This window comes from Mustela erminea, chromosome 6 (genome assembly GCF_009829155.1).
Source record: "Mustela erminea isolate mMusErm1 chromosome 6, mMusErm1.Pri, whole genome shotgun sequence".
Lineage (NCBI taxonomy): Eukaryota > Metazoa > Chordata > Mammalia > Carnivora > Mustelidae > Mustela > Mustela erminea.
Genome location: NC_045619.1, coordinates 95,635,262 through 95,923,619, shown reverse-complemented (window position 1 = coordinate 95,923,619; position 288,358 = coordinate 95,635,262). Strand labels below are relative to the sequence as shown.

General features: G+C 36.8%; 1 protein-coding gene across 4 annotated transcripts; it reads right to left on the bottom strand.

Moving 5' to 3' along the window:
• Nucleotides 1-101,521: 101,521 nt before the first annotated feature.
• SLC16A7 (solute carrier family 16 member 7) lies at nucleotides 101,522-276,775 on the bottom strand. 4 transcript variants are annotated; one of them, XM_032348826.1, is made up of 6 exons: nucleotides 276,491-276,775; nucleotides 180,111-180,239; nucleotides 177,762-178,005; nucleotides 111,523-111,666; nucleotides 107,659-108,474; nucleotides 101,522-103,754 (listed from the first exon to the last, which is right to left on the bottom strand). In XM_032348826.1, the coding sequence occupies exons 3-6, from the start codon at nucleotides 177,973-177,975 to the stop codon at nucleotides 103,486-103,488; spliced, it is 1,443 nt and encodes a 480-aa protein (XP_032204717.1). In that variant the 5' UTR covers nucleotides 177,976-178,005; nucleotides 180,111-180,239; nucleotides 276,491-276,775; the 3' UTR covers nucleotides 101,522-103,485. The 4 variants fall into 4 exon arrangements, with proteins under 4 accessions (XP_032204717.1, XP_032204714.1, XP_032204716.1 ...); XM_032348823.1 differs by lacking the exon at nucleotides 276,491-276,775 and adding an exon at nucleotides 262,646-264,941 and having other exon boundaries at nucleotides 103,486-103,754; XM_032348825.1 differs by lacking the exon at nucleotides 276,491-276,775 and adding an exon at nucleotides 262,555-262,577 and having other exon boundaries at nucleotides 103,486-103,754.
• Nucleotides 276,776-288,358: the final 11,583 nt, after the last annotated feature.

Sequence of the window (288,358 nt, the reverse complement as noted above, 5' to 3'; positions counted from 1 at the left end):
GAGGCATAATACTCCATAGTGTATATGGACCACATCTTCTTTATCCATTCGTCCATTGAAGGGCATCTTGGTTCTTTCCACAGTTTGGCGACCATGGCCATTGCTGCTATAAACATTGGGGTACAGATGGCCCTTCTTTTCACTACATCTGTATCTTCGGGGTAAATACCCAGTAGTGCAATTGCAGGGTCATAGGGAAGCTCTATTTTTAATTTCTTGAGGAATCTCCACACTGTTCTCCAACGTGGCTGCACCAATTTGCATTCCCACCAACAGTGTAAGAGGGTTCCCCTTTCTGCACATCCTCTCCAACACACATTGTTTCCTGCCTTGCTAATTTTGGCCATTCTAACTGGTGTAAGGTGGTATCTCAATGTGGTTTTAATTTGAATATCCCTGATGGCTAGTGATGATGAACATTTTTTGATGTGTCTGATAGTCATTTGTATGTCTTCATTGGAGAAGTGTCTGCTTATATCTTCTGCCCATTTTTTGATATGATTGTCTGTTTTGTGCGTGTTGAGTTTGAGGAGTTCTTTATAGATCCTGGATATCAACCTTTTGTCTGTACTGTCATTTACAAATATCTTCTCCCATTCTGTGGGTTGCCTCTTGGTTCTGTTGACTGTTTCCTTTGCTGTGCAGAAGCTTTTGATCTTGATGAAGTCCCAAAAGTTCATTTTTGCTTTTGTTTTCTTTGCCTTTGGAGACATATCTTGAAAGAAGTTGCTGTGGCTGACATTGAAGAGGTTACTGCCTATGTTCTCCTCGAGGATTCTGATGGATTCCTGTCTCATGTTGAGGTCTTTTATCCATTTCAAGTTTATCTTTGTGTACGGTGTAAGAGAATGGTCAAGTTTCATTCTTCTACATATAGCTGTCCAATTTTCCCATCACCATATATTGACGAAACTGTCTTTTTTCCACTGGATATTTTTTCCTGTTTTGTCGACAATTATTTGATCATAGAGTTGAGGGTCCATATCTGGGCTTTCTACTCTCTTCCACTGGTCTATGTGTCTATTTTTTATGCCAGTACCATGCTGTCTTGGTGATCACAACTTTGTAGTAAAGCTTGAAATCAGGCAAGTTGATGACCCCAGTTTTATTTTTGTTTTTCAACATTTCCTTAGCAATTCAGGGTCTCTTCTGATTCCATAAAAATTTTAGGATATTTGCTCCAGCTCTTTGAAAAATACTGGTGGAATTTTGATCGAATGGCATTAAAAGTATAGATTGCTCTAGGCAGTATAGACATTTTAACAAAGTTTATTCTTCCGATCCAAGAGCATGGAATGGTCTTCCATCTTTTTGTATCTTCTTCAATTACTTTCATGAGTGTTCTGTAGTTCCTCGAGTACAGATCCTTTACCTCTTTGGTTAGGTTTATTCCCAGGTATCTTACGGTTCTTGGTGCTATAGTAAATGGAATCGATTCTCTAATTTCCCTTTCTGTATTTTCATTGTTAGTGTATAAGAAAGCCACTGATTTCTGTACATTGACTCTGTATCCTGCCATGTTACTGAATTGCTGTATGAGTTCTAGTAGTTTGGGGGTGGAGTCTTCTGGGTTTTTCATATAAAGAATCATGTCATCTGTGAAGAGAGAAAGTTTGATTTCTTCATTGCCAATTTGGATGCCTTTTATTTCTCTTTGTTGTCTGATTGCTGTTGCTAGGACTTCTAATACTATGTTGAATAAGAGTGGTGAGAGTGGGCATCCTCGTCGTGTTCCTGACCTCAACGGAAAGGCTGTGAGTTTTTTTCCCATTGAGGATGATATTTGCTGTGGGTCTTTCATAGATAGATTTTATGAAGTTCAGGAATGTTCCTTGTATCCCTATACTTTGAAGGGTTTTAATCAGGAACGGATGCTGGATTTTGTCAAATGCTTTTTCTGCATCAATTGAGAGGACCATGTGGTTCTTCTTTCTTATTGATGTGTTCTATCACATTGATTGATTTGAAAATGTTGAACCATCCTTGTAACCCAGGGATGAATCCCACCTGGTCATGGTGGATAATCTTTTTAATCTGCTGTTGGATCCTGTTTGCTAGGATCTTGTTGAGAATCTTAGCATCCACATTTATCAGTGATATTGGCCTGAAATTCTCCTTTTTGGTGGGTTCTTTGCCTGGTTTGGGGATCAGGGTAATGCTGGCTTTATAAAAAGTGTCTGGAAGTTTTCCTTCTGCTTCAATTTTTTGAAACAGCTTCAGGAGAATAGGTGTTACTTCTTCTTTGAAAGTTTGGTAGCATTCCTCAGGATATCCATCAGGTCCTGGGCTCTTGTTTTTTGGGAGGTTTTAGATCACTGCTTCAATCTCATTACTAGATATTGGTCTATGCAGGTTGTCAATTTCTTCCTGGTTCAATTTTGGGAGTTTATAGTATTCCAGGAATGCATCCATTTCATCTAGGTTGCTTAATTTATTGGCATATAACTGTTGATAATAACTTCTGATGATTATTTCTACTTCCTTGGTATTAGTTGTGATCTCTCCCTTTTCATTCATAATTTTATTAATTTGAGCTTTCTTTCTTTTTTTTTTGGATTAGTGTGGCCAATCGTTTATCAATCTTATTGATTCTTTCAAAAGACCAGCTTCTAGTTTCATTGATACGTTCTACCTCATTGATATCTGCTCTAATCTTGATTATTTCCCTTCTTATGTGTGGAGTTGGTTTGATTTGTTGTTGATTCTCCAGTTCCTTAAGGTTGTAGAGACAGCTGGTATATTCTGGATTTTTCAGTTTTTTTGAGGGAGGCTTGGATTGTGCCTAATTAAATATTGAATGCATTTAGGCTTGGCCTTTTAAAGATTCCTAGCATGCCTTTGCTCAAAACAAGCAGTCATCTTGAAGTCTGTACGTGGCCCATTTATCATCATTTTTTTACCTCTAGAATTGGATGTTGAGGAAGAAAAGAGGGAGAGAAAAGTAAAGGTTTAACTTTTAGTTGAACTTTGACACCCTCTCAACTCCCCCTCCCCTTCCACTGAGTGTCAAGGATACTCAATCAACATTAGAGTAATTTCCATTGTGGCTACAGAATTCAAATACCCACAGTGTATTTGCCTTCACTAGGGGATTAGTTTATCAATGAATAGCAACTGTGGAAGGTTGATTCTCATGGAGAATGGTTCATCCTTCTGGATGAAGGGGGAGAAAATCTAAATGAATCCATTACATATTCAAGGGCTACAAATATAATCAAAGGCATATGACCCAAAGATAGGATAATCAGGATGTTCCAGAAGTAGAAGAGGGATATCAGGAGGTTGAGCTGTTCCCAATGTAGATAATAAAAAGTGAACAGTTCCAACATCAATGCAGAAGGCAAACTAAAGGAAATAAAGGTTAATTCTTTCTTTTAATTGAGGTATAATTGACATACAACATTATATAGCTTCATGTGTATAACATGATTCAATATTTGTATATATTATGAAACAAGCACCACAATATGTGTAGTTAACATCCATCACCATACACAGTTGTAGAATTGTTTTCCTTGTGATGAGAACTTTTAAGGTCTACACTCTTAACAAGTGTCAAAAATGCAATATAGTATAATTAATTATGGTCACCATGCTGTACATTATCTCCCCTGGAGTTTATTTAGTTTATAACTTTATAATTTATTTGTATCTCTTGACCTCCTTCATCCATTTCGCACATCTGAAATCCCCCTCCTCTCTGGCAACCACCAATGTGTTCTCTGTATCTATGTACTTGCTTTTGGTTTTGTCTTGAATTTAGAGTCTGCATATAAGTGAGACCATACATTATTTGTCTATCTCTGTCTCACTTATCTCACTTAATATAATATACTCAAGGTCCATCCATGCTGTAGGAAATGACAGGATTTCATTCTTTTTTATGGCTTTAGCATATTCCATTATACATACCACATTTTTTAAAGGTTTATTTATTTACTTATTTTACAGAGAGAGAGAGTGCACTTGTGCAGGGGAGAGGCAGAGGAAGAGAGAATCTTAAGCAGACTTTGCAATGCACCTGTTATGGGGCTCAATCCCATGATCATGATCTGAGCTGAAACCAAGAGTCTTATCCTCAAGGAACCATGCCACCTAGGCCCCTCTATGAGGCACATTTTTTAAACCAGTCATTCATCAGTGAACCCTTAGGTTGTTTCCATGTCTTAGCTCTTGTAAATAATGCTTCAGTAAACATGAAAATGCAGGTATCTTTTTGAGTTACTATTTTAGTTTTCTTTGAATAAATACCCATAAGACGAATTGCTAGATCATACCCAAGTTTTATTTTTTTAATTTTGGGGGGAACCTCCATACTATTTTCCATAGTGGAAGATTTTAATATTTGTATTAAGTTGATTTTATCATAAAAAGTAAATAAGAGATTTCTGAGGCAGAGATTAAATTGTTATAACTTACAGCAATAACTACAACAGTTTTGGGACACCAGGGTGGCTTAGTTGGTTAAACATCTGACTCTTGATTTCACCTCAGGTCATCATCTCAGTGTTGTGAGACTGAGCTCAGAGCTGGACTCCATGCTTCATGCTCTGCACTCAGCAGGAAGACTTCTTGAAATTTTCTCTCCCTCTGTTCCTCCCCTCTCACCCTCCACCAAATAAATTTTTAAAAAATTAAAACAAATAAACAAACAAACTAACAAACTACACAGTTTCCCACATCCAGTGCTCCACAGGTGAAACTCTGAGAGTAGAAAAGTCCTGAAATTAAATCTGGGAGTTTATATAGGTTACTCCTGAAAGAGGGAGTAAAATCTTTGTTCTCTAACCATTTGCATTTCATTAGAATATAAAAAAAATTGCTGCCTAGCTCTTCCTTGCATTTCCCTTTGAAATGTAAACACACAAGGAGATAACTCTAAATCTCTCCAGAGATTTCTAGCTTTTCTAAACCACTCTTTAACTTCCAAGACTCACCCTTTATCTCAGAGTTAGAAACATTTGCTTAGAAAGTTTAAGTATGTAGAGACATTAAAATATGCACTTCTTGACTGTAATTATTTATCTTTGAAATGGCTAACCACAATGAGTGGTTAGCCATTGACAACCTCAAGTCCACGTCTTCCATTTTACCAGCATTGTTCTTGCTAGAATTGAGCCAATGGACACCTTTCTGTCCTTACTTAGTTGATTTCAGAGTTGTCCTTTAGGCACCTCAAATTCAACAAGCCCAGTTCTTAAAATTATAGACTACTTTCCAAAATCTCCTTATTCAGCATCCTTTCTTTTGATAAACAGCATCATAGTCCACCCAGATGCTCAGGCCAGAAAACTTGATGTTACATTTTCACTACGTTCTTCTTCACACCAACAAAAAACCAATTCTGTCAATTGCAGCCACATCTCTACAGTTCCATTCAAGCTACTGACATTTCTTAGGTGTCAATTGCAAAAACATCCCACTGGTCCATTACTTTTATCCTGAATCCATTCAGCAACTCAAGTGGTATTTAAACAAAATATAATTTTAAAGATAAGTCACTGCATTCTAGTGCCTACAGGAAATTAACTCAAGGTCAGATTGCACCAGCAGGGTTCCTTGAAATCTAGGTAAAATTGAGATACTCAACATTTCATCACCTTTTTGACTTTTTTATTCCAGTCTGTTCATTTGGTGACCTTAGTCTGTCTGCTGTGTGACATTGACCATAGTATGACACTCTGCTTCTCCCTCGGATTTTGTAATCAAACATTCCTCACAACAGTAATTAAGAGCAGCTTTAGAAGTTGTCTTCTTGAATTTAAATTTGCCTGTCTACTTTCCATATGTATGACTGTGGACAAATTAATTAACCTTTCTATGCCAGTTTTCTTGTCTGTAAATGATGATAACAATAACTTTGCTATGATGAATAAATTAATTAGTACATGCAAAGCATTTAGAATTGATCTTGGTACATAGTAAATATGCAATAAATGTTAACTATTTTGCTTATTACTATAGCTTATAAACAGACATGTTTTCCTTAGTAGGTAGTATATTAAAAAATAGATATCTATAGATAGATAGAAAAAATGGATATGTATAGATAGATAGATATCTATTTTTTTAATACACTACGCATACAGACTTTACCCTTGGGTACCCATAGTTCCCAATGCATCTAATTGTTTTGTTTCTGTCTCAGCCAATCTTATTCATATGTACTGTTTTCCTGGTCTCTAATTTTTATTTCTTAATATTGGTATAGTTTATTTTACTCAAAATATTTTGGAAAAGGCTGAAGAAGTGTTTATATCACAACAATGCAAAAAAATTTTAATGGAGGAAGCTGTAGAGCTTCAAAAATCTCACCTAATCCCAGACTTTTGCCATCTTGGCTATTCCTCTCTTTCTCTCCCCTTCACATATCTCCATTATTCCTTTTCTTCTTAGATTAACATAGAAGGTCCCAAGGATACAAGGAAACATACCACCAGCAACCCTGTTAGCCATTCACTTTAGAGGATCCTTCTCCTGTGTTCATCTTTCTCCAAGTGATGAGGAATCTGTAGGACTACTAGGATGTGCCCACATTTAGGTGATGGTCTGGGTACTCAGAGCTCAGTAACTCCCTGCCCAGATAGTCCCTAGCTCACTTTCAGGGGTTGGATAGGATTTTACCCAGGTAAGTCTCATAAGTATCTAAACTGGAATGCTTGCATGCTTTCATACAGGATTCCTCATGATATGGGTAGGAAGATATGGGGGATGATCTGAGAATGGAAGCTAGGGTCCAAATATTGACTCTTTTTGTGCCATCCTATTCCATCACAGAATTCCCAGAAGTCCAAGAATTTTTTTTTAAAGATTTATTCATTTATTTGAGAGAAAGTATGAGCAGAGGGAGGGGAAGAGGAAGAAGGAGGGAGAATCTTCAAGCAGACTCCCTGTTGTGCACAGAGTCAGACATGGGGTTTGATCCCAGGACCCTAAGATCATGACCTGAGCTGAAATCAAGAGTTGATGCTTAACTGACTGAGCCAGCCATGTACCCCAGCCAGAAGTTCAAGAATTTTAAATTCAAAATTGTTTTTTCAAGTTATTATGAAGATATACCAATTAAGGTAGGATGATAAAGCATATGATTTACCAATTTGTTAGTCTGATTTATAGTTTTTAAATCTCTAGACATATGGTATATAAGTCTTCATTTGAATACTTGGTGTGGAACCTGCAAATATTAAACTCTGGCCTGTGCCCCACTTCTGTTAAGCCTTGGCTTCAACCAATACATAGGTTTCTGGGGTGAGGAAACTTGCCTTCTATTCCAAGAATTTTTCCGAGTTTTGTTTTACATTTTTATTTCAAACAAGGATATTTTTATGCCTACTAGGATTCCTGATACTTAAAAGGTAATAAACTATTATCACATCATTTTTATACAATAAAGACCCAAAACTAAAGCACAGGCTACTTTATGTGTATGTGTATGTATTTTATGTGTATGTGAATTATGTGTATTTTATTATCCACAAAATTTATGATCCTAGTTTCATACCACTTTTCCTCTTGGTTCTCACTACCCTGGCCATTACTGGGTATTGCTCAGTTCCTTAAACAAAGTGTGATCTTACCTGCCTCAGGGCCTTTGTGCTGCTATTTCTATTTGAAGTGTCATCCCCCCTTTCTACTTATCTCAGCCATATCCAGTCATACTTAAGGTCTTGTCTTAAATGTAGTCTTCTCAGGGAAATCTGACAGTAAGTAAAGGCTTATCCTTGTTTTCTTCTCCCTTGCTTCCTTATAGTCTCATTAAATTTAATTCCACAATTAACTGCTGTCTCCATATTCCTCTACAAGAGTGAATCCATGTCTGTGTGAGCATTAGTTTACTTCCAGTTTCTGAGCATTGCCTGACACATAAGATGTCTTCAATAAATACGTGTTGGCAGACCTGCTAGCAACTCAGTGTTTTAGTTTATATAATAATGAATATATCCTGGTAGCCTAGTAACCTGTAAAATGCTAGTGTGCAGAACGCTTTATCATGAATTATACATTTCCACTTTGAAATTTCTTCCTAAGTAATTCCACGCAAGAAACAAGAGTAATTATTTGAGGATTTTAAACCCTTGGAGCCCTGCAGTGAGTTTGTTTCACAATATTATCTTCACTTAAAAACAATTTTGGCTTTCCCTTCCCAAATGTTTCAGCACCGTGTACTAGTGTTTAAAAAAAAAAAAGTCATCCATTATTTAAATACACACTGTGGGGCTGTTGACCAAATTTGCTCTTTCTATATTATTCTTTCATTGATTTTAGTTTGATTTATTATAGTGCAATATAATTCTTACCAGTTCTATGATCCACTTCGCCATACTATTAACTTCCATAGTAGGTTAAAATTAAATCGTGTTTCGAAGGAGTCAAATAGGTGTGTCTGAACTATACTTGGCTTAACTCACTGCCATCAGTAGTCAGTCCAGGAATGCTTGTCCATCTGTGGGAAACAAATCCTGAGAATGAATTAATTCTTCAGTGGGCTGACTTTCTTTGATGGGCATGACCATCATCACTCCTCCCATCTTTCCATTTTTGTTATTAAGGAAAGGAAAGGGCATGATTATATGTGAACATGTTTTAATACATACAGAGGAGAAGCTCTCTGGGGCAGAGAGCATAGATGAGTTGTGGCTGTTATAAAAGAACACTAAATTAAACAAAACTTCCTCCTCACAGTTGTGAAGGCTAGAATTCTAAGATTAGGTTGCCCGCATGGTCAGGTTCTTAGTGAGGGCCATCCTCCTCATTCACAGATGTCTTTCTTCTCACTGTATCTTCACATGGTAAAAGGAAGGAGATCATCTGTCTATGGTCCCTTTTATAAAGCACTAATCCCATTCATGAGGACTCTATCTTCATGAACCAATTACCTCCCAAAATGCCCACCTCCAAACACCATCACTTGGGGAATTAGGCCTTTACCATATGAATTTGAGGGAGACACAGACATTCATTCAGTCCATAGCATGTGTGTATGTATGTGTGTATGTATAAATCAATTTACATAATCCCATCAGCAAGGAACTATTATTGTATGAGGAAACTAAATAAAGGGGTTAAGATTTTTGTCCAGGTTCACAAATTATTTTAGCCAAGGAAAAATGTATATCCAAGTAGGATCAACATTATTAGTATCATCCCTAGTACTATGGGTTCTCAAGCTCTGCATGGTTGACATAATAGTAATTTACAACCAGGCATCCTAACACCAGAGACCATGTGCTTTAGAACCAATCTTTTTTTCTTCTTTTAAGTTTTACTTAAAATCCAGTAGTTAACATGCAGTGTAGTATTAGTTTCAGGTGTACAATATAATGATTCAACTCTTCCTTACATCACCCAGTGCACATTATAGCAGGTGCACTCCTTAATCCTCATCACCTATTGAAGCCATCCTCTACCTACCTCCCCTCTGGTAACTACCAGTTTGTTCTCTATAGGTAAGAGCAATAGGTAATTATAGTTTCTTGATTTGCCTTGCTTTCTCTTTTTTTTCCCTTCACTCATTTGTTTTGTTTCTTAAATTCCACACATGAGTGAAATGATGTGGTATTTGTCTTTCTCTGTCAGACTTATTTCACTTAGCATAATACTCTGGCATCATCCATGTTATTGCAAATGGAATGGTTTTGTTCTTTTTTGTGGCTGAGTAATATTCCAGTGTGTGTGTGTGTCTGTGTCTGTGTCTGTGTCTGTGTGTGTGTGTGTGTGTACCATATCTTTATCCATTCATCAATAGATGGACACTTGAGCTGTTTCCATAATTTGGCTATTGTAGATAATGCCTCTGTAAACATATGGATGCATTTATCCAAGATATATGAAGATATTAATTCAAAAGGATACATGCATCCCAATGTATATAGCAGCAACAATCTTGAATTTAAATCTGGCTAAGCTGGGGAGAGTGTTGCGATCAGTAAGGAAAAACTATCAGCACGGGAAAGAGAAAGTGTTGGTACTCACATCGAATATGGTTATACCCATGCTAGTCTTTTTTTTTTTAATTTTTTTATTTTTTATAAACATATATTTTTATCCCCAGGGGTACAGGTCTGTGAATCGCCAGGTTTACACACTTCATAGCACTCACCAAAGCACATACCCTCCACAATGTCTATAACCTTACCCCCCTTCCCCCAACCCCCCTCCCCCCAGCAACCCTCAGTTTGTTTTGTGAGACTATGAGTCACTTATGGTTTGTCTCCCTCCCAATCCCATCTTGTTTCATTGATTCTTCTCCTACCCACTTAAGCCCCCATGTTGCATCACCACTTCCTCATATCAGGGAGATCATATGATAGTTGTCTTTCTCTGCTTGACTTATTTCACTAAGCATGATGCGCTCTAGTTCCATCCATGTTGTCGCAAATGGCAAGATTTCATTTTTTTGATGGCTGCATAGTATTCCATTGTGTATATATACCACATCTTCTTGATCCACTCATCTGTTGATGGACATCTAGGTTCTTTCCATAGTTTGACTATTGTGGACATTGCTGTTATAAACATTCGGGTGCACGTGCCCCTTTGGATCACTACATTTGTATCTTTAGGGTGAATACCCAGTAGTGCAATTGCTGGGTCATAGGGCAGTTCTATTTTCAACATTTTGAGGAACCTCCATGCTGTTTTCCAGAGTTGTTGCACCAGCTTGCATTCCCACCAACAGTGTAGGAGGGTTCCCCTTTCTCCACATCCTCGCCAGCATCTGTCATTTCCTGACTTGTTGATTTTAGCCGTTCTGACTGTTGTGAGGTGATATCTCATTGTGGTTTTGATTTGTATTTCCCTGATGCCGAGTGATATGGAGCACATTTTCATGTGTCTGTGGGCCATCTGGATGTCTTCTTTGCAGAAATGTCTGTTCATGTCCTCTGCCCATTTCTTGATTGGATTATTTGTTCTTTGGGTGTTGAGTTTGCTAAGTTCCTAATAGATTTTGGACACTAGTCTTTTATCTGATATGTCGTTTGCAAATATCTTCTCCATTCTGTCAGATATCTTTTGATTTTGTTAACTGTTTCCTTTGCTGTGCAAAAGCTTTTGATCTTGATGAAATCCCAATAGTTCATTTTTGCCCTTGCTTCCCTTGCCTTTGGCAATATTCCTAGGAAGATGTTGCTGCGGCTGAGGTTGAAGAGGTTGCTGCCTATGTTCTCCTCAAGGATTTTGATGGATTCCTTTCTCACATTGAGGTCCTTCATCCATTTTGAGTCTAGTTTCGTGTGTGGTGTAAGGAAATGGTCCAATTTCATTTTTCTGCATGTGGCTGTCCAATTTTCCCAACACCATTTATTGAAGAGGCTGTCTTTTTTCCACTGGACATTCCTTCCTGCTTTGTCGAAGATTAGTTGACCATAGAGTTGAGGGTCTATTTCTGGGCTCTCTATTCTGTTCCATTGATCTATGTGTCTGTTTTTATGCCAGTACCATGCTGTCTTGATGATGACAGCTTTGTAATAGAGCTTGAAGTCCGGAATTGTGATGCCACCAACGTTGGCTTTCTTTTTCAATATCCCTTTGGCTATTCGAGGTCTTTTCTGGTTCCATATAAATTTTAGAATTATTTGTTCCATTTCTTTGAAAAAGATGGATGGTACTTTGATAGGAATTGCATTAAATGTGTAGATTGCTTTAGGTAGCATAGACATTTTCACAATATTTATTCTTCCAATCCAGGAGCATGGAACATTTTCCCATTTCTTTGTGTCTTCCTCAATCTCCTTCATGAGTACTTTATAGTTTTCTGAGTATAGATTCTGTGCCTCTTTGGTTAGGTTTATTCCTAGGTATCTTATGGTTTGGGGTGCAATTGAAAATGGGATTGACTCCTTAATTTCTTTTTCTTCTGTCTTGTTGTTGGTGTAGAGAAATGCAACTGATTTCTGTGCATTGATTTTATATCCTGACACTTTACTGAATTCCTGTACAAGTTCTAGCAGTTTTGGAGTGGAGTCTTTTGGGTTTTCCACATATAGTATCATATCATCAACGAAGAGTGATAATTTGACTTCTTCTTTGCCGATTTGGATGCCTTTAATTTCCTTTTGTTGTCTGATTGCTGAGGCTAGGACCTCTAGTACTATGTTGAATAGCAGTGGTGATAATGGACATCCCTGTCGTGTTCCTGACCTTAGCGGAAAAGCTTTCAGTTTTTCTCCATTGAGAATGATATTTGCGGTGGGTTTTTCATACATGGCTTTGATGATATTGAGGTATGTGCCCTCTATCCCTACACTTTGAAGAGTTTTGATCAGGAAGGGATGCTGTACTTTGTCAAATGCTTTTTCAGCATCTATTGAGAGTATCATATGGTTCTTGTTCTTTCTTTTATAGATGTGTTGTATCACATTGACTGATTTGCGAATGTTGAACCAACCTTGCAACCCTGGAATAAATCCCACTTGGTCGTGGTGAATAATCCTTTTAATGTACTGTTGAATCCTATTGGCTAGTATTTTGGTGAGAATTTTCGCATCTGTGTTCATCAAGGATATTGGTCTATAGCTCTCTTTTTTGATGGGATCCTTGTCTGGTTTTGGGATCATAAAATGAGTTTGGAAGTTTTCCTTCCATTTCTATTTTTTGGAACAGTTTCAGGAGAATAGGAATTAGTTCTTCTTTAAATGTTTGGTAGAATTTCCCCGGGAAGCCATCTGGCCCTGGGCTTTTGTTTGTTTGGAGATTTTTTTTTTTTTTAAAGATTTTATTTATTTATTTGACAGAGAGAGATCACAAGTAGGCAGAGAGGCAGGCGGAGAGAGAGAGGAGGAAGCAGGCTCCCCGCTGAGCAGAGAGCCCAATGCGGGACTAGATCCCCGGACCCTGAGATCATGAACTGAGCCGAAGGCAGCGGCTTAACCCACTGAGCCACCCAGGCGCCCTGTTTGGAGATTTTTAATGATTGTTTCAATCTCCTTACTGATTATGGTCCTGTTCAGGCTTTCTATTTCTTCCTGGTTCAGTTGTGGTAGTTTATATGTTTCTAGGAATGCATCCACTTCTTCCAGATTGTCAAATTTGTTGGCGTAGAGTTGCTCATAGTATGTTCTTATAATAGTTTGTATTTCTTTGGTGTTAGTTGTGATCTCTCCTCTTTCATTCATGATTTTATTTATTTGGGTCCTTTCTCTTTTCTTTTTGATAAGTCGGGCCAGGGGTTTATCAATTTTATTAATTCTTTCAAAGAACCAGCTCCTAGTTTCGTTGATTTGCTCTATTGTTTTTTTGGTTTCTATTTCATTGATTTCTGCTCTGATCTTTATGATTTCTCTTCTCCTGCTGGGCTTAGGGTTTCTTTCTTGTTCTTTCTCCAGCTCCTTTAGGTGTAGGGTTAGGTTGTGTACCGGAGACCTTTCTTGTTTCCTGAGAAAGGCTTGTACCGCTATATATTTTCCTCTCAGGACTGCCTTTGTTGTGTCCCACAGATTTTGAACCATTGTGTTTTCATTATCATTTGTTTCCATGATTTTTTTCAATTCTTCTTTAATTTCCCGGTTGACCCATTCATTCTTTAGAAGGATGCTGTTTAGTCTCCATGTATTTGGGTTCTTTCCAAACTTCCTCTTGTGATTGAGTTCAAGATTCAGAGCGTTTTGGTCTGAAAATATGCAGGGAATGATCCCAATCTTTTGATACCGGTTGAGTCCTGATTTAGGACCGAGGATGTGATCTATTCTGGAGAATGTTCCATGTGCACTAGAGAAGAATGTGTATTCTGTTGCTTTGGGATGAAATGTTCTGAATATGTCTGTGATGTCCATCTGGTCCAGTGTGTCATTTAAGGCCTTTATTTCCTTGCCGATCTTTTGCTTGGATGATCTGTCCATTTCAGTGAGGGGAGTGTTAAAGTCCCCTACTCTTATTGTATTATTGTAGAAGTGTTTCTTTGATTTTGTTATTAATTGGTTTATATAGTTGGCTGCTCCCACGTTGGGGGCATAGATATTTAAAATTGTTAGATCTTCTTGTTGGACACACCCTTTGAGTATGATATAGTGTCCTTCCTCATCTCTTATTATAGTCTTTAGCTTAAAATCTAATTGATCTGATATAAGGATTGCCACTCCTGCTTTCTTCTGATGTCCATTAGCATGGTAAATTCTTTTCAACCCCCTCACTTTAAATCTGGAGGTGTCTTCGGGCTTAAAATGAGTTTCTTGGAGGCAACATGTAGATGGGTTTTGTTTTTTTTATCCATTCTGATACCCTGTGTCTTTTTATTGGGGCATTTAGCCCACTAACATTCAGGGTAACTATTGAGAGATATGAATTTAGTGCCATTGTTTTGCCTGTAAGGTGACTGTTACTGTATATTGTCTCTGTTCCTTACTGATCTACCACATTTAGGCTCTCTCTTTGCTTAGAGGACCCCTTTCAAGATTTCCTGTAGAGCTGGTTTGGTGTTTGCAAATTCTTTCAGTTTTTGTTTGTCCTGGAAGCTTTTAATCTCTCCTTCTATTTTCATTGATAGCCTAGCTGGATATAGTATTCTTGGCTGCATGTTTTTCTCGTTTAGTGCTCTGAAAATATCATGCTAGCTCTTTCTGGCCTGCCAGGTCTCTGTGGATAAGTCAGCTGCCAATCTAATGTTTTTACCATTTTATGTTACAGACTGCTTTTCCCGGGCTGCTTTCAGGATTTTCTCTTTGTCACTAAGACTTGTAAATTTTACTATTAGGTGAGGGGGTGTGGGCCTATTCTTATTGATTTTGAGGGGCATTCTCTGAACCTCCTGAATTTTGATGTTCATTCCCTTTGCCATATTGGGGAAATTCTCCCCAATAATTCTCTCCAGTATACCTTCTGCTCCCCTCTCTCTTTCTTCTTCTTCTGGAATCCCAATTATTCTAATGTTGTTTCGTCTTATGGTGTCACTTATCTCTCGAATTCTCCCCTCATGGTCCAGTAGCTATTTGTCCCTCTTTTGCTCAGCTTCTTTATTCTCTGTCATTTGGTCTTCTATATCACTAATTCTTTCTTCTGCCTCATTTATCCTAGCAGTGAGAGCCTCCATTTTTTATTGCACCTCATTAATAGCTTTTTTGATTTCAACTTGGTTAGATTTTAGTTCTTTTATTTCTCCAGAAAGGGCTTTTATATCTCCCAAGAGGGTTTCTCTAATATCTTCCATGCCTTTTTTGAGCCTGGCTAGAACCTTGAGAATTGTCATTCTGAACTCTAGATCTGACATATTACCAATGTCTGTATTGATTAGGTCCCTAGCCTTCGGTACTGCCTCTTGTTCTTTTTTTTGTGGTGAATTTTTCTGCCTTGTCATTTTGTCCAGATAAGAGTATATGAAGGAGCAAGTAAAATACTAAAAGGGTGGCAACAACCCCAGGAAAATATGCTTTAACTAAATCAGAAGAGATCCCAATTCGTGAGGGGGGGAGAAAGGGGATAAAAAGAGGTTCAAAAAGAAAGAAAGGGGGAAAAAAAAAGAAAAGAATTAAAAAAGAAAACGAATAAAGAAAATTAAAATAAAGAAAAAATATATATATTAGATAAACTAGTTAAAAAACGTTAAAAAGGAAAAGGGTAAAAGTTACAAAAAATTTTAGCAAAAGAAGAGAAAAAAAATGAAAAAGAAAAAAATTACTTTAACTGCAAGACTAAAATATCACAGGGAGAAAGCCATGAGTTCTGTGCTTTGCTTTCTCCTCCTCTGGAATTCTGCTGCTCTCCTTGGTATTGAAACCGCACTCCTTGGTAGGTGAACTTGGTCTTGGCTGGATTTCTTGTTGACCTTCTGGGGGAGGGGCCTGGTGTAGTGATTCTCAAGTGTCTTTGCCCCAGGCGGAATTGCACCGCCCTTTCCAGGGGCCGGGGTGAGTAATTCGCTCCGGTTTGCTTTCAGAAGCTTTTGTTCCCTGAGCGCTTTTCGTAGAGTTCCGGAGGTCAGAAATACAAATGGCAGCCTCCTGGTCTCCGGCCTGGAGGAGCCGAGAGCCTGGTGCCCCACTCCTCAGTGCGCCCTCAGAGAACAGCGCCCAGTTACTCCCGTCTGCCTGACCTCTGGCAGCGCTCTGAGCTCACCGAGCCTGCGACCGGTTCAAGGTAACCCTGAGCTTTGAGCTTACTGTCGGCTCTGTCTCTGTAGCCGGCTTTCCCATTTCAGTACCCGCAAGCTCTGCGACACTCAGACACCCCGATCCTTCTGTGACCCTGCGGGACCTGAGGCCACGCTGACCCCGCGTGGGCTTCGCCCCGGTTTAGCCTCTGGAGCGATGTCCCTCAGCGGAACAGACTTTTAAAAGTCCTGATTTTGTGCGCCGTTGCTCCGCCGCTTGCCAGGAGCCGGCCCCTCCCCCCGGGGTCTATCTTTCCGTCGCTTTGGATTCACTTCTCTGCCAGTCCTACCTTTCAGAAAGTGGTTGTTTTTCTGTTTCCAGAATTGCTGTTCTTCTTCTCTTCGATCTGCCAATGGATTTTCAGGTGTTTGCAATCTTTAGATAAGCTATCTAGCTGATCTTCAGCAGATAGCTGAAGTAGTCTCAGCCTGCTACTTCTCTGCCATCTTGACTCCTCCTCCCTCTCCTATTAGATTTCTTAAGGAGAATATCTAAGTTGTCAACCTGTGCCTTTCCAAGGCCTAGTACAGTGCTTAATACATTGTTGGTGCTCAGGTAATATATATGGACTATGAATAAATATGGATGGATGGATGGATGAATGAATGAATGAATGAATGAATTATGGACCAGAAGGTAATGAAACAAAATATTTAAATTAGTCCTTAAAATCTTTTATACTCTAAATGTGCCAGTCAAGATGCTTGTTTCATCTTAATATCACTGATACATAGTAGGCATACCAAGTTTATTGAATTGAAAACATTTTGAAGTTGGTAAGAGCTGTCTGAAATATAAAAACTTTATGTTTTCATTTTTATTTTCTTTTAGTGGATGGCAGTACCAAAAAATTCACTGACCAAAAACTAACTACTCAGTCTTTTAACTGCAAGTCAAGGGATGATACTTATTTTCCTTCTCTGAAAAATCTTTCTCAAATAAAGCAAATTATTTTTTTTTATTACAGGTAGTTGATATATAAATTCAGTTTAGTATAAAATTGTATAATTTGACTTTAAAAGATTACAATGATTATTTATATGGCATTACCATTCTGAATGGTGAATTCATTCAGAACCATTCTGAATAGTTGAATATTTGTGTGTGCAGGCTGAAAAAGGTGACAAAAAAGTAAAAGTACTATTGGCATCTCTGTCTTCCAATCTGGTGATTCCAATTTAATATTATTTTCAAGAACACTCTATATTTTTATATAACATTGTCTGGCTTCTGTAATGTTAGTAATAACATATGGCATGAGAATAGTATGTTTTCATATACAGAACACTTATCAATAACAGATAGTGCAATTTGTATATTAATTAAGTAGAAAGCTTTAGAAGGTTTTACCTCTTAATTAAAATAATTGGAGGTTATGAGTTTTGGCCTCATATACTGTAAATATTTATGATAAAAATTAAAGTGTGGTAAGATCCCCATTAAATTCTCATATTTATAGTAAAATAAAGGAAATAAAAGGAATAGTAGGACAGAGTCCTCATTCTGAGATTGATTGATTTTCATGACACTGGAGGATACCACTGTGATTAAAATTAATTAGCATTTTAAATATTTTACATTATTACACTCTTTTACATCATCTAGACATATGGTTAGTAACCTCTTTTTAAAAAGTAGATATTTGGAAATAATCCTTTGACCAGAAATGTGATTTTTTTCCTACAACTCGACCTGATGAACTTATGTGTGTGCAGTGCTACTTCTGTAGTAAATGCAAGTGATAAACTAGCAATCAGATGATGGGTCACAAAAGTGAATGAGAAAGCCCCCTAACGCCATAAGACTCAACTCTACTGGTTACCTTATTCTTCACTGAAAAATACATGTTGGAGGGTAGACTCGTTTAACTCTAGCTGCTCTAGAGAATAAAATCAGGTCTCAGTTATAGATGCATTTTTCCTATAATATAGGACTTAAAAAATAACTGCCAATTAAAATCAAGTCTCAGTTAGAGATGTATTTTTCCTATAATGTAGGACTTAAAAAATAACTACCAAGTTGGGCAATACTGCTAACACATCCTTAATCACAGGCCTGGTGTGTTATACTTTTGTTATAAGAAATTTAAAAGACTGACAGAAACCAATACAAAGAGATAATTTGTACTGACTTGGGTGGGGAAAACTTTCCTTATAGAAGTGGAGCTGTTGTATGGATATAGAGTATCAACTTTCCATTTTGTTGTGGTGGTTTGTTGCAGGAGAGATACTTAGCTTGCAAATATTTAAATACTATGTAATCTTTCTAAGTTTGAGTGGCCATAGCTTTGTTTTCCTTTTTGCCCTCTGCTTTACCTCCCTAATTATTTTTCCTTACCATCCTTTTCTCCTTCCATCTTTATCCTTTTTTATCTACTATGTCCCATTCTGGCTTCTCTATTTTTTTCTTGTAATCTTGCTCTGCACACATTACTTTTCCAGAGCCAATTTGCTTCCCGGAATGGAAAGGACTGTTTATCTCAGAGAGAGGAACTTTGCCCTATGGAACTGTTCTGGTCAGATAAGCAGCCAGCTGCTGATTGGACAGGACAGGGTTGGCTCTGTTCTCTTCTGGATGAAACTGAGTAGCAGGAGCAGAGCCACCTGACCATGGAGCAGGGAGCCACAGCCAAAGCTGATAGTAGGGAATATTTGAGGGTAGGATAAACATTTCCTAGACTCTAAACCTAAATATGTTCTACTTGACTTGGTCATATTGTCACAGGTTTCTCTCTTTGGCTGCTATTCAACATATTCCTAATGGATTTACAATGGCAGCTAAACAAGTGCGATCTCCTGTATCTAAATTTCGAAAACATAAATCTGCCTCAGCAGGTTCTCGTGAAATACCCCCTGGATTATCAGCAAGCCTCCCACAGTGTCCTATTACTTTGTGGACAAATGGCTCAAATTTGATGTAATGTATTTTTAACATTTCGTAATCAATAGGACTTTTCATAATGGTAAGTTAAATGCTAGTGGTTCATTTTGTTTAGGTACACAACAGGCATTTTAATTAAGGAATTATTTGTGTAGCTCCTTGCCAATGAATATGACGCTTTTGACCTTGCAGCTGTGTGCAGTTGGGGCCAAATCTGCTAATCAGTGACCCTTGCTCATCACATCACTGTTAGCATACATAACTTAGTTTGATGACTGAGGCCAGTGCCTCTTTTCTGACTCCCTTTATAATTGTTCTTTCATGTTCCCTATGGGATTAGGCTATTGCCATATGCAGACAAGGCAAAAAAAATAAAATAAAATAAAAGGTTTTTGTTTTGTTTTGTTTTGTTTTTTTGTTTTTTACAGGATTTTTTAATGGGGGAATTTTCTGAGAAAAAGCTTCATTCTTGGGCAAATTGTTGCAATGATTTGGATGGATCAACAGTTTCCAAATTTGAGAGTGTATGAGAATCAGCTGGAGGGTTTTCTAAAATACATATTTCTAGGCTCCACTCACAGTTTTTGAACCAATTTGTCAGAGTAAGGGGCCAAGAGTTTGCCTTTCTGACTCATTCCCAGGTGATACTCAAGATGCTGATCTAGGACCACACTTGGAGAATGAGAATGCTTAGAATGGCTGAGAAAATTATCCTATAGATACCTCCACAGGTATGCCTTATGCTCTGGTTAGTGCATGTTTGGTTGCAACAATTATTAACATTGAGGATATTTGTCATTGTTCATCGGCCCTTCTCAGCATCATTTTATAGTTAGAGGACATGCTTCAAGCTGATTTATACTTTCATAATCCGTTTTTATCCTCCCATTTCCCTGCCATTTCTGAGATGCTTCACAGTGACTCATTTTCTTCAGACAGCATGCTGTGTAGGACGTCTTTTCTCAGAGGAAAACTGTTATGTCCTTTGAAGATGGTCTAGGCTCTAAGAACTTGTTCGTGGTCCTCTTTCCTTTAACTGGTGAGCTGGGCATTTAGACAGGACTAATCAAAGTGTTTGAGTAAATGGGTGTCATATGTGTATTATCTCAGTTATGCTCATTAAAGTTGGGTGACATTAGAGATTCTAATTTTAAGTCTGCCTTGTAGCTGGAAGTCTCTGTTGTCTGACTGTAGGCCAATGTGTGAAAAGATATATTGATTTTTCTTAATCTTTTTTTTTAAATCTCCCTGTCTAGTCTTGAAAAGGTCTAATAAAGTCACTTCCTTTACCTTGAAGTTGTTGATGAGGATGTTTGTAGCAGATGTGATCTGTCTCAGAATGCTGGTATTTGACAGTTTTGAGTTACATCCTAAACTCCTGCCATTTTATTAAAATAATTGATTACTGACTACCTGCTCTTTGGAAAGTGCTACTGCCAGGACAATGGGATGGATGAAAAGTATCCCTTGAAGGACTTGGGAATTGTGGAGGTGAAGGGTGGGGGGTGGACGTGGGGAGGGATTATTTTGAAGTGCCAAACATACTTAGATTTCAAGTTCCACGAGGGAAAGAGCCCTAGTTCTTTCCTTCTTAATGATTACATCCATAGATCATAACTACATTTTGCCTTCAACATTCACACTTAATCCATTTATTAATCACTGATAGTATCATAACCTTGAGGAAACGAAATCCCAAGAGACAATCTATCCCAGCATTCCAGTGTGATTTTTGGAAAGTTAGTGTTTTTCGAATAGCTTTGTCATCAAAGAACTTTGGAAAAATCAGAACAAATAAAACCAACTTCCTTCTCACTCAGGGTCATAATACACAAAAGGAAAATAAAGTCCCCAGAAAGTGCTGCGGGGAAAAAAAAAAAAGTATCTTAAAATCCAAAACATATTGTTTAACCTCAGATTCTTTAGATTTATTTGAACAAACCTCTCTTTTCTATCGTGAGAGGAAGCTATCCCTTGAAAACAATGTTTTAACAAATACTACTTTAGAAAACATCCATAGCTTATGTTTGAAAACAAGACTGGAAACTGAACAGAAGAAAAAGTTATCGAACACCCCCAGTACAAATCTCACACACACACACACACAGACACACACACACACACACACACAGACACACACACACACTTGCATTTGATTGTCAAACACCTCTTCTAGTTAGGTATTATTATCACCACTTTGCAGATGATAACACTACAGAATAGAGAGATTAATTATTTAATCTATGGTTTCCACAAGTGACATCCCACCTAATCATTCTTGGGAAGTGAAGTAGAAAGCTCAAGTACTTGAAAAGCAGGCTGATCCCTTGCTTAGGGTACGGGTAATGCATAACCCCTAACATGGCACAGAGTTATTTTCAGAATTTTTTATACCATTATATAAGCAGTATTGAAATAATTGTCATGAAAAAATTAATTTTTTAATCTCCTTCCGCTTATTTTATAGACTGGAACTTACTTTCAGTGTTTCATAAGGAGCTCTCCAAGCCTCAAGCCTTTGTTATCTCTGACGTTCTTATTCTGTCTCTGCTATTCCTCTTTCAAAATTTCAATTTCAAGTGCACATTGTAAAACTGCTAACTCCTATCTATCCATGTCACTTACACTAAGCATCACTCCAAAATATCTTATCCTTATGGAGACCTTCCATTCTCTCACCCCATAACTTTTTCAGCATTTATTACCTCCTCACTCCATAGTTTCTATTATCATAATCATTCCCTTGCAAATGTTCTCAATGGTATTGTCCCCTTTTCTCCCCGTTTAGCTGCCTGGTTAAATCCTTTCTTGTTGAATTCAACTACTGTCCTCAATTCCAAGTTACACATCTTGAATAAGGGAAGTAAACTTAAAATCCTGTTCCACTCCCTGGTTAATCTCTCCTCATAGGACTATACTTCCTCTTCTAGCTTCCCACATTCTCTCCTAGGCCATCATATTACTGATGCCCTTGACTCACAATAAAATAAAACAAATCAAATGACTTAATCAAACCTTACTTTTATCTATATTGATGTTTTCTGTCTTCTCTTTCTTAACAATAGAGAAAAAATTGTCTTCTCTAAATAGAGACAAAAACAACCCTTCCACTTCACATCTGTTATTATTAATTTTATGTGTCAACCTGACTGGACCATGGGGTATACAGATTAAACATTATTTCTGGATATGTCTATGAGGTGGTTTCTGGATAAGATTTAGCATTTGATTCCATGGAGTCAATAAAGCAGTTTATCCACTCCAGTGTGGGTTGGGAGTGTCCAATTCATTGAGGGCCTGAATAGAACAAAAATGGCAGGAGGGAGTATTTGTTCCCTTCCTGCCTGCCTCTTGAGGGGTGGAAACATTGGTATTCTCCTACGCTTGGGCTGGGATTTACACCATTGTCTTCTCTGGTCCTCAGGTCTTCAGACTCAGGCTGGAGTTACACCAATAGCTTTTCTCTAGCTGGGAGATGGGGCTTTTCTGCCTCTGTAATTGCTTCAGCCAGAGGGAGTAGGAGGAGGAAGAGATAATGGGAGGTGGAGGGAGTGAGGGAAAGGGAGAAATTGAGATTTAGATTTAGACTTAAATGTAGATATCCTTTTGGTTTTGTTTTTCTGGAGAGCCCTGATCCTAGAGAACCCAGCATCTCATTGTCTGTCACTCTCAAGCATTTTAATGAGGCTATTTTCCCTCCCTCTTTCTATTATATCTGTTCTACCCCTCAGACAGACTGTTTTCTTCAATATACAAAACACATGATCAAATCCTATGAAAACAAGGGGATGATCAGTTTAACCTCTTTCCCCCTATCTATGATCCAGTGCCCTGCTCATTTTTACCTCAAAATTTCCCCAGTGACGTAGAATTCCTATTTTACTGTGTAAAATCACCCATTCACTTCAAATCATGTTATTTTTACGAATGTGCCTTTTTCCCCAATGGACTTCCCCTTGTCAAAATCACAGATGACTTTTATAGTACCAGAGCCCATTGTTAGTTTATCTCTCATCACGCTCTACTCTCAGCTTCCACTCAGCTTTGTTGATATTACAGTTTTCTGATTTTCTCCCATTGACAACTTCTTATGTCCCAGGCTTTTCCTTCTTTTAACTGACTGTTAGAGTGGTCTAGGTTTGGGACCATGTTAAGTTGTTGTTTTCTGCTTATACTCTCTTTCTAGGTTTTCTTATCTATTCAATATTTTTGTTAATGGATTCCGGTGTTGTCTCTTGAGCTATATGACCTGTTCCCTTGGGTTCCAGGAGTCCAAAGCCATGTATCTAACAGACAATTGAGAACTTCAGTTATAAGTCTAATAGAACTCTCAAAGTTATCAAGGTCGAACTAGGAATCCACAAAACCTCTTCTCCCCATTTTCTCCACAGCAACTTAATAACATAAGCATCCATCATTTGCTCATATAGAGAGTTTTACACTGATTTGTTTCTTTTCCTCAAAACTGGCCCCACCCAATTTCTCAGAAATCCCTATCATTTTTACTTTCTGAAAATATTCCTTGACCCTGTCTGTGTGTTTGCTTTATCTCCTGCCGCCATTTAAGCTAGGCCACAGTCTCTTCCTCGTGCAGCCATCTTCTCCTTCGGTTACTCTACTCCCACTCTCATCCTTCAGCTCTCCCAGATTCTTTCTGAGCATATCACCATTCTAAGTTAGTCTTCTAACAACCTAAATAAGAACACGTGACCACTATACTAAAAACTTACAATTACTTTTCTTTATAGTTTGAATAAATTTCAAATTCCTTATCATGGCCTCCACTGAAAGACCTATATCATGAGGCCCTTATCTATTTACATGATCTTATTTCAAAAAGTTCTGCTCCTCACGGAGAATGCTGTAATCCCACTAATCTTTTCTCAGATTTTCAAAGAGGCCAAACTCAATCCCTTATTAAGCTCTCTACAATGGCTCTTCCTTCAGTTTGAGAAGCTTTCCTAGTGCTCCTTAAATAACCAACTCCTTCTCAGTTCAGCTCGTTGGGTCCCCTTCAGAGAGAGCTTCTATGACTACCTTATCTATCCCCTAGTTAACTTTCATCATATCAAAATTTTTTTTTTAGATTATCACTAGTTGAGATTATTCTATAAATTTACTTTCACTTGAATTTTTTTTGTGTCCCTCAATTGAAGGTATGCTACTTTCTGGTTTGTTAGTTTATCTGGTTGCATTCTTTTTGCCCTGCATGAAAGCAAAATAATGAAAGAACAGTTAGTTATTGAAAGGTAAAATATAAAGTGCTTTCAAAACACAAATGCATTATAGATACAAAAAAATAATGTACACCAAAGAATTCTGCTCTCTAATGGGAAGAGTTGATTGTGTAAGGTCATTAAGAAGTAACTCAAAGTCCATTACATTAACAGAAGAATAAAATTCTATTAGGTTAGGGCCTGGAGGTTGGCTATTAATTAAGCACTGCAGTACTTGTGGGCATACATAGTCCTTAGAAACCCACATAAAAATTCCTTTGAAGTAAATCAATGCAGGCCAATCTTTGGCATTTAATAAATAAGACTTTTACCTAATGACATAATGGAGCTGGTTTTTAATTATGAGTGGATGCTAAAACATTACAAGAAGGATTGATATGAAACTTTTTAATGGAGGATTTAAGCTATTACATTTAGTTATTATTAACCTAAATATTCACATCTGTGTTACCAGTACTAAAAGAGGAAAGAACCTCACATTATGAGCCTTCTGATATGATAGGGATAAAACAAACAGAAAAAGTGACCGCCACAAAACAAAAACAATAGATCAAATCAAGACTTTAGATATAACTACCAGCTAACAGAAATATGTGGGGATAGAGGAACATGTGAAATTATACCACAAGGATACAAATAGGTATATCTAAAATGCAGGGGATTCTATAGCATAAGTGATGTATCTTATTCTAATTGGAAGATATTCCATCCTTCTGATTCTGAGACTTTTGGAAGAGGGGAAAAGTTAAGGAGATTAAATAGGATATGAGAATCCTCATTCTTCAACTCTCTTATTTTAAGTAGACTAGTATGAAGGCAGTGTAAGAGGAACACTTTTCAGAAATTTTCAAATAGGTAAGAAACTGTCCCAGAGCACCGATATGAGTGGCATACTTTCTTTAGCTTGTGAAAGTCTTTAAACTTCTTGGGAGAAGCCTCAAAAATATTTATTTCTAATATAGCTTAGGGTGATAGTACAGGAGCATTCATGGAAGCTGACTGTATATATAAGCATTAAGGTGTGATTCTAGCTGTAGGGCTGATTTGATAAGGTGGCACAGAGATCTGGATTGGGGAATTAAGGGCAGCCATAAGTAGAGACCTAATCTAGAAGTGAGCACCAGCACCAATAGCCAAAGGAGACCAGATTAAACATAGAGATCATCAATTCTGGGAGCATAGTATTCTAGGCATTGATAGCATTGATTCAGTCAATTCATTTTTTTCAATGAGTTCAATTATTTATTTAGTTAAGTAATTTAATTAAAAATATATATTGATAATCTACTGTCTCAGAAACCATTGTGTCTTTTCTCAAGTAGCTTAACTTACAGTAGGGTGAGAACAAAGAAAATAAATTATGAGATGAATGAAAGAATGAAATATAAGAAAGCAAATAAATAAACAAGAAAACCTCAAATATGAGTTGGTGGAGTGTATCTGGACAAAATTTTTAGATTAGATACTGAGTAAAGACTTCTCTGAGGAGGTAACATGTAAACTAAGTCATTGGATATTTGCATGATAAGGAAAAGACAGATATCTGAATGTTAAGGAATTTTACCTGGATTCCAGGTAAAAATTCCAGGTAATTCCAGGTAAAATTAATAGTGAATTCCAGGTAAATTCCAGGTAAAAATAATAGTGAATTCCAGGTAAAAATAATAGTGAATTCAGAAGTCTAGGATAGAAATCATCTTAATATTCTCAAGGAATCAACAAGAAGGTCAGTGAATTTGGAGGACCGAAGAATGACATTATCTGAGTTCAGAAAGTAGTCAGGGACAAATAAAAATCTATTTTAGAAGTTTTATTAACTGATGTGAGTATAATGTAAATGTTGTGGGAAGTTACTGAAAGGTTTTAAGAATGGTTGTGACATGATCTAAGTTTTGAAAGATCACTCAGACTTTTTTGTGGGAAATAGATTGTGAGTTGCAAGAGTGGAGGCATAGAGAATAGAGTAGATGAGTTTGAGATCGTGGTGGTTTGGAATACAGTAGTAGTAGTAGTAGTAGTAGTAGTAGTAGTAGTAGTAGTGGAAATAAAGGTAGAAGGATGGATAAAGGGGATATCAGACAAGAGCCAAATGGACTTGCTGATGTGGAGTGTAGAAAGGCAACATATGACAAAGCTTAGATTTGGGATTGGAACATGACGTGGATAGTGGAGATAGAGTGAAGGCAGAAGACTGGGTAAGGAATGGGTTTGGATATAGGAAAAAAAAAATCAGTAGTTCTCTTTGGTGTCTTTTGCCTGGAGATATTTATGAGACATCCCAGTGTAGATGTCAAGAATGGAGTTTAATATATGAGTTTCTATTTTAGAAGAGAAGATGGTATTTGAGCATGGCAACAGGGTCTGAATGAGCCAGAAGACACTCTATGGGCCTAGATCCAGTCTTCCATCGCTATAACCCTTTTCAGAAACTTCCTCTCCCTGCATGAACTCAGCCCCCACCTTGGAGACAAACAGAGGGAAGGATAGGAAATCTGGGAGAAAGTGTATTTTAGTTAATGAAATTGAAAAATTTCTTAAAGGCATCGTTTATATGTTTGTCATTAGACAAAAATTAATAAATTGGTCTAAAATTTCATTTTAATTTAGTTTTTTTTTTTAAATTTTCATCTTCTTCATTTCCAAATCATGTCCCCACCTGCCCTCATCAGTTAATTTTTAGGGAGGACATATGATGTCCCAGGCTCCATGCAAACTTCTTTACATGATTATCTTATTTAATCCTCCCAACAACACTATGGTGGGCAAGATTATTCTCAGCATTTACAGATGAAGAGACTGAAACTCAGGAAGATTATATAATATTTGGTAGGTGGTGGAGCTGGAATTCAGAACAATGCAATCTGATTCCAGAGATCACTATTTTTTTAATTAAATAATTTTATTTCCTGAAATGAAATGAACAAAATAACAAAAATGTCTGTTGAAATTATCAAAGCTGATATATATAATCGAGACAAGCAATTACTAATAAATGACATGCATCACTATAATGGTTATTCAGTAAATGTTATTGTTACATAAATGTGCAAAGTCAACATCCTGTTTTTAATTTTAATTTTATTTCTTGCTGGTGGAAATCCATGAACAAGATCAAATGAGTTACAGATAAAGGATGAAAATAATTTTCACTTCAAATTATTTCAGGGCAATTTAATTCAGTTTGGCTCATTAGGTTATTTTGATAAATAGTAATAGTCCCTACAAATATAGGAAAAGAAGCCAAAAGAAAAGGCACATAGGGCAGCTTGGGAAACTTCTAAACAAAGCTTCTGTTGTTTTTGGAATATGTTACCCTCTCAGCATCAGTGTGTGACAATACACATAGAGGACAGCCAACCAAGGTAATTCACTTGAGCTTATATGTGTAGAGATTTTAATGGACTTCATTATGTAGGCATTATGGAGGTTGATTGATTTCTTACATGACTGAACTCAGTCTCTAGCCCTTCCTTCCCAGAGTCTGGACCAATGACCCCTCATGGGGCCCACCATGAGTCATCTAGCTACTGTGAACTCATAGGTGTGGTTTGAGGGGTCCACCATAAATATGAAAGACACATCACTCAGGAGATTCCAGGGGTTTGGAGACTACCTTTCAGGAGTCTGGAACAAGGCCAGACCTCTCTTTGGGAAAAGCCAAATTATATGTACATAATCTCGCACATATTAGGCATTCCCTCTTTCTGGAATTCTCTTTCCATGGTTAGCTCTTTCTATCTACCTGGGATTACAATAAATGTCTTGTCACAGAGATCAATCTCATCATACTCTTAAAAGATAATTACTCTCTTTCTTAGCATCCTGCATATATCCTTTTTAAAAATTCCCATGTGATATTATTTTGTTATAATTTCAGTTAAGTAATTTTAGAATTTGTCTTGTCTATTAGAATATAATCCAGAGGGGCACCTGGGTGGCTCAGTGGGTTAAGCCTCTGCCTTCGGCTCAGGTCATGATCTCAGGGTCCTGGGATCGGGCCCTGTATCGGGCTCTCTGCTCAGTAGGGAGCGTGCTTCCTCCTCTCTCTCTGCCTGCCTCTCTGCCTACATGTAATCTCTGTATGTCAAATAAATAAACAAAATCTTAAAAAAAAAAAAAAAGAATATAATCCAGAGGACAAGAATCACATTTATCTTTTTCACTATTTTACCTCTATAGTATCTGACTCATAGTAGGAGTACAAAAATATTTTTGAATGAATCAATTAATTAGTAGACTATGAACTCTGAGACAGCATAAGGTGTCTAACACCTTTGAAATGAATTAATTTCCAGAATCCTGCATGGTGTCGGTCACATACAAGCCTCACGATTAGAGTCTTTAATAACCAAAAATGAATTAAAGGGCTCTTTATTGTAAGATTCAGCTTTTCAGAAAAAAAAAAAGATTCAGGTTTAGAGATATTTAGGTTTTAAGATGTTATACTCTTTAGTACAGATTGTATGGAACTATTTGTTTTACTGAATTTTTTTTTTTAGTAAATACATTTTTCTGTCTAAATTTTCAAGTTTCCCTATGTATTAAGACATAAATTTAATAAATCTAAATGATTTTAGAAGATGGGGATCTATATTTTTATGCCTTCTGTGCCACTTACTAGATGTATGATCTCAGAAGTCATTTACACTCTCTGAACATCAACTTGTTTTTTATTTAAGAAATAATAACAACACCTTTCAGTATGAATGCAACAATACTTGTGAAAATCACTAGCCCATTGTTTGCTGTATCATAAATAAATATTGAGCAAAATGTTGAAAGAATAATGTTTTCATCCTAACACCAACTCTGCTAATCTCTTCTCCTCATACCTTAATGGGGACTATTTGTCTTACTGTGTAAAGGCAGTCCAAACATAAGGGCACAATGTAGTTTTAAAAGACTAGCATGGGGAGGAGGAGTCAATATGGCGGAGAAGTAGCAGGCTGAGACTACTTCAGCTAGCAGGAGATAAGCTAGATAGCTTATCTAAAGATTGCAAACACCTGCAAATCCATCGGCAGATCGAAGAGAACAGCAATTCTGGAAACAGAGAAACAACCACTTTCTGAAAGGTAGGACCGGCAGAGAAGTGATCCAAAGCGACAGGAAGATAGACCCCGGGGGGAGGGGCCGGCTCCCAGCAAGCGGTGGAGCAATGGAGAACAAAATCGGGACTTTTAAAAGTCTGTTCCGCTGAGGGACATCGCTCCAGAGGCTAAACTGGGGCAAAGCCCACACGGGGTCAGTGTGGCCTCAGGTCCCGCAGGGTCACAGAAGGATCGCGGATGTCTGAGTGTCGCAGAGCTTGCGGGTATTGGAACGGGAAAACCAGCTACAGAGACAGAGCCGACAGTAAGCTCACACCTCGGAGTTGCCTTGAACCAGCCACAGGCTCGGTGAGCTCGGAGCGAGGCCGGAGGTCAGGCACACGGGAGTGGCTGGGCGCTGTTCTCTGAGGGCACACTGAGGAGTGGGGCCCCGGGTTCTTGGCTGCTTCAGGCCGGAGACCAGGAGGCTGCCATTTATATTCCCGTCCTCCGGAACTCTACGGAGGGCGCTCAGGGAACAAAAGCTTCTGAAAGCAAACCCGAACGAATTACTCAGCCCAGCCCCCTGGTAAGGGCGGTGCAATTCCGCCTGGGGCAAAGACACTTGAGAATCACTACACCAGGCCCCTCCCCCAGAAGGTCAACAAGAAATCCAGCCAAGACCAAGTTCACCTACCAAGGAGTGCGGTTTCAATACCAAGGAGAGCAGCAGAATTCCAGAGGAGGAGAAAGCAAAGCATGGAACTCATGGCTTTCTCCCTGTGATTTTTTAGTCTTGCAGTTAAAGTACTTTTTTATTTTTCATTTTTTTTCTCTTCTTTTGCTAAAATTTTTTTAACTTTTACCCTTTTCCTTTTAACGTTTTTTAACTAGTTTATCTAATATATATATTTTTTCTTTTTTTAACTTTTATTTATTCGTTTCCTTTTTTTAATTCTTTTATTTTCTTTTTTTCCCCTTTCTTTCTTTTTGAACCTCTTTTTATCCCCTTTCTCCCCCTCATGATTTGGGATCTCTTCTGATTTGGTTAAAGCATATTTTCCTGGGGTTGTTGCCACCCTTTAAGTATTTTACTTGCTCCTTCATATACTCTTATCTGGACAAAATGACAAGGCAGAAAAATTCACCACAAAAAAAAGAACAAGAGGCAGTACCGAAGGCTAGGGACCTAATCAATACAGACATTGGTAATATGTCAGATCTAGAGTTCAGAATGACAATCCTCAAGGTTCTAGCCGGGCTCGAAAAAGGCATGGAAGATATTAGAGAAACCCTCTCGGGAGATATAAAAGCCCTTTCTGGAGAAATAAAAGAACTAAAATCTAACCAAGTTGAAATCAAAAAAGCTATTAATGAGGTGCAATCAAAAATGGAGGCTCTCACTGCTAGGATAAATGAGGCAGAAGAAAGAATTAGTGATATAGAAGACCAAATGACAGAGAATAAAGAAGCAGAGCAAAAGATGGACAAACAGCTACTGGACCACGAGTGGAGAATTCGAGAGATAAGTAACACCATAAGATGAAACAACATTAGAATAATTGGGATTCCAGAAGAAGAAGAAAGAGAGAGGGGAGCAGAAGGTATACTGGAGAGAATTATTGGGGAGAATTTCCCCAATATGGCAAAGGGAACGAGCATCAAAATTCAGGAGGTTCAGAGAACGCCCCTCAATTTCAATAAGAATAGGCCCACACCCCCTCACCTAATAGTAAAATTTACAAGTCTTAGTGACAAAGAGAAAATCCTGAAAGCAGCCCAGGGAAAGAAGTCTGTAACATACAATGATAAAAATATTAGATTGGCAGCTGACTTATCCACAGAGACCTGGCAGGCCAGAAAGAGCTGGCATGATATTTTCAGAGCACTAAACGAGAAAAACATGCAGCCAAGAATACTATATCCAGCTAGGCTATCATTGAAAATACAAGGAGAGATTAAAAGCTTCCAGGACAAACAAAAACTGAAAGATTTGCAAACACGAAACCAGCTATACAGGAAATATTGAAAGGGGTCCTCTAAGCAAAGAGAGAGCCTAAATGTGGTAGATCAGTAAGGAACAGAGACAATATACAGTAACAGTCACCTTACAGGCAATACAATGGCACTAAATTCATATCTTTCAATAGTTACCCTGAATGTTAGTGGGCTAAATGCCCCAATCAAAAGACACAGGGTATCAGAATGGATACAAAAACAAAACCTATGTATATGTTGCCTCCAAGAAACTCATTTTAAGCCCGAAAACACCTCCAGATTTAAAGTGAGGGGGTGGAAAAGAGTTTACCATGCTAATGGACATCAGAAGAAAGCAGGAGTGGCAATCCTTATATCAGATCAATTAGATTTTAAGCCAAAGACTATAATAAGAGATGAGGAAGGACACTATATCATACTCAAAGGGTGTGTCCAACAAGAAGATCTAACAATTTTAAATATCTATGCCCCCAACGTGGGAGCAGCCAAATATATAAACCAATTAAAAACAAAATCAAAGAAACACATCAACAATAATACAATAAGAGTAGGGGACTTTAACACTCCCCTCACTGAAATGGACAGATCATCCAAGCAAAAGATCGGCAAGGAAATAAAGGCCTTAAATGACACACTGGACCAGATGGACATCACAGATATATTCAGAACATTTCATTCCAAAGCAACAAAATACACATTCTTCTCTAGTGCACATGGAACATTCTCCAGAATAGATCACATCCTCGGTCCTAAATCAGGACTCAACCGGTATCAAAAGATTGGGATCATTCCCTGCATATTTTCAGACCAAAACGCTCTGAATCTTGAACTCAATCACAAGAGGAAGTTTGGAAAGAACCCAAATACATGGAGACTAAACAGTATCCTTCTAAAGAATGAATGGGTCAACCGGGAAATTAAAAAGAATTGAAAAAAATCATGGAAACAAATGATAATGAAAACACAACGGTTCAAAATCTGTGGGACACAACAAAGGCAGTCCTGAGAGGAAAATATATAGCGGAACAAGCCTTTCTCAAGAAACAAGAAAGGTCTCAGGTACACAACCTAACCCTACACCTAAAGAGCTGGAGGAAGAACAAGAAAGAAACCCTAAGCCCAGCAGGAGAAGAGAAATCATAAAGATCAGAGCAGAAATCAATGAAATAGAAACCAAAAAAACAATAGAGCAAATCAACGAAACTAGGAGCTGGTTCTTTGAAAGAATTAATAAAATTGATAAACCCCTGGCCCGACTTATCAAAAAGAAAAGAGAAAGGACCCAAATAAATAAAATCATGAATGAAAGAGGAGAGATCACAACTAACACCAAAGAAATACAAACTATTATAAGAACATACTATGAGCAACTCTACGCCAACAAATTTGACAATCTGGAAGAAGTGGATGCATTCCTAGAAACATATAAACTACCACAACTGAACCAGGAAGAAATAGAAAGCCTGAACAGGACCATAATCAGTAAGGAGATTGAAACAATCATTAAAAATCTCCAAACAGGGCGCCTGGGTGGCTCAGTGGGTTAAGCCGCTGCCTTCGGCTCAGTTCATGATCTCAGGGTCCGGGGATCTAGTCCCGCATTGGGCTCTCTGCTCAGCGGGGAGCCTGCTTCCTCCTCTCTCTCTCCGCCTGCCTCTCTGCCTACTTGTGATCTCTCTCTGTCAAATAAATAAATAAAATCTTTAAAAAAAAAAAAAATCTCCAAACAAACAAAAGCCCAGGGCCAGATGGCTTCCCGGGGAAATTCTACCAAACATTTAAAGAAGAACTAATTCCTATTCTCCTGAAACTGTTCCAAAAAATAGAAATGGAAGGAAAACTTCCAAACTCATTTTATGATCCCAAAACCAGACAAGGATCCCATCAAAAAAGAGAGCTATAGACCAATATCCTTGATGAACACAGATGCGAAAATTCTCACCAAAATACTAGCCAATAGGATTCAACAGTACATTAAAAGGATTATTCACCACGACCAAGTGGGATTTATTCCAGGGTTGCAAGGTTGGTTCAACATTCGCAAATCAGTCAATGTGATACAACACATCTATAAAAGAAAGAACAAGAACCATATGATACTCTCAATAGATGCTGAAAAAGCATTTGACAAAGTACAGCATCCCTTCCTGATCAAAACTCTTCAAAGTGTAGGGATAGAGGGCACATACCTCAATATCATCAAAGCCATGTATGAAAAACCCACCGCAAATATCATTCTCAATGGAGAAAAACTGAAAGCTTTTCCGCTAAGGTCAGGAACACGACAGGGATGTCCATTATCACCACTGCTATTCAACATAGTACTAGAGGTCCTAGCCTCAGCAATCAGACAACAAAAGGAAATTAAAGGCATCCAAATCGGCAAAGAAGAAGTCAAATTATCACTCTTCGTTGATGATATGATACTATATGTGGAAAACCCAAAAGACTCCACTCCAAAACTGCTAGAACTTGTACAGGAATTCAGTAAAGTGTCAGGATATAAAATCAATGCACAGAAATCAGTTGCATTTCTCTACACCAACAACAAGACAGAAGAAAAAGAAATTAAGGAGTCAATCCCATTTTCAATTGCACCCCAAACCATAAGATACCTAGGAATAAACCTAACCAAAGAGGCACAGAATCTATACTCAGAAAACTATAAAGTACTCATGAAGGAGATTGAGGAAGACACAAAGAAATGGGAAAATGTTCCATGCTCCTGGATTGGAAGAATAAATATTGTGAAAATGTCTATGCTACCTAAAGCAATCTACACATTTAATGCAATTCCTATCAAAGTACCATCCATCTTTTTCAAAGAAATGGAACAAATAATTCTAAAATTTATATGGAACCAGAAAAGACCTCGAATAGCCAAAGGGATATTGAAAAAGAAAGCCAACGTTGGTGGCATCACAATTCCGGACTTCAAGCTCTATTACAAAGCTGTCATCATCAAGACAGCATGGTACTGGCATAAAAACAGACACATAGATCAATGGAACAGAATAGAGAGCCCAGAAATAGACCCTCAACTCTATGGTCAACTAATCTTCGACAAAGCAGGAAGGAATGTCCAGTGGAAAAAAGACAGCCTCTTCAATAAATGGTGTTGGGAAAATTGGACAGCCACATGCAGAAAAATGAAATTGGACCATTTCCTTACACCACACACGAAACTAGACTCAAAATGGATGAAGGACCTCAATGTGAGAAAGGAATCCATCAAAATCCTTGAGGAGAACATAGGCAGCAACCTCTTCAACCTCAGCCGCAGCAACATCTTCCTAGGAATATTGCCAAAGGCAAGGGAAGCAAGGGCAAAAATGAACTATTGGGATTTCATCAAGATCAAAAGCTTTTGCACAGCAAAGGAAACAGTTAACAAAATCAAAAGACATCTGACAGAATGGAGAAGATATTTGCAAACGACATATCAGATAAAAGACTAGTGTCCAAAATCTATTAGGAACTTAGCAAACTCAACACCCAAAGAACAAATAATCCAATCAAGAAATGGGCAGAGGACATGAACAGACATTTCTGCAAAGAAGACATCCAGATGGCCCACAGACACATGAAAAAGTGCTCCATATCACTCGGCATCAGGGAAATACAAATCAAAACCACAATGAGATATCACCTCACAACAGTCAGAACGGCTAAAATCAACAAGTCAGGAAATGACAGATGCTGGCGAGGATGTGGAGAAAAGGGAACCCTCCTACACTGTTGGTGGGAATGCAAGCTGGTGCAACAACTCTGGAAAACAGCATGGAGGTTCCTCAAAATGTTGAAAATAGAACTGCCCTATGACCCAGCAATTGCACTACTGGGTATTTACCCTAAAGATACAAATGCAGTGATCCAAAGGGGCACGTGCACCCGAATGTTTATAACAGCAATGTCCACAATAGTCAAACTATGGAAAGAACCTAGATGTCCATCAACAGATGAGTGGATCAAGAAGATGTGGTATATATACACAATGGAATACTATGCAGCCATCAAAAAAATGAAATCTTGCCATTTGCGACAACATGGATGGAACTAGAGCGTATCATGCTTAGCGAAATAAGTCAAGCAGAGAAAGACAACTATCATATGATCTCCCTGATATGAGGAAGTGGTGATGCAACATGGGGGCTTAAGTGGGTAGGAGAAGAATCAATGAAACAAGATGGGATTGGGAGGGAGACAAACCATAAGTGACTCATAGTCTCACAAAACAAACTGAGGGTTGCTGGGGGGAGGGGGGTTGGGGGAAGGGGGGTAAGGTTATAGACATTGTGGAGGGTATGTGCTTTGGTGATTGCTGTGAAGTGTGTAAACCTGGCGATTTACAGACCTGTACCCCTGGGGATAAAAATATATGTTTATAAAAAATAAAAAAATTTAAAAAAAAGAAATCTAATAGGAGAAACAGTAAATAAACTAAGGATTTCAACAGAATATACTCATGAGCACTGATATAAAATATATAACCAGTGCACTTAAATTAAATTAAGTCCAGACTTCTTAGAGGAAGTGATATTTTGCTGCATAATGAGAAGCCTTGTAAAGAGGCAACCAAAAGGTTTGAAACTACATATAATTGTGTGGACTGTAGTGTGGAGATTTAAAGTCAAGCCAGTAATTGAAGGAGGAATTCAATGTACTCCCCAAAAGTAATACTAATGCCCAGAAAAAGCAGAGGTTGAAACTAGAGAGAAGGAGGAGTCAGATTACAAGGGATTGGGTAATATATTAAGGGAAATAAATATTATCTTGAACATGGGGAAGAAGCATCAAAAGAAATATCAACAATTGCTTTTAAGAAATACTTCTCTGAATCCCAAAATTCATATAGAAACACAAAAGACTCCAAAGAGCCAGAGAATTCTTGAGAAAGAACAACTTCACAGTTTTGAAATTATGTCATGGTTTTTCAAATTATGTCATAAAGCTATAGAAAAGCATTAAAAATCACATAGATCATATAGAGGGCCCAGAAATAAGCCCATGCATATATGATCTTCAGCAAATATCTTCAACAAGGCAATTTCATACAGGAAAATTGTCCAGAAGTTGTTCTGAATCAGTGTGTTTCTTAGGGGTGAAGAAGGGCCCAGAACATCCTATTTAACTGTGTTGCTGACATCATTGTGGGATTTTTTGTTTTGTTTTGTTTTTTTGTCCTTTAGTCATCTTGTTCCAAAGATTTGTTTTACCTTCCATAGTACCATGTTTTTACTAAATACCAGAACCAATACAGTATTATATGCTTTCTAAAAGGCATTAAAACAAGCAGAAAATTAACAATGTACAATATTGGGAAGGGGTTGGGCTCTATTTTCTAGGGACGTAGGCAAAAGTGAAATGTGAGAAACACCAAAATTGTAAAGACAGTAAAAGTGAATAAATTCATTGTAGTCACATATAGCAGGGCAGATGGCTATAATAGAAACAACAGACATTTTTGACAAGCACATACAAACATAACACTCTTATCAAACGTTGAAAAGGATATGGAGAAATTGGAACCCTCATGTATTGCTGGTGGAAATGTAAAATGGTACAGTCACTTTAGAAATTGATTTGGCATTTCCTCAAATTGTTAAATATAGGGTTACCATATGTCTCAGTAGTTCCACTCCTAGGTATATATGCCAAGGAGTTGAAAACATATATTCCCACAAAAACTTGTATATGAATATTCATAGAACACTTAGTCATTATAGGCAAAAAGTGGAAACAACCCAAATGTGTATCAACTGATGAATGGGGACAATTACATATTGGTCAAAGGATACAAACTTTTCCGTTATAAAATGAGTAAGTTTTAGGCATCTAAGGTACATTATGGTGATTATAGTTAACAACACTGTATTGCATGATTGAAATTTGCTATGGTTATAGCTAAGTAGATCTTAAATATTCTTGGTATAAAAATAAAAATGGTAATTATACAAAGTGAAGGATATGCCAACTAACTTCATGATAGTAAATATTTTGTAATATACATGTGTGTCAAATCACTACATTGTGGTTTGTGATAAATCACAAATGTGATACATTGTGATTATATATGTATATAATATTATATATTAATTATACTTCTATAAAACTGGAAAAGAAAATCCTACAGCAAAACAAAATGAAACAATACAATAAAAAAACAATGGGCAAGGAGGAGAGGCAAGATGGCAGAAGAGTTACAGACTGAAATGACATCAGGTCCCAGGAGTTCAGATAGAAAGTTAGCAAACCATTCTGAACACATAGAAACTGTGTGAGAAGAGCAGGAGATAGAAGAGAAGAGCAGTAATTCTAGGAACAGAAAATCAACCACTTTCCAAAAGGTAGGACATGCAGAGAAGTGAATCCAAAATGATGGGGGAGGGGCCAGCTTCCAGCAAGCGGTGGAGCAGTGGGGCACAAAATCAGAACTTTTAGATATCTGCTCCACTGACGGACATCACTCCAGAGACTAAGTGGGGGTGGAGCCATTGCAGGGACTGTATGGTCTCAGGTCCCGCAGTGTCACAGAAAGATCGGGGCTGTGTGAGTGTGACAGAGCTCCCAGGTATCAGAGTGGGAAAGCTGACTACAGAGACAGAGCTAAGGAGTGAGCTTTCAGACTGGGGTTACCTTAAACTGTGACCCAAGGCACAGCTGGGCCTCTGCTCTTCGAGGAGGGATTCCACAAATGGCAGATCCAGAGAGATGCCCCCACTCCTCCCTCCTCCAGGAAAAGCAGCACAGGAATGCAGGGCAGGAATCTGCTGGGTTTGGAGACTCCAAATGGGGCTATGCACCAGAGATGGAAATACTCAGTCACAGGCCAGGTGAGCACAGATCATGGCCAGAGACCAGGGAGACAGGAGGGATTGGCTGCTTTTCTCTGAGGGCACACTGAGGTGTGGGGCCCCAAGCTTTTGGCCCCTCCAGGTGGAGATTGGGATACCACAATTTTCATTCCTGTCCTCCAGAGCTCTACAGAAAGCGTTCAGGGAACAAAAGCTCCAGAGAGTGACCCGAGCACATTATTAATCAGGACCCTGGCAAGGGCAGTGCAATTCACACTTGGGCAAAGACAATTGATATTCACTGCAACAGGCCCCTCCCCCAGAAGATCAACAAGAACATCCAACCAAGACCAAGCTCACCAATCAAGGAGAACAGCAGAACTACAGAGCTAGGGTTAGAATTCATGGCTTTTTCCCCATGATCTTTTAGTCTTGCAAAGTTAATTTTTTAAATTTTTTTCATTCTTTTTTTTTAACTTTTCCTCTTTCTTCTTTTAATGTTTTCTAACTAGTTTACCTTAATGTCTTTCTAAAAACAAAAATCTTTTTAAATCTTCATTGTTGGAGTCATATTTTATCCTTTCATTGTATTTAACCTTATTTTTTGTATACATATTTTTTTTTCTTTAAAATTTTGGGATACAATTTCTTCTAATAGATCAAAGTATACCCTAAATCTAGCATGTCCCTTTGTTCTAGTCTCCAGCCTAAGCATATTCTCTCCTCTTTTTTTTCCCCCCTTTTTCCAACCAACTTATCTTATCAATTCCTTTTTTGGAATTTACTTTTTAATTTTCATCTTTATAATCATATTCCATCCCTTCATCATGTTTACCCTTATTTTTGTATATATATAAGATTCTCTTTCTTTAAAATTTGAGAGATTATTTCTTCTAAGAGACCAAAATACACCCAAAATCAAGTGGGTAGCACTGTCCTATTGACCAGACATATATATATATATATATATATATATATATATTTTTTTTTTTTTTAATTTTTATTTCTTTTTCTCCCCTATCTTCTCCCCCCAGTTTTGGGTCTCTTGTGATTTGGTTAATGTACATTTTTCTGGGGTCTTACACACTTTTAATACTTTATTTTCTCATTCATATATTCTTATCTGGGTAAAATGAAAGGCAGAAAAACTCTCCCCCAAAAAAAGAACAAGAGGCAATATCAAGGGCTAGGGACCTAATCAATACAGACATTGGTAGTATATCAGAACTAGAGTTCAAAAAGACAATTCTCAAGGTGCTAGTTGGGCTTGAAAAAGCCATAGAAGATATTAGAGAAGACTTTCTGGAGAAAAAAAAGAACTAAAATCTTACCTGGTTGAAATCCAAAAAGCTATTTATGAGGTGCAATAAAAAAAAATGGAGACTCTTACTGCTAGGATGAATGAAGCAGAAGGGAGAATTAGTGATACAGAAAACCAAATGACAGAGAATAAAGAATCTGAGCAAAAAAAGAGACAAGGAACTGCTGGATCATGAGGGGAAAATTTGAGAAATAAGTGATACCACAAGAAAAAATGATATTAGAATAATTGGGATTCCAGAAGAAGAGAAAGAGGGGCAGAAGGTATATTGGAGCAAATTATAGGAGAGAACTTCCCTAATATGGCAAAGGGAACAAGCATCAAACTCCAGGAGGCACAGAGAGCCCCCCTCAACATCAATAAAAATGGGCCCACAACCTGCCATCTAATAGTGAAACTTACAAGTCTCAGTGACAAAGAGAAAATCCTGAAAGCAGCTCAGGAGAAGAAGTCTATAATATACAATGATAGAAATATTAGATTGGCAGCAGACTTATCCACAGAGACCTGGCAGGCCAGAAAGAACTGGCATGATATATTCAGAGCACTAAATGAAAAAAAACATGCAGCCAAGAATACTATATTCAGCTAGGCTATCATTGAAAATAGAAGGAGTGGGGGCAACTGGGTGGCTCAGTGAGTTAAAGCCTCTGCCTTTGGCTCAGGTCATGATCCCAGGGTCCTGGGATCAAACCCCGCATTGGGCTCTCTGTTCAGCAGGGAGCCTGGTTCCCTTCCTCTCTCTGCCTGCCTCTCTGTCTACTTGTGATCCCTGTCAAATAAATAAGTAAAATCTTAAAAAAAAAAAAGAAAGAAAGAAAGAAAATAGAAGGAGTGATAAAAAGCTTCCAGGGCAAATAAAAATTAGAAGAATTTACAAACACCAAACCAACCCTACAGGAAACATTGAAAGGGGTCCTCTAAGCAAAAAGAGAGTCTTTGCTTAGTAGTAGACCGGAAAGGAATAGAAACAATATACAGTAACCTTACAGGCAATACAATGGCACTAAATCTATATATTCAATAGTTACTCTGAATGTAAATTGGTTAAATGTCCCAACCAAAAGACATGGGGTATCAGAATGGATTAAAAAAACACAACCCATCAATATACTGTCTACAATAAACTCATTTTAGACCCAAAGACACCTCCAGACTTAAAGTGAGGGGTGGAAAACAATTTACCATGCTAATGAACATCAGAAGAAAGCTGGGGTGGCAATCCTTATATCAGATAAATTCGATTTTAAGACAAAGACTATAATAAGATATGAGGAAGGACAACTTATCGTACTTAAAGGGTCTGTCCAACAAGAAGAACTAACAGTTTTAAATATCTATGCCCCCAACGTGGGAACACCCAACTATATAAACCAATTAATAACAAAATCAAAGAAACACATCAACAATAATATAATAATAGTAGGGGACTTTAACACCCCCCTCACTGAAATAGACAGATCATCCAAGCAAAAGATCAACAAAGAAATAAAGGCCTTAAGTGACACACTGGACCAGACAGACATCACAGATATATTCAGAACATTCCAACCCAAAGCAACAGAATACACATTCTTCTCTAGTGCCCATGAAACATTTTCCAGAATAGACCCCATCCTGGGACACAAATCAGGTCTCAACTTGTACCAAAAGATTGGGATCATTCCCTGCATATTTTCAGACCACAATACTCTGAAGCTAAAATTCAATCACAAGATGAAAGTTGGAATGAACTCAGATACATGGAGGCTAAAGAACATCCTACTAAAGAATGAATGGGTCAACCAGGAAATTAAGAAGAATTTAAAGAATTCATGGAAACAAATGATAATGAAAACACAACGGTTCAAAATCTGTGGGACACAGGAAAGGCAGTCCTGAGAGGAAAGTATATAGCGATACAAGCCTTTCTCAAGAAACAATAAAGATCTCAAGGACACAACCTAATCCTACACCTAAAGGATCTGGAGAAAGAACAACAAAGAAAGCCTAAACCCAGCAGGAGAAGAGAAATCATAAAGATCAGAGCAGAAATCAATGAAATAGAAACAAAAAAAACAATAGAACAAATCAACGAAACTGGGAGCTGGTTCTTTGGAAGAATTATAAGATTGATAAACCCCTAGCCAGACTTATCAAAAAGAAAAGAGAAAGGACCCAAATTAATAAAATCATGAATGAAAGAGGAGAGATCACAACCAACACCACAGAAATACAAACAATTATAAGAATATATTATGAGCAACTATATGCCCGCAAATTTGACAATTTGGAAGAAATGGATGCACTCCTGGAGACATAAACTACCAAAACTGAACCAGGAAGAAATAGAAAGCCTGAACAGGAGATTGAAGCAGTCATCAAAAATCTCCCAAAAAACAAGAGCCCAGGGCCAGACAGCTTCCCAGGGGAATTCTACCAAACATTTAAAGAAGAATTAATATCTGTTCTCCTGAAAATGTTCCAAAAAATGGAAATGGAAGAAGAACTTCCAAACTCATTTTATGAGGCCAGCATTACCTTGATCCCCAAACCAGACAAAGACTCCATCAGAAAGGAGTATTACAGACCAATATCCCCCATGAACACAGATGCAAAAATTCTTACCAAAATACTAGTCAATAAGACCCAACAGTACATAAAAAGGATTATTCACCACAACCAAGCAGGATTTACTTTTGTGTAGCTAGGTTGGTTCAATATGCACAAATCAACAGATGTGATATAATACATTAATAAAAGAATAAGAACTATATGATACTCTCAATAGATGCTGAAAAAGCATTTGACAAAGTACAGCTTCCTTTCTTGATCAAAACTCTTCAAACTATAGGGGGATAGAGAGTACATACCTCAATAACATCAAAGCCATCTATGAAAAACCCACAGCGAATATCATTATCAATAGGGAAAAACTGAGAGCTTTCCCCCTAAGGTCAGGAACATGGCATGGAAATCCACTACCATCACTGCTATTCAACATAGTACTAGAAGTCCTAGCCTCAGCAATCAGACAACAAAAAGAAATAAAAGGCATCTAAACTGGCACAGAAGAATCAAATTATCACTCTTTGCAGATGATATGATACTTTATGTGGAAAACCCAAAAGACTCCACCCCAAAACTGCTAGAATTCATACAGGAATTCAGTAAAGTGTCAGGATATTATATCAATGCACAGAAAGCAGTTGCATTTCTATACACCAACAGGAAGACAGAAGAAAGAGAAATTCAGGAGTCAAGCCCATTTACACTTGCACCCAAAATCACAAGATACCTAGGAATAAACCTAACCAAAGAGGCAAAGGATCTGTACTCAGAAAACTATAGAATATTCATGAAAGAAACTGAGGAAGATACAAAGAAATGGAAAAATATTCCATGCTCATGGATTGGAAGAAAGACTATTGTGAAAATGTCTGTGCTACCTAAAGCAATCTACACGTTTAATGCAATCCCTATCAAAATCCCTCCATTTTTTTCAAAGAAATGGAACAAATAGCCCTAAAATTTATATGGAACCAGAAAAGACCCTGAATAACCAGAGGAATGTTGAAAAAGAAAGCCGAAGTTGGTGGCATCACATTTCGAGACTTCAAGCTCTATTACAAAGCTGTCATCATCAAGAAAGTATGGTATTGGCACAAAAACAGACACATAGATCAATGGAACAGAACAGAGAGCCCAGAAATAGACCCTCAACTCTATGGTCAACTAATCTTTGACTAAGCAGGAAAGAATGTCCAATGGAATCAAGACAGTCTCTTCAAAAACTGGCTTTGGGAAAATTGGGCAGCCACATGCAGAAGAATGAAACTGGACCATTTCCTTATACCACACACAAAAATAGACTCAAAAGGGATGAATGACCTCAATGTGATATAGGAGTCCATTAAAATCCTTGAGAAGAACACAGGCAGCCACCTCTTCCACCTGTCACAGCAACTTCTTCCTAGAACCATCGCTAAAGACAAGGGAAGCAAGAACAAAAATGAACTATTGGGACTTCATCAAGACCAAAAGCTTTTGCACAGCAAAGGGAACAGTCAACAAAAGCAAAAGATGACTGACAGAATGGGAAAAGAGATTCACAAATGGCATATCAGATACAGGGCGTGTATCCAAAATCTATAAAGAGCTTATCAAACTCAACACCCGAAGAACAAATAATCCAATCAAGAAATGGGCAGAGGACATGAACAGACATTTCTGCAAAGAAGACATCCAGATGGCCAATAGACACATGAAAAAATGATCAACATCACTCGGCATCAGGGAAATATAAATCAAAACCACAATGAGATACCACCTCACACCAGTAAGAATGGCTAAAATTAATAAGTCGGGGAATGACAGATGTTGGTGAGGATGTGGAGAAAGGGCAACCCTTCTACACTGTTGGTGAGAATGCAAGCTGGTGCAACCACTCTGGAAAACAGCATGGAGGTTCCTCAAAACATTGAAAATAGAGCTACCCTACCAATTGCACTACTGGGTATTTACCTTAAAGTTACAAATGTAGTGATCCAAAGGGGCATGTGCACCTGAATGTTTATAGCAGCAATGTCCACAATAGCCAAACTTCGAAAAGAACCTAGATGTCCATCAACAGATGAATGGATAAAGAAGAGATGGTATATATACATATACATATATATATATATGTATATATGTATATATACACACACAATGGAATACTGTGCATCAATCAAAATAAATGAAATCTTGTCACTTGTAACAACATGGATAGAACAAGAGGTATTATTCTTAGGGAAATAAGTCAATCAGAGAAAGACAATTATCATATGATCTCCCTGATATGAAGGATTTGAGAGCCAAAGTGGGGAGTTTGGGGAGTAGGGAAGGAAAAACGAAACAAGATGGGATCAGGAGGGAAACAAACCATAAGAGACTCTTAATCTTACAAAACAAACTGAGGGTTGGTGGGGGGTGGTGAGGTAGGGAGAGGGTGGTTGGATTATGGACACTGGGGAGGGTATGTGCTATGGTGAGTGCAGTGAAGTGTGTAAGCCTGATGATTCACAGACCTGTACCCCTGGGGCAAATAATGTACTATATGTTAATAAAAATAACAACAACAACAACAAAAAACAACGGGCAGAGACCGCAAATGGCAACAGGTTTTCATTTTGGGGTGATATAAGTAGTAGAAAATCCGAATTTTATTTTGGCAATGGTTGAACAACTCTATGACTATGCAAAACAACAATAACAACAATGTTGAATTATACATTTTAAATGGTTGAATTGAATGGTTAAATGGTATATGAATGGTTAAATGTTATATGAATCATGTTTCACTGAAGCTGTTTCAAAACAACTCAAGCATTAGGTCATGACAAATAAAACAGTTACATTTCCTCAAATGCTCACAGATCAGTTATGTTCTCTGCCCTCTGGGAAAGTACATGGGAAGCTAAATTGTAATCAAAAGCCTGCTTGATAGATACAGATTTAGAACAAAGAATTTTGGTAATCTAAGCAAGCTTCTGGCACTTATCTTTGATTAAGGAAATAAACCTACCTGTCAAGTGCTTTAGTATCTGAGCCCCCTTGACTAGTCAGACTTTCCCAGATGTCCAGAATGAAGCATAATTCTCTCTCGCTTTTTGTCTTTTGTACTGTCTATGGGCACTTTCATAGAAGCAGTTTTATTTAACACAGCTTGCTAATAACATGGAGTAAACCAGAGTATCAAATATCCCCCAACAACCAGACTTAGCCTGAGGCTATTCGTTAATATCTTGATTAGAAGCAGCTTCTGAGTCACTCAGTTGTCAGAATGCTATATGGTATTGCACTCTGAAGGGAGAATCAACTTTTCTCTGTTAACCCAGGTCCAACGCCTTGTTTGATACAGATCATTGCCTCTCAAAAGATCATTTTGAGGACCATTTAGATGTACCGATAAGAAATGGTACACATTTTGTTCCTCTGAGGTAGCCTTGATACTTTCCTACTTTCCCATTCAATTTTCAGCCAACCTCATCTGACTATTGGTTGACCCCCTGGCTGGGACCAGGCAATCAGGGGCTTTCCACCCTCTCCTGACCTTAGGATGTGTGCTCCACCCACCATTCCCACACTGGGAGCTGTGTCAAGGACATTGTTTTGAGGGTGAACTGTATCTTGGACCATCTGGAAAGAATATACAATTGAACCCAATTAAGGCCACTCTCTACATGTTTGAGATCTGAAGGGGGGGGGGGTGGTGGAGGTCTAGTCATCTTGCAACCATTCAAACAAGCCTTGTATGTAAGTTCCTTATTTGTTAAAACAGCCACCTCCTAGTCCGGAGTGGCTTGCCTCTTTCTCCTGTCTCTCCTTGCCCTTAGTGTACAGAGTCAGCTTCAGATTTCATCCAGGGAACTCCCAAGGTTGCAAACCAACATCTTAGTTTCACCTCCACCCCCCATGGCATCATCCAGCTCATTCCAATGTGTATGGTGACATTCACTCGCATTACTGGAAAGGAACCAATTCCTTTACAATGAATGAATTTGACAAACATGTTTCCTGCCCATGAGAGAGAACCGCAGAAACAAAACATTTGCTTCTCTTGAGTGTTTTGTTTGATTTCAAACTTAAATAAGGAGAATTCCAGCGTTTCCAAGAACTGCACCAGTTATTGCAATCAGAAAATTAGGAAATTCTGTCTTCTGTACAGGGTGTGCGCGTGACATGAAAATGGAGGGATTGGAAACAACCTGGCTGAAAAAGCCTGCAGCAAGTTATAAAACACCTGTATGTGCTTTCTAATAGTCGGTAAACTTGTTACCACATTTTAAATAAATGATGTGCAGTTACAGTCAATAATCCAGAGAGAGCCTAAGTGCCATAAGAAGATACATTCTCCTCTGTGGAAACCACAGATCTTGGTTTTTCCCCTCAAGATCCTTGCCTGCAGGAGATGATGGTAGCTGCTCCCCATAATTCTCTATAGTAGCTTTATGATTTCACAGACTATACTGATAAAAGTAAAATATAGCTCCTGGAAATGTGCTAGGTAGTTGCCCCCTCTTAATTTAAGTTTCTGCTTTTGTGCTAACCATATTTAGTCAAATAGTGTAAAAGTATAATAGTTATGGAAACAATAACTAGGTATTCTCTATACATATGTAAATTCAAGAGCTGGATAATGCGTGGGACTGGTTTAAACTGATCTGTGTTCTCAATACAGATGTTATGTTAATTATGCCACTTCAGTCTATGCTGCTAGATGTCAAGAATATAAACAGGTGAAAGAACTGGAAGAATTAAACCACCCATAATGGAAAGGTTGGAGAGTCATGGAAACTTGGCTCAAGCCAATTTAACTAAAGAAGCACTTACTGCGGAGTGCCTAAGAGCTGCTCAGTCAGTTAAGCGTCTGCCTTTGGCTCAGGTCACAATCCCAGGGTCCTGGGATGGAGTCCAGTGGGGAATCGGCTTCTCCCTCTCACCCTCCCCCTGCTTGTGCTCTCTCTCTCTGTCAAATAAATAAACAAAATATTTTTAAAAAAAGTGCTTACTGTAATAGCCAAAATGTTACACACAAAGACAAATAAACTTCTTGTTTTGTCCCTATCGAGCCGTAAGATTTAGAAAAAATCATGTTATATCTCTGGGCTTTTTTCTGCTTATTTAAAAAGTGACGGTGTTGGGACAAGATGACCAACTTTTAATGATTCTTTTGTTCTTAAACTTTTAGAATCTCATGAGTCACTTGGCTGACTAATATATAACATAATTATGTTATGCATATTACTAAGCAATATTTTTGGATCAGTTGTTACTGAGTCACGAAGTTTTCCAAAATTCTCAGGTTATGTTAAAAAAAAAAACCCACAAATAAACAAAGCATGATATACACAAGTTCAATTAAAAGTGCACATTACAAAACAATTTTGAACATTCATCAGCCTTAAAAAAAAGAAAAAGACTCAAGACTCATATATATTTCAAAAAAGCCTGATAAGCACAAATGTAAAATACAGAATTTGAATTGCCTGAACTTTTCTACTTGTGCAGTGGCGAAGTTATTTGTCTTTTTTTAAGGGAGGGCTGCTTCCCAGAACCTTATGGGAACCTTATGGGAAACAGAAGAAGAACCTTCTTCTTCTGTTTGAGGTTGGAGGGGAGCAAAGGCACTTCAAATAATAAAATGCGAACTTGCCTGATAGTTACTTAGCCAGTCTCCCCTAGAGCTGGCCAGAGGCTCATTAAAAGCCAACCTGAAGGCCAGCAGTTGCAACTCCAGAGTTGAGACACACTTTCCCGGGGTTCAGAGGAAGGGGACTGTCCTGGCAGCCTGTGTGCAGGGCAGGAGGGAGGTGAGGCCCTACCTGTGTAGAGCAGGGCTCAGTGCTCCCAGCACTGGTGCCCCCACTGAACTGGTTTCATGATGTTTGACTGTGGATGTGGGTCTGCCTCCCGTACTGTTGATGATTTTCAATCCATCTGCTTTCCCACTGAGACTGTAAATTACTCAATAGCTTTTCTCTTCATTTCCTTTCATGTGTTAGTGGGTTGGAACCAGTACATGATATATGCAACTGATACTCTGGACTGGACTAAACATAGGGTCACAATCACTTGTGCAATAATATTCAAGCTTAATTTTATAACTCTTTATTTACAGGTCTTAAACATGAATTCATAAAATAGGTTGATCACAGAAGATATCTTTTCTAAAGAGTTTTTAAAGTGATCTCTACACCCAACATGGGGCTAGAACTCACAACCCCAATATCAAGAGTCACCTGCTCTACCAACTGAGCCAGCCAGGTACCCCAGAAAATATCTATTCTAAGGCATGTATCTATTTAATGGTGTGTTTAGAGTGCTGAATTGCTCACTATTTTCTTAATGTGTGGCCTTGAGTAGGTTCATTAACTTCTCTAAACATTGGTTCTCTCATTTATACAAAAGGGGCAAAAATCCTATGTATCTAAAAGCTTGTTTTTAGAATTAAAAATGTATACAAAAAATATTCAGCAAAATGCTTGGTTTAAGTAAACAATAAATACAAATGACTACATTCTAATTCATAGTATAGTAGAAAAAGAATAGTTTTTAGAATGACTTTGAAATTTAAATTTGCTTCTGCTTCATTCTAATAATATAATGTTGATGCTTTTGTTTAATTCCTGTCTCAGTTATCTCAATGTTTAAATTTTTAGATGATCTCTTTAAATTGTTTTGTAGACTTATATGTGTGAAGTAACCCAGGCCAATGGTTAGAGAAATAAGAGAAGCTACCTATTTCATGCAATATTTTTAGAACATTGCATTTAGTCTTTACAAAACTCGATTTTATGAAAATGAGGCTTATAGAGTTTAAATGATCGCCTAGAGCCACACAGGAGTAATTGGAGTGAAACCCAAGTCACTACGGCTTAAAACCTTTGCCTCTCCCCACGTCCTGATTCATGTGCGAGGCCTATGGTGAGCACTGAATACATTTTAATGCCTATCCATGTTCCCCTTAACTTAAGCAAGTGTGTTTATCTACAAAAAAGAGAGAAAATGGGAAGAAAGAAAGCTGAGTGATAAATTATAATAAATAAATAGTGACTGAAGATAACTGGTGTCATGTTCTTTCTGTCCAGCGATCAGAATACTAAAGGTTATTTCAGGGACTGTCAGAAGGACATTTATACGCATTCTCAAAGAACTAGTTCAAATCTCCTTTCCTTCATTTATTGCTCTATGATGTCTCTGGTTTCAATTTCCTTATCTGTATAATGGGGCTATTCCTGGAGTTTTCATAATGAATGGAGGAAACACATATCTGCCTTACCTAGATTAGAAATAAAGGCTATTAGGGTCAGCTGAGTGGCTCAGTGGCTGAAGCATCTGACTCTTGATTTTGGCTCAGGTGGTGATCTCAGGGTTGTCAGATCAAGCCCCATGTCAGGCTCCATGCTCAGTATGGAGATTCTCTCTCTCTCTCTCTTCCTCTCCCTCTATCTGCCACACCCCACCGCTGCCCCAATTGTGTGGATGGTGCCCATGCATGTTCTCTTTCTCTTTATTGCTCTTAAAAAAAAAAAAAGAAGAAAAGAAAAGAAAGAAAGAAAAAGGCTATTAATTTCCTTTCGTCAGAGAAAAATAATACATAGTTGGAACCCTCGATCCAACTAAAATAGTGTCTAATTCAACAAGACTTGGGGTATCAGCAGAAACTGTGAATGCCAACAATAGTAAACAAACCCTCAGGCTAGGTTTCTGCAGCTATCATGAAATTGGATCAAGACTCTGTATGTTTAGTTTTCTATGGTTTGTCAATGCAGCAGAAATATAAAACCAAGACTAGACAGTCTGGTTTCATTGCCAACATGGCATTAAGACAACAGTTGGTAAGATAAATCCACCTAATTCATATCTTAGTTTTAATTTTCCAAGGATACATTCACATGTATTTGTACAAAATGACTAATTTTTCTGCAATTTCAGTTTTTTTTTTTTCATAAAGTATTCAGTTTGTCTCTTTTTACTTATTTTAGAGCCAAGAAAAAAAGGCTATTCTGCAATTCGGTCTGCTTATTAAGACATACGTGTTTTGTTGTTTCCTTCAGACAAGGTATAGAAATATGGTCTGCGTAAGTGACTTAAAAGGAATTAATTTTCTTTTTATTATCCATTTAATCACTTGGATAATAATCTTGTATTCATCCTTGACTTATCACCCCCCATCCTTGACTTATCATACCACCCCCCCAAATCCAAACAAGCATACATTTCAAGTTTACCCCTCCATCTTTTACTACACAATTTGATTTCAGGCTCTTACCATCTCTTACAACTACAGCTTTCTGTAGCACCTCCAACATCCAAACTCGGGTTTATCAAAGCATGTCTCCACACGGTTTATGGAATGACCTATCTAAATGCAAATCTGACCATGTCATCCCCAGGTTTAAAACCTACAACAAGTTCCATATAACCCTGAAGCTAAACCCAACTCTCCTTAACAGGACAGAAAATTTAAAAAACAAGCCACTATAATTTAACTTGTTCCTGCCTATCTGACCTCACCTCGTACCATTCTGTATTTTATACACAAACAACACAGAACTGCTGGCAATTCTGTAGACACGCTATACTAGTTCTCACTCCCACATCTTTGTTCCTGCCATTTCCTACCTAGCTATATCTTTGGTCTAGTTAAGCCTCTTCATCCGGTGAGATGTAGCTCGGCATTACCTCCTCCAAGAAGTTTTCCTGACCTCTCTCTCACCACCAGGCTGACTAGGTGTGGCCATATTATCTCTGCCACTACCATTTCTCCAATCGAAAGAAACACAATTGATTAGCAAGTCTGCTTCTTCAAACTATTCTGAGAGTTCCTTTAGAGCAGAGACTGTTTGTTCATCATCCCTGATCTTAGCACCAAGCACAATGCCTGGCATGACGCCTAGGAGATGTTTGATTACATGAATAAACTTAGAGCATAATCTGCCAGAAAATTTGTTTTCTGGTTGATTATGAATGCCTTCCTGAAATTTCTCACATTTATTAGCTGACTCATATTTTTCTCCAAGTCCACTGTGAAACCACCACAGTCACGGAAGTCTTAATAGCACCATCACACACAAATGCAGATGGACAACTCGAGAGTTTGCCTTGCACTAAAGATTCCTAGAGGTGATTTGGATAGAATTTTTACGGTGAGTTCTTTCACCTTTGGGAAATGTGTACAATTGACTAATTTAAGTCACGTTTAAATACATCCCCACCAAATTCTCTGACAAGGGCAACGTGATCTTGCTAACAGCAAAAAACAAGAGTCTGCAACTGGGTTGTCTAGGAGATTAGGAAAAAGTTATCCTTTCTCAAAGGAATCGGTAATGAGTAAGAGACTAATACGGGTTTGTTAAAAGAGAAAAAAGGGAATAAAATTCAAGAAACTGTTAAAAAAGTACAGACTTCATGCCAAAGACATAATGGCTTATTCTCCTATAAATAGGCTCATTACAATGAAAAAAAGAATAACCCTTTTCCCTTCTGAGTTCAAATCTCTCCAGCAATGGATGAACCATTTATTCAATAGTTGACTAAGGATGAAAGCTTATGTTTTACTAATGGTATATAGAGACTAAAGGCAGACCTTTACATAGGTGAGACTTGTGTTCAGCATTATATGCTAAAAGAAATAAAAAAATCACAGCAAATTAGGCAAGCGGGAAGGGCTTTCAAAGAACAGCATTATCTGTAGCAGTGCTGGGAGTGGTTCCTCTTCTTTTGTGTCCATCTATTCAAGAAATAATTACTGAGGGAAGTACATGTGAGGAGTACTTGGCGTGGGATGGGGGGACCAGGGAGGACAAACAACAATAGAGGAATGGATGTCCATCATGGTTCCATGTGCTTTACTTGAATTAACTCATTAACGACCCCCACAATCCTAAGAGGCAGGCACTATTATCCCCAGGTTACATCTATTGAAACTGATACACACAGAACTTAAATTACTTGCCCACTCTTCACACAGCTTTTGTTTTGATTGCAGCATCTATGCTGTGGGTAAAATGCTAGGAGAGAAACAGACATCATCCCACAAGTGCCATTTATGAGAATAAAAATATTACGAGCATGATCTAATGCGTGCTAGCCACATGTTTGCCTTAGTCACCCACCACAGTATCCCTAACATGGAGAACAGTGCTTAGGATAGAGGAGGAACTAAGTAAATATTTGCCATTGAAATTACTCGAGCAAAGACATCATTTTAATGGTTCAGAAGGGAAAGGAAATGGGGAGAGAACTCCTAGTTATTGACTGTCCTGTGCGATAGGCACCATTACCACTCAGCTATGTAGTTTGGTGTGGTAGCTGGCTTCAAATCCTGGCTCTGCCACCCTCTGGTTGTATGAACTTGGGGACACTTGCATTTTCTGTCCTCACTTGTAAAATGGGGATAGTAATAGCGACTACGCATTGGAATAGTATGAGGATTAAGTGCATTAATTAAGCAAAAACGCTCATTAGAAGAGTGTTTCTGCAGGGCTAGCTATTACTGCTCTTCGTAAAATTTAATCATTGCTGTACTCAGTACTCAATTTTAGTGACTGGAAGAGGATTCACATCTGTTCCAGTTTAAATGTTTATGCCCATTAATAAATGTTAAAGGAATGCAGAAACAAAAGAAGAGTGTTCAGGGAAATCAGGAGGGGGAAGGAAAGAGGAAGTGAATGTGGGGAGAACTCAGGCAAAGAAAAGAGTACAGGAGAAAAAAACCATGGATGTCAAAGGGCAGAGTTTTGGGGAAGCAATGGGTAATAAGGTTTACTTGACAGGAATTCGACTAAATTGTTAATTTTTATTTATTTATTTATTTAGTATTTAATTATTTTAATCTCATTCCAGTGTATTGATCTCAGGAAAAACCAACAAAGAAAACATACAAGCAAATTTGAAACATGATATCCTTCCTAAAATAATTCTAGTTTCTCATCTATTAAAGAACCTATGCATTTCTACAGATTATTAGAGTATCTGGTCTTATCAACAGATAAATGGCACAGACCTTGCACTTCCAGTTTCCTTATGTTTAGTTGAAATCTGTTGGGGAGGAATCATAGTCTACAGAGAAGGAAAACTTTCCTCTCCTTCCCTTCTACTTTACCTGGCTCAGTAACTAAATGGACTTAAAACAGATTAAGAGGAGAAAAACAAATTTCATTACATAGATATGGGAGAGCCAGAAAGGCATGAGAGGCTCCTGGACAGTCAGGCATTGAGGCTTATGTACCATCCTGAACTGAAGAGGGGGCTCCGGTCTGGGACTTCCATGGGAAGGAAGACAGTTCATAGGAAGATGGGAAGAGCCGATGTTTAGTAAACACATGTTTGCCATACAAAGAGAAGTCTTATGAAACAACAACAACACAACAAAAACCCCTCTCTTCGTGGAACAGAATTCCTGTTTCTTTTTTTTTTAGCCAGTTAAGGGAGAGGTAAAAACCTGTTCTTGAATCTGTTTGAGCCTTAATCATCTTTACCTCAAAAGAATCCACAGGCCAAAATGGCATATTCTGTGGCAGCCAGCCCTGAACCCCATCAGACCTAAAGCCATACTAGCCTATAGCTGTTTAATGGCTTGTTGAGAGAGCCAAACATGTTGTAAGGCAGGGCCCAGTGAATTGAAGTGTGTCTTCTAGCTGACATTATAATCGAAGTCTTTAACAGAGCCGCAAAGTAAAAAGAAAAGGAATAAAATTTTTAAAAAATGAAATAAAAATAGACAGCTCTTTAATTATGAGCAGTGGTCCCTCTGGATCAGGACTTGGGCATAACGGCACACTAGTGCAGAATGGCCTGCTTTACTGATTTCAGTGTTACATGCCTATACTAAAGATAGGCCAAATGATGGTCCTTTTGGTATCTTTTCCCAACCCTTAATTTTTTATTTTAAATATGAATTATGCTAGAAAGTATCTTTTTGTGCTCTTTTGTGTTTGTCTGGGGAGAGATGAGGAATAGAAATGCTCTGGCCATCTAATATTGATTCTGAGAGGGAGTAAATGCACTTGGGCTCTTACCAAACATATTTGTTCCATGTGGCAAAACAAAATATTCTTGTGTTGTGTCTCTAAGAAAAGTTTATTTCATACCTGAATCAGAGCAAAGGGGACACATTAAATAATGACCATATGCTCAATTTCAGGATGTTGGACTCTTACTGTTGACCTTTATATGGTAGCCTGTTTATGAAAACACATCATGGGGAATGAAGTCAGCAAATCAGGAGGCTACAAAAGGAGGAAAAGAGCTTCAGACTTCAGCAAGAGACTATGTTAAAAGCTGCTTGCTGCATAAATGTGTTTAGTCGGTGAGACAGTGAACTGGAAAATCAGATTAGGATCTTTAATATAAAAATCTAGGGCTTAGTGGGAAACGCTTAAAGAGAAAACTCAGTGAGCTAGTGGAGCGATTTGTTATAGAGGGCAATCCAATTGAACGCAGTGAAGATTTTCGTCCTAGTTCGAAAGAATATAGAAGACAGTTACAAGACCAAATAAAGCATCCACCACTCTTGACTAAGGATACTTGTGAGATAAACAGTCTATAAGAATAAATTTAAATTGTAAGAATGTCAATTTTCTGCTTTTTATCCAAAACAGGGAGAGAGGGACATGTCAAAACAATGTATGCATTTAAATATAAAATACTGAAATGCTATACTTATTATTTGCAAACCCAAGCGAGGATGGGATAAAACAAACAGTGTATTTATTCCCAGATACTTGGCTGGCAAGTTTTTAAGATGGATTTTTTTTGCCAAAGTGAGAACAGAGAGATTATTAAATTAGAAGTTGAAAAGGAGTGAAAGGTTATTGAATGTTGACCAAAAAGAGAAATTTGTACATGATGTTAATCGTGGATCATGCTTAAGCACTTCTCATTGGAGAGAGAGTTCCAGTGCTACAGGCTATTATGGAAGTGAAGGTGGCCTTCTCTGATTTTAGGACTTCTTAGTGAGGTATGGCATTTTTGAGTTTGTGGGGGTAGTCTGCATTTTTGTGTGGAGTAAGCAACAGCAACCAAGAAAATGCAGTAAACTGAGCGGACATTATCTCTAGGGAGGCACGGAGAGGATCTGTTGCAGCAGTATATCAAAGCCACAGAGATACTCATGGATACTGAGATTTCCAGGTCGGGTAATGAAAAGAGAATATGGACCCAGACTACATACAAAGACGGTAAGTTCCAAAAATATGGCAAGTGGCTGAAAAGGAGAAGGCTAAGAACTGGAAAAAAAAAAAAAATCAGGAACAAGTGACATTAGGAAACTAATGTCATGAATGAAACTAAGGAAATCTGAATAAAATATGGACTTTAGTTGGTCATAATGGATCAATATTCCTATGTCCATTATAACAAATATAAAGTAATGTAAAATGTTAATGGGGAAACTACATTTTGTGAGAATTCTCTGAACTATCATCTCAATTTTTCTGCAAATCTAAAATTGTTCTAAAAAATAAAGTCTGCTAAACATTTTTAAAACCCAGTAAAAAATCTTATTTGTGTAAGATATATAATATTACTTATGGGCTCAAATTATATGCATACATTTTAAAAAAGCAAAGAAGCAAGAATACTTTTGAAGTGAGTGGAATGGTCTGTGTAGGCTTCATTGAAAAGATCATATTTGACTAGAAGCTTGAAGAAGGTCAGAAAAGACTATTTTTGATGGAAATAAATATGGATGGATCTCTAGTAGAAGCATGTTTTCATGAGATAAAACATCAGGAGGAGACTCCTAGAAATAAGAGAATGCTTGACCTACACACAGAGAAGGAAGAAGCCAGCGTGGCTTTCATAGGTGGAAGAAGTAAATAGGACTTGAGGTCACAAGTCAAAGATCATAACAGCAGGTGGGCAGATATTGTAAGTCTTTGGATTTTTACTGTTAAAGAAATAGGAGCCTTGTAGAGTTTTAAGTATAGAAGTGACATGATTTCATTCATTTTTTAAACAAGGGACAAATTTAGGGAAATTTGTTGCAGAAAATCATGGGGAATATTGGGGATGGTGTGGAGAGGGAGAGGTCATACTGAAAGAGGTGTGTCCCTGAAGAGCGAAGGCCCTTGGATATTAGTCTACTTATGACACAGAACAATTATGTTTGACCAGTCAATTACACTGACCAGTCAGTATGAGTCATCTAGCTTTGGGGCTCTCCTCTGAGTTTCAGCCTCAGTGGGGAAGAACGTAGTCCTTTTAAATCTTACTGATGGTAATGAGGCCTTCTGGTCAGTGATAAGCAGTGGGGGCTATGCAGAACCTTGGGGAATCAGCAACACTATCAGCCTCAGGCTTAGTAACCACAAGATCATCCCACAGGCATCCCCTCCAATAGCAGTTTGGGAATCTTTCATTCCTGGTGGGGGCCAGGGGATGGAGGGCACAAATAAAGCTTCCCTTTCCAGCAGAAAGTCTAGTGACCAGTATTGAATTGATGGACTAGGAGCCCTAAGGAGGTACTTTCAGTATATTAAGGAAGGGCATCTTTAGGAGAGAAGAAAGGCATTATCAGTAGAACATAGAGGAACATTTGGTAAACTTTCTTCAAAGTTAAAAAAGTCCAGTATCATTTTTATCCCAAACTAATGACAGAGGTTGTATAATATAAAAGATCTTTCTAAGAGTGCCACATGCATACCAAGTTGAAAGAATTATTTTAGTGAATAGATGTGCTGACCATTCTATAATATAATGTATGGTGTCAGTGTGGTACAATGTTTAAACACACATACATAAATTTCATGTCATTGTGAGTTTTCTATTCATATTAGATCTTTCCATTAAAAAAAAAAAACATTTTCTATGTTGGTGGGTAAGGATTAAAGGACAGTAAAATTGGTATATACAATAGTGGGTTCCCAATTTGAATTGTTGTCTATCTATCCTGCTGAATTTCAACCAGGAATCTAGTGGAGGAAGAATCCATGGCTTTCACAATAGCTTATTCTGTACAATTCTTTCATAATGAAAAATACTTTTCTTAGGGAGTCCAGAATTATAGCAGTTAAAGAATTAGAGTGGAGATAGTCAAAGAATACGGATGGATAGATGGATGGATGAATAGATAGGTCATCTGTTAATTTTTGAAATGAGAATAAAATGTTTTTAAGTAGGAACCTTATAAAACATTTATGGAATCAAGAATTCTTAGCCTCTGAGGTTTATATCAGAAATATTTTCCTTTTCTATTTTTGTAGGTAACCTACTATGGAAATGAGCACTGGGTGTTGTATGTGAGTGATGCACCATAATATTCTACTGCTGAAACTAATATTTATAGTATATGTTAACCAACTGGAATTTAAATAAAAACTTGAAGGAAAAAAAGAGATTTGGCAAAAATACTTGTGACCCAAATGACAACTGATTAAAAGAAAGGTGACAGCTATTTTTTCAAGGAGAGAGAAACAAGGTACATCACTAGCCCAAGAGGATCCTTGTGACATTATGTCAAGGTTCTTGTCCAAATGGACACAGCACTGAAGAGGGTACATAGCTTGTTTAGTTGAACAGAGTGGATTTTGGCATGCACATCCTCTCTGCAATGCACCCATGGGTACCAGGACCTGAATATTAGGGAACCAAAAAGTGGGTGGTGGGAGATGCCCTCCATCTTTGCTAACAGTAGTGATTAGGTAAAGGTCTGAATAGCCACCACAGTAGCATCAGTCCTGAGCAATTGCCACAGAAGTCTAAAAATAACTCTCCAGAAACTCAAAAAACAAAACAAAACAAAACAAAACAAAAACACTTGTTCATGAGGAGTGGAAGCTAACTAGGATACATGCGAAAGAGAGGAAGGGAGATCTTGGCTAACAATTAACTTTTGTAATTAGTTACCATTTAGAGGGACACCCATGCTCCCAGGTTGTCAGAGATGGTACCAACTGCTGCTAAGTATAGCCTTTCAGGGTTATGACCAAGTGTTACATTTGGGATATACAGTTCATAATCAAGGAGACATTAACAAGTAACAATTACTAGCATTGCATAGGTGGGAGAAATGTGATTTCTTCTCATCCATACTCAGCATAGACTTAGGAGAGTCTTGGTTCTTATATTTAGTTCTCCAGGTAAGTGAAGATGCTAGAGACCAACTATGGGGTTACACTTTCTAGAATGTCCCTGAGTAGAAAAATAAGCGTTAGCTTTTTTCTAAATATGTATTTCTTTGCTTCTCCATATTCTTAGAAATAGAAGTTGATCTCAATTGTAGGAAAGAATTGAAAAAGTGTAAAAGCTGCTACAACTTTGATCTTTAGAATGTAGTATGTTGGTGGGACCTGAGGTTAAAAAAAAAAAAAAAGTGAGTTGAGAAATGTCTCGGAGCAAGTCCACTATGTGCCGGACATCACAATATGGAATTATATTATCATATAACAGTGAAGGAGATACTGACTCTTCTCTACAGAGCTTAGCAATCTGGAGCAGTAGATAAAGGTGACTTCCAAGAACTGTATACTCTCTAAGTACAAGGCAATGTGCTCACAGCTGTAGCTACATCTATGATATAATGCACAAACCACCCAATGAGAGAGGTATTGAATCGCCCCCTTCACAAAGAGGAAGTTAAGGATGAGAGAACTATAACTGGTCCTGCATGCAAGAGATTGAGCTGGGATCCAAACCCAGCATGTCTGACAATGAAGTTATTCGTTCTCCATTAATATCTTATAAGGTTCAGACTTCTTTTATTAACCTTCTAATACTTGTGTTTATATTATGATAATATTGGTGCTTATTTTATTATGAGACTGTGGCTCTGAATGGAGGTTCCATCCGCCAATTAGCAAATTAATATAAAAGCACCCAGGGTATTACATTTATCATTTCTTGACCTCTGTAGAGGCACTACTAATGAACACGTTAGAGTGTGATCCAAGTTCAACTATTACAATACTAATTTTAAAAGTTAGATATAATTTTAGAGCTTGGAGGAATATATGAGGTGACATTCATGTCAATGAACATAAATAATCCAGTGTTTTCAAAGGGCAAATCTGAGTGAATTGGTGCTCAAAAAGTAAGTTTATAACATGAAGTTCAACTTTGAAGTTTTTTGGTTAATACACCTAGAAGAGATTTGAAAGTGATCACTAATTATCTGTTTTTACCACAGCATAACCTTAAAAAAAATTCTTCAAGTGGCATATGAGTTTATTTTTTAATTACTGTTCATACATAACATTCTTTATAATGGCATTATTTAACATCTGAGTGCCAACAGTTTACCTTCTGTTGTGTGAAGAGAGGAAGGCATGATTTTTTTTGGCTTCCAATCAACAATAAAGTGTGGAGGAGTGTAACAGATGCTGAATATTTATTTAGTCGTGCAGTTTGAAGATTGAGCCATGACATGAGTGTCCTAGATAAACAGGCTGAATACCTATGTACAAGGCACGGTTCAAATATTTTTCCCACATCCTCCAAAGGATGTGAAAACAGACTCTGAAACCTAAGTCAGAACAGTAGGGGGAAGAAGTGATGTTCCATATTTTATCACCACATTTTTCTGTTTGACTTTCTGTGACACTTTACCTATTCCTCTTTCCCTCTGTGCTACTTTAAGGTGTTCGTTTCTTCAGATGTCCCATCATAGCTCCAAGACTGTGCTTTCTTATTTAAAAGGAGCAAAGCAGATGGAGTGGAATTCTCCAATGTAGCAATTGGTGGGATGTCTTAGAAAATCTGAGTTTATGATAGAGGGAGAAATATCCTTTCTTTAATATATTTAGTCATATTGTTGAGACAAAGGAGCAAAATTACAGGATCTCAGAACCTGAAGTTTCCTCATCATTTAAACTATTAGACTTATGGATGAGACAACTGAAGTCCACAGGGTAGAAGAGCCAGTAGTAGAATTGACCTTCGTGGCTTCCAGTGTAGTCTTCCTGAGTGATTCCAATAGGCCTTTCTGGACATTCTAATTATATCTCATCTGAAAGCAGTGGAAACTAAGAAATCTTTCCTAGTTAATAATAGAGACATTTCCCTCATGTTCTAGAGGAGTCTCTCCTTAAGCAATATATAGCATACTCAGCTTTCTTTATGAGATTCCTGTCTTCCTTCTATCCTCATGTTTATCGACATAGTAAGACCTATATGACACCAATATATTTGATTTTAACCAAAGCTCACACAACCGAGAGAGTGTGAGAGCAGAGACCTGATAGAAATTGTTATTCTATAGAAGGAAATCTTAGATGCTATGATTCAAGCTACTCTCCTTCTCTAGCTGATTTCTCCTCTTTACTCTTGAGTCGAATGTTATCAAGTGTCCATGGTGTAAGTTAGAAATAAACTGAATTTTGAGGACTTTGTAATTTTTTTGCAATGTTTTGTTTAGATATTTATTAGCCCCTCTGTTTTACATTTGATTAGTTGCATATCACATATTACACACATATTACAAACATATCTCAGGTCCAAGGTAGCAATTTTTAAAGATGAAATGTGAGACAGAAGAGGAAGATTCTGGATCTAGGTCTCTTGGAAATTTTGATAAAGTTAATGATGAAGAATTAAAATCCCATGTGTCATTTCACAGAAGTAGCAGAAATGGAGACACAAAATCATATTTTTACAATGGAAGTACCGGAAGAGTACATTTCACATCGGTAATTCAGGTCCTCCCGTTCCATTGTGAATTATCCATGGAAAACAACTTTCAAAGACACTGAATTCACAGCCATTTGATGAGTAAAGTTGCTGATCAGTTTAAACAGCTACTGGAATCCCAAAACAAACAATGAAAACCTAGTTTCAGAAGGCCTGGGAAGCAATTTACTTAGTAGCAGCAAAACTTATTGCCCAGAAAAAGAAAACTAATAACCCCAGCATATAAAATTAGAGTGTGTAAAATGCTACAAGATGCAGTATGATAAAGCAAAAAGGTTCCACTTTCAAATAGTAAATAAGTTGATGTATTGATGGTGTGTCACATCATGCTGAAAAGGTTGGATATAATAAACTGAAAAACAGCAACTTCTCTCTCCAGATTGATGAGTCAACAGATTTCACCAATAAATGTCAGGCTATAGCATTTGTAAGATTTGTAAATGATGCTGAAATTCAAGAAAACTTTTTTCCGTTGCAACAAACTGCATAAACAGGAACCAAAGACAAGATATACTTAAAGTTTAGTAAACCAAAGATTTATCTCAGAGGAACTGGGCTGACATCTGTATTGATAGGGCCCTTTTCAATGACTGGCTTAAAGAAATGTTTCATCTCTTGTAAAAATAATGTCACAACACACTGCTTTCTCTACAGATGTGTGCTGAAATCAAAAAGTCCTTAGAAATGAAATTTAAAAAAAAACGGATAATGGTACAAAAATGATTAACTTTATTAAAGAATGACATCTCACTTGCAGATGCTTTAAAAACACTATAGAAACCTGGAAAAGAGTTTAACTGTCCTGCTGCCTACAGAAATCTGGTGGTTTAGCAAAGTAAGAGTTGAAAGGTAAATTGCAGTTGTTGGTAATTGTTTCAAAAATGAAGAATGGCTACAGAAACCTGTCTGCTTAGCCTACTCTTTTTTTTAATCATAGAGAAGATACATAAAAACACATATGTATAATAATTGTATAACTGCTAGATCTGTATTTAAGCCTCATTACATCATAGTTTTGTAAAAGAAAAAGTTTGGCTGAGCACTATATTTTTATTCATATTGCTTTGGAAAAAAGTTTTAGTAAATTTACTATGCTTAATAACATAGTATTATTGGCAATGTTTAATAAACATTGCCAATAAAATTAATTAATTGCTAATAAACTCTCCTGTTGTAAATAATATAGTCAATTTATAAACTTTGTAAAAAGAAAAAAAGAATATTGATCAAGTTCTAGAATATAGGTGAGGTTTGATGAGATGAGGTCCCGAGCTGATGACCAAGAAAGAATCCTGAGACATCTTTGGTGTGCAATGGTGGTTTATTAAAGCATAGGGACAGGACCCATGGGCAGGAAGAGCTGCTGCCCCAGGGTTGTGAGGGTGGCAGGTTATGTACCATGGAGTTGGGGGGAGATAAGGAAAAGGAGGCTTAAAGAGGACTTACAAGATAACAGATACCAAAGGCCTTGCCACAGCCAAGGTCGTTTTGCTCTCTAGCAAGGTATTAACATTAGGATAGTTGGGAGATTCCTAAAGAATGTCACATATGTCCCACCCAGGAGTTGGGGGCAGGGAGGTTGCAAGGTGTCAGCCTTTTGCTTTGTCCTCATCCAGCCTTCTGTTCCCTCATCAATACCAAAAATAGCAAGGTACTTCAAAGTATTTTATTTTTTCTCAGGAAAACAGGACTATAAAAGTCATTTTTAGTTTTAAATATGGGGAAAATAAACTTCTGCACGTGCCACACACCATATCTCATTAGCATCTCAAAAATAGAAATGTGTGATAAGACTTTTAGGCCTACTTAGAAAAGGCATTTTTAAAAATCAAGTAGGAAATCTCAAAACAAAGAACAAAAATGGAAATTTCCTTTACCTACAGTAGTGACTTGCATTAGTGGTATCTTCTGTTGGGGGGGCGGGTGAAGCACAAGAAAAGAAGATAATAAGCAAGCCAAAGTAAGAAGACTCAAAGAAGAAACGACTATTCTTTGTTCAAAATAATACTGATTTGTACACATATTAAATTTGCATTGTCCTGATTCTTCAAAGGCCATCACCATGGGTTCAATGTAATATAATATACAATATATAATGTTGAAAAAATTTTGTAAGAGTCACAGAATAGAAAAAAAAGGGGGAGTTGGAAATGCATCCATTTAGGGTGTCCAACTAAACCGTGACAGAAAATCTGAAGCAAGTGTTAGCTGCAGGAATTCAAAGGAATCTAAGATGCTCCCTTATGTCTAAACTCAAGGTGAGGAGGGCAGCAGTATTAGCATTTTTATCATCAATCAGATTTTTTTCTTAGTCATTAATTAGTAAGTATGTCTTTGGTGAAAGTAAAATTAAAAGAGTTAATTATATTATTTAACTATATTAAATACATTGCTTATTCCTCAACTATTTTATATCTTTTCTCCTTAAGCTTTACAGTTTGCAGTTGCTGGACCCTTAAAAGTTTTTATAAATTATAACACATCTAAAACAGGTACTTTTCACTTTTGTGAGCTAATGATATCAATTAGCAAAAGTAATGTGACTATGCTGTAATTTAAATATTACCACATTTCTCCTTAAGACACTGATAGAGTAAACAGCCATTAATTTGAAAATTGGCAGTGAGGAGATTTTGGTGTAGAGCAAAGAGAAATGAAATAAAAGAAATCATATAATGAAGAAATATTCACAAACCAGCTTGGTCTGTGGTTAGAGAAGTGTTTATAAAAATGTAAGAGATCTGAAGACTATAAAACTTAATATGATTAATTAGGAAACATAATCCTAGCAGTATTAGTCATTCTTATATTCTGTATAATGAACACATACCATGGACACAATTTTCCCTTGATGAGCTTAGAATTTAATAGTCTTTCAAAGAGAAAAAAAAGAAAAGGAAAGAAAAGAAAATAGATTTAACTACTGAAAGTTGGTATCAATGAGGCTTTAACTATGCAAAGTACTTCAGTTCTTCTCCATTGGTCTTGGTAATATTGATTACATTTCCTCAGTGAAGATCTAACTTTTCCTGCAAAAACACCTTAAGGAATGTTTAAAGATTTTCATCTATCTATGAAATATTTAACTTTGTATAAACACTCATTTATATTCTGAAACAATAAGTGTAATAAGGATATTGCAGATTATAGAACCATGGTCTTTACTTTTACCCTGTGGGGTTTTTTGTTTTGTTTTGCTTAGAGAGAGAGAGAGAGACATACAGAGACAGAGAGATGGACATGTGTGCGCTGGGAGTTGGGGGTGTTAGGGGATTGAAGAAGTGGAGATGGAGGAACAGAGGGAGAGAGACTATTAAACAGGCTCCATGCCCAGTGCAAGCCCCTCCTGGGGCTCAATCTCACCACCCTGAGATCATGACCTGAACAGAAATCAAGAGTCAGACTCTCAACCAAGTGAACCATCCAGGCTCCCCAAACATGTGGTTTCAATGTAAAAGATAACCTTTGGTTACTGCCTCCCAGGAAGTGCCTCTGGCTTAAATTTCCCCACAAACTGTGCCGTTATTGCTGTATTAACAAGAGTGATAGAGATATAATTTCTAAAAGAAATCTCTAACTTATATTGAAGGCCAATAATTTATTTAGTTTAGAAAACTGATTTTGTGGGGCACCTGGGTAGCTCAGTCAGTTAAGCATCTGCCTTCAGCTCAGGTCATGATCTTAGGGTGAAGGGATCTGGCCCTACCTCAGGCTCCTTGCTCAGTGGGAAGTCTGCTTCTCCCTTTGCTTGCCACTCCCCCTGCTTGTGCTCTCTCACACTCTCTCTCTGTCAAATAAATAAATAAAATCTTAAAGGAAGGAAGGAAGGAAGGAAGGGAAGAAAGAAAGAAAGAAAGAAAGAAAGAAAGAAAGAAAGAAAGGAAGGAAGGAGAAGAGCTGATAGTGCTATGCAGTTCCAGGCCTGACTTCTTCCCAGAACCCCAGGTTCATAGGTAACTCACTATCTGACCTATTGACAAGGATATCTACTAGTCTCACAAGCTAAACTCTAAACTCAGCTAAAACAGAATTTTGTTGTTGTTATTAATTGAAAAAAATTTGACATAATGTGATGTAAATTTAAAGTGCACAATGTTATTTTGATACATTTATGTTATAACAGGATTACCATTGTAGTAATATTTATCACATTACATAATTATAGCATAATATTGTTGTCTATATTCGTTATATGGTGTATTAGATCTCTAGGGCTTATTTCCTACTTGTTGCAGTTTGTACCTTTAAACAACATCCATCTGATCCCCCTCCTCCAGCCCCTGGTAACCACCATTTAACTTTCTGTAAAACAGAGCTCTTGATCTTTCACTGATTTTCACCAAATCCTCTATTTTTCTCAATCTTTGCCATTGCTAGTAAATGGCATCATTCTTTTGCACCACCTAAGAATCTAAATTTCTCATATTTGTATTACCTACCAAGTGAGTGAGTCCTATGGGTTCTGTCTCCAAAATATATTACTAATCTAGTCAAGCTACCATCATTTCTTGCCACATGATTGTAATAGCCCTCTGTATTCTCAAGTCTATTTTTTGCATAGCAGTCAAAGCAGTATCTTAAAATAAAAATATAATTATAACATGCACATATTTACAAGCTTCCAGCATCTGACCCTGTTTAACTCTCTGACCCAACCCCATGTAAGTCCCCCCTACCTTACTCAATGGGAGAGCCCACCCCTAACCATCTAATGTTAGGTAGCTATTCAATTATTCTCTACTATATAAATATGGCAATAGTTTTCATGGTACAATATTATCATTATTATGTTTTTTTGTTGTTTATTTACTTCATATTTATTTTTTTTCCTGATCACAAGATTCCTAAGAGCAGACAGCTTGTCTCCTTATTATCACTCTCTCATCAACATGAGAGCAACAAATATAAAACAATTGTTTTTTTTTTAAGATTTTATTTATTTATTTGTCAGAGAGAGAGAGATCACAAGTAGGCAGAGAGGCAGGCAGAGAGAGAGGGGGAAGCAGGCTCCCTGCTGAGCAGAGAACCCGATGCAGGGGGTCGATATCAGGACCCTGAGATCATGACCTGAGCTGAAGGTAGAGGCTTTAACCCACTGAGCCACACAGGCAGCCCATAAAACAAGTGTTCAATAAACATTTCCTGACTAATGTATAAATAAATAAAACATATTGGCAAATTGTTTTACCTTCGCTCATTACTGTCCTCAGGACTCCATAACACAATATAACATAATGTAACAACACAGTGATACAATTTTTTACTTTGTACTGGGTCAGTACATGAGCTCAAAACTAAAAGTTAAATTAGAAATGTTGTAAGCTGTACTCCTCCAAACTCCTGATCACCTTATTCCTATTTCTTTTCTATTTCTATTTCTTTTATCTTAAGAACTTATAATATGTACTATAAATTTGCTTATTTATTATGTTTTTCTTTTTTTTTTTTTTATCTACCTTACCCAATTATAATATATATGCCATATGGTCAGGATTACATCTGTAATACTTTGCCATTTGAAATACTGCCTGGTACATTATAGATGCCAAATAAATATTTGTTGATAAATGAGCATTTGACAATCTTAATTTTATTTAGTTCTTGATAAGCATGGAGTAGATTTCAAAGTGCATGAAAGAAATGGTTTCCTATATTTTCATTCTGATATTTCAGCCAGAGCAGATATATATTTCACCCAGGAAGCTCCCTCCTTGGGAGCTTCCTGGGTTAAATCTGAAACCAGCATCAAAACTCAGAGGGCAAGGAGAGGCCAAAGAAAGTGGAAGGCAACTCTAGGTTGGTAGGTAGCAGTTTTCATAAGCAAAGGGAACTTACATACAGGGCTTGTCTTGGGCAACAGCAATGCAAGTAAATCCCCACTGTTACCTGTCAAACTGTAAACATTTATTTAGAGAATTTAACTGCATTTAGTCCCATATGCTGGGCAGGTATTCTCAACACCACACCACCATCTCAAGAATATATCCTTGGACCAGCCCCTGGGAGTAGGGAAGGCAAGTGGAACCCACACTCCATGGACAGAGGAAGGAGCAAGGAACCACTGATTGCTTAGGTCACAGGTCAACCAGTGGTAGCATCTTCTCCATGACCTCCTCCAACACATAGTTAACATTACACAATTTTTGGATCAAGATTTAAATTATGTAGAAAAAAGAGACAAGGGGCGCCTGGGTGGCTCAGATGGTTAAGCGTCTGTCTTCAGCTCAGGTCATGATCCTGGGGTCCTAGGATCAAGTCTCGCATCGGGCTCCCTGCTCAGTGGGGACCCTGCTTCTCCCTCTGCCTCTCTCTCTCCCCCATGAATAAATAAATAAAATCTTTAAAAAAAGAAAAAAAAAAGGAAAAAGAAAAAAGAGACACAACTCCTTGTGTTTAAACTTACTAGTATATAAATTAAGTTAGATTTATCCCAAAAGATACTGTGAGAGATAGAGATCCTCTAAATACTTCTTGAAAATAATTGAAACCTCTCCAAAATAGTTAACTAAGGAAGGAAAAAGCCTATTTTATGAAACTGAAATTATATAATTTTCTTAAGTATGACCTTCTGTACCTGCAATTGCTGAGTTACACAATCTCATATGATGTTGTAATTTCATTTTATTCATTTAAATGTCATATCTTAGTCTCAACTATTTTAAGCACATACTTCAAATCTTATTTTAAAGTAATGCACATTATCCAATTAGATATGTTATTAGAAAACTCTAGTTTATGTACTTCAGTTAGAAGGGTGAACAAGAAAGTCCATTATTTAGTTTGGACTGGAATATTTCTTGGTAAGCAACTCACTGTATTGTACTACTATGAGTCATTTAAGACTTGTCAACATTACCTAGAAAATACACTCGGACATGAAATTAATAAATAAATATTCATTTGGCACCTACTGTTTGCAAAGGTATATGTTTGGTACAGTAAGAAATGTAAAAAATCCATAAGCCATGTTCCCTGCACTCCAATAACTTGTAATCTGCTTGATCACATATAAATTTAACTAATTGCAATGAAAGACAATATGTAAATTGTTGCCTACAGGAAGCAAGTCCTCTAGGAATTCAGAAGAGGCTTAGATAAGGAGGTAAAGGAAACTTAGTGAGAGAGGTGGTGCCTAGGCTAGAACTTGGATGGTAAATAAAGTAGAAACAGATAAACCAAGACCAGGAATATAAGCAAAAGTTGAACTGATTAAAATTAACATGACTGAACTTTGCAAAAGTGCTGGTTTGGTGCAGAAGAATGTGAGAAAGGAGCTTGAACAACAGGCCAAGGACATTGGACCTTTAATTATAATCAGGTGCATGATGTTAGAGACATCAGGGGATATTATTGTGATGCCCATTTGAAGAGTGGTTTAAAGAAGGAAGAGTTTAAAAGCAGAAAACCAACTGAGAACCTTTGTCCATGAACTGGCTGTGAATTGATAAAGGTCTTGACTGGAAGTATCAGTAATGTTAATGGAAGAGAATAGTCTATTATTTTTCTCTTGATTCCAGAACTACTTTTGGATGGACTTTATCAAAATATTCCTGGAACTTGAAATCCATGTTTGTCCTCTCTATATCCAATTCGGCAAGTCTGAATAAGTGAAATGAGTTTCATAAACTTGATATGAACTCATTAACTTCATCAGTGAAGGTGTGAAAGGCTGCAGTCTTACTTTTCCCAGCCAAGTGGATTGTCTATAATAAAACACCTATCACTTCAGGGATTTTAAATTAGCAAGCCATCTGGCAGAAAAAAAAAAAAATAATGAGGACAGCATTACTCATGAGGGAGGGCTTGGGTTTGACTCAGAGAGCTAAACAGCATTCAGGATGAACTGTTTTCTGTTTTGTTTTAAGGGTCATATTTTAAATAGATTTCTATGTCCTAAAGCCAAAAATATGCATGCAAAAGTGGGCAAGGGATTAAGAACTAGATGTAGACCCCACTGATTAGTTCATATCTAGAAAGTACCAGGCAAAGGTCTCATTAAGTGTTCAGCTTCATTGTTCTTATGAGGCACCAGTAGTACACTGTCAAAAATCACTATCTGCTGTACGCTCCTAAGATGCCCCCCGCCCCAATAATTCAGGCCTATTACTGTTTATTTTTTTTTTAAAAGATTTTATTTATTTTATTTGATAGACAGAGATCACAAGTAGGCAGAGAGGCTGAAGGGGTGGGGGAGGGGGGTGGAGCAGGCTCCCTGCTGAGCAGAGAGCCTGATGTGGGGCTCAATCCCAGGACCCTGAGATCATGATCTGAGTCCAAGGCAGAGGCTTTAACCCACTGAGCCACCCAAGTGCCCAAAGGCCTATCACTGTTTAAAAACAAAACAAACCTTAGTATTGGTAAAGATAGGAGGGTATGTTCACCGCTAGCTAGAAGAAAGAGGATGATTGAGCCTTTGAAGAGAAGCAATCCAATAATACTGTTAAAAACAAAAAGGGTTTCTAACTTTTTGCCTCTTAGTCTCATTGTAGATTTGCTCATATAATAATAATTAAATTAAAATAATCCAGATAGCCTAAGAGTAGGTCAGTAAATCACAGAATATTTGTAGACTGAAATATTATCATCTAGCTTCTGACAGGTGGGGGTTCTTGAGAGACACTAGACAGGAGTAAAGGAGCAAGGAGACCAGATATCTGAGCTTCATGTTCACAGACTCTGAAATATAGACTTTTATATTCACACAGCATAAATACTGTGACAGATTTATATTTATGGAATTGTGGAATTGAAATATATATGACTCAATCACACAACTTTACACAACACACACTACCTGATGAAAATTCTTGGATTGTAGGCTTGCAAGTAATATTTCCATATATTTTTGTAATATTTAAATTTTCTATGATAAATATATATCACTTTATAAACAGGAAAACACACAATAAATGCTGTATTAAAAAGCACACTGAGGAGATAAGCGGCTTACACAGTTGTTCACTCAATCCATTTTAATTTAGTACATGAGGCACAGCATTGTAAGATAGATAATAATAAACATCTTAATACAAATGACAGATGGATTTTTTCCCCTACAATAAAATTCTTACTGGATGTCCAACTTATGTAATATAAACCTCTATTTGTTGTTGCTAAATAATTGTACTTTGCTATTCTTTGTCCTGTTTGGCCTTCTAGACACCCAAGTTAATTGTTATAGGCAATACATTATATATCTCTATCCTTGTTTTCCAAAGTGGTATCATAATTGTTCTTGAGTTCTCCCATAAACTGAACATAAGACACAAATTTTGGTACAGGCATTTTAGTTGGGAGTTCGTTACAGAAAGTTGGAGCGAGGGAACAGGTAAAATGTGATATGAACTAGGAAAATCCTATAAACAGCACCTTCTTGAGGTCACAGCTATATGCCAACAGGAGCTCAATTCAACCAGGTCCTCTGGTAAATAACATAGAGTGCCTCAAAACAGTGTCCATACAGAGGATGGCTAGGGGAGTTATGCATCAGATCCCAAGCCTTGTAGCATTAACACTCCTGCCTAGCAGGCAATGCTTGCACGTGAACTCAGTGGGCTTCTGCATTGTCAGGGAAACTTATGAGACAAATGCAGCAAGATGTGGGATTATGGACATTGGGGAGGGTATGTGCTTTGGTGAGTGCTGTGAAGTGTGTAAACCTGGTGATTCACAAACCTGTACCCCTGGGGATAAAAATATATGTTTATAAAAAATAAAAAATTAAAAAAAAAAAGAAAGAAATGCAGCAAGATGAATGGTGCATGCTTGAGGTAGGGTACTGACAGCACACAGAATTGTCTGCCACCACAGCAACTGAAGGTATGGCGGGGGTGGGGATAAGAGGATTTTATAAAAGCACCTGCTCCAACACCACTCTGCTCTCTTTGCAACCCACATTAATTTTATTGTCAATTACTTCTCAGGGTAGTAACCAATCACACTCTCTTAAAAAGACTCAATAATTAGGTTTAATGAGACAAGCAATAGTACCAGCAGCTGCAGCTTTCCCTGACGTCCTAATGTTCATTAACTCCATCCTCTAGCACACATTCTAGATCTCCCTTTGTCCAGCACTGTCGCTGGTCTAAGTGTCTGTTTAATCGGATAATGTGCATCTTTCCTAAGGAGGCTAAGACGTTTTTCTTATCCATGACTAGCTGCTTGAGAAATTCTCTATTAAGTTCTCCATATTCTAGGGGAGCTGGGTCAGATCTTAATTCCCGAGAGCTCTGAGCATTTGGATGTTTTATTTTTGGTCAAGCTGTGGGAGATGCAATTTTCCTTCCACTCTCATCAGTTAAGAAAACTCAAGAAAATGCTTCAATAACTCTCCAAGTTCCAGACACATTCTTCCCCGTACTGACTGTAGCAGTAGGTCTAGCACCTCATGATAATCAGAGCTCAGTTTTCCCTTAGAATGGTAACTGTTTTCTTTTTTTTTTTTTTTTAAAGATTTTATTTATTTATTTGAGAGAAACAGCAAGAGAGGGAATACAAGCTGAGGGAGTGAGAGATGGAGAAGCAGGCTTCCTGCTGAGCAGGGAGCCCAATGCAGGGCTCGATCCCAACACCCTGAGATCATGACTCAAGCTGAAGGCAGACGTTTAGCGACTGAGCCACCCAGATGCCCCTGTTTTCTTTCTTAACTAGTCCACTGGCATATGATGCCCAAATGACAGTGCAGCTGTCATAGCTTCAGTTTTAGTGAAAACATCATTGTGTCTGGTGGTGGAAGTGTCCTCTCCTGGGAAATAAAGACTAATTCAGCAGGGACTCAAGTTATAGAGATGGGAAGATATTTTCAAGTGAGTCTCTGGGAGTAATGGCAAGAGGCCTAATTCTATGCATATCCCTTGATTCCAGACCCATATACTATAAGTTCAGGACACAACAATACTATATCAGGGCTTTACCAAACATTCTAGAGATTGATGCTATCAAACAATAAATAAATTGGCTAAAGGAGAAAATAACAGAGTAGGGGTTCTACTTTGCATAGGACAATTGAGGAAGACTCCTCTTATGAGGTGACATTTAAACTGAGTACAAAATAAAGAAAATGGAATGAGCCATTTGGAGAGTTAGGGAAAAGATTTTGATCTATGCTGAATTGTCTAGGGGAAGAGAGCAAGCACAGGAAGAGAAAAAAGTGGAAAACACAAAAAAGATCATGCAGGACATTTTTACATGGAGAATAATTATAGCCCTGTTATGAGTGACAGGAAATGATTACCGGGCTTTAAACACTAACATGATTATACTCATATTTAAAGGAGGTGATCCTTGTTGTACAGAGAGTCTATTGGGGATGGAGACAAGGAATGGAGAGGGAAAACCAGCTAGGAAGCAACAGCAATCATGGTCAAAGAAAAGAAAAATAAAAGTAAGCTGAACAAGGTTGAGGACCGTGCAAACAGAAGTAAGAGGATCCTATGGGGCACCTGGGTGGCTCAGTGGGTTAAGCCTCCGCCTTCAGCTCAGGTCATGATCTCAGGGTCCTGGGATCGAGCCCCACATTGGGCTCTCTGCTCAGCGGAGAGCCTGCTTCCTCCTCTCTCTCTGCCTGCCTCTCTGCCTACTTGTGATCTCTCTCTCTGTCAAATAAATAAATAAAAATTAAAAAAAAAAAAAAAGAAGTAAGAGGATCCTAGAACAAATCCGTGGTGAGAAATAACAGACTTTACTAATCGTAGAAAAATAAAGAGACAAATCTGAGATTGTTATAAGGGATAATTGTGTCCTTATGTCATGGATTCTTATTGTTCAAAATTATGTCCTTAAGAGGATTTTACTTCCTTACCGCCATTAACATCTCTATTAATAGCAATCATATCACTTGCTGTAAGCATTCAAATGTAAAATAAAGTGATGTTTGCTGCTTCTGAGCAGAAACCTAAAGAACTATCTTATGGCTCTTTCACTGCTGTTTCCCTTTTCCAGAAGCTCCGTACATCCCAACAGGAGCTCTCCTCTTGTCTGGATGCTAAACTGAAAAAAAATTGTGAGTAGAGGCCACAGTTGATCTACAACATACATGTCATGTGAGTGGGAAATAAGGCAGAGTCCTGAGGTTAATCTGTTACTTGAATATAATTAGTGACCAATACAATAGCTGTGTATACAATATACAGCTATTTAAAACTCACATTTTAAGTATTTTGTCATGCTTAATTATGTCTGTAATTTGATATTTTCCCTTCTTATTAGTTAGTGCACATCTTGAAGAAAAGTTTGGAAGAGCGACAGATCTATTCTCTTCTAAAAATTTCCTAACATTCAATTTATCAGTAGCCAGATAGCTAGTTTATCATAATTCCATGGTTCATTCTTTATTGGCCAATGTGTTGCTGAAGGGACACAGTTCGACTTTTCTGATTTAGATCAGAGTAAGTATAAACTGAATTCTTATGACAATACAATTAGAAAAATTAGAAAAATTACTGTCGCCATATTACTTTTAATATCACAAAATTTAACAACCATGGCATGACCTTTCCTCATCCTTTTCTCTCAGAAGGTGGGAAGGGTTGTGATGAGGGAGCAGGAGGCTGGCTGAGGACAGAGCAAAAGCTGGCGCCTTGCACCCCCTCTTCACCCGCTCCCCTCCATATGTGTAACATTCCTCAGGCACCCCTGACTGCCATAAAACCATAAATAGTTAACTTGCAGAGATCAAAATCCTGCAGAACAGGAATCTCCCTTGCTCTACAGATGTCCTAGAGACCTAAACAGGGAGGTTACCTTATCAATAGCACAAATTTCCAGAGGCAAATAACTCTCGGTTCCTGAAGCCCTAATGTCTCCCTCCCACCATAAACTGGAGGAGACTGAGGTAGAAGGGAATGTAAATGACAGCAGGATCATAATACCCCACCAAGAATCTCCCAATTATCTTGATGTTAGTGCCTGACCTAAAGACGACATTGATCAAGCCATAAGGGCAAGGCCTCCCCCCGGCACCTTGTAGGCCCTCCCTAACATGTGAGAACTCTGTTGAAACCTCCCATCCCCTCACCTTCCCCCAACTGCAAGGTATATAACATGCCTACCCTCACAACTCGGGGCAGCAGCTCTTCCTGCCCATGGGTCCTGTCCCCGTGCTTTAATAAACCACCATTTTGCACCAAAGATGTCTCAAGAATTCTTTCTTTAGTCGTCAGCTCCGAACCTCACCCCACCAAACCTGAATTAGGTTCTGGGACTTCATCAGTTGGAATGGACAGAGATCAGGAAATGCTATCCCAAAATACACCACTTTGGCATAAGGGTCATTTTGAACTGAAGGCAATTAAGAAGCAAGCCCTTTGCCATCCCCCATCTGTCTAAAACAGAACATAAACTTCCTTCATGAAGGTGTTCTCATTCCTGTCTACTGTACCAGGAGGAGGAAAATGACCCTTATCACTGGAGATGGAAAGGTAGCACCAAGATGGGTCTGCACGTACCTTACTAAAATAACTCTGATCTTCCATTAGTTTCCTCCATCTATTTACTTTCCCACAATTTATTACCCTTACAAGTGCAAACTCAAATCTCCTTTGTTTTTTCATTTCTGCACAGATTTATCACTCTTTGTTAAGACTGTATATTAAGCCCCAAATTCTAATTACCCCTTGCAGTTACTCATCACCGAGTTCTCCTGAATGTGTGTGTTGCATATGTAAGTAATTTTTTTCTCCTGTCTTTTGTTAATCTAATTTGCAAACCTCAGTGATAGAATCCAAGAGGGCAGAGGAAAAAGGTTTTTTTCCTAAATGTTAAAATGTAATAAAAGAATGTATTACTAATAGGTGATGTCTCATATCAAACACAGCTCTTATGTACTCACCACATAGAGATAAGTCTTTTTTATCCTTTAGCTCTTTACTTATACCCAATCTACAGTAAATGGGTTGGTAAATTCTTCATCACTGGTTTTGTATTACAGAATGAAGGTCTAAAAGAAAGAGAAAATAATTTTCAATGGTGTCTTGTTAGCTAATGAAACAGATAATAATCCCTAAATTTATTACCTGGAGAACACCATAGGGAATTAATAGTATTAATTTGTTAGGGTTTGGCTCCATAGGAAAAGTCAAATAGTTAAGACTTATAAATTTCTTCTAGTCTGGCTATCCATGTAGCTCTTGTTGGAGCTATACACAGAGATCTAAAAAAAAAAAAAATTAAGTGACATAGAAATTTTCCTTCAATGTATTCTTCCTCCTCACTGTTTTTCAATGTTCTCTCTTCTTGATTGTCCTAGTTTCTATTATTTTCTTTCAACATTAAAGAACATAAACAGTTAAATTCAAACAGCAAATAGTATATTTTTATGAAGTATGGGTTATTATTTAGGATCAATCATTATGTTATCTGTCATTTTTTCTAATATGCAACTAAATGGAAAAATTGAGGCAATCTTGTGTACTGTAAGAAGTTGCATGTTTAAATTCTTTATCTTCCATGATTTGCAAATTTGAGTATGACGTGATACTTCTGTTTTATTTATTTCATCTATAATTGAAATATTTTTATTTATTTCACCTAAAAACAAGATGAAGGAGGTATGTGACATTATATATTTTTAGCATTTACCAAAGGTTCCAAGTTAAAGGTCTTGATTCATGTGCTCTCCAATTTAATTATGAAGCAGGAGGTCTGTTTTCATCTCCAAATTAAAATAAGGCTCAGGTAAGAATTAAGACATGAAATTAAGGAGATTAAGGGGGTGTTTAAGGAAATGTATCCTTAACTTTGTGGACCTTAAATCTTTAATTTAATAGTGATAATATTTTACTACCTATGCCCCAAATGTTTCTCCAACATCCTATCTTATCTTTGCAGGGTTCAGTTCAAGAATTGTTTTCCCTAGTCAAGCTTAAAAGTTGATACAACACCTCCCTTCCCACTTTATTCATCTCTGGCTCTTGTCCCTTGATAACTGACAAGTATTTAGCAGGTCAAATGTAATTCTCAAACTACCCCCCACCCCAACATACACTTGTGTTTCTGGTGTTTTCAACAGGGCAGCCCCTGATGCCATGACAGATGCAGATCTCATTTCCATTCCCATAATTGCCTGGATATTTTGGTGATTTAAGTTGGGATTGGATATTTCCAGTCAGACTTTTATAAACTTTTATTTATAACAAGCCAGAGTGCGATGATTTTCATAAGACATACTTCAGTGCCCAACTGTATTACTGTGAGGCATAAGAAGAATTTTAGAGAAACTTCTTTAAGTTTTTAAGTGGTATGACTTCATTTCTTTTTAGGACTTAGAGAAAATAATCTCCTATTTTTTTAGTTACATTCCTGCAATAGCTCTAACAGTTTAATGAATTTCTCCCATAGCTTTAAAATGTGGTGAAGTCTAATCAGCCCCAATTGTCTGGGTCCTCTCAGTGGTTACAACAGGGATTGAAAGGTAAAAGTCAGCTATGACTTCCTCATCTATGACCCTCTCTCAGACTTCAGCCACCCCAGGCGTATACTCTGCTGGTTCAGAGTAACAAAGATTTTCTCCAGCAGTGTGTTCCCTTCTTTCAACCTGTTGTTTTGTGGATAATTCTACCAGGTAGCTAGGCTTGATCCTTCTCTCTCTCTCCTCTGAAGACAAATGAGAAACTGTTATCTGAATAACTACTTATTAATTTCATCTTTAGTAGTAATAAGAACATAATTTTCCATTTTCCAAAGTTGCATTTCTATTTGATTTCAATTATTTATAAATCCAATCATTTTGCTTTAAAAGAGAAATACTAATATTACAGATGTAGCAGTTAGCATCTCAAAATTCTTATTAGCTTAGAACTAAACTGAATCTAGCTCTTCAAATATGTCACAAAAATAAATATAAAATACTATAATCGTATCCAAAAATACCATTAGTGAGTGTACAGATGAAGAGGTAGTTTTATAGAATCCCATATAAAAATGATTTAGGTTTTCTTGACTCTAATTAACAATGTGATATGTATGACTAAGGGGCTAATGTGACCACATGTTACATTAATAGAAGTAGAGTGCTCAGAAGAAAGGATGTGATAGTTCAACTCTTCTATGTACTTCTAAGGAATTCTACCTCACCCTGGAGATGCATCTTGTCTAAATGATCAAAATGATCAGATGACTAAATAAAATTATCACATATTTTCAAAATCATTAGAAAAAAGACTATGAGATAAGGATGGAGTGTTGGGGTCCGTTATCAAAGGAACAAGACAAAGCAAAGGTCAAGCAAAGCTTTATTTCACGCCAGTATCAAGAATCAAACTGACCAGCCGGGGCCGTCTCTTACAGAGAGAGCGATCACCCCCAGCCTCACAGACTAGCTTTTATAGAGCAAAAGCCCTGTGGTTGAGCCTGGCCAATGAGATTGTAATAAACAGAGAAAGTTGTATGCTAGGTCACACACGGGTGGCTAGTTGAATTACAGTTTACCCTATAGTAGCTATTTGAACTAGTCTATCACTTTGGTCAAAACTGGCACTCAAGTTGGTGCCCGAAAAGGCGGGGCCCACATTCTTTGGTGGTTAGGGAGATAGTATGTGTGCTTTCCTGATTGGATGCCTCCATCTGGCCTGACTTATCCTTGCATCTGGGCTCTGTTATCTCCACCTGACCTGACCCATTCTCGTATCTGGGCTCTGTTATCAGTGACTGGTCGGCTACATTTTACTGGTTTCCCAGACTTGTTTCTAAGTAAATTCCTCTGGGGGAGGCAAGGTCATTTTAAGTTTACTGCACAAACAACAAAATGGCTGTTTTACCGAGATGGATTCGCTCTGGCTAAGCTGGACCTTACAGGATGAGAATGACTATTACAGTTTTTTTGACGGACAGTTTGATGAGAGGGAGGTGGTGAGTCTTCCATTTTTATTCTATGATACACCCCTCATATCAAAATTCTAATTCATCATCAGTTGATGTTTATTGAGTGTTTATCCTATTGCTGGCAAGATTGTGGGTTTGATAACCAGGAATAGATTCTAATTTTGGCTCTTTGATTCACTGCTTTGTGACCCTGGGCAAGTATTTTACTTTTCTGAGTTGCAATGTTCTCAACTATACTGTGGGGTTGATCAAACCTATTTCAGAGATCAGTGCCAAGTGTTAAATTAGATAATGTGTGGAATGTAACAGACTCCATCCCACAGCAAGCATTTGTCTTATTTGTGTGAGTATTGCTACTATTAATATTCAATATATTTTATAGGTTCCCAGTGCAATGAAGCAAGACCAAAGTGTTAACGTTGCTGGTATATTTCTATTCAAATAAGCAGTAATTGTTTTTGTTTCCCAAACTCTTATTGACCCTTGGGTTTTTCGGTTGTGTTCGCAAATGCTTTGGAAATTCTCATAAAAGCTATCAGCTGCCTTTCCATATATGTGTATATGAACAGACAAGCACTAACACATGGATAAAATTTTGTTAAATATTCATGAGATGGGGCACCTGGGTGGCTCAGTGGGATAAAGCCTCTACCTTCAGCTCAGGTCATGATCCCAGGGTCCTGGGATCAAGCCCCACATTGGGCTTTCTGCTCAGTGGGGAGCCTGCTTCCTCCTCTCTCTCTGCCTGCCTTTCTGCCTACTTGTGATCTCTGTCAGATAAATAAATAAAATCTTCTAAAAAATATTCATGAGATGGATTAGTTTATTAAATTCCTTCCCTTTGGCATAGGTCTTCAAGAAATAAAAATTAAATTGGTAAAACTAGAAATTTCACAAAGAAGGACAAGGAATATTCTGTTACTGAGGAAAGTATTTGATAATCCTGTCAGGAACTCTGTGCTTGCTTTCTTAGTAACTATGCAAGAAGGACCAAGGATAAGGGATTGGAGATGTTATCTTAAGTCTGATTAGAAATTAGAGCTCATTGAGCAATATCCAAAGGATTTGCTGAATATTCCCTAGATATAGAATGGAAATGAGTGGAAAGTTAATCCTTGTTCATTTGCTGACTTTTAGCTAATTTGTTTGCAAGCATTACATTGGGATCAATTTCAGAGTTTATGTTTTGTTAACAGACAAGTCCTGTTACACTCGTTTTCTAAATAAATCTATGGTCTCTTTTGATAAACATAAAATATTAATCTCCCACTTAATGTAATTTGAAATTGCAAAATAACTAAGTATTTTTAAAAAGGTACTGACAATGCTGAAAATACTTTTTTGAAATTAAATTGTCCCTTAAAGATTCCATCATGACTGTCTCTATGCTCACTCCCCTCATGCTCTGCTTCCATTAATCCCAAAATTTATTATGTTCTTAATTTTTTATACTTTTAACCCAGAGGGAAGCAAAAATAAATAGAAATTAAGAGTTATTCAAATTTTTCTAACCAACATTTTTTCTTTAATTACTGTGGCGCCTGATATTTTTTCTTCTTCATTTTTTAAAAATTTATTTCTTATTTATTTTCAGCATAACAGTATTCATTATTTTTTCACCACACCCAGTGCTCCATGCAATCGGTGCCCGCTATAATACCCACCACCTGGTTCCCCCAACCTCCCATCCCCCGCCCCTTCAAAACCCTCAGATTGTTTTTCAGAGTCCATAGTCTCTCATGGTTCACCTCCCTTTCCAATTTCCCCCAACTCCCTTCTCCTCTCTATCTCCCCTTGTCCTCCATGCTATTTGTTATGCTCCACAAATAAGTGAAACCATATGATAATTGACTCTCTCTGCTTGACTTATTTCACTCAGCATAATCTCTTCTGGTCCCATCCATGTTGCTACAAAAGTTGGGTATTCATCCTTTCTGATGGAAGCATAATACTCCATAGTGCATATGGACCACATCTTCCTTATCCATTCGTCTGTTGAAGGGCATCTTGGTTCTTTCCATAGTTTGGCGACCGTGGCCATTGCTGCTATGCCATTGCTCCCAATGTTGATTGGGATACAGATGGCCCTTCTTTTCACGACATCTGTATCTTTGGAGTAAATACCCAGAAGTGCAATTGCAGGGTCATAGGGAAGTTCTATTTTTAATTTCTTGAGGAATCTCCACACTGTTCTCCAAAGAGGCTGCACCAACTTGCATTCCCACCAACAGTGGAAGAGGGTTCCCCTTTTCCATATCCCCTCCAACACATGCTGTTTCCTGTCTTGTTAATTTTGGCCATTCTAACTGGTGTAAGGTGATATCTCAATGTAGTTTTAATTTGAATCTCCCTGATGGCTAGTGATGATGGACATTTTTTCATGTGTCTGATATTTTTGTCTGCAAGGAGTCCTCTTCCATCCTTCTGCTAACAGAACCTGGCATTGATCCCAAAGGCAACCATGTGATCAAAGTTGGGAGACTTGTAATCTATAGACTGAACAAATAGATTGGTCCAAGGTGGAAATGGTAATATAAGAAAGGACAACTGGAATCCTCTTCTGGATTTTTAATGGAACTAACATGTCTGTGTGTTGGAGTTGGGGATATTGTGTACACAAGCATGTGTAGAGGGGATGGGGATTTTTTTTTCCAGTGATCATAGAGTTGTATGAATATAATACCTGAGCATATTGCCTCATCACACAGAGAATGAAGATACACACAGAAAAACAGAGATGAGAAACAGCAGAGACTACCCTGAGAGTATCATTTTAGTATGTCAGAGATGCCCTACAAGCCTTCCTTCAATTATGTGCATATGCTCTGTCCTGTCAATAAATTCTCTTTTTACTTAAGCTGAATTGAGTTGGGTTCCAATCCCTTGCAATTGAATTAATACAATTCCTAAAAATTTCAGGCTATTATTTGTTTTGATCTTCAAACATTTATTTAAAACAATGGAATATTTTTCAGTGAAATAGTAGTAGGACCTTCACCCCACAGAAAAAGTTGCTTGGCTTGAAGCAGGTACCAAAGTCCTGGTCCTGTAATGCCTTTGTGGAGTTTCCCTAATTCCAGAGATGATGCCTCTACTTTCTGCAAAGAAGCCTTTGTCTCTGCAAAACACTGTCTGAAAAGTAACTGTGAAAGTACTCCCGGGGACAAAGCATATATCATCCTTCTTCTGTTTCTTTCTTTCCTTTTTAAAAAAAAATTTAATTTCAGCTCTATTGAGGTGTAATTGTCATATAAAGTTATAAGATATATAAAATATGTATTGTGATAATTTCATATACATATAAATTGTAAAAGGGCTGCCTCTATCTAGTCAATTAACATATCCATCACCTCACATATTTATTTTGTGTGTGGGGGTCAACACTTAATCTCTACTTTCTCAGCAAATTTTAATTATACAATACAGTATTATCAACTATATTTACCATGGTTTTTTTTTAATTTAAATTCAATTAACATATGTGTCTCATTAGTTTCAGAGATAGAGTTTAGTGATTCATCAGTTGCATACAACACCCAGTGCTCATTACATCACATGCCCTCCTTAATGCCCATCCCCCAGTGACCCCATACATCTACCCACCTCCCCTCCAGCAACCCTCAGGTTGTTTGTTTCCTATGATTAAGAGTCTTTTATGGTTTGTCTCCTGCTCTGGTTTCATCTCAATTTTATTTTTCCTCTCTTCCCCAATGATCCTGTTTTCTTTTTTAAGTTCCACATATCAGCGAGATCATATGATAATTGTCTTTCTCTGATTTACTTATTTTGCTCTGCATAATACCCTCTAGCTCCATTCACATCATTGCAAATGTCAAGATTTTATTTTTCAGGGGTGAGTATTATTCCATTGTGTGTGTGTGTGTGTGTGTGTGTGTGTGTGTGTGTGTGTACTACATCTTCTATACCCACTCATCTGTCAGTGGATATCTGGGCTTTTTCCATATTTTGGCTGTTGTGGATATTGCTACTATAAACATGAGGGTGCAGGTACCCTTTCAAATCACTATGTTTGTATCCTTCAGGTAAATACCTAGTAGTGCAATTGCTGGGTTGTAGGGTAGCTCTATTTTTAACTTTTTGATAAATCTCTGTACTGTTTTCCAGAGTAGATGTAGCACTTTGATTTCCCAGTAGCAGTGAAGAGGGTTCCCCTTTGTTCACATCCTTGCCAATACCCATTGTTCCTGACTTCTTAATTTTAGCCATTCTGATGATATGAAGTGGTATCTCATTGTGGTTTTGATTCATATATCCCTGATGTAGAGTGATGTTGAGCACTTCTTCATGTGCCTGTTGTTCATTTGTAGGTCTCCTTTGGAGACTCCTGCCCATTTTTTGATTGGATTATTTGTTTTGGGGGTATTGAGTTTGATAAGTGATTTATAGATTTTGGATACTAGCCTTTTATCTGATAAGACATTTACAAATATTTTCTCCCATTCTGTAGGTTGTCATTTAGTTTTGTTCACTGTTTCCTTTGCTGTGCAGAAGCTGTTCATCTTTATGATGTCCCGATATTCATTTTTGCTTTTGTTTCCCTTGCATTTGAAGATATGTTTAGACAGATGTTGCTGTGGCCAAGGCTGAAGAGGTTGATGCCTTTGTTCTCCTCCAGGATTTTGATGGATTCTTGTCTCACATTTAGGTCTTTCATCCATTTTCAGCCTTTTTTTTTTTTGTATGCTGTAAAAAAAAAAAATGGTCCAGTTTCATTCTTCTACATGTGTCTGTCCAGTTTTCTCAATACGATTTGTTGAAGACTCTTTTCCATTGGATATTCTTTCCTGCTTTGTTGAAGATTAGTTGACCGTAGAGTTGAGGGTCCATTTCTGAGCTCTCTATCTGTTCCATTGATCATGTGTCTGTATTTGTGCCAGGATCAAACTGTCTTGATGATTAAAGCTTTGTAATATAGACTGAAGCCCAGAATTGTGATGCCACCAGCTTTGGTTTTCTTTTTCAACATTCCTTTGGCTATTCATGGTCTTTTCTTATTCCATACAAATTCTAGGATTATTTATTCCAGCTATGTGCAAAATGTTGATGGTATTTTGATAAGGATTTCAAAGAATGTGTAGATTGCTCTGGGTATCATAGACATTTTAACAATGTTTGTAAGTCAGATCAATTCCTTCATTTATCTTTCTTCTGTCTCATTGTTAAAAATGCAACTGATTTCTGTGCATTGATTTTATATCCTGTCACTGTGCTGAATTCCTGTATGAGTTCCAGCAATTTTGGGATAGTGTTTTTGGCTTCCCACATAGAATATCATGTCATCTGTGAAGAGTGACAGTTTGACTTCTTTGCTGATTTGGATGCTTTTTATTTCTTTCTGTTGTCTGATTGTTGAGGTTAGAATTTTTAGCACTATGTCAAAAAATAGTGGTCAGAGTGGACATCCCTGTCATTCTCCTGACCTTAGGGGAAAAGCTCTCAATTTTCCTGTTGAGAATGATAATAATCACTATGGTTTTTTGTATATAGCTTTTATGATATTGAGACATGTTCCCTCTATCCCTACATTGTGGAGAGTTTTAATCAAGAAAGAATGTTACGTTTTGTCAAATGCTTTTTCTGCGTCTTTTGAGAGGATCGTATGGTTCTCATCCTGTTTTTTTATTAATGTGGTATGTCACGCTGATTGATTTGCAGGTGTTGAACTACCCTTGCAGCCCAGGAATAAATTCTACTTTGTTGTGGTGAATAATCGTTTTAATGTACTGTTGGATCCTATTGGCTAGTATGTTGGTGAGATTTCTCTGCATCCATGTTCATCAGGAATATTGGTCTGTAATTCTTTTGCTGGGGCCTTTGTCTGGTTTTCTGATCAAAGTAATGATGGCCTCATAGAATGAGTTTGGAACTTTTTCTTTCATTACCATTTTTTGAAACAGCTTCAGAAGAGTAAGTATTAGTTCTTCTTTAAATGTTTGGTAGAGGTTGCTGCCTGTGTTCTCCTCAAGGATTTTGATGGATTCCTTTCGCACATTGAGGTCCTTCATCCATTTTGAGTCTATTTTTGTGTGTGGTGTAAGGAAATGGAATGAAACAAGATGGGATTGGGAGGGAGACAAACCATAAGTGACTCTTAATCTCACAAAACAAACTGAGGGTTGCTGGGGGGAGGGGGTTTGGGAGAAGGGGGTGGGATTATGGACATTGGGGAGGGTATGTGCTTTGGTGAGTGCTGTGAAGTGTGTAAACCTGGTGATTCACAGACCTGTACCCCTGGGGATAAAAATATATGTTTATAAAAAATAAAAAATTAATTAAAAAAAAATAAATGTTTGGTAGAATTCCACTGGGAGGACATCTGGTCCTGGACTCTTGGTTGTTGGGAGATTTTTGGTTATTGCTTCAATTTCTTTGCTGGTTATGGGACTGTTCAGGTTTTCTACTTTTACTGTTTCCATTTTGATAGTTTATACATCTCTAGGAATGCACCTATTTCTTCCAGATTGCCTAATTTGTTGGCATATATTTGTTCATAATATGTTCTTAAAATTTTATTTCTTTGGTGTTGGTGATGATCTCTCCTATTTCATTTATGATTTTATTAACTTGGGTCCTTTCCCTTTTCTTTTTAGTAAGTCTGACTGGGGGTCTATCAATATTATTAATTCTTTCAAAGAACCAGATCCTAGATTTTTTAAAATTCTCCTGTTCTTTTCATTTCTATTTCATTGATTTCTCCATTATCTTTATTATTTCTCTTGTGCTTGGTTTAGGTTTTATTTGTTGTTCTTTCTCCAACTCCTTAGATGTAAGATTAGGTTGTATATTTGAGACTTTTCTTGTTTCTTGAGAAAGTCTTGTATTGCTCTATATTTTCCTTGTATGACCTCCTTTGCTGCATCCCAAAGGTTCTGAAGAGTTGTTTTTTCAATTTCATTTGTTTCCATGAATTTTTTAAATTCTTCTTTAATTTCCTGGTTGACACATTCATTCTTCAGTAAGATGCTCTTTAGCCTTCATGTATTTGTGTTCCCTCCAAATTTTCTTTTGTGATTGAGTTCAAGTTTTAAAGTATTGTGGTCTGAAAATATGCAGGAAATGATCCCTATCTTTTGGTACCAATTGAGACCTGATTTGTGACCCAGTGTGTGATCTGTTCTGGAGAATGTTCCATGAGAACTTGAGAAGAATATGTATTCTGCTGCTTCAGGATGAAATGTTCTGAATATATCTGTGAAGTCCATTTGGTCTAGTGTGTCAAGAGACGTCTCTTTCAATTTTCATCTTTACATTTATGTTATACACACACACACACACACACATATCCATTTGTGGTTTCCATTTATTTATTTATTTTTAAGATTTTATTTATTTATTTGACAGACAGAGATCATAAGTAGGCAGAGAGGCAGGCAGAGAGAGAGAGGAAGGGAAACAGGCTCCCTGCTGAGCAGAGAGCCTGATGTAGGGCTCAATCCCAGGTCCCTGGGATCATGACCTGAGCCAAAGGCAGAGGCTTAACCCACTGAGACACCCAGGTGCCCCTTTGGTTTTTTTTTTTATTGTATTCAACTTTGTGTGTGTGTGTGTGTATAAAAGATATCTAGTTCCTTCTAACAAACAGACCAAAATACACCCAGGATCTAGTTTATTGTTTTGTTCTACCTGAAAGGTGTTCCAGTGCTCTTGAATGGATAAAATAAGAAAATAGCTGAAAAGGAAAAATATATATATAAAACTGAACGACTAACTGAAAGACTATATAAAATATATATATATATATATATATATATATATATATATATATATATAACTGAAAGACTAAAATATATATATAAAACTGAAAGACTATATATATATATAACTGAAAGAAAAAGGAATAAGAAGAAAAAAACCATGAGTGCTATATATGGTCTTCCCCAAGAGCTGGAGTTTTGCAGTTCTATATGATCAGTAAACTTGGTATTAGCTGGATATTCCTGCTGGTGTTCTGGGAGAGGGGCCTGTTGCACAGACTCTCAGGTGTCTTTGCCCCAAGCGGAATTGCACTGCCCTTGCCAGGGGGCCAGGATTAGTGTAAGTGGCTTGGATAGCACTTTATAGCAATGTTTTGCTTCCTGAAGGCTTCCAAAATGGATGTTGGGGATGAAAATGGCTGTGCCCCTTCTCCAGCCCTGGAGTTGAACATTTATGCCACCCACTCATCAGTGAGCCCTCACAGAAAAGCCATCAGTCACTCTTGCTTCCAGAATTCTGTCAGAGTTCAGTCTCACTTATCCTTTAACCAGTAGTTTTTATCTCAGGCATACGAAACCATTTTGAGTCTCCACACTTTACAGACTTCTGTTGCGTGGACCCAAGCCATTCCTCCTGGGGACAGAACATGGTTTCTCTGTGCTTCTGCCTCTTGCAGGACCCCTGCTTAGAGGGCAGTGACCTGACCATGCTGCAGTTTGTGGTTTATTGTAACACTGAGCAGAATACTGGCACCTGGGCTCACTGTTTACAGCCAGCTTCCCTGCTCTGATTCTTGGGAACTCTGCCACACTCATGCATTTCCATTCTTTGTGTGGCTCTGGGGATCCTGAGACCACACTTTCCCACCTGGGAGTCTACCCACTTCACCCCTGGAGCACCTTTCAGGTAGACTTCTAAACGTTCCAATTTTGTGCTCTGATACTACTTTCTAGGAGCCAGCTTTCAGAAGCTCTCTCCCCCAAAGCTTATATTCTGATATATTGCCTCAGATTCACTTCTCCTCACCTCCTACCTTGTAAAAAGTGTTTGCTTTTCTATTTGTAGAACTGCAGCAATTCTTTTCTCAGATCTCTGGTTAATTTTGCAGGTATTCAGAGTGATTTGATAACTGTCTAGCTGACTTCCAGGGAACAATGAAATTAGCGTCCCCTACTCCTCCACCATCTTAACTCTCTACTCACCATGTTTTACATTAGACCTTCAGACCTTATGCATCATATAAGAGAGAGTTTGTGCACTTTTATCAGCCTCTCCCACATCCTTCCTTCCTTCCACCCCAACCCCTTGCCAACTACTTTTCTACTTTTTGTGAATTTGACTTTTATTTAGATTCCACAGTTTGTTTATATATATACATATACAATATGTAATTATACACACATACATACATAAATATATGGATATGCACATTATTCACACACATTAGCATGAGGATAGCTGCATATTTCTATCACACTTTTTTCTCTGATATCTCAATACAGACCTCTTCACACTACTTTTATTAAAAGTATCCTATATCTAACATGTTATATGAAAAATTCTGTGAGAGAATAATTAGCTTTAGACAAATGCATATGATTCCACCAATTTCTTAATGTAAATATAAAATTTTGGTAATATATTTTTATGAAAATTATATTCAAATGATTTACATTTTATCATCATGTTTTCAAAGTAATTTTCATTTGCTAGAACATGGAGTCTTGATAGTATATAAAACCAACAGACCCAAGCTTTAAATTGACTTCCTACCCAAGTTTTAAATCGACTTCCTAATTTTATTTCTTGTTTTTTTACTTAATTTTAAAACAAAAGTTGTAAAAACAGTATATACAAAGAAAATTTTATGAAGAAGAAAATGGCTCTAAATATATTTTCTTGTTGATAATTAAGCTTAAAGAGTGAAATATGAAAGTTTAACATTGTGATAGTGAATATAGTTATGCTTTATAGTCAATTAGTCCTTAAAATAGGAAATGGTTAAATGAGTTTCCACTTTGTGTAATGAGCAAACTTCATTTTAGCGAGTGCCTTTCATGTAGAAGTCAAGAAGGTTGATAGGATAATGATAATGATGATGAGGTTTTTAATTTGAACCTCATGAGGCATCAGTTATCACAATTAAAGCAGATTAAAAATGAAAAAAAAACCATAATCAATAGAAACATAGCAACTTGAAGTCATCAGTTTTTCTTTTCCTTTTTTTTTTTTTTGTTGTTTAATATAGCCATTTTTGTTTTTGTCTACCCAGAGTCCTCTGCTCTCTGGTGCAGCATTTCAAGTTGACTTTGGGGGCATATCTTCCACCCACACTAAGGCAACAGAGTTCAAGGAGAGCGTTTCTGAGGGACCTGATAAGAGGAGATGTTCTATGTTTTAAACTAGAATAGAGAGCCTAGAAAGAAATCTATGTATCTACAGTTAAGTGATCTCTGCTGAGTACAAAGAACATACAATAGGGAAAGAATAGTCTTTTCAATAAATGGTGGTAGAAACACTACATACCAACATCCAGAAGAATGAAGTTGGTCTCTTATCTCACACTATATACAAAAGTGTATGCAAAATATATTAAAGACTAAATATGTAAGATCTGAAACCATAAAACCCCTAGAAGAAAATACCAGGAAAATATTTTGACATTGGTCTAAGCAATGTTTTTGGGCTTTCTTTTTTGGGGGGTGGGCAAAATAGGACATCAAAAGCACAAGCAACAAAAGCAAAAATAGACAAGTGGGATTGCATTAAACAAAAAAAGCTTCTGAACAGTGGAGGAAATAATCAAGAGTGAAAAGACAATCTATAGAATGGAATATATATAAGCCATATTCCCAATAAGAAGTTAATATTCAAAATACAGAAGGAACTCCTAGACTCAATAGCTAAAATTAACCCAATTTGGAAAATGGCTTAAGGACCTGAATAGCTCTCAAAACAAAACATACAAATGACTAACATATAGAAAAACATGTTCAACATTACTAATCATTGGGGAAAGGTACATAAAAATAATAATGAGGTATCAACTCATACCTGTTAGAATGGCTATTATCAAAAAGACAAAAAATTACAAGTGTTGGTGAGAATGTAAAGAAAGGGCAACTTTGTGTTCTGTTGGCAGGAATACAAATTGGTACAGCCACTATGGAGAGCAGTACACAGATTCTCCGCAAAATTATAAATAGAACTCCCATATGATCCAGCAATTCCATTTCTGTGTATATACCAAAGGAAATGAAATCAGTATCTTAAAGAGATATCTGTATTCCCATGTTCATTGAAGCACTATTCACAAAAGACAGCACATGGAAACAGTTTGTCTATTGACAGATGAATGAATAAAGAAAATGTGGTATATATACAATGGAATATTATTCAGCCACAAGAAAGAAATCCTGTCATTTGGACAACAGGGATGAAACTGGAAGACATTGTGCTAAGTGAAATAAGCCAAACACAGAAAGACAAATACTATGCAATCTCACTTACATGTGGAATCTAAAAAAAAAGCTGAACTCATAAAAGCAGAGAGTAAAAGAGTGGTTGCCAGGGGCTGGGAGGTAGGGTAAATGGGGAGATGCTGGTAAAAGGGTACAAAGCTTTGTTTATGAGGGATAAACAAGTTTTGAAGATCTAACATGCAGTATAATAATTATAGGTAATAATCTCTTTGTATACTTAGGATTTGCTAATTGAGTCCATCTTTGTTGCCACCTCACATAAAATCGTAACTATGGGAGGTGATGCATATGTTAATTAGCTGATTGTGGTCATTTTGCAACATATATCAAAACATCTTATTGCACATCTTGAATATATATAATTTTTTTTTAAGTATACTTCAGTAAGTTGGGGGAAAAATCAGACTCTGGAAAGAGTGACTTAACAAAGGGCTAAAACCAGAGAGATTATTAACCAGATGAAAGTTTATAGAAAACTTTGAGTTTTATATCTTAGTTAAATGATGATTAAAAAAGGAGTTCATAAGAGGAGTAGGGGACATTTGATAGGGAGCAAATGTTAGGAGTATTTTGCTTTTTAAAGGACTCAAATCTTATTTGTTTTCTTCAGGTCTCTGTACTGGAAATAAACAGAAGCCAGATAAATAGGCATGTATTGGAGGAAAATACTAGGAGCCCAGCGTTTGGCTTGTTGAAATAGTAGCCTATCAAAGCCTTATACTCTATCTGGGGACAAAGCACAGAAGAATAATTTAATTTCTTTTTTTTTAAGATTTTATTTATTTATTTGACAGAGATCACAAGTAGGCAGAGGGGCAGGCAGAGAGAGAGGAGGAAGCAGGCTCCCTGCTGAGCAGAGAGCCTGATGAGGGGCTTGATCCCAGGATCCTGAGATCATGACCTGAGCCAAAGGCAGAGGCTTTAACCCACTGAGCCACCCAGGCACCCCTTAATTTCTAATTTAACAAAGGAAAAGAAATCCACATCCCCATCACTGTTTATTTTCTGTCTCTGTGGTATTATCCAATCCAGGGGAGCTACAGAATTTGGCTCAAAGATAATAGAATATGAGCTTAGTGATGCAGCAAGTTCTGGAATCCCTAGTGGTCAACAGGGAAGGTGTCTAGAACCCTACATCATAGCCATCAGAAAATGTGGGTGTTGGGGCACCTGGGTGGCTCAGTGGGTTAAAGCCTCTGCCTTTCGGCTCAGGTCATGATCCCAGGATCTTGGGATCGAGCCCCAAGCCTGCTTCCCCAACTGTCTCTGCCTGCCTCTCTGCCTACTTGTGATCTCTGTCTGTCAAATAAATAAATAAAACCCTAAAAAAAAAAAAAAAAAAGAAAAGAAAAGAAAAGAAAATCTGAGTGTACGCACAGGAGAGTGCAGTGAAGGCCAGAGCTTGTAGAAGTTCCTATTTGGTTGCCTTTTTTTTTAAAAGTTTTTATTTAGATTCCAGTTACTTAACATAGAGTATAATACTAGCTTCAGGTGTACATTATAGTGATTCTACACTTCCATATATAACCCAGTGCTCATCACAAGTGCCCTCTGTAATCCTCATCGCCTATTTCACCCATCTACCCACCTTCTCTCTGCTAACCATCAGTTTGTTCTCTGTAGTTAAGAGTCTGTTTCTTGATTTGCCCCTCTCTCTCTCTCACCCCCCCCCAAAAGGAATGTTCTTAGAGCATTTTGTACATGGCCATTCTACACTGTAACTAGAAAAAAATTTTTAGCTTCTGGTACACTTACATAATTTTGCCCTATTTCAAATGCAAGTGTAGATTATTTTTCTTAGCCTGTTGATAATTTTATTCAGAATACGGAATGGGTGGTATTTCATGTATATATTTAAGCTGCTCATCTTAACTAAAGTCTCATAAGTCTTCTAGCAAAAGTCCATAGCTGAAAAACATTTGCTGAACCTTTATAAGTAGGAATTCATCAGGTTAAGGAATGAGAAAAAATATTATAGGCTTAGGCAGTAGCATGAGACAAAAAGAAATGGAAGATATAAAAATGAGCAACCCATGTGACTATATTTTAGAAATTACTGAAGGATTTACTGAGAAATAAGTCTGGAAGTAGCAATAGCTAATGAGAATTTTAATACCATGCTCAAGATTTTGATCTTTTTTTCTTCACGAAACAGGTTTCATTGACTATTTGGGAGAGTGGTAGTTATTTGATAAAAATATAGTTAGAATGTGAATAAAGTGTCATGGGGAAAAATGGACTGGAGGATTAGATGCTAAAAATAGACTGTTAAAGACCTGTGTCAGAACGGAGACCACAGATGGAGTGTGGTAAATAGGGGGAAATGGTAGAACATTGTTGATTGTAGGTTTCTTCTACAATTGCATTAGTTTTCCTCTTTGTATTACATCTGGATGAAAGTTAAAAAAAAAAAAAAAAAAAAAAAAAAAAGCTATTATCTTTCAGTGTACAAGTCTAAGTCCTTTGACCAGTCTCTAAAAATTATCCATCACCAACCCCCCCCCCCCCCCCCCGCCATCTCATCTACAGCTTCCCTCCTTCATGCTCTTTCTTCTAGCTAGGCTAAACGTCCTACCATTTCTTGAAATTGCCAGACATTGCGATTTGCTCTGCTTGGGATATTCTTCCATCAGTAATCTATCTTATTCCTTCACCTCCTTAATGTTTTTACACAAATATCCACACTTTCCACCCTGTCTGTAAGGACCTATTTAGCAAGAGGCTTTCATTAAAGTTAAACTGCTCCTGCTCCCCTTCCCCCAGGGGATTCACTTAAAAACAAGTCCGGGAAACTAGCTCCATGTAACAAAGCCCAGATACAAGGGAGGGTCAGGCCAGGTGGAGACCTCCAATCAGTGGGGGGGTTGCATACTGTCTCCCTGGTTACCAAGGAGTAGGGGCCCCCACCCTTTGGGAACCCTTTTTGGCGCCAATCCTAATCAAGGTATTATAGGTTGGTTCAAATGTCTACTAGGGTAAATTGTAAATCAATTGGTCACCTAGCATCACTGTAGAGTTTCCTGTGTGTGTTACAATCTCATTGGCCACCTGTGCGTGGCCAGGCCTGACCGCATGGCCTTTGCCCTTAAAAGCTAGTCTGTGAAACAGAAGGGTCGCCCTCTCTTGTAAGAGGTGCGGCCCTGAACGTTCGGTTAGATTCTTGATGCTTGGTGCTAAATAAAGCTTTGCTTGGCCTTTGCTTTGTATCAGTCTCGCTCCTTTAATCACGGACCCATTATTTGGGAATAACACTGTCCAAAATTTCAACCCCCTTATCTCCTTCCCTGCTTTATTATTTTCCCTGGCACCTAGTATCTAACATAGTAAATGGTTTAATTTTTTTATTGGTTTCTCCAGTAGAACTTAAGTTCCATGTAGTCTGAATGTCTTACTATTTTGCTTACTGTAAACTCAGCATTTAGAATAAATGTTTCTATAATTGTATGCATTCAAATATATTTGTCAAATGAATAAAGTGGCATGGTTTACAATGTATGTAGCTTCATGTGTGCTTTTTATCCTTTTATTCGTTTCTTCATTTATATTCACATCACTTTGTGAAGTTGGCCAAATCAGTGTACAGAAAACCTCTGGACACCAGATACAACTCAACCAGCACATGTGACACATCTTGCTTATTTGCAATAATACATTCCTTTTGCAATACTCTAATAGCAATGCGTTAGTAATAATGGGCGGGGGCACCTGGATGGCACAGTCAGTTAAGAGTCCAACTCTTGATCTCAGCTCAAGTCATGATCTCATGGTTGTAAGACTGAACCCTACCTCCTCTCCAAGCTCAGTGCGAAGTCTGCTCGAGGTTCTCCCTCCCTCTCCCGCTCATGTGTTCTCTCACTTTAATAAATAATGTTAAAAAATAAATAATGGGTTAGTAGGGAATTTCATATACATTTTAATTTATTGAAATGAGTATATGGCTTCATGAGGTAAAATTCTATTCAAAAGGGAGGATCTTAAAAAAGGGGGAAGAGCTCATCAATAAAAATAATAGCTAATATATATTGTTTATTACCAGTGAGATAGAATTGCAAGTGTTTACATCTCATTTTCCATCCAATACTATGATTGTGTGAAATCAATTTCATTCTAGACAGGATTGAGTCAAGATAGTGTTAGTAGGTGAGATGGGCACAAATTTTAATAACAATGCCCCACTGACTGTCCTTTAAATATAGGCATAGAAGTCTTGCATAAAAGCAACACTTTTTAGGTTGGTAACTCTCAGAACCATTTCCCTAATTATTCTAAAAATGTAGTTTTAATCACTACTTTGAAATAACATGGGGATAAGAATTCATGACAGAATTTAAAATGTTGAGGGTGCCTGGGTGGCGCAGGCATTAAGGGTCTGCCTTCAGCTTAGGTTATGATCCCAGGGTCCTGGGATGGAGCCCCTCATCGGGCTCCCTGCTCAGCAGGAAGCCTGCTCCTCCTTCTCCCACTCCCCCGCTTGTGTTTCCTCTCTCACTGGGTCTCTCTCTGTCAAATAAACAAATAAAATCTTTTTTAAAAAGTTAAAATATTAAATTATGTCCTTGAATTAAAAATGAGTGAAAGGTGAGATCCATTTTAAAAGTAATTTTGAAAACAAAAACTTTCTGATTTCCAGTGTTATGTAAAGCTTAGAAGTGGCCAGTCTGTCCTAACAACACTTTTTCTTAGACTCATAAGAGATGTGAGGTACCAGAGCAGGCAGGCCACCCCGCCCCCCCCCCCCCCCCGCCAAATTGAAGAATAGCTAAGAAAATACAAATAATCGCTACTTACCAAGCAGGAACCTCCAAGCAGCATACTCCACGAGAACCAGTGCTAGGGTAAGAAAACCTAACAGCAACTGACAGAATTGCTCAAGTCCCAGTGTAGAAAAGTCTGAGAATTAAAAACTTCAGGGAACCCAGTCAGGGGAGGGCACCATACTTTTTGTTTTTTCCTCTGGGAGCTTTACTATGTGTTCACAGTGAATATCAGAGTAAAACACCTCACACTTCTGTCAGGGGGAAGGGAAAAGGAGCCATTTTGAAATACTCCAGAGCATTCTGTTTCTACTTAACAAGGTCTGTCCTCAGAAGAAACGATTTAACAAGAGCCTAACCTGCTGAGGCTTATTAGAGCCTAATTGACTTGAGGGAAGGGAAATACCCAACTCCAGCTGGCTGTAGTCAGTAGACATTCATTTCAGCCCTTAAGAATGATTTGTATTTTGGCTGTATTCGACTTCCAGTGCCCTAATATTTGATGTTGGAAATTGTTTTGATTAGCATAGTGTAGCACAGCACATTTAATGGTCTTTAAGGAAAAGCTACAGATTTCGTTTCAAAATTTAACATGAACATTTATTTGTCATTTTCATTTTAATTTAATGCACAATACAGGTTTTTTTTCTTGTATATTATATAAATATATATGCATATACTTTCCAAGAAACAGCATAGGCCTGCAGTAAAAGTTAGTGAGCAGTACGAAATAATAATTAAAATACAATAAGAACAGAGCACAAAGGAACATACACAATGCTAAATTGCATATTTCAGATGAAAAGATACTTGAGTTTCGTGCGCTCCTCCTCCTTCCCCCCACCCAAAAAAGAAGAAGTGAAGCTTAGTAGACAAGAGAACTTATGATGAATATAAATATTAGAAAATAAGTAGCACCTTTGGTCAATAAAATGATTGTCAACACTTATTTCTAGAAAGCCCAAAAGCACATTTCTGATTTTGTAAATAAAACAAGTTAATATGTACCATGAAGTTTAAGTGCTGCATATTTCAGAACGTGCATAGAATGCTTACCGATGGAATAAAAATGAAATCCTCAAAATAGTTTCAATTTTTAGATAAAAATGCTACAGGTATTTGTTTCCTCTATCTTTGAAAATTAGAGAATTCCTTTAATACCCATTCAGCTTGCATCATAAGATACTACAGTATTAATTTAACAATCTAGACCCATCCATTTATTTCAATAAAGGAACTTTTCTGTGCATGGCACTTTTCTAGGCATTAAAGCTGTTATTATAACTAAGATAACATCCTTGTCCACAAGGAGCTCACATTCTAGTAAGACGGAGATGAATTTGAAAGTATATTCCAAACTATAGGCAAAATATGTACTCCCACAAAGGAATTCAACATTTGGTTGCAAATTAGTTGTGCAGAGAAACAGAAACTACAATTAACAGAGACAGTAGAAATGACAGTTGAGCAGTAAATGATTCAGTAGTCAACAAATTTGCTTAAAAGTGAAATAGGAAAAAAATAACGTAGGAACATATTGAACGGAATATACTTTTAAAATAATGAACAACATAATGTATTCCTGACTTAAATAAATCTACATTGTTTAGTTAAAAACGAAATACGTATTTGTATGAAACTGCTAGTTCTTTCATTTTGTTAATTTTTCAAGTTTTATCTGCCAAGTTCAGAACCACTGTATATGCAAAAATTATAGAAATAAATATATATTCCAAGATCAAATCATAATCATTTTAAGTACTTTCAGTAGTAAGAAGGCAAAAAGAAGTGCATTCTACCTTACATTTTAAAACTTCAACTGCCATTTAAATTATTTCATACCATAATGATTTGTTGAAAAATGAAATATGTACAGCCATGATTTAGGTCATGTAAAGATAACTGACTAGATCACCTGAGCTGTCAAGCAAATCTACCCTTTCTTTTCATTTTCCTATCATCATAATTGTAGTTGATAGACCATGTGACAGTAAGGTCATTTGTTCAGTGCTCTTTAAAGTGCCTTGAGAACAAACAAATGATTTCACTTAAAAATCATAAAAATACAGCCCAAGATACAATTTATATTTAAAAAAAAATAACAATTCTACAGATTAACCCCTAAAGAATTGTTGCAAAACCTAGCTACGTTGGACACTGCCAACCAATGTCTTATATCTGTCTTCTTAGCAACATGTCATTATGTATGACTTTTATACCAGTAATCTTACTTTTAATATTTGCCCATCCATACCAATGGGATAACAAAGAAATACTTGTCAAAGAATATAAGTAGTAAATGTTTTCAAGAATTCCTCAGAGATATGAAAGTATTCATTCTAGGATATATTAATCAATATAGTAGTTTAAAATATTTGGAGGGAAGTGCTTTTTAGTAAGAAGCTTCAAATCAAATATAAATATTAGCAAATATATGGAAATAATTTACTGTCCCATCTTCAACACAGGAATTTCTATACCTGACTCATATTTAAGTAATTTGTGATCTAATTTTTATCATATTACAAAGAAAGGGGCTTCTATTTATTAATGCACTCACTGTAGCTACTGAGGCTTGAACCTGTCATACATACAAGATAAACTGAGGATATTTGGATATCGGTTTCCCTAAATCTAACCAAACACATCACTGACTACAAGGGCATCACGGGCCCTGTTCATCAAAGATTTTAGTGTGACACATCAGTTTATCAAAACTTTTATTAAAGTATGTTCTTAGGGTAAATATCCTTGATGAATTAAACAAACAAATATTGAATAGATTGTTTATACACTTGTACAGAGCAAATTCCTAATAGCAACCATCTCCCCTTCACTAGGGATTTTTTATTTAGAAGTGCCTTTTTTTCTTCTGAAATAGACTAAAAAAGGAACCCCCCAACCAATCTACTAGATAAAATGGGGACAGAAGAAGATGGTATCATGAAGATAAGAGAAACTATATTTCTACAATTGCCAGACACCCGTTGTCAGGTTTTGTGTTAACGACATAACGTACATATGTACTACATAAATGTAGTACATAAAAAAATACTACATAAATGTCCATTTAATAAAGAAAGAATTTTCGAGATAGGTCTTATCCTAATAATTTTATTTAACTTGTCCTCAGATTCTTAGATCAAGAAATATTGTTGGTGTGTCCTATTCAAAGTTATACAATGATGATAATTTCTTACATACAACTTAATAATTTAACAAACTTCCATTGTGTGTTCTGTGCTCTGGAATTAAATTTTTAGGAAACAAGTGAATGATGGTTCTAAAATAAAATAGGAACATAAAGAAAGGAGGAATTAATGGAATATTGACACACAGATTCTATAAACACATTAATGGTGAGTATTTTTAATGACTTAGATATTGCTATAGCCACATATATTGTGCAAAATCAGTCATCCCACCAATTATTGGTGTCCAGTTTACTCAGAATTGTCTACTGTGGGAATTGTTAAATACTCTTCAAATTAAATTTACAAATATGTTTTAGCAAAATATGACTCAGGAGAAATATACTTATTTTGGAAATAAAGGATTTGTCAAGCAAGGGTAGAATAAGTGTTTCTGGGTGAATATGTATTCAGTCTACAAAACAGGATGGCTTATGTTGTGCAACTGAGGAAAAGGTGGGTCAGGAGTCCAAAGACTTGCGTTCTACTTCCTACCCTGCACTTACTAAAAGGATAGATACATGTTTAGGTAAAGCCCTTACCTATTCTGGTCTTATTCTGTAGAAGTGTATATATCTAACAAACTAATTTAAGGGGTTGAGAAGGTGAAATGAATTAAATATATTTTTGATACATAAATATATCAAAATAAAATAAAATACAAATCAAAATACAATTATATCTAATGCTTAGAAAATAAACACTTCAAAGATTTATTTATGCATTGAGAGAGAGAGAGAAAACACGAGCAAGGGGAGGGGCAGGAGGAGAGGGAGAGAGAAACCCCAGCTGACTCCACGCTGAACGTGGAGCCCAACTCAGGGCTCAATCTCACGACCCTGAGATCATGACCTGAGCTGAAACCAAGAGTCGGTCACTCAACTGAGCCACCCAGGTGCCCCCCAAATAAACACTTTAGTTCACGTCCTTTCTCACTAAATTCATAAATCTTCATACTTTAGTTACAAATGGAAAGCATGTGGTAGAAAAATAAAGTCCTTTAAATAGTATATCCAAAAGTCATACTCTAATGAACAAGCCCTATAAACTAGGTCTAACTTCAAAATCTTTCTTAGGTGCATATGAAAGTAAAATAACAACAAACCCAGAATAAAAGGCTTGGAGAAATATGTTTCAAAATTCACCCTGAAATTCATGTAAGAATTCTGATCTTTTGTTCATCTGAACAGAACTTTTTATCAACTTACGTCTTGATAGAATATTGAGTAGCAGTGTTTTCATACAAAGCTTCTTTAGCTTATTTTTGCCATATTTGAATTTTAAACAAAAAAGCTTGTTTTGCTATATGAAGAAAAGTATTTGCTGAAAAGGTAATCAATTAATCACCTATTGAAATATTCCTGAATGCTAGTCACACTATTACCAATTACATGTGGAGACTGAAAAACATGGCGCTCACCAGACAGGGGAGCGTAACTATACCCGCCAAAGAAACAAGAGTTCTGTATTAAAAATGCCCAGAATTGATGAAAAATGCTGAAGAAGCTGGACTAGATATTGTGAAAAATAATGGAAAGAAAATCCTTTTAAAAAATAATTATGAGAAAGAAGATAAGAAGGTAAGGTGGCTCAGGATTGGGATGGGAAAAATAATTCAGTCTAAAAAAATCCCCGTATGCTCAATATTAATACCAAAAATTCTGTTTGCAATATTACTTTTCCTCTTAACCCAGAGACCTAAAAAGCATGATTCTCAGTACTATAACAATGCTTTCATGAACTGCACAGATGTGGAATAAAGCAAAGGCAAGGCAGTGTGGGGGAAGACTCACATAAACCAGATCGCAGGACCTTGAAGGAGTTAAAAATTAAACAGTGTACAAACAACTGATAGCAAAGAAAAGAAAATGAGAGCTACAAAAAATGACGTGAGCTCAGCAAATTGTTTGTTTTAATTATCAACAAAGATCATTTCTGATTTTGATTATATAAGCACTATAATTACTGATAATTGAGCCTCTCAGCTTTTAAGTGCAGGGAGACCGTGCACATGGATTTGTAAAAATCAAAACCTAAAAAACAAAGTGAGTTGAATAAAGATTCTAATTTCAATTTATATCTGAATAATTTTGATGCTGCTTGGTGCTGTGAAGTGTGGTGGTAAGGAATCAACTTGGTAAGATGCATCGGGGATCTCACTGCATTGAAAGAGTGTATAAGGTATGTAATGGCCCTGTGCTATCATGGTAAGCTTTGTTTCTCAAAGCCATGAGGCCTTTTAAGAAGATTAGAAACATCCAAGACAGTTAGTGCCAAGGACAGGAAGACTGATTTTTTTCTAGATTCCTAAAAAATCGTATTCATTTATATATTTATCATGCACAAGGAAGACTCCTATTAACAATATGTCTTCTCTATAAGCACCTTCCTTATCCAGGATACCTCAAGCCTCCAGTCACAGGAGTTCCCTCACTTGTGAAGAGGAGAGGTCATGGTCAAAAGTACATACTGTTGATTCCAGGAAGACAGCCATTCCTACACATCACAACTGATTAAGACCAGATGCAGCACATGTGATTTTGTGAAAGATGCACTAGAAGTACAGTATCTAAAATAGTGCAAAGGAGAACACGATTCTAAGGATGTCAAAAGTCTTAGAGGGAAAGGACAAAAGCAAGGACATTTGTTCTGACTATAGGACAAATGGTCAGAGGGGAAAATGGCAGTAACAGATGTTCCAGGAAACTTGAAAAATCAGTTAGGATGCAGTGGCAGTTACATTAAATGATGAAAATAAATACATACTCTGTAGATGAACCAAATCATTCATATCTTATAATCTTTTTAAATTTCTTTGGTAGCTTGGATGATCCTCTAAATGGGAATCTCTGTAACTCTAATATAATGTTTTGTGTGAAGTACTTTTTGAGTCATAATAAGTAGCAACCAATATGGGAATTACTTGTCCATAATAGAAAATAACATTTTTCTTCTAAATCCAACCTCAGGGAAAATATATTATCCCTGAGTTATATAAATATGTCATTATATTCGTGCAAAAAGTCGTATTAAAACAATTATGGCTATTATACAATCATTACCATTATTTGGTATAATTTGCATTGGCTAGAAAAGCAGGCAACTTGAAATTATATACTCAGTTTATAGCAAACAGTCTCTAATGAACACTAAATAAATCAAGATACAAATTGCAGTTAAACCTAATTGGTTGGCTATATAGGGTTTAAATTTTTTGTATCTATATTTTATCTACCTTTGCTTCTATAGATTCTATTGAAGACAGCATGCTAGTGAACACCCTAGGGGCTCTTTCTGCTTTTAGAGAAATCCGAGTTTTAGTTTTGTATCTGTCACATACTGCTTTTCACTTTGGGTAATTAGCTGAACTTAGTGTGTCTGATCTTTGTTTTGTTTCTCTCATCTGTTATATCAGGTCAATAGCTCTACTTATAATTTGGTTTGAATATTAAAAGGTATTATGTAGGTAAAATGTACATTTAAATATTAGTTCCCTTCTCACTTTATACCCTTTCTCCCTATTAAATGGAACCTAAAGATCATGATTTTTCATTTTGTTTTATTAAAAGTATGCAACATGATACACATATGAGAGAACTTTTTTTAAAAAAAGGTAGTTTAGATGGAAAGTAATTTTCAATTAACTGATTAAGGATTTCTCTGCATTTTATAATATCAATATAAAAACTTACATTTACATCATACATCTTTTTTCGGTATCCTCAATTGTCATGTGCAGCCAGAGGAGGAGTAAAAAAAAAAAAAAAAATCTAGCTTTTTAAAGAGCACACTCAAATATATCAAACTTATTTGACTGGTTTTCTAGTGTCTAGAGGTGGGGCACGAGATAAGACATGAGATAAGGTGGATGTTGATACCAAAGAAGTGAAACTCATGGAAATCTACATTGAGAAAACACCGTCTTCCAACTTGAAGTACACTAGAACCTAACCCAGTGCCTCTTAAACGTGTGTTGACTGGACCCCCCCCCCCCCAAAAAAAGGATGAGGAAAGAGGGTAGGGATAGGTCAGGACAAGTCTATACCCAAAATTCTTAGCGAAGGAATATTTAAGGTTCAGTTGTGAAAAACATGGGCTGCTAGTTACCACAATAGAAAAATACTTAAAGCAGCTAGTGATTATGAATTATTTTAGTACCCTGGTTGATAACCTCCCTTCTTAACAATTCCCCAGTGGGGTAATGGGACTAAAATGAATTTTATTGGTGTACTCTGATTTCATTTCATGACATCTTGAACATCTAAAACCTGTCACTCCTAGGGAAAGAAATAATGGTCTACACGGATCACTGCAGACTCAGAGGCCAACTATATTGCTTCCTCTAGACTGTGTGAATGTTCAGGGTTGATATTCTCTTCTTGGTCTCTGAAAGATTCTCTTAAAGCAACAAATAAACTCCCGAGTCCAAGGGAGTGGAGAAAGTGAACGACTAGATAATTATTTTACTCTGAAATAATTCCCAATCCTGTACATGAGTCTATGTCACTGTTTCAAGTGTGTTCTAAATTAATTTTCAACATAACTGTGAGAATGAGCATGTGTGCGTATTTGTAACTTTGTGTAGAGCTGTTGCTGGGCATGGCTTTGAATTATTATGTGCTTTGAATGTGCAATTTTACTTCCCTTTCTTTTTCAACAATATACAGTGTTAGAAATGAAAAGTTAATGAAGATGACCGAAGACCAACAGAACAGATAAGAATCAGTTTTCACCTGACATAAACCTCATCAATACATAAAAGAACCTTCTTCCATGGAGGAAGGCACAAAAGGACTAAAGCCTTGGGCCCAAATCCCACTATCATTACTCTGATGTTTATTTCCCCTGGGATCTGATATGTATATTAATCTAAATACATATCCTCAGAGAATTGAAGGCATTTCTTGGGAAATGTTTTAAGATTGGGGAGCTACTACAGAATTTATAATGTTGCGTTTCTTATGACGAGTCAGAGTTCTATACAAAAGCACTTAATAAAATGAAAGCAGCTCATTCAAGACTCAAGATTGGGGAAAACTGAAATTAAAAACAGCCATACACTGCCCCATTTTGCCTGATTTATTTACCTATGGTATTGGCACAAGTTGCTTTATTTAATATTTAAAAAAATACAAATTCCTCTTCATCTGCAAACAAAATGAATGCTAAATGAAATATAGGACTTTATATAGCTTCCTAAATATGAGCCACATGCTTAGCCAGTGCATACATTTTACAAATCAAATCCTTAATGTTAATTATCACAAAAGCTTGGTGTCCAGGTGTAATCTTATAGGAAATAAGATACCATCTGCCTCCACTGCAATTAAAAAAAAAAAAAATGAACAGCAAATTCCTTTTGACATCTTAAGAGTAACATCACTTCAATAATCAAGCACTAAATGTTTTTCATTAATCATACTCTTAATTTAAACTTCAGATTTACTGATGTAAATACTTAATGACTTTAGCCCTAAGGCACAAATTCTTTCTTGTTTAAAAGTACTGTATTACTCTCAATGGTATTTATAGTTCTCAGTGCACAGTAACTATCATACGCCTGAACATTCAAGGGTGATTCAGATTCTCAGAAGTTTTAACATCGTTACAAAAATGAGAAACTGCTAAATTACACCGGCCAGCAACGGGCAATGTTGCAGGCCCCTTGCTGTCCTGTGATAAACTTCACAAGTGTGTATACGGAGTCATGAGCGGCCTCCAGTTCTAGAAACCTTTTCTCACAGTCTCCCAGTTATATTTCCAGGCGGTAGGAAGTCTCATCAGGAGGGGGTGGGATTTCGAAGTGAGGCCATTCCTTATAGCCTGAGGAATTTCAGTGGCGGAGTGAAAGGCCTGTTTGGGTTTCTGGGTGTTTTGCTTTTGCATTTTAGGGAGGGGTGAGAAATGACAGAACCGGGAAGCCTCAGTATAAGCACCTCTCACTCTCAGTCAGCTTTGCTCAGATCATTCCTAACAGTAATCCTCTGATCACGGTTACGTGTTGGGAAAAATTAGAATTTGGCCTATTTGTCAGCCTATCGACCAGGATTCTGGTATATTCTATTTTGAAGTCTCAGTCTGACAGTGAGTGTAGACTGAGTTCTGATAAAAAAAAAATCCCTGGTTATTACTTTCTGGATTTGTAACTAAATCCTTTTAAAATCAATGAACATAGCTCATTGCGAGCAGTCACTTAGGCTTTTAATTTGATTTACATATGAAGTAAGAATTCTGAAAATTATTTGAGAGTTCCATTCTCTAGCACCAGGTACTAATGACCATCCTCAAAGAAATCACGTGCATGGATTAATCAAATCTAACAGTGTTCAGAAATAATGGTTTAAAATGAAATTCTTTTTTTCAAATTTATTTTATACATGCAAATTTTTTTCACGGAGTTAGTTGCATTTTCAAATTAAGATCGTTCTCGTTTTCACTGATGTTCTTATCTTTAAAATTCACATTGTAAAGTAGTGTGCAGATATAACAGATTTCTTCATTCTCAGTGGAAGTTAAAAAAAGTGATAATATTCTTTTTGAACCTACTTGTCTTGTTCATTGGATACTCTGCACATGTGTACATATAGGTCAGTGTGTGTGTGTGCATGCACACTAGAAGAAAATTTATTTTCCCTCAATTCCATTCAACACTAAAAAATTAAATTTGGACAGGGTATTCTTATTAGATTAAACATACACCTTCTAAGTACTTGAACCAGGGGTTTGGGATTCAGATCTCTATAACCAAGACTGGAAGTCACTGGAAGACTTTAAAATTATTTTAACCATGACAACCAGAGTCATGTATGGAAATAAACCCACTACATGGATTCCTTCTAGGCAAAATCTCAAAATTGAACTATCCAAACAAGCGTTAAAAAACAAACCTATAAAAACCTGCCATCGAGGAAAATCTCATCTCCATCCTTCATTATGACTCCTCATTTCAAGTAAAAACTTTCCCAATTTTTGAAAAAAAAAATACTCCTAAGAAAGTCATAAACACTGAAATCAGAGATGTGATTCTTGTTAAATATTAGTTTCTCTTTCGGAGGAATTATTCTCTGTTCTTGTACTTTTGACATCAACATCATGGTGTTTAGATTTGTTCAAGGGTTCAGACTCTCTGGACTCGGGTGTATGCAGTTTCTTGTTCCTTTCTTCTTCCTTCTTTTCCTTTGCAAGCAATCTGTAGTTTATGGCGTTGCCGATGAGCAGCCACACACTTGAGAGGAACACAATAGCGCCACAGGCTATATACATGTATTTATACTGTCCAGTTTGATCCACCAATTTACCTAACAGACAGAAAACATCTTTTAAGAAAGCATAATAAAACAGCTATAAAATGATAACATTTTCCAGTAAATTCTTCCACAAAGTATGTACCCATTTCTTATTGAGGTTAATATTGCATGAGCTTTTAACAAAAGCTATTCTAGATTATGAATTCTACCTATGCATAAAAAAGGCATATATGTACACATAGCATTATATTACCAGTATATTAAATTTAAGGAAGATTATCCCCCTCAATAAAAATGTACAACCAAGACAAAATAGGTATATGTCTGTTTGCATGTATATTCATAAATACATGTATGTGTGAGGCATGTTTTTTGTATCTGTGTGTCTAAAATAGATATATCTATCTGTTAACTTTTATACATGGAGACTGCTTCATCCTTCCCACGCTTCTTTTCAATACAAAGGAAAAATTCACATTTTTTAGGAAAGACCCAAAGGCTTTTTTAAAGGTTCTTGACATGCCATAATATTTACTCAATGCTTTTTCTATGCCCACCACTAGGCTAAACACTTTTTTTTTTTTTTTTTAAGATTTTTTACTTATTTGAGAAAGAGAGCGAGAGAGAGAGCATGGAGGTGTGGGGGAAAGGGAGGAGGGAGAGGAAGAGGCAGACCCCCTGCCTAGCAGAAGCCTTACGTGGGACTCAATCCTAGGAGCCTGGGATTCTGACCTGAGCTGAAGGCAGAGGCTTAACGACTGAGCCACCCAGGCCCCTTTAGGCTAAACACTTTTAAATGAGGTTATAGCTCATTTAATTCTTACAAGATCACTATGAAATAATTTGATTATGGTTACATAGCCAGTGAGTGGCAGAATCTGGAATCCAACCAAGGTCTGTCTGAAACTCAGATTCTTAACTATTCTGCAAAAGAGCTTTACCATACATACCTCTTGGTTAAGAATCATATCATAACTTTTTGAGCTAATCACAATTTTTAGTTTATATGAATCTAAATTATTAAGGCCAGACAAATCAGGAAGAAAGTATTTATTACATTTGATTATTAAGAACATTTAAAAACTAGCCTGATACCCTATAACCTGAAGAATTATTGATCTTTTTTTTTTTTCCCCAAGAGAGAGAGTGAGAGCCAGCACGGGCCGGGGGACAAACGGAGGGAGAGGGAGAGAGGGAATCTTAAGCAGACGCTTCACCCATCACAGAGCCTGATGTGGTGCTTGATCTCACAACCTGAGATCATGACCTGAGCCGAAACCAATCATTGAACACTCAACCAACTGAGCCAGTCAGGCACCCAGGTTTACTGACTTTTAAAAATACTTCAGTTTATACTTAATTTTGCTTCTTGCTTATGCAGGTACCTAATTCTTAACAATGATAGTATAGGCAAGTCCATATTATTTATTATATGCATATTCTAGGTGATTTTGATATAGGCCTGATTCTTTAATCAGAATCTCATTTATTCTGGCTAGAATATAAGTTAGTGGCTCATTATTAAATTTAGCTACTTGTGAAACTGCCTATTTGAACAAAGTTCTCTGTTTTGATCAGTTAAATGGCGGAATAGGTTGAGTGTGCCATATACATAAACATAACAAAATGCATAACTTAAATTTCCATTCTAGCTTTAGTCAATTGTTTTTATTCATACGATGATTGTTATACTCCTAAATACATAAACATTAGGTCTGTGGCCCCATCAGAGATAGTATCACTGTGGGCTGCCGTATCAACATACTTTCTAAGTGTCTGGGGAATTTATTTTAGCATCACCAAGAAACCAGACACATTTCTAGAACTAAAGCTTCAGTTATTGTGAGTGCAGCAGTGGAAGTTTGAGCTGAAAACAATAAAACTAAAAATCATACCCTATCTTCCACTCTGGCTTTACAAACAAGAGTAGCAGCAACAGCAGCAATGGTGTGAGAAGTAATGACAATGATAGTCATTCATTCAAACATATTTACGGAGTGCCTACCATGCGCCAGACCGTTCTATCAGTGATCAAAGGCTACAGAGAAGAAGCCAGTCCAAAAGTCAAGGAGGATCAGGGATACCAGAAGACAGAAACAGGATGAAAAAAAAAATGGATTTATTATGGCTATGGCCTGAGAACTTCAAAAAGGAGCCCCAAATGGATTCTTGCCATTGCCAGCACTTGTGTAATGGTTTGGCGGTATTAACACAAGAAGCACTCAAGATCACTGACTGATATAAATGTTATTAATACAGGTTCTCAGCGCAGGTAGGAACATTCAAATCAGATACCTTCATTTTCATTCTTAGAGCCTACCCACTATGCCTGTTGACCTGACTTAATTTTTTTTTACTCTCACCACGGCTGGTGAAATACAATATTCTCTCTTGATACTAAAAATTTCGCCGCTAATTAATAGGCTTCTAAAACCCATTTAGTAAACTAATTCTGTAGGCAAAGACAGGTCAATTATAGTTGTCTTATGCAACAAAAGCAATTAGCTGATAAACAAGACTAACTTTCATTCCTTCTGAAAATTGGTTTGGTGCCATAGTACAGCCAATATTAAAAGATATACCACCCAAAACATCTGTGCTAGATATAAGATGACAGCCCTCGTGGATGGAAAAATTGAGTAGCCACTCACATTTTAAGATCTGAAATATTTTCAGTGATGCCTATGAGTGGCAAGAATGCCACTAGTTCTTGGCCAAGTGAAAAAGCAAGGCAAAAGTTCAATGATACTTAAAGATCAACTAATTAAATACAAGTTTTCCCAATTCAAAATTATTTCTTGATGTATGGAATTACTGAATCACTATAATGTTCACCTTAAATGAATATAACACTGTCTGTTAACTATCCTGGAATTTTTAAAAATGATACCTTGATGTCATGTAGGAAAGCAGTTTAAAAACTGGAAATATTTACATTTAACCTGGCAGTTAATATGACCACTAGGGGTCAGGCCAAGAGCCTAAGTGAATACCTAAGTTTAGTATTAACCAAAACAATGTACTGGAAAATAATGTTTTTTAATTTAAATGTTTTAATGTTTAATGTTTTAATTTAAATTAATTTAATTTAATTTATAGCATTAAAGTCTAAGACTGAACAAAGTCTTAGCTTCAAAAATGCACTTGTACATTTAGCACAGATACTTTTCATAGGCATCACTGAAAATATTTCAGATCTTAAAACCTATAGGTACCCACTATAATTTTATATATATGTTATATAATATACTATTTATAGAATATAATTTTTATAAAATAATATATAAATATATAATTTTTATATTATAATATCTCAGATCTTAAAATCTATAGGTAACCACTATAATTTATAAATGTGGAATGTATCTGTTCAAAATGAATTTCTTTTCCATACTGCATTTCACATACATATATATGAGTATATATGTATATATATATGTATATATATATATTTCTGTCGGCAATATTATAAAAGTATGCTATGCTTAGGCATGTAAGATATTAATATAGCCAATGTATGTACTCTAATTAAAAAATAGATCCTGACCTTTAGTAGCATTATTTTACACTTTTGACTCATTTTAATGTAAGCAGAAGAGAAATTTGTTAGTCAATGACAGAATGAAGAAAAAGTGGAATTTTATTATTATGACACAATTTTATAAGCACAAAACAATGGCTATGGGTAAAAATATGCAAATTATGTTACTAAATATCAGTATAATTTAACTTCTTAAGTTCACAGGTCCTGGCTCTGAAACAAATTTAGGTCTAAGATCATCCATTTATGAAATTTAAAAATACATATATAATAAAACCTAAAATTAACACACCCACAGTCTTTCAGGCTATTACTACTTATTATTACAAGCCCCATCATACACTACAAAGAATGCCCTGGCTAGTTGATATTCATTTTATGCTTTTTGCTTTTCTGGATGAGAATCATTCTTACCAGCAAGAGGAGGACCAAGGAGAACGGGGCAACACTCCACCACTGTGACAAGTCCTACAGCGCTGGAAAACCTTTGAGGGCCAACCAGGTCCATGAGAGTTTCAAAGAGGACGCTGCTAACACTCCCAAATCCAAGACCAAAAAATATAGCATATATCACCAGACTGGTGTAGTCCTCTGCCAGTGGGCACAAGAGATGGCACACTCCAGTGAACATGATTGCAAAACTGAAGAAATACTGGATTCGGGGGCGGATAAGTTTAGAGTTTGCAATAAGTCCTCCAGCAGGTCTAGCAAACATATCAACAAAAGCCATAATAGACAGCAGGAAAGCGGCAGAATACTCATCAATTCCTTGGTCTTTAGCATATGGAGCCAAGAATATAATGGGGGCAAAAAACCCTAGAAACATAATGACATTTCCAGATAAGTATATCAGAAATCCCCTATGCTTAAAAAGGGAGAAATCTAAATACGTATTGACTATCTCCCACGCTGATTTCTTCCTGTGGCTCCTCACACCTGAGTCATCCACTCCTATGCCAATGTTATTTTTAGACTGATTGGCAACTTGTTTGGGTTCAACGGGTCTCATGAGGGACCCAGCCACACAGGCATTCAACAGTATACCCCCCAAAATCAAGAAGCTTCCTTTCCAGCCAAAAGTATTGAAAAGGTACTGATTGAAAGGAGCCAACGTGCTTAAGAAAACAGGACTTCCTGCCATGGCGAGGCCATTAGCCATGGGCCGTTTCTTATAGAAGTATTTGCCAATGATTGTTAGGGCGGGTTGCAGGTTGAAGGCTAGACCTAAACCTAAAGAGAACAGAACAAAAGGAAGAAAAACACAAACACATTATGTCACTCACAAAAGGAATTACTCCTTAAAATGTACATTCAAGGGGGAAGGCAGAACTAAAAGTGCAAAAGTGGGTAGTAATTTTTGATAACTATAAATATCATGGAATTGTGCATAAACAAAGAGGTTCCCACAACTGGATACCTAATACCGATGACAGCTTCATAGTCCTTTCATGTGAAAGCAGAAAAATAAAACCAAGGACATCTACTGATATTTCCATAATCACAGAATAGGTTGAAATTAGGATGAAATGATTAGTTCTTAATTACAATCACTTAATACCACAGATAAATTAATCCTCTTTATGTACATAAACATATATATTTATATGCATTATATTTATACCACATATATAGAATAGATTTCTTCCTGTGGCAAGAGTACATTTAAAATGTGAACACTGTTTTTTTAAGAGTGGAACAGAGTGAACAGATTAAAAAGGTTGTCATTTATGAAAATCTTAGGTCTCTCCACAGGTATTTCTTTCAGAACTATGCAAATAATAAACAAGAGTAATAAATTAATGCCATTAATGTCATGTTCTACATCTTTCATGTTCCATATTTCATGAATATAGATGCACATGTGTACTGACTGAAAAATAAAATTTTTGCTTTAAACCTTTTATTTCAGGGATTAAAACTAATTCTTTATATGATCCAAAGGTCCCTACTATTCCTACCGATTCCAAGGGAATCCCTTGACAGTGCTGAATGTCACCTATGAGAGAGGAATTATTTCTAATAGCTTACCAAAGTATTATTTAGCGATAGTGATGATTACGTTGGTTTAAAAAGCATGTAAAATTGATTTAGATAAGGTATCTCTCTTTTCCTCTTAGACTAGGCATTATTCTGTCTTAGTTTAGGGGTTACAGAAGTAAGAATTCTGCAATTTATGTAATGTATTTATGTAAATTGAGAGTACTGCAAAGTGGTTAACTCTTTAGACTCAGGGACAACTCAGTTCTCAGTACAAATACTTATTGCAAACCTTTGATACATATATTTTCTATGAGTAGGAGGGTCCCTAAAAGCTAACAAAAAGTAACCAAGAGCTTTGGAGAGTAATAGGGCAGTACACTCTCTGATGCTATCACAGCCCATACCTGTGAGATACGCAGAATAAGTGTAATTTATAAATAAGAAAACTGCCAGCCAGCCAGCCTATGGTCAGTGGCTTGTAAATGGAAGAATCCAAAATAAAATGCAGGAATTTTGTTTTGAAGTTCAAATTTCTTTACCTAATGCCACCCTCCCCCAACCCCTCACCCCATTCGGTCACCTAGAGTTTTGCCTTCGGGTATTAATCCAATTTCTCCTTAGGAGATGGTGGCCATCTATTTCCTATTCTGGCATGGTGAAATGAACATGAGATTTGAAATCCAAAGATCTGACGCTGCTTCCGCTATCTTCCTATATACAGTGTTGGACATAACACCTAGACTTCCTGGGTTCTAATCCCCTCAACAAGAACAAAGAGGGTTTTGCCAAAGTCAGGTAAGTTCTAGGACTGCAAGAGGTTATATAATGACATATGATGATAATTATATGCAAGTATTTATTTAAAAGTAACAAAGTTCTGGTACTCTGTAAAGCACTATGCATTCATTTTTTAGATGAATCATTCCAATGACTCCCAAAGGAAAGAGATTATAATTTTCCCCATTTTAAAAACAAGGACACTGACATCATAAAGAGGCTAATTTGCCCATGATCAGTTAATATGTGCTAAATTGGGTTTAAAAATTAGACTGTATTTTGTATTGGCTGATAATGCCTTAAGATAAACCTCTCATAGTGATTCTAGAAGCACCAAACCCTTCAAGACTCAAGAATTGAAGTTAGAATAATATAAAATGTTGTTAAAATTTGTGGTAGAGTAATAACAAAATCATATTTCCATAATACATCACTTGTGGGCCCAGCCTGACTCCTGTGGTCAAGTGTAACATATAGTATTTCTGTACAAAGAAAGGACATTCTCTGTACTATAAAAATTCTTAGGAAATTCTCATTTATAATGTCAAAAGGTGTTTTACTACATCAAAAAGGAAGACAGTTGTGGAAAGGTTGTAAAGAGAAATATTGTAACATCACTATTACTATAGGCTTTAATACATTTTATTTTTTTCATCAAATGATATAAAAGTGTAAGGTTAGACTGATCTAAAATTACTTTAAAAAGAGAATATATTTACCGTTTTTCTGGGAGCATAAGGAAAAGATTCAGTTTCCTTATATATTAAAATCTAATTTTTCTTAAGACTTTGAGTGTAGGTTTGTTTAAAGAAGTTTACTGTTGAGTCTAATAAAAACAGTTTTTTCCAAATGTACGTATTTAGGTCAGTTTGAGTCAACAGACATTACGCATGAGGAACAACTGTAATAGAACGACAGTATGACATTTAAAAACATGTGTTTAGTGGCAAATGTGCCTTACAGAGCCTTTAAACAATTAGAATCTTTTGTAAGGAAAAGAAGGGGCACCAATATAGAGCCCTACCACTAACCATAACACAAACAAAAAGAATTCTATTGTTAGAGCTAAGTCAATGCATGCAGAAAATAACTTTTGGCATCCTTTTTAACCTATAATGAATGATAAGTCAGATACTCTAAATAGTAATAAGTAATGAAAAACAACTTTTAAAAAAATGAAGCTTTTTATATGCCAGGAAGTCTGTGTCCCAGAATACCATCTTAACTGGCTGATAAATAAAAGTGAAATGGTAAAATTAAATCAAAACTGTTTTCTTTTTGGCATTGATATCATAGCACCTAAGGTATGTGATAACTTTTTTCCATTTCTTGAAATAAGTTTGATTGGCCATTCCAAGTTCGTATTTCAGTGTACTAGATGAAAATACTTTAAAATAGCATCCGATATCAAAAGTAAAGTCAAAGAAAACAATATGAATGTTCTGTTGTTTATGTTTCTTATAGACCTTTGCGAACAATGAAAGTGTTAAGAGAATATGCAGAAAACAAAACTTGACTTACCACAAATGAATCCAGTAGTGAGGTAAAGCCCTATTACGCTGGTACTAAAAGAGGCTGTGACCATTCCCAAACAGCATAATAAACCTCCTACCATCACCACTGGTCGGCTACCATATTTATTCACCAGAACACTACTTATGGGACCTGTGGTAGAGAGGAAATTAAGAAACGTTCAGTTGCTGGGTCATTTACTTATTTATTTTTAACAGCTGTTAATTTTGAAAGCACATTTTAATGATAAAAGAAAAATATTAGTCCACATAGAATATAATGAAGACTTTTCAATACTTCCTAATCACTCTGACTGGTTATCTTTAACCATATATATGACAATATATAATAAATCAGAAGTGTTTAACATATAGTTTATGACCATAATCATTTGACTTTTGATGGAAAAGATTTTCAATAGGACTTGGCTACACTATCAAAATACTTAATAAGTGTAGGCAAATTTATGTAACAATAATCTAGAGATTATAGAAATGACTTGTCTGTGTTATAATTTTATTTTCTAGAATAATACATGAGCACACACCCAGAGATTCTCCTAATTAGAGCTTAAACAGTTTTTTTCATTATACCACAGTATGACTTTTCTCTAATACCATATTTCCTTGATTCTAAGATACCAACTGTTCTCATATATTATGTTAGAAATAAAGATGTCTCATACTTGAGGTCTGTTAAACAGTTCCTGTTCATCAGGTGGGGGTCATAGGTAGCGATGGAGCTATTGCCGCTATGCATGCTGGAATTTGGTTGCTATTTCTGTGGCTTGGTTGGACAATAGCAATTCCTCATAATTCAATCAAACAATTTAAGGGCCATTTGAAGGAGGAATTTGAATATGAACACTGACTATTGTCTAAAAAACCTTCTAGTCTTATGTGTGAAACATGAACACTGAGAACTCAGACTCAAAAACTAATTTAGGGGAGCCAGACACTGAATGGAAAGAGGCTTTAGGAATGCTTTACTCAATTTATTTAATGTACATTTCCCAATGCATGCGTGTAGGGTGTATGTGTGTGTGTACATATAAAATGCAGGAGTGATTAAAATTATTAAAATCATCTACATTTCACTGTGTCTAAAAAAGCTCTTTTGGTAGTTATAAGATAAAACTTCTAAATATTAATAAAGTGTGTTTTATTTTAATCACTTTTTTTTTTAGTGGTGCATCATAAAATAATGGTGCAACTTGACAACTTGAGAGCATCTTAGATTCAGTGAAAGCCCACACTATTTTATGAGACCTCTCAATGTGTAAATAGTTTGATTTGACATGTCTTTCTTAACTTAAAATTATATTTCATCTAAAACAAGGGCTATTGCTTTGAGGGGAAAATATTACATTAGGTCAGAATTCTCAGTCTAATATTTAGCCTAGAAAAAATTTAAATGATTTTTAGCTAATACTGTAACTTAAAAAACTTGCTAAGTGCAATTTACTGCATTTGAGAATTTCTACATGGATATATTTAAAATACATTGAGATTCATTTGTCAATGCAGCTTTATTCTTTTACACAACTGTAGTTATTGTTTTTATTCCTTAAATATAAGTTTGAAATAAAAACTTCATGGCCTAATACTACTCCACAATATGTTTTGAAAACTAACTGGTAAAAAGACTTTTTTTTTTAAAAGGTGTAATGTGACAAAAAGAACTCAAAAATAGAATACCACTTTTGCATTTAATACTCCCCCAAAATAAACTAAAAAAGACCATATGAGAGATAGATCTATAAAAACAATGGAACTGAGGGGAGGGAAATCAATGAAAATTGTTCAAGATAATGTGAAAATAATAGATTTCAGTCCCTAATATGGTAAAAACTCATATGATTTAGGAAATGAGCATTTTCATTAAAAAGCACAAAGCTAAATTCAAATTGCTTTTGTGACAAACAAATTGATTGGCTTTGATTAATTATTCAACTTAAGTGTGGGTTCCTTTTCTTAAAATTACTTAACCAGTTCACTTTACTTCAATTCAATTCAGCTGAAATCAGTTCAATGCACTATTTCTCGAGATTCTAGTATAAAACCAGTTGACACATGCCAAAATAAAATAATAAAAACACAACTATAATCATCAAACTATTATAATACAAGGGGAGAAATTATAAAGTTATTTTAAGAACTGTGATGGACGCTTTGATATACACTAGACTATCAGAATGAATCCAAAGGCATTTACCAATTACTTGGACTAATAACAATTTTCTCAGTATCATTGCTATTAAGTATACAATTTTCTATGTGATGCCTGGATAACTCACAAATGTACTAATTACTAAAATTTATAAATGTGTTTGCTTAAATGATGTAAATTTAAATTTGAATATAGGCAATGAATCACAACTTAATTTGCAACGTGTGGCAAATAATTATATCTATAGTTCAGGATAATCACATCAAGGCTTCTTTTTCCATGACTGTGATTAAAAGTGGCAACTAAAGAAAACATTTGGAGGTGCTGATTTTTTTTTTTTTTGAAGAGACATAATTTCTACTGTGATATCAGTCAAGATGCAATGAGAGTTCTAATTTTAACAAATTTTTTTACTTTAAATAATATACTTTAGTTAAGTGATAATCTATTAGACAATCTATATGGGATGTATTTACATAATTCATCTATAATTTTTTCTAGCAAAAAAGATATAGTTTTTAGGTTGATTTCTTTAGAAATCAAAGCTTAATCAAACCCTTAATATGAAATACATATAAAATGTCATAAAATATTTCTACTTTGTAATAGTTATAGATCTAATTAAAATTATGATATAGAACAAAATATATTTATTTTGTAAAGAATCTTTAAATGCTTAACATTAGCTTGAGGAGGCATCTAACATCAGGTATAAAAAACACAACGCTATCCAATACCTCTCTCTCTCCAACATACAAGCAGCTTGGTATATTGTATTAACAAGACAGACAGAGTTCCAAGAAAATAAATAAATTCTTATCACATATGATTTTTGTTAAACATGAGCTAGCCTCACAGCTGTCCCTTGTTGATGAATTTCAGGCCTAATTATACTCTGAGGTCATTTATTCATTTATCTATTAATTCAATCAGGATCGAAGTTTCTACTCAGCATATATTTTTCAAGTAATCATGATGTTTAATCATTAGTTAAGACAGAAAAGAAAATTCTCTACCTGCTGAGAGTTACATCTGAGCCCATTTCTAAATAGAGCAAAGATACTGTTCATCCAAATGTTTTGTTCTATATATTTGTTGAGCAGTTAAAAAAAATGATGTGCAAGAATCCAATTGTCTTATTTCCTAAAAAACGTTCAGACAAGTATCAGGCTATATCTAAACCAGACTGATCTACCCATTAATTTCTTCTGTTCCAGCTTTCTAAACTATCTCGTTATTTTTAGTGTCAAGCTTAATAGTCACTTTCATGCTGGCCGTGAAGCTGTAAAGGAGAACTTCATCAGCGAGCAGTTTAACGATCACAGTGTCGTCACTCATACGTCAGCTTCATTTTCTCAAACCTACTTCTGTCCTTTATGGCCGTGGCTCCATAATACTTATTCTGGTGAGGAAGCTTATGCGCATTCTTACAAATTACAGAGAGTGCCCATTCTTAGAACTCCTGTTATACTAGCTGGTCACACACACACACACACACACACACACACACACGCATGCACACCCCACAACACTTAGAAATCCTGTATTTCACCTGTTTGAGTCTTGTCCCTACAAGAGCTTATTCTAAGCTCTATGACGGTAGTTGCCATACGTACTATTATTATTCTATAATTATTCATTAATTTATTGAGTTATTACTCTTTGCAGGCAGTGTGCTAAGAACTGTGCATGCATTACTACATATGATTTTTGTGGAAATCTGATCATTAGAGCAATGTAACAGTTGACAAAACTGAGACATGCCAAGTGTTGATAACTTGTTCAAGGTCACAACAACGTAAGGGGTAAAATGTGAATTGGAACCAGGGTCATCTGTTTATAAAAACTTGTACTTTTCACTACTGTGTAGAAAAGAATTAACATATCAGATGTGAGGCTTTCATCCTCAGAAAGACCTGCTTGCAAGCCTAGCTCTTGGTTGGCACCTGGGAATTTGGGATTTCAGAAGAGTTTCCTAACCGATAAGAGTGGCTCAATGTGCCTAAACTGTTTCACAACGTGGTTTATGCTGAACATTCGCCTTCCTTCCCAGAGTCTGTTGGCCAGCAACCCAACAGGAACCTCAAGCTCTGAGTCTCCAATGAGCTTCTTGATAGACAACACTTCACCTACATTGTCACAGCTAGTTGCTGGATTAAGCTCATCCTTTGTGATTCCATTGGGAGAGGACTCTTGGAAGTTTACATTTGGTTTCTCCTGTACTTCGATCCATGTGGTTTTCCCTTTCCTGATACTGTTTTGCATTCTTTCATTGTCATAAATCATAGCCATGAAAAAAAACACTGTTGAGTCCTGTGAATCTTTCTAGTTAATCATGAAACCTGAAAGTGGTCTTGGGGATTCTGAATACCATTACTACAGTATATCCTTTCTAATTTCAAGTTTTACATATAGTTATAAGCAAGTGGGGTTTTTTTGTTGTTCTTAAATATTTTAAAAATGTATGGCTTATATATATATGAATTAGTCTATTCCTTTGTATATTGTTATTCTGTTCTGTAAATATGAACTCATAGTGCTTGTTTTTATTTCCTTTGTATATGGCAAGAGTACATGACAAATGCTGTGAGAAAATCTGGAGAATATGTTATGTAATGAACATTTCATAAAATATATTTGATCAATCTAAAACCATGAATTGGAATTGAGTATCAATTTGAGCTATATAAAAATTTTATGCATAGCATAAATGCTAACAGAAGAATGATAAACTGCTATAATTTATTTTTCATTTGCTTTATTTCAAATTTGTATATGTGGTATCCTGTCAAGTCAAGTGATAAAAAGCACTAGTGCAGGACTGGGAAAAAGTTGTTTGCAATTACAGAAATTTATCTGTGTTTACTACTGTAGTATTTTTCTTACTGACAGGAGCTTTCAAAATTTGAAAGATTTTTTTGAAAAGATTTTTTGAATTAAAAAAACTGTTGCTATTTTAATTTGGACAGAGAGGGGAACCTCTTCATTAACTATTTGTTTGCCCGAGGTTTATCCCTCCACTGATGTTGGGATTAAAAATTCACCTGGTGTCTTTCTCCATGCGATCTCTTTTAAGGTCAGTGAAAAACATGACGGGAGAATCCCTAATAATCAGGAAGTAGCTATTACACTTGCTTTTACAAAGGATAGAGATATAAATGTTATCCAAGGGGGCGCCTGGGTGGCTCAGTGGGTTAAAGCCTCTGTCTTCGGCTCAGGTCATGATCTCAGGGTCCTGGGATTGAGCCCGGCATCGGGCTCTCTGCTCCTCGGGGAACCTGCTTCCCCCCCTCTCTCTGCCTGTCTCTGCCTACTTGTGATCTCTGTCAAATAAATAAATAAAATCTTAAAAATAAATAAATACATAAATAAATGTTTATCCAGGTAAATCATCTTCAGTTAGAATGTTGCTGAATCGTAACTGTGCCAGTTTGACTCAACAGAGCGCATCCAGCACTTACAAGAGATGAATCTTTTCAGCAGATACTCATAGTATATTCACTCAACTAGTATTTCATGGTATACTCATTCAACTAGTATTTCATATTTTAAGTATACAAAGATTTTGAATGAATGGTTTGAGTAATTATAAAAATCAAGAGTGGGGTTAGTTAATATGCTAGGTATATCTGACGCACTGGAGGGGGACATGGTCTATCAACTCATCTTTGCATTTGTTGTTCCTTCTGTCTGACATATTTTTCCTTTAATATATGAATGGCTTATTTTTCTCATGCTCAGGTCTCTGCAGATAGATCAGCTCCCCAAAGAGACTTCTCACCATTCCAATAAGATAAACCTACAAAACCTTAATAAAGTACTAAATGCTATTTTAAAATACACCTAGACATCAATAGCTCATTTCCCACACCTTTTATAGTAAACATTGTTCTTTCTTCATGTATCTCAATACCTGTCTGCCATTAGTGTGGTTGTGAGAAAAGTTCTCGACTTTTACTTGAATGAGAAGATGGTTATATTTATGTTCCCTCATCTTTTCCTCTCTTTACATAAACTTCTGCATTTCTATATTCACTTGACCACAGATTGCTCCAAACTGGCATCACCATAGCTGTTTTAAGAGATGCTCATTCTATTTGTATGGGGGGTGGGGGTGGAGAATAGACAAACTGACATCTTACCAAAACCTTTTACTACAAATCAAAGGGTTTAAAAAAGTGAGCCTTCTGTGCCCCTGGGCAGAAATGCCAAACAATCTTGTTGGTGTTTACAGGTTACATTATTCCCCACCAGGAAAGATGATTTTACTTATTTAAGGCTGGCACAGTGGCCACATAAAACAAACAAAACAAAACAGAACAACATTTCTTCAGGACATGGCACATTTCTAAACTTTTCATATGTAAGAGCACATGTAATCTCTGTAATCGCTCCAAAAGTTGGCAGTATTTCTTCATTCCATTTCATACGTAAGGAAACTGCCATGCAAAGCAACAGTTTGCCAGGACTGCTCGAGCACTCTGCTAGGCAGCCTGGGCTAGAGCGTGCCTTGCACTCCCATGAAATGCCATTTTTCCTGGGACAAGTGATTACATCTCTTTTAACATGTATGATGCTCATTTCTTCAAAATAAAAATTTCTGTTTAATTTAATTAAATTTTAAAACTTTAAACTTTAATAATTAATTAATTAATTATAGAATTAATTAAATTAAATTAAAATTTAATTTAAAAATGTTTCTGTTTAATTATTCAATATTTATACTTTACATTGCCTGCTCTTTGGAGTAATTTTTAAGAAGGCAGAAAAAAAATAAGATTATATTGCTAAAACTGTTAGTTCCCTACGCAAGAGCCATGACCCCTTCCTTCTTCCTAAATGAATCCTGATTTTGTTTAATACCTAATCTCTTTTGTGACCTCCCCACCCCAGGCCTAACTCATGGGAATGAATCAAGTACAGTAAGGCAATCATGATAACACCAATCCCATTACCAAATATTGGCTTAAACATGAGCATTTGGGGGCAATTTTAGGGTAAAGATTTCTGGGGGCTTCAGGGAAAAGATTCCTTAGTCTTATAAAGCAATAAAATGCCTCTGTAGGCGCCACAGTCATCTTTCTGCGGTTCTTGAAGATAAGAGATATTTAAGTCACTGATTAGACCAAAGAGCCAATAAAATCAACCAAACCAGAGGGGTGCCTGAGTGGCTCAGTGGGTTAAAGCCTCTGCCTTTGGCTCAGGTCATGATCCCAGGGTTCTGGGATCAAGCCCTGCATTGGGCTCTCTGCTCAGCAGGGAGCCTGCTTTCTCCTCTCTCTCTGCCTGGCTCTCTGTGATCTCTGTCAAATAAATAAATAAAATCTCAAAAAAAAAAAAAAAATCAACCAAACCAGAAGCTACTATGCACAAACTTCTTGTGATATGACATAAAACTTTAACTATTGGTCACTTTACAAATGGACACTGGACTTTTGCCTGCTTGCAGTCTAAGACAACCTAATATAATAATAGAAAAAAAATCCAGTTCCTATAAAAAATTTCATAAAATGTTAATATTATCTCACACCAGAAAGTAGTTAACATCTGCTAAATACCCTCTTTTCCTCTTAAGCTTAAAAGGTTACTTAGTTTCACAGAATTATCCCAGTGTGATCTAACTGCAGAACATTTAAAGTGATTCTGATATTTTTCCAATTTGTTATACTCAATTAAATGTTATAATAGTTTAACCTCAATAGAATTTTTTAAATGTGGATATGTAATTCATAATGGATTTTAAAACATACATATTTCCATCAGGTAAGTTCAATTTGTAAATCAAGGGTTGGTACCTATCTTAGGCAACTAATTAGCAATATGACCATTTCTAAAGCTTGCTAACATATATTTCTGTTCATGGATATCTTCCCCTCATAACTCTTACTGTACATAGAACATTGCATGAAGTCCTATGAAATTTTATATTCTTTCCCTCTATCTATTCTTCAAAATTAGTTTTAAATAACATTATCATAATGCATTACATAAACCCATCTGTCTAATATAATCTCCTAGCCCTCGAGCTTCTCTACTACTTTTGTTACTCTCTCTTTAGTATTAATATTCTACTTTGTGATATATTTATTTGCATATTTGTACTAATCACCAAAATTTCATCTCTTGGAGGGCTAAGGGCATACTGTGACTCATTTATAATTTACTTAGGCTTAAGACAAATTATTTTATATAGTAGATAGTAATTATTTTTTATTTAATTAGATTAAATTATTTTCTAAGTTGATTTAGAATTGTCATATGATGCCACCATCACTTCGTTGGAATGATATCAGTATTTATCATAGCAGACAAGGTTTTAAAGAAGGTGTTTCATCTACTGGGTTTCTTTTTCTCCTTCTCTAAACCATATATAAAACAAAAAACATAACATGTATGCCAAGCTAAAGATCATTTTAGTGACATGTACATGATCGCCATTCATTTTAACTCTTCTCTTCTCTTTGTTTGTGAGTAAAAACTAATTTTAAGCAAACAAAATTCCTTACTAAAGGTATGAGGTCCACTTATCCCAACATCCCAACATCCCTGTCCCTACCTACTACCATATTTGACAGGACATAGTGTTGCTGTGTGTAGATGTATTTGTGTATGGACAGGTGTGTTTTGAACCTAAGGGACACAGTACCAAGAGAATGTGCTCCAACTCTCTTTTGTGCACTTTTATTTTTTTTTAAGGATTTTATTTATTTATTTGATAGAGAGAGATCACAAGTAGGCAGAGGGGCAGGCAGAGAGAGAGAGAGAGATTGGAGGAAGCAGGCTCCCTGCTGAGCAGAGAGCCTGATGTGGACCTCGATCCCCGGACCCTGGGATCACGACCTGAGCCGAAGGCAGAGGCTTAACCCACTAAGCCACTCAGGTGCCCCTCTTTTGTGCACTTTTAATGTAAGTTCTGGTATAAAGTTCTACAGAATGATAACAGTTAGTATTCTTTATTCATTCCAAGAAATAGTCATCATCAATAAATTATTAGTCCGCCTTTGCCTAATACTCTTGGTTATTGACTCTGCATTCATTTTTTCCTGATTTCTCTTTTCAGAAAACATGGATTCCTTTCAGGAGTCTGCTTTTCTCTGCACAGCCATGCGCTCAGAGGATGATGGAGCTGGGAGTAAATCCTGGTTTACATAACGAGCCAATTGTGATAGTCTCATTCCTTTCTCCATTGAATGACTTGGCGCTGGGCTATGACACAATTCTGGCCAGTGAGACACGAGTGGAAATCTAGCAGTTTCTGGGAAACGTTCTCCTCTACTTAAAGAGAGATACAAAGAAATCACTAAGTGTTGCCTCATATATGCATATTACCAAGAACCAGGGCAGCCGTCTTGTGAATATGAGGAGAGCTGGATGAAGGAAAAGCTGAGGCACAGAGCCTAGAAGTTCCAGGGGCACCAAAGGGAAGGGGCAATCTAACGGAGGCATTCTAGGGCCACTCTATGTTTTAAAATCTTGTTAAATGAGGGAATGTGTTTACTTAGGGCTTAAACCTATTGTAGGTTTAAGCTGAAAGCATCGTAGCAGATAAACCTGCAGTAAAATAGAGGACTTTCCCTTAAATATTGGGTTATAATGAAGGATAGGGTTGGATATACCAAGAGTAATCACAACAGAAAAACTGTGGTTCAATCACATGTCTCACTGAAAAGCTGTAATTTTACTCTTAAGATCTGGGTATTTTGTTTTATAGCTTGTTTTACAGGTTTCCCTAAGTAAGTGGCACTCGTGAATTTATTGTACCACATGCATTCATAAATTAAATAAAAGCTTTAAGTTGACAAGGGTTTACTGATGTTCTGAATTTCATGGGGGTTTAGATAAAATATATGATGTTGTCTAGACGGTCTTTGTGTTTATAGTTTAACCTCTCCTTAACAACTATCTTTTACACATACACACATATATGAATTCAAAATAAAATTTTAAGAAAGGTTAAGAATGCCTTCAGAAGAGCACCTGGATGGCTGAGTCAGTTAAGCATCTGACTCTGGATTTCGGCTCAGGTCATGATCTTGGGGTTGTGGGCTGGAGCCCGAGGTCAGGCTCTGCACTAAGTGGGAAATCTACTTGTCCTTCTCCCTCTGCTCTCCCCCCTGCACTCTCTCTCCAAAATAAATAAATGAAGTAAAAAAAAAAAAAAAAAAAAAGAATGGTCTGATAAATCTCATTATTTATTTTTAATTTGGGACATACATTTTTAATCTTATAACATTGTTATTTACTCAGGGAAATAAATAAATAAACACACACACACACACACACACACACACACACACACACACACACATACACATTCACAATAAGATATTTTATAGCCTTTGGCATCATCCAGAACTTCTATGAGTGGATCCAGCTATAACAGTACTCATAAGGAAGTCTAAAATGAATGAATGAATTAATGAGTGAATGAAACGAACAGCTTAGCAAATAAATGATGTATGCTATTCTCGTCTTTCTGAACAAGAATCAACCAATTCCAGAAAGTACCATATGCTACTTGTGGCAAGAGCACCTCCAGTGAAGGCTAACAGAAACAGGAGCGAACTGACATATGAACAGGGAACACTGGTTTCCAGAAGTAACCGAGTCATAATACTTAAGGAAAGAGGAAGGTATTGGCAGAATATTTCTATTTAAAACAGGGTTTTAAAATATCCTAGACAGAATGTATGAAATAACAGAAAAAGTGAAGGAGTAAGTGTAAACATCTGGAAATGTGAGTTCAAAGCAAAACCAAAGGATGGAGAAGTATACTAATCACTTGGTACAGAAAAGTAAGAAATTAGACACATAGGGGCGCCTGGGTGGCTCAGTGGGCTAAAGCCTCTTGCCTTCGGCCCAGGTCATGATCCCAGGGTCCTGGGATCGGGCCCCGCATGGGGCTCTCTGTTCAGTGGGGAGCCTGCTTCCTCCTCTCTCTCTGCCTGCCTCTCTGCCAACTTGTGATCTCTGTCTGTCAAATAAATAAAATCTTCAAAAAAAAAAAAAAAAGAAAGCAATTAGACACATACAAAATAAGCCAAAGATCACCAAAACTGAAGACAAGTGTGGATTTTTGGAAGGGAAAGAGAAACCCAAGGGAAGAGTGATACTACATCTCAGGGAATTAAAACTAGAGTCATGAAGAGAAACCCGAGAAGGGAGGGGACAGTTATGACACTTGAAACACTTGATAGGTATGAGATTTAAATCATATTTTTATGGAGAATAGATATGGAGGGGTAAGGAGTATTTCTCAGCACTGACACATGCTGATGAAATAATTAAATCATTGTGTTAAGATAAGATATAAAGAACAAAGAAGATGTTGGAGAAAAGTAGAGTGAGAGAAATATAATCCCATTTCTCAGAAACAAACAAAAATATGTTTTCCATAGATTATTGAGTAATAAATTCTGAAGGTTTCTAGGAACAAATCAGAATAGATTATTTAAAGATTTTTTTAAAAGCCTAGAATAGATCCCAATATGTTTGTCAATTAAAATTAAACTTTTTCTTTCTATACATTTAGGTCAAAGAAATATAGAAAATAACACACCAATCTTTTTGAAGACATTTTACCATATCTGTAGTGAAATTCTTGTATACAACATGGGAAAAGTGAGCTGACTTGAGGGATTAATGGGTATGTTAGTATAATGGTAATAATTAATATTAACCAAAATTATAGGAAGTATCCTAATTGTCTGCAATGAAAACTGGCAAGTCCCACCCAGGTCAACATTTCACACTGACTTCAAGAAATAGAGAACTTGTGATTACAAAAACAAAACAAAAAACAAAAACAAAAACAAAACCAAATTCACCTACATTATCAGAGCTTATTTTAAAATTGTATGTGTTTAAGGTGTACAACATGATGATCTTATGCGTATATATTGTGAAATAATAACCACAGTCACACTAATTAACATATCCATCACCTCTCATAGTTACCTTGTGTGTGTGTGTGTGTGTGTGTGTGTGTGTGGTAAAAACTTATGCAATCTATTTTTGTAGCAAATTTCAGGTATAGAGTAGATTTTTATTTTTTCTAAATATTTTGTTTATTTGACATAAAGAGAAAGAAAGAGCAGGGGGAGCAACAGGCAGAGGGAAGAGGGGGAAGCAGGCCCCCCGCTAAGCAGGGAGCATGATGTTGGCTCTATCCCAGGACCCTAGGATCATGACCTGAGCCAAAGGCAGACGCTTAACCAACTGAGCCACCCAAGTGCCCGATAGTACACTGTTATTAATATTTGATATATTAGGTCTCCAGAATTCCTTATCTTACAATGGAAAGTGTGTACCCTTGGCCAACATCTCATTTCTTCCACTCTCCCCAGCCCCTGGCAATCCCCCCTCCCCCACTTACTTCTACTCTCTGATTCTCTGAGTTCAACCTTTTTAGATTCCACATATAAGTGAGATCAGATCATGCAGTATTTGTCTTTCTCTGACTTAATTCACTCAGTATAATGCCCTCAAGCTTCATCCATATTGTCATAAATAGCAGGATTTGTTTTTCCATTTGTTTGTTTGTTTTGGGGCTGGACAATATCCCAATATGTATATGTGAGATACACATAATTCTTTAACTATTCCATTGTTGAAGGACACTTAGCTTATTTTCATATCTGGGCTACTGTGAATAATGCTGCAATGAACATGTGAGAGCTTACAAATCTTAGAGGCAGTGATTTTCTTTCCTTTGGATATATACTTAGACGTGGGATTACCAGATCACTTTCTATTTTAATTTTTTGAAGAACTTCATATTGTTTTCCATAGTGGTTGCAATGAACTTTTTTCTTACCAACAGTGTATAAAGTTTCCCTTTTCTCCACATCCCTGCCAGGATTTGTTATCTCTTGACTTTTTTTATAGTAAACATTCTAACAGGTGTGAAATGAAATCTCATTGTGGTTTTAATTAGCATTTCCTCAATGATTCACACCCATGTTGGCCCTTTGATGTCTTCTTTGGAAAAATATTCAAGTCCTTTGCCCATCAGAACTGCTTAACTGAGGTAAAATCTGTTCTTCACATGGGACTTTTGGCAATTTTAGAATATGTCTGTTTTCATGGGTATTTGGAGCACTGTTAGTATTTGGTGGATGAGATCAGAAATGCTAAAGCTCTTGCAATGCGCAAGACCCATTACAGAAAGATTTGTCCAATCCTAAATTCCATTAAGCTCCCATTGAAATATCGGGGGCTACATAAATAGAAGTAGATTATCTGAAGAGGAGAGTGCTTTCACACATGAACACTTGATACAATGTTATGAGGAATGGCTGAAAAAAAAGTGTGTATTTAGCTCAGATAGAGATGATTTAGGAAAAACAATGGCTTCTTTACATGATCTGAAGAATATTCAGTTGAGAAGGTTATTAGAAGGGGCAGAAGTTACAGAAGCTTGATTCTGTGTAGAAAAGATATTCTTAATTATTTGAGAGGTAGTTACTTGCCCTTAAACTGTTCAAGCAGAAGTAATGTGACCACATATCAAGAATATTGTAGAGATGTCTTGGGGCGCCTGGGTGGCTCAGTGGATTAAGCCTCTGCCTTCGGCTCAGGTCATGATCTCAGGATCCTGGGATCGAGTCCCGCATTGGGCTCTCTGCTTAGCAGGGAGCCCGCTTCCCTCTATCTCCCTCTCTGCCTGCCTCTCCGTCTGCTTGTGATCTCTCTCTGTCAAATAAATAAATAAAATCTTTAAAAAAAAAAAAGAATATTGTAGAGAGATTTAAGGACTGAAGGTTGGTCAGACATTTAAGGTCTTTTAACCCTAAGATTTCCAAATAAAATAGTTCATGTATCTTACAGATAAAAGCTGCAATTTAAAATATGTTAAATTATAAATTTCTTACATGACTAATTTTAATCTAGTTTTGACATGATTTTTTACTCTAATTTGCTATGGTGAGCTTTACATTTCTTTAATTATTTTTAATTTTTAATTTTAATTTTTATTTTTTAGAGAGGGAAAGAGATGGGGAAAAGAGGAAGAGGGAGGAATCTTAATCAGGTTCCACACCCAGCACAGAGCCCTACTCAGGGCTTGACTTTACCACCCTGAGATCAAAACTTGAGCTGAAATCAAGAGTCAGAGGCTTGGGATGCCTGGGTGGCTCAGTGGGTTAAGCCTCTGCTTTCGGCTCAGGTCAAGATCTCAGGGTCCTGGGATCAAGTCCCGCATCGGGCTCTCTGCTCGGCAGGGAGCCTGCTTCCTCCTCTCTCTCTCTCTGCTTGCCTCCCTGCTTACTTGTGATCTCTCTCTGTCAAATAAATAAAATCTTTAAAAAAAAAAAAAAGAGTCAGAGGCTTAACTGAGCCCCCCAGGCACCCCACCTTACATTTCTTTAAAAAAGAAAAAAAAAGTAAATTACTTATCAAAACTAGTTTCCTACAATAAACATGCAATCTGTAGATTCATTGTTAGGTAAAGTGCTATATCAGCTTTTCTACCTTCTGTTGACTTTGCTATTTTAGCATTAGCACTCATTATTCATGGCATTTTTTTATAATTTCATTTATAGCATTAAAAATAACATGTTTACAAAAGAATGCTTAGAAAAGCAGAGCACTTTAAAAAGATGCAAGTGAATTTCAGAATTCTGAAACATACCCTGCTCATTCCTGTTTAAGTTAATAAGAAGAATTGTCTTCGTTAATTAATTGCTTATCAAAAATTAGATGTTGAGCACACTGTTGGGAAAGTAATGAGAGGAATGCTCTTCCAAACATTTTGTAATGGATAACTGGTTTTTCATTTCAAATGGAGAAATGAAGATTAAATGGCAATGCTGTTTAGTAAGCTGGAAAAAAAAGGGTCATAGTTCTACAACCTTGAGCACATCTCTGAGTATCTCCAATTATGAGTCAGATATCTGTGCTTGAGCAGTCATGGAGATCGTACTTTCAAAGAGAGGCAGATTTTCACATCCACAAGGGTTCTCAGAAATGAGTGTTTTTGTTTCTGTCAATGAACACTCTGGTTCACCTGATTGAATGATTGTTGAAAACCACTAGGCTAGGTGATTTTTAAGCTTTCTTTATAATAAAGTCAGACAATCCTATGCCTTAATAACTTGTTCTGGAATTCATTTATTCAATCCACAAATATATATAGACAGTATAATTTATATGCCAGGAGTTTCAAATGTTTCCTTAGTTGCTGGGAATTAAAAGACCTTACCTACCCTAAAATTGGGGGTGGGAGTATCTTACTCCAAAGGATCTGAGAGTTTAGTAAATGAGGGTGGTTCAGACATATAAGGAAATAGAGAAAACTGCAATCCCATATTGTTATTATGGAGGTCTCAAGACAGTTATGACAAACGACCACTTAAAGTTGCCTCCAGGTATTAGGGAAATGTAATACTGGGTAAAAGATAGAGTAAGTGTGAGTACTTTAAGAGATTCAATTATTTCAATCCATAATTTCCATACGTACTAAGTCCAAATATCATGTAGATTCTTCTATCCTACTTCTGCTTTCACAAAACTACACCACTTAGAGGTGTTAAAACCCCCAAGCACTAAATTTCCCTAGATGCTTTTAAGTGATTAATAAAGGTTAAAAAACAACAACAACAACAACAACCAAAAAACAAAGCCTCCTAACTTTGTCTTGTGCATATGAATGTTGGGGATAATGAAGGCTTGCACATGGGATATCTGAGGTATTATTTTTAAGTGTTCATAAATCATATACATTGTAGTATAGACAGCAGAAGTGATGATAATTTATGTTGTGATTTCAGTTCTCCTAACTACAAAGAATGCATTCTCTTGAGGGAGAGTCCGATGAGAACAATGTAAAGAGAGCATTGATTAAAAAAAAAAATGAATGTGGGGCACCTGAGTGGCTCAGTGAGTTAATCCTCTGCCTTAGGCTTAGGTCATGATCTCAGAGTCTTGGGATGGAGCCCCTCATCCGGCTCTCTGCTCAGCAGGGAGCCTACTTCCCCTTCTCTCTCTGCCTATTTGTGATCTCTCTCTCTCTTTTTAAAAAATGAATGTTTGTTAAAGATGACTGTTCCAAAATTTAAATTAGTTATTTTCAGCTATTTTCTTTCCTCATTCCTAGGACACATCTTTGGAAATAAAAGCACCTTTGAACGGATGGAGCAGTTCAAATCATTGACACGTATTTAATTGTAATTGTAACTGAAGCATTTACCAGAGTACCAAATTTTTACTTTAAATTCATGAATAAATACTAAGATAGCTGTTGTACAAATTATATTTCAGCAGCACATACTTCTCTGTTTGTTAAATTCATAAGAAAAGTTCATAATAATGAATCTAAAAAGAAAGTAAGATATTGCTGAATATTTACATCGGATTCTTAAAACACTTTCAAGATTTAATTTATTTATTTCAGAGAGAGAGAGAGAGAGAGGAAGTGAGCAGGAAGGAGAGAGAGTGAGAATCTGAAGCAGACTCTATACTGAATGCAGAGCCCAGTGTGGGGCTCAGTCTCAGGACCCTTAGATCTGGACCTGAGCTTAAACCAGGAGTTGGACTCTAGCTGACTAAGCCACAGAGGTGCCCCTTAAAACACATTCTGATACATATTAACTAAAATGATATTGTATCTTTTGTCATATTCTGACCACAAATAATCAGCTACATATTATACTTATTTCAAAGTAACAGCTTATAGATGTGTTTTTTATTACATTATGTTAAACACCATACAGTACATCATTAGTTTTTGATGTAGTGTTCCATGATTCATTGTTTGCATATAACATCCAGCACCTCCATGCAATATGTGCCCTCCTTAATACTCATCATCAGGCTCACTGATCCCCCCACCCCCCTACCCTCTAAAACCCTCAGTTTGCTTCCCCAAGTCCATGGTCTCTCATGCTTTATCTCCCACTCTGATTTCCCCCTTCATTTTTCCCTTCCCTCTCTTAATGTCCTCCATGCTATGCTTCATGTTTCAAAAACTAAGTGAACTATATGATAATTGACTTTCTCTATTTGACTTATTTCACTTAGCATAATCTCCGCCAGACCCATCCATGTTGATGCAAAAGTTGGGTATTTATCCTTTCTGGTGGCTGAGTAATATTCCATTGTATATATGGACCACATCTTCTTTATCCATTCGTCTGTTGAAGGGCATCTAGGCTCTTTCCAGAGTTTGGTTATTTTAAACATTGATACTATAAACACAGGGGTGCATATGGCCCTTCTTTTCAATACATCTGTATTTCTGGGGTAAATACCTAGTAGTACAATTGCTGGATCATAATGTAGTTCTATTTTTAAATTTTTGAGGAACCTCCACACTCTTTTCCAAAGTGACTGCACCAACTTGCATTCCCACCAACAGTGTAAGAGGGTTCCTCTTTCTCCACAACTTTTCCCAAAATTTGTTATTTCTTGCCTTGTTGATATTTGCCATTCTAACTGGTGTAAGGTGGTATCTCAATATGGTTTTGATTTGGATTTCCCTGATGGCTAATGATGATGAACATTTTTCATGTGTCTGTTAGTGATTTATTTGTATGTCTTCTTTGGAGAAGTGTCTACTCATGTCTTCTGCCCATTTTTTTTTTTTTTTGACTTGATTATTTGTTTTGTGGGTGTTGAGTTTGAGAAGTTCTTTATAGATCATGGATATTAGCCCTTTATCTATAGTGTCATTTGCAAATAACTTCTCCCATTCTGTGGGTTGCCTCTTTGTTTTATTGTCTATTTCCTTTGCTGTGCAGAAGCTTTTTATCCTGATTAAGTCCCAGAAGTTCATTTTTGCTTTTGTTTCCCTTATCTTTGGAGATGTGTCTTGAAAGAAGTTGTTGTGGCTTATGTCAAAGAGGTTACTGCCTACATTCTCCTCTAGGATTTTGATGGATTCTTGTCTCACACTGAGGTCTTTCATCCATGTTGAGTTTATCTTTGTGTATGGTATAAGAGAATGGTAGAGTTTCTTTCTTCTGGATATAGCTGTCCAATTTTCCCAGCACCATTTATTGAAAAGACTTTTTTCCATTGGATATTTTTTTCTGTTTTGTGAAGATAAGTTGACCATGGAATTGAGAGTCCGTATCTGGGCTCTCTATTCTGTTCCATTGATCTATGGGTTTGTTTTTGTGCCAGTACCATGCTGTCTTGGTGATCACAGCTTTGTAATAAAACTTGAAATCAGGCAAAGTGATGCCCTCAGCTTTTTCTTTTTCAACATTTCCTTGGTGATTTGGGGTCTTCTCTGGTTCCATATAAATTTTAGCATTGTTAATTCGAGCATTTTGAAAAATGCTGTTGGAAATTTTGATTAGGATGATGTTGAAAATATAGATTGTTCTGGGCAGCATAGACATTATAACAATGTTTATTCTTCTGATCCATGAGCATGAAATGGTCTTCCATCTTTTTGTGTCTTCTTCAATTTATTTCAAGAGTGTTTTGTAGTTCCTAGAGTATAGATCCTTTTCCTCTTTGGGTAGGTTTATTCCAAGGTATCTTATGGTTTTTGGTGCTATTGTACATGGAATCACTTCTCTAATTTCTCTGTCTACAGTTTCATTGTTAGTGTATAAGAAAGAAACTGATTTCTGTGCATTGATTGTGTCCTGCCACATTACTGAATTGCTGTAAAATTCTAGTAATTTGGGGATGGAGTCTTTTGAGTTTTCCACATAGAGTGTCATGTTGTCTGCAAAGAGAGAGAGGTTAACTTCTTTGCCAATTTGAATATTTTTTATTTCTTTTATGTTTTTTTCTTTGATTGCTGTTGCTAGGACTTTTAGTACCATGTTGAACAACAGTGGCAAGAGCGGGAATCCTTGTCGTGTTCCTGAACTCAATGGAAAGGCTCTCAGCTTTTCCCCATTAAGAATAATATTTATGAAATTGACGAATGTTCCCTCTATCCCTATACTCTAAAGAGCTTTAATCAGGAAAGGATGCTATATTTTGTCAAATACTTTTTCTGCATCAATTGAGAAGACCAAGTGCTTCTTCTCTCTTCTCTTATTTATGTGTTGTATCATACTGACGGATTTGGGAATGTTGAACCACCCTTGCATCCCAGAGATAAATCCCACCTGGTCATGACGGTTAATTCTTTAAATGTACTATTGAATCCTATTAGCTAGGATCTTGTTGAGAATTTTGGCATCTATATTCATCAGGGATACTGGTCTGAAATTCTCCTTTTTGATGGCGTCTTTGCCTGGTTTTGGGGTTAAGATAATGCTGGCTTCATAGAAAGAGTCTGGAAGTTTTCCTTCTGTTTCTATTTTTTGAAAGAGCTTCAGTAGAATCAGTATTATTTCTTCTCTGAATGTTTGGTAGAATTTCCTAGGGAATCCATCAGGCCTTGGACTCTTGTTTTTTGGGAGGTTTTTGATCACTGCTTTAATCTTGTTACTGGTTACGGGTCTATTCAGGTTGTCAGTTTCTTCCTGTTTCAGTTTGGCAATTTATAGGTTTCCAGGAATTCATCCATTTCTTCCAGGTTGCTTAATTTATTGTCATATAGCTGTTGATCATAATTTCTGATAATTGTATTTATTTCTTTGGCATTAGTCATGATCTCTCCCCTTTCATTCATAATTGTATTAATTTGGGTCCTTTCTCTTTTCTTCTGGATAAGTTTGGCCAGTGGTTTATCGATCTTATTAATTCTTTCAAAGAATCAGCTTCTAGCTTCTTTAATGTGTTCTACTGTATTTCTGGTGTCTAATTTATTGATCTCTGCTCTAATCTAATTATTTCCCTTCTCATACATGGGTTAGGCTCAATACACTTTTTCTATTTTTAATATGTATAGATACATAGATATGGATATAGATATAAGCTTCAATGTCGTCCTGTTTTCCCTATTCAATACTGCCTTTATACGTGTGTATGTGTGTGTATATATATATATATATATACACACACACACATACAGGTTTTAACTTCCCCATACCTCTGGGAAGTTGAGTTCTATAATAAAGATAACAACATACATTCAGGAAGAACTGAAATAACCTCCCCCCCCACTTTGAGGAATTATAGATGTGTTCTTGTTTTTAAGCTTTTTGCAAAAAGACCTAAATAGGGTCCAACGTGATTTTAATTTTAACTTTTATAAGATGCATCCTGTAAGTGGTTTTGGTGCTTTCATAATAATCTTCAAATGCATATTAAAATGTTTATTTGAGCTTGAAAATCAATTCAGACATTCTCTGACTGAAATTAAATCATTTTAGCTGATTAGTTTGAGTAGGGACTGGTTTTGCTAATTAAGTTAGTATCATTTTCCCACATACTGAACAAGCTAAGTCAGCATCTCCAAAGTTTTTACAAGTATATACATAAAACAGGACAAAGCTTTTAATCACAAATACTCTTTTGAAAAAGGTGTATTTTTAATTTGCTACTTTTATGAGTTTACTAGATTAAAAATTTGCTTCTAAATGATAAAAGAGCACTCTAATTTTTTATGATTTAGTTAGTTTTAGTAAACATTTTAAGCAAACTTCTTAGAGTTGAGAGATCTATTGAGTGAAAAGTAATTATTTGGTAAGTGAGATGATTTTTAATGCTCTTCACTTCATAAAATTGAGGGAAGACTTAACTGAGTTGTTAGCCAATAGGTCATCACAATTTTTCATTATAAATCATTATGTGATTTTTGGCAAATTCAGAGAGCTGTCTGATATTTCTAAAGATCCAATACTTCCAGTTGTGATCTACTTTATTATACAGTTTACTCAGTGCTTACACCTATAGAAGCAAAACAAAACAGGAATATAATTGAGACAAAATCAGTATCTATTCAGCCACCATTAAAGGATATTCATCTGTGTAAACACAGGCAGCCCATTAATTTCTTTAAGAAGACACCATTCCACTAAATGCTTACTTTTTGCTTGATTATCTTATCTTGATCAAATCTGCTATAATAATATAATGAAACTCAATCAGAATAATTCTGTTAACATGCAGTGCTTTATAATCCCAGATAATTAAGAACAAATTCATTAGGATTTAAACGCAATGTGTTTGCAAAGAAAGAAAAAAGTTATTAAAAATACTTAAAAGTTATGAAAGTAATTTGCAGAAGTATAATAGAAACATAAGTTAGAATATGGATTGAACGCAAAATTTGTCATTTTGTGTTTGAATGCTCACTCATTCACTTGTTTTTTTTAGATGAATGCACATGGTCAACAGATAATTTTGGTATTTAGATTCCACTGTTGCTTCAGAAAGAAGTCACTATTTCTATTCTTTTCTTGTACAAGAATTTTCAGCAGAGAGAAAAGTCAAAGACAAACTTCCAGGCCTGTCTCAGTTCTGGGAATGGTTGTTTGATGGTGCTCATATCTCTGAGGTACGGTTTGCAAGGTTACTGGTTAATTTTAAGCACACCAGAAATTATACATGAGCAAAGATACAACTTTCAAAATTTTATGAAACCTTACATCCAATCCACCATCAATATCATGACTAAAGACATTCTATAATAAAGGAAATGTAATTAGGAATTTATCTGAGACATTGCATTTGAATATTTAAGGTAGAATGAAACAACCCAATAAGGAAGCTCTCCATGATGAGTTCTAAAAGACAGTATAAAGAGAATGGCTCCTTATCCATGCATGGAATTCTGGCTTAGGATACACAATCTATGCAATTACTCTAATAATAGGTGAAGGCCAGAGCAACTCTGACTCTAGAGTGGGACACAATCCATAAATAAAGCAGTAGATTGGTATAGCCCTTCTTCACTTATTTTGCTTGAGTCAGTTAATATTAGAGTACAATTCAGCCAAGCTCAAGTGTACCATCCCTCCAACCTATATGATAGTTTGGTGAGGGCCCAGAGTCCTAAAGAAAGAAGCCTCTTAGAGGACCCAGTGAGCAAAATTGGTAAGATAAAATACAACTGCCTAAGGCCATTCCTACTCATTCAACCCACAGAATATCTACCTTTATGACTCCTCTTTGAGTAAATATTGGAACTATGACCAATATCATGCAAATGTTCTGAATTTGTGTTTAGAGGTTTGACCACAAGGGAATAAATAGTGAAACATGTGAAAATATACAGGCTTGCCAAGAATTTCCTTGGGCACTTTGGCATTGTTGTTTTCCAGAAATTGTACCTTGGCACCAGGGAATCAAGCATTTCCTTCTGTTTCTTGCTAAGAATGTGTGTTGTTCACTTGAAATAGTTTAAACTGAAATGCCAAATGACAAATATTCATTGATACAGACAAGTACTTATGGTGTGTTTTTTAGAGAACAATCTGTGCTTCAAATAAAATTGTATCAGCTAAAAATAAAAATAAAATAACTTATGATAGCCAAATAAAGGTAAAAAGTATAAAAGGGTTGAATAAATAGACTCAGATCCAACAGAGTTTAAGGTAAATTGCTATTTCCTATGTCTTTATAACATAGATTGGTAGTGAGAGAATCACAAAGGCATTGAGGTTTTGTATGTTATCCCTTACAAATAATAAAGAAAGCATTTGTATATTCCCCAAGTTGAACTTAAGCAGTAAATGGATCAACCCAAATTCTCAAACAGTTAGAAACCTACTGTGGGACACTGAGAGGACACAAATATTTCTAATGCAGGAAAAGGAAGAAAAAAAACATAAATCTTATCTACTGATGATTTAGCATGAATAGTTCTACGTCCTTGAAACTCCCTCTGATTAAGCTGCATTGAATGAAGGCTGTAGAGAATGAGAAAACTTTCAAAGATTCCACCTGCAACCACATGTACATTTTGTAGTAATCCCTGAAATTAAAGAGTACATTGTCAAGATATAGGTCAATTTTTTTGCACATGGAATTAAAAATTGAGTATTGAGAACTAGCTGGTTAAAAAAAATACTTGATTTAATATTTAACAGGAGAATCCTTGTACACTGTTACAAAATTTTTAACTAATGATAATGAAGCCATTAGCCAATCTGCTTCTTGCTTCATATCTTTTTACTACATTCAACTGTAGTTTTACTATCAAACTAAAGAGCTTAAGCTCTGGAATCCTGCACTTGCATAGGTCTCTTGCAAGTCCCTGAAAGGCCTTAGAGACCTGAGGTCATGGATTTAGTAAAATCTGAAAAGTAAAAAAATTCAAAATTTTTTCCTTGAAAAGTTTCCTCCAAATGGTATAATAGTACAGGGACAACAAAATCCAGGTCTACTCCTAGAAATGTCAGTATTTTTTGGCTGTAATATAAATAAAAGTTTTAAGTTTAGACTTAGCTTCACAAAGTCTGGATTGTTTTGTTCCCCTAACAGTAGAGTTATCTGTGTATTTCTTAGCTACTACAATCTATAATTTTTAAACTAATGGGTCCACAGAATTGTAAAAATTCCAGGGTGCTAACAAACCCTAACATTTATTTTCCTTATGACCATGGAGAACACAGACCATCTATTTCTGATCCACAAATAAATCTCATAGAAAAACACAATGGCTAGGCTTAAAGTCATGCTAATATTAGTAACCAGTGCAACTGAAGAAACAAATAGTTATAAGAACTGACCTAAAAATAATTCTGCCAAACAGATACAGTTTTCAATATCTGCATAATTTACCCCTAAATATACCACTACATTGTTCTATCACTCAGAGGCAGAACTTGAAAGCATTCTGAGTTAAAATGTTTTCCTCTGAATTTAACCCAAATTTATCAATAAAATATTGCCTGTTGTGTCCTAAACCCGTAAGTCTCTAAAGAAATGTCTATTCTTATTTATTAAACACAAAATATTTATTTTGTTTTGTGTTTAATAAATAAGAATAGAATACTCTATCCCCTTTTCTGGAATCTGGATTTTATTTTTCTTAGCCTAATAATTTGTAGAAAAACACTGGAACACAAATGGAATTTATAATTTCATTATTCCCTAAGAGGTGTTAAGACAAGCACCCATAAATATGAAGTCAATTTTACAAAGTGAAAAAGAAAAGAGGATAGTATTTTAATGTTCTTTAATGTTTCTAAGAATATAATCTCATATGAAAAACGGATCTTTACAGGTGGACAGGCAGGTAGATAGACTAATAGATTTTTTTTTTTTTCTTTTAAAGTAGACTCCACAACCAGTAAGGAATCCAACACAAGGCTTGACCTCATGACCCTGAAATCAAGACCTGAGCTGAGAGCAAGGGTCAGACACATAACCTACTGAGCCACCCAGGTGTTCCTACTTCTTTACATTTTATCATAAGTATGATGATAGAATATTTGCTTAGTTTCATGATTCTGAAAGATAAAATTTCTAAATTATAAGCTTGTTATTATACTCATAGCTAGTAATTATCACACAATGAATTAAAACATATACAGTTTCAGAATATATATTCAGAAGTCACTCCTTATGCAGAAAAAATCCATCCAGAAGAGATATGATAAAAATTTATGATTGACCCAAGAACACCTTTTATATCAAATTATATAATAAAGCTGAAAGCTTTAAACATGGCAACAAGATGATACAAAAATGAAAAAAAAATTCATTAAATAATGTTATCCTAAAACAGTCTAATAAATAAAGATGGTCTATTTTCCAGAAATAGCTGTTCAAGAATCAGTTAATGGTAGCGGCATGTAGGCACTTTTGATTTCAGGTCAGGTCATGATCTCAGGGTTCCAGGTTCGAGCCCCATGGCCAGCTCCACCCTGGGAGTCTGCTTGAGGATTCTCTCTCTCCCTTCTCTCTCCACCCCTCCTCATACTCTCTCTCTCTCTCTAAAATTAATAAATCTTAAAAATAACAATAAAATGGAGGGAAATAGAAATGTGCACACAAAAATGCAACATGTTGGAAAATTACCACGGTTGAGAAATGTGTTAAATTTGTAAGATCTAGAAATGGTACTAAAAACTCCTAATAGTGAACAATGGTTTACACATTATTTTCAAATATGCATTATATACATACGAGCTGGATAACCACTGGTGACTCAGTTCATATTCAACTTTGCTAAGTATTCTTTTTTTTTTTTAAAAGATTTTATTTATTTATTTTGAGAAAGAATGCATACAAGTGGGGGTTGGAGAAGAGAAGAGGGAGAGAAAATCTCAAGTAGACTCTGTGCTGATTGGGAGCCCCACACAGGGCTTGCTCTCACTACCCTGAGATTGCACCCCCAGCTGAAATCAAGAGTCAGATGCTTAATCCAAGGAGCCACCCAGGTGCCCCTTTACTAAGTATTTTAAAAGACAGCTCATACACACACAAAAAGGATTCTAATCTTAATCCCAGCCAGTTCACCCACGGATCAGAAAAAACACCATACAGCACTTGTACCAAACACCGTCTTTAAAATGTTTATCTGCAGGTCCTATGTGTTAAATGCATAGATTCAACACAAAAGACAGAAATGCTGTTTATGATAGATAGTGAAGTCTGTTTGCAGTTTATCACAGGGCACAATCATAGATATAATTCTTTCTTTTTTTTTTTAAAGATTTTATTTATTTATTTATTTGACAGACAGAGATCACAAGTAGGCAGAGAGCCAGGGGCAAACAGGCTCCCCACTGAGCAGAGAGCCTGATGTGGGGCTCGATCCAAGGACTCTGGGATCATGACCCGAGCTGAAGGCAGAGGCTCAACCCACTGGGCCACCCAGGTGCCCCATAGATATAATTCTTTAAAAAAAAATCAAGAAACCTTTATGATCAAATTTCAGATCAAATCTGTCAATTCGTGACTTAGAGTAATCATATTACTTCTGTTTAGAGTTTTCGATCTATGATTATAGATTATAGGATCTTTGGAGGATCAAACAAGGTAATCACATGAAAGAGTTCTAGAACAGTTAAAGAAATGAAGTCTAGCTCCTCTTCTTCCACCAAGATCACTTCTGGTTACCCCCTTTTCAGTTATACAGCTGCAATACTATTACCCTATCTAGGCCTAAAGAGAAAGAATTTTAATCTGATTGGTTAGAGTAGGGAATGGATTGAATCTACTGATGATATCATCTACTTTAAAATATGTGCATTAGGCATCTTTCTCCCCTCACTCACCATGTCTTACTTCTATGCTCTTCACTTCTGACTCGATTTTGCTCCTAGATTTAGCAATCAAAAAAAGGTAAGATCACAAGTTCTAGATATGTGGTGGGGATCAGAGAATAGGAAGACACAATCTAGTGTTAACTCATTAGAGTAAAGTGAAAACAAATAAGAAATCTTTCATAATTTTTATAATCAGAAAAAAATTATAAATGCACTATTATTTTTCTGCACGTTTTTAAATTGTATTAAATGATAATTTAATACAATTATTTGATAATTGTATTAAATGATAAATTCATTACATGTCTACAGCTAATGGAGTAATTTCTGCTCAAATAGTAACTTAAAATGTTTAGAGCCTTTACTCCATGTTATTATGTCACTATAGGCATGTAAATGCCTTTCTTGGTAGTTAACTCTCATTCATGTTAAACATAAAGAATACTAAACCTTAAAGAAAAAAAAAAAGAATACTAAATCTTGCCTGCCAGACTTTAGGGAAAAAAATCAGACTGCATAGACCTCTTCATCTATAAAATTCCCAATTATTCTGCTATCTACTATGTCAATATTCTTGAAAGGAAAACTAAAATAATTTTCTGCTAGATACAGATTCATAGAGGTAGAGTCTATGAGGAATGCCAATATGGCTGGAATGGAACTGAGATACTCTAAAGGATGCTCTTGTTGGAGACAACAATAAAGCCATTATTACCCTACTGGCTGCTTCAGTTCAGCTAACCATTTAATGTGAAACCATCTTGTCATTCTACTCTCTAGGCTTTCCTTAGACTTTAGTTACTAGAGGAGTACCAAATCCAAAATTCCAGACCAAAACTCTAATGATTATAGCACAGGACAAACCAGTTATTTCCAGCATTTTCAGCAGTGTATATCACTGACATTTAAAAATCAGTCAAGTCATGAATATTGTTTCATTCAAGCCTCAGAAATAAAATTTAATCTGTCCCCAGATCTGTATTCCTGATTGCATTTAGTGACATCACTATCCATTCAATCAAGCCTGAGAGCTAGACATCACCTTAGATAATTAATTCTTTGTGTTCCATATCTTATATCAAAATAATTACAAAGTACTGCCAATTTTGATTCCTAGTTATACTTTGAAACCATTCCCTTCTTTTAATACTTACTCTGGTTCCTAACTTGAAGCTGGTGTCACCTTTTACTGGACACAAATAGATGACCAGAATGATCTTTCAAAAAGCATACTATTGATCATGGTTTTTCTTCTCAAAACCCTTAATTGACTACCAGCTTCAGAATAAAGACCAAATATGTAAAAATAAGATATGACCCATTCGTCGTATTACCTGTCTTTAACTTAAAAATTTTCCATTTTGTTTTTTTATAATCTTTCATGATCTATTATTTCTGTGAGTGTTATTTTAACAGATATTTTAAACATTGAGTGCCTACTATGTTTTAGGCAGTTTTAGTCATTGAGGGTACAAAATGAACAAAAGAGAATTAAATATCTTATTCTTCTATCACATTCATTTTAATTCTTTCTGCTTGGAAAGACTTTTTTGCCAACATAGAAAATGTCTATATAAATTCCAAAATTCATCTTAACTGTAATACCCTGTGGACTTTATCTCTCATGAAGAGATATTTCCTCTTTACTTTGCATGCATCACAACTGTTACAAGTTTGCATTATAACATGTATTACTTTGCTTCTGATACATCTGTCTCCCTCACCAGAGTGTAAATTCTTTTGTCATTCACTGTGGGATTGGTGACTAACCCACTGAATTTCTACTTTGTTGTTTATATACAGAGTTTCTTCCACTAAAATATTTGTTGATTTAAATCTTTACTTGAAATTTAGCAACTTTTGTATCAATTTCTAGGGCAATCAATGACCCTTCATCCCTTCTGTCATTATCATCATTATTGTGGATGCTGTGGTTAACCCTCCAACATTCATTCTAACCCCAGATGAAAAGTTAGAATCCTAAGCCAATGACAGAAAACTCCTCCTTCTTGCTGGCACAGTATGGGGAAGATTAGTACTAAACTAATCTGAACCAATAAAATGAAAGAAAAGATTTGGTTAGGGCTTGCTTCTACAGTAAAATGCACTTAAAAATGTAGTTTGTCATGCAATATTATGATGTCTCCTTTTCTCTTATTATGTTTTTCTAGGCTATAGATATTGCCTGACTAAATTTTAAAAACAAATGAAATTAAACAACAAATGACATGTTTTTTCAATATTAACTTTGGTGTTTTTAAGAATCAATGCAGAAAAGTTCTATCAGTTTAGAGGTAATTTACAAAGTTTGCCTTTTGTCCTGATTCCTTAGTAATTATTCTAACTTCTCTTTCTCTAGTGCCAGTCCCCTAAATTTCTCTTTTTAACATAATGTTGCTAATTATTAGTAAAATAGCACAGTGAGTGCATTGAATAGCTGGTAGTCCTATGTATTTTTCCTCTGGGACATCAAGCATTGTTCCTCCGGCAGCCCTAGTGTTCTACATATTACATTCTGATAGTATGGTTCCTCCTTTGTCAGAATTTTCTGTGCATTAAATCATCTATTTGTTTAGTAATTGGCAGACAAATAAAACTTCTTGTAGATGGAAAGATGCTTTCTTAAATATCCAGTGAATGAAGCTGTAGTGACAAAATTAAAACAAAAATTATAACAAAAATTAACTGAAGTTAACTGTGCAAAGATTTATATGGGGGGAGGGAGTAATATGCTGAAGAAAAGAATCTCCAAAATATATTTTGATTCATTGATGAAGAGATCAATGAAGATGAGACTCTTGAACATCAGTCATTATCCTTCCTTCCCTTTCACCTGGCCTAAAAGAGCTCTATAGAAATTCATATTGTTAAATAATAGTTATTTTTTCTAAAAACAATTTATATGATGTCTCCTCCCTTTGAGTTTATCTTTTAGATCATGATAGTCTCTGTAGGTGCTTCTTTCAAACCTGTTTCCATCAACTATCTTTAGGATATTTTCCCTTGTCTTAAATTCTTCTTTCCACTGAAGAACACTCTTGAATTCCCCCCTTCCACAGTAATTTTTCACTTGCCCTTCTAGGTTGCCATTTGGGGACATAGTGGAGGCACCGCTTTCCTCTATCTCATAAAATTAGCTGTGAACCAACTAATCAATAGCATAAAATTACTGCTTTTAGCTACTGGTTGGCCTCAGGTGTCCCAGGAGATTTTCTTGAGGTTCAAGCCAGTGTCTTCTGGTTTCTTGAAAGTAGAGGTCTAAAACTGAGTGGAAAGCACGGTGACTGCATTAGCATGCTATCTCTAGGGCAACTCACCCTTCATTTTCTTCTAAAGGAAGAACAACTCACACCTTTCCTTATCTCTCTGGATTCTTTTTCCTTATTTTTATTATTTTTCCCTTATTTTTATTTATATTTTATTTATTTTTAAAGTAGTTTACTTTCTTTTTTTTTTTAAGATTTTATTTATTTATTTGACAGACAGAGATCACAAGTAGGCAGAGAGGCAGGCAGAGAGAGAGAGAAGAGGAAGCAGGCTGCCTGCTGAGCAGAGAGCCAGATGCAGAGCTCAATCCCAGGACCCTGGGATCATGACCTCAGCAGAAGGCAGAGGCTTTAACCCACTGAGCCACCCAGATGCTCCTTTCCCTTATTTTTAATAAGCATCTACAGTACACCTAAGCAAGCTCATTGGTCCTAGGACTCACCCAGAAACATGAGCGAAGCAGCAGAAGGTTCTGGCAATTGTGCAACACAGCTGTGAAAGAACTGCTGCTCCTCACACCACAGTTGCAAACACACTAGGTAAGGTTTCTCAAAGTGCTCCATGGTAGAAAAAGTACATTCTATACCTACTGCATTAGAACCTTTGGGGGTGGAAAAATAAATCTGCTATTATGAATGATCAGTATCCTCAAGTGATTCTTTTGTACCTAAGGGTTAACTCGGGATTAAGATTTGAACTCATACCATTTTCTTTGTCAGAGGCAAGGGTGCAGCAGGCCAGTAGTATTGCCAGGTGTAGACATTCAGTAAGATAAAGAGACAAATACCAGTGGCAAACAAATTATTGAAATGCCAGTAAAAGGTAGAATGAACGTCAAAACATAGTCCATATTTTAGAAGTAGAGCAACGAGCTGGCCTATGTCAGAATTTGGAGCTAGTAAACAAGATAAAAAAAATCCAGGAAAATAACTATGAGAAACCTGTAGGCCACTCTATCTTTAAAATCTCACAGGGTCAATGAAGAGTTGATTTTTTAAAAAAAATTTCTCCCTTTGTATATCTTTCAAGGAAGACATGTAAATGGTATATGAAAAGATGTTCAATATCACTAATCATCAAGGAATTGCAAATCAAACAGCAATGAAATATCACCTCACACCTGCCAGGGAGGCTATTTAAAAAGAAAACAAAAGGCAGCAAGATTTGGTAAAGATGTGAAAAAAACAGAACCCTTATATTGTTGGTGGCAACCTAGAAAGGTGCAGCCCTTGGAAAACAGTATGAAAGTTGCTCAAAATATTAAGAATGGAACCATCGTATGGTACAACAATCCCATTTCAGAGTATTAATCAAAAAAATCAGAATCTCGACATGATTCTTTATATGGAAAACCCAAAAGACTCCACCCCAAAACTACTAGAACTCATGCAGCAATTCAGTAACGTGGCAGGATACAAAGTCAATGTACAGAAATCAGTGGCTTTCTTATACACTAACAATGAAAATACAGAAAGGGAAATTAGAGAATCAATTCCATTTACTATAGCACCAAGAACCATAAGATACCTGGGAATAAACCTAACCAAAGAGGTAAAGGATCTGTACTCGAGGAACTACAGAACACTCATGAAAGAAATTGAAGAAGACACAAAAAGATGGAAGACCATTCTATGTTCTTGGATCAGAAGAATAAACTTTGTTAAAATGTCTATACTGCCTAGAGCAATCTATACTTTTAATGCCATTCTGATCAAAATTCCACTGGCATTTTTCAAAGAGCTGGAGCAAATAATCCTAAAATTTGTATGGAATCAGAAGAGACCCCGAATCACTAAGGAAATGTTGAAAAACAAAAATAAAACTGGCGGCATCATGTTACCTGATTTCAAGCTTCACTACAAAGCTGTGATCACCAAGACAGCATGGTACTGGCATAAAAACAGACACATAGACCAGTGGAACAGAGTAGAGAGCCCAGATATGGACCCTCAACTCTATGGTCAAATAATCTTCAACAAAACAGGAAAAAATATCCAGTGGAAAAAAGACAGTCTCTTCAATAAATGGTGCTGGGAAAACTGGAGAGCTATATGCAGAAGAATGAAACTTGACCATTCTCTTACACCATACACAAAGATAAACTTGAAATGGATAAAAGACCTCAACGTGAGACAGGAATCCATCAGAATCCTAGAGGAGAACATAGGCAGTAACCTCTTCGACATCGGCCATAGCAACTGTTTTCAAGATATGTCTCCAAAGGCAAAGGAAACAAAAGCGAAAATGAACTTTTGCGACTTCATCAAGATCAAAAGCTTATGCACAGCAAAGGAAACAGTCAAGAAAACAAAGAGGCAACCCACAGAATGGGAGAAGATATTTGCAAATGACAGTACAGACAAAAGGTTGATATCCAGGATCTATAAAGAACTCCTCAAACTCAACACACACAAAACAGATAATCATATCAAAAAATGGGCAGAAGATATGAACAGACACTTCTCCAATCAAGACATACAAATGGCTATCAGACACATCAAAAAATGTTCATCATCACTAGCCATCAGGGAGATTCAAATTAAAACCACATTGAGATACCACCTTACACCAGTTAGAATGGCCAAAATTAGCAAGACAGGAAACAACATGTGTTGGAGAGGATGTGCAGAAAGGGGAACCCTCTTACACTGTTGGTGGGAATGCAAGTTGGTGCAGCCACTTCGGAGAACAGTGTGGACATTCCTCAAGAAATTAAAAATAGAGCTTCCCTATGACCCTGCAATTGCACTACTGGGTATTTACCCCGAAGATACAGATGTAGTGAAAAGAAGGGCCATCTGTACCCCAATGTTGATAGCAGCAATGGCCACGGTCACCAAACTGTGGAAAGAACCAAGATGCCCTTCAACGGACAAATGGATAAAGAAGATGTGGTCCATATACACTATGGAGTATTATGCCTCCATCAGAAAGGATGAATACCCAACTTTTGTAGCAACATGGATGGGACTAGAAGAGATTATGCTGAGTGAAATACGTCAAGCAGAGAGAGTAAATTATCATATGGTTTCACTTATTTGTGGAGCATAACAAATATCAGGGAGGACATGGGGAGATGGAGAGGAGAAGGGAGTTGAGGGAAATTGGAAGGGGAAGTGAACCATGAGAGACTATGGACTCTGAAAAACAACCTGAGGGTCTTGAAGGGGCGGGAGATGGGAGGTTGGGGGAACAAGGTGGTGGGTATTAGGGAAGGCACGTATTGCATGGAGCACTAGATGTGTTGCAAAAACAGTGAATACGCTGAAAAGAAATTTAAAAAAAAAATCAGAATCTCGAAGAGATATTAGCACTTTCCCACGTTCATATAAGTACTTATTATTCACAATAGCAAAGATGGAGAAACAATCTAAAATGTCCCTTGATGGGTAAATGAGTAAAAAAATGCAGTACATACATGTACTGCAATATTACTCAGCCTTAAAAAAGAAGGAAATTCTGGGCCGCCTGGGTGGCTCAGTCAGCTGAACAACCAACTCTTGATTTCAGCTCAGTTCATGAGGTCAGGGTCCTGGGATCAAGTCCCCTGCTGGGCTCCATGCTCAGCAGGGAGTCCACTTGGGGAATCAATCTCTTCCTTGGCTTCTGCCCCTCCCCCTCCTCACACACATGCTTGTACTTTCTCTCTAAAATAAGTAAATAAATCTTTTTTTTTTTTTAAAGATTTTATTTATTTATTTCAGAGAGAGAGAGAGAGAAAGGTGGGGGTGAGAGGCAGAGGGAGAAGCAGAGGGAGAAGCAGACTCCCCACCAAGCCTGGAGTCGACGCAGCACTTGATCCCAGGACCCTGGGATCATGACCTGAGCCAAAGGCAGATGCTTAACCGATTGATTCACCCAGGCGCCCCTAAAGAAATCTCTTTTTTTTATATAATGTAAATTCCACAGTATGGGACAGCATGGACAAACCTTGAGGACATTATGCCAAGTAAAATAAGCTGGTCACAGAAGGACAAATACTACATGATTCCACTTATAGGAAGTATTTAACATAGTCCAGTTCATAGAATTGAGAGTAGAATAGTGATTGCTGGTGCTTTATCCAAACACATAAAGTTTCAGTTAAGCAAGATAAGTTATAGATATTTGCTGTAAAACACAGTCCCTATAGCTAACGATACTGAATTATACACTTAAAAATTTGTTAAAAGGCTGTATCTCATGGTAACCATTGTTACCACAATAAAATAAAACTTAAAAGTAACTAAAAATCAAAAGAGAAATCAAAGGGGAAAATAAGAAGTTGAGGAAGGAGAATTTTAATGAGGACACAGCCCAGAGTAACTCTTTCAGAGATTTGTCTGAGACACTGCATTTTTGTTAGGATAAGATATCATGTTGACTGGTACCACCTTTGTGCCTTTGAAAGGTATAGCTAAACAAGGCAGTTATCTAACAACAGATCTAATAGCCAATGTGATGTTAATGTTTGAGAAATAACTTAATCCCCTAATTTAATGAAACCAGGAAAGTTTTCGAAGCAAAAAGTGTTGTATCATCAACTTGCCTCACTTTATAAATGTGATCATAATCCAGTATGAATGCATTTTTTGTCCTGTTTCCAATAGCAAGCTGCCCTACTCAGATTTCTGACAATGTCACCAGTTACTCATTAGAGCTGCTGTAGTCATATGACGCTGACTAATATTTATTCCCTTAAGGTCTAGCAAGAAATTGTAATTCATTGAAATTCATGGCCACCTATTTTACTTAAAGGTGCCCATACCCCCCAGCCATTCAGCGACCCTATTCTAGTTCCACTCAGGTCACTCACATTATATGCAATGGCTATTTTAGTTTTTTTTTCCAAATCCCTTCAAATTTTCAAGCCTCTCTCCTTCTTAGTCTGCCATCACTCAACAGATTACCTTCCAGACTTATGTGGAGAACACAGAAGGCATCAGACAAGAACTGCTTCTGGGCCCAGACCCACAAACTTTCTTGCAAACCCACCAACTCAGGAAATATTAAGAAGAATAAGATTGAATATCAAGTATTTTTGCAATATTTAACACCCTAATTTTACTTTTCAGTTTGGATATATCTTCTATACTCAGTTCTAATTTATAGTTGCATTTGATAATCATTCACACACATGCTTTTTAAAAGAATTATATTTTTGTTAGCAAATGATGGACTATCTTTGAAAATCTTACCGTGTAGTTCCATACTTGGTAGAAAAATTTTAATGTATTCCTTAGAAAAAAAATTTTATTCTTGTGATGGTATGACCTAGAAGGCTAAAGTGATTCTCCAAATCAAAACCTGAAACTTCCCAGATCAGTTGTGGTAGGTGTGCTGAGCCAGAAAGCCTAGGCCAGATATCTGTCCGGGAAGGTGTTGTGAACCTATTGTTTTTCCTAGTGCACTATTTCCACGATAAAGCAGCAGGATAATGCATAACCTAGAGCTCTCCCAGGGTTTAATTTTATATAAATATCATAAACAGTGAATTTAAATATGAGAATGGTGATCATTATCTCATACCGTAGAGGCAGAGCATTGCTAGTTTTTGTAATCCGAGAGCACTCTGGGAGTAGTTTAGTTTAGAGCAATGACTTATGGGACATAGGCTGAGACTTTAAGCCATTAAAAAGACAGGAACTACTGTGTTTGTTGCAATGGTTCACAAGTTGGTAGGACAGAAACAAAACTAAAGCCCAAGTTATAAGTCAATGTTGTTGTTCTAGCAGATTCAGAAACACTGGCTCAGAGATATGGGAACAATTCTAAAGTCACTCTGAGAGGCCGAGTGGCTCCAAAGAAGTCTAGTTTCTTCATATCACAGCAATGGCACTGGAAATGCCAAAGACTAGGAAAAGTCTCATTAATTTATCCAGTTGCTCAAAAAGTTAGCTCCCTTTTATCCCAGCCAGAGCAATTAAGAAACATCAACATTTTGTTGCTAATTATTTAATGATGTCACAAAAGGAATGGGGTTTTAGATATTGTACTGATTTTAAAAGGCCCATCACTAAGTAATAATCACTTCTGAGAACTCCAATAAACTGGTCTGAAATTCCTGTTTCTCCAAAATGCAATCAGCCTCAATACTGGCATTTTAATTAGTTACAAAACTTCAGTTTTAATTTGTCAATGATTTCACAGGATAATAAAGTCTCTTTATTGTTATTTTTATTCTCTAAGCTTTTAGGAATGTACCAAAACTCTTTCAAAGAGGACAGCCTTCTGGATAGCATTAGGTAGAGGAGGTGAAGTAAGCTGTACATCCTACTTGAAGGTGACCTGCAATGTCCTTTCTGCTTCACTGGCTCCCCTACCACATCCGCAATGGCGCCTTGGTGCATATGCACAAATACGGAGTCTTGGGAGGTGACATACTGTTAGAATACTGTGGGACAACGTGAAGGGAAGTAGAGTCAGAGAAGAGACTAGGGATGGCTTAGAATAAGAAGACAGAAGGCTTAGTCATTGAAAGAGGCTGACAACGTGGAGACTAGAGAGCATAATATGTGTCTGCAAATACACAGTAGATAAAGGCAGTTCCAGAGAGCTCAGTGGGAAGGATTGGGAGGGATGCCAGTGGGGACTAGAAATCATGGGAAAAACATGGGTCAGCGTGTAGAGGAAGGTATGCATTAGGAGAACAGATGATCAGGAAAATTTATGCTTGTACTAAAGGCTAGACAGAAATAAGGAACTACTTAATTGTCTAAATTTCCAAGCAGAACCAGGCAATGACATCTAATGAGGCTGGTCAAAATTCTTTTGTTAGGACCCCTAAAGTAATGTCTTCCCAGACTCCTGTTTGGAAGGGATGATTTAACTGCCATGCTCACGGCAGCTGCAGCAGTTTATAGAGCAACGAGAGACCATCTGTAGCCTCTGAACCATCCAGCCTTGAAGTGATACCTGAACAGAAGGATGAGGAGAAAATTAATTCACTACAGGAATTCACCCTTCAGTGGACCTTAGTGGCTGCTATGGTTAGAAATTTGCATATTGGGCTTGAAATTACTTCTGAAGAGTTTTGTTTTTGGTGTTTTTTGTTTTGATTTGTTTTTGGCATGTATTTCACCCAAGCCTACCCTACCTCCTATTATTCCATATTTTTGAAATCTCTGCACCCAAAAAAACCGTTTGACTTATCACCCATGCTCTAGAAACTCTTCTTATTCTTTTGCCTCTACATATTATGTTGTGCAAATGTGGTTCCTGCTCATATTTTGCTCTTCCTTTACTTAAACTCCATAATGTCTAACTAAACATGTCTAAACTCCATGTCTAAACATGGAGCTTTGCTCTCATGTTTCCAACCACTGGCGCCATCTATTGTCAGATGTGGGAATAAACCTCTTGGCTAGTGGAAATAAATCTCACTCATGTTGCCTTGAAATCTTACTAAAACCATGCATTAAAATGTATTTTCCTATAAAAATCTTATTATCTCAAATAGATGATAATCTCAATGGCCAAATGAATGTTCTGCTTCTATTTTTTTCCTATAGGACCAACCACAGATTATTTATACTTGGTTAGTGTTTGAGAGTTTAACTTTATTCTAATGTTGACGTGTAATTAAATATATAGCAATCTCCGTTATACAACTTTTAAAATAGTTTACTTAATCCTAAATATTTAATGACACATATATATTTAGAAACTGCTGGAACAGTGAAAATTATTGTTAAATTTCTATTTAAATACGATGTAAAATTATCAGTCTACGTTCTTTCATTTAAAAACATCTTCATGGTTACCTATGATAAGGCACAGTGAAATGCGTGATGAATGAGAACCGTTACACAGAACTGGTAGACTTTGACCTCATCCCACTTCACTACAGTTGTTCCCTTTTCTACCTTTGGAAATGGGCATATATTCCTATCCGACATCAAGAAATAAAACTCACCACAAACAGAATTCTTATTCCCCAAGAAGTGATGTAAAGCAGTTTACTTCTAATGGCTGCAATGCATCATAAATTCAAAATAAATTAGTGGCCATTAAGCCACAGGCTCCTCATCATTTGTATTACAAATGATGCTTAGACATTGGGCATTACTGGAACCACCTTTCATCTGAAGAGTGATATTGATATTCTTCAGTCGGAGAACATTAAAATGATCCAATGAAATACACTGACTTCAGGAAGGATATAGCATGTTATGCTTGTGATGAGAATATTATTTAGGTTTCCTAGTAACAAAACACATTTCTTCCATTATAAAAACTATGTTTTTGAGGTAGAAATTAAATATGCCTCAAATCAAAATGACTTTTTCAGGAACCTCATAGTGGTATACTATTTATATCTTAGCTGTTTGCCACCTAAATCACAAAGCACACAGGGAGTGTTCAAAATATATTCATGAGCTATAAAAGACAATTTTGTTTCCATTCTTGTATCATGTTTTAAACTCTTTTCAAGATGATTTAATTATATAGGAAATGCACTAGGCTTTATTGTTGCTGTCACAGAAAAGGGAACTTCAAGCTGAATTTTAAGAAACTAGAGAGTAATGCATGAATGTATAAATTTATAGCAATATGGGAGGATTTTTTTAAAATATGATTACAAACCTAATGAAACAACTTTCTTAGTCTCTTCATAATTCTTCTTTGGAATATAACATTATTTAGTAAAATAAAGAATTTCCATTATTTACATCATCAAAGTCCCCAAATCCACATTTGTATATAATCTTTCATATAATAATCTATATAATTTTTTTGAGATTTTATTTATTTGAGAGAGAACAACAGTGAGGGAGAGAGAGAGCACAACCAGGGGGAAGGACAGAAGGAGAGGGAGAAGCAAACTTCCTGCTATCAGAGAGTCTGATGTGGGGCTCTATCCCAGGTCCTTGGGGAATGACCTGAGCCGAAGGCAAACACTTAACCGACTGAGCCGCCTGGCACCCCTCACATATATAATCTTAAGGAAGTTTTAGGAATATTTGTGATTCTAACCTGAATCTTCCAGATTATTCTGTGGATTCCCTCTATAGTCAGAAAGTCAAGTTTGAATGGAGACAACCCACAGCATCTGTACATCAAGAGTATAGTTACCACTCAGATATGTTTATCCACCTCCCAGAGCCCTTGTGTCTCTCCTGTGTTGACAATTTCAGGGATATTTTTCACATAGTAGTGGGAATGCACTGAATAACTTTTCAGCAAAGACATTTTAAAAAGTGATCTCATATGTCAACTTTTATAGAAATCAGTTAACACCCTCTCTTTTGCCAAGTCGTTGCTGGCAGAAGGTTGTGGAGGCCTTGAGCTGACCAGGCTGGAAGTCTGACTGGATGGGCTGGAGCACGCACGCACTTGAAAGGAGGGGGTGGGTTATGAGTCACACGTGAAGGGAGGAGTCAGTATGGAATGTCAGCTCAACTTCTATGAAATTCTTTATAAAGCAGCAGAAAAATACAAACCTTGGATATTTGAGAAAATTAAGAAAAGAAGGAAGAAGATGGCTGAAAGCCCCAGAGAATGGCAAAAGATAAGCCAGTTCAAAGTCATCCACTAGACTTCAGTAATGTAAGGCCTTCTTCCCGTACACAGTACCCTTTCATATACTTGCTTTGGCTTATTCCTTATTTCCTGAATCCCATAAAGATTCCAGAGCTACTACATTGTCTGACATAAGGGTTAAACCATGTAATGTCAAAAAATACACTACACAGGGACGCCTGGGTGGCTCAGTGGATTGGGCCTCTGCCTTCGGTCGTGGTCTCGGGGTCCTGGGATCAAGCCCCGCATCGGGCTCTCTGCTCAGCAAGGAGCCTGCTTCCTCCTCTCTATCTCTCTGCCTCCCTCTCTGCTTACTTGTGATCTCTGTCTGTCAAATAAATAAAATCTTAAAAAAAAAAAAAACACTACGCATTAATGACGCTTTTCTCTCTATATATATATTTATATTTGCATAGCATCTTCTCAGTACATGAAGACCTTCACACTTTTACTTATTCATTTGACTTCTCACAGCACTATAATGCATGACTATCACTATTTTAGTGATACAAATATCACTCAAAATCATTACTTCATAGTGGACTGTGGGAGGCCGCAATAAGGCTTGAGACGAGGACCAAACCAGGCCCTGACTTGTGCCTCCTTTAAAGTGCGAATAACCTAACAAAAGGTTTAGGACGGGAAAAGTTGAGTAGCACTGAAAAAGGGTCCATGCTATGTGTTGCGCACTCGCCTACGTGACTTCGCACACGCTTGCTAAACAAATGAGAACAATTCAGTTGGGGTCATAAGTTCATGACTGGTCCTTGCTGCCCTAGTACAGCCCATAAATTACTTTCAGGTTTGCTGTATCAATACAGAACAATTGTACTGGCATCAGCCATTTGGAATCACAAGGTCTGTTTGTAGTTAAATGTGACACTTATTATGGGAACTCGTGGTTGTTTAACTAGACACAGATGTATTGCTTCTCCTATTATCACTCTATATATGGCCTTAGTGCTTTGAATAAACTTAGCACTGTTGGACATCCTCCTCAGTACTCCTCTTGCCCCCATCACTTTGCTTCTCGAGTTCTTTTCTTCATCCTCTTACCCTCATGTTCCTGGTCGATCTGTCGTGCCGGCAGTGACAGTGGACAAAACATTCTCATACTGTTTCAAGGACTTGGCAGGAATTACATAGCTCCCGGGGTGGAGCTGAAGTCGGACCCTATGTCTTTACCTCCGGGTAGAATCCTCATTACAAAATGCCATGGCGTTCTGGAATAGCCCTTGTTTACATTTTAGAATAGCAGCTCTGAGTCATTTTCAGAACACTTTCCCTTTTGAGTGTGGGTCACATTCTATCTGTGGGAAGAGCCTGGATCTGCCATATAACCACATTACAGATGAAGGAGTCAAGCTCCTTCAAGTCAAGCTGGTGATGCCCATGAGGGTCACGTGGCTAACAACTAGGGGAATGAAGACTGGAATATGGTCTTTTTTATATTAAGTCCATAGTATTTAGATAGCCAATGAGCTCAAAGATTTGAAAAAGTAGAGATGAAAGTTAATGGGACTCTTACGCTATCATACACTTCAAAGCATGAGCCAGGGGCTACAACACTTGCTTTCCTGTAGACCACTCCTGTGAACTTTCTCGAGTCGTCCAACCTTGGTGAACTACAGTTCAGAAGTTCTGTAATCTACAACATGATGAGCCTATCATTCTCCAAACTCATAAATTTTAATGCTACACAAATGCAAAATGTTACTGTCTTTTGTCACTTAAGATTTCCTAAAAAAAATCTGAGGGGTAGTTTCTTACTCAATTTGTAAGTTTTGAGTGTATGTAAGAATAAAATGTAAAAGACTAAACATGTTTGGGCGTGAATATTTTGCATATCATCCACTTGTGGTATGCACTATTAACTGTTTATTACATAAAAGGAAGCAGACCGAGCCAAAAAAGAAGGCACTTGGGCATAAAGGTATTTAGAACCTGTCCCGGCAGGTATTTAATAAACGTGTTTGCTTTAGATTACGCTTTCATGATTATTCATTTTATGGAGTGATGTATTTTCCTCCCCTTTTGTTTCTAATCTATTACAAAGCTCTCCACAGGTCTAGGGATGTGCGTGGGGAGCCTGGATGGATAAACACTATTATGGATAAACACAGGTGGTGAGGAGACTTGAGATTCTGAAAGCTCCTGAGATCTATGAACAGAGTCATATTTTAGTGGAATGGTACTAACCCATTTAATTCTGAAAAGCACATATTTCAGGAGAGTTTTCTGAGCACACACACAAAAAATGTCACCTGGGATCTGAGTACATGTCAAAATAAATTAGGAAAAGAAAAAGTAAAATTGATGGACTTTGCCCAGATACTCAGGCCCAATCTTCTCTGTGATATGGACACCAATCTAGTCCTCCGTAGCTAAGTCATTCCTTGTGTTTTTTGGTGACTTCCGTTATTAAATAATACTGTTTTTGCTTTGCCAATATTTTACTCAGCTGCAGCTACTTAACAGTAAGCCTATAGATTCCTACTGCCTAACATACCTAATTCTCACACTAAAAATGTATTTATGTACTAGCACAGAAAATAGGGGAAATTTGGGGAAAACCAGGGGTTTATCATTTTAGGAGCTGCATTTTCTGTTTATTTCTAATTTTAGAGAGCCCACTCATCTAGTGCAGACTTAAAACTATTCCTGGGGGTGGGGTTAGAAGATAAGAGTTCTTTTGGTAGACAAGCTGACAGAGATGTGCCTAATGAAGTGTCAGAGGAATTTTCCTTTTGTGTGAGGAAATCTCCAAAGAGCACTAACAATAAAAAAATGTGGTGTGGACACCTGCAAGATAATGCATTGATAATTCCCAGCAGATCTTGATCTAATGACTGAGGACTTCTGTGCTAAAAATTCATTCCAGATTTTCACAAGTGGCTGGTTTATAACTGACCTGTGTGTAGACACAAAGAATATTTTCGGAAATGTGAAAGCTGGGACAGCTTTCTACAACAAAAGTAGATCCTCAATAATTAGCAAGAATTTTATTTATTCGTTATTTATTTATTTATTTGACAGAGAGCACCTGTACAAGCAAGGGGAGCAGCAGAGGGAGAGGGAGAAGCAGGCTGAGCAGGGAGCCTGATGCGGGACTTGATCCCAGGACCCTGGGAGCATGACCTGAGGTTATTAGATTCAGAGAACTGAAGGCAGGCACTTAACTGACTGAGAAACCTAGGTGCCCCAATTATCAATAACTTTAAAGAAATCTCTTCCTAGACCTATTTTCAACTTCTCCACAGAAGCAGACAACTGGATAGCACTATCTAGGTCTCAAAGTCAGCTGCATTGTCAGCAAGCTTCATTGTGCTGTTTGAAAGTTGTGTTTAGTTTTTCCTGAACTGTCATTCTGTCTTCAGATGCCTACTTTTATTAACACGCCAAGTTTAAGTGACAACAACTTGGTCTAGGAAAAGAAAAAAAAAAGATGAAACTAATCTGTTTACAAGGTAGGAATCTATCCACTTGTTGCATGATTATTTTAAAAGCCATAAAAGCACATTTTAGTAAAATCTATCTTACAACTCTTCAACTGTACTATAATTTTGTTATTAAAGCTGAACTTCTTATGCAGAAAGATGTCATAAAAGCTTTGGATTTCACAACTAAGACTATAACATTTATAATCAAAAGAGAGGAATAAAAATGTTGAATGAATAATGATATAGAAATTAGAAAGTGACATTTAATAAAGAGAAAAATAAAAAAGAGCAGAAAGACAGAGTGAGGACACCATTTTTCTAGACAAATTACTTCACTTCCCACCCCCATAGAACATTTACATGAAGTAAGAAATGAGATGATGAGAAAAGGAAAGGAAATACCGACCTGACCAGTCTGGTAATCAACATGGAGACATAATACCAACAGATTCCCTTATCTCCTATCGATTCTATAAAATTGTGTAGATTTTTAACAGTAAACTCAAGAAGAAATTACTTTAAGAGGAAATGTGACTAATTATGAATTTAATTATCCAAACCATGCACAGACACAATTGATGAGAATGTGTTGGATATCCAGTGACAATATAGATGGGGCATGACTTTCATTCAACTTAATGGTACCACTAAAAATTTTAAGTGGAGAAGTATTTTTGCAATTTTTAATTAAAAAAATGAATTATAAGATGAAAGTTTAGACAAATTGGAAAAACAATCTCAGACAAATGTCTACATATGGCACCTATCTCTTTGATATTTCCTTAATTCAGAAGTTGGTAAACTTTCAGAATTCCTAGGTTTCTGTTTTCCTGTATAATAGAAAAAGAAAAGCAATACCATAATATATAGAAGTGTGTGTCCTTTCCAGGGGACACATGGTTGAATATCATACCATAGGTTTCCCAGTGTGATATTCATTATCCAGAACATTGTTTGATGACAGGGTTTTAGTCTCATAAACTCAAACACTAGTTTTGTCGGTAATCTGAGAGCATATCCAGCTTCTCAAGGGCACACTCAGATTGACTGTTTGCTATCCTAGTTCTAGCCACTGTCATTGTTACCAACAGACTGTTCCATGCTTAGGACCAGCTAAGAGCCACTGGCCCATATCCTGGTATGTAGCTAAGAGTGCCACCGCGTCACTAAAGGAAACGTTTAAGAGAACTAGAACCAAGTAAGTGTCCATGCTCTTCGAGCTGACCTGTTCCCATCATGGTTTTCTAACCTTCTCCTGTGCACCATGGAGGTGCTTCGTTTGTCTGTTTGTGTTTCATTCTTTTAGCTTTTTTGAGAGTCATGGCTGCTCCATCACAAAACTACTTCCTTTGATACTCTTTTAATTGGAAACCGTTTTATTCCCCACCAGGTGCCGCAGGGCTAGGGGGTGTTATAAGTGTTCTCCCTGTTTTCTATTAAAGTCTAAACTCTCCCTCCATCTTTACCCTTTTTTTTTTTTTTTTTTTACAAATCTTTGTGCCTCTTCTATGCTATTTCCATCAAGTTAGAGCACTCCCTCCAACAACCTCCTTGCATTATTGATTGGCTTCTGGGTCTCTTACCCAATCACACTTTCAAGGCTGGCTAAGGGTCTACCTCTACCACACTACCAATCATCTTTCTTAGGGACATCAATATATGTGTGACTTCTCACTTTTTTATGTTCCCCCACCCAACCTTTTACCTTTGATTCTCTTTTCTGTCACTTTCTACCTCAATGATATACTGAAATAAGTCATAAGTTAGAATCTGTCCTCAACCAATGTGGTTGATCTTACTCTCCCTCCACAATGCAAACGCAAACATCCCCCTCACCAACTTGGGCCCTTCATTTTACTTGCTCTATGATTTCTAATGGGAAAGCTCTAGCTTTCTCATTGCCTGAAATTTCACACACAACATCCTCAGTCCTCAAACACCAATCCTCCCTTACTCTACAATCAGCAGGTGGGGAGAACAGAGAAGTCATTGCCAGGGACTAACTCATCTTACTGGGACTACAATGAGCTCTACCTAAAAGTACACACTTTTCCCATCCCAATACAACATTCATACTCACTCCGTATTTTCAATGATCTTGCTACTATAATTGTAATATTCTATATCAGTTAGCTAAGTTTCCTTCACGCTGGACAGTGTCTGGATTGATACTGATGAGCTTTGCCTCATGACACTCCTTTTGAATAACATTCTTATTTAGCTAAGTAATTGGATTTGGTATGATTACTACTACAGCTTAGAGTTTCTTTCTTAATATTTAAGGTGACTTTGTATATCTTTATTCTGATGTACTTATGCATTGGCCATAAAGTATAAAACACTGGACAACTGTATTTCCAAATACTGTATCACATAAAATCCCTAGCTTTCTTCCAGAGATGTAAGTAATGATTACTGAGTGGTGAGGATTTGGAGGACTTGAATTGAGGGTGCTAAGGACAGGAACCTGAGGCACAGCACAACCTGTACCATCACAGCCAGCAGCCTTAATGGCCCAAAGATGAAAAACCCAAAACTAGTAGTCAGATTTCCTGGTGCCTGGTTTTATATCCTGCTAATTTCGAATGCTATTTACTAACTTGTTCACTATTAACATAGTCATTAAAATTGAGTGGATCAGAAATTGGTTAATAAGATTTCAGACTATATAAGCTGATCTCCAAGGTTAGTAAGAATAGTGACAAGGTTGTAGTAAGCAAACAATCTGTCTGCCATGGTTCCTAAAATCTGTGTCTTCTCTTCACATCCTTTTTTTCCCCTCCCTACCTTTTCATTCCTTTTTCTCTTTTAAAATGGAATGTCTACTTAAAAGCCATATACTTACGTCAACCAGTCTATACTTAAAAACTTGAAATATTCTGTTTTCAAATCAGTTTAAGATATTGATTAAAAAAAAATACACAAGATGGCTAACTGAAAATAGCCATTCTTCATATTCCAAGACCCTTCTCAAAGAGTTTCAAGTCTATTAGTTTTCTATATGAATGCCACTGGTATTCAGGGCATTCTGGTAATCCACAGTCCAAAGCAACTTGAATTAGCCACATCTACTCACTCCTCACTATAAGTGAGATAACTTAAAACACATGGGGAAAATGAGTTTGAGGCTAAAAAAATGCTTCTGGGCTCTACCCACTAACTAATTGTTTTGATCCCTTCCTCATATCCCTGACTTGATTGGGATGGTTTAGTCCACACTCTTTCTGTGGTCTTCTGAGACAACAGAACTGCAGTGTGACAATTTGAATCACCTCTCTAAATAGAAAGATGTTATGTTTTGAATGGTGCCAAGTAAACCGTCAACACTCAAGAAATAAATTAAAATAATGAGAACATGTAGAAAGCGGTTTAGGGAGAAACAAGTGAAATGTCTAAAAGGTTTAGGGGCTGATTTATGAGGGATGATTAAAAGAACAGAAAATAAGTAGTTTCATCAAATAATACTAAGGAGGGCAATGAAATAATTGCTCATATTTTTTGAAAGGCTTAAACGTGTTGAAAAGTAAAAGTACTTATTATTCACTAAGTGAGATAGTAATAAGACTCATGATATAGCTTATGTTTCTTAGTATAATTTTCAAAATACATCTCACATATTTCAGAGTGTAATTAAGCAGTACAGAAATTTTAAATCCATAAAACAACTTTTATGTGGTGAAAATAATTTGAGGCAAGTTATTTCTCTAGTGAAAGAATGACATGTACTATTTTCAATAGGAAGGACAGAGAATGATCTAACAAGGAGAAAGAATCCTGAAAAATGACTTCTGGAAATCAGACACCAGTGCCCTCCTCCGACCACTGCTACTCCCTTTATGGCTTTCAAAAAACTCTGCTCATCTGTTTTTTCTGTAAACTAAAGCAGCAGTAAGTGGAGGAAACTTCCTTTCACTTTGTAAAGGTCTGTAAATGCATATAATTATGAAGCGATGTGTGAAATGTTTCTTTAAATACTATTAAATTATATAGAGTTGGAAGTAGATTCTAGTTGTTTAATAATAAACTATTCCAATAACATATGCTAAGAACCCACCAGCAACAGTCTATTTAGTAATGAATATAAGCAAATAATTAATTGCTGTATCTCTGTGATTCAATGTGGATGAGTTCTTGAGGGAAAGGTTCGTGCAACAGTATTTCTGGAGATGTACTATGATTCTTTGGCACTGAAATATCAATAGTTGTCATTTTTTGGAATTGATTACCTGGTAGGAAGTATATTATACTTCATGTGATTTATGTAATTAACATATTTTCATAACTATAAGTTTTCTATTATCCTCTTCATTTCACAGGTAAAATACTTATGTGGGACTTTCTGTTGTCACTATACTCTTAAAAGTAAAAATGCCGTATCTCAATTTTTAAAAAATTATTCCTAAAATACAAAAGCACCTCCATTTTCTATGTATACTTTTAATGAAAATATTAAATCATTAACTAGTTAACAATGCTCTGTGTAATTAAATTAGAACCACATTTATGTCTTAAATTCTGTTTTGTAACTTGGCAAACACCACAGATACATGCCTCCAACTGGTTCCACAAGTCTACCATAGGTTCTTTCTTATAAAATGCAACATGTATTTATTTGGTAAACAATGTATCAAATTAGCATGTTCAGTTATGATTCTTTTTTATTGTCTATAATTGGTATAAAAACCTGAAGACTAACCTCAAGAAGACTTGAGATATCTTTTTAAAGGATATTGTTAATACTAATATTTTTTATTTAACAATTTTATTTTATTCTTTCCTTATAGATATACAGATATACACACCTGAAAACTGATACTGAACTATGACAGTAAGCTGTTTCCAGGAGAGATACTCGATACGTTCGTTGGCTGGTGTGAAAGGTGAAACAGCACCTTGCTTTACTAAATTAACAGTACTCTTTATTCCACTGTCACCTAATCCGCAGCACTAGAATAAGAGAAGGACACCAAAGCTGTATTCCACTGAGGATCTATGAGCTACTGCCCTGCACCTGACAGTCTTTCAAACTTTTCTGCTTTAAAGTTGTGTTAGAGTGTATATGACAACTTATGGAGCTGATGAGGTATCTCTGACATTAAAATCATATATACATACATACATGTTATGAGTAATAACATTATGTATACATATATTTTTAATCTCTACAATTAAATTTTCATTGTCAAAAACAAATGAACAAAATTTTAAAGAGAGAGAGAGCGAGAGAGAAACCAAAAAACAGACTCTTAACTATAGAGAACAAACTGATGGCTACCAGAGGGGGGAATCTGTGGTGGGAATTAGGAGTACACGTATCACGATGAGCACTGAGTAATGTATAGAATTGTTGAATCACTAAATTGTACACCTGAAACCAATATAACACTATGCTATACATTTTGGAGTTAAAATTTAAAACTTCACAAAAAATGAGGTATTGAAAAAGATTCTGCATAGCAGACAGAACTTGACCATAATCTTTGAAAGTAAACAAAACACAAGTTTATCTAAAAAAATTTCATTGTCAGTCTTTATAAACTGCATGCCTGTTCAGGAATGAAAGAAGAAGAATTTGTAAACTATTCACTAACTGTAAGCAAGAAAATATGTGCATGGAAAGACCAATGGAAATAAAAAAGCAATGGGAACAAGGGAACAACAGTTGAAAACAAATAATTATTGTTTTAAAGCTTTGTAACAAAAAGTAGTTGAAGAATTTCCAAATTTATGACAGTATTCTCTGTGTATTTACACTGTGACCTCCTAAGAGCACACAACGTCCTATTATGCCATGCCTTGTACTCAAATATCCCATGTTTCCACATTTTATATTATAGGAAGTAACTAATTTCAAAGGTGATTTCTGTGGTCCTTTTATTAAAATGCTGACTTTTTCTAAACAGGTCAAATCCTCTCTACCCTCCAGGATGCCTTACCATTTCCATTTCTACCAACTATTCTTCTAACCATGAAGGCTGTTATTTTATTTCTTTTCTTTCCACAGCAGTTCATATCTGTCTTTAAAATTATCACATAGATTTTAAAATTTTTCCTTCTTTTTCTACCCAAGTGGATAAAAGTCCTTGTAGGGACTGTATCATTTTTGTCTTTGGACATCAATATCTACCATAGGAAGTGCTCAAACAAGTTTATTAAATAAAAAAGAAAAAAAAAAAAAAACCCAGTGAAGGAATTTAGGTTCTGGAAAAGTGACTCCTGAAAAATCAATTATAGCATTAGAAACCCAGTTTTTCATGGCTTATTTTATGATTGTTACAATAATTTTGATAATGATCCATTTGTTTTTTTCCTTTTAAACATTAAGCACCTTTTATGTGCCAAGGTTAGGCTACCCCCTGGGGATCCAAAAGTGAACAAAACAGGAAAAAAGTCCTTGCCCTCATGACATTTACATTCCAGTTTGGGGTTGAAAGTTTACCTTCTGAACCTGCGCTGCCAACAAGGTAGCCGTTAGCCAACTGAAGCTTTTAAAGTTTAAATTAAAAGGAAATTGAAAAAAAAAAAAAGTTCCTGGGACACCTGGGTGGCTCAGTAGGTTAATGTCTCTGCCTTTGGATCAAGTCATGATCTCAGGGTCCTGGGGTTGAGCCCTACATCGGGCTCTCTGCTCAGCAGGGAGCCTGCTTCCTCCTCTCTCTCTCTCTCTCTCTGCCTGCCTCTCTGCCTACTTGTGATCTCTATCTCTGTCAAATAAATAAATAAAATTTTAAAAAAAATTAGTTCCTTCCTCAAACTAACTTTGAAGGATTCAATAGCCACATGTGGCTATTGGATTATCCATTCCCTGGATAATCAGATTTACAGAACATTTCTGTCATCATAGAAAGTTCTGTTGGGCAGTAGCATTCTAGTAAGAACTAAATAATGGATAGTGATAAATGATACAGATGAGAAAAATAATGCAAGGGAAGAGGACAGAATTGGGTAGATACAGAGTTGAGATTTTAACAGGCTAGCTCTAGAAGACCTCTCTCAGAAGTTTTGAGTAAAGACCTAAAAGAAGGGGAGATATGGGGATAGTCATTTATAAATTCAAGGGAATATCATTCCAATAAAGGGAAGAATTAAGTACAACCCTCCGAGATGAAAGCATGACTTCATATTCTAGAAACAGCAGGTGGGCAATATAGCTAGAGCAGGGTAAGAGCAAGAATAATAGGGTCAGGGACGTAATGGGGGACAGTAAACAGTGTGAATGAGATGGGAAGCTCTGGTATGTTTGCAAAAAGGAAAGAAAAGATTGGACTTAGGTTGCAGGAGGATTTCACAGGCAGCTATATACAGAAACAAGGCCATCAACTAATAGGCTACAATAATAATCTAGACTACAAATAATAGTGTCTTGAGCCAAGTAATGGCAGCAGAAGAAATGGAAAGCAATCAAATTTTGGATTTATTTAGAAGGTAGAACCAAAAAATGTGCTAATCAGAGTTGCAAGAATGAGAGAAAGAGAGAGAGAGAAATCAAGAAACATTCCTATGTTTTTGGTTTGATCAGTAGCTTTGGGGGAGAATTTCAGGAGATCAATTTTAGATAGGTTAAGTTAGAGATTGCTATTAAGCATTTGAGTGGAAACGCTGAAAGAATACTTTATATGCAGATCCAGAGTTCAGGAGAGATTAGGACTGGAGATGTAAATTTGAAAGGCATCAACTCATCAATAATAGCTATCATCATACAGAAATACAAGTTACCTACGGAGCAAATATATACAGAAAAGAAATCCAAGAGGACGTATTTCCAATGCTGACAGTTTAAGGAAATAAAGACACACTGGAAACAAACACTAAGAAGGCATGGCTAACAGCATCAGAAGAAAAAATGTGTGTGGTATTTTACAAGTAAAATTAAGAAAATGTTTGATGGTAGAGAGTGTGAACAGCTACTGTGTCAAATGCTGCTTAAATGTCAGTGTGATGGAAACTGAGGAATGACAGCAGTCATGGGAGATCCTAAAAACAGCAGTTTTGGATGAGTGGTGGGAGCAAACATCTAACCAGAATAGGGTGAAGAGACAGAAAAGAGAAATCAGAGATACTACATACAGTCATGTTTTCAAGAAGTTTTGCTTAAAGGGAAGAAAATAAGTAGGGTTGTGGCTGACAGGAAACATGGGTCTAGAAAATGTTTATTTATTTATCTTGCTTCATTTTTCCCAAGTTGGAAGATAAAATATCATGTTTATATGGCACAGAATGATTCTGTTGTAAAGGGAACTATGGCAAATGAAGGAGAGAGAAGTACATTTCATCTGTAGTAATGTCTTGCACCAGGTGAGCCGTAAAAGAGGAAGTGGTTGAGCAAAGGGCCTGGCTTCGGCTACGATGCAGACAGTACAGGAGAGGTGAAGTAGATAGGTCCAGATGTAAGCAGGTGAGATTGAGAAGGAAAAGGATGAGGCAACATGGTAAGGATTCTTACATCACTGAAAGAAACAAACAAACAAAAAAGTTAACAGAACTAAGAACTTTAAAACCAGACACATCAAGTTATGAGTCCTGCTTCCAATAACTCCTTTAAAGATTAACATGCTATCTTATTCTTAGTAAATTCACAATTCAACAATCCCAATAAGAATGGGGATAAGCATGTATACTAAATAACTTTATTTCCACTTATATGTAGATATACCATTCATGAATTTATCTAAACTTAGATTCTGTTAAAATTTTGGTCTAATTTTTTTTTATTGGGATCATAAATTCTACTGGATCATCATTCCCTTATATAACAAATATTATCTTTTTTAGTCTTTTGGTCCCTACATTTACTTCTTCTCTCACTACAATTCCAATATGGTATAATTTAGTTGACCCGTCTATTCACATAATCCCTACCCTTCAGAACTTCATATTGTTTTATTATCTCTCTTCTTAGATTTGGTATTTCCACTGTGTAAAGATAAAATCTGATTTGTCTGTCATGGTAGAAGAGGATTCTCCATTTCAAAAACAATTCAAGCTCACAAATACATCCTTCTGATCATTTTAGTTTCTCTGTTTCAAATTTTCTCTGGCTGCATTATGTTATTTGTATGGCGCTCACTGTGTGCATACACTGTGTTAAAATCTGTTCAAACACAATACATAGCCATTCACTGCAAAGGGTGATAAAACACAATGGCTTTGCTGTTATGATGGATTCTGCAACTCATGCATTCTCACAGCAGACAGCTTTCCTCAGTTTAGAGCAGTGAAATAGACAAGAAGGGAGGGGGAAGAAACCTAGAAGACAAAATAAAATCTGGTGTAAAGGTTAAATCATCTAATTTAGACAATGTCTAGAAGAAAGTTAGGTAAAAATGTGGTCTAAGTCATAGAAAGATGATCCTCTTTCTCTTATTTTTCTAATTTTTTTGTAGGTTGACATCTAAGACCAAGTTCACATTATTATATGAGATTTTCTTTTCTTCTTAAGTATTTTTCCTAGTTTCCACATCAAAGATGCTGTCCAGATCTTTGAATAATTTTGAATTTTTGAAACATCTCAAATAAGCTCAATTAGACTATTACCTTATTAACACACACAGGTTTAGATGGTAGGATATGTTTGCCCAGATAACCACATTGTTCTTCCTTATTGTGTATAATTAGGTGAGATGAGACTCATCAACAGAGTTTGAAAATATACTCATGAAAAGCAGCATGGAGTTTTTATTTTTAAGGAGCTGAAGCTGAGAAGTATTAAGTAACTGGCCAGAGCTACTCGGCTAGTAAACGGCAGCCATGAATCTGAATGTGGCCAAACTCAAGTCTGTGCCCGACAGCACAATTCCATTATGTTACACTATCTCTTTTAAAAAAAGGCATAAGAGGGGCATCTGGGTGGCTCAATGGGTTAAGCCTCTGCCTTCAGTTCAAGTCATGATCTCAAGGTCCTGGGATCAAGCCCTGCATCGGGCTCTCTGCTCAGTGAGGAGCCTGCTTCCTACTCTCTGACCGCTTCTCTGCCTACTTGTGATCTCTGTCTGTCAAATAAATAAATAAAATCTTAAAAAAAAAAAAGGCATAAGACTTCTTTTGTTTAGGAATTTAGTAAAGAAAAAATTAATCATCTTTGAAAGTTTTTGTTATGTTTTAGAACAAGAATGGATCTCGACTCTTTACTTAAAAATCAGTGATTGTGCACTACAGTGGATAAAGGGAATACCACTTAGAAAAAACATGAACTGGGTGCCTGGGTGGCACAGCTGGTTGAACTTTTGACTCTTGATTTTGGCTCAGGTCAGGATCTCAGGGTTGTGAGATTGAGCCCCACATGGAGTTCCACACTGGGTGTGGAGTCATATTTAAGATTCTCTTGACCCCCTGCCCCTGCATTCTCTCCTCTTAAAGAAAAAACATGAATAGTTACAGTTGGAAGGTCATGAAAAACCATCATTGCAAGCAAAACTAATATCCAAATTTAGCTAATTTAATTTAAGCCTATTATATTCAGTCAATGGTATAAAGAAATACTTATGACCTAGGAAAGCAACAAAAAAGTATTGTCTGAAACCAAATGGAAATTCAGATTCTTTGTGAGATGTGTTTTTCTGCTGCTACTACTGACCCCTAAGGGGGAATGAATGAATGCTGAAGATAAGAAAACAGAAAGCATTTCTGTTTTCAATTCTGATACTCCACAGGTAGAGAGAAAGGAACACCTATATCTAATAGTTACTCAACATTAACTGATGTTTTATTCATTAAACCTAAGAGAATAAAATTAGTCAAAAAGACAAAATAAAAAGTCTCAAATATGAACTTAAAATATGAAGCAAATGAAACTGTCTTCCTTTTTTCTCCCACAGACTTATTTTAGAATATCAATAACATATGGGGAGAGGCAGGCTGTTTTGTCAGGGACTATAGTTTCATAAGTACTTAGGAATTGCCTCAAGCTTCTAGGTCAGTTGTGTTTGAACTAATATGGAAGACAACTTCAAGAAGCCAAGGTTATGCTGCCATTGGAAAGTTTTCTCCAGCTTCTAAAACACATCATGCTTGATAGAAGAAACACCTCCAAGTAGTATCTTTGCCCAACATAAAGGTTCTTCATATTCTTTCTTGTGTGAAGGAGTGGAGAAAGGCTTATCATTCATTATCAAAGTTAATTCCTTAAACTTGTTTTTTCTTTATCTGAAAAGGAAAAACTAACTCTACATAGATATTTTACATATATTTTAAACTGTGAAATACTTGTTTTACCCAAGCAGCATGTGGAAGGTTAATACAGTCTCTACACGTTTAAGAGCAATCTAAGTAAGGTTACTAACATTCGACCTTTTGCATATTTCTGATAGAGGAAAAAAAAGTTTGTCCCAGACAACAAGGGCATAGAATACAGAGAAGCTGTAAAAAGTTTCTCAATCTCTAGATTAAATGTCCACTGTTTGGAGGATGATAGAAATCCGTACCATTGAGACAGACCGCTGTTTCAATGTTTCTCTACTCCTGTTCTTGCCCAAAAGTCAAATATCCAAGAGTCTGTTCTTTGTGCCACATGGATTTCACAACGGTCATTTCCACACCACATACCATTTCATCTTCCCTCTAGTATCGTGACAGTTTACACAAGTTGAGATAAAATCTCCAACATTTTTAACTTACTCTCTGAATTCTTCTTCTAATTAATAAAATATTAGTTAACCTTAAAATAATCCTTTAAATGTTTTGGGTATCAAGAGGATTCTTATACTTTCTATATCAATGTAAGTCATGGTTATGAACATTGGATTACCTGGTAGAAGTCTGGAAAATCTAAAAGAAACTCCAAATCCCTAACACACACATTTCTGCCTTTATTCCCCTTTGTTAATCACCTAGATTTCATTCATATACTTGTTTATAGACTCTTTTTTACGTTATCTTTTGAAAAGAGTGGATGAATCCAAAGTAGATCAGAGTGTAGATCAGAATGTAGACTCATTCCTGGGTGTGCTGAACAAATATATAGGTTGCTTCCATTCAGTCCTTTGCATCCGTCTCTGACTCGGTCACGGACTGCATGAGTTGATGAGGACAAAGAAGAACAATGTGAATCAAGAAAATGCTACAATCCTAAACACACCCAGAGTTTGCAGAACACACGCAAGTCAGAATCACTGAAGGCGGTGGAGCACCAACCACCCAGCATCAGTCTTCAAAAATCTACCAAAACTTCCATAGCAGTTCTCCAAAGCTTTAGACTTCATGCCCTTCTGGTGATTAAAATGATTCTAGGTGTAATTATTATTATTTTAATAGCTTGAGCAAGATGTATTCCTTTAGGAGAACTCGGGTAAAATCTAGAGTTATCATCAATGTGTATCTACATAAATGCTAATGTAAATAAAATGTCTATTTAGTAACGGCTTCCCTCCCCACCTTGCCCCAATCCTCTCTCCATGGCCACAGCCCTGCCCCCTCCACCTTGTACATAATGTATAGGAAAAGTCTATGTATGGTTGAGGGGGGCGGGGTGGCTTCAGAGAGGTGGGGGACCCCCCTCCCCCCCAATCCTCCCCTCATAGGCCAAGATCTTTGCTAAAGGCCATTCCCTCCCCAGGGCATTCGGCATTGGGTGGGAGGGGGAAACCGCATCTTGTTAATTATTTTTAATCTTATTTATTGTACATACCTGGGGCGGAGGGCTGGGGAGGTGGAGGGGGGAGAAGGGTCCCCTCCCTTTGGCCCTCCAAAACACTGGGTAACTCCAAATCATTATATACAGCATGGGAAACCTTCTATCTGAGAAAGTCTACAGACAGGGTGGATCCTCCTTATCTTCAGATTCTATACATAGGTGAACTTGCCTACTCACTAACTCCCAAATCAATATTTGCAGTGCTTTCACATTTATTCATAGAGATGTGCAGAGTGGGGAAAAACTGGAACCTCCTGACTTGCAAGTTCCCATGGTCAATCAAGCAAGAGGACACTGACTTTTTTCAGTTCTCATACTGCAAGTGTCCTTTTCTCTACATGTGGAGAAAAAATTCTCCACATTTTTTGTACTTTTTCTTGATGATTTTGCTGTTTAAAAATGGTCTTATAGCCTAATGCCTTAAGTACGGATTAGTGTTCCTAAGCACAAGAAGGCTGCATTGTGCCCTATGGAGAAAACATATATGTTATATAAGCTTCATTCAGGCATGCAATACTGTCCTATTACTGGAAGTTCAGTGTTAATGAATCAACTACAAAATAAGATGTTTTTGAGCAGAAACACACATAAAACAAGGTTATATATTGATCAGTTGATGAAAATATAACCAGGGGCTCAGAGGAACCTAATCTTGGATTTTCCCTAGGAGCAAGAATTCAATATTCACTGATTCAGTGTCTGCTGTAATTTCATAAAACATAACTAATGTGAATAATGAGAATCAACTGCATTTTAACACATGAAGAATTATGGTCCTGGGGCACCTGGGTGGCTCAGTGGGTTAAGCCTCTGCCTTCGGCTCAGGTTATGATCTCAGGGTCCTGGGATCAATCCCCACATCGGGTTCTCTGCTCAGCAGGGAGCCTGCTTCCCCCTTTCTCTCTGCCTACTTGTGATCTCTTTCTGTCAAATAAATAAATATCTTTTTTAAAAAAAGAATTATGATCCTAAAATAGAACAAAAACAGGCAGAGTGCCGAGAGTTGTGATACTGGTATCCTAGATGGCCATATTCTGATTCTCTTCTTTTGTGTCTGCATGGACACAAAATATGTTACCCAGGATGATTTCAGTGGATTTTAGGCCATCGATTACCCTTCTCTCCATCTTTTCATCGTATGTCAATCACCTTCATTTCCTTTGGGCTACTAGAGCTCTCTATGACCTCTCCCTCTTTAGGGCTTTCACTTACATTATTTGCTGGGCTTCAAATACTTTCCTTTCTTTCATTAATGCTGCATCCTCCTCCTTCAGTTTCAGAAAGAAACAGTTCCTCATCATGCACTTATGAGATCTGTTTCTTTTCTATATTGTTTCATGGCAACTACTGTACTTCCTTATTCATATATTTGAAAACTGCAATTAAATGAATAAAATTTATTATCCTGTAAGCCAAGCCTATGTCTGATGGCTCCATGTGACTTTTCTGAGCCAAGCCAGTACTTTGCACATTGTTCATGCCCAGTGTGTATCTGAAGAATAAACAAATGAATGAATGCAGTTATATAGGGTTTTCTCCCTAGTTATGATACTGGATTACTCACAAATCCCCACCTCTGATGATCACAAAAAACGTGTACTAAATGGGCTGAACCAAAGTTTCTGCCACAGCCAGGGACCATATTTTAAGATCAGATCTATGAGCCCCATATGTGCATAGCTACTCCTAACCAGCTGAGCAAATACTTACACAAGAACAGCCATCTAGATTAATTATTTTAAAACCTCTCTGAAATAGAGCAATTATTCTGCCAGAGTCATTACTGTCACAGAAAGAAAGGAAGAAAGTAAGAAAGATAGAAAGAAAGAAAGAGAAAAGAAAGGAAGAAGAAAAGAAAGGAAAAAGAAAAGAAAAGGAAGTAATCAAAGAGTATAACCAAAGAGTATTTCAAACTCTCTGCCATAATCCATCAAACTTAAGTCACTTACAGCATATGAAAAAATGAAATTTAATTACTATCTTAATAAGGTCCTTTTTAAATAGTTAATTGCAAAAAATGTTGCATATTCTCAATCCTAATATAAATGCTGCTTGAGAGGGCATAGAATGGTTCCTTGTTTTGAAATATTCACAGAAATAGTATTCAAATTAATCAGTATAGTTCAGGAAAGTATTTCATGCTAGACCTCACTAGAACCTTTTAGGAACTTCATCTCACATATATCTATCATATATGTACACTACTAAAAGAAGAACATATCCAGTGAGGACTAACTAACAGAATATTAAGGAAGATTTAAAAAAAAAAAAAAAACATGTTTGAAACTACCTATATTTTATTTTATTTTTTTAAAGATTTATTTATTTATTTATTTGACAGAGAGATCACGAGCAGGCAAAGAGGCAGGCAGAGAGAGAGGAGGAAGCAGGCTCCCTGCTGAGCAGAGATTCCCAATATGGAGCTTGATCCTTGGACCCTGAGATCATGACCTGAGCCGAAGGCAGAGGCTTAACCCACTGAGCCACCCAGGCGCCCCAGAAACTACCTATATTTTAATCAGCTTGTGCTACTACAACAAAATATAATAGACTAGGCATCTTAATCAACAAAAATTTATTTCTCACAGTTCTGGAAGCTGGAAGTCCAAGGCCATGGTGCCAGCCAACTGTTTCCTGGTGAGTTCAGCCTCCTTCTTGCTGTGTATTACTACTGCCTTTGCTTCAGCTGTATGAAAATGCAGAGAGACATATCTCCCTTCCCCTTCTAATAAAGTCATCAATCCTACTCGTATAGGACCTTACCCCATGACCTCATTCAACCTTAAGTCTTCCTAAAAGCCCTATATCCAAATACAGCATATGAATTTGAGATTTCGAGGGGAGACACTATTCAGTCCACAGCACTGCCCAAATCATACTGTGAAACTGATTGTTCTAGTAGGCACATCACTGTTGCCACCCACAGCCACATACTCTACAACCTATACTACAAGTCTCACTGACTTCCAACAGAGACACCATTTTTATGCTGCTTCTGGATCATGGATTATCTGTAATCACCTTGCCAAATGTACTCCTTGAGGCATCTGTTCCTTCACGTCAGTAGCTTCTGAATCAAACCTGGCCTTACTACACTAGATTTATGGGGCTTGGGTGGCCTAGGTGCAAGGAATTCTGAGAAAGTGAATTTCTGTTTTTTTACCTGGGAAGGGGGGAAATCATGAAGTTTAGAATCTCCTAGCATAGAAAGTATTTCAAAGGTATATGATACCCCAAAATGAACAACAAATGTCCACTCCACTACCTGAATAGCAGAAGGCATAGGGAAATGCCACAGCAAATATGAGTAAATTCCATGGAATTTCTTTTAGAACTGATTATTAACCTAGTTATTTCTTACATTACCCTCTGTTTAAAAATTTTACTGGCACAGGTTATTCTAATCAGACTATCTTCCTTGTACCTAAGCTGTGGTTTCATTCTATAATGGTTATAATGTTCAACAACAACAGGCAGAACTCCCATGAATCAAACACAAAAAATCCGTAGGCATGGAACTCAGGACTTAATATAGATTGCAATCATTGTTTGTAACAATCACGCTGAGCAGTAGATACCATTTTTTGTTTTCTATGACTTTACAGATGGGGAAACTGAAGATCCAAGGTCCAATGCGGGGCCCAAGCCACAAAGTTGCAAAGTCCACATTTTATATCTGTTATTTTGGAGCTCATTATTTTAATGACAATGCTCTTCTGCCTCTCACTGGACAATTAAACTATTAATAAACCCTCCTGAGATCCTAGGATTTTCCAAATCTAAGCTCCACTCAAGGGGCCAACTCTCTAGTAAATGCAACTGAGTCCTCTAGATAACTACTGAGAATTACATTTCATTAGGCAATCGAGTTTCTAAATACGGAATATCAATTTTGACATATATATAAATAGCTACTTAGTTATAAAGAAACTATCTAAGTATAAAGTTATCCATGAGGGATTAGTAAAAAAGCAATACATGGCTTTATTTTTGGGAAATCATACATCAGTCTACTTTAAAAAATAATAAAGTAGCAAGCACTGATTGTTTCATCTCTTCACAAACCTTCCCTCTTCTGGGAAGAATGTCATCCTTCTAATTGGGAACTGTGTTTCTCCTGTCCCGAGTATATAGTTCCACTCAGGCTGCCAATCTTAGCCCCTCATTCATCCATCGCCTGCAGGGGCTGATGCAAATGGGGCCAGATCCTAGCCATCTTCCCTAGCATTTGTCAGATTATAATTTAGGGAAGAGGGGCAGTCTCATGTCAAATTTGAGACTGAAATGCTGGTAATCACCTTTCCTCTGTCAGGGGAAGTATACCAAAATAAATAAACAAAGCTACCTCACTGTTAGAAGCAGAGGAGAGAGGAGACAGAGAGACGCGACAGACAGAAGCCAGGGGAACTTGTTGACCTGGAAGGCTCTGGGACCTCTGTGTAGCTTCTGATTTGTACTCAGGAACTCTTCTCTTTAGACTCCGGTTTCTGTCATTTGTAACCAAAACACATTTGCATGAATTGTATAATAATGCAACAACGTATTTTAAAGGAATTTAAGTCCAAAATCAGGAAAGATATTCTTACTAGGCCATCAATTAGTAAGTAGGTTCTTTTTATACATTGGTAAGTGAAACGTTCACTGTCTAAAGAACACATATCAAAAAAAGGACTTAAATAAAGTTTCTTATTTTTTTTCCTGCTGAAAATAAAATTTAGCAATAATCCAATATTATATGAATTATCAGCTCTCTATAGGAACAATATCTCCTGAATAGTTAGGACTAAACATACTCAAGATCTGCCCTTGATCCAGGCCTCCTTCCATTCCTGTCTTGGAAGGGACACAGAGACATTTAATCATAGAAAGCTTCACAGACATGATCTGATCTCTACTTCTGTGCCTTGAAGTGCAAATGCCTGCCTCTCACTATTACTCCCATGAAAACTGGCAGTGCTGATTTCCACATTCGGCTCTTTTTTCATTTGAGACACTGAAGTCTTCATCTTCTCTACCAGAGCTCTGAACCACATATGAACCTCCTCATGTTCTCATGACATGAGTTAAATGAAGACATCCCATAGTCTGTTCTAGTCCATGCTTACAGTTGACATAATTTATATTCTAAGACTTCATGTTTGTATTGATCAGTATAATATACGTTTTTTCTGTACAACAAACTATAGAAGCTTAATAAAAATTTCCTCCTTAATTATTCAATCTATACAGTGGGTTAAGGATCGTCCCCTTGCAACCAAGTCATGTGAAAAAGGCTGTTGCCAGGAGAAGAGGAAAAAGGAAGAGGCACCCCAACTGGAACTGTTCTAACCAGGTGACCAGGGATGACATATATCTTTCTACTCTCATTTCATTGGTCAGAACTAATCACTTGGTCTCCATGTGAGTGTAGGGAAGTTGGAAAATACATAGGAGCACATGAATATACAGTAAGCAAAATGATTTCTGCCACCCATACCATATTTTCTAGGAAAACACTAGCAATATCTATGTTCATGGATTTAAAAAAAAAATCACAGTGTAGTTACAAAAGATGCACAGACTACTTGCTTGCATGGAATGATCCAAGTGAACTTTGAGACTTTATAAAACTAAGGTGAAAACCCTAGCTAGATCTCAGTCACATATCTAGCTAGGGTAGATCTTTTTTTTTTTTTGTGACTGCTGCTAAGAAAAAGTACTAAATGAATTATTTTTTAGTAGGTCCCTTCATTATGCAAAATATTTAGAACACAAAGCAAAATAACGCAGTTAGCTTAGATTTTAAAAAGAATAGAAAAACACGCATTCTATATTATGACCACCGACCTCCCATGCCCAGAATCTTTTGCTTCTTGGCCTCCAGTAGAAAAAGACTGAGTGGTCTGATGCTTGGCCCCCTAGGTGAAGTATTCCATTATAAAACCATCACCCTTACCTCAGTACAATTGGCAGTCACTACTCACATAAGACAGAAGAGTGTGTTACCATGGAGACAAAGCCAACTCCCCCTCCAGAATGGCTGAGTCTTCCAAGTCATAACAGATATTACCAGAAAAATAACATGAGATACCCACAGAGATTGGCAGCCCCAAATCTGTATTCAGTAATTGTGTAGCTAAGCAGGTTCACATTATCTTTCGATAGAATAACAAAGACAAACACTGTACTAAAAGATAATTCTATATAATCTTTGTTTATAAAATAAATCCCTACATCCATCTAAACAATGTGTAAAGTTTAATTTGTAATATGTTTTCTACCTCTACTTAGTGCTTTATTAATGGAGTGACCACTGTGTTTGACCTGTTTGCTGAAATTCGCTAGAACTCCAGGAGACCATATGGATGACCAGATGGGTTACTGTAATCTAATGTCATTATTCTAAGGATGAAGTAAGGGATAAACATAATTTGCATTCTTTTCCATCCTTCCTGCATACCTTTTATTAGCTTCATTTTTAATTCAGACATCAGAAGGGAAAGTAATATCTTGCTACCAAGGCTCAGATGCCAACTAATTACTACAAGAGACTCCAGTCCTGACATCACAGGCCAGGCCTCCAGAACACACTTCATCTTACCCAGTGACCCCACCATGGTGATTAATAGGTTGAGTGCTAAGCCCTAATGAGTGTGTCAGATCGTAGATGTTCTCTAGGCTAACGTAATTAGCATTATGTTGAACAGAATATTTCAGTTACTTGGTAGACAGCCTCATTAAACTTGATACTAAATTCTATGCCTTTTCACCTTATGGTCTTTGAATTTATTTTATAATCATCAACCTAAAAGGCCTCTATAAATAGAGATCTTTCAAATATTAAAGGATAATTTAAATATTTTTAAATCAATTATTGATCTTCTTCTACAACAGCAAATCCTTATGTTGTACATGAAGTCTTTTTCAGGGATGCTTGATGAAATGCAAGTTTCGGGACTCCACCAAGAGAAATTCTGCTAAAAAGGGGTTTGGGAGGAAATCCACAACTATGCATTTTTAACAAGAGACACGTGATTCAGAAACAGGAAGTCTGGGGACCATATCTGAAAAAACACTACCACTTTGGTAATAGGACCACTATCTGTGTCTCAGATTAATTGAAACTATCAGATTTTTTTGTTCTAAATAGTTTTTTTTTAATGATTTTTTTAAAGATTTTATTTATGTATTTGTCAGAGAGAGGAGAGAGAGAAAGCAAGCACAGGCAGACAGAGTGGCAGGCAGAGGCAGGGGGAGAAGCAGGCTTCCTGCCAAGCTAGGAGCCTGATGCGGGACTCGATCCCAGGACACTGGGATCATGACCTGAGCCAAAGGCAGCCACTTAACCAACTGAGCCACCCTTAGAACAAGGCATCCCTTGTTCTAAATAGTTAATATGTTTCTGAAAAAAATTATAGACATCCACATAAGGGGGACTATTTTCATATTGAGATTACAATTTTCAATGTACCAACTATTTCTTTTATTTTTAAGATGTTTATTTATTTATTTGACAGAGAGAGAGAGATCACAAGTAGGCAGAGCAGCAGGGAGAGAGAGAGAGGGAGAAGCAGGCTCCTCACTGAGCAGAGAGCCTGATGTGGGGCTCAATCCCAGGACCCTGAGATCATGACCTGAGCTGAAGGTAGAGGCTTAACCCACTGAGCCACCCAGATGCCCCTCAACTATTTCTTATTAAAAGATTAAAACCAATTATCAAGAGACGACACCAATGTTATTTTCAACAAACCACGTAAAGTATGATGAGTTCTCCATTAACCAGTGGATATGGCAGGTAATAAAATTTCTATCCACAGGCCTCAGGCCTGGGATTGCTTTTCCACTTTCTAGGGAAAGACCACAGTGTAGCAAATCTTCTGCAAATACTGTCTTCTCCATGGCCAGAGACAATAAAGAAAATGTCTCAGTTCTGACAACTAACGATGCTAAGCAATATTCCAGCGACTTAGTGGATCTCACCTAGATATCACCATCATCAATTACTACGTAAGTATCTTCATGTGTCCAGCATTTGTTTTCTTGAAGCAAGTAGAAAATTCCTACTGATCTTTGGAAAGATTTTTTCATCTATGACCCTAAACATCTTAAGATATTTTTTTCCTGAATTGATAACTACTTATTTAACCAAACTACATTTTTTTTAAGTAGGTTCCATGCCCAGCATGAAGCCCAACACGGAGCTTGAACTCACGACCGTGAGCCGAGATCAGAGTCAAGCCTAATGAACTGAGTCATGCAGGCATCCCCAAACTACCATTTTTTTGATGAGCTTCAAAAGAGTTCTGTTTTGTGCTTTTTATTTATTTGCAAGAAAATATAGAGACAGAGTGAGAACAGAGGGAATGAGCAGAGGGAGAGAGACAAGCAGACTCTGAGCTAAGCATAGAGCCCAACGCAAGGCTCCTTCGTATGACCCTGACACTGTACCTGAGCTGAAATCAAGAGTCAGACACTTAACCAACTGAGCTACCCAGGCACCCTTCTTTGGGGTTTTTAAAAATATGTATAATATATATATACATATGTGTATAATATATACACATATATTATTATTATACATAGATGTATAATATGTACATGTATACATATTAAAATAGGAAATAAGGACATGAATAAATTGAAAAATGATTTAATAATAAATACATATTATAGGCATTTACACATTATAATTTGATACTGAGATTTAATGGTTTGAGAAAAGAAATTATATCATTCTTCATTCTAAACCTTTCCATAGATCCAGCCAGGGAGTGGAAGCTATCATATGACATTAACAAGTCTATAAATACATCCTACTTTCATTGGATGAAGACTGATAGCTGGGGTATCAGGCTCTGTCTGAGACTTACAGGATGCAATCCTACTCTATTTCTTCCTCTAGGAATCCTGTGTTTTCCAGCAACCCTGGCTCTACTCTTCATGTAGAGCAGCACAAGAATTCTGACCAGCAAAATATGTGCAGAAATGTTGTTTACCCTTTCCAGGCCTGGCCCCCAAAATATCCCACATGATCTTCCATGTTATTTGTGTTCATTTTCTGGCTAGCCAAGAGGAGCAGATTTTAGAAACACCACAAAGTCTCATGTGATGGTACAGCCACCAGATGAAACATTGTTTGAGCAATAAGTAAACTTGTATTCCTTTGAGGTACTGGGACTTTGAGGTTATTTGCTTTAAATTAATAAGGTCAATTAAGACTTGACTTAACGAAAAAGTTATACAAATTTTTCTCTTGCTTATGAGTTAGTCAACTACTTATTCAACATAAAATTATGACTGCATAGGTCAAATTCAGTAGACTTCTATGAATTCACTAGCAGAATCTGTTTCAGTTGTATTTAAAAGGCGGGTAACTACGTAACTTAACATTAGCACATTTTGGAGCTCAGGACAGGGTGACTTGTATGTTGTTCTAGTAAAACATTATTAAATAAACACCTAACCCTTTCCATAAAAGAACAAAACCAGTTACACAGTATCTATTGTTTCTATATCATCAGAAATAACATAGAATCCTTAAAGCAATGTCCAAAGGAGATACTCAGAATGTGTTTTAGAAGCAGAATTTTTCATTGATACACTCAAACAACATTTTAAAGACACCTTTTAGTAGTGGAACAACAATGCATCCATTTAACCTAACTAAAAAGGGTAAAGGAAACATACTAGATTAATGTAACATTGCCAACATACAGAAAGTAGAAAAACACATACCAACATACACGCGCGTACACACACACACAGAATCATTGGAGGACCACATTTTCACCATAGAGAGAGAGAGTATCCTGTAGATTATTATGTCACTGACAAATGACCTTGGGGGGGATTGCACCTGAATTCGGTCTCTAGAAGCCTGGCCTAGATCTGGCTCTATCACTTTCTAGAGGTAAAGAGGAAGATACGAGAAAGGGAGAAGAGCACATGACTCAATATTTTGAGTCTTGATTTCTATCTGCCTCTAATGAGCTGTTTGTCTTGGGAAACTATTTTATGTCTCTATTTCTTCAATTACAGAATGGAGAGAAAATAATACGTACACAGTGTTAAGAGGATTAAATTGTCAGACACACAGCAAGTATTTAGAGAGGACTTAGCTGAAAGTAAATACTAATAAATATTGGATATTGTTGTTATTGGTATATCCCTATCATTATGAGCCATATTATCCCCAACTGTAAGGTAAGAAATTGTGCTAGATGATTTGTATAATTTCTTCCAATGCTTATATTCTGAGTCTATACCTGTCTCTTAAAGTCAAATATCCATTCGAAAAATGAAAACTCTAAAACCTAAATATTTTACATAATGACTTTAAAAAATGTAGAGACCATCTGGTCTGCTGTTTAGGTTGATTTTAAGAAAATAAAGGATATAATAATGCACTAATAACTCCAATTTTTAAAAAATTCAAAAATGATAAAGTTCTTTGATTTGTTCTCCCTCATGAATCTTACCCTCATCTAAACATGAAAAATAACAAGATAATTGTCAGGCAACCATTTACATTTAAAAATGTCATATTTAGAGCTTGCCTGGATGGCAGAGGCAGTTAAGTATCCAACTCCTGACTTCAGCTCAGGTTAAGATCTCAGGGTTGTGGGATCAAGCCCCACATTAGGTCTGCAATCAGTCGGGGGTTGGTTAGAGATTTTCCTTTTCCATCCCCCTCAACCTCTCACTCCATTCTCTCTCTCTCTTTCTCCTAAAGTAAGTAAATCTTTTTTTAAAATGTCATATTTAAAGAGTACTACAGAAATAAGGAATTATTTTGATCACACAAACTGGAATAGAACCAGAATGTACATGATAACACTCCATTTCTGCAGCTGCAGGCTTATAGATCGTCAGCAAATGGAATTTCTTTCTCATTAGGAAAAAAGCATTTCTACCAATGGTAACAATGGGAGGAAACATATAGACTTTATTCCATTCTTAAATAGAAAGGTGCCTCCTTCGGAAATTCCATAATTTAGTAAACATTACTTTGTTCAAATAAATCCTCATTCTTTAATAAATACTCTAGTAACATTAAAGAATGAAATGAATAAGTCAAAATGCAGAATCAATAAAATTATTAAAAATTCATTTGGGATTATACTTTTGGTTGGTTTTAAATGACTACAACACAAAAACAGGGCTATAATATACCAAGACATTACATGTAAAGCACTGTGGCACTGAAGCATTGTTTTCTGAATCTGAAATTCCATTTATTCCCAGAAACCTTACCTCCTGCGTACATAACAGCCAGCATAATGGATGATATCCAGGCTATTTCACTGTAAGTAGTGTTGAATATTTGCTGAATTTCTTTGAAGAACACTGTGACAGCTTTGGGGAATGCATATGAAAATCCAATGGAGATAAAAGATGCTCCAACCACTACCCAGCCCCAGCCTCCATCAGGAGGTGGGTATAGGGGGGGACCGACTGGTGGTGGCATTTCTGCTCCTCTATTCGAGATTCAAGTCACCTATTTAAAAAAAGATGAAATAACAGTTTAAACCTTATTTCCATTTTCAGATATTACTCTTGATAGTCACCAAAATATTTTACAGTTATAAGTATATAATTTCTCATGAATATTTTTTAACTCTTATACTCAGAAAATTAACCAAAAAATGGAATGAGGTATGTAACTTTGTTATGGGCTAAAAACTGAAAGCATTTAATTTGTTTATGGAAATAAAAACTACTCAAAAATTACTTAAATAATTCAGATCTGTACTGAAGTACCAACCCCAAAATAAAAGCTATCTCTATCCAAATTCTAAGCATAATAAAAATGGAGCTGTCATCACTTAAAAACAGAATACTTTCTTAATCCAAAATATTTAAGATTTTCTTTACAAAGGTTAAAAAGGACCACGTATTGAATCTTATAGATTTTAAATAACTAAATAGTAGATTTTTTAGTTATTAGAAATATTAGATTATTAGAAATAATCTATAATTTTTCTACTTTTAATAATTGAGAATACTTAAAAGTAGTTCAGCATGGACCTATTTTCTAGACCCATAGCACTAGAAGTTTTATGGTTTTAATGAATTAATTCTACTGCACTTCTCAAAATGGTGCTACTTATTATTTAATGAATGATGCATTTTATGCATTTTTCATAGCAATAAGAGTCTTCCAAACAAATAGATGGTGTGTCATCGTTTGTTAAAAGAAAGGACTTCCTCTTTGAATATACCTAAGAACACAACTGCTAGCTTTGTGGCATAAGAGCATGCATTCTCCTGAGGAAGCAAGGATCACATATAGCTTCACACAACTGAAATTAAATTAAAAACATCTTGGTTCCCTAACATCAATCTTTCTTTGTGCAGTAATGCTGTTTGCTTAGCTTTTAGCTGTAACTGCCAGCATTTTTCAGTATCTTCTTCCTACTACTCTCATTTTATTTGTGAATATGTTTCAACTGAAAAAAAAAATTTTCTATTGGTAAAATAATGCTGGAAGTAAGTTAATAAAATCTAATTTTGCCACATGTTTTCGGAAAACCCACCAAAAAACTAAACATATATCTATGAAAACAGAGACAGGTTTAATTTTTGTTTACTGTCAAATTATATCAAGGATATTTTCAGTGACCATCTATATGCACTTTTTAGATTTTGAATGAAAATATCCTCTACATTAAGCTTTCCTAATTTGTCCATAGTTATAGGACAACAGTCCATAATTAAGGACTTGGCTTTCAGAAATTCATAGGGGAAAAAAATGATAAAAATGAAATTTAAAATAGGTAGAGAAATTCTCTGCAATTTTCCTGTTTGCATAAAAGAACATCTCTTTCATTGTCAATTCATGACTTTAAACTACCATAGCTTTTATCACATCTGCTATTATAAACACTTAGAAATACAACTGGATGATTTGCTTCTCAGTCACTTCAACCAAAATTTTTCTAAATAATCTTAAATACATTATTTAAATATCATATCAATATGAAGATTGAAAGGTACTAATATTCAAGTCTTGTTATGAATATGAACACTGAAATTTACTAATGAGATAGGTTGATGTTAGGATTTCTATTGTGTGGACAGGCATCTGTGTTCATAGTTCAAAACCGGAGGGTCTTAAAAAATATTATGTGATTGAGCTTTTTTTTTTTCACCTTAATCCTCCTCTTTTTTTATATGGTTTTTTCACCAGTTTATTTCTATATGTGGTATTTTGCATCTGTTTCCAGCATATTGACCTTAAGTATAACTGCATAGTCCAGGTTGAGAGTCATTATTCATGCCTTTTCACTTCCCTATCTCCTAGCTATTTAGTTTTTTCCATATAAATTGATATCTTGTGATCTCCTAGCTAAAATAATTATAGAGTGGAGTCTAACCAATTAACCCTTAAAAAATTTCACTTCCAAGATTACCACCTGTTCATTATTAAACAACTCTTGGTTTGATCAGTAGTCAAGATCCAATTCATACACATTCGCTGGTGTGGTGTTATTCTCCTGTGCACTACTCTGTAATATTTTCCACAACTAATACCTGTGGTGTCTCTTTCTTTTTATTTGTGGAAATAATCAAGAAAAGCAGGAATTAAAAGTGTAATTTTACCTGTTGATAGATGCCAACTTGAACAGATATTTTTGGATTATCTGTGGAATTTTAAGTCCAGTCACTGTTCCTTGAAGTGATATGTGAAGGCAATGCAAAGGGAGAGAGGTAGAGCAGACTCTGGATTATCTAAAGGAAAAAACAAAAAAACAAAGGTTACATGTATAATTGAGTTCCATAAGCCCCATTAGAGCCACTAGCTTTAATTTATCCCAGGATATTGTGACCATGTTTTAATAATTAGCAAAATTTCTTTGTCAATCCACTGATAGAACTGTAATGTATGATCAAAATGATCAAATATATGCATGAGAAAAGAACTGTAAGCACAAAATGAAGAAATAGGTTTTTAAAAAATAAATAACATTAGATTGCACATCTATTATTATGAGAAGGAAATTTATTTATTTATTGGCATTCATTAGCTGTCCCTCAAATAATTTCCTACACTCATTTAAATAATTTACAGTTCAGTTAAAGAAACTATCCATTGACAATGGAAACAGAAAGTTCAAAAGAGAATTATTAGAACTATTATCAAACAAACTGAGGGTTTGGGGGCTGTGTTGGGGGAGTGGGGTAGCCAGGTGATGGGTATTAAGGAGGGCATGGTTTGTAATGAGAACTGGGTGTTACATGCAAATAATGAATCACTGAACATACATCAAAAATTAGTGATATACTGTATGGTGGCTAACTTAATAATAATTTTAAAAGAAATACTGTCAATAATATGTCTCACAATGAGACAGACTGGCTATGAAAGGGACTAAAAGCATTTTAGGGATCTTCTGATTTAGAATTAAAACTTCCTAATCAGATCTGGGTGATAGATATATTCAAATTCCCAGATATATCAAATACATTCATTTCAACTTAAATCTTGTGCTGAATACATAGAATCTAGTACTTAGTGTTTGTTTAGGGTGGACATTCCTTTGCCCAGATTAAAGCTGAAAAAAAGTCAACTCTGAACTAAATAACCAGTTCCCTGCTTTGCATGTAGGGCCATGTATCCTAAAGTGTTGAAAAAAGCAATGCAGTCACTAGGCTAACTGAGATTCGAATGAAAGGATGAGGAGAGGCTGTGATCTCTTTGCCAAGTCAGTGAGAAACTGAGAGTCGGGACTAGAATGATAGGGAATTATAAAGTCATGAATAAAATCTGAGAAATGGGTAAGACTGAAATTAAAGGTTTTTTAAAAGATTTATTTATTTTAGAAAGAGAGAGAAAGAGAGAAACATGAGTGGGGAGAGGGGCCCAGGGAGAAAGGATCTCAAGCAGACTCCCTGCTGAGTGTGGAACCCCACCCAAGTTTCCATCCCAGGACCCTGCGGCCATGACCTCAGCTGAAACCAATATTCATACACTTAACCAACTGAGCCACCACAGGCATTCCTGAAATGAAAACTTTAACTAATGCTCAAATTAAAGAGTTTATGCTAAATGGGTCTCCTAGGTCTGGGGTTATAGCGGTGAGGAGAAACATCTGTTGTGGTCTTACCAGGAGCCCTGGTAGCCTTCTTAAGCCAGGTAATTCAGGGACGGCAGCCCCATCCTACTACTTATAACCAGCTCATCCAAATGCAGAAAACCTTTTTATGTTTTGAGGAAATAAATTTCCTGTCAGTTTCCGCTGGCAGAGAGAGTTGCCCTGAGTTCAGGGCAAAGCCTCAGAGGAAAGCCTGAGGCATTTCTGAATATTGGGCTCTGACCTTCCAGTCTATACTTAATTATCATCATGCTTTATAGAGGTCAGCATAGAGGCCATGATAAGAGATCCTGACAAGTCCACATTCTAAATGCTCTCCAACATTTCTACAAACCTTTCATAGTGCTTTAACCTGACTAGTCTATTTTCTTATAGAAAGACCAACCCATATCCATGGCTTTTTTCCAAAAAATGGCCCCAAATCCTAGAAGTTATAACTTCCTGCGTGGTAGTTACATTAATCTATTTTACATCCCTTTCTCTACATCTATTAAGCTATCGTATTTTAATACATGTTTATGCAAATATACTCATATGGCCCATATATTGGTCTTCAGTTTTAAAAATGAAAAGCTGTGTTTTGGAATTGTGTGTCCTACTGAAAAAACAGTAGAAGATCAACAGTCCTTAAGAATATGGGAAAGTTCTCCTTTAATTTGGGAAAGCAACTATTTTGGAGATTGCTTCCTAAAGTCCAAGGAGGCATAAAGTTTATTGGCCCCTACAAAAGCTGTGTTAATTACTACAGCTAGAAGCTGGACTATGCTCTCAGCTAATTTGGTTTCTTGACAGTTTGCATATATGCAACTTGTTTTATGGTAACTTTTACTTATAACAGGATGCACACACACAAAAAACAATGCTTAACTGTTTTTCCAAAGATTCAATTAATTATAATAATCCCATGAATGAAGATGAAGTGATGTTTTTAATCATATTTAGAGAAGAGGGCATAAAGAATCAGAGGTGTAAAGTGATTTTTCCAAAGTGTAATGTCCAGTAAGTGATTAAATTGGTACTGTGACAGTATTTTTGTTAGGCCCATTGTTACTGATTCCACTTTAACCCAGCACCTTAGAGGCTGCTCTTTCTGCTTACAAATATACTCCTTCAGTTTTATTTCCAATGGTGAATTTCCCAATTTCACATAATTGTCCACTGTAATTCAAATATTTGTCCTCTGAAATTCTGAACCTCAACTATCCCTCAAAGTCTTTATAAATTCATCATTATTTCAGCTTATTTACATCTACACTGTCTATAATTTTTTTGAGTATATGGACTACAATATATCACTGTCATTGACAAAAGGATGACTTAATGACTACTGAAAACATTTGTCTATTTCAAGTGTTTTTAAAAAAAACTTACATGGTGGGATGTGGTAAAGCCCCAAACCTTGCCTTGTCTTCTAGAAATCAATATGGGTTGATTAAACTAAGGAGATGAAGATGTAGCAGAAAGAAATAATAAAACTATTAGTGATGATCAATGGTTAGACTCTAGTGCTATATTTAAGTTCTTTTCTCATTTAGTTGTACAGAATATCAGATTTCCTTTATAGACTTTGTGAATAATTATTTCTTTAACTACCCAAATCTAAATCAGTATGAATCAATTTTATGAACCCTTATCAATAGTCAAAACTATCCAGAAGTTTATATTTCAAAATATAGTCCAAAAATAGTGCACTCAGCAAACTAAGTCCCAAATTAAATCAATGAATGTTAGGAGACTATTGACTTCGTTGTAAATTAATCTAGGTAGCCTAGAGATAAAGCATGACTTGTTCTTCACATCCTACCTATAAAGTGGCTGGGTGTTCACCTAAAGGAATTACTATGTTCCTTGAAGAATAATGAACTAGTCTTTATGCTTTTTGTTTCCTTTTTCTTATACAAAAGGATAAAGTCATGTCAAATTAATATACAATGTTCCAGTTTAGATGACAACCCACCAAATTTTTTAACAGGAATTAAACTGAACCAAATCTTCTCTTTTCTAACAGGTAATTGAATTAAAATTGGAATCTAATCCTGAGAGATTATTTTATTCTTCCTGATGGACCATGTTTTAAATCCTATAGACTGATTTACTTTGACAACTAGACAAGAGACATATCAATAGTGCATAGCCCACAAAATGTCAGTAACACGAAACCTATTTTTAGATGTGAACTACTGCTGTAGTTAAAAGGACTCTGAGAATGCTAATTGATAATAAAGGTCAAACTAACTAAAGATGTTTTTATAATGGGCAAATTAAAAAAGTAATGTAAGTCAGTACATATTTATAAGGAATTGGAAATGGACATCTCACACCAAACAATTCCTGATTTCTAGTACTATATTTTAAAGAAGTGTGTAAAAGCAGTTGTTGTGGGCTAAATAGGGGCCCTGGAAATATGTCCGTGTCCAAATCCCTAGAACCTGCTATATATCTTACATGGTCCCAGAAACTGAGTGCTCCCTCAAAATTCGTACGTTGATAACTAATCCCCAGTTGTGAGGTATTTGAAGGGAGGGCCTTTAGGAGGCAATTACGTCAGCAGGGTGAAGCCCTCATGAATGGGATTAGTGCCGTTATAACGAGGCCCCAGGGAGTCCCTTACTCCCTCTGCCAGTGAAGACACAGTGAAAAATGGCTGTCTGTGGGGACGCCTGGGGGGCTGAGTCAGTTAAGCCTCTGCCTTCAACTCAGATCATGATCCGAGTCCTGGGATGGAGCCCTGCGTTAGGGTTCCTGCTCAGCGGGGAGCCTGCTCCTCCTTCTACCTGCCACTCCACCAGCTTGTGGTCTCTTTCTCTCTGACAAATAATAAACAAAATCTTTTTTAAGAATTAAAGAAAAAAACTACAAACCCACATTAAAAAAAAAAAAAGAAAAGAAGAGAAGAGAAGAAAAGGAAAGAAGAGGAGGTGAGGAGCGGGGGGGGAGGCGAGGCGAGGCTGGCTATGAACTAGGAAAGGACCCCCCTGCTAAACACTGAGTCCGCTGGCACTCTGATCTTAGACTTAGCCTCCAGAACTCTGAGAAATAAATTTCTGTTATTTATAAGCCACCAAGTCTGTGGTATATGTTTCAGCAGCCCTAACAGACTAAGATAAAAATTGGTACTTGGAAGGGGATGTTGTCATAACAAACACCTAAAAATGTGAAAGTGGCTTTGGAATTGGGTAGTGGGTAGAAGAAGCTGGACCAGGTTTGAGATGCATGTGAGAAAAAGGCATTATTATAAAAGGATTATTAAGGTTGATTCTGGTGGCAGCCAATTAAGAGGAGACTTAAAAAAGCTTGAGTCTTCTTCAAGAATACCAAAGTTAATCCTGAATAGCATGTTTATAGAAATATGGAGGGTAAAGGCCACTCGGCTGAGGTCTGATGGAAACCAGGCATGTATTATTAGACAGTGAGAGAAAGGCAGTCCCTAGCTCCCTAAAGGGGCTAAGAACTTGGCTGAACTGTGTTCATCTTCTACCCCGGGGAAAGGGCTGTCCCAAGAATCCTGAGAGTATTCTCGCTAACTGTGAGAGCTGCGAAGATGAGACCATAGCCCAGTGGGGCCAGAAGGCAGAGCATCCAATGAGAGAAGATTATTCTTTTTTTTTTTTTTTTAGATTTTTTTTTATTGTTTATTTGACAGAGAGAGAGAGAGATCACAAGCAGGCAGGGAGGCAGGCAGAGAGAGGAGGAAGCAGGCTCTCCACAGAGCAGAGAGCCCGACGCAGGGCTCGATCCCAGGACCCTGAGATCATGACCTGAGCCAAAGGCAGAGGCTTTAACCCACTGAGCCACCCAGGCGCCCTAAGATTATTCTTGATCTTTAAAATTTAATGTTCTTTGCTCTGAAGATTTAATATTGGGTATTAGACTTACTTGGAACCCCTTCCTTCTTTCCTATTCTTCCTTTTCGGAATGGGAATATCTATCCCACGCCTGTCTCACCGATACATTTTGGAAGATTTCACAGGTTCATAGCTAGAGAAGAATTTGCCTTGGGATGAATCATACCCTGAGTCACAACCATATCTGATTTTGAGATTTAGATGAGACTTTGGGCTTTAGACTTCTGAGTTGATGCTGTATCCTCCTAAAATTCATCTAACCTAATCCCCAACATGATATTTGGAGGTGGGGCCTGTGAGAAGTAAGTAGGTCATGAGGGGAGCCCTCAAGAGTGAGATCAATGTTCTTACAAAAGAGGCCCATGAAATTTCCCTCATCCCTTCTGCCATGTTAGGGCACAAGAAGACAACCATCCATGAACCAGGATGCTGGTTCCCACCAGACACAGAACTTGCTGCCACCTTCACCTTGGACCTCCCAGCCTCCAGAAAGCCACTCTGCCTATGGTATTTTGTTATAGAAGCCCCAACAGACCAAGGCTCATGGCAAAAGAGATGACTGAGTTAAAGATCTTGAAAGAGGAGCGGATCCTAAACTATCCAGGCGGTCCCGAAAGGCAATCACAGGTATATTTATAAGGGAGAGGCAGAGGGGGTTTAAAGACAGACACACAGAAGAGAAGACACAGAGAGGAGGCACTGATATGAAATTGGAGGCAGAGCATGAAGCCACACACCCACAAACCAGTCTTCTACGTACATGTGAAAAGCTATTAACAGCTGGCGCCTTTGGAAAGAGGTGGCATTTAATTCATGTGTTTTTGAAATGTCCAAATGTTCAATAATAAGTATATCTTAGTTTTCTATTAATCTTTAGACAAACGCCCAACACAAAACTTCAGAATGCAAATATATATTCCCCTATGTATTAGTTTGGCTGTTCATATTACATATAGAATTTTCACATCTTTTTTTTTTCCCAAATGCTTTTTTTCCTGTTAGCTAAATTTTAATCATACTACAGTAAAAAGAAATCGGCCCCTGTTTCTAGACCTTACGTAGTAGTTTTCATGGTGTGGTCCTAGCTGAGGAGCATAAGCATTACACGGTAACTTGGTAAACACCTAAATTCTAGGTTACCAACTCAAATCTGCTGGAGGAAAACCCTTCAAGTGAGCCTCAGCAAACTCCATTCAGCAAATCCCCCAGGTGATTCTGATGCGCTGCAGTATTTGAAAATTGCTGGTTAGGCTTTTTCTCTAACACACCTGCAAGAACTGGCTGTAATGCTTGTAGTAAGCTATCTGTAGTTCTTGAGCCATCATGATGCTTCACCACTGCGTATCACGCCTGCTATTTCTTCCCCTGGAAGTGTTCTTCACCACTATCTTTCTCCTTCTGGCTCACTCCTCTCTATAATTTAAGACACCGAGATACCTCAGCTCCCTTACCGGTGAAATCTGGCTGTAACCCCAATCCTAACTCCCTGTGCATACGTTTACCATAACACATATATCACATAATATATATATATCACACCTCCTTGGCACTCTCCCCTATTCTAGAGGACAGAATTGATCTTATCTAACTCTATTATCAGAACCTGGGAGGTGTTCGATAAACATCTTCAAAGGAACGAAAGTGAAAGAGAAATGAGTATCTTGGAAATAAGAATTGTTACCACTTAAGAATTAGCATACAGCCCTGCAGTACGGGGGCGGGGCGGGGGGGGGGAGTTACACACCCTTGTGTCAAAACTCCCTGAATTCTAACCTCTATCCCACCATATTTGAGATGTGACATTTAATCTTAGTTTTCACTACTGTAAAATGAGAATTTTAACAGTGATTATCACACAAACTTAGTGATCAATTAAGCATTCAATAAAGCCCTAGTAATTATTAGAATTATTATCTAATAGCCTTAAAAGTATGCAACCTAGTTTGTTTGGATAAGAGGAGTTGCCCCAAACTTTTAAATATGTTTTCATGTCTAGAGAACAGCTTACTTGAGTATTTTACCTATTAGCATGTTCATAGTCTTCTCTTCTCTCCCAGAGCCATAAAATGTGTACGGCTCCATCCTTAGGGAGGATGGCAATTGATCTGTGTGTCTCTTCTTTCCATCTACAGTTTTCAAAGCCACAGAATCCTTTCTAGGAACAAAGTCTTACTCAGACTCCTAGTACCCAAACCTGTTACTCTGGGTAATGAGGGATGGCCTGGGGTGGGGGAGTCATAAAGATCCTAGACCTCTATCTATTATCATTTCCTGACTCCTTCCCTGAAATGGTCCCTAAGGTTTCTCTTAAAATGTTTAGAATTGGAGCACAGTTGGAGCATAGCTGGAAAGCCATTCAGATTATCTTTCTCACCTTTCAAATTCAGTGACATTCTCTGGTCAACCTGGAAAAAAGCAGAATTATCTCTAACAGATTTTGGGTCTTCCATTTTTCATTCAAAGATTTTCTGGTGTTTGTTTCTTTCCTTGATTTGAAAAGAAGGTAATAAACTGGCACTGGGGAAGAGGTGTTAAAAAAAAAAAAAAAAATTCCTGGATTTTTCTAGGAAGATTACAGGGCCAGAGAATACCTCTTTCTCACTTTTCTATTAAAAAGGCCATTTCAAAAATCAAGAAAAAGTCCGTAAGATCTCATGCTACCAATTAAGAGATTCAGAAATATGCTAGAATCTTCTAGAGGTTTCTTTAAAATACAATACCATTGGGGGCAGGATTAAGAAATAGTGCCACAGCAAGGTGAGTCAACCTGGCCAGAGGCATGAAGTAATATGGTCTTTCATTTCACCAAGATAAACTCTCCTGGTCTACTGAGTCCCCTGCCCACTAGGTGGCTGAAGCTTCCTGTGAAGCACTGCTCTTTTTTGAATCCTGAATATATTTATTTCCATTTATAACATATCTCTTTGTCACCTGATGCCTTGTCAGCATAGTTTCACGATTCTAAAAGTCCTGCCTCCTCTCTCCCTTGAGTAATCATGTTTATAGTACGGGGAAACTAAAGACAACCTAATGCACAAACTTGGGAAGTGGGAAGTGGTTGACTATATTACTGTTATTCACTTGATAGACTGTTACACATTTATTAAATGATAATTATGAAAATTATGTAGTAACATTGGAAATATTTATTATATAATAGTCAGTGAAAAAAGAATGATATAAACTAATATGATAGCAAAATTCAAAACATGTGACAAAAGAGATGCATTAAGAAAAAATACATATAGGGTGCCTGAGTGGCTCAGTCAGTTAAGCATCCGACTCTTGATCTCAGCTCAGGTTTTGATCTTAAGGTCATGAGTCCAAGCCCTGCATTGAGCATGGAGCCTATTTAAAAAAAACAAATAAATAGGGGCACCTGGGTGGCTCAGTGGGTTAAAGCCTCTGCCTTCGGCTCAGGTCATGGTCTCAGGTCCTGGGATCAAGCCCTGCATCGGGCTCTCTACTCAGTGGGGAGCCTGCTTCCCTCTCTCTGCCGCCTCTCTGCCTACTTGTGATCTCTCTCTCTCTCTGTCAAATATATAAATAAAATCTTAAAAAAAAAAAAAAAAATATATATATATATATATATGCACCATAGTCTTAGCATGAGGTTTGTAGGGGAAAAATATGTATTTTTAAAATTATACTAATTTAGAATAACACTTATTATAATATGTTAATATATAAAGTAACTTAATTTTATATATTTAATAATTTGCCCTAATTTGGGGATTTATGTCTGCTTTGAAAAATAGGTTAATTCATCTACAACCAATTCAAATATGATCATTGTAAATAATACAGTGAAATTGAAGCTATATTTTTAAAGATCTTACCTCCATTTTTGTTTCCTTTTGTCTGTTTTATATTGTTTTGTTTTTACCTAAATGAAATTATGAGACTTTTATCTACGTTGTAAAGAAAATACCCAGAGATGGTCTCCATGCATCAATTTCGATATAAATTACATTTGCTGATTACCAATTACCCATATAAATAACATTTCTTGTTGCCTCTTTAAAGTAAACATCACTGATTAAGACACCTGACATTCTGACATGTATTTGTTCTATCGTTTTTAGTAGCTATTGTCTCCATTTTGCAGACAATAAAACTGAAATTCAATGATGTCGAGCATCTATTTTTGAGACTATTTGCAGCAGTGATTTCACTCTAGGACAAGGCTCTCACGGAGTTAAGAACCGTACACTTCCCTCCATCTTCATGCTACTCTGCAATCACAGTCCGCTGGCGGTGTTCATACTGCTGCCCTTTCTCTATCCTACTAGATATGATGTGTTCCAATCCTTGCTTTGCTTATAGTCACTTGCCTAGGATTTCTGCCCTCCCGCCATTTCCGGCTGTGTTCTTCCCAGAGACTTCAGGAGATACTCAACTGGTTGGTAATTGCCAAAACAGGAAGAGGAAACAAAAGCTAGAGCCCACAGAAAATCAACCATCCAGTGGATTCAAGGAAATGGTATCAGTAGCCAAGATCATGAAATTTAGAAGGGAAGGGCTATGAAACTCTTAGGAACCTAATTAAGTTGTCAGTTGTTTCTTCTGCTATATATTTATGAGTGAATTCAATTTGCCAATTGTATTTTTTATTCATCAGTATCTGTCCTGGTCTTCCCATCTTTGCCATGCTTCCTGCAGGCAAAATATATTCCCTTCCTTCCCACTAACTTTGGACACGCTTTGTCGATGGGATATAAATCAATAAAGTTTAGGCCATATCCGAGAGTCACTTTAAAGTATCTTTGCATGTTTTGACTCTACACCTATAGTCTCTACCTTCTAATACGAAAACATGTTCCTAGATCTATGAAAATAAGCATATGTTTGAAGCTCAACCAAGAGCCAACCAGAGCTATACTTGACCCATAGCATAACCTGTATCAAGTAGCATGAGTAAGAAATGATGTCTATTGTAAGCCTTAAGATATTAGAGCTGTTTGACAGAACAAAATCTGAGGTGGTGTGTATAAAACAAAAACCTAACATGCGTGGCAATGGCTCAGGGAAGGGCAGATGGTTGAGAGGACTCTGTTAGAAGACATTAGAAAAATGACAACTTCTGTTAGGCAGAGACAAAATATTTGGTAAAATTATTTGTCTGTGGTATCTTGGAAGGTGGAAAATGCACACAATGAAGTTGGGGTTTGGGGACAAGAGATTTGGATAAAGAATGGTGGTAGCATAAAGTGATTTTAATTAGCTACATTTAATAAACACTAGCAGAGGCAATGAGGTCATTAATAGATTTTATCTGTTTGCAAGCAGGGATAAAAAGGAAGAAGGGACAATCCGTATATTACTGGGACTTGCAGGGTTGTAGCACACACTTTCCCCCATTTTTAGCCTGGCAAAGGATTTTCAAATTAAGATACTTTCTCAATGCAAAAACTGAATCGAGAGGGCACAAAGGCAGAGGAAAAGACCAAACTGAGGGGGTAGTCTTAGTACTTTTTCTTAAAATCTCTTGCAGGCTTAAGTCAGACACCAGTAAATTCTTTCAGTTAAAAAAAAGTTGGAAGTAAGGGTGGAGAAGATAGAATAGTGCTAGAAGGTCTAGTAAACTTAAATTGTCTATAACTAAGTGTATTTAGAGAGGCGTATCTTACAAGGAACCGAGAGTGTTCTTATTTACACTAACTAGAATCAAATAATGTAAAAATATTTTTAAAAGGGTTTATTATAAAATGTACTACAAGCCTAAATAGAAGGAAAGAATGTCTGTTGGACACGTAAAATGACGAAGTGATTAAAATGACTCTTATGTCCTGTATCTTGCTTTATAAGACATACAGAGGTGTAACACTGGAAAATTCAAATACATACATCACAATAAATGTCACTAAAGTGCTGTCACCCTTTGAGCAACTGGCAGTCACACTGGCTCTTAGTTTCCTTATTTGTAAAAAGACAGCAGGATTAAGTGTTCTCTGAGGTACCTTTTGGTTTCTATTTGATTCTATGACACTAAAATAGTTCTATTTTATAAACTTTCTTAGCATGTGAAATACAAATGTCTTTCCTTCTCTGGAAAAATGCTACCTCCATTCAAAAATTAAGTAATGAACAGAGAGATGTTATTTGAGCAAATTTTCCAAGATTCTAAAAATTATGATGTGAATGAGAAAAGTTCTTTTGAAAGAATCCTCTGTCAGAATTCCATTACATAAGGGGATTGGTCAGTGTGCTTAAATATAAGACTCTCCCAAAGGCCAAGTATTAGCTCCTTAAGGGTGCTTAGGATTTTATTCAATTCCCATACCACAATTTAAATTCCATAAAAATTATTATATGAGATCCTCAGAGGACCTACTATGTATTTGAATGGTTTTTCATTATCAAGGTTAAAATAGCAAAGCATATTTCCATGTTCTTTAACAAAGTATGTTAAATCGGGACCGTTTGGCTCAACATTGCAAATAAATCACATGAAGATATTTTTCCAAGACAGAATGAAAACAGTACCTTGAACATTATACATTCAAAGTATTTTAAAGAACTAAGCAATATTTCAACTCATATGCTATATATTTTTAGTTCCCAAGTTTGCCCAATTTCTATATCCTTAAAATATTTATACTATACAACTACCAAACAGGAATCATGCCATCATATGTTGTTCAATAAAAATATCATGTTTGATAGGATTTTAAATGGTCACTAAAGATACCATTAATAATGCATAAGAATTGACTATTTATAAACACCAAAAGGTATTCCTCTTGTCAAACTTATATATAAATTTTACGACACTGACATCATTGGGGACCGTTAACTGCAGTCATTTCTTACAAAAGATCAATAAAACCTAGCTGAAATAGGAGGCAGAACTGAAAGTGATTACTTTCATCCTGTTTTATGACATTCTCAAGATTCACTATGAAGATCTTCTCTAAGGAAGCCTCACTGTGAAGCTCCCCAGAATTCACAATTTCAAGCCCTCCTAGTTAGAACCCGATGTTATTGTTATGTGATATGCGCTGAACACTGATAATGAAGTTGGCGCTGACTGGAACAAAAATGAACCCAAAGTTAAATATAACCTAGATGAGAGCTACAGGAACCACTGAAAATAAATCAATTGGTTCGATCCTGCTTGTCACTTCTAGAAGGTCACAGAAAGAGACATTGTCCCAAATGCAGAGAAAAGAAAATCAGCTCATTCCCTTTCTCCTTTCCTTTCAGTACTAGTCAAGACTGTGAATCCCACAAAAATACAGAAACAAGCAAATGCAGTCCTCTGAGAACAGATGACATACTTGCACCACACCATGTTAGAAGTAACAAAATTATTAGAACCTTTTCATCTTTGCACATTGTATCCATTTTTCCCCCCTTACCTTTCTCCTATAGGCCAGGAGGCTTCCCTCTCTCAGGTTTGGCTGCCACTTGACCAGGGAAGATACTGGTAATTCCAAACAATGTAGTCCTAATTTACTTTCTCTACCTTTTAATCATTTTATGGGTTTAATTTTATTTCCATCTTGTCCTTCTTTCATAGATCCTGGCATCTACCCATCCTCTCAGAGCATAGAATCTTCTGACTCACTCGGTCCCATTCTATTCCAGGTAATTCACTCTATTTGTTCTGACTTTGCCCAGGCCAGGGAAGAGGCCTCACTTCCTTGCCGTGAGGATTCCTTTACATTTCTTCCGCTTTCCAATAGAATGCTAAGCTTCCTCTGACTTTTTGTTTGCCAGTCCCACACATGCCAGTCTGACTGACAGCAAGACAAGCAGCTGGGGTAGGAACTTGGAACTGCAACCCTTTCTCACTAGAACTTCGCAAACCTGGGAACAGCAGGAAGGGGATTCCTAGCTTTTCCCCCACTGCAAACAAATCTTCCTTCCTGTTCTGTTCTAGACAAAAAGATATCCTTTTCTCTTGTGCTAATTCACTTACATATCATTGTTAGTGAAGTCTCTCTTGCCTTTCTAAGGGATTTGCCCCCAATAATTTTCACACTTTGTTTTAAATTTTTAATGTTTTGGTGTTTCCTGGTCTTTCCTTTGGCATACAAAATGTGTTTATCTCCTCAAGCCTAAAATGAACGGAAAAGAGGGGCACCTGGGTGGCTCAGTCTGTTAAGCGTTTGCCTTAGGCTCAGGTTATGATTCCAGGGTCCTGGAATGAGCCAGCACTGGGCTCCCTGCTCAGCGGGGAGTCTTCCTCTGTCCCTCCCTTGGTCGTCCCCCACCCCCAATCTGCCTGCTTGGGCTTGCTCTCTCGCTCTCATTCTCTCTCTCAAGTAAATAAATAAAATCTTAAAAAAAAAAAAAAAAAACATGGGAAAGCATGACCTTCTCTAGTTACTGTTTTTTGTTTTTTTTTTCCTGTGCCATCATTATATTTTTCTCATCTTCACTTCAAAACTTCATTCAAGGACCATCTTTCCTTATAACATCTACTTTCTCACCACCTACTCATAATTCTTTGCTTGGAAATTTTCACTTGCAAGCTTCACTGAATAAATTTTTTCTTGAAAATGAGCTATGACTTCCTAATCTCCAAAACCATTGTGGCTCACCTCATTAGAATTTTCTATGGTATTTAACAATACTTAATTGTATTCTGTACTTGACTTTGGCTTCTATCTCACTATCTCACTATACCTCTTTCTATGCCTAGTTTTTCTCTTTATGTCCAACGTATGTGGATTTTCATAAAGTCTATATTGTTGATTCTCTCTTCCCTTTACCTACTCTCCATAATACTGTCTACCTCTGTAAATTCAGTTACTGCTTTTATACGTGGTGTGTTCCAATTCTCTATCTTTTGTAGCAATGTTTTTCCTAAGTTGTAATTCTTTATTTCTTACTATTTCCTACACATTTCAAAAGGATACCCCACTGAAATGTTAAATTCCCCTGTCTGTTAACTGTATTAACAGTTCCTAGGCTGAAAAACCCTAAATCCTTTCTTCTGCATGCATAATTTTCTTTAATAATTTTCTTGAATGCATCTTTCTTTCCATTTCTCTTTTGCTCACCACGGCTCACACCCCATTCATCTCACACTGTCCCCAAAGGAACTGTCTCATCTTCAGTATCCCATGCTTGCCTCCCATACCTCTCCACATATCCAGCCTCCCTTTGATGCGCTTAGCAGGATTAAACTCCCAACAGTATCCTCAGATTGGGTTACTCCAGCACCCAAAAACTTCAATGGCACCGCAGAGTCTTGAATTCAAGGCATTGCAAAATTTGACTACACTAAATATTTTTTGTTCATTTTTACCATATTCCCTGTTTTAAATTGCATAATACTAAATCAGGAAACACCCGTCCCAAAGGATGTTTACAGACATTACATGGATATAAGTAATCAGGTAGAGTTGAGGAATTCTCTGCTAAATGCTGTACTTATTTCACAATTTCTCAAAGTATTCATTATATTATTTTTTTAAAGATTTTATTTAGTTATTTATTTGTCAGAAAGAGAGAGAGAGAGAGAAAGCACACAAGCAGGCAGAGAGGCAGGCAGAGGCAGAGAGAGAGGCAGGCTCCCCGCTGAGCAAGGAGCCCGATGCGGGACTCGATCCCAGGACCCAGGGATCATGATCTGAGCCAAAGGCAGCAGATTAACCCACTGAGCCACCCAGGCATCCCTATTCACTATATTAATATACATTTCAATACATTTTTGTAATAAGGCAAAAAACTCCAGACTTGATTTTGTGCAGGGAGTGTTTATTTTTCCCCCAAGAAATCTACCATACCTTCATTTACCCAACCCTCCTACATGGTCACATGAAGAAATGATACCCATTCTTCCATACAAAAAAACAATGCCTTTTAATATAAAATCATGAAACTCTGACTAATAATTTTATGAGAAAGGAAAATCTACCTTCTCTAAACTCTCAAAGCTATTTGATTATACCAAACCATATTTTATTTTTGAAATTATTCATGTCTATCTTCCATCCTGTACTGCGTCTTGAGACCATGAACCATGAATAAATCATATTTATATTCTCTATAGTACTTACCACAGTAACCTCAGACTGAGTAAATAACTTCATTCCAGGATATATAAAACTTGATACGATTTTTTAAAATAGTACTTCACTTCTTTTAGCACTTTAGAATGAGGAAATTTATGTACATTCAGTTATACAAACCAACACTTAGAAATAATATAATAATCCTAACATGGCGTTTGTTACCCATACAATCCTAAAATAGCCATTGGGGTCAGAATCATTGCAGATAATGACAAAACTTACTCAATGGATTTAGTTTAAACAGATAAACTTATTTCAGTAAATGAAGTACAGGATTCACACAGCACTAAATGAAAGAAGGTAAATTTTGGTCTCACAGAAAACATTTGTTTTTTTTTTTAGTTTTGTTTTTTTTTTTTTTTAAATTTGGCAGACAGAGACCACAAGTAGGCAGAGATGGAGGGGTGTGGGGAGGAAGCAAAGCAGGCTCCCCGCTGAGCAGAGAGCCCAACATGAGGCTCGATCCTAGGATCCCAAGATCACGACCTGACCCGAAGGAAGAGGCCCAGCCCACTGAGCCACCCAGGTGCCCCTCACGGAAAACTTTTTAAAAGCCAGCCAAATTCCAGTCAAACTACTTAGAATTTCTAGTTTCATCCAGTTCCTTTGAGGTCAAACATGTAAAATTCATTACCAAGGACCTTGGGGAATAAAGCTGCATCAAGGGATTCATGAGGTCTAGGCCTACTTGGCTCTCAGCTGGCCCCTCTAAGTGATGGAAATAAATATACCTTTGAATCTAGTCCTATCTTGAAGGGAGTTCAGAGTGACTACGCCATGTCCCTTAGAGACCTTCGAAAAAATGACGTGAATGTCACTGTCATCTATGCCTAGAGTTGACTCTCTCAAAGGAACCAGTAACAGAGATCCCCATCCAAATATAAGAAATACTATAGGTTGAATCACTATTTGAAAGTATTATTTTCCATAATACTTGACCTTAAAAGGGGGCTGCAAAATGAGAACCACCCTTCATCCTTTTCATTCCCCACCATGCTTACACCTCTCTCTAGTTAGTATGCATCTCCTGATAAACAGGGAGATTATTACAGCAGATAACTTGGTTAGGAAAAATATTAGCCACAATTTTTCTACAATTTTTTTAAAGATTTTATTTATTTATTTGAGAGAGAGAGAGACAGAGTGAGAGAGCATGAGAGGGGAGAGGTCAGCAGGAGAAGCAGACTTCCCACTGAGTAGGGAGCCCGATGTGAGACTGGATCCCAGGACTCCAGGATCGTGACCTGAGCCGAAGGCAGTCGCTTAACCAACTGAGCCACCCAGGCGCCCTTTTCTACAATTTTTGAAGCAGTTTAAGAAAATGTTTGTAATGAGCAATGGAGGCTTCTAGATTCAAAGGAGAACCATATGCCTATACTGAGGATTGTTTTGATACAGGTAAAATGGAGGTTCCAAATTATGCTCAGGGAGCTAGGGAACTGAAGATGATCCTAGGAATCCATTTGCACAAATTGACCATTTTGTTTCACCTTTGTTGCTGTTTACTCTCACTATGTGGCTACGGGCTGAGAGAAATGTTCATGGAAGCCCACAACAGAGTAAAATAAAACAGTAAACAACATGGATGGCATAGTACCCATGCTGTCCACTTTGCAGATTCTAATGGACAGAGAGTTCATAAGAACTGTTTTCCCAAGACTCTGAAGCTCTGTACACACTGATGTTTTAAGATTCAGAAGATAAAGTTTGGTATAGATTTGTATGGGGGGGGCATTTTTGCCATTACTGGTTGCATCCCAGCTTCAGGTCCTAGGTGATGAACTATTTCTGGAGCATCGGAAGATAAGGTCTTTTCCATAGGCAATGTTTTTTTTGTTGTTGCTGCTGTGGTTTCCACTGAGGACATTAACAAAGAATGGTAAACCTCACTTGATCTCATTCTAATGTCATGTGATTCCCACAAATATTTGGTGGAAGACTTTTCAGAGAATTCAAGGCCCTTGTGAAAAAGCAAAAAGGGTGAAGAGGCAGAAGAACTGGGGCTATTAATATCAAACTGATTCCATATTCAGTTAATATTCAATAATTATCATTGAAAGCCTACTAAGTGCCAAGTGCAGTGGCTACAGTGCTGAACAAAATGAATTCCCACCCATGGGTGTGTATTTCAGCAGAGGAGAGGTGCAAAAAAAAGAGTTATAAATATAAACAAGATAATTTGATACCTTATATAAAGAAAATAAACAGGGTTTTATGATAGAAATTACCAGGGATGGGGTAAACAAAAAAAAAAGAGTTTGCAAATAAAGTAGCCAGGGAAGAGAAAATGTGGAGGAATTTTTGTTTCACTTCTTAAAAGTAAAAGCTAAAGAACCTTCTTCCTGACTTTTCAATTCAAAACATACTAACCATCAAGATAATTCATCCTCAGTCTAAGAGACAAAGGACTAGATAAAATCCCTATGAAGTTCAAAAATGTTTTTCAAATCTGGTTAATCATTATTTGGAAAACACTGTATCAGAAATGCCCCTTATTTCCTGTGACACTCAGCCCCAGGGCTCTTAGAAGTTCTAAAAATCAGTTCACTTACCCCTGCTTCATTCTGGCTATCTGTCCCAGGATTCAGCCTGTTTGTTCTCTTACCTTCTTGTCTGTTGCCTCACCTCTCTAAGAGTTCTTCTCTTGCAGTCTGACTGCAAAGTGAGATAGTCTGCCTAAACCTTTCTTTTCTTGATGGTCCTAAGGTTAGACAGAAAACCTCTTTCTTTTTTGGGTGATTATGAATCATCCCTATGGAGAAACACATGGGGATAGTAAATATGATAAACATGGCTAAGTTCTACAGCTTACAGAGTGTTAATTGTGCTGGTCTTCAATTATATATCATCTCTCTGAGATGATAATTAAAGTAGAATAATTTCTATCTTGAGTTCTTTTTCCTTTATTTTAATTCTGCCCTTATGATAAAATCAAGATAGAACATTGTGTTTTCATATCTACTTATTTCCAGTGTTCACTCATCTATGCACTCATTTAACATTACAGGTACCTCATTTTATTCCAGACATTAAAGATATAAAGATGACTGACACAAAATATTGTCTCTGACCTATGAAATAACTCAGTCTAGGAGATAAATTATGAAGTAGATGATTACAACCCAGTATGATAAACATCATTAAATGGGTAAATTCACATTTCTATGGAGAAAGATGAGGAAAAAGGAGACTACATGGTAATAAGTTAAGGAACTATCTTAACATTTATGTGGTATGACCTGAGTCTTGAAATATGAATGGGATCCACTTCTGGGATAGACTGGGGCAGGATGGGATTGGGAGTGTTAACAGATGACAAGAAAATACATCAGTCGGTATGTCTCAGAAATGAGACAGCATGACATCATGATGCTGTTAGTGAAAAATGAGGTTAAAGGGCACCTAACTGTAGTCAGCAAATTCTAACAAAACTGAAGAGAAGAAGAAGACAATATGATAATATTAGTTGATTTAAATACTCAACTTTCAACAATCGATAGATCATCCTGACAGAAATCAATCAGGAAACACTGTACTCGAAATATACTTTAGTCTAAATAGACAAAATCGCATATAAAGAGCATTCCACCCAACAGCAAGAGAATGCACATTCTTCTCAATTGCACAGAGACCATTCTCTAGGGTAGATCATAAATTAGATCATAAAAGAAGTACTAGTAAATTTAAGACTTTAATCATACCAAGTATCTTTCCCACCATAATTGAATTAAACTAGAAACCAATAACTGAAAAAAACTGGAAAGTTCACCAATATGTGGAAATTAAACAATATAACTCCTGAGTAACCAATGAATCAAAGAAGAAATAAAAAATTATTTTGAGGGGTGCCTGGGTGGCTCAGTGGGTTAAGTCTCTGCTTTCGGCTGAGGTCATGATCTCAGGGTCCTGGGATCGAGTCCTGCATTGTGCTCTCTGCTCAGCAGGGGATCCTGCTTCCTCCTCTCTTTGCCTGCCTCTCTGCCTACTTGTGATCTCTCTCTCTCTCTGTCAAATGAATAAATAAAAAATCTTTTAAAAAAATTATCTTGAAACAAAAGCAAATGGAAATATAACATGGCAAAACTTATAGGAAGTAACAAAAGTTAATTCTAGGAGGGAAGTTTATAGTGATAAACATTTAAACTGAGAGAAAAGAAAGATCTCAAATAAACAAACTAAATTTGAACCTCAAGGAACTAGAGGAACAAAATAAGCCCAAACTTAGCTTAAGGAAAGAAATAAGAAAGATTAAAGCAGAATAAGTTAGAGACCAGAAAAAAATTAGAAAAGATCAATGAAACTAAGAGCTTATTTGAAAAGATAAACAAAATTGACAAATTTTTGGCTAGACTAAGAAAGGAAAAAGAACATTCAAATAAATTAGATGAGAAATGAAAGAGGAGACATTACTATTGATGCCATGGAAATACAAAGGATCATAAGAGACCAGTATGAAAAACTATATGCCAACAAATTGGATAACCTAGAAGAAACAGATACATTTCTAGAAAAGTACAACCTACTAAGACTGAATCTTGAGGAACAAGAAAATAGAAACAGACTAATAACAAGTAGGGTGACTGAATCAGTAATCAAAAACCTCCCAACAAAGAAAAGTCCAGGACCAAATTCAGAGAGTGGTAAATTCTAACAAATATCTAAAAAGAATTAATGCCAATCCTTCCCAAATGCTTCCAAAATGTTGGGGGAAATATCAGAATGGCTAAAATGAAAAACACAAGGAACAAGTTTTGAGCGGATGTGAAAAAAGGAAACCTTGCACTGTTGGCGGGACCGTACACTGATGCAGCCACTCTGGAAAACAGTATGGAAGTTCCTCAAAAAATTAAATACAGAATCACCATATGATCCAGTAATTCCACTAGTGGACATTTACCCAAACAAAACAGCAAACAAACAAAAAACAATAATTCAAAAGATATATGCACCCTTATGTTTACTACAGCATTATTTATAATAGCAAAGATATAGGAGGCCTATTACTAACAGGACAAGGGATAAGTGTTAGCAAAGACGTAGAGAAAAAGTAACCCTGATGCACTGTTGGTAGGAATACAAATTAGTAAAGCAACTATGGAAAATAGCAAAAAAATTCCTCAAAAATTAAAAATAGAATTATCATAAAATCCAGCAGTACCAATTCTGGGTATATATGCAAAGGAAATAAAATCACTGCCTCAAGGAGATACCTGCACCGCTGTGTTCACTGCAGAATTATCCACAATAGCCAAGACATGGAAACAACCTAGGTTGGTTAAATGGATAAAGAAAATGTGAGATATACCTATACAATGGGTGTGTGTGTATGGAATACAATGGAATACTGTTCAGTCATAAAAAAGAAGGAAACTCTGCCATTTATGACATGAATGGACTTCGAGGGCATTATGCAAAGTGGAATAAATCAGAGAGTAAGAAATACTGTATCATCTCTCATATGCAGAACCTAAGAACATTGAACTCATATAGAAACATAGAATAGTGGCTGCTAAGGGTTGAGGGGTAAGGAATTGGGGAGATGTTAAGAATACTAACGTCCAGGGATAAGATGAAAAAGTTCTGGGGATCTAATGTATACACAGTGACTACAGTTAACAAAACTTCATTATATACTTCAGAGTTACTAAGAGAATAGATCCTAAATACTCTCACCACAAAATAAAAATGGCAACTACATAAAGTGATAGTAGTATAAACAACCCTTATTGTGGTAATCATTTTACCATATATAAATGTATCAAATCATCACATTGTACATCTTTTATTTATACAATGTTATATCTCAGTAAAGCTGAGAAGCACAAAAAAGCAGTGGATCAATACAAAGTTTAGAATAACAGCTACTTCTGGGGTGCCTGGGTGGCTCAGTGGATTAAAAAATTAAGCATCTATTGGGGCACCTGGGTGGTTGAGTAGTTGGGCATCTGCCTTCAGCTCAGGTCATGATCCCGGGGTCATGAGATCGAGCCCTGCATCAGGTCCTCTGCTCAGCAGAGAGCCTCTTTCTCCCTCTTACCTTCTCCCCTCTCATGTTCTCTCTCTCTCTCTAATAAATAAATAAAATCTTTAAAAAAAAATAAGCATCCAACTCTTGATTTTGGCTCAGGTCATATCTCAGAGCCGTGAGACTGAGTCCCACCTCCAGCTGTGCGGGGTGTGGAGCCTGCTTAAGATTCTCCCTCTCCCTATACTTCTCCCCTTTCCCTTACTCTTCCTCTTTCTTAAAAAAAAAAAGTAAGAAAGAAAGAAACAATTTAGAATAATAGTTACTTCCTTTGGGAGCTGGTTGGGCATGAAACAGGAGAAGAATAAAGTTATTTCGGGGGATGTTTCTAGTAAATTCTTCAGTTGACTGATAAGTTTCTGGATATTCTTTATATTAATATGCATTCTAATTTATGTATATATTACTTAAAACCTTTTGTATTAATCAAGTAGGTTTATATGATAAATAAAATCATAATAATAGTAGTGCTATTTTATCTTCCTGGTAGATGAAAATACCATAGGAAGGAATTGTATATTATTTTCTCTCCCTCCATTTCCTACATTTTGTTTTCTTTTCAAGGTGACATACTTTAATTTTTTTAATCAATTTATAACATTATAATAGTTGAAAGTACTCCAAAGAAAAGTAATTTCTTAGTTTTCCATTTTCCAGAAATTATAAGCTCCAATGATGAGGGCTGTACCTAATTGTGCATGATTGTTTTTCAAGTACATTTGTTGTGCTCAACTAGATAACTGTAACAAAAATCCAATAATTAGTAAATGGATTTTTATGTAAGTATGAGATTTACTGGTAGGTACAAGTTAAAAAAAAAATCAGGAGCTACTTGACATCAAAAAGGAAAAGCGCAGGGCCACATCAGTATACTTAAAAAGATACTGCAACTATATGTTTTTTAAAAATAAAGTTTTAATTTAAAATGATTAGTTTATTCAAAATGCACATGTCCTCAATATAAAAAAAATTGAATTTTTCATCCAATTAGTCAAAGCACATAGTCAAAATACTAAAAAATGAGGTAAATTGTTTTTTACCTAGAAGCATAATAAATCAGAAGCAAACTCTGTCAAATGTTAGTCATTGAGAACATCAATCTGTACAATGACTTGGCTGTCAGCTTCAGGTTTGAGGCTTAATCATTTCAGAAGCAAGAAAGCCATGAGTCATATTTTACCCAAGAGACACTTGAGAACACATATTCATGCTGTTCCCCTCATAAATTTCTTGACAATTTGCCTCAAGGTCAATTGGCAATGAAATAATAGAAATTTTAAATTTCGAACAGATTATGTGAAGGTGGATTTAATGAATACATAGCCTGCACTGTCATTTGGTCTCATGTATATCTCCATCAGAAAGTATGAGACAGCCTTCAAAACTAATAAAACACATCATAGTCCTGAAGTACACTTCATAAGTAAGTGCATGACACAGAAAACCTGCATGATATCAGGATATCTGACTCCAGGTCATTTCTTCCTAAAGGGTTAGCTTTTGGAGTTTTTTAAAAAGTGTTTTATATACAAAGAAGCATAATTCATTAATTCATGATACGTACATAAATTTTATTATATCATGCATCATATTTATTTAAAGACCATGACATAAAAATGGTAATAATGCAAAACTGGCTAGAAGTTATTCCCCTCCCTGTAGCCACCTCTCTAATTCGTTCCCTTGAACATCTACTCTGAGCTTGGCCATGTGACTGACTGCGCGTTAATAGTCTGTGTGCACTGTCCTAACAAAATACCATAGACTGGGTGACTTAAACAGCAGAAAGTAATTTTTTCACACTTCTGGACACTGGAAGTCCAAGATCAGGGTGCCGGCTTGCTCCAATTCTGGTGAAAACCTTTTCCCTGGCTTGCAGAAAGCCACTTTTGTGTGCTCACATGGCTTTTTCTTGATGCATGTGTACAGACAGAAAGATACCAAGCTTTCTGGTGTTTCTTTGCACAAGGGCAACCATTCCATCAGACCTTGTCCCCCACCCTCATAACCTAGTTTCCTCCCAAAGGCCCCATCACCAAATATCATTACACTAGGGATTAGGACTTCAAAAAAAATGGACTTGGAGAGGTAGGCACAAAAACATCTGGTATGTAACACTGGCCAATGGAACAACAGCAAATAAGAAACAAGCAGATACTTAAAAACCATTTGTACATTTGAGACCCTCCTTTCTTGTTTCCCTCCTTTCTTGGGAACCTTGTCATCACTACCCTGTAAAGGGACCCAAGCTGGCATGTTGCTCTGAAGGAACACATGGCCTTGTGCCATCTTCATTCTTGCTGATCCACACTATCTCAGCTATAAGTATAACCTGAAAGCTGAAGATCAGTCTTACCACTTTCTGAGACAATTATAATCACAGATTACCACCATTCTCCCCACCTCTTTGGGCCTTTCAAACACAACACTATTTCATATGTGACTTAAGCCCACCTACTCTTCCTTGAACACTGTGATGTTCATCAACAGTCACCTTAAACAGTTCTACCATCAGAGTTCTGCCAAAAGAAGCTTCCTTTAGTCTAGCATTTAATTCATAAACATTTATAAAACAACTTCGGCATAGAAAGAATTCAACAGATTAAAATTAGGGGCACAACAGTGGAGCAAGACAGAGCTCATGCATTAATTCACACAGTATGTGTATGAATGTATGGGAGATAGCAACAAGAAAATGTAGAAAATTATAATACTCTGTGATAGCTGTTTGCAACTACAATGATTTGAACCAGCAAATATAGAAATGACTTGAGTGATTAATCTCCTCAATTGTCCCAAGTATGTTACATAAACATTATGCATCTCCATACAAAGGAGGTGAGTTAATTCAATCCATTCTAAGACTTATGGCATTAAGCTATACTTTTCTCATCAAACCCCAGTTGAGAAAAAAACAGTCTATGCTAATAACCATTGTATTAGGAAGTACAATCATACCAGCCTGAGGAGATTATAAATATATTTTGCTTTAGTCTTTACTGATGAAGGAATAGTCAGGTGAAAAGCAGAGAACAATCCAAAAAAAAAAAAAAAATTGGGGGGTGCCTGGCTAGCTTAGTCAGTAGAACATGTAACTTTTTTTTTTTTTATTTAAGATTTTATTTATTTATTTGACAGAGAGAGAGCACAAGCAGGAGAGGGGGAGCAGGAGAGAGAGAAGCAAATTCCACGCTGAACAGGGAGCCTGATGCAGGGCTCATCCCAGGACCCTGGGATCATGACCTGAGCCAAAGGCAAACACTTAAACAACTAAGCCACCCAGTGCCCCAGCATGTGACTCTTGATCTCAGGGTCAAGCATTCAAGCCCCACACTGGGTGTGCAGCCTATTCAAAAATAAAAAAATTATAAATATAAATCAAGAATATTTTGCACAGGTTCTCGGTAAGGAGATGCTAGTACACTTGGAGAACTAAAAGATAAAGCTGACTTCTTCTTTCTGATGGTTAACCAGTGATGTCCCAGAAAATGTCACAGCAAAGTCCAATAGAGACTGAAGTAACTTGGAAGAAATAATAGAATGAAAAACACAGTTGCATCTTTATAAAGTGTTTCCAATATTAAATCCAGTGTTATGGTAAGAAATGGATGTTATTTTTTTTTCATTGTTGCTAATGTCTTCCCAGGTGTATATGAGACAGTTATTCACTATTTCCATGATTTAACCCATGCTAAAGAGAAAAAAAGTATTAATTAAATATTAATATAAAATGTTTTAGAGCTAAAAAATACAAAGGACTACTAGTAGACCCCCCCCCCCAAAAAAATTACATTCACTGGTAACTTGTCCAGTTTATAAATAACAGTGCATCCCTTTACTGAATTAGGTTTAATTTTGTTCAACATTCTGGGATTCTTATCTTCAGTATTTATTCTGTCTACATTGATGACATGGTCTTAGCAGGATATTTCAGAAGAAGCCTCAAGAAACAACTGAATCTATTTGCCAATTACTGTCAGAAAGAAGAGCTCAGTATTAATTATGCCAAACCTAATTCATCATTTTTGGTAGATTTCCTTCTACATCCAGATATAAAATGCTAAAAATTCTATCCAACAGGTTAGCCTCATTATATGTGGGAGTGTTATGTAGCAAACTCATCCTGACGTGCTTATTATACTGCTCAAAATTCTAAGTTTTATAAGAGCCTTGTAAGTTATTTTATGATAGAGGTGATTGAAATGGAAACTTCCTGCCTACAAAAGTCAGAGGCATCTCTTTTACGCTTTAGAGTGCAGAGTTCTGCAGTATTAAAGCTTTTGTTCAAATAGCTGACTAGATCCAAATGCGTATTCGAGTTAAAGTCCTTGGGCTACTCTAAAGTACTTTTGTAGAACTATATTGGTATGGAGATGGCACATCCTTCCTCTAGGTAAGGATACAAACAAGGCTCTGATTTTTATATAATTTCATGTTTGCAAACCACAACAATTAGAATATAAAGCAGGTCTATCTTACTGCAACAGGTGATACAGAACTGCCAACCACTTCTGTCTTTACCTTTTGCTATCCAACTTTAGTCAAAAGTCAGCAGACAGATCAAGATATCTCTGTAGGGTTGCTGGAGGTGAGGTGTTTTGGGGGCATGGCTTAAATAGGTGATGGGGATTAAGGAGGGCACCTGTGATGAACACTAGGTGTCGTATATAAGTGATGAATCACAGAGTTCTACTATAGAAACTAGTATTACACAATATGTTAACTAATTGGAATTAAAATTAAAATCTTAAAAAGAAAAAAGGAGGTGTTTCTGTAAATTTTCACTTGGATACAAGCCCTCTGCTGCAAGCACATGATGATGAAAAATAAAATCTGAAAAAAGAAAACCAAAGTAAATAACTAACCTAAATGGTAATAGTAATAATAATCTCAACAATGGTAAACATCTCCACTGACCAGAAACACATGATAGCAAAACATAAGTCTCCTGGAATCTGGAGCTAGAAGAAGTCACTGAAGCAGAAGTTCATGTTCTGTTTAATGGAGCAGAGGACTAGAACAAGTGTTCCACGCAAGATCAGGGATGAGAGAATCACCCACTGATATAAACCAGATGCTGGTCTAGGCCTATCCTGCATTCCCTCAATCCCTCCTGAATGAAGGAAGAAAAAATAAAACTGTTGACGCTCACCACCTGGGACAGTTTTGTTTCGTTTTGTTTTTTTAAATACTGGAGCCAGAGCACAGGCAGTACTTTGGAGCAAAAATTAAATGAAGCTAGTCTGTGGCTTAGATTTCTATAGATTCATACAAGCACAGAATGTGGAGCAGTGCTTGTTGAAGCTGTGCATATCTTACAATCATCAATTTCCCGCCCAAGTACACATGTTTTGGCACATGAAGATAAGTACAGAATGCTTACAGCTACATGAAAATAAGATTTTTTAAGAATTGGAAATAATTTAAATGTCTATTAATAAAAGAATAGGTAACTAAAGTATGTTAAAATGTCTATACTACCCAAGGAATCTTATACTTAATGCAATCTTATCAAAATACCAAGAGCATTTTTCATAGAACCAGAATAAATAATCCTAAAATGTATATAGAACCACAAAAGACTCCAATTAGCCATAATAATTCTTAAAAAGAAATGCAAACCTGTAGGCATCACAATTCCAAACTTGAAGTTATATTACAAAGCTCTCCTAACCAAGACAGTATGATACTGGCACAAAAACAGACATATAGATCAATGGAACAGAATAGAAAACTCAGAAATAGACCCATAGTTATATATGGTCAACTAATCTTTGACAAAGCAGGAAAGAATATCCAATGGGGCGGGGGGAGGGAGACAATCTCTTCAGCAAATGGTGTTGGGAAAACTAGATAGCAACATGCAGAAGAATGAAACTGGACCACTTTCTTAAACCAGACACAAAAATAAATTCAAAATGGATGTAAACTTAATTGTGAACCAAGAAACCACCAAAATCCTAGAGGAGTACACAGGCAGCAACCTCTTTGACATTGGCCATAGCAACTTCCTACTAGACACATCTCTGGAGGCAAGGGAAACAAAAGCAAAAATAAACTATTGGGACCTCATCAAAACAGAAAACTTCTGCACAGCGAAGGAAGCAATCAACAAAACTAAAAGGCAACCTACTGAATGGGAAAAGATATTTGCAAACAACATATCTGATAAAGGTTTAGTATTCAAAATCTATAAAGAACTAGTACTGAACATCCCAAAAATAAGTAATCCAGTTTAAAACTGGGCAGAAGGCCTAAATACGTATTGTCCCAAAGAAGACACAGGTGACTAACAGACACATGAAAAGTTGCTCAACATCACTCATCAACAGGGAGATACAAATCAACACTGTAATGAGATAAAATCACCTCACACCTGTCAGAATGGCTAAAATTAACAGGACAAGATACGACAGATTTTGGCAAAGATGTGGGGAAAGGGCACTTTTCCACTGTTGGTGGGAATGCAAATTAGTGCAGCCACTCTGGAAGAGGATGGAAGTTCCTCAAATGTTATGCTGGAAATAAAAAAAAAAAATTTAAAGTGAAAAAAAAAAAAATTTAAAAAAAAAAAAAAAAAGTTAAAAATAGAACTATCCTATGAAGCAGCAATTGCATTACTAGGTTTTTACCCAAAGGAAACAAAAACACTAATTCAAAGGGACACATGTAACCCAATGTTTATAGCAGCATTATCAACAAAAGTTAAACCATAGGAACAGCCCAAGTGTCCATGACTGGTGAATGGATAAAGAAGAGGTGGTATACATATAAAATGGAATATTACTCAGCCATAAAAAAGAATGAAATCTCACCATTTGCAACAACACAGATGGTGCTAGAGAGTATTATATTAAGTGAAATAAGTCAGAGTAAAACAAATACCACAGTGATTTCACTCATATGTGGAATTTCAGAAACAAAACAGATGAACATGGCAGGTGGGAAGAGAGGCAAACCAGGAAACAGACTCTTAACTGCAGAGAACAAACTGATGATTACCAGACTGGAGGTGGGTGGGGGTAAGGGTTAAATGGGTGATGGGGATTAAGGAGGGCACTCATGATGAGCACTGGTGTTGTATATAAGTGATGAATCACTAAATTCCACACCTAAAACTAATATTACACTGTATATTAACTAACTGGATTTTAAATAGAAACTTGAAAAAAATGATAAGCAGAAAAAAAATTATGTATATTCATGGAATGGAATATACAGAGTTAAAATGAATGAGCTAAAGCTATATGTTTGAGCCGGCTCCAATAAAGCATATGGCAAAGGATTAATCAGTACGATGCCAATATATGAAGTATGATAACACATAAAACTTTATAAAATATTATGTATGGAAGCATAGACTATATATATAGAAGCATATATACTTGCTATATATATATACTATATATTATAGTATATAATACATATTATAGTATATAATATTAGTACTTAAGTAACTAAGACAACATTTAATTAATCAATAACTATATTATGTACATATTATGTGCTTGGCCCTATTCTAGGCACTGGGTATAAGCAATCAATAAAAGAGACTAAAATTCCTGCCCTTACAGAGCTTATATTCCAGTAGAAAGAAAGAAGGGATCAGAGAAGAAACAAATAAATGAGATGTGAAGCATTCCCTATGATGACTACTCTGGAGTATAATGCAACCTAAAAGGGAGATGTAGAAAGCTGTGGGCAGTGTGTTACAATTCTAAACCTCATAGTCAGAAAATGCCTCACAGAGAAAGCCTGACTAAGAAAGTGACTTGTAAGCAAAGATCTAAGAAGGTGTGGGTATAAGATAAAAAAAAAAAAAAAACTGTACACAGGTGTTGTTTATGATAGTGGGAAGAGCACATGCAAAGGCCCTGAGGCTTCCCTGTGCCTGCCGAGTTCACAAAAGAAACAGATGTAGAGACATAGTGTAGAATATATACACCTATACAAAGAATAGTTATGATGTAAAGCTATTTTAACAGAACTATTGGTTTAGATGGGAGAGAGAAAAATGCATGAGACATGGATTCAGGTCTCCAAGAACTTCTAAGCAGCCTATATCACACTGAGAATAAGTAATAAAAGAAGGAATGAAGGCTGAAGAAGCAAAAGACAGTTTCCCTAGAAAACTGCCAAATTCTCAGTCAACTTTTATTGTGGGGGAAGGGGTGACCACAAAGAACAAATCACTTTGCAAAAAAAGAAAAAAAAGTGCTTCTCCTATCCTTTTTCCTATACTTCCTATCTGTGATGGTTAATTTTCTTTACCAACCTGGCTAGGCTATGGTGTCAGTTGTTGGGTCAAATAGTCTAAATAACTGCTGTGAAGGTGTTTTGAAGATGTAATTGACTTTACGTGAAGAAAAGTTACCCTTCAAACCATGGGTGGCCCTCATCCAATCAGCTGAAAGCCCTAAAAGCAAAACCTGAGGTTTCCCAAAGAAGAAAGAATTCCGCCTCAAAACCATAACCTAGAAATTCATCCTGAGTTGCTAGCCTGCTGGCCGACCCTATGAATTCTGGACTCAAGACTGAAACATCAACTCTTACATGAATTTCCAGCCTGCTAGCCTGCTCTGCAGATTTCAGACTTGCCAGCCCCTGTAACTGCATAAGCCAAGTCCTTAAAATAAATCTTTTGGTTTTGTTTCTCTATAGAACCCCGACTGATACAGAGGACAGAGGAGGGAGCCACAAATAATTGTTCTCAAGCCTTAAAACTTAGTGGAACTTGTTCTGCTAAGTGTAAACTTGCTTTAGACCAATGACCCTTTTTTCTTTACAATTTCTCCCATTTTGAAGAGGAGTATCTGTTCTTTACCTGTCCTACTATTTTATCTTGGAAGCAGATAACTCACTTTCTGGACTTCACAGGTCCACTAAATGGAGAGGAATTTTGCTCCTGAGGGCAAAGACCCCACCCTTGAACTGATTTTCATAGAATTTGGACTTCAAATGGATGCTAGAATGGCTAAGACTTCAGAGGATATTGGGATGGAGTGAATGCATTTTTTTTACGTGGGAAGAACCTGACTTTGGGAAGGATCACAAGTAGACTGTTTGGGTTGAACTGTGTCCCTAAATTTAAAAAAAAAAAAAAAAAGTACATTAAGTCCTAACCTCCAATACCTCATTTGGAAATAGGGCCAATGCTGATATAGTTAAGATAAGGTTGTGCTAGAGTAGGGTGAACTCCTAATCCAGTTGGATACTAAGAAGTAGGCCAGGTGAAGACAGAGAAACACAGACAGAATGTCATGTGAAGAAGACTGCCTAAGGCTGTCCCCTGACAGAAGAGGAAAGGACAGATCCTCTCCTAAAAGCTTCCAAGAAAGCACAGAGGAGCCAAAGCTCTGATTTCAGACTTCAGGTCTCCAGAACTGTGAGAGAAAGAATTTCTGCGGTTTTTAGCCTCCTAGTCTATGGAACTTTGTTATGGCAGCCCCAGGAAGTGCTCAATAAGGACTTAGAATCTACCAGATAAAGTTTTGTATAAATTCACATGATTCTCCTACTAAACAAGTGAAGGAACACTATTATTATTGTTGTTATTAGCCCCATTTATAACTCACTTAACAGAGGCCCTTATAGGTTATGTGATGTACCCATGATGGGCAAAGAAAGTTGATGTGATACTGAGGCTTTGAGCAAGGTTTCCCAACACCTATGCTTTACAGCACTGAAAGTACTGGTCCTTCCTGCTTCTCTTTTGAGAGATGTGCTGTGTGTCTGCATGTGTGTGTACAAGCTCACAGGCACCATCTATAGGTAACTGCCAAAGAACTCAGTGGATTTTTCATGGAGTACATGTGACTATAAGCCAAAGGAACAGAGACTGACTTTTTGATGGCAACTTGATTTGCATATTCCCAAAGAAAAACTGAGAAGTAGGTAACTATCCAACGGACACAGTGAATTAGAACAGCACCTACATATCAATATATGCAAGCCTAGCTCTGAATATTTAATAACAAAAGATGAATAGGAGAGTCTACTAAAAACATGCAAGAAATCTATCCATATTCCCCTTTTAAAAAACCACTGCCTTAATTAAACTTAATTTTTTAAATCATCATACATCAAATAATTGTTTTATCACTGGATGGCATGTAGACTGTTTCAAAATTTAAATGAAGAGAATTTATATTTGGATATTTTTATTTTACTCATTTCTACATTTCTTTAATTAGTGAAACTAAAGCCACTTAAACATTAAGTTACAAATTATGTAGGCATGATTTTAGTGTGTATCAAACCGAGTACTGGCGACACTCTCTTCTCCAACCTTGAGAACTTAAATATACCTAAGCAAGTCCATATACAGAAAGAAGAATGGGACTATATGCACTATAATAAATGGACACACAAATTTTAGGAAAGCCAAGGGTGAATCTGGAAAATTCACTAGAGAATTATGCCTTAAATGACAGTGCTTACTTAGGTACACTTCCAAATAAAAATGTATTAAGGCATAAAATATTTCCCATTCAAAAACAGTAGGAACACTGACTGATAAACCATTAACTCTATTGTTCTGCAGTAAATAGAGACTTTGGTTTTAGTCCCAGCTCTCCCAATAGTTGTAACTTTCCCTCTCTGGACTCAGCTCCTTGTATATAAGGTGATGTTCTTTAAGGTTCCTACTAGCTCCAAATTTCAACTGCAAAACCACTGGTCATTGACTTATATCTAATTGCAGTTCAAAAGAAATGGAAATGGAAAGCTATCATAATAAAATTTAGCTTTTAATACTTACTCATCTTTATCACTTGACTCTCAATACAACCTATAAAGCAGGTTTTCTTGGCCTGGAATACTTGCTGAATTAAGATAACAATGGCCAGACACTTTAGAAAAAAACAGGACTCTCTACATAAATTCTTCTAATTTGTGGCAACATCCCTCCTTGAGAACTCAATGCAGAAAATGAATACTCTGCAAATGTATAAAGTAAATATGTTTATTTTTAGAAACCAGCTTTGAAAACTACACAATTTAGTAAGCAATGTCTTTAATTACATCTAAACTGTATAGATAGCATCACTTGCAATGTAACTATCAATAACTTCTTATCCTTGCCACAATGCAATCCCAATCATTTGGGGAACAAATTACCCAAGCCTCATTAAAAAAATCAACTTATTTCTACAGTTTTTTCAGCAAAGTACACACAGACATTTATAACACAATGATAATAAAAAATTAGGGGCATCTGGGTGGCTCTGCCATTAACCGTCTGCCTTCGGCTCAGGTCATTATCCCAGAGTACTGGGATGGAGCCCCATGTCAGGCTCCCTGCTCGGCGGGAAGCTACTTCTCCCTCTCCCACTCCCCCTGCTTGTATTCCCTCTCTCAATGTGTCTCTGTCAAATAAATAAATAGAATCTTTAAAAAAAATAAGAAAAATTAATTATCTTTGACACTGATGTATAATATCCGATAAAAATGAAACTTTAGTGATTAAAGATTATGTAATCTTCAAAATGTCAGTGTTAAGCAAACTTTAGAATCTTCCTTACTAATGAAGACTTGGCAGGCTACATTATATACCATATTATTTTAAGCAATTATGATTAATACATCTTTCAGCCAAGAGGTTTAAGAATGACTAGTTTTAGAAAAAAGATTTAAAAATCCTATTTTCCTAAAGTAAACACAGAATACCTCATTAGCCTTAACTCCATACAACTCAAAAAGCAAAATCTGTAGAGAAGGACTAGTCAACATTTATAATTTTTCATTATTCTTTCATTAAGCCTAGAACATGAAATCAGTTGATATTATAGAGATGAAAAACCCACATGTCTATAATCTACAGACTAGCCTAACGTGGGTACAATTTGTACAATTTAAAAGTTACCTGAATAGAGAACAGGAGTTTTCCACTTTTCTCAGGGCTCAGAGCTGAGAACAGAGGCAACTGATCATTAACTTTTAGCCAGAAGCAAACTTGCACACATACCTCAAGAGACTATCTGCTTTTCCCTACCCTCTCTCTCTTCTCTCAAATAGGGGAAAGGTAGCCCTCTCTTTTCTTAAACATGCTTTGACAGGCACAATGAGTTCATACTTTTCAGAGTGTAAAGTTAAGTTGGCTTAAATTACAACCTGGGTCAAAGAAGATAACCAAGTGTCAATTTGAACTGCTAAATTTAATCTTCTAATTCTTTTTCTCTGAGTTGATATCATGTACAATCCACATTTCAAGGGTATTTACCACCATGTGATTTCATATTACATGTAGAACACACTGCAAATTCCTATAATATATAAATTAACGTGCCAGTGAATCTTCACTGAGTCTAGGACTAGATAATTCTTATCTAGGACTAGATAAGGTATGGGCAATAATAAAGAGGCCAAGGTCAGGGGTACCTGGGTGGCTCAGTTAGTTCAGCGTCTACCTTCCGCTCAGGTCATGATCCTGGGGCCCTGGGATCAAGCCCTGGGAGCCCTGGCTGAAGCCCTATGTCTGGCTCCCCACTCTGTGGGGACTCTGCTTGTCCCTCTTCCTCTACCCCTCCCCCTCCCACCAACCTCCACTTTCTGCTCAGGCTCACTCACATGCTCTCTCTCTAATAAATAAAATATCTTAAAAAAAAAAAAAAGAGAGGCCAGTTAGCTTTTGTTACCTAATTATAAACACACTCTTTATTCGAACAGCCATTCTGTAAATGCACCATGCCCTCTGTCAGAAAAGCTCCTCAACTAAGAGTATAACAGTGATTCTGATAGTGGGTCAGTGTTGCCATCTTTGTATTGAAGAAATTACACTAGGCTTTGGAGAAATAAAGAGCTGTCATTTACTGGGTGTTTCTCATATGCTAGGCAGCATTTTTCCAAACGATTTATATCCACGACCTGATTCTCTAAACCATATAATAGAGACATTATATACATACTTATGAGGACAGTGAAGCTCACAGTTTTGATTACTCCTGTGTAAGGCTATTTGACTGATAAATAATGGGTCCTGGATTAGAATTCCAGTTTGTATCCAACTCCCTTTTCCTTTCTACTGAACAGGAGGCCATCTTATCCATGGTCAGCGGGTGAAGGGAATTTGATTCTCCAAGTAAGAGATGTCATTATTGAGACCTAGGCACTAAGGAATAGCTACATGTACAATACGTTGCCCAAATATTTTATTCATTTAGTTAGTTTACTTTAAGTGGGCTCCACACCTAGCATGGAGCCCAACACAGAGCTTGAACTCAGAACCCTGAGATCAAGACCTTAGCTAAGATCAAGACCTGAGCTAACATCAGGAGTCAGACACTTAACTGACTGAGTCACCCAGGAGCCCTTAAATATTTTAATAGGCTGAATTTCTAAATGCATATTCTGGTTACAATAACCAAGTAATAACATAATCTCTGGATATTTCCTCTAATTTATTTAATGAAATAGAACAAATGTCTTTACATAATATGGCATTTGATATTTTTCTGTCTCCTTCATTAAAATTAAGTTCAAAAAATAAAATAAAATAGTTAAGAAATTTTACTTAATACAAAATTAGATATACAGTGAAGCTGTAATACTCTGAACAAATTGCACTATGGATTTCACAATTATGTGGTATATCTGATGATCAAAAGCAGACTGTATCTTTACAGTCAACTTGTCAAATACCTTTATTCCAACACAGAAAAGTTTTTAATATCTAGCAAATGTTCAATTATATTTATTTGGGGTAAAATTACCTGATGTGATATAGGTGACCAATCAATAATAACTTCATTTTGTACTCTGTAGATATATGTCAAAGTAGATTATTTTTCAAAACAGTGGATGAATAAAATTTCAACAAAATCATGTGCTTTATCAACAGTGTTTATATACTACAAATATGACAGTAAGACTCAGTTTTGTGCAAAGAAATGATTATTAACTTTGTTAAGTTAGCATGCTGTTAATTATGAGAATGCTACATTTAAAAAGCTCTTAAATGTGTAATTAATATTTTCCACTTAATATTTCTAAATACTAAGTTAAACAAAATGAGAAACATAAACACATATCTAAGTTTGATTTGTAAAAATTACATAATCAAGAAAGTAACTTAACATAAGGTCTAGAAAGATTAGAGTTGGAAGAAGGCTGTACAGTATATTTTGTACTTATTTCATATGATTTTGCTTACTGTTATCACAATATTAAATCCTTGAAAAATTACTATCCAAGTGACAGAACCCATGGTCTGATGACTAATGGAGTCCATCAGAAAACTTTAAAGAGCTCTTAATTATAAATAATATATTTGCTTTCTTAATGTAGAATTTATTTTTCTTCATATAAGATATTTCTCCTACTAAGTTATTTTATCATCTTAAATACACATTTTTAGCAGAGCTACCAAAAAGTCAAAATTACTTAATTTAAATCAGTGATTGCTGAAGTACAAAAAATGGCAAATAAAACTAATTGGCATTAATACGCAACTTCAGACACCTACGTAATCACAGTAAAACGTTCAAAATTTGACTCTTTTTTTAAATGAGAAATGTATCTTAGTGAAAGCACAGAGAAATTATGTTCTTAAAGCTGAACAACTAAGTTCTGTGGTGTGTGAGATAGATACAGACAGTCGTGGTTGCTCTATAAGCCTTTGAGAAAAGAAAAGCCACATGCAAAACAGACTTGTTTGTCCTGTGCCCTGGGGAGAAAAATGGCTGAAGGTGACTAACCTTTGCCAAGGTTACAAATTCTCAAGAGCAATTTCAAAATATGATAATGTGAGACTTTTTTAAAAAATTCCAGTTTCTAGAATTCTTCAATAATGTGGGGACAGTAGAGAGAGGAAATATAGTCTCAGGGGAAAACCTTGATGAATAGCATGTGTGCTCTTGGAACAGGTTATTAATTCTGCATTTGAAACATGACAATAAGTTCTTGGCAATGAAATTTGTTTATAGCATTATTCCCAAGTTCCATGCAGCATTTGTACATTTCCCTTGTGAGATTTGATGTTTTGTGTGTTATGACTAAGGAGTGAAAACTGAATTAATGTGGAAAATCCAAGTTTGTCATCCGAATAAAATGTGTAAGAAATTCCAGAGCAGAAAGTTCAGGTATATACTTAGGGTTAGAAAAGGCAGGGAGCTAGTCAGAAGGCAAACAAAAATAAAAACAATGAATCAAATGCCTCCTAAACATGACAAGAATCTTCTAATGGATCCCTTTTCTCATCTGAATAAAACTTTTTTTCTTCTTCTTTTCCTGGAAAGAGTACATAACCTGAATACTCATTTTGAGTGTGATCAATCAATTGATTGTGATCCTATTATTTTCTGAATTCCAGAATTATACCAGAGATTTAAAAAGCACATAACAGAAGAAAACAATCCTGAGTTAATTATCCCTCAGAGTTACAAGGTAAAAAGGAATTTTTTTTAACCTTGATAAGCATAAAAGAGAAAAAGTCTTCAGTTAAATCTGCTTTCATAGAATGATTCCTTTACAGTTTCAGTATGCCACAGAAAAATATAATGGGAGCAACGTGGTCCTAAACACAAAATATACAAGTATTCTCCATTTCAACAGACTTCCCTCTTTTTGTTGACAACAGTGGTTCACTAGTTTAAGAGAAGTATTGGAAGAGTGATTTGGGTACATGGTTCCCTCTTTGACTGTCATCCAGTCAATAGACGATCCTACCATATTCAGCCAGTCTAGAAACATGTTCAGAGAGGGAGTGCTTTTTTTTTTTTAATGTTTTAAAATTTTTTACTTAAATTGAGTTCAGTTAACACATAGTGCATTATTGGTTTCAGAGGCAGAATTTAGTGATTCATCATTTGCATATAACACCTAGTGCTCATTCCATCAAATGCCCTCCTTTTTTTTTTTGATATTTAAACTTTATTTTATTTTTTCAGTGTTCCAAGATTCATCATTTATGTATCACACCCAGTGCTCCATGCAATACGTGCCCTCCTTAATACCCACCACTAGGCTCACCCAACCCCTCACCCCGTCCCCTCCAAAACCTTCAGTTTATTTTTCAGAGAGGCAGTGCTTTAAAAATATCTTTCCAGCCCAGAGCTTTTGATTCCACTCTCTGCCATTCCCCTCAGCATGCACTGGGACCTCAGGGCTTTCTGGTAAATATACCAGCATTCTGCCAGGGCCTTAGCTCAAAGTCTCCAAGTCAGCAATACTGTCTCCCTTTCTCTATCTGCCACAAGGACTCAAATCTATCTCCTTTTCTTCTTTCTCACAAGAACCATTTAATTTCAAAAAATCTGGTAGCTTTCCAATTGTTATCCCCGCATCCAATCTCTCTATCTGAGTAAAGCCTCAATATCTTTTTCTAAATTATATAGCTAATGTAAGCTCAGACCATGACACACTCCTAGTTAAAACTGGGCAGTAACTCCCCGCCCCCCCTTCCCAACACTGACAAACCACAGCCATCTATATGCATGCACACACACACACACACACACACTCACACACACACATACCTGGGGGACAGGTTATAAAATAATATGATCAAGTGTGTAGTCTCCATCTATTATTATAGCCAATAATACTAACACTGGTGTTTTAATGTGCCATTAGTAAATTAGAAGCCATTAATTCTCTTGGTTTTTAAAAATATTTACAAGACCTTAGTCATTAACAAGATATGAATAAATGGAGTTTAAGCCAACATTCCATCTACTGGCACAGTTATACCTCACCAGGTATGAAATTCTTCCACACCTCAAAATAAGTTTTTATATTTAGTAAAAGTTAATAAAAACCTTTAATTTTTTTAAATTTTATTTCATTTTTTAAAGATTTTATTTTTAAGTAATCTCTATACCCAGCACAGGGCTTGAACTCACAACCCTGAGATCAAGAGTCACATGCTCTACTGACTGGGTCAGCCAGGCGCCCCTTAAATTATTTTAAATAGAAGTATAAAACCTTCAAATGCAGATCCAATGGAATATGAATAAGAAAAGTATAATGGCTATGACCCAAAAACACTAGAAATAAATGCTGGAGAGGATATGGAGAATGGGGAACCCTAGTGTACTGCTAGTGGGAATGTAAACTCATACAGCCACCGTGGAAAACATTATAGGGGTTTCTCTAAAATCAGAAATAGAACTACCAAGTGATTCAGCAGTCCGACTTCTATGAATATATATACCTGAAGATATCACTATCTTGAAGAGATATCCATGCTCTTATGTTCATTGCAGCATTATTCATGATAGTCAATATATGGAAACAACATAAGTGTCCATCAATGGAAGAATGGAAAAAGAAAATATGATATGTGCATGTGCAGAGAGGCACACAAACACACACAGACACACACACACACACCCTGGAATATTAGTCATCCATGAAAAAGATTGAAATTCAGGCTTTTTTGATAGCATAGAGGGACCTTGAGGGCATTATGCTAACTAATTCAGACAGAGAAAGACAAATAGGTATGATTTCATGTATATGTAGAATCTAAAAACATCGACCTAAGGAAGACCATAGAATGGTGGAGGGCTGGGGGTGGGGGAAATGAGGGGATATTGATTAAATGATACAAATTTTCAGTTATAAGATGAATACTTTTGGAGATGTGAGGACAGCATGGTGACTATAGTTGACAATACCACATTGTACACTTGAAAGTTGCTAGAATAGAGCTGTAATTGTTCTCACCATAACAAGAAGAAAATGATAATTATGTAGGCGCATTCATCAACCTTATTGTGATAATAACTTCACAATATATATCGGTATCAAATCAACACACTGTACACCTTATACAATGTTCCATATATCAACTATATCACAAGACAGGTCGGGAAAATAAGAAAAGTAATGTAAAGTCATATGGTGAAGGCAGTTTATAGGAGTTATAACTAAGTTAATAAAAATCACATGGTTTCAATTTTTTTATTCCTCTCTGGTTTCCCTGTGTGGACTCAACTTTTCCTGGTGTGTCCCTGAGCAGCAGAGCACAGGGACCTTCTTTGCCTTCATCTGGCCTTGTGAGACAGGTCCCAGTCAACTCACTAGGTTTCAACCGTCTGGGGGAACCAGCAATTTCTATCTCCTACCACAGTGCAGCATAGCTCCTTGCTGTCCTTCTCCACACTATTTTAAAGGATTCTTTAAAAATAAGTGTTTGATTTCATGTTAGAAAGTTTGGGTTCAGACATACACTCTACTTTCTAGATTGAACAAATTAACCTCTCTGATTCTCAGGCTTCTCACCTACCCACTGGTTTCCTATTTCCTTATGGAGATACTCCTGGTAAAATAACACTTCAGTTCATTCCCCATGTGATGGGTGAATTTAGAAGAAGAAGAAAAAAAAAAAACTAAGCAAGTTTAGTACAGACATTTCTGGGTTCCTCTTAACTGTATGTACTTTCCTACAGAGGATGGACATTCTGGTTTGGTCTATATGATGTGATAATTTTACTAGTGCAAGTTCTGTTCCCTACAAAGGAAATGCCTCTATCTTGGAAGTAAGTGCAACAAGAAACCCCATTTGATGACATATACAAGCCACATTCTCTAGGTTAGCATCATTTTTTAAGAATTAAATAGATGAGTCAAAAGGACCTGCTGAATCTATTTTCCCTTTGTATTAATCAATTTAACCAACATTTGGTGAGCAACTAACATACAAAAGCTATTGTGTTATGAACAGTAGGGATGCCAAGATAAATAAGACAAGCTCTCTTTTCTCAGTCACTCTTCCATGATGGAAGACAGATTAATATACAGTTAACAAGCCTGAATTATTAAAGCTAAAATAGATATATAAAGGATTAAGAGTAGTCATATAGTGTAGTTCTTGTATAATTTAACTCATTGCTACATACATTCACATACACTAAAGGAAGAACCAAAATTGTAAAACTACCTACTCAAGGCATCTGCCATAACATCAGAAAGCTGTTAAGAAATGTTAGGATTTGGGACACCTGTGTAGCTCAGTTCGGTTGAACAGCTGCCTTAGGCTCAGGTCATGATCCCAGCGTCCTAGGATCGAGTCCTATGTCAGGCTCCTTGCTTGGCAGCGAGCCTGCTTCTCCCTCTGTCTCTGCCTGCCACTCTGCCTGCCTGTACTCGCTCTGCCTGTCTGACAAATAAATAAATAAAATCTTAAAAAAAAGAAAAAAAAAAAAGAAAGAAAGAAATGTTAGGATTCGATAATCAGAACAACATCATAGAAATGTATTCCCCTGTATCTGAAACGGACAGATTCATTACTAGCCAGCTTTTCCTTGGACATCATTAGCAAATGTGACTGAGTTGTTCATAGCAGGAACCCACAGTTCATGACTTCCAGACCATAATATGAATGGAGAAGACTAAATACTTAATTGAAAATTTTCCTTAGGTTCAAGACACTTGCAAGAGTATATAAATCTGGACCTTCTGCCTGAAAGAAAAGCCCAATTATTGGTCATCACCATTGACTTCAACCCACAGAATCCAGTTTGTATAAAGAACATGAGGAGAGTGCGGGCTTAGAGGAATGTCTAACAGAGAAAATATTGTCAGGCCTGCTCAGTTAACCTCCTTACTGATTTCTTGATGTGGTTTCAAGGTACAAAGGCATATAAAAGTAAAGAAAATATGACAAGGTATTTGGTCTGACATTTACGTGAAACCTTCCATTGACTCATTTATTCCAGTGACTTTTTGCTCAAATAATTTGTTTTTTTCCTACCACCTCCCCACTTCCCACCCACCCGACCCCCGTCAACTGATGGATTAAAGTTAAAGCAGAGGCAATAAAGAGTGATATCCTTTGTAGTTTTCACTGTTCAAAAGTTTCTCTAAGGCCACACGATCTACCTATTTCCACACAACTGAGTGCCTTGGGGACAGCCCCTCCAGATTTTCTAAGATTTTTTAGCTATAGTCAGGCAAATGAGATGCCACTTAGTGACTTGTGGGAGGAATGAGGTGTAAAATAGAGGTTGAAAGAGCTAACTAAAGGGTCCCACTAAGATGTCAAATGTATTTGAAGAAAAATAAAAATATTTAACTAAAAGCACACAATGTGTGCTAAACCACACACTTAATTGGCCTGTGATTATAGTTTTTAAGTATCCAATTGCTAGAGGAAACCTGGGGAGTTTAAAAAAAAAAAAAAAAGCAGAGATAAGTTATTCCATAAGAAAAATGCATGATCACAATTTAAGAAATCACGGCATGTTCTTACTGGCCTTTGTGTGTAGATAGCCACACCAAAAGGGTAGATTTCAAATTCAACCTAACTCCACCACTAGGACTCTACTATTTCAGGGGTCACAGGTTCTTCCCCACCATATGAGGAGGGCCTTGAACAGACTTCATTCATCTGCTGACATTCAGAGGTGGGTGACATGTGTTGGCTGAATCGATTAATACATGGTGTCTTGAAATACAGTTACTATGACCAAAGTTGAAAGGCTGATCTAATATATGCTATCAGGCCTAAAGAAGACCCACCACACCACTGCCAGAAACAGAGAGTGTCCCATAGACAGAAGCAGCAATTTTTACCCATTTGCTTTCGAGGCTCCTCTCTTAACAGAATGTTTTTGAAAATTCAACATTCAGACTAGCTGTCTCTCACTTGTAAAGTACTTTTTTAAATTGAGGACCTCTTTTTACAGGGTGCTGCTTACTTTTCCTAGAACCAAGAAATATGTATGCTTCAACAGTGGCATCCAAACAAACCTAAAGGCTTACAATATGACAGATAAAATAGAAATACAAATGAATTAAATGAAGTGAATTATTACAAAATATGCAAAATTTGCTCCAACCACATGTTAGTGATAATGAGAACAGACAAGCTAGAGAGTTACTTAAAAGTGCAAGAGTTTTTAAAAATTACCTTAAATAGAAAATTTGAAGTTGTCAGAATTTAGCTGCATTAAAATGCCTCTACCCCAAAGGCATTCACCTTGAAGTTTTGGACACTTTCCTGACTATACTTGAAAATAAAGTATGACTCTATAGAGAGTACAATATTTTAGGAATAAAAGTAATAATAATAGCAGCTAATACTTATACAGCCTCTACTGTGTGTCGAGTACCCTTCTAAGTACTTAATATTAATTAACAAAGTTAATTTTCACAGTGGCCTTATGAAGAAGATACTTTTTACTCTATTTCACAGATGAAAAAAGTGATACTTAGGCAGATTATAATTAGTAAGAATCAGGGCCAGGATTTGAACTCATCTAGTCAGGATCCATAATCTGTGCATTTAACTAATAAGGAGAACACAGGGACAGCCAGTCCCCTTAAGAAGCCATGTATCCCAAAGGAACCAGACGATGTATTATAACTTATCTCAACACTCAGACGCTCAGTATGGGACAAAAAAAAAAAAAAAAAAAAAATCAAAGGAGCAAATCCCCCCATGACTGACCTAAAGTCTCCTTGGCATAACTCACTCTACTCTCAGGCTTCCCATATAGTTACAGCATCAGTCTGTATTAGTTTTCTATGGTTACTATAATAAACAACCACAAAACCTAGTGGCATAAAATAACGCAAATTTATTTATCTTATTGGTCCGGAGGTGAGAAGTCTCCCTGAGCTAAAATCAAGGTGTCAGTGGGAGGCCAAGGGGAGAATCAATTTCCTTGCCTTTCCCAGCTTCTAAAAGTCACCCTTTTCCTGTGGCTGCATTCCTCCATCTCTAAACCAGCAATGCCACCTGAAGTCCTTTTCATGCTGCCATTTCTCCTTATCAGGCCCCCTGGTGATTACACTGGGTCCAGGCATATAATCAAGGATAATCTCAAGGTCATCTGATTAGCACCCTAACTTCTCCCTCGCCAGGTAATATATCCATCGCGTGTGAAGAGTAGGATGTGGGAGCCATGATTCTCCCTACCACATGGACATACCATGATTTGTTCATGAACTTATGGTAGAAGACCACAAAATTGGTCTAGGAACTAACTGTTCATAATAAACAGCTGACACTGCTTTGTAAATTATCACACTCCTCTAACAATACAGATAAAATAGCTAGCAATCCAAATCCAAAAGGAAATTTGGCTAGTTAAATATAATTCTGGCAAGAGTTACTGGTTATAAGAACATCTGATTTCAAATCATCTCTCTTAATAACTTATGAGCCTTGATTCAATGCTAGCATCAATTTTCTCATATACACAGTGAGGTAGTAACACCTGACCTGCTTTACACCACGACTGTAGTAAGAATCAAATTATACTAAACGATGAGTGTGGAAACTCTTTGTGGGTAAGAAAGCCTTATACAAATAAAATATAAATATAAGAAAGCCAGTATCATTATTTTTGTTCAAGTTATAGTTATTTTTTCAAGAGTGCCAAAAATAAACTAAAGTATGTACCTATGATGTGGGAAACAAAGGCAAAAGGAAATGTAGATAAAATTAAATGTCCTTATAACCAGCAGCCCACTGAGAAATACTTGAGGCAGGCAAAATATAATGCTTCTCCAGGAAGCTCCAATCTGTCTTGATGTTAATACCTTGGTAGATGGAAAAATAACCTTAGTTTGACAATAGCAAGGCCTCCTATATCCCTCAGTCTTATTTAGCATATGAAAATCCTTTTGGAACTTCTCTTATTTTTATTTCCTCCCAACCCCAAAGTATAGAATCAGCTACTCCTCATAATCCTGGGGCAGCATCTCTTTCTGGCCGTGGGTCCTGTACTCATGCTTTAAATAAAACCACCATTTTGGGATGCCTGGATGGCTTTGTCAGTTAAGCATCTGCCTTTGGCTCAGGTCAAGATCCCAGGGTCCTGGGATGAGTCCAGCATCATCAGGCTCCTTGCTCAGCAGGGAGCCTGCATCTCACTCTGCCTGCTGTCCCCCTGCTTGTGTGCGCGCTCGCTCTCTCTCTCTGACAAATACATTTTTTAAAAAATCTTTTAATAAAACCACCATTTTGCACCAAAGACATCTCAAGAATTCTTTCTTAGATGTTGTCTCCAGACCCCATCACACCTCACCAAAAACATGCAATAAACTACATCACCTATAGTTGCCACATTTATTTTAAAACCAGCATTCACATTAGTAATAGTAACACAATTCTTATTATTGAAATTTATTATTTATTCCCTTTAAAATATCCTTATGACAAAGGAAGGGTTAATATCCAGCTCTCTTTTACACACAGAGAAACTGAAGCTTAATCTCTTGACTGAGATCACACAGAATACAGAGTCATAGAAGGACTAAAGGCTATTAGTGCCAACTCTAAAATCCATTCTATTTTTAAAAACAGATTTAAACACCAGCCAAGTCAATATGCATGTTCACATTAAGATCCACCAATTCCACAAGCAGCATGACTTGGGTAACTAGACACACTGAGGGTGCTCACAAGTTCTGTCAGCACCAAGTCTTAGAGTTCTTTGGCTTCCAAGAGTCCCATGTCCAGTTTTTCACAGGAAAGCATCACATCTGAACAGTGACTCCAAAAAGGATCTGAGAATAAACATCTAAATATTGAGATTCATGTTTTTAAAAAGATGAAAAAAGTATCCAACTCCATCTCTGAAAGATTTAGCATGTACTGTTCTTTTGCACTGCCTGAAAACGGTGTTTGCCTTCTCTAAATCTCCAAGGTTTTATTTAAAGGCCCGCTTTAGATATGGGTAGATTTAATTAAATTACTTCACATCACCACAAATTCTACTTCCTAACTATATTGCCTGACTTAGTTTGTGCCCCACCTTTGCATTTTCTGCCTTAAGTCCTCTTTCCCGAAGTGCTGAGGAGTTCCTGCAATCAAAGAGATTCACTTCAGTCCAGTGTATCTGGGATTTCAAAACAATAACCTGTTTTTAACTTTTGGGAGACTTACCCTCTACTTTTGGTAGGATAATGGGTAAGTATATGTATATGTCTATAAAGTCATACTTTGAAATTATTACATGAATACATTAAAATTCTAATTAAATTAATTTGTTAATTTTAAAAATTAAAGCAGGAGTAAGATTTCTAAGCTCTAACAATAAATTAAGAACACCTTAAAATGATCATCACAATATTTTAAAGATTATATTTAAATATACTATACTTCACAGGAGCAGAGACTAAGAGGAAAAAATGGAGGAAATATAGTGTCATTTGGATAGCACTGGTATTGTTACCTCATCTTACCAGAGAACTTTGACATTACAGCCTAAAATGGAAGGAATTTGAGACTGGCAGTCAATCTGCATATTGTATTAAGTTCCAAGACTATCATAAACAGACTAGGGACATATATCGCATGAAAACTTGTCAATTCTACCTTCAAAGAATTTCCTTGTGGTGACAATTAAAAACATTTGAATTTAGAATCAATATTAGAATATGTTTTATAAAATTACTAGCATTATCATACCATAATAAGTAAAACTTATATTTTACTTATTATTCTAAAGTTAACATATCTAAGGACATAACATCCTACCACAATTAATTTTCTTTCTGGCTTCTCTAACTACCACTTAAGTATATAATTTTGAGTTCATTTCATTTATAGATACAATGATATATTGATACTATTTGCTACAATCCACTTTTGTCTGCATAATTACATTCCTTATCCCACGCCTAAAAAGCAACTTCTCTCATATTTTGATTTTCCCATGAGATAAAATAATGTCACTCATATTTGAGAATGATGAGATAAGGAAGGTGTGTTTTTGTTTTTGTTTTTGTTTTTCTTTTCTTTGTGTCTCAACTAAAAACCTATTAAAACAATGTGAGCTGTTTTAGCTGAGCACCGGGGTAGCTCATTCAGTTTAGTGTCAGACTCTTGATTTTGGCTCAGGTCATTATCTCAGGGTTGTAATCTCCCCCACCCCTCAAAAAAAGAATGTGAGTTTAGAAATTCTCTGATTTTACTGTAGAGAATTAGAATTTCAGAGTTAATTTTAAATTTACAGTATTCTGATATGCAAAAATAGGGCAGTAAAAGTTTTCTCTTGTGCTTTAATGTGCGCCTTTAAAAAAAAAAAGAAACCTCAAAAGTATGTGTTTGTGGCTGATAAGCAAAAAACAAAAGGACTAATTTGACAGTTATATGATCATATCCATTAAATATTTTTTTAAAGAGAAGTAGTTAAAATGAAATGAAACATTTTCTCTTTGTTTTGGCATGTCTTTTGACCTTCTGAGTACTCTTCACCTTGTACAAAGGTTATAAGACCTTGCAGAAACATGCAAATCTATATCACAGATAAGTTTTACCAAGGCTTTTACTAACTGGGGGGGGGGAGGGAACCTTACTTTATAGTCCCCTGAATATAAAACCGATACCAAAAACTTAGGTGTATTTCATATCTAGAAGCCAAGAGGAACTCCTTGATCCACTATGCTGAAAATCAACAAAAATAAGGGGAAGCGAAGAAAACAACAGCAAACACAGGAATCTCTAAGCCTCTGGAAGGTTATGTTAATGTTCAATCTCTTATCCAATTATCAGGTAGGAAAAAATACGGTATTTTTAATTCTGCAATTTCAGAGGCCATTACTTAGGTGATTTAAATGGCCATACCTTTTAGGAAGAACCAGCAGCTATTTCCATATTGCTATTTTAATACTCCGTGGTGTCATAAAGTTCTATGTCTACTGTATGGTCATCTCATAATTAATTGACAGGAATTTTCATTGCAACTAAAATGCATTACCCAAGGTTCATGATCTTTTCTAACGTGAAAAAAAATTAATTAAGACATAAATAAAATACATTTTTATAAAGGTGCTTATTAAAGGAACTAAGTGCATGATTTCAAGGAGAGAAACACATATTCATGTTAATACGTTGTTGGTTATTACCTACAGAGTAATAAAAATGAAAAAGTATATTAGTTGAAACAGGTATTTTTATTGATATATTTGACAAAACAGACAAGAATTCCTCCAAAAATAAGGAATTATTTTGGAAAACATAGTAAGGCTAAAAGGAATATTTAATACTATGTAAATCCACACTCAGACTTTCAGAAGAAACAACATGTAATCCTCCTCTCCTAGGAGAGAGTTTTCCCCCTCAAACTTAGCAGCAGCATCCATTTATGTTTCTAAACACTCAGTGTTCATTAGGGCTTAAGAAAAAGTTCTTCATATGAATTATTCATTAGTCCCTCAATCATAACTCCATACTTTATGACAGTAGTTAGCATTAATAATAAAGCCAAAAATAACTGAGAACACTTCTATTATTTTCCTTTAAATCTCCTTCTCCCTTCTTTTTCTCACAAACCCAGAACACATGTTTGTTTTGGAAGCAAATGGCAAACACTTAAAGGAGATCTTAAAGTAAGTTATTAATGATCGAGGCAGAATTGTAAAATCACATCAGCTGGTTAGTGGCTGACAGACTCAAGGTTAGAGAACAGTGAGGACATTATGGCAAAGCTAAAGAGTAACATTCCTTTTGCTTCAATGACTGGCATGCGGCACCAGGTCAGACTCTTAGATATCCCAAAACAAATCCACTGTTTAAAGTTTACACAACCGCCACAGGTGATCTTTGAAAGTCAAAGGAAACAGACTTGCCCAACCCTTGTCACATACAACTACAGCAACAGTATTTACAGCCACTGTATATAGCCAGTTTCCTGGCCAACTTCAAGACATTCTATCACACACCTTAATAAGCAGTATAATCTACATCTCTAAACAAGTATAATAAAATTATATGAGTAGAATCTAAGGAAATGACTTACACCATCTCAAGAAGAACACAACGTGAGAAAACATTAAAACAAAAGGTTTTTGTTGCAGAACTTAAAAAAAAAAAATTGAATGCTCTAATCTCATTCCCATATCTCTGTTACGGAGATATAAATCGTCCTCCTTTCTAATTGAGGAAGTCAAACACGAAAAAAAAATCTACCGGTATTGAAAACAAATATAATTTCTTTAGAATTGTACTGAAAATTAACCATGAAGAGTGACAAATCCAAAACACATTGCAGAAACATATCTCTGTGATCCTGTCTCGTTGATGTGTCCCCAAGTTTATTTCTATGATGCAGATGGGGGTGGCTATGAGGGGGGCTTGAATGGGAAATGAAAACATATAGGAGCTTCTATTAGCTGCTTCATTGCTGTCTCCCCAACAACCAAATTCACATTTATCTTTCACTCTATAAAGCAAATTGTGCACCAGAGCCTGTAGCAATATTATTTTTGCATGTGAGTAGGGTGGACAAATGTGATATGGTCCTCTTAAGAATGTGCCTCAAAACCTCCAGCTAAAGGAAATGTACTTGACCAAGGTCCCAAGCTACTGAGCTCTGAAATCCATTGCTAAATTTGTAGAGTCCATACTTTCCACAGCGGCTCCCAGCCTACACCTAAGGATAGCATGGAAGTTAAAGCAGACTGTACCTGGGACACATGGGATTCCTTTGGTAATCGATTTTTGGCCTGGGGATTCCCACATGGTCTTGCCTGGCCTAAGATGGACATTCAACAGTTATCTCTGGGGAAAATAAACCATTCTCACTAAGCTGTCAAACCCAGACTGCTTCACAAACATCAGAAATTGACTAATGTGAAACTTGGTTTTAAAATAATTTCCAGGGGTGCCTGGGTGGCTCGGTGGGTTAAAGCCTTTGCCTTCGGCTCAGGTCATGATCCCAGGGTCCTGGGATTGAACCCCACCATCGGGCTCTCTGCTCAGCAGGAGCCTGCTTCCTCCGATCTCTCTGCTTGCCTCTCTGCCCACTTGCGATCTCTGTATGTCAAATAAAAAAATAACTTCTTAAAAAAATAAATAAAATAATTTCCAGCTTCCAAATGTTATTCCAGGAAGCTGAAGTACAACACATGGGTTAGAAAACTACAAAGGGAGATATTTTTATTTCATATAAATATAAGCCTCTGATAGTTAGAGGTATCTCAAAGTTAAATGGACTGCTCCAATCCTCTCAATTACTCTTTGATAATACTTAACATCCCCATTTTGCAGAACAGGAAACAGCTTAGAGAAGCCAAGTTTTCAGGGTTACACAATTTCAGCAGCAGGAGCCAATATTCTAACCTCAAACTTGCTCCAACTCTTTCTTTCCACAATTACCATATAGTTAGAAGATGTAACTTTCATGAAAAGATCCTAAATGCTAGCACCAGTCGCCAAGGAATGGTTGAACTACATTGTTTGTAAAAACACTTTCAGTGCTAAACTTTGATGAATTTTATAAGAAAATTCACATGACAATGTCATACCTATTTTATTTCACATAAGCCACCTTTCTTTTGCATGCATTGTAGAACAAGGAAATGTATAGATAGAGCGATGTTACTTTTAATTATAGCAATGGAAATTAATATCATCAATTAGGAATCTGTTCTAATAACCAAAAGATGATGATATAAATTTCCTAAATTCTAAATATTAAACCAATACAGTATAATGCTTTGAGCAAGTGAAATATACAAAGATATGTCTACAAAATATGTGCTACTATCAGGTTTAGGATTTTTTAGGTAAAATTCTATTAAGCAAGATCGTAAAACCAGAGGTATAAATCCAATTAATTTTATCCCACTCTTATACTGAACTGACCAACAAGGCATCAGCCCAACACCTAGAGAACTTTAGACAGCACCATCCCCACTTAGTTCAAATGTTAATGTAGTTGAAGTCAAGTCATGGAACTATCTGTAATCAAAAAAAGCAAAATACCTTTATAGCAAAGTTCATTTACAAATTTGAAACCATCAGATTCCACTGATGCCTCTCGTATCCACCACTCTAAAGGTCTAAATGAGCTGTTCCTCTAATCACTAATCCTCCATCTCAATCTCACATTCCCAGGGCGAGGTATTTTTTCCCATTAAATTATGCTCTCTACCCTACCACACCCTCTTGAAGTCCTTCCTAACATTTTCCATCCTGTCTTCTTGAGCTCCTTTTTTTTTTTTTAAATAAACAAGCTTTCTTACTCCTAAATTGGACATTGTGTTGTCTCTCCACATTCTTTTCTCCTTGAAAACCTGACTCACATGTAGTACCCTTCAGTACATATCCGTTATCATCAAATCCAGAACACAGGCTCAGCAAAATCCTAGTTCCACTTTGCGGCTTTTATATCATTTCTTTTTTAACTCACACAAGGAAATAAACTTTCTTCAATTAAGTTCCTCTAACCAAGCTATATTACCCTGAATACTTGGACCCGATCAGCTTTCAGGTCATTTTTTTCAAAACCCATTTCTTTTCTCTCTAAAGTTCCGCCATAATCAATATGCATAATCAATACCCATGCACTGCGATCAATATCTTCTCCCGAGAATTCGTGACCTCCACTCCCACTCTCATTTTAGTTACTTCCAACTTAAACCTAATGGCCAAAAGCTGAATGCCTTTACCACTGGAGTCTTCTCAATTAGTTTCCTATCTTTCATCCAACCTTAAAAATGTTATTTCCACTAATCCTTGAAATTTTCCACTCCCTTGACACTAACATCTTCTCCCAAATTATTAAATCCTTTTCTAACCTCCATTTCTTCTCTGTCCAGCTGCAATGTTGATCTTCATTCAAATCCCAGTTCTGCTACTTATTGGTAAAATATCTTAGGAAAGTTACTTAACTGAATCTTCAATTTGTTTTTTAAAAACAGGAATAATACTTATACCTCATAGGAAAGAAGGGAATAAATATGGGAACATATATAATGTAATAAGTATAATTCTTAGCACATTATAAGTACTCAGTAAATATTAATTTAACATCACCATGCCTTTGTCTTCCAGCAACTGTGGGCCCTGTGACTACAGTGCTGAATAGAACTGGGAAAAAATGGATTAACCGTGTAGACTAATGCCATATACATTTCAATTTCAGCACACTGTTCAATGCCTCTCTAGTAAGCTTTCCTCACACCTGTTGGCATTTCCCTTTCCTGTCCACTATACTCTATACATCCTCCCATCGCCTCAGGTGCCCAGTCATCACCTGTGGTCCATCTGGCTTCTTATTCTCAGAGAAAAGGAAGGCCATCGAACTTGGTGTGAAGTCTCACAAAGTCTCGTTCTTGCCTCTATACTCTTTATGCCTATTAGTCCTTCACTCTTACCCACCTGCCCTCACCTGACAGCTGATCATTTCTTGACCTCTGATGATTTTGCCATCTGATCTAACTACCCCTCTAGTCTCCTGTAATGTCACTTCTTCAATTGTTCTATATACTCTAACACTGAATTAATTGCAGTTTCCAGCTCATTCCGGTACTGCTCCTCACCTTTGGGTCTTTACTACCTTAGAAGGTGTCAATGCCTATTGAGGAACCTTCTCACTTTCGTTAAGTAAACTCCTATTTATTCCTCAAGACCCAAGGTAAGAGCTCCTCCTCTGTGAGAGTGCTGCACAAGAAAGACATGAGGAAGAAAATGATGAAAAGTACTGCAGGATAAAAAAAAAAAAAAAAAAAAAAAACCTCCCAGGAAAGGTGATAATAAGAAAGTCCCACAATATCTAGAGATGATAGATGATAATGAATTTCAATTATGATATCAGGTTTCTTGCTTAACTTCTATCTTTCACACACATTTGCACTTATTTCATGAAAAGCATTTCAACTGCTCCCTGACAGCTAAGAAATAGAGTCTTAAGCCTTTCAAATTTGCAGATAATTACAAAAATATCTCCAACTGTCAGGAAATTACCAGTTTTCCATCTGTTTATGAAGCAAGTTGAAAAGGGGAGGGCAGAAAAAGAAATCAAGCTACAACACACATGTTAGTTGGGGAGGGAAATCAAAATCAAATAAACAGAGATCACTGATTTAGATTTTTCTGCAATTTTCACAAATTCCTTAACTACCAGTTACTTATAATATCACTATAATACAGCCCTAAGGTAACTTCTGAAACTGACATTTAGGGTTTTACAACCTTGAACTGAACAGAGACAAGGCCTCAGTTGTTATTAACATCTGGCAACATTTCACATTGTTTTGCTTTGCTTTGCTTGGTTTGCTTTTTTGTTTTGTTTTGTTTTAATTGTTTGTTTTATTTTGGCCATCCAGCTTTATTAAGTCCTAGATGACATAAATTCTCCTGGCTTTACTGCTATTTAGATTTTACGCCAAACATTATCAATATATGAGGCCAAATATTCAAACCAAGCAAATACGCTCACTATTTTAGCACAAAATCCACATGCTCAGAGACACAGCAAGACAGATACTACTCTTTAAAGGTCAGTGTCACAATCATCTCCATGGATATTTATGCTTTTTTTGTGAACAGATGTAGGTCATTGTTGAGACAGTTTCAAAGTCAGCTTCCAATGCTGGAATACAGATTTGACATTTGGGAAATTTTCAAAACTCGTTAGCATTACACAGTTTTCTTCAGTTCACCAAATTCCCTGTGTGCTGTGGAAAGACTGCTGGAAGACCAATGTTTTCAAACTGTTCAGCTTGATTACACTGGTGTGGTACAACTTATCTAAAGCTATTTTAAGCATCTTCTTGGGTTACAGTAAGCTATATTGTAAATCTAATTACATTTGCCCACAGGAAAGTAAGTACATGAGAATCCTGCTCTGTAATCTACTTAATAAAAGGCTCTATATTTTTCTTCATAGCCTTTATCGCAATTGTTACACAGTTATTTGTGTCTCTAATGCCATTCTCTTTCACAATAAATTCCACAAGGGCATGTGGAAGTGTGTATGAGGTACCTAGTACAGTGCCCAGGGACCAACCAATACATGTTTGATGAATAAATGAATGAATGACTGCTGACCAGGTAAGAGATAACTAAATTTATATACATTTATGCTTGTCACTCTAAACTCGGGCTGAAAATGTATGCATGTTTCAGAGACTTATTGGCACATAGTGAGTTGTGCTGTAACAAAGCACAGACTCTCAGCTCTAATGGGATGGATTTAATACCAGATCTGATATTTAATAGCTGTGTCATAAAGGCAAGTAAATTGTACTCTTTAGCCTCTTGGAGTAAATATTAAAGATAATGGATACAAAAGTATGCAGCACGGTCCACGGCACAGAACAAGGCTTTAACGTGGTAGGTAATATTGCTTATTAATATTTCATAAAGCTTTTAAGTGAATTACATTAATATAAATTATCCCAGGGCTTTGTAAAATTGACAAAATATATCTATTTTGAGCATATGTTGGCAGTGATAATTCAACAATAATTTATGGCACTAAAAGGAATCTTCCAACACCTTCTTGCCTATTTTCCCAGTTATTATAAGCTATGTAAATAAGCTACTTTCAGTTAAATTTCATCATTTGTTATTCTTTACACTATTTCCAAATCCTTCAGATCTATTTGGGATCTAGCTCAGTGGGTCTCCACAACCACAATATTAATTCATGTTTAGTTCAATTTTTTGCCCAAGATTGCATGTTCTTTCTTAATCAACTTTCATTTCATTATTGTCTCTATACTCCATAATTCAAATCACTATTACAGTGGAAAAAGCAAATCTTCCCTAAATTGTGTTCTCCCTCCTGGACTGTACATTCTTTGAAGCTCTTTCCTCTGCATGAAGAATCAGATCCAATCTAAAGTCTTAGTATTGGGGCACCTGGGTGGCTCAGTGGGTTAAAGCCTCTGCCTTCAGCTTAGGTAGTGATCCCAGAGTCCTGGGATCAAGCCCTGCATCAGGGTCTCTGCTCAGTGGAGAGCCTGCTTCCTCTTCTCTCTCTGCCTGTCTCTCTGCCTGCTTGTGATCTCTGTCAAATAGATAAAATCTTTAAAATAAAATAAAATAAAGTTGTAGTATTTATTTATTCATTCATGCACATGTACTGAGTACCATCTATGCTCTGGTCTGAATGTTTGTGTACCCCAAAATTCATATGTTAAAAACCCAATGTCTAAGTTAATGGTATTAGAAGGTGTGGCCTTTGGGAGGTGACTAGGAATGGGATTAGTGCCTTATAAGGGGCTCTAGGGCTATCTTTTCTTTCCCACTATCTAAGGATATAACATGAAATCCATGACCAAGAAGAGGGCCCCCATCTGACCGTACTGGCATCCTGATCTCAGACTCCAGCTTTAGAACTGTGAGAAATAAATGTCTGTTGTTTATAAGCTTCCCAGTTTTTGGAATTTTGATATAGTAGCACAAACGGACTAGTACAATCTATATGCCAGATACTATATTAGATTACAGAATTAAAAGAGGAACACAGTATAGTATCAAAGAACTCACAACCTAATTAGGCAATGCAAACTTAGAAATAGTTATGAGAAATGTAGTAAGTGAACTAACTATAAGCATGGCTTTATGAAAACAGAGAAGGGATATCTAACTAGCCTGGAGTAAGTGATGGACAGGGACAGAATCCTGGAAAGCAATGGTTCTTAGGAGATAAAGAGGAAGCAAGGGGCTAAAAGGACAAGGGAATGGGCATTCCAGGCCTCAGGGCCAGAATGAAGCACTATAACAAAGGATCATCTACTCATATAGCAAATGCTAAGACAGCAAGTTAACTTCAAAACTCTTTTGTTAGCCAGACTGTGGAAAGAGCTGAGATGTCCTTCAAAAGATGAATGGATAAAGAAGATATGGTTCATAGAGACAATGTAATATTACTCAGCCTTCAGAAAAAATGTGAATATCTACCATTTACATCGACATGGATGGAAATGGACAATATTATGCTAAGTGAAACATCAATCAGAGAAGCACAATTATCATATGGTTTCACTCATATGTGGAACATAAGGAACAGTGCAGAGGACCACAGGGGGAGGGAAAACTGAAGGGGAAGAAATCAGAGAGGGAGACAAACCATATGAGACTCTTGACTCGGGAAAACACACTGAGGGTTGCAGAAAGGGAGGTGGGTGGGGGGATGGGGTAACTGGGTATTAAAGAGGGCACGTGATGGGATGAGGGCACGTGATGGGATGAGCACTGAGTGTTATATGCAACTAATGAAGCACTGAACATTATATCAAAAACTAATGATGTAAGTTACATGTACGTTGGCTAACTGAATTTATTTATTTATTTATTTTTAAAGATTATTTATTTATTTATTTATTTGACAGACAGAGATCACAAGTAGGCAGAGAGGCAGGCAGAGATAGAGAGAGAGAGGGAAGGAGGCTTCCTGGCTAACTGAATTTAAAAAAGAAGAAACTCTTTTATTACATCACTTCACAAAGATGTCTCCAGCATAAAAATGAGTAGGAAAGGGTTTGTTTTAGATTGTGCTTAAGGGAAATTAACATTATAATTTTTTTAAATCTGTAAATTCAAACATTTTCCTCTTAACACCATGTAAGATTATAAGGACCTAATATTAAGCCAGAGGCTTCCGTCAAGGTTAAACAATAACCTTGTTGTTTAACCCTTAAACTGCCCCTGCTCCCCTTCCCCCAGGGGATGTACTTAAAAACAAGTCCGGGAACCAGCTCCAGGTAACAAAGCAGAGACACGAGAGTGGGTCAGGCGAGGTGAGACATCTGATCAGTGGGGGGATGCATACTGTCGCCCTAGTTACCAAGGAGTATGGGACCCGTCCTTTGGGCACCTTTTGGGCACCAATTCTGACCAAGGTGATAGGCTGGTTCAAATGTCTACTAGGGTAAATTGTAATTCAATTGGTCACCTAGCATAACTGTGCAGCTTTCTCTGTGTGTTACAGTTTCACTGGCCACCTGTGCATGGCCAGGCCCAACCGCATGGCCTTTGCTCTTAAAAGCTAGTCTGTGAAACAGAGAAAGGTCGCCCTCTCTGTAACAGGTGCTGCCCTGGCCGGTCAGTCTGATTCTTGATGCTTGGCGCGAAATAAGGCTTTGCTTGACCTTCGCTTTATATCAGTCTCACTCCTTTAATCACGGACCCATTTTGGGGGGGGGGGCATAACGAGGTAATATTAGGAAACATCTGTTTTCTTATATTTTATTCAGTGTTTCAGGTTACATGGATACAGTAATGATATTCCAAAATGGCAGAATATTAGCATTACTGTACACTTCCCATCCAAACACAAATTTAAACTGCCTTATTAGTGATATCTAGGAAAGACTGCAAAAGGCTCTCTATAAAGAGAAACTGACACACACTGGCAAGCACAATTGATAATGGTTCATTAAGCCCTAGGTTGTAGAAAAGCCTGCAAACTGGCTCTCTCTTTTCACAAATGGAGAAAGTAAGAACAAGGGATACTTGTAATGTTTGGTGATTGCCTCCAAGACAGAAATATACACATTAAAATGACTCCCTTGAATATATAACTAAAAACATTATAAAGACATTTTGAAAAAATAAAACAAGATTAATTTTATTTCTATTCTGACATATATAATAATAGCCCTAGAAGTTACTGAGCAATTATAAAATAAATTTGAACCTATCAAAAAAGAAATGTACTTCTTAATACAACAATTGGCTTTATATCCCATCAGGGCAGGACCTTCCATTTTTCATCACACTTACTTACCCATCTCAATAAAAGTTAGTTCTAAAAAATATCTTTGAATGAATGAGTGAATGCATACCTGTATAAGATTCACTCAGGAGAATCTGGTAGCAAATGAATACACAATGTCTTTGCCTTAATAGGGGATACAGACAAATTAAAAGGATTGCTTTATATAAAGTAAAGGAGTGGGGGATATGCTTCCTTGAGCTAGTTGACTGGGGAAGGCCTCTGTGAGGGGGGAGGTAGCACAGGATACAGATTTACCTAGGTAAATACTCTATGACTTCCATAGTTCTCATTACAATGCATCCTGGCAACCTTCACATCTCCAATTTATAGACAGAGAAAGTCAAACTTACAAAGTTTATATAAGACTGTTTCAAATAATATATATATGTATATGTTATGTGTAAGTATATATATACATAAACTATAAAAAGAATTTCTATACAGATGTTGCCCTCCATATTTTTGTTTGTTGTTTTTTTTTTTTTTTTAAGATTTTATTTATTTGTTAGAGAGAGAGAGAGAGTAAGCACAGGCAGAGAGAGTGGCAGGCTAGAGGCAGAGGGAGAAGCAGGCTCCCTGCCGAGCAAGGAGCCTGATGTGGGACTCCATCCTAGGACGCTGGGATCATGACCTGAGCCGAAGGCAGCTGCTTAACCAACTGAGCCACCCAGGCGTCCCTCATTTGTTTGTTATAACTAGAAACCACCTTAGTCTTCTTAGTTCGCCCATACAATACATTTTTCATACATGCAGGTCCTCTCAAAAAACTGGCATTATAGTACTTTAAAGGTTCCTGAGAGAACTTTGAGCACCAAAATATTTCCTTTTAAAATTTAAAAAGAAATTGGAAAAGACATTTAGAATATTAGGCTCTTTATTAGATTGTCAAGATGAAAGGTGGGTATTTTCAGTTGTTAATACATGGCAGTGAAAGACCCCTGCCCTGGAAAGTCCCCTCCCTTAAGAGATAGATAGGAGAACTAACCGCTTGTTTGCTTTTCTGTGAACCGCTGGCTTTTAGGTATAAGGTTAGATTATAAATTGTGTGATGAATTATATAATTAACTGCTCTTTTGCCTTTCTGTAACCGCTTGGCTTTTAGGGTGTGACACTTGTCGCCTGTTCAAACAAGATACCTTCTGCTAAGAGGCATAGTCACGTAGGCAGGGGGCCACATAGTCAAGTAGGCAAGATATTTTCCTGCTGAGTAATGAGGCCCAACCCCCCTCCTTGCTCCCCCTTCGCGCGCACAAGCTTTTTCAAATGTACTCCCCCTTCGCGCGCGCGGACCCCCGAAACCAATCCACTAACACCGAGGGTGCCTCTTTCAAAAGTTCAAATTGTCAGCCAATCAGCTCTACCCCACCCAAAACCTGTTTGTGCCAATCTATAAAAACCCCGCTTTCCCCTCGGTTGGTGTGCTCGGTTAGCTGGAGCTGCCGACCACCCGCCGGTACCAGCGTCCCAATAAACCTCTTGCTGTTTGCATCCAGTGGCAGTGTTGGATTCTTGGGTAAGGGGATCCGCGGGTCTTTCAGCAGCACTTGTTTTTATAGGGGCCACCAGTGACTTTCATCAAATCTGTCAATCAAATGGTAAGAAATAAAAATATCATTGAAAAAAACCCTACACCACTGCAAGCACTTGGCATGATAAATAGTTTTAGTAGCCAACGATGGCACAGATCCTCCTGTTATCTGGGTAGATAGAATCCAAGATTATTTTAGGGAAAGCACTACATTTTTTTTTTCTCAGAATCACAGTCATTTAATTTCTTGTAGCAAACAAAAATAATGATCCCAATGTTTAGAAAAATAAAATTCTAAAGTATATTTTTTTATCTGTCGGAATGCAGAGCTCAAGTTCATGTAACACTTCATTTCAAATGACAAAAGGGTACATTCACCAAAATTTAAATCAAATGTATAATTTGCAATCATGAAATTACCCCCAAAACTTAAATATTAAAAACAAAGAATAAATCATAAATGTTACTGGGTCTACTTATTTAATAGGTAAGTCCAATGTCTCCTATGTTTCTAGCAAGATTCCTGGGTTTTCTTACAACCACTTAAATTTGGCACAAGGCTGGGGTGCCTCGGTGGCTCAGAGGGTTAAAGTCCCTGCCTTCGGCTCAGGTCATGATCCCAAGTCCTGGGATCGAGCCCTGCATTGGGCTCTCTCCTTGGTGGGGAGCTGCTTCCTCCTCTCTCTCTCTGCCTGCCTCTCTGCCTACTTATGATCTCTCTCTGTCAAATAAATAAATAAAATCTTTAAAAAAAAAAAATCTGGCACAAGGCTGAAATATAAGTCAACACACTACTGATGTTGCTCTAAGTAGAGAAGTGAATTGTAAGCCTACTGAAGAGAACAATCCAGTTAAAATGGCTGCCATTCCTTATTGGCGATACTGCCTTTTGATACATCACTTTGGTTATACAGCACGGTTTCAACTCCCTTACAATCACAAAGGTTTTGTCTTGTACTTTAGGTTGCTTTGTGTTTGCTTTATTGCTTATAAACAGTAATAGCTATAAAAACAATATAAGAAAAGAAACAAGACAGTGGCACAACAACACTGTTTTTTATCAAACAAAAACTGATAGGAGCAAACTAAAAACTGATTTTCAAAATAGGGAATGATAAATCCAAAGAATGATGGTAACAATTACAAGACCAGCTTTCAACTCCTGAATCAAGTCTTGGAATTGCTAAGAATCTCTGGAAAATAAAATCAACATATTTTTTTTAAAGACTTTAAGGTCAAGGCCCATGAACCAGAAGGGTTATAAAGTTTGCTCAGACATGTATTGTCAAATTGATGCTTCTCAGTGATAGATTAAAAGCCAGATAGAATTACAAGCTATTAAATCAGTATTTGATACTGAAATAAGAATTAATTTTTCTAACTCAAATCATGTCATCAACCGTGGTATAATGCAAATCAATTATTAATAGAAAAGGTATAGAAATATGTAATAACCCATCAGGAACATGAAAATCCCTACACTGTTCTTATAAATTGATATTCACCTAAGTAGTAAGTATCCTGTTTCTTGTGTTAATTATAAGCAAATAGAAATATCATAGATTTTTAAGAAAGAACTATCAGAGATTTTTAAAAAAGAACTCTCAGAGATTCTGGTCCACTTTCTCTAGAAACCTATAAAAATTATTTTTTCTAAAAAACTATCATGGAAAGATGTTGGTATTTATCCTTGATGGACAGGAGTAAAGATTCAACAAACATTTAATTCTAAGATATACAAGAATTGTAGACTACTTAAAAATTAAGAGTTAGGATCTTTTTTTTTCTTTAGCCAACCACTAATGAACATATGAATTTGGAAAATTTGGGCAACCCCTGAGAATCAGTATTGTTTCATTTTTAAAATGGCTTCGCAGGTCATTAGAAAGAATAAAATGGTATATCACTTGCAGACAGCTTAGTACCCATATGACACATAGCATTATTAATTTTTTTCAGAAAGAAGTTATTGCCATTGGAATGGACAACAGAAAAGAATATTGTTAAAAGCTTTATCTTAAAAAAGTCTTCCTCTGTCTAGAATTCTATAAAATAAGAAACACAAGATTGGAAAATAATAGTAACTAAAAAAGGCAATGAGAGTAGGATACATTTCTACTTATAGGGAAATGCTAAAACAGAAAGAGGAAGGAGAAAACAGACAAAAGAGAATTTCCACTAAACCAGAAGAGACACTAGATTTATAATCAAATAGTGTGACTTGCTTGATAGTTTCTTCTTTAATACTGAAAGGGCTGACACTGACTATTCTTAACCATTAGTATGATCCCAGCTTTCTCTACAAAGAAATGAATAAAGAGGTCAGTGGTACTTGATGGTATGGACCCATATTGGAAATAGGAACAGAATTTTGTAAATTATTTGAAATCAGGAATTATTTTCTCATAATTTGCAAACTATCTAAAAAATCATGTAAGTCTATGTGCTCAGAGAATAAAATTTAGATTAATACATCGTGTCAGTGCTACATGAAAGCTGAAATCTCTGATCTTAAATTCATGTAATCAAATTCATAATGTATATCCTTAAGTATGTACCACTACTTGTTAAATTAATTAAACAAGGAGACCACTGGACTGAGGTGACTCTGAGGCTACGGCAGCCTACATAAGCCAACTGAAATTTCAGTCCCAAGATGCCTCAAGGTTGCAAAATCAAAATGCGACTGACAACCAGTCACAAAGAGACGGCTAGGCTTAAGGCTACAACCACTCAATAATTTCCTTACTTTGCATCCATCTGTTCTCTATAAAAGTCTCTCTCCACTTTCCTGCTGAGGGAGTGCTCTTAGCCACTTGCAGTTTGGTACTGCCCAATATCAATAGACTTTTGCTCAAATAAACTATTAAAATTTTTAATATGTCTCAGTTATCTTTTAGCATACCTATTGTCTCCAGGTAAATTTGCCCACAGTCCCTATAACTCTACGTAGGTCTTAATTTAGAACCTATACAGTGTTGATCATTTTATGCCATGAGCTCATGAAGCTCAAGTTCATTTATTTGAACTGCTGAATCTGTTTTTAGTAGAAAATAAATAAAAGCCTCAGAAGAACAAAACTCACATTCAGCACACCCTACACAATTATTTCAAAGCAAGTGCCATTTAACTGAGACTGTGAAATGAATCTTTAAATATTTAAATATTTAAATAGGTACTGAAAACATAAGTACTTCTAAGTTTGCACTTAAGGTGGATCTCTGTGAGTCATATTGATTTCTAGTATATCATTATTAATCTATGTAAAAAACAACAACAGCAAAACCTTCACAGGAATGTTTGAGTGTTTGAGTTTCTAAGTTCAATATATAGAATCCCTACCTTGTAGGAAGAATATGGTTAATAAACCGCTGGGAAACCCACCAGCTTCAATAAAGGACTTGAATGGGAAAGATAAAGGAGTCTCTCAGGGAAATATTTCTTCTCACAGACCGCTAAATCAAGTCGCAAACATTCTCTCTGCTATCTTTGGATTACACAAATCTTGCCCAACGAGAATCCATCTGAAATGCAGGTAGGTTTCATGAAATTATAAAACAACTCCCTGGAAACCCTTCATGAAACTTGCTATTGTATACCGGACACTTGGATTTTCAAACTGTAAAATGACTGCTAAAAATTCATGAAATTATTTCTAGATTAAGTGAAAAAAATGGCATGCAAGTAATTAATTAGTAAAGGACACTTTAATATTGTCTAATGGTAACAGTATTAGACTGTGCCCTCTCATTTATTGCACTGCGTGATTTGTAATGTGTTCTACCATAAGCCCAATTTGTATATAAAACTAAGGAATTTATTTCAGCTGGATTGCCAATGGAAAGAGAATTGAGGAAATAAGTCACAAAGGCAATGTTAATAAGGGGCAGAAACTCAAGCTCTGATAGTACATTTTGTACCTGGATATAACAGAGAACTTTCCAATTAGGGCCAACAAGTAGAAAGCTGATAACTCCAAGCTGAGATTTATAGGGAAAGGTCAGCAGCATGTAATGAGAATTTGGAGCACATACATCCAGCTGTAACACCTTTAGTATAAGTATAGTTTCTAATGGCAAAAGCTAATGGCTCCATGACAATAATAAATAATGGTGAGACAACATTCTAGCCTCAGGCTTTAGCAAAACTCTGGTGGCAGTATACAATTTTCACTAACACTAGCTATAGGAATAGTTCTAAAGGGGTCCTTTCATTCTCAGTGCATCAGCAGCACTAGAATCTGAGGAAACACAATAGGCAAGGAACAATCTTTTAACTGAACTCCATCCTTTCCTCGATGAATTTACTGATAAGCACTGTCCCTGCAGAAAGAGAGAAATGAAAGAAGGAAAAAGAAAGGAAGAAAGGAAGGGAGAAAGGAAGGGAGGAGGAAGACATTAGTGCCCCATCATTCACTAGATACCATTTAGAATAGATTTGTAAAACTAAATAACAATGAAATGCACTGGAATTCACTGGGCACTTACTGTATACCTACCAGTATAATCGTAGAGCATTTGCAAGGCGCATGATGTGTATGGGGCCACCTGGAGTTGCGCCTGCATCATGTGCAAGGCCATGAAAAGCTGCCTGAAGTCACACTTAGTAACATAGACTCCAGAGTTGACAGACCTGAACTCAAGTAACTCAAGTGATCCCAACCAGACGACTGTGCGCAAGTTAATGAATCTCGCTCCGTTTAGTTTCCAAATCCACTGTTTGGGGAATATATTGTTCACTACCACTAAGGGTTACTGAGAAATAAATGCAAATAACACACACAGGACATGGCCTGGCAGAGGTCTGTAAGCTGTGAAACTCAGTTTTCTAATTTGCTATTATTATGAGCAGGTACCAACTTTTGCAGGAAGTGATGCAAAAGATAGGAAGCAACATGCTACTTGACACTTGACTGGATTAGAGACTCGTGGAATTCTAGGAACTAAACTCTACTGCTAAATGAAGTAACCATAGCACTCTTATTTAACCCTTACCATGGAAATAGCACACGCTATGATGTGGCTCCGGGACCGTGCACTGATAGGATCAGCAGCCCACTAGGGTCTGATGAATCTGGAACTTCATCAGCAGCCTTATGGTGTAAAATGCAATTGTCCAAGTGCCATAGCTTCCCCAAGTCCAAGAATATAGAGCAGGGAAGAGTAGAATTAATAAGAACAAATATAAATGGCATAATGAAGTATTAACCAAGAAAACTGACTTGTTTTGTAAAAACAAGTACTTTGTAAAGTAGAAGCCTACTGTAGAATTTCTGAGCTTTCTACAAGGATCGGGAAAATGTACCTGGAAATCCTATCACCTCCAACCCAAGATTAACAGCAGAAGAATTCCTCTTCAATGCACCCAAGGCCTAGAATTAAGGGATATGGTTAAAGATAGGATGGATTCTTCACATGTAGGTAACCTGAAGGTCACAAACCTTTGTCTATTTCTAATGCCAATATCCATCAGCCCATTAGTCACAGAAAATTTAAAAAAAAAATTTTTTTTATTTATTATTTGAGAGAGAGAGAGCATAATAAGGGGAGGTGGGGTAGGGGCAGAGGGAGAAGCAGGCTCTTCATCAAGCAGGGAGCCCGATGTGGATCAGGACCTGAGCAGAAGGCCGACACTTAACCGATGGAGCCACCCAGGAGTCCCTCTCAGTTTCTTTCCATAGCTCTCCCTGCAAATCCTTGCATTGCCCAAAATACATCTGTATTGCTACCTTAATTACCAAGTGTGCATCAGCCACACATATGCTGCCCAAAATACACCTGTATTGAGCTGCTACCTAGAGTACAAAAAAAGTCACAATGCTGGATGTTCTTATGGACATTTTTTCTTTTTTTTAGAATGAACTCAAGTCTATTTATTTCAATTATTGATGCACACACATCCTACCAACATTCTCTAGATTCTTTTGGACATTTTACAAATGAAATAGAAATATGCTGAGTTATTCCGGTTAGCTTACAAGGGTTCTTAACTGGTGGCCATTTTTTCCCCCAGGGGAACATCTGGCATTGTTTGGAGACATATTTGGCTATGACAGCTGGGAAGGTGCCACTGGCCTCTAGGAAATAGGGACAGTCTTAGACTCTGGTGAGTCAAGGGAGGTGCCCAGGGCTCAACATTTAAGGAGACAGTCACCTATTCTTAGGGTCATGGAAGCATAAGATTTAATTTACACAGCTCTGGGAACAAGTGCTTCCTTAAATATTGTGGCCCAACCCTAAGTAGAGGCCAGGGATGCCTCTAAACACCCCCCATAAAAGAAACCGTCTAGTCCAGGATGTCAATAGCACTGAGGTTGGGAAACCCGATTGGTTTAAAGAACCTAAAGAAAATTAGGGTTGGAAAATTGATTCCCTCCCTGTTTCAATTAAAGTTAAAAATTTTAAATCACACTTTGTTAAATGTGCCTAAAAGTGAAATAATACCAAATTCTAGCATTTAGCTTTAATTCAATTACTTTACTCCCAACCACATCTACAATGACGTTAAATCAGTTCCACCCTCTCCTTCCCAGCCTTTGTGCCCAGGCACTAGCCCTTCCATCTGTTGCTCTCACTCACCCAATCTGCTTCTAACTCCCAGATGCCAACACACCTTTCCAATAAGATGTGACCCCTCCCTTTTCAAATGTTTTTTCTCTCCCTTGTTTATTTCTCTCTCTGTGTCATATACTACACTGCAGTCACTTATTTGCTTATTTAACACACAAACATGCATGCAAATGCACACACAGTAATTTAACCCCCATATGGGCACAGACCAGGTTTTCTTTAAATTTATTTTCCCAACTGCCTCTACGTAGCACAGTGCTCTGAATATGTAAGGCCCTCAAGATATGCTTTAAATGGATCAATAAGGCAGGTATATATAATAATACACAACAGAAGCATGGACCATAGTATTTCCTGGCTTTGTGGAATCCAATAGCGATTTCTTTTCCTGCAGATGTCCCCACCTATCTCAGAAGTCTTGAGGTTTGTCTCTAGTAGGTAACTGTCTTGACATTTTGCTATAAAGAAATGCCCAAACAGAATCTCTTTGCTTCTCAAAGGCCTATTCTAGCAGCAAAAGAACTCTGTTTTTGCTTGAGCTCTGAGCCCAAATTTGTAAGAAAATAAATTCTATTCCTTAAAACAGTAGAAGGAATAGCTTTGTAGTAGGTCAAACTCCTCAGGAAGCCAAATTGATGCAGCTTGAAAGCACGGTCTGTCAATCCCCACTTCACCTTGACCTATTACTAATTTTGACTTTAAACCGAAAATAGGCTATGACTACCTAAGTGATTAATATGTAACTATAAATACCTCCTACTGAAAAAGAATACAGTACAAAAGAACATAATACAACACAGTCAGATTTTTTGATTATTTGTCCTTGAAACAATGTAATATATGTTTCTAAATATATGATTTAAGAGAAAGGAAACTGAGGCCCTTCCCCCTAGGGGTATCATGAAACCATTGATTTTAATCATTTTATCTTCTTATCAGAGAACTAGCACAACCTTTAGCCAGTACCAGGAAAGATTAAATTCTGGTAAGTTTATTATGAAATAGATACTGTGATACAATAATTCTACTAAAGATTAAACACACATATATTCCATTGACATGATGACTTCCAAAATGCAAGGTCATAGAGCCACTATGTTAGATTTTCTCATGGTGCTATTTGATCCTGTGCTAAGTAAGAATCATTTTAATTGTTTATCCACGGAATAAACAGCTGACTTGTTTTGAGCACCCAGTACGAGCCAAGTAATTTCCATGTGTGTGTCATTCAATACTTGCAACAACCCTGTTAAGAGGTTTTACCACCCACCTTTTGCAAATGAGGAAAAAGCCTCAAAGAGGTTTAGCAAGTTGCCAATTTTCATATCACTGGTAAACAGCACTTCTAAAGCATGATCTTCCAACTATGTCAAACTATTACTATCTGCAACATGTTCTGGCTTATATTTTAACCTGTGAAAGACAGACAATCTGCTCTTATCTTAAGAGTGTTCCACTAGTGAATGTATGCAACTTGGTGTTAAGCTAGAATAATGCTCAAGGTCAAGCAAGGACTGTGAGCCTCCCAAGAGGAAATGCACATCACGGAAAGTGACAACAACAGGAAGCTAACATTCTGCCGGGCTTTCAGCGGAGCATACAGAGAAGCAAAGAAGAATCAGGAAGTATCACAATTCCCACAAGGCCAATCCAGTTCACACTCTTTTGTTCCTTGTTTCAAGGAACTTGGACCTACTATGCAGAAGGCACCTTAGTGACTCCTATAAAGAATAAAAAGAGGTAAATGCTTTTCTTCAAAAAGTTTACATGAAATGCATAAAAATTTTAAAAAGCAAGATAATATACAATGAGTTCTAAATATTTTTCAATCACCGAAAGTTACAAAATTCAAAGAGGGAAATAGATTATTCTTGCTGGGGTCCTGAGGATATGCATGATTAAAAAGGGTGGAAGTTAAACTGCCCTTGAAGGACAGGCTTAGTATCAATAGGTACAGACTGAAAAGAAAATAGACTAAATTGAGAGATCAAAAGTCTGCATACAGAAAGTTGTATAACATATTTGGGAAGTGACAATAAAATGTGAGTTTAAGAAACTCTACAGAAGCACGCATGCTGAAATACTTTGTGGAGGGAGGTTTTTAGAGCAATGACATAAATATCATCATCAACCACTTCCATTTAAAAGTTGCTCATGAAATAGGGGCATCTGGCTGGCTCAGTGGGAAGAGCATGCAGACTCTGTGAGTTTGAGCCCCATGTTCGGTGTGAAAATCACTTAAATAAAAAAACTTAAAAAAAATGGCCAGAAAACTATTTTCTTTCATTTTATTACTTATGAGTAGATAATTTTTGTAATTTAATGTATAATATGGACACTGGTCATAATATAGTATTATAAACAAATATGAGAAGGGCATATCATTTTAATAGTCAGGCACAGAGCTTCTAGATAGAAAATTTGATTATTATCATTTGAGAAAACTGGGTTATCCAAGTACTGTACTATCATTGCATATGGCAAAATGGTGACAGACCGATACAGTCAGGAGAAAAATGTTATGGACTCAATGTTTGTGAACTCCTCCCAAGTTCATATGTTAAAGCCATAATCCTCATTATGATGATATTCTAATGGGAAGTAATTTGGTTTAGATGACATCATGAGGGTAGAAGGGTGGGGGTCTTCATGATGGGATTAGGGTCCTTATAGGAAGAGACCAAAGAACTTGTTCTTCTCCTCTCTCTTCTGTCTCACGTTGTCAGAGAATGAATCTCACAGACTGACGGTTATGCAGAAAGGAAAGAAGCGGCTATCTAGAGTGAGAGGGGTCCCAAATGGGTTGCCACTGAGGGCTTTGAGGGACAGTCTTTTATTGAGAACTGACTGGGAAGCTTGTGGCCTTGAGATTTTTGTCCCATCTTGGTTTAAGCACAGACTATTGATAACACCTTAATGACTTAATTCTTTGAGGCCTGGTCACTTTCTGTGATACACCGCAGCCACCAAAGTAAAATACTCTAGACCATGCGAGGCCAGGTGGTCTGTTTCACTCTGTCTTAGCTTCTGCCCGCCAGGAATAGTTTCAGAGGCTTGTCAAGGGCCCCCTACCTCTCCCTGCCTATACCCTAATCCTTTCCTTATTCAATGTGAGGAACAGCAAGAAGATGGCTATCTGGAAGCCAGGAAAAGGGCTCTTACCAAGAACCAGCATTTTGATCTTGGACTTCCCAACCTCGAGAATTGGCAGAAATAAATGACTGTTGTTTACGACACCAGTTTATGTGATTTTGTTACAACAGTAGAACGAAGGCAGGTAAATAGGCAGGTAATTTGACTAATGGACAAACTGAACTCCAAGTCATATAAATGAAAACAGAGAATAGTCTTTTAAGAATCAACATAGTCTTAAGAAATTATTTTTATCTTTAAAAAAATAAATTCTAATTTTTTTTAAATTTTTATTTATTTTATTTATTTTTTTTTAAAGAAAGAGAGACAGAGCTCACTAGCAGGGGGAAGGGGGCAGAGAGGCAGAAGGAGAAGGAGAGAGAAAATCTTAAGTAGACTCCAATCCCAACATAGAGCCCAACACAGGGCTCAATTTCATGACCCTGAGATGATGACCAGAGCTGAAATCAAGAGTCGGACAATTAAACAGTTGAGCCACCGAGGCTCCCCAAAGAAATAAGTTATTTCTACCTTTAAGAATGGAAAAATTCGGGCGCCTGGGTGGCTCAGTTGGTTGGACGACTGCCTTCGGCTCAGGTCATGATTCCGGAGTCCCGGGATCGAGTCCCGCATCAGGCTCCCAGCTCCATGGGGAGTCTGCTTCTCCCTCTGACCTTCTCCTCGCTCATGCTCTCTCTCACTGTCTCTCTCTCAAATAAATAAATAAAATCTTTAAAAAAAAAAAAAAAAAGAATGGAAAAATTCAATCTGAGTGCTGGGTAGGTCATTAATTAATTGATTCATTTATTTAGGGCCTTACTATATGTAAGGCCCTAAGCTAAGTGCTAAATTAAAACACACACACACACACACACACACACACACACAAACACACACCTAAAGAATATGATGCATTTTTCCCTTATTACGTGGTAGGGGGTGATGGATTATAAAAGCATATAATTACAGTCAATGTGCTAAAAGCTACAATGGGGGTATATTAAGTTCCTATGAAAACCATAAAGACTTCTTGTGGGATTCTGGCATTAACTTTGTACAGGAAGCAACAATTGGATGTAGTCATGAAAGATAAGCAGGAAAAGTTTTGATAGGTTATTTCAAGTACAAAGAGCAGAATATTCAAAGTCATAGTTCTTGAAGGGCCCTGAATCATTGGATGTATGATCAGAAGAGGCAAAAATGAAGACTGAAAATATATGATAGTGCTTGACAGTAAAAGGAAAGCTAAGGGTTACAACAGTAAATGGAAGGTCAATTTTTAAACATGAAAAGGAAATAACTAGTTTTGTTTTTTGGTACAATTGCTTTGAGGGTAATGTGGAGAATTGTAAAAGAGAGAAGAGAATTATTAAGTCTTAAAGGTTTGATGAAAATTTGGATGTAGATGGTTAGAGGTGTCAAGAACAACCTTGTGTTTCCAATGTGGAAGATTGGGTGGATACTAATGGACAGAAGAAGACCAATAAGTAGAACAGCATAGAGGTAATGGCCATACAGGACTGAATCCAAAGAGGTCAAGTAGGACAAGATTTGTAGACCTAGAAAATGTCAGCTAAGAAGGGCTGAGCTCAAACTCTGAAGACAGGTGTGTCACGGAAAAAAACAAACAAAAACAAAAACAACAGAAAAAACACGTAAGGAAAGAAAAAGGCAGATGTTTCAGAAATAGTGTTGGGAGATTAAAAAAAAAAAAAAAAATGGGGTGCCTGGGTGGCTCAGTGGGTTAAGCCGCTGCCTTTGGCTCAGGTCATGATCTCAGGGTCCTGGGATCGAGTCCCGCATCGGGCTCTCTGCTCAGCAGGGAGCCTGCTTCCCTCTCTCTCTCTCTCTCTACCTGCCTCTCCATCTACTTGTGATCTCTCTCTGTCAAATAAATAAATAAATAAATCTTTAAAAAAAAAAAAATGAAGTCTGTGACAAAGACAACAATAAGGAGAAACACTGTCAGATGTCTAAAAAAACAAAACAAAACAAAAGACAGGAACTAAATAAAGATTTATCCAGGGACACCTGGGTGGCTCAGTTGGTTAAGCAGCTGCCTTCGGGTCAGGTCATGATCCCAGCGTCCTGGGATTGAGTCCCACATCGGGCTCCTTGCTCAGCAGGGAGCCTGCTTCTCCCTCTGCCTCTGCCTGCCATTCTGTCTGCCTGTGCTCTCTTTCTCTCTCTCTGATAAATAAATAAAATCTTTAAAAAAAAAAATTTTAAAAAAAATAAATAAAATAAAAATAAAGATTTATCCAGAGAAAGTCCTCATATTTAAATCTTACCTCCTCTGAAGTTTTGTGGGCAAAAGTATATCATTGCTTAAAGGTAAAAAAATCTTTCCTCTAAAGTTTCTCTCCAGCAAAATTAATAACAAACACCTGACTTGACAAGATAAATAAAAATCAAAAGACTAGTACATACACACACACAAATATTACATGATTACACAGTTTACATAAGAAAGGGATATGTACTTTTCACCACACAAGAAATCAAAATAGTGAGTGACCTATCAAATTTTACGTACTTCTGAAAGGATTCATTTAAATTTTTCTAATTAACTGCAAAAGAAATTAATGGATTTTTTTCATCATTGAGGTTATGACATAATGCCACAGGTAATTATTTCTGGTTTAATTCACCAATTGTGCATAAAATCTCTTGGGTACTAGGTCAACATATGAAGCATAGCATGGTGTAAGTGACAGGAGACCCACCGGGAACTGCAAGATTGGCTTCATTTCTAATGAGGGAAAAGTTTTATTTACAAGGCAACTCAGCTGTGAAACCGAAGTAATAACATGAATTAATTTATACACTCTGCATTTAAAGGTCAAGTACTTTAAACAACTTCTCTCCATGTTCTAGAGAGAAGGAAAAAAAAAAAACTATATTAAGTAATATTTATAAATGTTGCAAGAACAAAGTCTCTTGTTGGTACACATTGAACTTCCACATGATATATATTCAAATGGAACATTAAATCTATTTAGTCAGTGGCAAAGAAATTAAAACTGTCCTGGTTACAATCTATATACCCTTTTAGTTCTTACCAAACAAAATTTGTTTCCTCTCTTACTCAGTCTGACCAAGTTGTCATCAGCTATGAGATTGAAAGTCCAGAGGCACTAAATATATGATAAACTGAAATTAGAAAAATATACAGCTGTGAAATGTTATAAATAACATACATTAGTCAATGTAAAATTTTAAGAAAAATCTGTCTCTTTAGGTAACAAATTTTATCATTCAAGCATATTCTTATGTAAAAGAAATTTTTTTTTTTTTTTTTCCTTCTGGGGCACCTGAGTGGCTCAGTTGTTCAGTGCCTGCCTTTGGCTCATGTCATGATCCCAGGGTTCTGGGATTGAGCCTCTCATCAGGCTCACTGCTCGGCAGGAAGCCTGCTTCTCCCTCTCTCACTCCCCCTGCTTGTGTTCCCTCTCTTGCTGTCTCTCTCTGTGACAAATAAATAAATAAAATCTTAAAAAAAATTTTTTTTCCCCAAACTGACAAGTTGTTTTGTTTCTAATTAACCAGTCTACAATAGATGTATTTGCTATTGCCTCCTCTTCTTTCAGTTTCTTTTTTTTTTTTTAAAGATTTTTTTTTTTAATTTATTTATTTGACAGAGAGAGAGATCACAAGTAGACAGAGAGGCAGGCAGAGAGAGAGAGAGGAAGGGAAGCAGGCTCCCCGCCAAGCAGAGAGCCCGATGTGGGACTCGATCCCAGGACCCTGAGATCATGACCTGAGCCGAAGGCAGCGGCTTAATCCACTGAGCCACCCAGGCGCCCCTTTAGTTTGTTTCTTAATGGTGATGATGGAACATACCCAAGTAGATGGGCTTGTAACACAGCCAATTGGACCTGGGGTTATATCAAGTGAAGGGAAAGAAATAATGAATATTTATTAAGTAGCTACCATACACAAAGCATAACTCTCACTTACTACTTTTCACAGGCAGTAACTCATCTATTCCTCAGTAGTTGCTATCATTATCATCCCACTTTACAGATGAAGAAACTGAGTCAGAGAATCATTAAGAAATTTTCCTAAGATTACAATGCTATCAGGGTTTGAAGCTGAGATTCAAATCCAGCCAGACCAGCTATAGAACCTGAACTCTAACCACTGTGGTATACCATCCTGAAATAATCTGCCACCATACTACTATCTACAGGTGAAGCTAAGACAATTTTATTTTTTAATCTCAAGAATTTGAAGAATCACATGAAGAGACCGAATCAGTTGAACTATGTTGGACACTAGAAGTAAAAGGTCATTTATCATTGCAACAAAATGCAAAATGGGTAGACCATGGGGGAAAATCAGCCCTACATTACCATTCCGGCAAGATCTGACTATACTTCCTGAAATTAGGTTCTAAGAAATCCCTCTGTATTTCCAATTACTGAGTTTATTACTTGAGTTAATTTGTGCAAGTCTTTGTATTTTGTAGTATTAAAAAAATCCCTCCATGGGAAGCAATTAAATATTGCACATAAAATAGGAAAAATAGATAGAAAGAAGTATCCAGAGAATTAAACTAACTGAAAGGGGAAACCAGATGGTTAAGAGGTGTACTTATTCAGGTTTTCTCCCGGGACATTTGATGAACGGGGTGGACTTGAACTTGAATGTTTCACAGCCCAAAGGGTGCTTGTAATAGATCACAGCTTCCAAAACAAGCCAGAGACGGAAAGTCCAAAAGGTGATTTGCCCTCCTGTAATCTATAATTAAATAAATTATTATTTATTTAATTTATTTATTAATTTATTATCTATAAATAATAAAACTATATTGTCACTGTACCAGAAGTTTGCAACAGCACACACACATATACACACATATGCACATACACATGCACCCCCAATACACAGCTGACAACAGAAAAAAAAAAAAAAAGAACACAGTTTGCCTCTAAACTTGGCACAGGTGAAGGGGAACAAAATAAAAATCCCCTGATGATTCATGACCAATATTCATCTCTCACATGGCTTTGCAACCCATTTCATATTATCAAGGTAGTTCAAACATCTAAAAACAGTTTACAGTGTTGGGTAATGCCCTAGGTCCTGGCAAAGGAAACAAATTCTCTCAACTGGGAACCCAGCTTAGCCCAAACTTCAAATAACTCCCACATGACAAAGATCCAAGCAATGCTTATTTATAAGGCATTATTAAGCAAGAACCAGGAGAAACTACAGATGGAGAATCAGGTCCACAGATAACAAAATTATCAAACAGAAAATATAAATTAAATATGCTCTAAAAAGGAAGGGAGTAAAATGTGATTAAAGAGTAAGAGGCCATGAAAGATTGTACAAGAATTAAACAATTAAAAACTTTTGCCCATATATAATTATTAAAACCAAATAAAACCAAAAGAAGGCAAATGAATATAAAATACAAAATTTTTAATAGTGTTTAATTCTGAGTCAGGAAGTGGGGCAGAATGAGAAGCAAAGAAGGAGGCAAGGGAGAGGAACACAGGTAAGTTTTGATTTCTATTAATATTCTAATTCTTGATTTGGTTAGTGGGTTCATTAATTTTCACTATATTATTAACAAATAATTTAAAACACATGTGAATATTGAGAGCAGGTCACAAAGCTGAGGGCAAAGCCATATATTCATGCATACATTTTTTTTTAATATTTTATTTGTTTGAGATCACAGGTAGGCAGAGAGGCAGGCAGAGAGAGAGGAAGGGAAGCAGAATCCCTGCTGAGCAAAGAGCCCGATGCGGGGCTCGATCCCAGGACCCTGGGACCATGACCTGAGCGGAAGGCAGAGGCTTTAACCACTGAGCCACCCAGGCGCCCTCATACATACATATTTTAAAAAACAAATATTTTAATTCACTACATTAATAAAATCCAGAAAAAATCATAAAGTCATCTGAAAATCCTACAACCTAAAAATAGAAGAAAAAATCCTTAATCTCATGGATAAAATCTATAAAAACAACAAAAAATGAAACAAAAATCTGTAACATATTTACTATTATCACTGTAAGAGATTAGGAACAAAAGAAGAATGCTTGCTTCTATCCGATCTACACAATGTTTTATTGAGTCATAGGCAAAATAGTAAGGCACAAGAAAAAGAAACTGCGTGTAAGGGGTCAGAAACAAAATTCTTTTTATACACAGATTACAGATATATCTATCTGCACAGGATGCAAAAACAACAAATAAAACACTAGATTTAATTAGATAGTTTGGTCACTTTGATAGGTAAAATATATAAGAATAAATTAAAGTTTTTTATATGCACAAAATATAAAACATGTGACTTTAAAAGACAGCATATATCTTCATTATGTAGTTCTTTAATAAAAATAAAACAAAATATGGCAAATTCTTTTCAGATAGTTTTTTAAAATGGAAGACACGAAGGAAGATTTAAACAAAAAGAGAGATAAACCATACTCATGAACTGAAGGCCTCAATATCATGAAACTGCCAAATGGATGTACTGATTCAAATGCAATGAAAAAAGTCTTTTTTTTTATTTTTTTAAAAAAACTTGAAAACTGAGTCTAAAATGTATTGAAAGACCAAAGGGCAGGACTGGTAAAGTCAGTTCTAAACGAAAACAGATGGAGGGGGATGTGCTTTACTAAATATCAAGGTTTATTTCACAGCTATAGGGACTAAGGTGTGCCAGTTCTAGGATACAGGAATTCACTAAGAAATAGAATAGAAAGCCAGGGAATAAATATACACTCACACTCACACCCATACACGCATGCAGAAGTTATTCTGTATTCCAAACCTGGCATTATCAATGAGTAGGGAAAAGCACTGCCCATCCACACAGGAAAATATGACATGAGATCTTCCCCCCACACCATGCAGTAAAATGAACAGTAAATGAATCACCATTTAAGATAAGACAGATCTGGGGCTGTGCTATCCAATCCAACAGCCATGTGACTCTATTTAAATTTAAACTCAAATTGCTTACAATGAAATTGAAGAATTTAGTTCCTCAGTTGCACTTTTCACATCTCAGGTGCTCAAAAGTGACATGTGGCTAGTGCCTAGCATACCAGACAGTGCCAGATATAAAATATTTCCATCAGTGTACTAAAGTCTACTGGACAGTGCTGAGAGACATTTAGGATAGTATCTTTATGACCTTGGAGTTGAAAAGATACATTAAGCAAGAAATTAGCAAATTAAACAAATAAAAAAATGGAAATAACTGATAAATTCAGCTATTAAAATTCAAAATGTATCAAAAGACACTATACAAGAGATGAAAAAGAATGCCTGTGTCTGAAGGAAGGTATTTGTAATACGTATGTACAGAATACTCAGGATATATAAGAACCTATCTAAGTAATAAAAAGATAAACACTCATATAGAAAAAATGGATAAAAGACTTGAGTACTTTATGTGATGACAGAAAATGATAATTACAGTCTGACTTATTTTATCAATATATGTGGACTAAAATGCTTGACAAATTTGCATGTTTCATTTTAAATCAACATGAGTAAGGAGGGGAACAGCTACCTATTTTGTGGCCTGGAAGGAAGATTATACTGATTTAGACAGCAGCCCAGCAACATATAAGTAGGCTGATAATAATGTTTGAACGTGTAGTGAAGTAGATACTTCTAATGTTAGCTTATGCTTCATTAAAAGATAGTTTTCTAGCTCCCTTAACAATTTAACTTTACCTTATCTTGAGCACACAAAAGTCCTTGGGAGGAATAAACCATATTTATACCACCTTCTCACGCTAGGTGTAAAATTTGGTGGTGACTGTGGCATTAATTTCATATTTACTTCAATCAGAAGAAACAGAGAACACAAAAATGTATGTGATTTGTGGGTGGAATGGAAGAAGTAAATTAAGTTATAAACATATGAGGAAATACTGAAAGTATAAGCAAAGCAAATTTCCAATCCTGAAGTAATATGAATGAGTATTCAATGCACCACCCACTTCCTTACCATCCCTACCCCCACCAAACAAACAAACATGGAAAACATAAAAAACAAATTACAATTTCCTAGCTTCTATATGGGATTTTTTTTCTATTTTAATAAAGTGAATTTTAAAAGTTGATGTTTACATACTTCAAAACCTGAAACAAAACTACACTCACACCACATAACCAAATGGCATAGTTTGCACTAAATCTTAGCTTTAACCAAATTCTAAGAGAAGCATTAGAGGACCTTGACCTTCTATTCTGGCAAACTATTAAAGAATGACAATATTAAACTACTTCAAAATAATTTAAACTATTAATTAGTATCATGAAGCACCAAACATAATACATGGTAATTTGATGCTTCTCAAACAGGGTAGTGTATGAGCCTATGATTCTACAAGTAGACTTTTTAATTTGCCAGAAAGAAATACATGGGAATACTTTGTGTGGATCCCAGGAAACTATGACATGATTTAACCATCAAGGTCTTTGTAATCTAAGAGCAAGAGGAAAACAATTAGTAGCTTGGCAATTCTGGTACAAGGTGAATAGTGTTAGTTGCAGAGAGAAAGGGATATTCAAGTCAGAGTGATCATTAGAGGACATAAGACCATCACTAGTGATAATCAGGAAGAGTCCATACCGTGAATCAGGATCCTGACTCAGTGGGTACATAGTGTATGATGGGTGATAGCCTGAAGGCTAGGCCAGCTAGAAGTTACCAAAAACATGATCCACTTTAGAGTAGCAGGACATTTTTCTCCTGGGGTGGGGTTCAAGGACTCCTCTCCCCATGGAAGGAGACTGTAACGAACAGGGTTGTGTCCCAGTTCTCACAGAGGACTGGGAAGCCAGAGAATTCTACAACCAATAATCGGTATGTGGAGACAGGCATAAAGTACCCCCAAGAGCACAAGAAAATGAGGCTGGGGAAGTCAGGGTCGCGAATGCAAGCATGTAACTCACATTATTTAAAAAGAGAGAGAGAGAGAGAGATTATACTTGAGAAAACAATGGTCAGCCATGGTACACCAACTCTTGAATCCGATTTGCTGTTGAGAAACATTGCTAAAAGCTAATTCCTCCAATTGTCAGTAATGGGGCACACTGACTTCCAGCTTAGCCTCACTATTACTACAATCCTAGGCAGAGGCTGTTTAATTATATGTTCTGCCTCTGTTCAGATTGGCCTGTCAAAGCAGATCATGTTTGAGCTGGCCTGTAAGTACAATCAGTGGGCCAACTTTGCATGGCTAAGGAAAGCAGACCAAAAAACCTTAAAATTCGGAGAGGGTGAATTTTTGTGCATAATTTTATATTTCCGATTAATAGTCCCATATGGTTCTCTTTTGAGGTGTATTCTTATTGTATGCTTGACTTCTCTTCCTCACAAATGCATGTCTCCTACTCCTTCTCTGCTACACAGACTCTTACTTCTTTTCTCTTACCAAATTCCTATGTTCTGTTCTTTTCAAAGAAGACACTCAACTCTAATATCCTTTTATTGCAGAGGTGTTAGTACAGACATCATTCTTTTTGCAAAACCAAGAACAGGAACTGATGACAAGGCCTTAGCATTGACTTTCCAAGCTAATGAAAATGCCGAGAAATATAACTTCTTGAGCACCACATGGCAAAAACTGCATTCTAAGCCCATAAGTAAAACCACTTGGTTGATGTCTGCCTCATTAATGTCAATTCTAATGCAGACCATACTGTAATAACTCCATATGCTATCTTTCATAAACATACTTGATTATAAATTCAATAACTTGGATGTTTTCAGAGGAAGAAGTTTTCACATGAAGCAGTAGGTATGTTCCAAGTTGGTATGTTTTGCTTTGCATCTAGAACTTCAACAATGAATCTATAACCCTCAGAGTAATTTATGCAGTCGAAACTGAGAAGAGCATGATTAATCAAACCTTTTTCAAAGGTAGGCATCCATGGCTGCAAGAAACCAGAATCCCACTCAGCACAGCTTAAGGAGAAAAGGAGAAAAAAAAAAAAAAACAGTATTGACATAGAACTCAACAGCAGAACTCATGTGTTGGGTAGGTGTCTACCCTCTATTTCTAGGACCTGAACAGTTAGTTCAGATGTTAAAATTATGATCTCAGTATTAAAATGTGGAATCTGGAATGTCTATACCCAAATATTATCTCTATTATTTATTAACTTTGTGAACTTTGGTGAGTCACTTAATGACTCAGTACTTTTGTTCTTTCCTGGAAAAAAAAGTAATAATGGTTACCTCTCTTATGTGTATGAACTAAAAACAAGACCACACATGATGTATTTAAGATAGTGCCTGAGAGAGTAGACACTAAGTGAATGTAAGGCATTGTGGTAACATTATTATAATTGCTTGTTTGGGGCATATTCTTCTCTCTGGCTGCCTTTCAGTTATGAATTTTGCCAATTCCTAGATTGGGGGAAATGTAAAGAACACAATTCATAGAACTTTTTCTCTTCGGCTAAACTTACTAACAAAGGAAGGTGGCTAAGAAACCTGCGGCCTTATAAGATGTTGAGTTCACTGTATGCCTGCAAGCCTTTTAAGTGAAGTTGGGTAATCACTTTTCGTGGATTCAGTAGATAATATTAATACACTGGGTGAAATATTGGGCTACACAACTTCTAAGTTTCTTTGAATGCATGGCTCAGTTTACACAGACATCATATAAAATCCATGATACTAAATTCAAAGAAAGTCTTCAACGCAAATCTAGAGCTTAAACTTTCCTTTGTCTGAATCCTATAAATCTGAAAAGGAAAAGGGTATATACTTTATAAGTCAGATTTGGTAAAGGCTAAATGTCCACTCAATAGAAAATATTTGGCAAAATCTTTATGTTAAAGCAAGAGCTCACCCCAAAAGTTTAAATGCTCACTTCAGATACATCCAACATATGGAATTTTTAGTGTGATTGAGAAATAAAATGGATCCATGGAAGTGCTCAGGTACTGTAGTTGAAAAGTGCAGGAACAGAAAAACAACAGAATTTTATCAGCATAAAATTCTACATAGAAAGTGTAGCCAGTTTCCAAGTAAAACAATTTCTACTATCGAAGATGCCATTTCTTGCACCAAAACTTCAGTATAGATAGGTGATTCCCACAAAATCAAGAAAAAAGTGAATTGTGGGAAGGAAGAAGGGGACGGTGGTACCAGTGATAAAAAGTAACAACCATTTCTCTTCAAAATTTCTTGATGTTAACATCTTCGTGTATGTTATGACCAGAACCACTATTAAGAAGGGAAAATCAGGGGCACCTGGGTGGCTCAGTGGGTTGGAGCCTCTGCCTTCGGCTCAGGTCATGATCTCAGGGTCCTGGGATCGAGCCCCGCATCGGGCTCTCTGCTCAGCGGGGAGCCTGCTTCCCCCTCTCTCTCTCTGCCTGCCTCTCTGCCTACTTGTGATCTCTGTCTGTCAGATAAATAAATAAAAATCTTTAAAAAAAAAAAAAAAAAGAAGGGAAAATCACACACCATAAGAATGTGTGTTGAACAATGGAGACTGCTAATTGTCATGCATTCAGACCTTGGAAGGGAGCATTCTACTTTAAAAACACTGGCTTTGCAAAATCTTAATTTTCATTACATTAAAGAGTGTAGGAAGTATAGAAGGAAAAGTCCAATGTGTTGTTTTAGTAGACTGGCAAACATTAGTCAAAAGTAGGAAATTGCTCTTATGCTTCTTGAATGCAGGTGATTTTTACTCATCTCTTAGCCCCATTATTTAGTGCAACAATATTTTTAGGTTCATTGGTCTCAATCACATTAGAAAGAATGGAAAGATATTATATACAAAGATAATTAGCAAAAAATACTAAGCATCCATATTTTAAAATCCATAACCATATACTAATTTATGTAAGTTAGGCATGTGGTTTAATAAATGTTCCAGTGTGAGGTATACAGAATAAAGCTTTAGAATGTAGTAAGAAGAGTAATTTAGGGATGCTGAGTTGTGTGTTTAAGGAAATCTATAAAGTCTATTCAGCAGATAAGCATATAAATGGTATTGATAATTAACCAATTCAGTGATATGGCTACAAGCTTAATACTATACTACAGAAGAAAAGAAAATTTGGATTACAGATAACAAGGAATGGTTTCAATTTTTTTCTTAGTAATCCTGCAATACACACCAGATGTGTTTGCCTCCAATGAGGCAAAACAAAACAAAAACCTTCAGGACTACACAAAATTTGGACAGCCAACCCCCATAAAATAAATCTATATTTCAGTAACTAAAAGCTTTTATCAGCAAAGGAGTTCAAATTTTTATAATGTCTCTACATATGATGTGGTAATCCAGAGAAACAGGGAGAATGAGATGTCAGTAAAATAAATGCTTTTTCTAACAATTAAAAGCCCAAGATTTGGAAAGGCAGAGTGACTGGATGAATAATAAACAACCACATGGGAATTGTTCATTTAGTTCATGAATTAGATTTAAATTATTTTGAGAGTATTAGGACAGATCCCAGGTCTCAAAAATTAATTCCCTACCTTAACAATTCTACTTACCACTTTGCTTTTTATTGTTGTTTATCATATCAATATTAAAATTGTAGTAACCCATATGACCTTGATGTTTGTCATTTTCTTATGAAAACAGAGACAGTGGCTACCTGATTTGCTATGCTTTGCAAGATACCTAGGAATATGTCACATCTTTAAAACTGTGACAATGAAATCCAGAATCTACTCTTCAGGCACACGCAGGGCTTTATAAATAATTCTTTCAAAATTCTATTTTGTCTTAAACACAAAGGTCTTGCCTCAAGGCAATGTTGCCTAAATGGCATTCCATTAAATTACAATGCTATGAAATTCTGTTCAAAATGGCATCTGTAATCAAGTAAAGTTTGGAAAATTTTGAACTTAAGGCATTGCCTGAATAGAGTATAGATTAGAGGCTAGTGCCTGTCCAAAGCCAAGTAGAATTTTATGAGTATACTAATAATGATGGACAAGAAGGGTACATACATTTAATAAGAAACAATTTTGCCTTTATAAATTTTATGAAAGTGCACTAATTTAAGTAATACATTCACATGACTAAAGACTTGCAGAATAGAGCAACAATATGTGCAGATTAAATTTTTTTGATTCCATACTTCATGGTGAAATGGGCCTTACAAAATAAGAGTGATTTTCTCCTCACACTACATATTGACACAAAATATTATGCATTAGAAAAAAATCTCGATTAATTATTTGTAAAGTTAGACAGCCACCTCTCCAAAGAATGTATTAGTGCCAAACCATATGCCATATTAAACCCTATGAAATCTCACTCATGGTAAGTAAATTCTCAGGCAGAATATGACTTTTAACTGGGCAATGATGCTAGAAAATATACTATTAAGGGCGCCTGGCTGGCTCAGTGGGTTAAAGCCACTGCCTTTGGCTCAGGTCATGATCCCGGAGTCCTGGGATTGAGCCCTGCATCAGGCTCTCTGCTCAGTGGGAGCCTTCTTCCTCCTCTTTCTCTCTGCCTGCCTCTCTGCCCACTTGTGATCTCTGTCTGTCAAATAAATAAATAAAATCTTTAAAAAAAAAAAAAAAAGAAAAGAAAATATGCTATTAAGTGTAATAGTAGAGATGAGTTTTAGTTGCCTTTTAAATAATGAATGTCAGGGGAATGGTATAAATAAATAACATGCATCTAAGCTCTCCTCATATAGTGGCCTTATTCTGGATCTATATCCATAGACGATACCTTCTTTCCAGAATAAAAGTGACTCAGTTCCCCTTGTCCATTCTACTGAATGTTCTTTATTTCTTTACCCTTACAAATAGTTGAGACAACTGAATTAAGAAATACAATCAAGGGGCACCTGGGTGGCTCAGTGGGTTAAAGCCTCTGCCTTCGGCTCAGGTCATGATCCCAGGGTCCTGGGATCAAGCCCCGCATCGGACTCTCTGCTCAGCAGGAAGCCTGCTTCTCCCTCTCTCTCTCTGCCTGCCTCTCTGCCTACTTGTGATCTCTCTCTGTCAAATAAAAAATAAAATATTAAAAAAAAAAAAAAGAAAAAAGAAATACAATCAAGCAGAGTCTTAAGAAGACAATGGAGTTATTTTTACACAATAAAACCCTAATAAGGTAACGTAAAAATCAATTTAGAATGTTTCTTTTTTGTATTTGTGCAAAATAACTGACTCAGTATTTTTCTCATTAAAAATTAAAGCAGCCACCAAAATTTAAAATAAATTCAAGAAAAACTATGAGCTTCCTTATACAGATTTTAAGCACAAATTTAGACGATTTTAGTGGTCCACCCAGAATATCTCAATTGCATGGCAAATGATTTTTGTTATTATCTAATTTTTTTAGTTTTGTTCACACTAAATGTTAAAATGCTTTGGTCAGAAGCAAAAGAGAGAATTCCTATAAAAATGATATTATTTAGGTATTATCAGGAAGCTTCCTACCTTCAGAGAAGACTTTAGGAAGCACCTCCAATTCTTCGGTTATAGGGCGGGTGGAATACTACACAATAAAATCCCCACTCTTTGTACTTACACTTAAAGGTCACAAGCACAGGGCCGTCAAGAAAAAGCGAGTCTCCTTAGGCATCATGCTGCTGCTTGTCCATTAGGCTTTTCTTTCTCAGTCTGGCTTTTGGCAACCGTTAGGTTCCCATGACTATTATTTGTAGTTTCCCCTTCCAGTAAAACTGAAGGGCATTTCAGGGAACAGTCCCTAGGTTCTGGCCAAAGTTAATGCCAAGATCCAACAGAGTCAAGTCATAGAGCAGAAGCAGGCCAGGGTCCAAGATGAGGCAACAAGCAAGCTCCAACAGGTTCATCTTTTTAGCTCTGGCACTTTAGGATTCACAAGATACATCTTATAAGCAAGGTAAAATCCAGAAAATACAAGTGTGAGCTATATAAGTGTCTTTATGCTTATATATTTATGCTGTTACTTTCAACAACAGGCCAAAGGCAGATTTCTGGGGCAATGGCAACTATGACATTCCAGGAGCAGGAAGAGTCACCAAAGAGAAGAATGACTGGTAACTTTGCTGTATTATTACTGGAGCAATTGTGTGACTACACAGTGTGGTTGTTTCATAGAGACAGCAAACTCAGCATCTGAATGTTTACCAATCTTGGCACACACTCGTCTCTCCATACACCTGTTTTCAATCCTATCAGGAAATTCCTCATATAAAAGATTACAAAGAGAAAAAAAGGTAAAAGTCATTGTCAGGCAAAGGACATTTTTATTAGTGATCACTGGCATATTTAAAACAGAAATTAAACTGAAAACTGAGAAAATATGTTCTCATGTATGTTTCTATTTTCAGATTTCTAGGAATTGGAGACTTCCCAGGAATGTAGGAAGGAGATGGCTGTACAGACAAAGAATATCTACTTTTTAAAGCAAAGTTTGATTCTCTAAGGAAATAAAGAATCAGAGCATTTTGATCATCATATACTATTCTAATACCTTTCGGTAACATGGAGAGTACATCAAAACCTCTTCTTTCGAAATCATTAATAATTTGGTTACAAAAGATGGTCCTTTTTAGAAGCCAAAACAGTCCATGCAGAAACTTTTCTTATCCCAACAGACTATATCTTATTTGTTTAATTCAGGATTATTAACCCTTTGTAGGTCAACTTGAATCCACTTTTGTGGAAGAAACCCTATGCATACAGAAATACCAGATTAACTTCTTTTTGTTTGAATTACTGTCTTTAAACTCTTGGTTTTGGTAAACTACATATAAATACTATAGATAATCTAAAAATAGTCTCTGCTCTTAATCTAGCCATAAAAATGTTCAATTAATAATGGAACATTTCCTAGTTTACCCATCAACACTCTCCCATAAAAATACTATTCAGGAAGTATTAATAATCCATGATAATTTTCCCATACCTCCTTGATTGGATATCTTTTTGGAGTCAGGGAGGGATATTATAATTCAATGCACAAATTATATTCTCTTGTCATCTCTAAAGAAGAGACCCACACTAAACAAGCATTAGACACAATAAAACTCTGATAAAAAAGACAGTGTTCAACTCAACTGCCTCACATTTTGAAACATGTAGGACCTCAATCACGTATTTTGAAATTGTTTTACTACAAAAGAAACACATTTTTAATCATTTACACTAGAATTCATTATAGCACCATCTTCTAGGTACTACAGTTGAATGTACTTGGCATTTGATGCTATGGCTAAGAGTTAAATTGCATATAGTGAAAGTCTCCCTAAATAATCCCTTTGAAACAGGTTTCAGATGGACTCTTACGCTGAATTCAAATCATGATGAAGTTCCAGGACTTACATGGAAAATACATACAATTATTAAGACTTTGGTTTTTTAGTATATGTGCTGTGAAGCGAACACATCAATGTACCTATTTAATAAAACACAATCAAATACTCAGAAAAAAAAGTAAAACAACATTCAAATCCCAGTTGTGTAGACATAGTCCTAATTTCATAGTGTTATCCATGTCTACCTCAATTCTTGGTGCTAACCTCAGTCACAACATACACAGTTCACAGACTTGACATTTTTTTGGAGGAAGGGTATGTACTGTGGTCTAAATGTTTGTGGCCCCTCAGATTCAGATGTTGACATCATACTGTCCGGTGTGATGATATTAGCAGATGGGGCCTGTGCAGAGGGCTTAGGTCATGAGGGTGGAGCCCTCATGAATGGAATTTGCGCTCTTGTAAAGGAGACCCCAAAGAGCTCCTGCATCCCTCCCACCATGTGAGGATACAACTAGACTTCTGCAACCTGGAGGACGAAGGCCACACAGGCACCCTGATCTCAGACTTGCAGTCTCCAGAACTGTGAGAAATAAATTTCTGTTGTTTATAAGCTACCCAGTCTGTGGTATTTGTTATAGCAGCCCGAACATACTAAGAAAATGTGGAAAAGAGGCAAAATAAACTTTTGTCAACATTGTACTTGTCCTTTTAATCCACCTTTTTTTTTTTTGAGGAAGACTTCCACGTGTGATTTTGATACTTAAAAATTTTTTTTTAATTAGCACAACCCGAAAGGATAGAATCCTAAATATTTCTCTTTTATCTTCCCTATATTTTCCTTTTCTAGAAAATGTGTGTTCAGGGAGAGAAGATTCTACTCTACCTGGGAAGACTACATCGACTAGGACAAACGTGGATTTTGAAAACAGAGCTTTGCTACCTAACCCACCTGCTTCATTTCCATCCTAAATTAGTGAGAATGATGTCCACATTACAGGGCTACTGAGGCTGTCAGATGATGACTTCCAGGATTATGTGAGTTAATGCATATAAAGCCCCACGCCTTCTCTCTGGCACACAACCAGCACCAAGTATGCTATTTGCCTTCTCCGTCTTCTTTTCTAATTCCGAAATCTGAGTGAGTAAATCTTTTTGAAAATCCTTAGAGAATAACTTAAAAATTACATTTCTAAATTTAGATTTTATAGACCCCAACTCAATATCTGAAAAGCTAGTGAAATATGAGGCCTGATCAAATGTGAAATGATTTAAACAGCTTATAGACTAAAAAAGTTGGATGGAACATTCACTCATATGAAAGTTATAGACCAAATTGTACATAATAATTTTTATCATAAACAGTGACATATCCCAATGAACAATAATTAAGTTTCTAAGCATTTAAAATAAATTTTATTTTTGAGGCACCTGGGTGGTTCAGTCAGTTAAGCACCTACCTTTGGAACAAGTCATGATCCCAAGGTTCTAAGATCTAGCCCCACATTGGGCACCAGGCTCCCTACTCAGTGGGAAGTCTGTTTCTCCCTCTCCCTCTGCCACTGCCCTCCACATCCCCAGCTTGTTCTCTCTCTCTCTCTCTCTCTCTCTCGTTCACTTTCAAATAAATAAATAAAAATCTCTTAATAAAGGGGCGCCTGGTGGCTCAGATGATTAAGCATCTGCCTTGGACTCTCAGGTCATGACCCCAGGGTTATGGGATCCAGCCCCACATTGGGCTCCCTGCTCATCGGGGAGCCTGCTTCTTCCTCTCCTGTTCCCCCTCTTGTGCTCCTGGTCTCTTTCTCTGTCAAATAAATAAATAAAATCATTTTTAAAATCTTAAAAAAACATTTAAAAATTAATTTAAAAAGTACTTTATTTTTAATTGGTGATATGTCTACAGAAGTGTCTCTTCCCCTTTTTATTGAACATTTGAAAACAAATTTTATTGAGATAAGAGTAACAAGTCTATGTTATTGATAAAAATAAAATAAAGTAACAATAAAAATTCGCATGTCTCCTCCATGAAGCAGCTTTTTTCTTAAATCCACAGCATTTATTACTTAGAAAATTAATGATAAAAAAGGAAACAATTTTTAGTGAACTTCAGAACTGGTATCTGTGAATCCTGTAGCAGGCCATTACTGTGTGTAATTAATGTTCTTTCCAAGGCACAAGTGGCCAGATTACTCTCCACAGAGATGTTAATGTGGCCCAGGAGGGATGGATTTACATTTTCATATACTCCCCGCAGCTTCTTCTGATCACTCACCTTTTCCTATCTATTTATTATTTTGTCATATCCATTAGTGATATGCAAATATTTCTGCAGTATCTGCTGTTTTCTAAGTTCTAAGTTCTAAGTTTCTGAGGGGAAAAAAAAAAAGACACCTGGTATTAAGTTGCACTAATTCTTTGTTTTCCCTTTCAAAGAGGCCATTGCTTTAGGAAAATGCACTGAATCACTTTATTGCTACACTAAAGACACTGTAGAATAAGCAAGTGGGGCCTAGATGAATATTAGGAAGGAATACTACAGAAAAAGGAAGGAAAAAAAGAAGACATTATCACGAAAGAGAGAAAGAAACAAAAGAAACAGAGAGGATAAAGAAAGTTCTGGGTCAATAAAACAGTATTTTCAATAAAAACTTGCGGACGCATTTGTAGTGAAAGCAGACTCAATTATGACCCAAGGCTTTTAACAGAATTCAGTCACAGCATAGAACAAAGTGGCTAATTCACTTTTTTTTAATTTATTGAAGTCCATTCTTACCTATGTCCCAGCTCCAAAAATTTCCTTTTAAAAAAGTCAATTTCTTGATGATAATGAATAATGGTGATCTATTTACTAGTATCACAGTTCTATCTGATCCTCAGTATTCTCTTTTGCAGAATGGGAACAACATCATCTACCTCACGGGGCTACTCTAAGTTTTTAATGAGATAAGTTCGAAATGCTCTTGACACAGTGCTGGCGCTTAGTTGTGTTCTCAATATCTAGTATTTTTTTTTTAAAGATTTATTTATTTATTTATTTGATAGAGAGCACAAGTAGGCAGAGAGGCAGGCAGAGAGGCAGGCAGAGAGAGAGGGGGAAGCAGGCCCCCCGCTGAGCAGAGAGCCCAATGCGGGGCTCGATCCCAGGACCCTGAGATCATGACCTGAGCTAAAGGCAGAGGCTTAAACCGCTGAGCCACCCAGGTGCCCCTCTAGTATTTTTTTTTAACTATAACTAGTGACTAGTAAAAATAATTGACAGATGTCTAGCATGCATGTGCTTTTTGAAGATTGAGATAAGTTTTGAGAAAAAATTTCTCTGTCTTCTACAGGAAATAATCAATTTTATCAGGTGAGTAATACTCTGGATCAGGGATTTCCCACATAGACTTTGCTTTAGTATCACAAACTACTGAGTAAAACAAAATCTTATCTTTAAATAATTCACCAGTTGGGGGTACTTCGGTGACTCAGTCAGTTAAGTACCTGACTCCTGGTTTCACATCAGCTCATGATCTAGGAGTACTAGGACAGAGCCTTGCATTGGGCTCCCTGCTCAGGAGGAGTCTGCTTGTCCCCTCTCTCTCGTCCTCTGTTCCTTCCTCTCTACTCCTTTCCCTCTGTTCCTTCCCCACTCTGCCTCTGTTCTCAAATAAATGGATAATCTAAATAAATAAATAAATATCCACTGATTGGTTCAAATGTCTCATCAAGTTTAAGAATCATTGTTCTGGGGCACCTGGGTGGCTGAGTGGGTTAAGCCTCTGCCTTGGGCTCAGGTCATGATCTCAGGGTCCTGGGATCAAGCTCCACATCAGGCTCTCTACTTAGCAGGGAGCCTGCTTCCCCCAATCTCTCTCTGCCTGCCTCTGCCTACTTGTGATCTCTCGTCAAATAAATAAATAAAATATTTTTTAAAAAGAATCATTGTTCTAGATGAATACTTAGAAAATGTATACTCACAGACAAATGATTGTATTATATGAATTATATACATTTTTTAAAATGTTTTATTTATCCATGTGTTTGCTTTTGCTTTTGAGTTTTGTGGTTAAACTGACCATCTCCTCACTTCACTTAACAACTATCTCCTCGAGGCGCCTGAGTGGTTCAGTAAGTTAAAGCTTCTGCCTTCTGTTCAGATCATGATCTCAGGGTCCTGGGATCGAGACCCACATGAGGCTCCCTGCTAGGCTGGGAGCCTGCTTCTCCCCCACCCCCGACTGCCTCTCTGTCTACTTGTGATCTTTGTCTGTCAAAGAAATAAATAAAATCTTTAAAAAAGACTATCTTCTCAGCTGTAAAACATTTATGCTTCTTTCATTAAAGTCTTTTTTGATTCTTCCATCACATAGTGAAGTCTCCCACTTCTAAAATCCTAGAGCAGGGATCAACAAATATATTTTCCTTAAAGTGCTAAATATTAAATATTTTAGGTTTGATAGGCAAAGTTACAACGACTCAACTATATCCAGCAGCAGGAAATTAATTGGCCACCGAGAATGTAAAAACAAATAGGTATAGCTGTATTCCAGGAAAACTTCATTTACAAAAACAGGCAGCAGGCTAGATCCAACCCAAGAGCTACAGTTTGTCAACCTCTGTTGCAGACTATCACTGCTCTCTTCCATTTATTTTGACAATTCTACTCTGGATTGTACCCATAACTGGTACACACATTGAGAATGTCTCTGAAATTACAGTCTCCTCAGGGTGTCAGGAAGGATATCTTACACATATTTTCAGCTCTCTATGTAGAGTACTTCATATAGCAATGCTAATTATTTACTGATTTGAAATGATTTAAGATACAGAAGCAAGATTTAGTTGCCATTAACATCTTACCATTCAAACATCTACTGAGACAGGGACTCTTGGGGTTCCCTAATGGGCACTCTTATCTTTGCTGAGTCCTTAGTTTATCGATAAATAAATACAACCTATCTCACATTGGTAATAATGAGAATTTCACATTGGTAATAATGAGAATTAGAAATACTATATATAAAGAATCAGACACATAGTTTAATTGTATTATTAAACAAAAAAACAAACAGAGAAATGAAACAAGACGGGATCCAGAGGGAGACAAAGCATAAGAGACTCTTAATGTCACAAAACAAACTGAGGGTGGCAGGGGGGGCGAGGGGGGGGGAGGAGAGAGGGGGTGGGATTATGGACATTGGGGAGGGTATGTGCTATGGTGAGTGCTGTGAAGTGTGTAAACCTGGTGATTCACAGACCTGTACCCCTGGAGCTAATAATACATTATATGTTTTTAAAAAATAAAAAATATTATTTAAAAAACAAACAAACAGAGGACAGCTCTGAAAATTACTGAGTAGACAAAACCAGTTTAGTCACACAAACAAAGCTTAATTTAACTTATTTAGCAAGACTAAATAAGTTCTTGCTTATGCCTCTGAAAATCATAAGCACAATTTAAGCTAGTTTTTAAGGTTGATTTGAGGTAACCACTCACCAATTTCTTACCTAGACTTTTCTAAACCTGAATGCCTCCAAAAACACAGTGGCCCTAACCAGGTTACAAAAACAACAGGTAAAAAGGTTGAATATGCTAAGTTGATAGAAAAAATATGATACATGTAAACTGTCACCAAATATGTACAGGCTATCAATAAAAATGAGAAGGGATTTATTTTGTGTGCCCTCTGAAAGCTGAGTAAGGACTCTAGGTAGAAGCAAGAACTTTGTCACAATTGGAAATGCCTTAAAAAGAACAGATTGCCTCAGTGTATATACTTAATAAATGGTGGTTTATTAAAGATGCTAAAAAAACAGTACATAAGAATGGAAAGAAAGGGGAAGAAACAGATTTCCTCTAAATTCTTTACAATCCTGTAATTCACCAAAGTGTTAAAACATATGTTAATACAGATAATTATACCTGGCCTCCAGAAATTTGTATTACAAAGAAAAACTAAATACTTATACAAATGCAACTATAATAAAATGTTTAAAACAAATAAGACTGATTACAAATGCAACATTACTAAAATTTTTAAAAAGTTTCTTCTACTTATCTAGAGCCTTCAAAGGAAATTTGAACATAGTATTTAAGCTCAGTTATGAAGGTGAGGTTAAAGCTAGAAATGGAAAAGCAGGAAAGTCAGAGCATTTTAAGATGAAAGCACAACATAGCCAAAGGTATGGTGGCAGGAAATAGAAAGCAGATGAATGAGACAGAGGGGCCAGTTCAGCTGGACTCAAGTATGATGATGGTGGGAGATGAGCCTGGAAAATTTTTTTGGAATTACAGGGACTGAAATGCTAGCCCTTAGACCCAGGAATAGGAATCACCAAAGTGGCAGGAACATATCAGAGATGGAGGTGTACTTCAATAAGACTATCTGGTGGCAAATACAGAATTAAGTCGTAGAGTGAGGGGCTAGAGGTGAGAAAAGCCGATAAGAGACTGACATGATTCTAGGCAGTACGTCAGAAGTGCCCAAACTCTGTGTCAGGCAACATCAGAAAAGAACAAAGTACAAAAGAAGTATTTTGGTTGTACAATAGTCAGATCTCAGCAACTGAGCTGGATATGCAAGACCGGGAGGAGGGAGGTCTCAAATCTTCTAGACTAGAATGCTAATACCAATAACAGCAATAAGAGCAAAGCAAAGTAGGAAGACGGAGAGTACAGAGGATACTGTTCAAGGTGTCAGCAGCCCAGGGAAGAGGAGCTGTCCAGCAGGCACTTGGAAAGGTCCACGTGAAGCTTTCGTGAATGCCAGGGCTGAAGATAATGACGTGGAAGTTATTCCTACAGAGGAGAAAGCAGAAGTCACAAGAGGATGAGCTCCGTCAATCAACAGAATATACACAAAAGAAAAACTGAGCAGGAGTTGAAAGAAGGAAAGAAGGAGCTGCAAATAAGTAGTCAGAGAAGTAAGAGGAAAAGGAGTACCTGGAAGCCAAAAGCTTAGGAAGAAACAGGTGCCAATATTGCCAAAGGCTGATGACAGGTTAAAACAAATGCAAGTTTGGAACTTAGGATAACATGATTATTACATGATTATACTTAATACATCTTACAAGAAAGAACTTATTCCCTCAAATCAAGGTATTTTCACAGGAGATTATCTTTTGAAGAAAAAACAGAAGACACCTGGAGCTACTCTGATCTCAAGGATAATTTCCTTCAACATTCTCAATTTGATCCTATTGGCTAATAATTTTCAACCACATCTAGTACCATTCTTCCAGGAGGTATATTTAAACATCAGGGGAATTTTTGGTAGTTACCATGACGGAGGGGAAGCTATCAGCATATGAAGGACAGGGGTCAAAGGTACTTAATGTCCTGCAATGAAAGAGGCATTCCCACATCAAGAAGAAGTGTCCTGCCAAAACGCCAACAGTAGCAGCTGTTAGGAAACACTGTCACGTGATGCTGTTTATCACTGAACACACCTTTGGCATACTTGAGAAGAACTGATAGAACTTTGGATTCTTACATTTCAGAGAATCAGATTTAAAATAAGGCAAATATCATTAATGCAGTTCACCCCTTAGAAACTGTTAAAGTAAATCCATGCCTTTTACTTTTGCTGTGTATTCATATCTAATCTAATTCCAAAAGCAGTTGTTTTCAAGTAAATAACTTAGCAGGGCACCTTCTTCTTACAAATTATAATTCATCTGTGTATTAACTCTAATCAGAATCTGTTTAGAGGTATAGACTTCTAATAAGAACACATTTATTGTGTTATTAGGTGAGGAAACAGCCAAAGTTTGACATAAAAAACTTTCTAAATTTACCAATATTTTATGCAGATCTTTATTTTTCTAAACAAATATTTTTCTTGTGTTCACCACATGTACTAAATATTTTTAATTGAAAAATTGCTGCTTTAATGCCAAATACTACCAAAAATTAATTACCAGTTTAGATAATTGAACCACATATGTCAATTTTTGCAGGGCTATCTAATTGTATAAAACCTTGAACAAAAGTATCTTTATACCAGCATTGCATAGCTGTCACTCAAATTCCCTGTAAGATTTTCATAAACTCATTTGGGATTTAAATGAATATTAATGAAAACATTCATAAGAGGTTTTTGTAGCAGGACAGGAAAGTGTTTTCAAAAATATTGGCATTACTTGTTAACACTGATATTTATGAATATGTTGAAAACGTCTCTGGTGTACCCAAGCACCAATTAGTCCAGTGCTAACTGGACTAGTTTTATTACAGTCAAGTTCTGTTTGTTTAACTTATGGTTAATTTTTTCCCAGTGCTCGATTATTACTGTTTATACATAAATGCATATACCCCCTTCTTGTTTACTAACGACCATGTATATGGGATAAAAGTGGCTTTTTTTTCCCCCTCTAGGCAATGGTCCATATTAGGCTATTCTCTCACATTATGATTGTAAACTACTGTAAACTGGATCTCCCAGGTAGGCAGACTAGGCACCTCAGTTCACCATTTGAGGGGCCAACTGAAAAAACGATGTTTTCTCTTTAAAAAAATCTTTTAAGCTCTGTTTCTCGCTAAGCCTTGGTGTACAGTTGTTTCTCAATACATTTCCTAATCACTTTGATCCAGTTTTGAGAAAGGCTGTGACACACCAAAAATGACCTCTTAGACAATGAGAGTCCATGTAACGGTTCATGAGGCAATCCAACACTGTTAGGCCATCTAATGGGAAACACGGCATTTAGAAGAGTTCCTAAATATCTGTCAAGAATAAGGCAGTCAACAACCTAAAAGTCTCAAGGCCACATAATTAATATGTACACTAGCTGCCATTATACATGTGCTTGGCACAGTGCTAAGAATTTCACAGGTATTATCTCATTTGACCTTTGCTCCCATTATATGAAATTGAATATTATCCTCTTTTTGTACATGAAGAAATGAAGAAACAGTTTTTGAGAAGTTTTCGCACATGAAGAAACCAAGATTTCGAGAGGTTTGGCAATCTGTCCTAGCTGGTAAACGGCAGAGCCAGTATCAAAACCCAGACAGACCAGACTACAGAGGCCCTGCTTTTACCCTCTTCCCTCCTTTGCCCGAGACCCAAGCCTTTAGCTGTGGAACCTGAGCAAGTTAACTCATGGTGCCTAAAATCCTCTTCTACAAATGTAGATATTGATAGACTCACAGAGAGTAGTACCACAGTGCCTAGAACTTGGTAAACATTACAGAGATGTTGCTACAGTCCCATACTCTTGGGCTTCTCAAAGTAGGTGGATTGTAGTCCGCCCCAAGTGTAGAATAAATTGCAGCTCAGTCTCTTCTTCCAAAAAAATGGAACTGGATCATGGGCAGAGATAATTTCCAGGGAAAGAGTGTCCTTCCCTCATAGCAAGAAGAAAAACCTCAATTTCCTGCCTATATACGGTCACTCAATAGGCAAAAGAATGGGGCTGAATACACCAGTTTCTGAGGTGAGGTGCCTTTCTCAAATTGCCTTTTATCAATTCTTAAAAACATTTCTTACAACTGCTAAATCCCTTACAAGTTATTTAGGATATATGTCTCTTACATTGAGGAGGAAATTGATTGAAAACTAACGGGATATTGTGATGAGCACCTGGTGTCAGAAGTGTGAAATCACTAAGTTGTACACCTGAAACTAATATTATTACATTGTATGTTAACTAACTGGAACGTAAATGAAAACTTAAAAAATTAAAAAAAATAAAAAACACTTATATCTAACAATATCAACAAAGCACTAATAGTATAGGAGGAAGATTAACCTGGATAACCAGATGTGAATTTTTTTGAGAACAGAATTCCACCCTCCTCCATCTTGGTAGCCAGAGTGTAGTGTCTGGAATGATTCCGGAGGTTCAAAAACAGCTATTCTATGTTTTAGGTGTTTTTCACAAATGTTATTCCTCATGATAGCACTTCAGGGTAGATACTACCAACCACATTTTAGAGATAAGAAAAACTGAGGAAATTGTTAAATAATTAGTCAACCTTACAGAAGTACAAAACTGACCTTGAAGTCTAACTCTGAAGTTAATTACCTTTTTCCATGTGAATATCTTAAAAAAAAAAAGTTTACTGAATATAAATATAGAAATAAAAGTAAATGCAGGAGACCTCCTTTTATTTCAGATTCATGATCCAGGAATATGACTCTGGATGGGGGATATTTCTATAGGTCACTCTGCCCTTCTTCCCTTCAGGAGGGCTCAAGGCTGAAAATATAAGCTATGTATTATAAAAGAGTAAATGCATACCCAGAAATAAACTGAACATTTATAGAAGGATTCAAGAACTTGGACATTGGGAAATGGTGTTAAAATTTCACATCACTTACCATTATTAAAACACTCCCTGGGGGGAAAAGGCAGTATGTAATTGCAAACTGCTGATGTGAGTTTTGAGAAAAAAAAAAGAAAAAAACAGTTTCTGACTTCATGAGTTGTTACACAACACACTGAGTTGCTTAAGGTAATAATCTTTCCCTTTCACTGAATCATTCAGTTGCCCGTTCACTTAGATTGCTTTAAATGTAATGTGTTCAGAAGCAGAAAGTGGAGTTAAGATTGCTTCACCAGGGCTAAATAAGGGTCACCTTGTTCAACCCTCATCTACTCTCTGCAGCCACCACCCAGCTTTGATACTCAGCCACACTTCCCTGAAATGCACACTTAGTACTTGTGGTTCCAAGGACGACAGCACATTCAAGTCAATGCGTCTTTTCAAAGTTTGCAGCCCTCCTGACCTCTCCACTTGTGCTCAGCCATAAGCACGCAGTGCCAGGAAAGGGCATCTAGCGCCCACTGTTTCCTCCTGACCAGTCTTTTCCCCATCGCCCTCGTGATGCCTCACTATTTTAATTCTCCACTGTGTCTCTTTTGGACCAGGAAAGGGAGGAGGACATGAAATATTAGCTTTCCTACAAACACCAGCCAGCTCTCAGTCAACCCAACCCACTGAGTACTTCTCCAGAAAGGGATGGATGGTAGTCACTTGAAGAGAAACCGCTCGGGGGGTGTGGGGTGTGTGTGCGTGTGTGTGTGTGTGTGTCGGGGTGTGTGTGTGTGTGTCGGGGTGTGTGTGTGTGTGTGTGTGTGTGTGTGTGTGTGTGTGTGTGTGTGTTTTAATATCCCTGGAGTAAACCACGAAATCCCCTCGCCAGACCTACCAGGAAAGTGGCCTTGGTCATGACCACCCTCACCAAGGCAGTCTGCAATCCCTTGAGCGGAAGTAAGGGAGAAAAGGGGCTGCAAAGGGCAGCAGCTGGGGAGCAGCTGCTGAAGGGAGGCGGTTCACACGTGAGCCGCGTCTCTAACCTCCAGCAATACCTGCCCAGGCCTGGCGCCCCCAGCGTGGCGCAGCGGCCCAGGAAACCCGCGTGATACTGGGAGACGCAGGCCCTCCTCGACCCCTGGACCCGGTCCAGTCACGCTCCCTTCTGCCCGAGCGCAGGCCTCTCCCCGACGCATCTTTCCACCCGCCTCCGCCCCCATACAACCTGGGGACCAAAAAATTAGGAAGACGACACCTCCTCCCCGTTGGTCCCCTCCTCTCAGCCTCTCCGAGCCCCGATCACGGGCTGCAAGAAAAGACCCTCCCTACACACACTTCCTCCACCACTCGTCCGCAATTGCTCGGCAACGAGACCACCCCGGCCTGTTCGCGGGTCTGGGACGGGATGCCGGCGACAGGCGCGCTGGCGACACGCCTGTTGGGGACCAGCCCTGGGGAGACTCGTGGGCCAAGGAGAGGGGGAGCAGCGCGTGGGCAGAGTCTGCGCAAGAGCCCAGAGGGTGCGCACTTCCTAGCCAAAAGCGCGCGGGCGCGCGGGCGCTTCCAGCCCGGGACCCCTCGGGCCCACCTCCCCGACGCGCGCGGGCGGGCGCGCGCGCCCGAGCCCGCGCCGGCTGCGGCCCCCTCAGCTCCAGCGCAGCTGTCCGCGCGTCTCATTGACGCGAGCTCTCCTCCCGCCGCGGCTCAGGGGCTTTTTGTCTATATAAGGGCTCCCTGGCCCGCTCTGCGTCGGCGCGTTTGTCACCGACTAGCCATTATTTTTACACACGCGTGCGGCTCCGCCGGCAGCTGGTTTGGCAGGGGCACGGTCGCCTTCCTCTCGCCGGCGCCGCCGCCTCCCCCCTCCCTCCCGGGGTGTACTTACTTCACCCGGTGTCTGGCACGGGGTGGGCGCTGCAGCAGTCCGTTCCGCCCCCGCCGCCGCAGCCGGTTCGCTTCGCTGTCCCCGGGTGAATGGAATTATTTATTTATTTATGTCCCTAGACTTGTCCTCGCCCGCCGCACCCGGCGGAGGAGGGGGTGGAGGGTGGAGGGGAGGCGCGGCGGCTGAGCGCCCTAGTTGGTGCCCGGGAGCGCGCGCCGCTGGGTGGCGGGAGTGGAGGAGGAGGGCGGGGGCGAGCGCTCTGGGCTGTCCGCGAGCGGGCCGGCCGCGGGTGGGGGCGAACCCCGCCCTGTGACTCCGGGCCGACTGAGCATGCTCCCAGCGACTGTCACCGCTGCAGACACTCTCTGGGGCTCCCGGCCCTTGACTTCAGAGTTTAGTTTGGGCCAAGAAAGAAAATCGAGAGTCAGATAGGAAGACGTTTTGTTCCGGATCGGTCGTGACACGTTTTACCCAAGTACGTTGGCGGCTAACCTAGGAGCCAGGTGTGCAGTAGTAGCTCTACTTAGGTATCCTCGGGGAGTTGTGCAATCTCTAGGAGAGGGAAAGTGTGCACGGGTGAAGAGCCTGCACAGTGCAGGGAGATGTGAAGATTCTCATTGTGAGTGTGGCAGGAAAGTGTTGGGCCGTTTTTCGATTAAGGTCTTTTTTGTGGAGCGAAGGGAGGAATGGCAGGGATGGAGATAGGGCTCACTAACCAGAACACGGGAAAAATAAAATTTACACCGTGGAACAAGGAGTACAGAAAATAGTGCAAGAAGAACTTGAAAACAGGAAAGAAATGAAGTAAAGTCACTGTAAATAATTTCTTCCATTTTTAGTTTCTCAGATTATTTAATTCTTCAAAGTAGGACTTAATATTTGTCAATGAATAGTGCTAGGGATAATGATAATTCCACAACCATTAGTTGATTCGTTCTGCCTTTATTTATTTTATTTTTTTCTTCACTGTCTAGAACATGTGTTTTGGGGAAGTTAGAAAGAGGAAGGGCTGGAAGTGAACATTTAGTAACACCAAAGATTGGTTTCCTTAAATGTCTTTAGAGTTGAAATGCTTCTTAGACGAAAAGGAACAGAAGAAGAAATCTGGGGTTGAATTTGAGGATTGCGATTGTCGTTTTTCGGTCAATTTAACAGAACTTCACCGGCAATACACACACCTCTCTGCTCCTGAAAATGGGGAAAAGATACAAAGTTATGTTAATCTTAGATATTAATATAACTTCCTGGAAGCTTTTCTTATTTATTCTAGCACTGAAATAATTTATAAGAAGTCAAGATAACTTAGTTGAAATAACTGAAGCTTTGAAGCTTCAGGGACAGGAATCAAAATGGTAATAACAGTAACAGTAATAATAATAATAATTATAATTGCTTATTTATAAGTGTTTATCACCATCAGGAACTGCCCTAAGCACTTTAGTGGGTTATTTCAATTAATAAAATACTATGATTTTTCACATTTTACAAATTTGGAAATAGACAAGCATAGGGGGAGGAAAACTTTTTCCCTTCTTTTCTTCTATGTTCTTTGGTCTAATAAGTAAATTGACATAAGACAGATTAACAGGAGAAACACAAATTCATATGTCTAGAGTCCATAAAAATAATAGACTCAAAGAAGTGACCAAAGCAGACAAGGTTGGTTTCTACCTCCTTGAAGGCCCTGAATTCTCTGTCTCCAGTGATAGGGATGTCTCTCTACCTCCTGGTACTGGGAGGGTAACTTCACATGGGAGATTTACTTCCTATTTTCACAGGGACAAAGGGTGGTCAGAGTGTCCTTCTTGCACTGGCTATTTCCCAAGTAACTTTAATTCAAAATAATCAATACGCCAAAGTGGCATATTTGGGGATGGCATTTTCTGCCCCCCTTCACAAGTTAAAGTCGTTTAGCTAAATTCACCTTGTCTTGCTTCTGCCACAGCCAGTTTGTAGGCTTGTACAAAATTTGCATCTTAGTTTCTGCAGCTACAAAATAGAAATAATATCAACTTGTTATTTCTGTCATAAGATTTAGGTAGATAATACAAGTGAATAAATGTCGCCTATTAGTAATTTCAAGAAGTTTGGAAGACAATTTTACAGAGGAAGGATGTTGGAAATGAAGGAACTAAAGCAAAAACTTCCAGAAAGAACTAGCATGAAGTGACCTTTATATAAAATATAATAGGCATCTGATAGTGATAACATGTCTAGCAGTGACTATAAACGTTTCATTTTCCTCACAAAAAATATTGTTAAATTTTGAAAAGAAACAGCACCAAGACACACATCTCTAGGTCATGTTCTTCAGTGTTTCTTATTGCCATTTTTCCTGCTCGTTCATCCCTCATTTCCTTTCAAAGATGAGAAAGAAGAAAGACCATATATTTTCTGAATTTTTACCCCATTCTACATTTTCCTTCTTTTTGACTTTTTTTCTTCTTTTCTGTTTTTGTTTGTTGTTTATTTTTACAGCCCCACATTCTTGGTTTATCTAACTCATTGTCAAATTTCTAAACATCACTGCCCATAGCATGAATCATAACTGTAGCAAGTTTTGTTTTGTTTTGTTTTAATTCTTGTTTTCCCAACAATTAAAACTCCGGATCTAATTTACCTACTGCCCCAGTGTTAGTATTTGGGGATTCATCTTTAAGTTGCCTTATTACTATGGCTAGGCATGCTATGTAAATATTTGTTTTGATTAGAAAGGAATCTGAAAGGGAATTAGGTGGCAACAAATCTAGTCAGTTTTTCCTATGACATGGTGTTAATATTACTCAGAAGTTGAGAAAAGAATACAATTAAGGGAAAGGACAAACCGTATGATCAGAACCTGAAATGTTTTTGGTAAAATGTTTTGCTTGGATTTCTATTCATAAGGTGAAGTAACAGTGGAAGAAACAAAGAATAACAATATATTCAATATCCTAGCAACCCCTTTTCTACAAATAAGTATACTAGTAAATGCATAAATCACATATAAACTAGTAAAGCTCAAATGTCTTATACTGTCTCTCCGAAGCCCTACCCTCAGCTATGAGGTTCTATACCCTCACCTATGAACCCTCAGTTTCTTCATTCCTCAGTCATGCCATATCTTCTCACATTTTGCTGACTTTTTGCATTCCCCATTTTCTCTTTTTCAGGTAAAACTTGTCTGAGCCTTGTTTTTTCTTCAGCTCCAGCAAATGTGTCATCACCTCTCTAGCATTTCAAGGATTCCTTCAATAAGAATTAATTCCATCTTCCTCTGTGTTCTTTTTCATAAAACATGGTGTATGCCTCTATTTGGGGCACACCTTTCTGCTTTACATTATGGCTGTGTTATAATTTTATTTTTCTGTCTCCCCAAACTGTTAGGTTTTTGGAGGACCGAGATGACATTTACACATCTCTGTAGTCTTCCAGTATCTGGCACAAATTCTTGCAGATAGAAGGTAATCAATGTTTGCCAGTTGGAGGAAAAAAATGATAGTGTGACTTGAAGGAACAGATATCTGGTTAGAGGTTGTTAGTGCTCAAAATTTCCATGATCTGTATTTCCCAGCTTCTCTTACAGTTATATTGGAGCCAAGTGACTAGTTCTAACTAGCAGAGTATGATTGAAAATGACATATATCATTTCTAGGCAAAAGGAGTTAAGAGACAGTATGCTTCCTTCATTTTTGCTTTTCTCAGTCTCATGTTTTAGATAGAATAGCTATAAAACAGAGTCATTAAAAAATAAAGAAGGACTGCTTGGTTTACACAAGACTGTGTGTGAACGAGAAACCATTACTGTGTTAAGTCACTGATATTTGGGGCATTATTTGTTAAGAGAACATGGCTTAGCTTATTCTGACCAATACACGGTATTACCTAAGAAGACTATAAATCATAATGGAATAAAGACCTGATGAAACATTGAGCTTAAGAGAAAGCTTTAATGTGTTCTTAAGTCAAGGCTAAAAAAAATAGACATTTCACAACCCAAAATAGATATTTAATAGTTTTTTCATAGCAAGGCATGTGTGTGTGTGTGTGTGTGTGTGTGTGTGTGTAAACTATACACCATAGATTGGTTTTAACTAAGAGCAAAAGGCCAAATGTCCAAATATTTCCCCTTAGCCTGGATGAAAAGAAATGTACCTGCATCCAGTGGTAGCATACCATGACAGTTTGTGGTGGGCTAGCAGCTGTCAATATGATGGCTCTGACCTGGTTTCATAGAATGTATAAAATATGAAAGACCTGTGTCCACTGCTTGTACATTTATATCTTGAGTACATCCACATAGTCTACTCTGGAAATATCTTCTAAGGAAGCTTCCCATTGAATTGTGGAGAATGCAAATCTAGCCCCCTTTTACAAAGAATTAAAAAAAAAAAAAAAGAGGGACATCTGGGTGGCGCAGTTGGCTAAGCATCTGCCTTAGGCTCAGGTCATGGTCCCAGGGCCGTGGGATTGAGCCCTGCATCTGGCTCCCTGTTGGGTGGGGACCCTGCTTCTCCCTCTGCCACTCCCCCTGCTTGTGCTCTTTTTCTCTCTCTCAAATAAATAAAATCTTTAAAAAGAGAAAGAGAGAATAATTGTGTTGGACATTGCTGTATGGTATGACTTTCCGTAATTATACAATAGCCCAGAGAGGTCTTTTGTCAAAATAAATGACCTTTGGAGCTCTAAAAATCTCTTGATGGGTTCTGCATTTAAACTCTTATCCATTGGTATTTTTCTAATTTTATGTTTTATTTAATGCTATCTGTAAATTGATCTTAATGGATTCTAATTGTAAGTGTCTTATAGATGCCATCATCTAAATATATATATGTGTGTGTGTGTGTGTGTGTGTGTGTGTGTGTATATATATATATATATAATAATTTTTTTAAAGATTTTATTTTTAAGTAATCTCTACACTCAACTAGGAGCTTGAAATTACAACCTGGAGATCAAGAGTCACGTGCTCTACTAACTGAGCCAGCTAAGTGCCCCTGAATATTTTAATTATTCTGAAGCATATAGAAGTTCTCATTATAAACTGTAAACCTTTCTGGGCAGGGTTCTTGTAAATAGAGACTTATAATTATTTAATACTTAATGAATTTTATGAAATAAATCAATGAGGACCGAACATAGTACCAAGAAACCTAAGTTTCAGTGCCTTTTCCTGTGCATATAGTCCTAGCTGGGTCACTTAATCTTTTAGCTTCACTATCTTAATCTCTACAGTACTTTCAAGCATTTCAAGTGTGCAAAGATCCACAGAGATTATGCATAATTTTAACAAGTGAAAATATAGGCATGGTAGAGGATTTTTTCCTAATTAACCAAAAATAGGTATTTCCTTATATTTTGGACAGCAGTATTGACCAGGATACGTTTTATAAAATGCAACCATAAAGTTATCTGCTTAACTTGTACCATTGTGTAACTTGCTCTGTGCCTGGAATGTCCTTGAAGGTTGAGTCACTGTTTACATTTACATAATGCTTCCCAGGTCACAAGAGTTTCACGCTAAAATACTCTGGGCTACCTGCCTTTCAGTAAGCTAAGTTTTCAACTGCCCTTACTTTGTTTCTTTGGCTAAAGTTCAGGCCAAATACCATTTTATTTTTCATTCAGAAGCTCTTTTTCTGCTTTCTCTCTGCCAGGAATTGACCCAAACTTCCTATTTTCTTTGCCATTTTGCTATGTAAAGGTAAATGATTTCTTAATGTTGGCTAATTTTTCTGGGTTTATATTGATAATGACCTTGAACAATCACTTGTTACAAATTTTTTTTCCCAAGAAATAATCTGTATGAGATTAGTTACATAAACTGTGGTATTAGTTTCAAATCCACAAAGTGCGATTATGCCTTTAGCCCTGTGATTTGGGCTGGGGCCTAGCAATGCAGGTGGTCGCCTGAGGTTTATTGATCTGTTTGTTTTTGTTTTTATCTTGGTCCAACAAAATTTCATTTCTCAATACAGGTCCACAGTCAAGAAATCCAGAAATCACTTTGAAATGTTTATCTTCAATGAGTTTCATTCATTTGGCATATTTGTTAAGCAATCTGCCAGGCACTATGATAAGCTTTTTAGTTCTAAGTAATGCTTCTCTCAAGAAGCCTATACACTATTTATTTAATTTTCAGACGGATTGTGATACTAATGCTGTGATTACATCTACCGCATAATTATGTTTGTTCATAGATACACACCAGAGTATAAATATTGGGCTATCAGGTTTTTTGAATGATGCTCTTTGCAGGTGATTTTTTTTTTAATCTGAACTGGAATAGACCACCCTAGTTATTGAGTTGAAGACTTATCTACAGACTCAGAAATATGTTTCAAAAAAAGACATGTAGAGTTCCTCCTCAGTAGCTTTTACAGAAGAGAATAAGCTTTCTTTCATGACACCAAAGACCAAAACAGAAACTGTGGATTTCCTTGTCAATATGCCACATTTACTTCATGTTCAATACCCTTGCATTGAAGTATAACTTATATATCTTAAAATGCTTACATTTTAAGTGTATAATTAGATGAATCTTAACTACCACTCCAGTCAAGATTTAGAGAACTTCCGTCAACCTAGAAATTCCCCCTTGCTATTTTTTAGTCAATCTTCTGTGTAACCCAGGCAATCACTGATCTGGTTTTTATCATCATAGACTTGCCAGTTTTCTCTATTCTGTTATATAAATGGAATGATGTAATCTGTCTGCTTTTGTAACTGACTTCTTTCATTCGGCATATTTACCTTTTTTTTTTTTTCTGATGATTTTTTTTTAATTATTTTTTTTTTATTTCCAGCATAACAGTATTCATTATTTTTGCACCACACCCCGTGCTCCATGCAATCTGTGCCCTCTATAATACCCACCACCTGGTACCCCAACCTCCCACCCCCCGTCCCTTCAAAACCCTCAGATTGTTTTTCAGAGTCCATAGTCTCTCATGGTTCACCTTCATTTAGTTATGTGTATGCTTTAGTAGTCTGTTCTTTTCATTGCTGAGTAGTGTTCTGTTGTGTAGAATGCTATAAGTTCTTTATCAGTTCACATGTTGATGGATATTTGGATGATTTTTATTATTTGCTTCTATAAATATTTAAACACAAGTATTTCTGTGGACATATGTTATCATATCAAGTTTGATTTTTAATACAAACAATAAAAACATAAAAAATAGCAATATAATGTCTGAAATTAGTATTTCAGATACTCAGCATCTGAATAACTGGATAACGGCCTAGTTGGGCACTTCATTAATGCACTAATTTGGCAGACACAGATCTGTTTAAACTTTACTTTCCTCATAAGTAGTAAAAAATTGATTTGGTTATTAAGAAAGATCAACCAGAAATGTAGATAGAATTGCTTTCTAAATTATAAAGCTTAACAAATAAAAGGTGGTATTATTTTATGTAAAATATATACATATTTATGAAATAATCCCTCAGAAATAAAATAACTAAGTAAAACAAACTGATTTGACATAATTTGAATTATGATAACAAAGACAATGTAAAATTAATTAAGATTTGATATTTAAATTTATCTCCTTAATAATATTTTTAAGGAACAAATCAGATGATTGCAAAAGCCAGAAATAGTTTTAAAATGAAAAAATAATCACTTCCTGGCTTCCTACTTTTTTTTTAAGATTTTATTTATTTATTTGACAGACAGATATCACAAGTAGGCAGAGAGGCAGGCAGAGAGCGAGGGGAAAGCAGGTTCCCTGGTAAGCAGAGAGCCCAATGTGGGGCTTGATCCCAGGATCCTGAGATCATGACCTGAGCTGAAGGCAGAGGCTTTAACCCACTGAGCCACCAAGGTGTCCCATTGGCTTCATACTTTAAATAAGTTTCTATTCAGTTAAGATTACACATATATATTTGAGTAACTATAAGAAAAATTATTTATTATATAGGAGCTACAGACCCACTTGTAGAGTAGTACATAAAATTATATTCTTTCCCTCTTTCAACCAAATTATAACTTGAAGATAAAATTCTTCCTCATAACTATTCTGGAAAATTTTATCTCTTTCCCTATGTATGGATCTGGGTATGAGATCTTTAAAGATTATCCCTCTTTTTATTTGAGAGTTTTTTCTTCCTTCCTTTCTGCTCTAGTTACTATTTTTATATAAAAAGTTTAAAACTGCACTATAAATCACCAACAGTTTCATTACATTCATGGATTCTGTTTGCAGAACCAGGATGGCTTGTCTCTGCTCCATAACATCTATAACCTCAGCTAGAAAGAATGGAACCCAGGGTCCTAATATCATTTAGGGGCTTCTTCAATCACATGTCTGGTTCCTGGGCTAGAATGAGTCAAAGGCTATGCTTGCCTGTGTCTCCTTAATGTGGCACTGAAATATGGCTTTCCTTGGGATTTTTTATAGTATGATGGGTGTCCAAAAGGCAGCCTTGTGAGAGCTAGCCTTTTATGACCCAGGTAGAAATTGACCTAAACTCAGAAGTTACTCAGTATCTCCTGCACTTCATTCTTCTTCATTGTTAACTAGTGAGTCACAGTTAGTTTTCTATGGCTGTTGTACCAAATTTTCACAAAATTTGTGGTTTAAAACAAAACGAGTTTATAAACCCTTGATTCTGTGAGTTGGAAGTCTGAGTGAGCTTAACTAGTTCCGCTGCCCTGGGTCTCACAATCTGGGGGAAATTTTGTTTCCAAGGTGCAATTCAGGTCCTTGAAGTTGGAGGGCTGAAGTCCCCAATTCTTGGGGGTCTGTTAGTTCCTTAAGGTTACCTCTATTCCTTGTCACATATACCCTCTATCTTCAAAAAGTCACAGTCCCTGGAATCTATCTCATGCTTCAAATCTCTCTGACTTTCCCTTTGTTTCATCTCTTCTGCCTTCAGCTGGTGAAACATCTCTGCTTTTCAGGTTTCATGTGATAACATTGGGTTCACTGGATAATCTCCCTATTTTAAGGCTCATACCTTACCTACATTGCAAAGTCCTGTAACAACATATTCACAGGATCCAAGAATTGGGAGTATGGATATATTTGGGAAGGCATTCTATCTCCCACCTAAGAGAAGAGGAATTAGACTCTACTTTTAGACAGGGAGCAGCAAGGGTATATTTTAGGAAAGCATGTGGGATGGGAGACTTTGTTGCATTTTGGCAAACACAACCCACCACACTTTCCTCCTTTGCTTTTTCTCTGTCACCTCTACTTGGGAAACCAGTAGAAGAATATTAGCAGAAAATTGCTAAATAGTAAACGGGTAAGTGAACCTGCTTATAGTTTTTCTTGGGAAAATCGAGCCTGAGATGCAGGGAAAGAAACAAGTCCTTTGTTGTTTGTTTCTTGATCTGGTTTTATCTGCTGTTTTTTGTTTTTTGTTTGTTTTTTTTTAAACTTTTGACTGTGTGGTAGACACCTTTGTGTTCCCAAGATCCCACAGGCAGCCTGGATGCCCAGTGTGGTTAGCAGGCAGCCCTCACATGTCAGCAACTTCTAGCTGCAGGAAGTCACATCTTCTGATGCTACCTCTGCTTCTGTTGACTGAGTGTGCCAGGTGTATAAAAACCCAGTCGTTTTGGACCAATGAGAAATAGGCTTATGGGTAGTACTTGCTCCAGAGATCCTTGCTGAGTTTTGCCACAGTTTGATTTCCTCTTCTGCCCAATCTTGCTAACTCTTCTTTCTCTTCTTAGGTGTCAATTCTTAATAGCTATGTTGCACCCTTCTCAGAATCCACTCCTAGGTAATCCAACCTTTGCAAGTTGGTATCAGGAGGGGTCTGTGAACGCAACTGTAACTATAGGTTTATAGAGCTGCAGGATTCATCACCTCACTGGCAGTGAGGACCCCATCACAAACAGCTTCTGGAAAAAGGTGGTGGTCCAGTTGCTAAAACTTTTCAACAGTCTTGGGGGACATGCCAGGGGAAGGTATACACTAGGGAGAGCTAAGTATCAGACTGTATAGATATATGGGGAAAACAGTATCTATTAGAATAACAGGACCCGACTCCAAAGCAGTTATGGGACTTGGCCAGTGAAACTGGAGGTGTGCTTATGTAACTAGGTTCTAAGGACACTTAGTCAAGGGAATCAAGCCATAAAATTAAACAGCAAAGAGGTGATTGATTTGGCAGTTGTGATAACTATGATTTATAAGAGATAATATGTATTTGGTCCTTCAGTTAACCATGTATACATGGTCTTTATTCATAGTTCCTGGATCACAGCTCCCCAGACCCTTGGAACTTCCTGAGCAATAAGAGTGATGAGAGTATCTTTTGTTATACTATTTGGTCTCCTGTTCTCAGCTCTTGAAAATGCCTCAGAGCCATAAAGGTGAAATGGATGCCTTGTTAGAATATGCCCCTTTCTACCATAACTAGGTTTATGTTAATGATATGGGTTTTAGAAAACACCTAGGAGTGGGGGCTGGTTGCTAGGGGGACCAGCCCTGAATAGAGAGTTGGAAATTTCAGTCCTAACCCTGATTTCTGGGAAGAGAGAGAGAGATTGAAGGTTAAAGCAATCACCAATGTTCATTGAGTTAATCATTCACACCTATGTAATAAAGCCCCCCAAAAAAAACAAAAAGAAGGGGGTCAGAGAGCTTCTAGGTTGAGGAAACCAAACACTTCCAGTTTCCATGTGCTGCCATGCTGAGTCCCAAGCTCTCCAAGGACAGAAGCTTCTTTGTTCAGGACCTCACCCTATGTATCTATTCATCTGGCTGTTGATTTGCTACTTTAATATCCATTGCAGTAAATTGGTGATCTGGTGAGCTAACAGGTTTTGTGAGTTCTGTGAGCTGTACTAGCAAATTAATCAAACCCAGGGAGGGGTCAGATGAGCCTCTGATTTACAGGCAGTTGTTCAAAGCATGGATAACAACCTGTACTTGCTATTGTCATCTGAAGTGGAAGGTAGTCATGTAGAACCAATCCCTTTGCCTGTGTAATCTCATTCTATCTCTAGGTAGATAGTTTCAGAATTGAGCTGAATTCTCTGATACTCTGCTAGTATCTGAGAGTTGCTTGGGTGTAGGGAAGCCTACACACACACACACACACACACACACACACACACGAATTATGTCCAGGAACCCAAAACTGCATTCTCATGATACAGGATTTACCATTGTGGCACTCACATCAGGAGTTGGTATGAACTCTCTACTAAAAAGGCTCTTAGAAAAACTGAAATAGCAATAGCCCATGATGAGTGTTTAGCAATATCCAGAGAAGCTTAGGAGAATGTAGATAATCTCCAAGAAGGCCTTGACAGCAAAGTGTTGACCAAGGACATGAGGACCATGCTGGTGAGAGGGGGTACAAGCATCAATAAAATGTTCAGTGGTCTCTCTCCTCTGTAGTTCAGGCAAGGCTGTGCCAGAATAGGCTCACTGTTAACAGTGGGGCCGATATGATCCCCAAATAATATAATCTAGATAACAATGCTTAACTTCCAGAACTTTGGATATGCTGATGATTTTTAATGACTAATAAGTTTGGTCTGGCACCCTGGTAGGGCTCGTTCATATCAAGTTATTAAGACAATTAAGAAAATATGATATATTGATGGGTATAACAGATGGACTGCTGACAAGAGCACTACTCATCTTGAACCAGAAGAAGACATCAAAGTTGGATCACTGGGAGGGGAAGTGGAGGGCAATCACCTCAAAACAAAAACAAAAAAAACAAAAAAACAAATCCTTTCCCTATTTCCAGACCTTCAATTGGAACACTGGTCATAGAGGTGGCTGATTCCTAGGAGAAACAATCCTGCAACACTGTAACAATTATACTTGGGTGATTTCTCTTAGTCTTTCCCCAAAGGAGCCATAGCTTCTTCAATGGGAAAGAGGGAAGCTCAGATATCATGAGGACTGA

Bases quoted from the DNA above. Each gene is read 5' to 3' on its own strand.
- SLC16A7 (XM_032348826.1), bottom strand. From the start codon at position 177,975: ATGCCACCACCAGTCGGTCCCCCCCTATACCCACCTCCTGATGGAGGC. The intron at 111,667-177,761 runs GTAAGGTTTCTG...TCTCTACCACAG, and splicing joins GGCTGTTATGTACGCAGGAG to GTCCCATAAGTAGTGTTCTG. The intron at 103,755-107,658 runs GTAAGAATGATT...TCTGTCTGTTAG, and splicing joins CCTTGGTCCTCCTCTTGCTG to GTAAATTGGTGGATCAAACT.